Source organism: Hemicordylus capensis, chromosome 3 (assembly GCF_027244095.1).
Source record: "Hemicordylus capensis ecotype Gifberg chromosome 3, rHemCap1.1.pri, whole genome shotgun sequence".
Taxonomy (NCBI): domain Eukaryota; kingdom Metazoa; phylum Chordata; class Lepidosauria; order Squamata; family Cordylidae; genus Hemicordylus; species Hemicordylus capensis.
The window spans coordinates 77,330,288-77,618,645 of NC_069659.1; the positions used below are offsets into that span (position 1 = coordinate 77,330,288).

Here is a 288,358-nt window from a genome sequence, read left to right on the forward strand (position 1 = left end):
AAGTATCTTTTCAGATGACACAACTGTAGTTAAGAGGGTTCCCCCACCCACGATGTCCTTCATTATCAGGTCCTTTTGTCCATCTCCACCCAAACCATCCGTGTCCCTGTTTTCATCTCAGATTTGTATGATATATTGTTTAAAACATTCAGTACCGATTGTTTTTCTTTATATCAAAACTAGGAAGTCCATTTGTTCTAATTAGGGCAGTCTCCTTAATGTGATATAAACGTATCTTCCCTTCTTCTAGTCAGCAAATGGCAAGTGTTACTGTGTGTGAGCTGCTTTATTCACAGTGGAATAAGAGTCAATGAATAGAAAGTCAAGATTTGTCCACAAGGCAGTTCTTGCAATCCAAAAAAAGAATTGGGCTGAATCTACCAAATCCATAACTATGTAAGAAAGGTTCAGAAACAACACACTGCAAATCATTTATGTATAATATGTAAGGTAGACATAGTTTGTTCTCAATTTGTTTTAAAACAATTCAAAATATTTTAAAATATATATTGGGCTTAGACTTCAGCCTTTCAAACAAATATTGGCTGAATTAAGATAAAGTTAGTCATGACTAAGGCCAAGTGAAATTAATTGGGCTTGAATTATTCACAACTAACATCTCATTGTTTGGTGGTCTTTACTCACGACTAACTTACTTTGGATAAAAATCCAGTGTTCCTGAGTTGCAATTATAGACTTCAAAGGGCACAAGACTGGCAAAGTTGCATCTAATTATGGCAAAAAAAACCCCTAGGTAATAAAATGGTCAACTCATTTGTCTTTTCTCACAGCTTCTGTTCACATATTGGGCGACTGAGTGGCATGCATTAACTTGCTGTCTGAGGTAGCAGCTGATTTTACAAGACATCTGACTAAATGACCATGAAGAAAATAAGTAAATATACAGAAAACTTTTGTAGCTACAGTGTGGCTAACTGCAGGTGGGCACGCAGGTATTGGGATCACTTGTATATAATCAGTCAATCTAACAACTAAATTTTCCCAAGCTCCTGAATTGTTTAACCCCTCACAGATCCAGGAGTCGGGAAGGCAACTGTTTGAGTTTTGATTTGTGTGAAATAGTCTCATAAGTAGGAAATATTGCTTTCTCCTTTTATTCTTAGTTATGTATTTTTAGTAGTATTTTCAGTACCTTGTTCAGGAGGACTTTTAAAAAATTATTTGGTTTTATTGGTTGTAGTAGAAGTTTGGTTGTCTTCTCTTCTACATTTGTTTTAATCTCATGCTGGTCACTGACCGAAATAAAGAGATTTGATTTGATATACAGAAATCTTTATTTTTTTAATTTCCATTTGAAAGAGTTACATTTCGTATATATATATTTTTAACAGATAATTGTTTTTATTTTATGATTTTTTCAGTATAAAATTTGCCTTGATGGCATAATAATAATAATATTATTATTATGAGATGCATAACTTTAACGTTTATCCTTTGAACCATCTTCTGTCTCAAACATATGTTCCACTGCTTTGCCAATCATTGTGTCTGCCAGATGGGCATCACTGATTCGAGATGAAGCAACTCTGACTGGAAGGACTTCAAGTGCCAAAACTCTCTCGTCTTTGTGCAGTTCTAGTCCATACACACAATCAAATCCATCATATTTAATAAGGCAGAGAGAGGGATTTACAGGAACCTGATCTAGGACTGTGATTTTCCACTGTGTCACAGCTATTAGATATCAGGTTTGTAGCAGATAGTGGGGCTTCCCTTGCATGTGGTTATGGATTTATCTGTGCAGAATAATTACAATGTAACTTATATATAAATTATTGCATCAACCATGTCAAGTTGTGGAATATCCTTAGGAAAATGGGCATCCCAGAACATCTCATTGTTCTAATGAGAAACCGAAACACAGGACAGGAAGCCATCGTCCAGAAAGAACATGGTGAAACAGACTGGTTCCAAATTGACGAAGAAGTAAGACAAGGCTGTATACTTTCTCCTTATTTATTCAATTGATATGCTGAACATTTACTGAAAGACCATAGAACAAATCAATCTAGAATTTTCACTTGAGGCTCAAATGACCAGGCTCAAACTGTCATACTTTGGACACATTATGTGAAGACCCAGCTCCTTTGAGAAGTCCATAATGTTGGAGAAAGTTGAAGGAAAGAGAAAAAGAGGACACCCGCAGCACGGTGGATAGACTCAATTACGACAGCAATGAATGCACCACGGAGAGACCTTAAAGGCCAAGTTGAAGACAGATCATCCTGGAGAGAATCTATCTATGTGATTCCTAAGAGTCGACACCAACTTGATGGCACTTAATCAATCAATCAATCAATCAATCAAGATAAATTAGAATTTTTAGTTCTGTTTTGTGGGGAGGTGGGCAGATTTTTGTGGGGAGGTGGGCAGCACTGCCTACAGTGCTGCTCCTTCAGTCACTCTTTTTTCTGAGAATAATAATAATAATAATACCCACCAGCAGTAACCTATTTTAGCATCTGCCATGTTACTGTGTTAGTTCATAGTATTATGTCATTCACAGTACTGGACAGATCAAATAATAATGCATATAGTTTCTGATATATATCCAAAGCTCCACAGGTTCCATAGCCAACATTCATTTTGATTTTATATGAGGAGAGAAACTTAACAGAAGAAATAATATACTTGTATAATATACTGGTATAATACATACAGTAAGATAAAGTAGGATAAAAATTTTATAAAAGAACATACTAATTTGCCTTTCTAGTTCCATAACAGTGTAATATGATGGAAATCCACGTATAATGGAGCATACATCATTGTGAAAGATCAGGCACAAATATTGCTCTGATATCACCATTCTGGAGATAGCAGAGCAGTATTGATGGCTGACCTTTATTGCAATGGTCAACCAGTTCTTTTCACACTAACCAGCTCCTATTGTGCAAAGGAAATCAATGTCCTAAGCTATTACTTCTAGAAAAGATAAGTAGAAAGACTAGCAAAACGGGGGTTAAATCCATTGCAACAAAGCATGTAGTTGACAAAGACCAATTTCTTAACTTTAATCCTATGGGACATATCTTGTAAATTCCGTCAAAAGAAGAACATTTCATAAATGCAGATATATTAACCACTGAGACAGTATGGCAGAGTGAGGAGGAAGGTATATATTTAGATGTTTCTATTTGTTCTCCATATATTCTGTAGCAATTGTCACATAAATAAATTTCAATACATAATATTGTGGGCATCTCATGTATGTTAATGTACGTGTGTCATGTATGTTATGTAACTTTGTAAAAAGCATCTAATCAACCCAGAAATATACTACAGCATTGAAAACAAATGTTGCAATTCACCATCCTATACAGAAACATTCACTTAACTGAAGTACTTGGCCAAAGTCATACTCAGTTCAGAGAACTGAATGCAGCTCAGGGAATGGGAGTGGGGGGAAAGGCCTAAATTATTGAATGTCCTAAAATATGAGCAAGTCATGTGGAAATAATTAATCACAGAAAGCTCATTAAAATTAAAAGAGTGTTTTAAATGGTTTCTTGATTAAGAACAAATGCCTCATTAATTAAGGATGCATTGACTTAAGAGCACAAGTCATGTCAAAAAGAGAATAATGACTGACATGACATGGAAGACAACATACAGCATGTTCTCTCCCAAACACTCAGGAAGAACAGTCTCCACAAAAGGTCAATGGATGTATGAGAAGGAAAACTCTTCAAAGTTACTTGATGATTTAAGTTCCATTGTAAGCATGGCTGTGTGGTACATAGAGCCATGTTTAAAAGCATCACCCAAATCTGCTGTTGCATTCATCTAGCTGTGCCAAAGGACTTTCTTGAATTATTTTTACTGCATGTTGTCTTTACAAGATTTATTCTATATTATGTCTGAATTTACAAACCTCATTCCACATTAATACTAAAAACACATGTAAGATATGCAGTAGTGAGAGCCATTATTGTGAAGATGTTTAAAGGGCAATGGGTGGAGTTAATAACAGAATCAATGCATTATTACTCATAAGCTCTGAACGTCTTTTTAATGTAAATTTGTTCAAGAGCCAACCTTTCAAAAATGTTTGTGAAAGCAATTTCATCAAAAAAGCAAAGTAAATATTTATGGGTTCAAATGCTTGAACTGCATTTACAAGTTATGCTACTTTCCCCCTCTAGCATTATGTGGGAAACAGGTATTTTCCATAAAATAATGTTTGTTAAGTGTATTAAATTCAGTTGGTCTACCAAAACAATGTCTACCAATGTATATAATTGCTCTTAATGTGCATTACTGGTTGCTAATCAACAGCTGACATCCTGATTAACCAACCAAGGACCTCACAGTGAAAGACTGCACTTAACATAGTTGGAGGTCTCTCTCTGCTTCCTCAGTACATGTGGATGGAGGGGAGCAATTTTTCTGGTTCTTCCCAGCCTCTGAAAGTGCACAATGCATTTAAAATATGTCTCTGAGGACTGAGCAATCCTCGAGGACTGAGCAATCCTCCAGGACATTTTTTTGGAAAGCACAGACCACTTCCAGAGGCATTGAAGATCAGTGAAAATTGCTCTGCTCCATCTATGGAAGTGGGGAAGCCTACAACTGCAAGGAAGCAGTCTCCTTTTGCAACCTCAGTTGCTTGGTCAGGATTTCAGTCACTGTCTTTTGCACAGAGGAAGATATAGTTCCATGTCCTCTCCTGCTCTAGAAAGTCATGGACATTGGTTTCTAAGAGTACTTGCAGAAACGTACTGAAATCTCCTTATTAAGCTAATGGCCCTTCAACATTCACAGTAGAGTGTGCATTTTGCACACCCACCCACCAAGTTTCATATGACCAAGATGATTCTGTATATAAAACTTACATATCTATTTGGGGACAGAGGAGGGAGTTGTACAAGCTGCTCTTCAATAGTTATTGAAATCTGTTGCCAGCAGAATGCCGGAGTTATTCTGCATTCATCTGTTGGAACTTCTCCTTAAAGTCTGAAGCTGTTTTAAGAGTAAACATGTTTCCATTTGAACAAGCATATTGATGTCATTGTAAAGGTGTGGGAAACATGAAGGGGGGGGGGATTTTATCTTTGTTATTGTGCTTAGCTACTGAAGTTTTCCAAGCTTAGAAGTGTGCCAAACTTCTGTGTCACTATGTAGGATGAGTTCTTTAGTTGTCAAAAGCGACAACTTGTGGGCTTAATAGATGAATACAGTTCTACTCATATAATGTGAATATGAATGAAACTTGTAGATTAATTCTGAAATTGCTGCCAGTACAAGCCTCATAATTGTGACAAGTTTCATTGCTGTGAGTTTCATTAACATTCTCTCTATATCGAAGTACTTGTTTCCCAGTATGTAACTAAGCAACCAAATGGCCTTGTGTCCCCCACCAATCAAAAGCTGGCCATGCACAACACAGCATATCAAGTATGTGCCTTTTAAGCCATAAAGTTCAGGTACATAGCAAGGGGAATGTAGGTGTATGGATCTGAGGAGAAGCTCAGATTTTAAAACCTATTTGGAAACCCTGTCTAGTTGCTTCAATTTTCCACCAGATTTTTATCATTCGATTAACATCACTTTTCTGGTGGAAAGTGATTGCCCTTTTTCATGGTGTACATCATATTTTGCAATGAACTATCTCTAGTGGGTGACACTTTGAAATAATTGGTCTAATCTTTATTAATTTCTTCGATGTTCATCATAGTAACATTAATCATCTGATGCACTTTGGTATTAATTTGAATGTCACAGGTACTTTCTTAGCAGTTCCATTGTAATTCAAGATTAATTAATTTACTGTTCCTGCCAATTTTGATTTAAAAATTAGACTTACAGTACAAAATCTACCTTGGCAGTCTCTTAATTCCCTCCCCCTCCCCCAACACTCTTTGAATCACTGGTGTAAATATCTAGGCCATTGTTCTTTTGGGCTTTCTTTCATTTCAATGGGACTTGCAAATTTCCTTGAAGGTTTTGTTCACATGCCACAAATTCAGATTTAACCATGATGGTGCTACAATGACACTGATTCTGCAATTTGTGTGGACAAACCACCAAGAATCAACATTTCTGGGGCCAGGAGCATAGCTAGGGAAGAGGGGGCCTGTGTTCACTCCTTTCCCTGGTGGACCCTCAGAGTGAGGGAGATAATCAAGAAAATAGGGAGGGTGGAGCTAGGGGCCCCTCAGTAGCTGGGGGCCCTGGGTTCTTTGAATCTATCTGCTCAATTATAGCTACATCACTATCTGGGGCCCCACTCCTTCTCTTCTGTATCTTTGAGACTGGGCTTCTTACAGTTCTTGTATCCAGAAGCGTAACTAGGGGAGAGGAGGCCCTCTCTCCGGCAGCCTCTCAGAGTGAGAGATAATGAAGAAAAAAGGGAGGGGTGGAGCTGGGGCCCCTCAGGAGCTGGGCCCCCGGGTTCTTTGAACCCATCCGCTAAATTATAGCTACATCCCTGCTTGTGGCTAGAAGTAGTGATGTGCGGACTAGTATGGAGGTTGGGGGGTTCGGTCCAGAGGTTCTGGGGTTCTGGATAGAACTGAACCCCTCCCCCCGATCCCATTCGGACCGGAACTGAACCTCTGGAAAAGTCCGCGAATTAAAAAAACAAAAAAACCCCAAAATAGCCACCGCACATGCGCAAATGACCACTGTGAGGCCGTGAGCCATGCCAAGCCTTGCAGAGGCCATTTATGCATGCGCAGCAGTTGCCAAAATGGCCACCACACGCAGTTACAAGGCTCGAACAGGCTGAAAAGTGGCCTTTTTACCCGGCTGCAGCAGTGATTTCAGAGGCCGGCGGGGGGAGGGAAAACCTTAATGGACACTCCCCCCCATGGCCTACAGGAAGCCCCCTGAAGGGGTTACAGGTATTTTTATGTAATGTTTTTAAAATTAAAAAAACAAATTCACAAAACACCCCGACCCCGGACCAGACCAGACTGGAGGTGAGGTTTCGATGGGGGCTGGACTGAACTTGGCTGGCCTGGTTCGAGTCCACTCCGGACTCAAACCGACCCGGGCCAGCCAGTTCCGTGCACACCTCTAGCTAGAAGAACATAATAATTGTACTAAGAGATCCCACATTTATGATTCTGAGATACATAATGTAGTTCTTGTTAACAAGATTGAAGTTTGAGTAGACATAGCATGCCGTCCTCAGATATGATCTTTTCAGGTCAATGTGCACAGAATTGTGAGAAAGGGGGGAGAAGCTACCACAGGATCTTTTTATATCTATAGATATCATTTTTATATCTATAGATATATATCTATAGATATATATAGATACCTATAGAGCAGTGAACATCCCTATTCCTAGCCTTTTAATATCTATAGATATTAAAAGGCTAGGAATAGGGATGTTAACTGCTCTAGGAACAGAGCAGTAGCTTTGCATGCAGAAAGTTCCAGGATCAATCGCTAGCATCTCCAGATAGGGTTAGGAAACACCCCTGTATTAAATTCTGGAGAGCAGTCAGTCTAGACAATGCTGAGTTAGATGATCAATGGTTTGACTCAGTGGTTTGACTCAAGCGCGGGTGACATCCTGGAGAGACCCCCAGGGCCAGGAGGCTTGTTTCAGCCTCCCAGTGGGGGTCTCCTCATGTGTTGCTGAGGCACAGAGCCATGCCTCAACAACACACGATCAAATAGATGCGGTTAGCGGAGCAGTCGCTCCGCTAACCTCATCTAAGGAGAGGGCTCTGTGAGTGAGTTATCCACTTTGAGGACACTGGGCTCACCTGTGAGCCTGGTGGTTCTCACGCTCTCCAAAAAGTTGGCTCAGCTACCTTAGCCCACTTTTGGACGATCGTGAGAATCGCCTCACCATAAGGCAGCTTCCTAGGTACCTATGTAGGAATAATTGTCTCCTATCTAGATAGCCTTATATTGCATACACTGATAAATATATCATCATCATCATCATCATCACCACAACATTACCATTTATTTGCACCAGATGTGTGGTAAAATTATATAAAACACATGGTAGGACGATGCATATTCTAAAGGAATGTTCTTCCATGGGTCTTGGGATTGTTGAACCAAGAGGCTGTGGTCTTTATCCTCAAATATACAGTCATGAGATCATACTATCCACACTTACAAAGGACTGAGCCACTGACCTGAAAATGGAGACTGGCAAACCTACAGTTTCAGTTTGGAACTGCAAATCGCACCGCAGACGTTCATCAAACCACAGCGTACCAAACTCCAGTTCCAGAAGAGGGGAGCCCTCCCTGCCGTTCAGCCACCAAGACCGATCCCAGTAAGCTCCATGACCAGACTGTGATCAAGGTGTTGACATGTCAGTGGAGCGACCACTGTTGGCCAAGATCTTGAAGGGATTTTTTAGAGCATACTTCCCACTCTCAGCAGAGAAAGGGCATTTAAATCCCTTTAAATGACCCACCATGACATGCCTTGCCATGCCAGTGCTGCTTCTGGCAGTAATGGCACCAGCAGCCCCTAAAGAGCCCTGCATCCTAATAGTCCCACACAAGCATGAATCGGGGTAGAGTCCAGTGACCGGGGGGGGATATTTCCCTGTTACTCCTGGAAGGTAGGGGAACACTGAGACATCCTAGGTGGGGATATATAAATGAGGGAGGGCAAAGGGTTCTGTGGGGTCTGCCCCACCATAACCTAGGATGATGTTGCAAGGGGTCACCCCAACAAAGCAGTCCACCCAGACACAATGAATATCCTGCTCCTCCAGCAACCTTTTGCCAGCAGGTGCACCCTTTCATGAGAGGTTCAGTCTACTGGGAGACCAAAGTGGCTGTAAGTGCACTGGTTAACCCATGGACTGTGAGCTCACAAGTTGAGCCAGTCCACTCACCCAAAGGGGCCCTCCTTGTGTGGGGGCCCCAATTTAGGCTCGTTGGCCTTGAAGAGAGCCCTAAAAACTTACTTATTTGGCCTGGCCTTCCAAGGTTTTTAACTTTTTAAAAAGTATTTTATTTGTTTCTTACATTGCTTTGAATTGTTTTAGAACTGTTTTTATATTGCTTTAAGCAGTGTGTTTTAAATTGTGTGTGTTTTAATGTTTTTTAAAAAAATGTGTTGTGCACCACCCAGAGCCTTTGGATGGGGCAGTCAATCCATCACTTATCCATGGTAAAAGAGAACAGATTATCCGCAACCTCCCCATCACCTGTGAAGACTTGCACGCACCCAAAGGAGATCTAGACACTTCAAGTGCTATAGCCTGGCCGTATGCATGGGGGTGTGGTGGGGGTGACACTAGGATGGGCCTTTAAACCCATTCAGAACTTAAGGGCCTGGTCTGGCACTGTGCCATACGCAGATCTGCAGGGAATTGCAGGAGACAGGAGCCCATATTTTCAAGCGACCATGGGACAGCCGGGTTGCCGTTTCAGGTAGTTGGCAAGGGTGCACAGGTCAACATGGGTGGGTAGGCTGGCAGGGGACAAGCAGGGGGCTGGCAGGGGGGCACAGCAACTTGATGGCAGTTGCCAAGACAAGGAAAGCATTCTCTGGGGAACCCCTCTCCACAGCTTTCTTCCATACTGCAACCTGGTTCTATATAGCGCCCCAATGGCCTGTCACTGATGAGAGAGCAGTCTAGGGCAGAAGGGGATGCTTTGCCATCAGGCATCATGACTCACATTGCGTGACATTTCCCCCCTCCCCTCTGATAGTTCTTCTCATGGGTTATACAGGGGTGTCTCCACGGCCTGGCACTCTCATGAATGGTCATTCCTGTTTTGGATTAGCCTTTCTTCATAGTAGTAGTGCACTCTGACCTACTGGTGATCAGCCTTGCTCATGAGTAAGCCTAGAGATAGGGATGTGCACAAAACTGGTTTGCCCAGTTCGGTTCGAATTTGAACCAGGTTCGAACCAGGAGGGGGTGGTTCAGTTTTGGTTTTGCTCGAACCTCCCCCTGGTTCCACCCCGCTTTTGTGCCCCTAGGTGCTCCACAATAGGGGATATGGACTGGTTCTGGTCCCATTATACTCCATGAGATCAATAATTGAAAATATTTCAAATATTCATAAAAAATTGTAATACTGTCCGATTGCTTCAGGGTTTGGGTGGTTGTTGGCACCCATGGGTGCTCCACAATAAGGTATAATGGCCTGGTTCGAGTACCATTATACCCTATGAGATAAAAATAGAAATAATTTTCAAAAATTCATAAACAATCGTACGAGTGTCCGGTTGCTTTGGGGATTGGGTGGCAGGTACCCCTGGGTGCCAGCTACCACCCTACCAATTTTTGGATGTTCATTTTCATTCAAACTGGTTCAAATCGAACCACCCCCTGGTTCGGTTTGAATTCAAACCTGCAGCTCGAACCTGATGGTTGGTTTGGTTCAAATTTGAACCTTCGAACCACCCTGGTTCGAATTTGAACCAGTTCGAATTTGAACCGGTTCACACATCCCTACCTAGGGAGCTCAAGCCCCCAAAGGGGAAGGGCCTGGGCCTGAAGAAGAGGCTGGGAAAGGCCCTTCCCCAACCTTTCAGTGAAAAAACTAGAACCTGTCTGCTCCAGAATCCCTGTTTGGGACTGCCTTTAAAACCCAACCAAGAGCACCTCCCCCGAAAGCATTTGCGCTGATGGGGTAGACGCTGGGTTCTGGGATGGACCTCTAAACCCATTCAAAATCCCCGGGTCCAGTCCAGTGTTCCATGGTATACAGATCTGCAGGCATGGGGATTTTCAGGAGAGGGGTGGCCTGGTTTTCAGCTGCCCTAGGACAGCAGGGTAGCCCTTCAGGGTCGCAGGCAAGGGTGCACATGTCCACACGGACAGAACAGGCTGGCAGGAGGCACAGTCTGACAGCTACTTGACAGCAGTTGCCAGGACCAGGATATCATTCGCCAAGGTACCCATCTCCATGGCTTTCCTTTATAGAGCATCACGGCTCAATCTCAAGCCCTGGTCACCTGGCACTCTCATGAGAGTACGGTCCATGGGATAATGGGATAATTCTGCAGTCTAGCCTGAAAGTACTACAACATGAATACCGCCTGGTACATTTGAGCCTATTCCTCACAGATGGTTCTCCCCATGAGCAAGTCTAGGGAGCATTTATCCCCAAGGGGAAGGGGCTGGGCCCCCTTTCCTGAAACTTTCAGTGAAAAAAAATTAGAACTTGGCTGCTCAAGAATCCCTGCTTGCAGCTGCCTTTTGGATCCGAGCCTGGATACACACCCCTGCCTTGTGTTCCCATCCCAGCGCTGTGATGGGGGGCCCTGCTTACATAGCCACTTGGAGTGTTTGTGCTTGTAAACTTACATCTCTGTCACGTACTTTTTGTGGAGCAAAGCTCTTGGTGTCCATCCAGTCATCCTGTCCCCTTTCCCTCCTGCTTGCGAGGTGCGGGGAGCAAGGGACAGAGTTGGAAAAAGGAATGCCACTTGAGAGGATGACAAATAATCAATGGGACACAGCAGCATACCTGGTGCTGGACAAATCCATAGCTAGATAGGTGGCAGGAGGGGTGGAGCTGTTTCTCTGAGAGACAGCCAGCAAGAAGCACTGCTGTCGTGAAATCCTGAGCTGCTCCAATAAGATGGGGGGGGGCTCAGTGTGGACATTGAAGTCCTCCAAGACTATAAGTTTGGGGGAACACAAAACTGCCACCGAGACCGCCACCACTAGCTCAGGTGGGGAGACTGAAGTGCAGCGGTGTGGTTGGTACACCACAGAATTCCCAGCCTATCTCAGAAGCCCACTTTCAAGGACAAACACTCCAAATGCTGAGACTGCCAACCAAGCACCTGGAAAGGGAAAAGGTCTTACAACAGATTACCAAAATGCTGCCTCCCCGACCCTCAAGGTGGGGCTGCTGCAGGATCAGGAAACCTAGAGGACAAAGTTGAGGGAGACAAACCTCACCCAGTTCATCCAACCAGGTCTCCATCACACATACCAGATCAGCATGCTCATCCACAATCAGATCATGGATGAGAGATGTTTTGCCATTCACTGAACACTGATTCAACAGCAGAACCCTAATCCTAGAGGGAGTGTTTCCAGGGCTCCCCACAGCTGCAGGTTTGGGAGAAGATGTGGAAAAAGGAACAGGCCTCAATTGCCTGGACCATTTCCCCCTGTAATGGCCCACCCAACTCCCACTGCCATATCTCCCTCTGCCCACTACCCCATGAAATCACCACCCTCAGACCATCCCCACTCTTCTGCTTAATATCTCAAAGATGTTGTAGAACTGGAGAAGGTGCAGAAGAGGGCAACCAAGCTGATAAGGGGCCTATAAGACCTTCCTTACCAGGGAAAGCTACAACACCTGGGGCTTTTTAGTTCAGAAAAATGACAACTGAGGAGGGACATGATAGAGACCTATAAAATCATGCATGGTGTAGAGAAAGCTGATAGAGAGAAAGACTTCTCCCTCTCACATAACACTAGAACCAGTGGCCATCCCATGAAACTGATAGCCAAGAAATTTAGGGCCGACAAAAGGCAGTACTTTTTCACACAATGCATAATTAATCTATGGAATTATCTTCCATGAAATGTGGTGACAGCCAAGAGCCTGGGTGGCTTTAAGTGGGATTTAGATAAATTAATAGAGGACAGGTCTATCAATGGCTACTAGTCTGAGAGCTATAGGCTAGCTCCAACCTCAGCGGGGGCAGATCCACCATTGGACAATCAGGTTCAAAGAACCTGGGCCGTCACCAATCAGAGGCCACGAGCGCGGCCACATACATGCCCCCTGAGTCTGACGTTAGGGGCCCCATTTAGAGCCGAAATCTGCCCACAGCGTGACTCTCTCTGCCTTAAAGGCAGAGATAGCCACTCTTGGTCTCGCTGCCAATGCAGCGGGGCCGATCAATCTCCCTCCCAAATGGGCTGCCTGTCCCTTTTAGGAGAGAGATTGGCCTGCGCTGCATTGGCAGAGTGGCCGGAACAGCTCTCCCTGCCTTTAAGGCAGGGAGTGTCGCTCCGGCACATGCTGCCCAATGGAGTGCAGGCCGATCTCCCTTCCAAACGGGGCCGCGTGACCCCATTTGGGAAGGAACATAGGCACATAGGAAGCTGCCATATACTGAGTCAGACCATAGGTCCATCTCGCTCAGTATTGTCTACACAGACTGGCAGCGGCTTCTCCAAGGTTGCAGGCAGGAATCTATCAGCCCTATCTTGGAGATGCCAGGGTGGGAACTTGGAGCCTAGATGCTCTTCCCAGAGCGGCTCCATCCCCTTAGGGGAATATCTTACAGTGCTCACACTTCTAGTCTCCCATGTCCCCTGCATCTGACATCTGACATGGGGGACAGGGCCAGGGGGCCATGGTGGCGGCTGCACACGAGCCACCACCAACCTCTCTGCACTGCTGGACTCAGGAAAGATGCCTCTGAATACCAGTTGCAAGGTAGGGACAGCAAGAGAGAGGGCATGACCTCACCTCGGGCCTGTAGGCTTTGCAGAGGCATCTGGTTGGCCACTGTGTGAAACAGGATACTGGACTAGATGGGCCATGGGCATGATCTAGATGAGCCAGGGGCATGATAATTAGCAGGTTGTTCTTATGTTCTTAGAATAAAACATCATCATCATCATCTTTATCGTTATTGTCAGCAAACTTAGAATAAAACGGTTTAAAATTAATTTTAATTAAAAGCCTGAAAAAAGAGTTGAGCCTTCATGGTCTTTTTAAAAGCATCCAGAAATGGAGAAGCTGTTCTTTTAACAGGGAGTGCGTTCAAAAGTCCTGGGGCAGCCACAGAGAAGACCCAGCCCTAAGTCACCACCAAATGAGCTAGCAGCAGCCGTAACTGGTGCTTCCCAGATGACCGTAATAGGCAGCAGGGTTCCGCCTGTTTAAATATTATTTAATTATCATTATCATCTCAGGACCTTGGTGCATGGCTGCGATTGGTGGGGAAAATAGAGAAATGCAGGTTGGTTCTGCAGTGCAGGATAAGAGGAAAGAATTTGCAGTTTGGAACACAGACTTCATGCAGAGGGGTCTTTGACTGCTGTTTTGGGAGTTGTGTGGAGAATTTCTGTTTGGATGTTCTAAACAAGGAAAATGTTTTTGCCTGAATGTATGTTCTATTGCTTTCTTTATAAATGTAGAGGAAAGTATATACTGGGTGTTCTTGGCACTGTATCCTTGCAAGTTCCTTTCTTGTTGTAGCTGGTAATATCCCAAAGAGCTTGTACAAAAGATCTTCCTTCTTTGGAGAAGAACTGGAGGAGGAAGTGTCTCCAAAGCACCTGAAAGGCTTCAATGGCTTTGAGATCAAGCTGGTGAGGAGCTAAGAAAGGACAATGCTGCTTCCCTAAAGGAATGACTGTGCATATTTACAGATGGATGAGCCGAGATTGGCATCTAAAAGTGTACCCTATATAAACTAGTCTCTGTCTTCTCTTCTTCCACCCCGCCACCCCCATTCACACATAAATAGTATAACATAGATGTCTTTGCTATCATAATATGGTTCTTGGGATAAAACCAAATAGAAGCTTCATTTTGCCCTATTGGGCAAAGTATGGCATGCAGATCATGATACATTTATTTAAAAGTAATTGTTGGATCAAATTAAAGAATGAGAGAAGGCTGCATAAGTGTGAGGTTAGCTATGTGACTGGTGCAATGCTACAGAGGGCAAAGCTTGAATGGTTTACAAACAGCAACGAGAAGACTGAAAATACTTCTTAATCATGTAATCTCATACCACGTGATAAAATGCCTGAGGTTGAGGTGACAGGGATCATTCTGTAAGGGCAAGCTAGTGCATTTGCAGGAGGATTATTGGGCATGTTAACACAGAAGGCAAAGGATTGTTCTGCACATGACGTAGGAGAGAAAGGAGGTTATGCAGCGAGAAGAGATCAGTCCATATATCTAATGGCAAGGGACACATGGAAAGCCTTGTGACTAATTGGCATAGACTGGCATGTGTGATAGATATTAATTCACTGTGCCTTACTTTTGTCAGGAGGAAAAGTTAAAATCAAAGTGAAAGTGTCTCAGAGAGAACACTGTCTGAACAGATTGAAAAGACACTGGCTTTGTGTGGTTTTGGTCAAAAAGTTGATTGGTAGATTATGTATTTATGGGATTATTGTAGATTAATTTCTTTTTTGTTTCTCTGTTGCAAGTTGTTCCTCATTCAAAGCCTTTGGAACAGCACAGTCTGAAAATGAAAACATAAACAATTATACAAATATATATGAGTAAATCCAGTGTGTTCACCACAATGTGCTTGTCAAAGCAGCACGTGTTGAACCAGCTGACATGTGATTTCCATCCAATGATTATATGAAGAAACCTTTTGAAACAAATTGACTCTATTGCTTTTTCTTATGTCAGGGTCATGTCCCAGAACGACTAATAAAGGTACTGAAATATTATATTGGCATTTTCAAACATGGAAATGCCATCATGAAAGTTGCAACGGTATAGCCCTGTTCAAAAAGTATTGATGACTGATTATGGATTATTGATTAAAATTACTTACAGCCAGCATGTGAGGAAAAGATGGGAGCATGCTAGCTAGCTCCACAGCTCCACATCCACAAATTCAGCTATGAGAATATTTTTGTGCTGAAAGGTGATGAGTTATTTATTTACAACCCAAGGTCAGCATAACATGACATAGACATAACAAAGGAAGATTCAATTGGGAAAAGGAAATATGTAAATATATAAATAAATATCCACGAATACATAATCAATAAAAAAATTTAAAATTGATTTTTAAAAAGCTCGCTGCCGTAACAATACTGCAATAGAACAGAATCTGGCCACCTTAAAGGTGACATCTACAGTTCTATCCGCAAGAAAAGAAACATAAAAATCTCCTGAGCAACCTGGGAAGGGTATCAGACGAGAAGTTAATAAGGAACATCTTAAATCTCTATATAATGGAAAGTGCAACAAAACATGTTGGATGGATTCGACTTCCCCCATACCACATGGGCATAATCTATCCTCTCTAGGAATCCCCAGAAACCGCCCCGAGAGCACTGCTGAAGGTAACATGTCATATCTTGCTCTAAAAAAAGCCCTCTGGTAGCATGTCATGCTCAAGGCATTCAAATAGGCAGCAGGGCCCCAACCAGAACTGCTCCTTTTAGTACAATCGGGGATTTGGGAGAGTTCTTGTTGGATTTCAAAGTCCAAGAGTCTTTGTTTCAGGATCTACCTAGCCTGGTCATAACTTAACAGGACCAGGTAGTCCATAGATAGACCCAAGGACGCAATTTTGTCCTGAATAGCCCGGGCCCAAGTGGGCTGGAATACATCAGCCAAGATAAGAGAATTCCATCCGCAGGGGGGAAATCTGACTTTAAGCCAATAGGTCAAAATAGACAACCAGGTCCAGACCTCGATCTTCAAAACACCAAACTCAAACCTTAATAATACATTGGAGACGCAAAAGTGACCTATCTATCTATCTATCTATCTATCTATCTATCTATCTATCTATCTATCGGAAGCATCCAGCATTTGTCTGAAAAAAGGTCATATGGGGAGGGTTCTAGGGTTACAACCTGCTTGGAAAAACATTCAGTGTGGTGCCCTTTTCAAACACATGACCAGCAAATCTGGCCAATAGGTATATCAGTCCCATCTGCCCCTTATAAAAGTATGGAAGAACTTCTGAATAGGGCTTGTTGTGTGTGTGCAAATTCTAGTCATATTAAGCAAGTGGTATAAAATCAGGAGAGCCAACCTGATGGTGCAAACGGGAGCATAATAGATAATCTGATACACACACACACCGGAGACAATGCAACAATATTCCAGGATGCAGGAAGAGACTCTGCCTCTGTTCAGAGTTTACCACTGCAGACAAATGCAGGGAGAGTCAAGGGGCATGGCTTGCCAGTGCAAGTGGCATAGCTAGCTATTAATAATATATTTAATGGATGTGCTATGGAGAGACTTGCACTGGATTGCTCTTGATACCCTTGGAACCCAGAATCCTTGAGGCACCCTCTGAGTGGGTTTCCACTGGACTATCCCTGTGGAAACCCACTGTAGACACCTGAATGAAATCCTAGGATCACTGCAGCTGGATGATTTCCAGCTGGGCTTCTTGCAGGCTAACCCCTGCACCTGACTGCCAGCTGTGCCCCTTTGCTAATCCCAGTGCCCCTTTGCTAGCTGTGAGCACACATTGTCTCACAGACACTGGAAACTGGTGCTAGGTGGCACCTAGTCATTCCCTTTGCCTTCCACTTTGTAATAGTCTTTGTGGAGGGTAAAACCTTCCTTGGGGAAGTAATCTCTTTTTGGCATCACATACAAAACAGCAGATACAGACAGGTATTAGGGTGCTCTTTATTCTCTCTTTTCTCTATCCATTTCTCTATCCAGAGCTGGTCTTGTGGTAGCAAGCATGACTTGTCCCCTTAGCTAAGCAGGGTCTGCCTTGGTTGCATATGAATGGGAGACTTGATGTGTGAGCACTGTAAGATATTCCCCTCTGGGGGTGGAGCTACTCTGGGAAGAGCAGAAGGTTCCAAGTTCCCTCCCTGGCTTCTCCAAGATAGGGTTGAAAGAGATTCCTGCCTGCAACCCTGGAGAAGCCACTGACAGTCCGTGTAGACAATACTGAGCTAGATGGACCTATGGTCTGACTGGCAGCTTCCTATGTTCCTATGTACTTCCCCCAGCTCTACCCCACTGCTCTGTCCACATTCCAACAGCTATTAGAGCCTTCACTCCCTCGCTTGTCTTCCCATCTTATCTTGTCACTAGGAGCTGTATTCAGTCCCTGTGCAACCATGAATATATCAAGATTGCCAAACACCACTGTTTACACTGTGATTCTGCTTTATATATAACAATTTATTTATTTCAAAAGCCCAAGTCTTTTGCTCCCCTGGGGTACCCTAACATTGAAATTTGCCTGTGTCCAAAATGGGATCCATTAGTTACTGAAACTTGCAAGCTTGGTTTAGAACTTAATTGCCCCACATCAGTCCAAATACATAGATGCACACATCTGTAGTGTACATGTGTGTAAGCAAGTGTGGTAAAAGATGTACTCAACTACTAATGGGTGCCTTGGCATGACATCCTATCTTAGATATAAACAAATAAACAAATTAATTAATTAATTAATTTAATTAAATCAAATTAACTTCATTCTATGAGGAAAGCACAGGTGGTCTGCTTCTTCTTCCTTGTCTGGATCAGCTCTCACCATGCAGAATGCAACCTGCAGCACCTGGTGATAACATTATCCATGTGTGCCAGATAGCTGCAGGGAACCCATGGAGGGAAATGATGGATCGGCCACTAGTAGACTTGGAAAAGAATATTCTACAAGGAGAATTGTTTTCAACATTCTTCTTTTACATCAGGAGAGAATCCCTAAGAGAAGGAATCTGTCATGAAGAAATTCCCTTGCACCTAATATCTAAAAGAAATGAACATTCTAATTTGTCTTGCTTGAGGGCACGAGACTGATCTCTGGTCAGCTTAATTTACACATGAAAGAAGGTGATTATACCCAGTGATTAACAACTTTACAATTTAAACTTGTGTGAGAAAGATCTGTTAGCAGGATTTTCTAAATATAGCCTTTTCAGTAGCAGCATTTTAGAGAATTAAAAGGGTTTGCTTGAAAGTCCAGAAGGGTTTATTAGATATGAAGTATTGTGTGGTGCAGCTAAATTTGAAACAAGAGAGCTTAAATTCTCCAAGCATATTGAATAATCAATTTTATTTGTATTGACTTCAGTATGTCCAGAATCCAGAATTTTCACAGCATCCCATCCTTGCAGTAAATGGTTAGTATGAACATAACATGTTAATGGAGATACACACAACCTCCTTTGTCAGTAAACTCACATAGAAAGAGAAAAAAAGTAAACCCAACATTGTTCTTTAGTTTCAGAAGGTTGTGTGCTTTTTTAAAGTACTGGCTTGGAACAAGCCAAATTTTACCACTTTTGGCCATTTTTAAATAAAATCTTCACAAGTTCACCAAAATCAAGGGTGGATTATGGGTCAAATACCTATAGCTTTGGGGAATGGGGAATATACAGAGTCCTGCCAATGTGGACTTCAGGTCTGTCAGATTTTATAACTGTACTCCCATCAGTTCCAGAAATGCAGGGAGCAAAAGGGGCATGATGTTACCCTTTTTGATAAAGGCTAAGGGTAGATTTCTTCACATACTGATGAAATGATGATCCAATGAGGGTCTTCAGTTTAAGAAGTTTTTGTAAAGTCCTGGCTTGAAAGAAGCCAGATTTTACCACTTTTCACCATTTTTACAAAAACTTCAAAAATTCACAAAAAATCAGGAGATTGACTAATTTTCTTAAAAGTTGCAAAAGGGGGCCTGACCCCCTTCCCCATGTGTGTGGCAAGTTTCAAGGCTTTAGGACCAATCAGTGATTTCTAGTGATTTTTTTTTTTAATTTCCCAATTTACCTCTGTCGGGGGAAATCCTATACTATTTTGCTAATTCTGAAATTCTGAAATGTTTCCAAAAGTAATTTTGATATTTTGGAATTAATTTCAACTTTAGCAATCTGTTGTGTTTTTAAAAATTGATTTGGATTTTATCGACTTTTTTTTACCGATTTGGGGCAATTTCGGATAAAATCCAAGTTTGCCTGGGCCTAAAAAGTGCTGCCTAATGCCTGGAACAGATTATATAACTCCTTTATTTTCATGTGAGCCATACAGGAGTTTTATGCATCCTATATACTCTTTCTTCCCAAAAGCACAAAGGTTAGGTTGGAGAAAGAGCATTTGGGAAAATGAGTATCTAGACATCTTCATAATAAAGAGGATCAGAAGTTTTGAATCGGCTGACTGCCTAGAAAATTAATCCTGGTTTATCATGTCAAATCAGTTAAAAGAGATACAACATGGAGATATTATGGGCCACTTCTGTTTGTTTTTTTCAACTGAAGCAAATGTTAGCCCTTTAATGTAGCAATGATGCCCCCAGATTTATACCATTTGAAGATCTGGCAAAGCAGCAGAATTAATCTTCGTTGGGCCAACAAAACCCCTAAAGGTACCTTCCTAGAGCAGTTGTGCCATCTCATTATGATCCACGTTCATTTTGCATCCCATCTACTATTAAATTATGTTTTTCAACAATGTTACTATTATTAAGTTACAGTCTTCCTTTTCTCTTTCAAGGCAAATTAGCTCTTTGAGATTTTGCAGTTTGGAATTTTGGCCTGACCACTGAAGCTAAAGTGGATGGTAACAGAATGCAGTTTGATTTACATTTTAGAACTTGCAGTGAATATAGAGCCCGCTCTATTGGCCTTTAAGCACTATATCATCTGTGTCAGGCATATTTAAGCAAATTGTTGGCTCTCTTAATGCTGTACTGAACAGTGCAAACTGCTGATGCAGTCTTTATGGCTTTTTCAAAACCATAAACTGAAATCATGTTTGTCTACTACATAGCATTTAAATACACTCTTTAAAGAAATGGAGCTTTCTTTTCTACACAGGTTTCAGGATTATCTAGTTCTCTTTGTCATCTTGTCTTCATCACCGCCTCTTCTGATGGTTTATTGAGCAGATTTTATTGGCCTAAGCACTTCTGAGTCTACTGTTTATCAGGCCTGATTTCAGGGTTCATCACAGCCATCTTGCTGAAGAAAAGTCTAGATCTGGTCAGTTCCTGAATGCGTGACTTCCTAGAACCACAAACACACTGTCTTCAGTTACAATAAAATAAAGGCAGGATATATGCATGTAATATAAGAAAGTAAAGCACATGGACCCTAGTCAAACATCTTTCAGTGGACTCTGCAGATGGTGCTTCATGAGCAATACCAAGCATATGGTCCAAGTAGACAGTGTTTTTAACAGGAATCATCTTCCACTCTTCCATACTGGTTGTCTTAGTGCAAATATGCAGGAGTAGTATGAATGCACTTCTGACTGCAACATGTGCCTTTTTTTCTCCCTGCAAATAATCCTTTTGTCTCCATGGAAGAGATGAAAGAGACCAAAAGAGACAGAAGAGACTTTTCTGGTTTGAAATGATTGCAGCCTTCTTTAGTGAAGGTTTGTGGCATCAATGCCAATAGAGAAACAATCACATGAAATCCAAAAATATAGAAATTCATGTATAGGAAATGTATAGGAGTTTCAGATAACTATGATTCAAACAAAGGACAATGCTTTAAAAATACTATAGAGGTTTTACATTCATCATTATATTCCCATTTTTGCTGCAGGAAATAATCATTTGTCAGCTAAGCAAGTACATGTTGAGATGATTGCCAAAAGAGACTCAGGTCAACAAATGTTTATCGGCAATGTGAAATCATGGGGGAATCTTCAGAACACAGATTCCCAACAAGTAAGAATGACAGACGAATTAAATGATCAAATCTACTATTGGTTATTATGAAGAGGGGTAAATTGAAACAGACACACACGAATATATTCTTTAAGAAAATACTTGTTCTAATCTTCTCAAGAAAGCAGAGTTTTGTTTATCAGTTAGACAGAGAGAGAGAGAGAGAGAGAGACAGACAAACAGACAGACAGACACACAATAACACCACATATCCACCACATTCTCCACATATTCTGTGGTGAATGCTCACCTGGGTACTTCACAAACATCTGGAAACTCTGAATATGTGTTCAGCTGATGATCAAAGTGGAAACACATCAATATATTATAAGCAAAGCCATTGGTTACAAGCAGGAATGCTGTCACCATTGGCTAGGGCACTTTTATTTGGGCAAGTTGAGTGATTCTCACCTTCTGCCCCCTGAAAGTAATCTTCTAAGAGTTGGAAGACTCTCTGGAACAGGCATGCTACACTGGGGACTGTAGAAGGAAGTGGGATCTGTGAAAATGTTCCTTTCTGAATGAGTAGAAGTTCCCTCTGTTTGAGGAAGAAGTTAGAATATACCCCAAAGTCTCATATCTGGCAAAGTGGCAACAAACCTGTCATGATCCCCTGAGTAGTGACTCTGATTCTGATTCTGAAGAGGCTAGACCAGAATTAGACCCAGGCACAAGCCCCCACTCCAGACCAGAGCCTGAAATAACCCATAACCAGTGTCCCCAGAAATGGCACCCCCTTGAGCAATGTTCCCTCTAACAGGGACCCCCAGGTGTTGTTGTCTACAACTCTTTGAATCCCCAGCTGCAATGGCTTTTGTTTGGAAATTATAGGAATGGTGGTCTAGTCAACAATATCTGGGAATCCCTGTTAGAGAAAACACTGCCTCTGAGCCTCCCAAAGAGCAAGCCTCTCCACACCTTTGTGCTCCTCAGTGTCTTCACACTAGTGCCTGCATGAGGCTAGGCAGGAAGTGATAACGAAGAGTAGGAGTAGGCCAGACTCCAGGTCAGAAGGATCTAAGACAGGCTTCCTCAAACTGCGGCCCTCCAGATGTTGCTGAACTACAACTCCCAGCATCCCTAGCCACAATTTATTGTGGCTGGGTATGCTGGGAGTTGTAGTTCAGCAACATCTGGAGGGCCGCAGTTTGGGGAAGCCTGATCTAAGACTTCCACACTCAAGGAAGGAAGGCAGAGATGAAAAGGAGTGGCCTAAGCGCAAAGTTGTTTAAGAGCTCAGCCTGTCTGGCTGATGTTGGAGTTATTGTTCTGCCTTGCCTTGTCTCAGCAACCTCATGGGAAGCATTCCCTCTAACAGGGAATTCCAGATGTTGTTGACTACAGCTCCCAGCATCCCCAGTTGTGATGACCTTTGGCTGGGAATTATGGGAGTTGTGGTCAACAACATCTGGGATTCCCTGTTAGAGGAAACACTGCTCTTGGGTTCTCCTTTGCAAAACAGTACAGAACAGTTTGAAGCCTACTCTGGGAAGAGCAGAAGCAGCTTGAGGATGTGAGCAAGCTTTTCTAAACAGAACAACATCTAGCCTTTTCACACTTAAAACTAACAGGAGGAGGGGAGATTTTGAGGGGCTGGTTTCTCTTTAAGGGATAAGTCCTACTCTGTGTGTGTGTGTGTGTGTGTGTGTGTGTGTTATTTTGCCAAGGCTAGCATTTCCTGGAGCTAACAAACTCCAGTGTTTGTCCCCACCTAAAGGGGGTGGAGTCAGCTAGGGCTGAGGAAGGCCCCACATTCCTTTGACATTCCTTTGACCCACATACTGCGTCTGAGTTGGAAGCCTACTCTCTACATAAGAGGTGAAGGCCTGAGAGCCAACAGAGCATAGCCAAGGACAGCAAACAGGACATTGGCGTTTTGCCGGAGTTTAGCAGGAAGTGGAGCCCAGTGGAGAAGAGAACGTAAATACAAATCCCTCCCTCATATTCTTGAGAAAGGCTGTTTGGACAGTTAAATAGCTGACAATTAGAGCTGAGTCCTAACCTTCTAATAAGCTGTCTCTAAATACTGTAAACAGCCAACAAAAACAGTATGAAGATAGGAAGTCAGCAGGGGAGAGGGCACTTCCCAGTATATTGCACAGAATGCCACATGTATGACTATGTGTCCCATGGGCAGTGTGCTTGGTGCAAGGAGCTCCTTGTTCTCCAGGAACAAGTTCATTCCCTTGAGACCAAGGTGGTGGATTTGGAAAAGTTCAAAGAGACAGAGAAGCATGTGGAAGAGACCTTCAGGGATGTGGCAGAGGCATCCCACTCCAGAGCTGATAGCTCCTCTGCTGTCAGGGAGAATGAGGGTCTCAGGCAGTGGCGGATTAACGTAGTAGCAAATGTAGCATTTGCTACGGGTCCCGCATTTTCAAGGGCCCCGCACGCCCGGCTTCCAACTGGGAATTAAAGTTAAAACTTTACCTGTTTTATTTGGTCCATGATAGATAAAATATCCCTTTTCTGCTAAATGTGCCTTTTAAGAGAAGGCCCAGCACAGCATCTGTCCAGTGGCTGTTGCTGGTGCCTACCACATTTTTCTTTTTAGAGTGTGAGCCCTTTGGAGACAGAGAAGCATCTATCCACTCTTTATTTTTCTATGTAAACCACTTTGAGAATTTTGATTGAAAAACGGTATATAAATGTTCACTGTTGTAGTAAGTGTGAGTTTGTGGCTTGGTCTCCCATACTCAAAATATAGCAAATGAAAAAATTGAATTACTTTACTATGCAAGTAAATAATTTACGTTTTAATATTTATGTGCATTTTTTTAAAATTTAGGGCCCCTTTATAACATATGCTACAGGCCCTGCACTAGCCTAATCCGGCTCTGGTCTCAGGCAAGGAGGACATCAGTCTGAGGAAGAGGGAAATGTTCCTTTAGAAGGGACCCCTTCCATAGAAGATGAGCCCATATCCTCTCGCACAGGGGATACTCCTCCGGGGTATGGAGGCCTCCTTGTGTTGGGTGATTCGATCATTAAAGGTATAGAGAGACAGGTTTGTGACCCACATGTTGACCGCCCAGTGACCTGCCTGCCTGGTGTGAAGGTTGAAGAAATCACGCAGAGTCTAGATAGGCTGTTAGGCAGTGCTTGGAAGGAGGCAGCTGTCGTGGTGCACGTCGGCACCAACGATGTGGAGAAATGTAGTCAGGAGATCCTGGAAGCCAAATTTAGGCTAATAGGTAGCGTTTTGAAGTCCAGGACCTCCAAGGTAGCATTCTCAGAAATAGTACCTGTTCCACATGCAGGTACAGTGAGACAGGCAGAGCTGAGGGGTTTCAATACGTGGATGAGACGTTGGTGCCAGGAGTAGGGGTTTAGATTTGGGGGCAAGCAAGGCCTGTACAAAAGGGACAGTGTGAGGGTGTAAAGGATTCAGATAAAACAGAAGGGGACAGAGCAGAACTACATAAAGAGCAGAAAGAAGGCTGTGCCAGTTGGTCAAAGAGTCAAAAGAAAGATATCATACACCAGGTGACAGATTCAGCACATAGGTGCTTATATGCCAATTCCAGAAGCCTCCAAGCCAAGATGGGAGAGCTGGAGTACTTGGCTGCTAACACAGAAATATAGTGGACATAACAGAAACATGGTGAACTGTGAGAACCAATGGGACACTATTATCTGTGTATATGAACTCTATAGAGAGGACAGGGAGGAGAGCCTTGGTGGTGGAGTAGCACTGTATGTTAGAATCTAATGAGCTAGAAAACCTAGGTGGACTGGAGTCCTCCACATAAACTCAGTGGTTGACAATACAAGGCCTGAAATGAAATGTGCTGCTGGGGACATGCTATTGCCCTACAGATCAAAATGCTGACAGTGACTGGTAGTTGCAGGAGGAAATCAGGGAGGCATCAAGGAGAAGCAGGGCAGTAATAATGGGTGACTTCAATTACCCACACATAGACTTAGTAAATTCACAGTCAGGTAATGACAAAGAGGTCAAATTTCAAGATACACTGAATGACTGTGCCTTAGAACAGTTGGTCTTGGAACGAACCAGAGAGAAGGTGACCTTGGACTGAATCCTGAGTGGCACCCAGGACCTGCTGTGTGATGTCAGTGTCATCGACCCTTTAGGGAACAATGACCATAGTGCGATCCAATTCAACATACATGTGGGGAGAGGATCACCAAGGAAATCTAACACAGACATTTTGAATTTGAGAAGAGGAAACATCTCCAAAATGAGGAGTTTGGAGAAAAGAAAGCTGAAAAAGGAAATCAGGAGAGTGCCTTCACTCCAGAAACCATGGAGTTTACTCAAAGCCACAACACTAGAAGCCCAGTTAGATTGTATATCCCAAAGGAGGAAAGGTACCTCTAAGTCCAGGAGAATGCTAGCATGGCTAACAAGTAACGTCAAGAAAGCCATAAAAGAGAAGAAGGCTTCCTTCCAAAATTAGAAGGCCTGTCCAAATGAAGGGAACAGAAAGGAACACAAGCTCTGGCAAAAGAAATGCAAGGTGACAATAAGAGAGACGAAAAGAGAGTTTGGGGATCATTTAACTAAAAGTATCGAGGGGAATAACAAAAACTTCTTTAAATACATCATAAGCAAGAAACCTGCCAGGGAGGCAGTTGGACGATTAGACAATGAGGGAATGAAAGGGATTGTTAAAGAGGATATGGAGGTTGCAGAGAAGCTAAATGAGTTCTTTGTGTCCGTCTTCACGGCAGAGGATACTGAGCATATACCTGTTCCTGAACCAGGCTTTTTGGATATGGAAGCTAAAGAACTGAGTCAGACAGAAGTGACAAGAAATAATGTTCTGAACTGTCTGGAAAACTAGCAAATTGCCCGGGCTGGATGGCATTCATCCAAGAGAACTCAAATGTGAAATTGCAAACCTCCTTGCTAAACTATATAACTTATCCCTGCAATCAAGCTCTGCACTGAAGGACTGGAGAGTAGCAAATGTAACACCGATTTTTAAAAAGGGATCCAGGGGTGATCTGAGAAATTACAGGCCAGTTATCTTAACGTTCGTTCCAGGCAAATTGATGGAAAGCACCCTCAGGGATAAAATTGTAAAGCACATAGAAGAACTGGCCCTGCTGGGAGAGAACCAGCATGGCTTCTGCAAAGCTCAATCTTGCCTCAAGAACCTTTTAGCACTTAGCACTTACATTTATATACCGCTCTATAGCCGGAGCTCTCTAAGCGGTTTACAATGATTTAGCATATTGCCCCCAACATTCTGGGTACTCATTTTACCGACCTCGGAAGGATGGAAGGCTGGGTCAACCTTGAGCCCCTGATCAGGATCGAACTTGTAACCTTCTGGTTACAGGGCGGCAGTTTTACCACTGCGCCACCAGGGGCTCTTTTGGAGTTCTTTGAGAGTTTCAGCAAGTGTGTGGATCAAGGTGATCCAGTTGACATAGTATATCTTGGCTTCCAAAAAGTCTGTACTGGGACCAGTGCTTTTTAATGTATTCATAAATGATCTAGAAGTAGGGGTAAGTAGCGAGGTGGCCAAATTTGCAGGTAATACCAAACTCTTTTGGGCGGTGAAATCCAAAATGGATTGTGAGGAGCTCCAAAAGGATCTCTCCAAACTGTGTGGGTGGGAGACAAAATAGCAAATGCAGTTCAATGTTGGCAAGTGTAAAGTGATGCACATTGGGATGAAAACCCCCAACATCAAGTATACACTGATGGGATTTGAGCTGTCAGTGACTGACCATGGAAGAGATCTTGGGGTTGTGGAGGACAACTTGTTGAAAGTGTCAACACAATGTGTGACAGCTGTGGAAAAGGCCAGTTCCATGCTAGGGATCATTAGGAAGGGGATTGATTATTATTATTATGTTGTTGTTTACACAGTCAGACAGGTGTTATTGGCTGGTTTGTTTTATCCAGACATCGAGTCCTTCCCAAGGACCTGGGATGGCTGAATTTTATTATCAGTTATTATCATTATCATTATCATTTCTTGTTTACACAGTCAGACAGGTGTTATTGACTGGTTTGTTTTATCCAGACATTGAGTCCTTCCCAAGGACCTTGAATGGCTGAATTTTATTATCAATGTTGTTGCTGTTATTATAGATATTGTCACAGAATATATGCTGTTCCCAGTAAAGTTGCTTTTTTTAATTGGCTGATGGTGATTTCTGTGGCCCCTATGGTGTTGAGGTGCTCTTCAAGGTGTTTTGGAATTGCACCTAGGGCACCAATTACTACTGGGATTATTTTGGTCTTCTTCTGCCACAGCCTTTCAATTTCAGTTTGTAGAGTGAGGCACTACCTTGGCATGGTTGTGGGGCTTGTGTGCTCTGAGGACACAAGGTGAGAGCTATGCCAGAGGTCCAACCATACTGGACAGGTCTCACCAGAGGAGCCAGACGAAGAGTGCCTCTCCCATCAACAATATGGTGAGAGGTAACTTTAATAAATCTATAGCGGATCAGTCTTCACCCGGGTCAACAAGGACCGCACCAGGTGCTGCAGTTCCTGGACATCTGTTGCAAGCAGGCTGCAGGACTCAGAATCTTCAGTTGAGCAACCAGGGCTGGAGACTGCAGGGTTACTGGAAGAAACGTTATTTCGTATATATATATGAAATTATTTATTTATCCATGCATTCAGTCAGTCAGTCAGTCAGTCAGTTTGTATACCACCCTTCCAACAATGGCTCAGGGCGGTTTACACAGAGAAATAATAAATAACTAAGAGGATCCCTGTCCCCAAAGGTCTCACAATCTAAAAATAAACATAAGACACCAGCAACAGTCACTGCTAATATTATCATGCCCTTATACAAAACAATAGTGTGGCCACACCTGGAGTACTGTGTACAGTTCTGGTTACCATGTCCAAAAAAAGGACATTGTAGAACTGTAAAAAATGCGAAGAGGGCAACCAAGATGATCAGGGGCCTAGAGTACCTTTCTTATGAGGCAAAGCTACAACACCTGGGGCTATTTAGTTTAGAAAAAAGACAACTGCGGGGAGGTCTATAAAATAATGCATGGTGTGGAGAAAGTGGATAGGGAGAAATTCTTCTCCCTCTCACTTTATTCATTCATTCATTCATTCATTCATTCATTAGATTTGTATACCACCTTTCCAAAATGGCTCAGGGTGGTTTACAGCACGATAAAAACATTTAAAACAAGTTAACAATTAAAATCAAACCATTAAAACACAATAAAACCAATCAAACAGCTACAAACCCTGGAAATCAAGCAACAATTTAAAACAATTTAAAATGGTTAGTCAATCATTTAAAACCCTGGAAGGCCAGGCCAAATAGATAGGTTTTAAGGGCTCTCCTGAAGGACAGTAATGATCTCAAATTATGAATTTCTTCTGGGAATACATTCCACAGCCCAGGACCAGGTACAAAGAAGGCCAACAAACAGATGTACTTTTTCACACAATGCATAATCAACTTGTGGAATTCTTTGTCACAAGATGTGGTGACAGCCAACAACCTGGATGGCTTTAAGAGGGGTTTGGATAACTTCATGAAGGAGAGGTCTATCAACGGCTACTAGTCAGAGGACTATAGACCACCTCCAGCCTCAAAGGCAGGATGCCTCTGATTACTAGTTGCAGGGGAGTAACAGCAGGAGAGAGGGCATGCCCTCAACTCCTGTCTGTGGCTTCCAGCGGCATCTGGTGGGCCACTGTGTGAAACAGGATGCTGGACTAGATAGGCCTTGGGCCTGATCCAGCTGGGATGTTCTTATGTATGTTCTTAGAACACACTTGACCAAAAGACAGTAGAAGGGAGGGAGGGGAGGAAAGGGCTCTTTAAAAGCCCCTTGGGGATGCCCTCTGTGTTTGTGGAGCAATTCACGAAGGAGTTCTGTATCCATGGCGCACTGGGCAAGCATGCTGCAGGAGAGGAGAGCTGGTCTTGTGGTAGCATGCATAACTTGTCCCCTTAGCTAAGCAGGGTCAGCCCTGGTTGCATTTGAGAGGGAGACTAGAAGTGTGAGCACTGTAAGATATTCCCCTCAGGGGATGGAGCCGCTCTGTGAAGAGCATCTAGGCTCCAAGTTTCCTCCCTGGCTTCTCCAAGATAGGGCTGAGAGAGATTCCTGCCTGCAACCTTGGAGAAGCCGCTGCCAGTCTGTGAAGACAATACTGAGCTAGATAGACCAATGGTCTGACTCAGTATATGGCAGCTTCCTATGTTCCTATGTTTTGGACACTCAGTTCCTATCAATTTATAGTAAATTATTCTTGCTCAACTTCTTGTTGGCTAAAAAAGAAGCATTCCTGGCAATACCACTGAAATGAATGCATATATATAGGACAATAATAATTACAGCCCATCCCACACTATTTTTATTTGTCAGTTATAAACATGTATCTTGGGCTTGAGGAGTTTCATCTGCCTCAGCTGGAAATGGAAGACATGGATTTACATTTTAAATATACAATTACATCTGGATTTACATTTAAAATATAAACAGGTAACCAAGTGACAATGACCAGTATTAATCTGAACAACAAGATAAGTTAATCCTACTAAAGCTTTCCAGAAAAAAGATATTTTATTAAAAAGGGGCTTTTCCTTGGAAAATCATATGTATACAATGTATAACAATGGTCATTACTAGTCCATTACTGAAGCCAATGGGGAACATTTTTGTACCCACTTGGTCTAAAAAGGCTACAGAATGTGTTTGTGGTTTAAAAAAAGAATTAGGAAACATAATTTATAGCATAAAATGTGATAAAATAATGACATCTACTAATGTTTGTGATGCAATGCTAAAGACGATTGTCCTCTCCTGACCTCATTTTCTTCTCCTTTTGCAAATGCCCTAACATTAAATATTAAAAAGTAGACTAAAGATGAATGCTGGCATTAAAAGTGTGAAGCATATAGACCTGGAAATAACATGCAGAGTTCATGAAAACTCCAGTAATGTAATCAGATAGAGAAGTAAGCAGCATGGGTGAGGTGCTGATGTTGTCTTAGTTACTATGGTGCAACTATGATAGTTTTAGATGTTTCAGTCTGGTTACACTTGGATAATCTGTAATGTTTATTGTTGTTCAGCTTGGTTGTTTAGGATGGGGAAAGGCTTGTAGGAAATTTGAGAGGGGTCAATAATAAGGGTGCATGCATCTATCTCTTCACAAATGGTAAATTAAACTCAATTGGTCTCATTACGTCCAATTTTCATTAGGCACAAAATGAGTGCCCATGGAGCCCAAGTGGGCCAAACGTGGTCCATTCGGGTTTCACACATTTTCATGAAAAGGCGGGGGGGGGCCTTATATTGTAGGCCACAACATGGACTTTGTTCATTTTGACTACCGTGTTTTCCCCCATATCCCCCAAATCAATGTAATGTCTGGGCATTGTTGTAGATAAAAATTTATGATGGCTGCTGCTTGTATTTCTGCACTGTAGAAGAGCATTTTTCATCATACAAGGAGGAAAAGGGGATTTTCAACAATTTCCCCTTCCTCTGTAGCCACCTATGCCTCTCCAAAATATATCCCTGAGAATGTGGGATCATGGGGGACATATTTTGGGGAGGCACAGGCAGCTGCACCCCTTCCCTTTTCATGGCAAAAAAAATGCTCATGCACAAGTGTGATATTGGTCTAGTTCACTGTTCCCTCTAACAGGGATTCCCAGATGTTGTTGACTACAACTCCCTGCAGCCTCAGCTGCAGTGGACTTTGTTTCAGGATTCTGGGAGTTGTAGTCAACAACATCTAGGAATCCCTGTTAGAGGGAACACTGCTCTGGTTGTCATTTATTTTGTGCAAATGACAATCTCCATGTGTGCAAAACACTATCATTGGTTCTTTCCAGCCTTGAATGCAGTGATGATTCCTTGTGGTGTTGTCATTTTGTTTACAGTTGCACAAAAAATGTGAAACAAAGGCTTCTTGCTACATGACTTTTGCTTAATTTGGTAGTGTCCTAACAACTTTTTCCCATCTCTGAACAGTGTTTGCGGCTGCTTCTATTACTACTACTATTACAACAATAATAATAACAACAACAACAACAATAAATAACTAAACAACTTTGTTAGCTGCCAATTGTTCTCTGGGCGGCTCACAACACAACATTAAAACATCCAATAAAAACACATAAAACACATAAAATCACAACACACCAAAATAATAATAATAATACAATACAAAGTAATTTTAAAACTTGCTTTAATTTTAAAAATCAAATTTAAAAGGCAGAAGTGAACAGAAAGGTCTTCTGCTGGTGTCTAACAGAGCAAAGTTATGATGCCAGGCAAATCTCACTGGGGAGGCTGTTCCATAAACGGGGTGTGACCACCGAAAATACCCTCTCCCTAGTAGCCACCCACCTCACCTCATTTGGCAGAGGCACTCGGAGCAGGGCCTCCAAAGAAGATCTTGTAGTCTGAGACAGGACATATGGGGCAAGGTGCCCTCTCAGGTAATCCAGGTGAAAACCAGCACTTTGAATTGGTCTCGGAAATGAACTGGGAGCCAGCACTGGAGTAATATGATCAAAGCACCCAGTCCCAGTTAATAATCTTGCAGCCCTTTTTTGTACCAACTGCATTTTCTGGACCATTTTCAAAGGCAGCCCCACATACAAGACATAGCAGTAATCTAAGTGGGCAGTTACCAGAGCATGAATAATTGTGGCCAAGCTATATCTATCCTGGTATGGTTGCAGTTGGCATATCAGCCAAAGCTTGCTTGCTTGCTTTCTTTCTTTCTTTCTTTCTTTCTTTCTTTCTTTCTTTCTTTCTTTCTTTCTTTCTTTATTAAATTTTTATACCACCTTTCATAATGCATCTCAAGGCAGTTTACAAAAGTTAAACTACAATAAAATTTCATAAAAGTTACATTAAAAACCTTAAAATCAAACATTAAAACCATAAAATGCCAAGAAACAATGAGAAACAAATGCAAGAAAGCTGAGAAGCCTGGAGCCTCTAGGAAGTAAAAGCCTGAGTAAATAAGTCTTTAGTTATTTTTTTAAAAGCAGCCACAGTTGTCAGAGAGTGAATGTTTACTGGGAGAGCATTCCAGAGTCTGGGGGCAACAACATAGAAGGCCCTGTCCCGTCTGCACAACAATCTACCCTCACTCAATGTTGGTACATAGAGCAGGGGCCCACCTGACAATCTTATTGGGCAGGCAGAAGCCTTTCAGCTATCCAGAGCTCAAGCCGTTAAGGGCTTTAAAGGTAATACCAGCACCTTGAATTGGATCCGGAAACAAGTTGGCAACCAGTGCAGCACTTTCGGAATAGGTGTCATATGCTCTGCGTGAGCAGTTCCAGAGAGAACCCTGGCAGCTGCATTCTGCACCAACTGAAGCGTTCGAATATCTTTCAAGGATAGCCCCAAGTAGAGGGCATTGCAGTAATCCAGCCGACTAAGGCATGGGTAACCATGGCCAGATTGCCTTATCAAGAAAGGGCCACAGCTTGCCAAAAGTGAGCAAGGGTACCCCTGGCCACCACCTTCACCTGAGCATCCAAAAGCAGAGCCGGATGCAGCAATACCCACAAGCTGCACACTTGCTCTTTTCAAGGGTAGTGCAACCCCATCCTGAGCTGGTTGAATCACCCTATCCTAATTGGCTTTCCTACTCACCAACAGTACCTCTGTCTTGCCTGGATTCAACCTCAGTTTGCTAGCCCACATCCAGCCCATCATGGCCTCCAGCCCCCAGTTCAGGACATCCACTGCTTCCCTAGGATCTGATGTCAGGGAAAGGTAGAGCTGAGTGTCTCTGCATAGTGATGACACTTGAGCCCAAACCTCCTGATAACCTCTCCCAGCAGTTTTGTGTAGATGTTAAATAGCATGGGGGACAATACTGATCCTTGTGGGACCCCATAGGTCAGAGGCCAAGGAGTCAAGCAGAAGTCCCCCATGCACAGAAATGGAAGGACAATGAACTGCCCATAAAAGAAGATTGGCTGATAAAAATTTTGGAATATGCGGAGATGGCAAAGCTTACAGTACTGATAAGAGATCAAAATGTGGAAGGTTTTAAAGAAGATTGGAAATCATTCTTACTGTACCTAAAGAACTATTTTCCTAATATTGATTTTTCAACAGGGTTTGAAATTTAGTAATATTAGCAGGTTGAGTAGACTAAAATCTAGTTTGGTAAGATATAGGTTATATGTTTTGAATTATTATAGCAAGGGTTAATTGTATAGTTAGTGATTCGCGCGGATTGGTGAGCTGGAAGTCAATTTTTGTTTAATTGAATGTAATGAGATGTTTAAGATATTGTTAAAATCAATAAAAATTTAATGGGGGGGAGTCAAGCAGAAGTCCCCCAGCACCACCTTCTGGAACCTCCCCCCAATAAAGGACTGGAACCACTAGAATGCACTACCCCCAAACCCTATACCTGAGAGGTGGTCCAGAAGGATACCATGGTCGATGGTATCCTTGATGAAAGGAGCTCCAAGCCACAGAGGCCACTTGAACCACATCAGATGCAGGGGGCGTAGTCTGTTCCAGGACGCGGCTATTCAGCCCCATTGCAGTTTCCCCATCTCAGTCAGTGGTTCATTGAATTGCTGACTGGGAACTCCTTTCTCTGCCTCACAGAAAGAGGCGCTCCCAGTCAGCGATTCAACGAACTGCTGACTGGGGTGGGGAAACTTTGCAATGGGGCTGAATAACCATGTCCTGGAACAGACTATGCCCCCTGCATCTGATGTGGACACAAGGAGAGTGGCCACTATGGATCCTTACCAGCCGGCATTTCATTGACATACTGGCTGGCTCGGTTTGCCCCCTCTCTGCCTCACTAAGAGCGAAGCAGGGAATACAGCCCTGAGCCAGCCAGCATTTAAATGACATGCTGGCTGGGAAGGAGAATGGCACACCTCACACTCCCAGCCAGAAAACTAGCTGGCTAGTGCAGAAGGGTCAGGAGCAGGGGTGTAATCTGGCAGGGCGGGTGCCTTGGTAGCTCCCTTAGACCTGGTGGCCTGAGGACACTTGTCCACCCCCAGGCTGTCCTTAGAAAGCCCTAGGGCTGTGCACGGAACTGGCTGGCCCAGTCCAAGTCTGGACCAGACTCAAACCTGACCGGACCAGTTTGGTCTGGCACCCCTTAGACCCCCCCCCCGGTTCAGTTTAGTCCGGAGAGGATTCGCGAAGTTGTGTGGGTTTTTTTGGAACGTTTTTTAACCTTTTGCCCCTTCAGGGGGCTTCCTCTAGGCCACGGGGGGGGGTGTCCACAAAGGTTCCCCCTCCCCCACCAGCCGTGTTCATCACTGCCGCAGCCCATTTTAACCCCCCCCCCTTTTGGCCCGTCAGTGTGGGGCCCCTTTCCAGTTAATTCTAATGGGGGTTAAAAGAGCAGATCCCGGGGCGGTCGCACTGCTTGCCATGCTCTAAGGATAGCCCTGCCCCTTTGTCCTCATGCCCTTGTCTGTGAATCATTTTGGCTTCAATGTGAGTGGACTGGAAATTTTTGTGTATTCCTAGTGACTGTTCTGAACCACAATGACAATCTAAAGTATCTGGGTTTGAGGCAATAAATAGTAGTTCATCAGTGATTGCCATGACACTTCAGTGAGTGTAGCAGCATTAATTTATATGGGTTTTGCAAATGTAACATAACAGGATGCTCTGAAAGCTAATTGAAGTGGCACATCCATTGCAGTGAAACTGGCAAAGCCTTCATGATCCTGATGTAAAAATATGATTATGTCCATGACTGCAAATGTAAAGTCACTGCTGCCCATTAATTATAAATTATAATGAGGATCACAGTTTGTAGTTTTTCTGCAGAACAGAAACCTGAGCCAACTCAGGTCATCATTAGATAGCATTTGACCAGGGAATTCATATGACATATGCCACAATGCCCTGCATATAATTTGAACTTATATGCTCTGGGGGTACAATTACTCTGTGATCCTGGGGTATATAACCTTGCACAATGGAGAAGTGTTTCTCAAACAGAAATAAAGAGGAGTAATTCATCAGCAATGACTTTGGAGTGATGATTTGTATTTTAATGCACAACACTCCCTGACAATGTTCATCAACACTATTGTCAAATGAACATAAAAGACAAAATACTGGGAACTTAAAATTGCTTGTAAATTAGTCTTCTTATATCTCCAGAAAAAAATAGCAAAATCAACATTTATTCATACATCTAATTCTCAAGTTAAGGTCGAAGTCTTCTTAAAATATATATCAGTCTCAATAATGTTTTCCGCAAGGCACTGGAAAAGGCTTTTGATTGCGCTGTAAAGTCAAAGAGCTTGCTTTCAGCTAGACACGGGGCTATAAAGCATGTTTACAAATATCTAAACCAATGTTGCGGGGGCGGGAAGCGCATCATAAGTAGTACTTGAGAAGCAATGACATTTGACACATGATCCTGACAGTCATGTTTAGATCTGTTTGAATCTTACTTCAGCTGAAAGTTTCTTTTTCATATCAGCCCTGTGTTACTACTGAGATGGGGCAAACTGAAAATAGAAGCACATATGGCCAGTTCAGATGATACTTTTAAACGCATGTTTAGTACATCTGTGGGTTTTTTTTTTATACCTACTAGGAAAACAGATTCAGATGAACAGACCAATGTGGGTAAAGTATATTCTCCCAATCATGTGTTTAGAACCTTTCTTTTCACAGATACAGGTCTATTACCCCACTCTCTTTATGGTTCCCAGACTTGCTTTGTTGTATTTGATAGAGTAATACACAATGACCAGCTGTTGAGAAGCAATTGTTTTCCAAGGCAGAACTGAGAGATTTGGCTCCTTTGTCGTCTGTGGAAACATTCTGACCTGCATGCTAGCTTGAAGTACACAAATGTTTGGAGATCTCAGGGTGAACCCCAGGTTAATATATATGATATATATGTATATAATCATATATACTCATATATAATATATATGAGTAAAGGGGCTTGCAGTTTGCAAGTATTCTTCCAAATATCAATATCTGATCTCTTTCTTTGATGGTTTTTAAACAAATGTTTTTAACATTTATTTCCCGCTCTTCCTCCAAGGAGCCCAGAGCTGTGTACATTGTAGTGATTATCCTCACAACAACCCTGTGACTCTAGCCTTTCCTCTTTCTATGAGGTTTCATTGTCCATGTTTTTCATTGGGAGAGTTTCAACACATTTTCTGGGAAAGTAATGCATTTTTGTGGGGTTTGTGATGTTCTAAATTAAATTAAATTTTATTTATTTATTTATTTAGGGAGGGAGGGAGGGAGGGAGGGTAGGAGAGGTCTGGAAACTACCTGCAAAAACTAGATAGAGATTTTTTGTGCATTGGTCTGGGAGTTTCATGTCAATGAGTGAGTGAGGCCCAAGCAACTTTAGTTAGATAGGTATTACCCAGTACCCAGAATGTTGGGGGCAATATGCTAAATCATTGTAAACCGCTTAGAGAGCTCCGGCTATAAAGCGGTATATAAATGTAAGTGCTATTGCTATTGCTATTATTTATTATTATTATTTATTCGATTTATTTTTATAGGCAGTATAGCAACATATTGCAGCCTCTATGTGTGAATCCTTTATCCCAACCTAAGATTTTCCTGGACAAAATGCTCTGTCAGATCCCAGCAGGAAGAAATGCGCAGGACTGAAGAGGCTGTATAAGGGGCTCTGGAATGTGGGGAAGTGAATTCAAGGGACTGGGGTGACCCTTAAGGTAATTAAGAAGATCATCTAATCACGTGATAGTGATTGCCCCATATTTGAAATCCTACATTACATCTACTATTTAAATCGAGGGTAGAGAATCTATGGTATTCAGATGATCATTTGTACATGGGTAGAAGAAACTAGTCATATGTTGAAACTGTCATCTGAACTGGCTCATAGATAAATAAGTATATTAATTTAAGTAGTCAGTGGTATAAGATACATACTAGCTGTCACAAACCATGTGTCTTTGTTTATAAACAAACCCACGTGGCTTTTGAGTGAAGTCATTGGAATCATGTGCTTGCTGTCATCACTTGGTGTAGGGATGTATGAGCAAGCTGTGAGACCGGATCAGTTCAAATCTGCAGCAGTAGGAATGTACTAGGAATGCACAAATCTGCAGCAGATTTGAACTAACCCAGTTTGGGTTTGGGATTGGCCGAACTGCATATGGGTGGGTTAGGGTGTCACCATTTTGTGGCTACACTACATGCACTTCCTTTTAAACAAACACATTCCTCTAACAAAGGAACATTAAAGCCCTGTTTAGGCGTTCAAAAGTAGAACAGATGAATGTGAGTACAGAGCCTGAAAGGGGGCCAGAAATCCTGCCTCCAGCACTGTCAATCGTCTTCCCACTGGGGGAGTCTTCACCTTTTGTCTGAAGAAGTAAGCATCCTAATTCTGTTCATTTCATTTCCATGATCAGGAGATTGGGTGCCCCAGCTTGCTGATCACAGAAATGGGAGTTAACATGCTTGTTTCTTCAGATGAACACACTAAACATAAAGTGTCCAGTGTGAAGATGATTGACAGCTCTGGAGGCAGGATTTTCGGAACTCTTCTTGGCTCTGTACTCACAATCACCTGTTCTACTTTGAACGTCTGAAAAGGGCTTAAATATCTTGCAAATGGTAGGCAAGAATCCTAATGAGCAGCTTCTTCTTGAATATATTAGCACAGATCTTATGCTAAAGAAGTTATATCAAAGTCATTTAAACATTGGAACATTGAACATTCTGAATATATATTGCAAAAATATATTCTGTGCCAGAATATATGTGTTTTGAAGAGCTCCAGTATAAGAATATATGTGTTTTGAAGCGCTCCACTATAAAATCTGAAGAGGTTATTACTGGAGGCAGGGAGGGGCAATGTTAATTAAGAAACAGTCCTAAATGAGTATTAATTTTTTTAGCAACGAAACAGCTAATGGAGAGGCAACCATTAAAACAAGACCAACTACACAACACTTGTCTTCTGCGCTTGCTTTGCAAGGTTCTGCCTCCCCCCACCCAAACGAGTCTCACCCTTTTTCCTACTAAAGCTGATGATATATGACCATGATGCCCACTAATGTGCAAATTGAATCAAACTAACAAGAAGCAAAAGCAAGGCTGATGTTTTTGGAAATGAAATCATGGCCTAGTTCTACTTCCTGACCTCAGGCAAATGATTGACATTGGAGTAGACTGTGACCTGCTTAGATTGGTTTAGTGTGTCAACTGCCACCTGGTTTTATGTCACTGGGCTTGTAATGAAGCTGACTAAATAAGGCAGAGCTAACCTAGAAAAAGACATCAGACAAGTTATATTTTTAGGCTGATTTCTTTTCACATAAATTTAAATACCAGCCAGAGTCATGCACTATGAAAGACTGTGTAGGCTTTCTTAAGCTATCGGAAAAGATTAAGGGCTGAGGTTGGCTACATGGTGTTCTGGTTTTGCCTGTCTGACCTCCTAGGTTGGAGCTTTAAAATCTGCAGTGAACTAGGTTTCTTTTCTTCTATGATGCATCATGCTAATGATGGCTTGTTTTCTAAAATACAGTTACATTTTGTTCCTGTAAAGTACAGAAGAAAATCTGCCTTTGCAGGCATTGTCAGCACCAATGACAAGGCAGGAGGCTGCTTTTGACCGGTGACAGCAAATATTAAACTGTTTTTATTAATGGAATTAGATGCTTTCAGGATCTGGTAAACTTATTCTCTGCCTTTTGAAAGCTGTAGAGAAAGATTTTATCTCAGGAATGTCTCCTGCATGAAAGACTACGTTCTGTTCCTCAGCTTAAATCAAGGCAAGATTTTTCATTAGGAGTCGGCTTTTATGAGGCAAAATAAGAGTTCATGAGATGGGCTGAACCGTACTATCCAATAACTGGGGAACTCTGTGGATTTTTTAAAAAAGGGTGTTAAAACACGCAAAACAGTACAACGATATTCAGTGAGTAACAATTTTACATTGATTGTTGTACTGAACCAAAATCAACACAATTCAATATAAATGAACTGTAGTTATAAAGATAATGGTAATCCTCATAAATTAATTAATTAAAATAATAATAATAATAATAATAATAATAATAATAATAATAATAAACGGGGACAAATTAATTACTAAACAAACACTTGTCTTAGCACCTACCATACTAGGTAATATATATTACGTTTTCAACATACCGAACACTTGGGTTCTAAGATTTTGTCAAAACTTTTGTGTTCCAATAGGTTTGGAATAAATTATATTCTCTGACAAACTACTGAGTTGCACTTAAATGTTATCTATCTATCTATCTATCTATCTATCTATCTATCTATCTATCTCCCGCTCTTACTCCAAGAAGTACATGGTTATTTTTATCCTCACAACAACCCTGTGAGGTTATTAATAATCACTGCATTCCAGAAGTCTTGTCTCCTAGAATTCTCAACTACACAATACAAAAGACTGTGACCATTGTTTTACCTTCTCATCAAAGGTCAATGTACAGTATATTAAGTTCCTGTTTTCTCTTGCGTAATATCAAAGCGGACTGGAGTGGAGTTGATGTGAATTAACTTGGCTGTTTTTTCTCTTAGCCCGTGTAACTGATTCAAGCTTATGAGTGTGCCTATTCCATAGGACAGTGTAATATCACATAGGATTAAATCAGGTTGGGTTATATGCAGTGGGGCTGACCTCAATTCAGAATCATCATACGTATCGTATCATTAAACTATGCGGTCAAACTGCTGTCACAGATGGGATGCTGAATTATACAGACTACCCACCTGATGCAAAAATGCTGTGTATATGTTCTAACACAGATTATTTCTTAGAAATGTTAAATTTAAAAGAAAACTAAATGTGAGTGTTTATTTAAGAAAAACTTGGCAGAGAAACACCTTTTAAAGTATTGTCTCTGATATTTAACAGGGATACAGTTCTATTCAGCCACCATAGCATTTCTTCCAATAGCTGTTGCTGGTGTCTTCCTTGCATTTATGTTTAGACACTAAACCTCTCTGGGACAGGGAACTACCTTCCCATCCCAACTGCTATGTAAACCATTTTGTGAACTTTTAAAATTGAAAAGCAGTATAACAATAAAGAGAACTGGGGCAGTTCACAGACTGAGTATATAGATTATCCTTGTATCACTAGGCTGTGGGAGCTTCTGTTTCCTACTCTGAGTACAACTTTGAATGAGACCTGGAATCTACATGTCTAGACTCTTCTTGTGTCACCAGGTATAGATATCAGTACCAGTTGCAGTTTATATGTGACCCCAAATACTAGTGCTTTTTAGATGTTATATGCATGGCTAGCCTTCCCAACAGTCCTGGTGAGGCTCTTGCCTTAGGCAGTAGGGAGAACGCTTTGCAACAATTGTTGCCTCACCAGGCTCTCTCTAGTAACCTGGTGACAGTGGTGTGACCACTTGCACTCAGGCTTTCCTCTTAAATAGCCACTGCTGCTTTCCCCACTCTTTCTACAGGGGTCAAGGAATAGAACAACAGGAAGTATGGACTTACTGCCATTCAGTTCCCTGTCTCTTGCCATTTAAAAAGGTAGGAAGAGTGGGGAAATGAGCCTGAGTGATGGTGGCAGTGCCACCACTCCCAGAAGGGAAGGACATGGGAGAGGTCAGGGCAGGAAAAGGTGCTCCTTGGTGCGCATGCTGGGAACAGGGAGAATGTTAGGTCTTAGTGAGGAGGAGAAAAAGGAGGGATATCAGGTTGAGAGGGAAGAAAACTTGCTCCCTGGTGTGCTTTATGAGTTGGCCAGAGGAGGAATGTTGGGCCTTGGAGCCAGGGACCAACCACTGGACAAAGTGAGGGGGGGGGAAATGTCCCCAGACCCGGAGGTCAAGGGGCCCAGAAGGCTCTCCAGACCTGTGGCCAGGGTGTGACATTTCCCCCACAATGTTTCTCTTCCCCACCCCCATGCGGCCAACAAGCTGTTTCTCTTTTTTCAGGCAGGAGGACGGGGAAAAGAGAAAGAAAAGGGTTAAACCAGCCCAGCAGCAGCCATCTTTGATTGGTCCTCCTTGAGTTGTGCGCCTCCCCCACTCAGCAATTCAATGCAGCAGTTGAGTGTGCAACAGGAGGGAGCAGAAAGAAAGCATGACCAGGAAGAGGGCTGCTGGAAAGGAAAGACAAACAAACAAACAAACAACTGTTATCTGTTTTTTTCTGTGTGATTTCTTCCCTCAGAAGCCAATGGGTGTACTGTGTTTTTCTCCTTCCCACATTCATGAACTGTGTGTGTGAGTGAGAAGATGTGGGGTGGTATATCCCATCCCCAACGTCTCTTAGTGTGAATGTGGGTTTCCCCATCCCCAACCCTTGGTTGTGCTTGTGTGAGAGAGTATTAACTTTTAAAAAATGATTCAAAATGTTTGGATTCTTCCCAGTAAGTCCTGAGCCATGTGGTCTTCCCCTCAGAACTTGCAAAGTGTGTGTGTGTGTGTGTGAGAGAGAGAGAGAGAGAGAGAGAGAGAGAAGGAGAGAGCACGCACAAATGGGCAAATAGGGATAGGAACATTGCTAGGGGTTGTATGCATGCATATATCAGGTCACAGTAGTAGGCATATATTCTAAAAATGTTTATGAGCTAGGGGAATATGTGTGTACAAGTATGTGTGTTAAAGTGTATGCATATATGAAGAGGGTGTGATATAATATGCATAGAAGGGAAAGACAGGGCATGCTAAGAATCTTGTTTTCATCATGTCCTCACAGTTTTCCTGCAAAATATATATGGGGGAGGGGGGAAACAAAGAAGTTCGGGAGCTAGGGGGCCCATCTTCACATTTTGTCCCTAGGCCCACTCCAACCTTGCTATGCCTCTACTTGAGGCAGAGGGAAGAATGTGCAGTTGTGGGGCAGGAAAAGTTCCTTCCTTGAGCATTCCATTTGGCGCAGAAAGGAGAAATACTGGGACTTCATTGGGGGAAGGAAAGAGGAGGAATGTCAGACCTTGGCTTGAGCGGTGGAAATTGTTGCCGGCATGTTCCATGAGGATGGTGGTGGTGGCTTGGCTTGGGCTGGCACATCATGTGATGTTTGGCTTTGGGCTGGGTCTGGTTATATGTTAGTAGAATAACAAGTTGTTCATGCTTGTTCACTATATGTTCACTAATCAGCCTACTTTCCTTTCACTGACTCTACATCTGGACTAAATTTGGTGCAAATCCAGGTCTACAAGTTAGATCTCCAGCACCTCTTGTGTCCACCATCTTGGATTGGGGTGGATGACATCATTACAAACTGCACCATTGAGGTGTCCCTGTGTGTCACTCACTACAACTGTACCAAATTTGGTTCAAATCTGTTAAGCAGTTCACAAGTTAGCCCACTCGTGCTTCAAAAGTTTATGCATCTGCCATATTGAATTGGTGTGGATGACATCATCACAACCTATGTTGTTGAGGTGTTCCTGTGTGTCACTCACTGCAAATGTACGTAATTTGGTTTAAATTGGTTAGACAATCCACAAATCAGCCCACTTGTGATTAAAATGTCCACATGGCTGCCATCTTAAATTGGAGTGGGTGACATTATCACACACCACGCCATTTGGGCATCCCTATGTGTCCCTACAGCTGTAGCAGATTTGTTTCAAATTGGTTAGGTGGTTCACAAGTTAGCCCACTTGCACCTCAAAAGTTTACGTGTCCGCCATCATGGATCTTAGGGTAGATGAAATCATAACAGACTATGCTGTTGAGGTGTCCCTATGTGTCCCTACAACTGTACGTGATTTGGTACATATTGGTCCAGGCATTGCGAAGTTAATAGTGGGGGGGGGGGCAGATGGACAGACAGACAGACACACACACACACAGACAGAATGCCGAGTGATCTCATAAGCCTACCGGAAAGTTGGCTAAAACTGCAAGGGAGGTAACTCTGAGGTGGCTAGAGCCAACACCCCCACCCACATTTATTGAAATGCCTGAACAGAGTCTCTAAGCTGTACCTGTGGACAGTTATGTCCATGCAACTGAGAACTATGCAGAGTTTTAATGAATGGAGAGCTTAGGGAGATCTGTTCAAGTGCTCCAAATGTGAAAGTAAGAGCACTTGTTTTTTGTTAATATGTCTGGAGAGGAGTAACTTTCTCCTCTTCCATGTGAATAAACTACTTTTTGTGCCTGTGCTGTATGTGACTAGTCCTAGGTTTGTGGATTTAACTTGTTACCATAACAGTAAGCATTATTAATGTCGGTATATATACAGTATGACTAGGGAGTTTACGAAGTTCTCATATTACAATAATTGGAAATGTAAAAAATATAACAATCCCTAGAAGTAGTTTACTGGATGTAGCAAAATGGTCTGGACTGAAAATAAGTGGTCATACATAGGTTTGCATGTAGAGCAAAACACAATGTGGACTGAATAATGCTCTCTATACTGTGATAGACTTTCAAGATTTGCCATGGAGTAACTCAGATAATCCCTTTGTTTCCTCCAAATCTTAATGGTTTGCAAGTGTACACAAATGGATTGCTATATGGAGGCAGGGAGCAATTTAAATCAGCCTGTCCGTCTTCATGTGTATCTTTAGAAGACTTCTTCTCACCTTTCTGTAGGATACATATGACCAGTGTAAACTGCAAAACTTACATTTTGTGAAAACATTCTAGTAACTACATAGTTCATTTCAGGTATGGGGTCCTTTTCCAAAACCAGTTATTCTGGAATTTTAAACTAACTCCAAGATCTGTTTATATGTGTGTGTGCAGGGGCGTAACTATAATAGGGCAAGGGGAGACAGTTGTCTGGGGGCCCACTGCCTTGGCCCCCCCCCAGAGGCAAGTCACATGACTGACTCTTGCAGCTGCACACCCGCCCGGGCTTCCTTCAGTAGTATTCATCCTACAAAATTCATGTGCGTGTTAAGACCTGGAGGTACCAGAACAGCATGTCTTTCTCTAGTACCATTAAATGACTTGCATAATCCACAATTTACAAAACCTTTAAAAAAATAATTTAGAATGATGTTCTATTGTGGCACATAGGTTATATTTATATATATTTTAAAAAATTAACTATGCTTTTTGTTACCACTCTTCAGCCTCATTTAAGGTTTCTTTACTTCATGAGCTGAGCTTCAGTGAGGCGGGGGGGGGGGCATTTTAAAATCTTGTCTCTGGGCCCACTCCAACCTTGCTATGCCCGTGTGTGTGTGTGTGTGTGTGTGTGTATATATATACACACACACACACACACACACACACACATATACGTGAAGTATATATTCGTGAAGTGAATTAAAAGGTAGTCTAGCACCATTAGATGTTTTTGACTTACTTCTGCTGACATAAACAGTACTATGGCAGTTATATTTGATATTCCCCACAGTTCCATATAAAAGCAAAGTAACATGAGCTATCAAAATAAGTCTGCAGAAGGTACATTGCTACCTTATTCCCATGGAATTATGGGTAATTGTACACACACTTATTGCATGATATCAATCCTAGGAAAATGATTTTGGAACACCAAAATACTAAAATGGGATTTGGAAGCCAAATTTGTGGTTGCTACAACTTTTCTTAGGCTCAAAAGCCATCAGCCTTTTGGGAGTCTAAGTGATTTCTTAATTTACTGTCTGCTCAAATGTACTGGAGATTTTTCCTTTTCAGTGAGCTGAATAGTCAGAATTTCAACTTGTATGATCAGTTTACTGACAGTTCAATTTATCTTACAGTCACAAACTTGCTATATTTTATGTCTTTTTTCTAATCTGTGTATACAGTATTTTTCTATTATTATTCTTAGGATCATTACTTTGAAAGTTCCTTAGCTGGCAGTGTCTCCCCTGAGTAGGTGATTAAGCTGATTAAGTTGTTGGAAATGGTTACTTGCCTGGCCTTGCTCCATTTAATAAACATTCCTCCTGTAATTTTTAGCTCTCCTTGCCATCACTGGCTCCAAATCTAATATCTTTAGTGAGAACTTCTGTTCTTCCCACCACCATCGAGGATGTGATCCAGTACAACAACCAAATTCCTATTGTTAGTTATAAGAATCAGTGTTGCCAAATCTGCTTTCTAAATACAACAGTATTGTTTCTTGTTCCATTCTTGAGGGGTGTGTGTGTGCGTGTGTGTGTGTGTGTGTGTTGTGTGAATGTATGCCATTTATATGAAGTACTGTTACAGTTTTGAAATGGTGTTTGGATGTTTAAAAAAAAATAACATGCACATACTGCTTTTTTGTTTGCTTATTTGCAATAGGTCCTCATGAAAAGGTCACCACAAAACACTGGCTTCTTGCCATAGAATGTGTGTGGTTGCAAGCATATTACAGGGAGATTATGGGGGCCTTTAAAACCTCTGTCTCTTCCCATCCATCATGGTCATTTCAACAGCTCTGGCTGTTTCACTGAAAGGATGTTTCCAAAAGACAAAATAGGAAAATGACTGGAACTATGCCAAGAAGTTATTAAAATAATGGAAGTCTTCTAGGATCTCATCTCCATTATTGGCAGCTATTACTTCTGGCATAAGCAACGGAAAGTATTGAGGGGCTTCAGGTGGCTTTATGATTTTTTTCCCCCAGATTGCTAATCTTTACCCTTTGCGTATTCCTCCCAAAATGTTGGTGCATTATTACTCCATTTTGTGGACCAATGCAACAGGCATTCTTGGACCTCATTGGTGAAGTGAGTAGAGAACTGGACTTGGACTGTGAATATCTAAGTTCAATTTCCTGCTCAATCATTAAGCTCATTGGCAGTGTCATAGGGTGGAGCCAGAGTGGTGTAGTGGTTAGAGTGCTGGACTAGGACTGGGGAGACCCGAGTTCAAGTCCCCATTCAGCCATGATACTAGCTGTGTGACTCTGGGCCAGTCACTTCTCTCTCAGTCTAGCCTGCTTCACAGGGTTGTTGTGAAAGAGAAACTTAAGTATGTAGTACACCACTCTGGGCTCCTTGGAGGAAGAGTGGGATATAAATGTAATAATAATAATAATAGGGTGGCATGTACGGCGAGTTGTTAGGCCCCAGACCCTCAGAAAGCCTACTGCAGGTCCCTGAAGTGCCCATATTTGTGTGGTTATTGATCAACTGTCTGTGTTGGCCAAGCGAATAACTTTATCACTTATTCTTGCTCATCACATCCAGAAATGGGAACTTTCCTTCCAATTCCTCTGTCATTACAAGGGCCGGTGGAGAACCACCCATTTCCAGATAGGATGGATAGAAGAGAAGGAGGACAAGATGAGTGAGATGAGGAAGGGATGGATAGGAAGAGAGGAGGACATAACTCTTTTGTTTTATTTTGCTGACATGAAAGCGTAAACCCACAGAGGTGAGGGAATGAGAATGGCTGCTGCTGCTGCCTATGACCGCAGGGGAAAAAATACCCTGATACAGTGCTAAGATTCCCACACAAACGTGGGGGAGGGGTTCTTCTCAAGTAGGAGGATATTTATTTTATTTATTTATTTATTCGATTTCTATACCGCCCTTCCAGAAATGTCTCAGGGCAGTTTACATGGAGAAATAACAAACAAATAAGATGGAACCCTGTCCCCTAAGGGCTCACAATCTAAAAAGAAACATCAGAAAGACACCAGCAACAGTCACTGGAGGTACTGTGCTGGGGGTGGGTGGGGCCAGTTACTCTCCCCCTGCTAAATAAAGAGAATCACCGCATTAAAAGGTGCCTCTTTGCCAAGTTAGCAGGGATTAGGATACCCTGCTAAGGATACCCCCTTAGACTAGAGCTGGCTCTGCTCATTGTGCTGGGTGGTCTTGTAGTCCTAGCTTTTATTCATTAATTCCTTGGAGGAATTATTCAGTTTTTGTAATTCAATTTGGCAGCATCTACTTATTCTTGTACAGGCAGATATTTGTGTGAATCATGCTATCAGCACAGTAAGAAATGATTTGCCTAAGGTAGGGATGGTATATTTCAATTAAAGTACAGCTAGAGCCAAATTCTGAAGAAGAGCTGATGCATCAGATCCTTTATTAGATTGAATGCTGAACCCTGAATTTATTACACTGCACAGATCCCTGGGTGGAAAAGGGAAATTAAATATAACATCAGTGGTATTCTTTGGTATTAATAATTTAATATATTTAATATATTTATTTCTTAATCCATTTCAAACTGGCTTTAGAGCAGACTAAGGGGCGGAAGCAGCTTTGGTCAGCCTAATGGATGATCTCTACCAAGGAATGGACAGAGGGAGTGTGACTCTGTTTATTCTTTTGAACCTCTCTGTGGTTTTTGATACTATTGACCATGGTATCCTTCTAGATCATGTGAGAGATTGGGGAATAGGTGGCACTGCTTTGCAGTGGTTCTATTTCTATCTCTCTGGTAGATTCCAGATGGTGTTGCTAAGAGATAGTTGCACTCTGAAACGAGAGCTATTGTATGGTGTACCTCAGGGCTCCATCCTATCTCCGATGCTTTTTAACATTTACATGAAACTGCTGGGTAAGATAATTAACCTCTAGGCTTGACTACACCCCTGCTAACTTGGCAAAGAAGCAACTTTTAATGTGGTGATTCTCTTTATTTAGCAGGTGGAGAATAACTGGCCCTATCCACCCCAGCACAGTACCTCTAGTGACTGTTGCTGCTGTCTATCTTATGTTTCTTTTTAGATTGTGAGCCCTTTGGGGACAGGAATCCATCTTATTTCTATATTATTTCTCTTTGTAAACCACCCTGAGCCATTTTTAGAAGGGCAGAATGGAAATCGAATTAACAACAACAAGAACAACAACAAGCCTTGGCGTGGTTGTGGGGCTTGCGTGCTCTGAGGAAGGTGAGAGCTATGCCAGAGGTCCAACCATACTGGACACGTCTCACCAGAGGAGCCAGACAAAGAGTGCCTCTCCCATCAACAATATGGTGAGACGTAACTTTAATAAATCTATACCGGATTGGTCGTCGCCTGGGTCAACAAGGACCGTGCCAGGGGCTGGAGTCCCTGGACATCTGGTGGCAAGTGGGCAACAGGACTCAGGATCTTCAGTTGAGCAACCAGGGCTAGAGATTGCAAGGTTACTGGAAGAAACGTCGCTTAACTGGAAAAAATATATGAAAAATGCCAAGGAAATAATGATCTGCTATTACAAGTCTAGTCCAACTAGAAGAGGTTATTTAAAAAGAATGTACCAAATTTGGAAAGAGAAGCATCCAGATACAGAAATCACAGAACAAAGGCTGGCAGACTAGAGAAGATTCATAATAAGAAACAAAGTAGTCACAGGAGTAGAGCTGGAAGAACTTCAAAGAGCAACACAGGATCGAGATATGGAAGAAGAATTACCACCAACTGAAGAAGTTGCTCAGGCGCAGGTGGAGGAGGTGTTGGAAATAGAGGATGCCACTGTTGCTGAACTGTTTCAAAATCAAAACCAGGCAACCTCCCCTTTGCCTTCACCTCAAAAACCTGAATGCCGTTTAACAGAAAAGCAACAAGAACTAAAGCAAAAAATAACTGAGCACATGAACCAAACAACCACCAGGGTTCGACTTCCAGTTCTAAAAACAGTTGCCAAAAAACAACTTGCTCAGGCATTAAAAAATGTCAAGGCTGCACTTGAAGAAATAACAACCAATAATTTGCAAGAAACAAACCAACTAATGTAGAGTGCAGCAACAATAACAACACAAGAGCTTGGATATAAGATCAATGGACCTGTAGAAAAAGAAAGCAGTACATCACCTAAATGGAAGATTAGATTAGAAAATAAAATCTCCAGGCTCAGATCAGATGCTAATAAATTGAAAAATATGAAAGACAAGAAGCTGAAGAATGAAAACACCATACAGTATCTGATCCAAAAATACTACCTAGATTCAAGGAAAAGTAGAGAAGTCCTGGAAATAATAAAGCAGCAAATAACAGCAGTGTCAAAGATGATTAGCAGATACGAAGCCAGAATCACACAACACAGGCAGAATCTCCAATTCCAGTCGAATCAGAGACGTTTCTACCAAAGCATAGAAGGAGAAACTGCAAGAACTGTAGAAACACCAAATAAAGAAGAAGCCACACAACACACCAGATATAACTGTAGTCGAGAAGAAAGAAAAACAAGTCAAAATAATCAACATAGCAATACCAGGGGATAGCAGAATAGAAGAAAAAGAAATAGAAAAAAATCACAAAATACGAAGATCTACAAATTGAAATTGAAAGGCTGTGGCTGAAAAAGACCAAAATAATCCCAGTGGTAATTGGCGCCCTGGGTGCAGTTCCAAAAGACCTTGAAGAGCACTTCAACACCATAGGGGCCACAGAAATAACCATCAGCCAATTACAAAAAGCAGCTTTACTGGGAACAGCCTATATTCTGCGAAGATGTCTATAACAACAGCAACAACATTGACAATAAAATTCAGCCATCCTAGGTCCTTGGGAAGGACTCGATGTCTGGATAAAACAAACCAGTCAATAACACCTGTCTGACTGTGTAAATAAATAAATAAATAATTAATAACAATAATAATAACAACAACTACAAACAGACAAACATCTGCCACACAATATACCAGATATAACTGTAGTCGAGAAGAAAGAAAAACAAGTTAAAATAATCATCATAGCAATACCAGGGGATAGCAGAATAGAAGAAAAAGAAATTGAAAAAATCACAAAATATAAAGATCTACAAATTGAAATTGAAAGGCTGTGGCAGAAAAAACCCAAAATAATCCCGGTGGTAATTGGCACCCTAGGTGCAATTCCAAAATAACTTGAAGAGTACCTCAACACCATAGGGCCACAGAAATCACCATCAGCCAATTACAAAAAGCAGCTTTACTGGGAACTATATTTTGCGACGATGTCTATAATAACCAACAGTACTGATGATAAAATTCAGCCATCCCAGGTCCTTGGGAAGGACTCGATGTCTGGATAAAACAAACCCGTCAATAACACCTGTTTGACTGTTTAAACAAGAAATAATAATAATAATATATTAATAATCCAAATTAAGAGATTTGGAGCAGGGTATTATCAATGTGCTGATGACACCCAAATCTATTTCTCCATGACATCGTCATCAGGAAATGGCATAACCCCACTAAATTCCTGCCAACAGGCAGTAATGGACTGGATGAGGGATAATAAATCGAAACTAAACCCAAACAAGATGAAGGTACTCATGATAAGGGGTCATACTTCAGGGGACGTGATAGATCTTCCTGTTCTGGATGGGGTTGCACTCCCCCTGAAGGAACGGTATGTAGCTTGGGAGTGCTTCTGTATCCAGGCCTCCCTCTGTTATCTCAGCTTGAGGTTATGGCCAGGATCGCTTTCTATCAACTTCAGTTGATATAACAGCTATGTATGTTCCTTGAAGATAATTAACTCATAAATGTGCTGCACTTTCTGGTAACCTCTAGGCTTGACTACAGCAATGCACTCTATGTGGGGCTGCCTTTGTATTTGGTTCGGAGATTTTGTTGATAAAAAATGCAGTGGCTAGATTATTTTGGAGTTTTTTTCTGAGAAACCATATTATGCCTGTCTGAAAACAACTGCATTGGCTGCTAATAGGTTTCCAGGCAAAATAAAAAGTGCTGGTAATGGCTAAATGGCTTAAGACCGAGTTACCTGGGGAGAACGCCATCTTTTGTATGATCCACACCACACATTAAGTTAATTGATAGAGGTCCATCTCTGGATGCCACCAGGTCATCTGACAGTGACTCAGGAATGGGCCTTCTCTGTAGTCATTCCTTGGCTCCCTATAAACATTTGTGGTTTAACATCTTTAAAGGTAAAGTCGATTTCGACTCCTGGCACCCACAGAGCCCTGTGGCTTTCTTTCGGTAGAATACAGAAGGGGGTTACCATTGCCTCCTCTCACGCAGTATGAGATGATCTTCCTTTATTGCTGCTGCCTGATATAGTACCAGCGAGGATTCAAACTGGCAACCTTCTGCTTGTTAATTAAGCATTTCCCCTCTGCGCCATTACCAGCCTTTAAAAGAGCCCTTAAGACACATTTTTTAGCCTGGCATTTAGTAATTTTTGAATGTCTTAGATGGTTTTAGCAGTTTGTCTTATTTTGTTTTTGTTGTGTTTATTTTTGGAAACTGCCCAGAGCCTTTGGAGTAAGGTGGCATATTAAATAAATAAATAAAATTTCCAGCACTTCCTCTCTATCTCTCTCTTTGTACAGAAAATCCTTTAAAACTAATTTTACAATAATGGTTTAAAGCATATGAAATTGCCTTTTATTTATTCAGTTCATTGGTTCATCTAGTTCAGTGTAATTTACAATGGCTGGCAGAAACTCTGTAAAAAGCAGTGAATACACATTTGTTCACCCAGGCTTTGAATAAGAGTTACAGTTTTTAATAGTTTGTAACAGTTTTAACATTGTGTTAAATTTTAAATTGTTTTCATCTTTTGATGAGTTGGTTCTATTTTAATTTGTACTGGGGTTTTTTGTAAACCACCCAGAGGCATTAGTTTTGGGCAGTGTACAAGTGTGTTAAATAAATAAATAATAAGTAATAGTAATTAAACATGGGACTTTATGCAAGAAAAATATGGACTCTGCAAGTGATCATTTGTACTACATGTTATACGGGGTGTGAGACTGCCACTGAAATACCAGGTCCATGACAAGTTCTCCCTATCCTTTCCAAAACTCATGGTGCAGTGTATTTATTCCACTTCATATCACTGGCTGCCACTGATACAGATGTGAAATGATATACAAACACAAAGTAACTTGTACTATAAATTACAAAGGAAAGGCAGGAACTCCACACTGATCTGCCATTTCCAGGGGCAGTTCCATGTTTATTTCAATATGTTGTTCTGCCCTACGGAAACAGAATTTGTGCTTGATATTAAGTTTGTGTTTCAGAACCTATATTGAACTCATTACACCGACAGGGATTTGCTCATACATAAGCGAAAACATATAACACAAGATTGTTCAATTATATATAGAACTGAATCAGATTTGTCTTATAGACATGTATACATGTCAATATACATGTGATACAATACAGAGAAGAGAAAAGTGTAGAACAGAAGGAACAAGTGCTACATTATGAGTTGTCGGTCATATTACAAAATTTGATCTATATTGGAACTGTTTCTGGTTATCGATAACAGACAATTCTCACATCATACCCCTACATGGACAGCCACAGGGAAAAATCTCAGCAGCAGCTTACCATGTGGATCAGTCCAATTGCATAGAGTCACCATACAAAACTGGCATGGAGAATCTATGAAACTGGACTAATTTACATATTAAGCCGCTTGTGAATGTAATAGTAGGGCTGTAATGTAAAAGCTGGTCACTAATACTGATAACAAGAACAGTTTTTAGTCAGTTTTATATATGATTTGCAAACATGAAGGCACCATTAAAAATAATTTCCATCTGCCTCCATGCTGTACTGCCAAGGGCTGTACCATGACAATCATCCATAAGTACAAAGCCTGGTAACATAATTTGGGACTAAACTATATAATACATTCAACATGTAGTTTGGCCTTGCATCTTTATTTTATTTTTAAAAGTGGTCACGAGGGACCTGATCAAGACTGGGACCATAGCATTGGTGGAGGTTTTTATTAACTTTTTCTACTCTTTCATGGTCCCAATGAAAATGCCATCCTGGCAGCTTGCCAGGAAGAAAGCAGCCATAGTGTTGCATAGGTTTTAATTAGGAATTTCAAGCAAAAACACAAAGACCCTATTTGGATTCAACTATTAGCTGCAATACAAAAAAGAATCCAATAATCTAATACTAATGTTCAGTTTATTAGAATTATATGTCATATATGATAAAAAGGTATCCTCAGTTAAATATGGCTCTTCCAAATCAATACAATATATCCACATGACAAAACTAAATCCATTACAATTAAGAAATGAGAATTCATAAAACTGTCCACTATGTAACTGGTTGAGAAAGTTAAGTGCAAGATTGTCTCCACTGATTCATCTCTGAAGTATCATGCTCTTAACTTGCGGGAGACAAATGGATGAATATCACCATACGATTGCCAGCGCAGTACTCAACTGAAAGGTAGAATATTGAATTTCTCTTGTTCCTTTAGCCAGATGTGTTTTGACTTTTATGCAGTCTTCCGCAGTGGCAAGTATTCTGAGATTTCTTTCACGTGTAGATTTCTACCCCTTCATAAGAGTTAAGCTAGTAGATCCTTCTCCCTTCAGAAGATCCTCACTCTCCACTATCAGTGGGATTTCAGCTTTGCTTAAAGAACTACACACATACAGTCCCAACTGTTTGCTTGGAAAGGGGAATTGCAAACACAGACCCATTTGCATGCACAGTTTCCTTTCAAGTCAAGGAGGTGTACAGTGTATACCAAAGACCATGCACTGTGCATGTACTGTCTCTAACCGGATATGTTTGTTTGTTTAATACATTTTTATACCATCCCATACGCAAGTCCCTGGGCGGTTCACAATCTAAAAGCCAATAATTAAAACATTAACACAATTAAAATACAAATTCAAAAACCTTAAACTTTAAAACTTGTTTTTAATATACAAAATGAGTGGCTCAAGAAATTTTTTTTTAACATTCTGTTTATTTGATTTTTTAAATCCTAGAGGTTTGTTTGGAATAACTACCCAATGAAACCATTCCAGGAAACCTAGTTTGACTGTATTAAGGGCTCTAGCTCTACCTCCTCCAAAGAAATTAGAATTTCAAGGCTTTGATCTATGCTTTGGCAAGATAAACAAACATGACAAGGTCAGTAGATACTTTAAGCACACACATCTAATTATATGAAAAACAGCATTAATGAAGACTCAAAGCAACATTTATAGATACATTTCCCCTGAGAACAGCACATGAAAAAACTAATCTCAAAAAATAATAAGCCAAATTACTTCATTTGGTATGAACCGAGATGTGATGCTGCCATGGTCATGTTTTGGGTGAATGATCCAAAGCAATTTCATATGCATCACAGAGCTGCGAGTCTTAGAAAAGTCAGTTTCTTGCAGCTATTATTTATTTTATGGACTAATATGCTATTATACTCAGAGGGTTGCAGTAAAATACAACATGGAGAAAATTGTGTCTTACCTTGTCTCACAACTGGGCAATCAAGTCTTATAGTTCAACTTAAGCTGCAACAACACAGGGAAGCAGTTCACACGCACAGCACAACCCAGGCTAGGGCAGTCCAGCCTGGGCTGGGCTGCATGTGTGAAGTACCAGGATTGATCCCAATCCCAGCACTGCCCCCATGCCTAGCCCCACTTTTGAACCTGGTGTTTAGCCAGAGTTAAACAAACCTATGGTTCACGTAACCTCAACAGACAATCATCTGGGTGATCACTGCTGGGTTAAGAACCTTCTCCTGGGCCCACCATCATTTCCGGCAGTGAGCCGGGTGGAAGGAGCAGCCGCACCGAGCATGGTGGCTGCTCTAAGGAGAGGAGCCACTGTGCTTCTAGCGTGGGGCACTGTGGGATGCAGCAGGGCAGAGGTCCTCCTGCTCCCAGCTCCTTAGGTTGCTGCGCCACCACTTGTGTGGGTGTGCGGTGCGGATGAGGGGAGGGTGGCTGCTGCTCATCTTCGAGGGAAGGCAGGAGTACTCCTGCCTTCCCCACAGCCCTTCACAGTGGCCAACAGAGGTCCTGTGAAGGACCTAGGGGAGTAGCTTACCCCAGTACACATGAAGTCGAATGAAGTCTTTAAAAGGGGAAAGTTGTCCAATGATTTTTCCCAATCAGCCAGGATTCCTTCATGCCAAAATAGCTCAAAGGACGTGAAAAAGGGGCTCTGTCCCTTCCACAATCCCACGAGAGCTGTGGAGTTTACAGGGAGCTGAGGACACAGCAGTGGTTCTGATACAACATTATCAAAGGCTGCTGTTTCCAAAGGGACTGGATAACTAATAAATCCTGGGTAGTTATTTGTAGATGTTATAATACTAATTTAAATTTAATTTTAAATACAGTTGAAGAACTGCAAACATATTCAGCGATCTGTATTTAGGTTCTAGCTGTTCTGTGCTGATTCTTACCCTGCTGGGGGGAAATACTGTAAAATTTCTGATTATGGGCTCTGATGTTGTAATGGTGTTCTATATATTAAACTGTTGTAATGTTGGGACACTGGCAGTATGAGAACATGAGATATCTCGTGTTTTACAGGTAGAGTGTGTGTGTGTGTGTGTGTGTGTGTGTGTAACAAGATATAAAGTTGCACAAAGTTCCCACTCAATCTTCTAACATAAGATGACTCCTAACTTCTCCTCCTCCTCTCTTCCAAGAATCCAATAAAACCATCACCTCAGTCCTGAGTGTCCTGAACTTATGTCCTGTTCATGCATTTCTAAAAAGATATACAGTACCCATGCCTCTTAGCATGTCCCCTTGTATCCCTAGGTTTAAAATTTATGAGGGCAGCAGTGACCCCAGAGACACTTCTCCCCATAATTAAGAACCTGAGTGCTCAGGGTTTTAAATTGTGTGGTGCTAGTATCCTGGGTCAGAACTGTTCTCCTCAGACAAACACTTCAGGGACACCAAGGGGAAGGCAAACAAGCATGTCAGCACTGAGGCATGTTTAGCGAGAATATCTTATCTCCTGCTGTATCCAAGTACAGTGTACCAAGTTCAGTGTAATGGGTTCATAACATTTAAATAGAGCTAGTATTTGTACCGTATTCACACAAATACAAGATGACTCTGAATTTAAGACGAGCCCCTTAAAAAATAGAGGTTAAGTACCCTTATTTACCCAAAAGGAAAAGGACTCTGAATTTAAGATAACCCCTTGATTTCTAACATGCAAAAACCTGGGGGAAACCTAGTACTGGATTGAAGTAAATACAATATTAATTCACTGGAAGTGTGTGTGTCTCTTTAATGCAGCTGAGGTTTTGATTTAAGATGTCCTGCCCATATTTAGGGATGTGCACAAAATCAGTTTGCCCGGTTTGGTTCAAATTTGAACCAGAAAAAAAACCAATTTTTATTGTTCCCCATTATTCCCTATGTGGAGTACCTAGGGGTAAAAAAATGGGGTGAGTGGTAGGCACCCAGGGGTGCCTACCACCCACCGAACAGCAAAGCAATCAGAGACTTTATTTGGGAATTATTTGGGAATTTTTGAAGTTTTTTTCATTTTTTATTCTTCCCATAGGGAATAATGGGGATTCCAGCAAATGTATTGCTTCACGTCAGGGGCAAAGGGGCGGCCTAGAGTGGAGTGTGGTGGGTGGTAATGCCCAATGGGGGCAAGGAAGCCACCAGAATTATTTCAAAGGAATTGGGCAAAGGGCTGATTTTTTTTTAAAAAAATTTGAAGTTTATGCATCTAAGATTTTTCTCCATAGGGAATAATGGAGGTTTCAGCAGCCCCATAACTGCACTTGGGGATGCTGGGGTGGCCCAGAGCGAGTGGTGGTGTAGTGCACAGAGGGTGCCAACCACCCACATAGGTTGCTAACCCATGGGGTACTGGGTTTTGTTGTTTCTGAGTTGTTCTGAGTGTAGATTCTCTGGTAGCAAATGAGAGTCGATTCATTGTTTGTCATTAAAAATCTCATATGCTGCAAGATAATCTACACTCAGAATCTACACTACTTACCACCCAACCCAATTTTGGAGGATTGAACCAGCTCGAACCAGTTTGAACTGGTTTGAAATGAACCAGGTTCAATTTGCTTCAAATTTGAACTGGCAGGTCGAACCCAATGCCTGGTTCAGTTCAAATTTGAACCATCGAACTGAACCGGTTTGAATTCAAACCGGTTTGCACATCGCTACCCATGTTTCACCATTCCTAGCCAATAACCCACTTCACAGACTAAAGCTTTTTGTAGTGATATATGTATAGAACAGAACTCTAGTGCTATCCAAAATACAGTGTTGCAATAGCTGTGAATGCCTTATAGCTTCCAATAGCTTCTTCTAACTGAAGTTTTTCTCAGATCTCACAACAATGTCTGCTCATTATGGAATTATGCAGAGGCTATTTTTATATAGGGAATGTTAACGTGTTCTGGATACTTTATTAAATCTGGATCACACCTGCAGCATCGTATGTACTCACCACACAACCATGTGGGCAAAGCACAATATGACTAAGCCACTAGTGAGTGGCCTCCACACATTTGAGTAGGGTTAACCATGCTTCAGGCACACCGCACTTCATCCTACCCCTCACATGGACTGTAATTTTACTGGGTTATCTTTGAAATTCTTTATTCTGGTATTGCTTGCAGATTGAAGAAATTGGTAATTGGAGGCCATTCAGTATGTTATGTCTAGTATGCCTATTCCTTCCTGTTGGTAATATGGGATATGATCCTCCAGCACAGAAAGGTTCCACGTGGTAAGAATTCCTCTGCATATGCTGCTATCACAATGCCACCAATGTTCATATTCCTGAGCTTAAAATATAAATCTCAGGAGCTGACGTGATGAGGAAAATTATTCAAAGTTGTCCCATTGAAATTAAAAGGACAATTTCAACATTGCCTAAATTGCCCTTTTAATATCAGTGGGACTACTTTGAATTATTTTCTTCATCATGTCAGCCAGTGGCTGACATACTATGCAATGCTCCATCTGCCTTGCAATGGGGCATTTATGCAGTTGTGAAAGACTGCAGAACTGCGCAAACACAGTTGCATGATAGAGAGTCATTATTTCCAATGGCCCTCTGCTACCCAACTGTATTTGCACAATTCTGAGGTTGTGCACAAGAGCACTCCTCCGCAACTGCGCTCATGCTACTTTGCAAGGCAGAAAGAGCATTGTGCAGTATGTTAGCCACTGGTGTGTAATGTTCTCTTCAAATATGAGATTAGCATTTTGAATCCCAAATACTTCTTTGGCATTAATTTGAATTGAAGCCATAAAAGAACTTAACCTGTGCAACCTGCTTATCTCCCAACCAGTCTACAGTCACAGCATCCACTTACCATACTCTGGCACCAGTAGAAAGGAAGAGAGCAGTTATTTCTCTGTCACATCTGTGTGTTATGATAATAATAGACACCAGGAATACAGAGAAATATATATTTTCCCAGTACCTCTGGTCAGTGGCATAGTACCACTGATTTCCAGGAGCTGTAAAATATCCAGTTAGGTAAAAGCCATCCTTTGAAGTGCTAGGGTGCAAAAGATTCAGATAAAATAGAAGGGGACAGAGCAGAAGTATATAAAGAGCAGACAGAAGGCTGTGCCAGCTGGTCAAAGAGTCAAAAGAAAGATAGCAGACACCAGGGAAGAGATTCAGCATATAGGTGCTTATATGCCAATGCCAGAAGCCTCCGAGCCAAGATGGGTGAGCTGTGGTGCTTGGTTGCTAACACAGAAATAGATATAGTGGGCATAACAGAAACATGGTAGAATAGTGAGAACCAGTGGAACACTGTTATCCCTGAATATAAACTCTATAGAAAGGACAGGGAGGGGCGATTTGAGGTGGAGTAGCACTGTATGTTAAAGAAGGCATAGAATCTAACAAACTAGAAAACCTGGGTGGACTGGAGTCCTCCATAGAAACCCTGTGGGTGACAATACAAGGCCTGAAAGGGAATGTGCAGGGCAGTAATAATGGGTGACTTGAATTACCTACTCATAGACTGGGTAAATTCACAGTCAGGTAATGACAAAGAGGTCAAATTTCTAGATACGCTGAATGACTGTACCCTAGGACAGTTGGTCTTGGAACCAACCAGAGAGAAGGCGACCTTGGACTTAATCTTGAGTGGCAAACAGGACTTGGTGCGTGATGTCAGTGTCATCGACCTTTAGGAAACAGTGATCATAGTGTTATGAAATTCAGCATACTGTACATGCGGGGAGAGAATCACCAAGGAAGTCTAACACAGACACTTTGAATTTCAGAAGAGGAAACTTCTCCATAATGAGGGGTATGGTGAAAAGAAAGCTGAAAGGGAAAATCAGGAGAGTCACTTTGCTCCAGAATCCGTGGAGTTTACTCAAAACCACAATACTAGAAGCCCAGTTAGACTGTATACCCAAAAAGAGGAAAGGTACCACTTAGTCCAGGAGGATACCAGCTTGGCTAACAGGTAATGTCAAGGAAGCCATAAAAGAGAAGAAGGCTTCCTTCCAAAATTAGAAGGCCTGTCCAAATGAAGGGAACAGAAAGGAACACAAGCTCTGGCAAAAGAAATGCAAGGTGATAATAAGGGAGACGAAAAGAGAGTTTGGGGATCATTTCACTAAAAGTATCAAGGGGAATAACAAAAACTTCTTTAAATACATCATAAGCAAGAAACCTGCCAGGGAGGCTGTTGGACGATTAGAAAATGAGGGAGTGAAAGGGATTGTTAAGGAATATATGGAGGTTGCAGAGAAGTTCAATGAGTTCTTTATGTCCATCTTCACGGCAGAAGATACTGAACATATACATGTTCCTGAACCAGGCTTTTCGGGGATGGAGGCTAAAGAACTGAGTCAGATAGAAGTGATCAGAGATGATGTTCTAAACTGTCTGGGAAAACTGAAAACTAGCGAATCGCCAGGGCCAGATGGAATCCATCCAAGAATGCTCAAAGAACTCAAATGTGAAAATGCTGACCTCCTTGCTAAAATATATTACTTATCCCTGCAATCAGGCTCTGTACCGGAGGACTAGAAAGTAGCAAATGTAACACTGATTTTCAAAAAGGGATCCAGGGGTGATTCGGGAAATTACAGGTCGGTTACCTTAAAATGCATTCCAGGCAAATTGATGGAAAACATTCTCAAGGATAAAATTGTAAAGCACATAGAAGAACAGGCCCTGTTGGGAGAGAACCAGCATGGCTTCTGCAGAGCGAAATCTTGCCTCACCAACAAGTGTCAACAAGTGTGTGGATAAGGATTATCCAGTTGACATAGTATACCTGGAATTCCAAAAAGCTTTCAACTAACTTACTCATCAAAGACTCCTGAGGAAACTTAGCAGTCATGGGAAGAGGGGACCAGGTCATGTGTGGATTGCTAACTGGTTGAAAGACAGGAAACAGAGGGTAGGTATAAATGGAAAGTTCTCACAATGGAGGGAAGTAAGAAGTGGGGTCCCCCCGGGACTGGTGCTTTTTAATTTATTCATAAATTATCTAGAAGTAGGAGTAAGCAGTGAGGTGGCCAAATTTGCAGATGATACCAAACTCTTTCGGGTAGTTAAATCCAAAACAGATTGTGATGAGCTCCAAAGGGATTTATCCGAACTGGGTGAGTGGGTGACATAGTGGCAAATGTGGTTCAATGTTGGCAAGTGTAAAGTGATGCACATTGGGACGAAAAACTCCGACTTCGAGTATACGGTGATAGGATCTGAGCTGTCGATGACTGACCAGGAGAGGGATCTTGGGTCGTGGTGGACAGCTCGTTGACAGTGTCAACTCAATGTACGGCAGCTGTGAAAAAGGCCAATTCTATGCTAGGGATCATTAGGAATGATCATTAGGATTGAAAATAAAATGGCTAATATTATAACACCCTTATACAAAACTATGGTACGGCCATACCTGGAGTACTGCGTACAATTCTGGTCACCACATCTAAAAAAGGACATTGTAGAACTGGAAAAGATGCAGAAGAGGGCAACCAAGATGATCAGGGGCTTAGAGCACCTTCCTCATGAGGCAAGGCTACAGGTGGTTTTGGAGGAAACTGATTATCTAGACCCATTTCATACTGGCTTTAGAGCAGGCTATGGGGTTGAGTCAGCTTTGGTTGGCCGGATGGATGACCTATACTGGGGAATTGACAGAGGGAGTGTGACTCTGTTGGTTCTCTTGGATCTCTTGGCAGCGTTCAATACCAGGCGGTCGCCTGGGGGAGTTGGGGATAGGAGGCACTGCTTTGCAGTGGTTCTTCTCCTATCTCCCGGGTAGATCCCAGATGGTGGAGCTTGGTGACCATTGTACTTCTAAGCTAGAGCTTTTATATGGAGTCCCTCAGTCTGCTCCATTTATATGGAGTCCCTCAGTCCGCTCCATTCTGTCACCAATGCTTTTCAATATCTACATGAAACTGCTGGGTGAGGTCATCAGGAGATTTGGTGCTGGGTGTTATTGGTATGCTGATGACACCCAAATCTACTTCTTTCTTTAATCTCCTTCATCAGGAAATGGTGTTCATTCCCTGAATGCCTGCTTACAGGCAGTAATGAGATGGATGAAGGATAACAAATTGAAGCTGAATCCATGCAAGACAGAGGTGCTCATTGTAGGGGCTCAGAATCTGAGGAATGAGTTAGATCTCTCTGTGCTGGATGCGGTTACACTTCCCCGGAAGGAGCGGGTATGCAGCTTGGGGGTACTCCTGGATCCAGACCTCACCCTGGTATCTTAGGTGGAGACTGTGGCCAGGAGTCCTTTCTATCAGCTTAGGCTGATTCGACAGCTGTGTCCATTCCTTGAGAACAATGACCTCAGAACAGTAGTGCACCAGCTGGTAACCTCCAGGCTTGACTACTGTAATGCGCTCTACGTGGGGCTGCCTTTGTACATAGTTTGGAAACTTCAGTTAGTTCAAAATGTGACAACCAGGCTGGTCTCCGGAGCAACTCAGAGAGACCATACTATGCCTGTTTTGGAACAGCTGTACTGGATGCTGATACGTTTTGAATGGCTTAGGTCCAGGTTACCTTTGAGAATGCCTTCTTCAGTCTGATCCCCACCACACGCTAAGATCATCTGAGGAGGTCCGGCTCTAGTTGCCACTGGCTCATCCGGTGGTGATCCAGAAGTGAGCCTTCTCTATAGCCACTCCTAGATTGTGGAATGTGCTCCCTGCAGAAATCCGTAATTTGAATTCTTTATTGGTATTTAGGAGAACCCTAAAGACCTACCTGTTTGGCCTGGCCTTCTAGGGTTTTTAAATTGTTTTAAAAGGTTTTTAATGTATCAGGTTTTTATAAGGTTTTGAACTTTTATTTTTTTTAGTTGCTTTATTGTATTTTAAAATTTTTATTCCCAAACATTGATTGATTTTAATTCTTTTGTGTTATTTGTGATCCGCCCTGAGCTATTCTGTAAGGATGGTATAGAAATTGAATAAATAAATAAATAAATAAATAAATAAATAAATAAATAAATAAATAAAAAGCACCTGGGGCTATTTTGTTTAGAAAAAAAACGACTGTGGGGAGACATGATAGAGGTCTATAAAATCATGCATGGTGTGGAGAAAGTGGCTAGAGAGAAATTATTCTCTCTCACACATAACACTAGAATAAGGGGTCATCCCATGAAATTGATTGCCAGGAAATTTAGAACCAACAAACGGAAGTGCCTTTTTACACAATGCTAGGGAGGTGCGAACTGGTTTGGAGGTTTGGTTCAGGGTCAAACCGAACCCCCCTGGTTCCATCTGGACTGGGACTGAACCCCGCCGCCAGTTCGTGAATTTTTAAAAATTCATTTACCTCTAGCCCATTTGGGGGGCTTCCTAAAGGCTGCAGGAGGGGATGCCCATGAAGGCTCCTCCTCACCGCACCTGGCTTCAGTAATTACCGCCGTGGCCCGTTTTACAGTAGTTTCTGGCCCGTTCAGGCCTCCGAAAATTGGTACATCGACCATCTTGTCTGCTGCCACGCATGCGTGGCAGCCCTCTGAAGGGGTTAGAGGTAAATGAAATTACTTAAATTTTTAAAATTATTCACAAAACCCCCCTCGGACCGAACCAAATTGTGGGGCGAGGTCAAAGGGGGGCCAGACCGAACTGGTCCGGTCAGGTTCGAATTCAGTTTGCTCTCAAATGAACTGGGCCAGCCAGTTCCGTGCACACCCCTACACAACACAGAACTTGTGTTTTGGGTGGTATAAAAATGTGTTATAAATAATAAATAAATACATAAAAATCAACTTGTGGAATTCTCTGCCACAAGATGTGGTGACAGCCAACAACCTGGATGGCTTTAAGAGGGGCTTGGATAACTTCATGGAGGAGAGGTCTATCAATGGCTACTAGTCAGAGGGCTATATGCCACCACCAGCCTCAAAGGCAGGATGCCTCTGAGTACCAGTTGCAGGGGAGTAACAGCAGGAGGGAGGGCATGCCCTCAACTCCTGCCTGTTGGCTTCCAGCGGCATCTGGTGGGCCACTGTGTGAAACAGGATTCTGGACTAGATGGGCCTTGGGCCTGATCCAGCAGGGATGTTCTTATATACCTCCAAATTGCATGGTGAGGGAACTGACCTCCCTACCTCTTATGACATTGTTGGAAACAGAAAGGTGAGTGGGAAGGAAATTGGAGGCTGAAGGGCAAGTATGATTGAATCCCGTCATGCTTCTAGTTATTATATTCCAGTTTTACTTATAATTAAACTATGCTATGCTATTTTCTGATTTGAAAGCAAAAATGCATAATTTCTTGAGCCCATTTATAAATCTTACTGAGAGAGTGGAGGCTTTGCCCTTCTGGTTCATCCCACATTTGAGTGAAATTCCAGGAAGGGGGTGAATTATTATCTCGTCACTTGGTTATGACTGATCATCTCATTTATGGTCATCTCCCCATTTTATATCAGGAATTCATCTCAATCCACTCTGAGCTATATTATGAAATATCTCACAAAGAGGAACTAAACATTCTGCTGAATCTTTTTGTTTTGTTTTGTTTGAATTTTGAACTTACCATAAGAGTTAATGCAACACAAACGTTACTTGGGGCAATTTTATTAAGCTTTCTTTGTAAATTGTTACTCTAACATGTGAGCTAAAGTTTACTCAATTTATTATTGCACTCTTAGTAATACTGTGCAGTCAAGTGCAAATGATCTTCCGCCTTCTCAATTAACAGAGTATTAAGGCCTCCCTGAAGAGCAATAAACTCCTTTAATATGACAGAGGTACAAGTTCATTTATATGCTTCTTCCAAGGTATGTTTCCAAATCTGTGTGAAATTCCCTAAGCTATTTTTTGATTGTCAAGGTGAAGCAATGAAGTTATGTTTTGTTCCATTGGCAGTGAAATCATATCCTCTAGGAGATTAGCCAGAAAAGTGATAACTTCCCTCCCTCCCTCCCTCTATGTATGTGTCTGTATTATTTTGAGTAGAGTATGAATACAAACCCTTTCCAGTTTCTTCTTATGTTCAGTGTCTTAGTTAACCTAACAGTCCTGTTTCTGTCCAGTACTCATTAGTGACTTGTGCATGTGAAGGAGTGACACACACGGACACTGAAGGTAATAGCTAGACTGTATCTATGGCACTATATGCTCATGACAGGATCAGGCTGGGAGAGAGAAGGAGATAAGAGGGCTTCCATGCCGGCACTTTTTTAGGAGCCCTCAGCAGCACGGGTGGATCAGCACTCCCAATGTTATGCTGGCAACATGTTGGTCTTTTTGGCCACAATTTTTGGCCACAATTCAGCACAGAGTAACTTTTGAATCTCATTTAGTTCCACATGAATGGATGAATGATGGTGTATAGGGAAATGTTATGAATTAATATGTGTGTGTATTTGTACACATACATGTGATGTATTTAACCTAAACATACTTTACATTGACAGATACAGTGTGGATTGGATTATGAGTGTGCAGGCTGCTGCATGGGGACAGCTGAACTGGAGCCAAATATCCCATCCAGTTCTAATAGCACAAATAATGTGCATGGAGGTACACATATGCTGATAGTACAAAGATCTCTCCTTTAAGCCACCTAATCCTAGAGAGGCAATGAAAAGCTAAGTAATACTGAACCAGTTTTGATTTGGATGCGGGCAAGCAAAATCAAGCTAAATCTGGACAAGATGGAAGTGCTGTGGGTGGGATAGCCACTTGTTTTGAGTGAGGTGGTATTGCCCCAAAGCCAAGACTGCAGCTTGGGGGTATTCCTGGTCCTGATGTTGTCCCTGGTGACCAGATAACTGCTGTAGCCCAGGGTGCCTTACACCAGTTGCAGTTCTCTCAGTGTCAGGATATCTAGCCACAAGTACCCATGTATGGATTATACCCAAACTAGACTATTGTGATGCACTTCAGATCAGAATGGGTCCTCCTAATGCTGCCACTAGGTTACTTGCAGAGGCAAATCAACATGAGCATATTACATTTATTTTGCTCTGATTTCATTGGCTGCTAGTCTGCTTCCAGTCCCAATTCAAAGTGCTGGTTATGATCATTAAAGTCTTTTATGACGTGGGATCAAATTACCGGAAGGACTGTATACTCCATTATCTACCTGTCTGACTGTTGAGTCTGACACTGAAGCTCTGCTTTTTGGCCTCCCACTGGCAGAGAGTCATCTGGCAGGTTCTAGGGTCAGGGCTTTCTGCATTGTCACCACAGTAATGGCAACTCCCTTCCTAGAAAAATCTGAATTACCTCCAATACTTGCTGTTTTCAAAAAATAAAACAAAGATCTAAATACTTTTATGCTGTGCAAAACCTTCTCTTTTTAAATTGTGATGTTAGGCATTTAAGCTTTTAGCTGCTGGTTTGTGGTTTTAAGATTTATTTATTTATTTATTTATTTATCTATCTATCATATTTCTATACTGCCTGTTATATAAATCTCTAGGTGGTGTACAAATTTTAATATTAAAAATTGCAGGTTAAAATGCAATAAAAACAATATAAAACTAATTATTAAAATTTATAAAAATTATAATTAAAAGCTTGCAAGAACAGGAAAGTCTTGAGGGTCTTCCTGAAAACAGAGAAGGAGATGCTCTTATTTCGGCAGGGAGTATATTCCAAAGCCCTGGGAGTATATTCCAAAGCCACAGAGAAATCCTGGTCTTGTTGCCTATTTTATAACATTGCCTTATTGTGATCTTGTTTGTATGTGTTTTTGATACCATTGGTCATGATATCCTGCTGAGTTGCCTCAGGAAGTTGGGATTAGGTGGGGCTGTTTTACAGTGGTTCTACTCCTCCCTCTTGACTCAAGCAGATTCCAGATGGTGTTTCTTAGAGATTGTTGCTCTTCACAAGGAGAACTACTGCATGGAATTCTTCAAGGTTCTATACTGTTTAGGGGTGTGCACAGAACTATTCTGGATGGTTTGGTTCAAACCAAACTGCTGGTCCATGAACTGGTTCATTAGAACTGGCTGGTAGTTTGGTTCATGCACTCGAACCAGATCAACACAGTTCGGCTCACTTCAGGATGCTTGTAATGGGGAATCTGGTAAGGATTCCCCTTTACAAGTAAAGGCGGATCCCTAACAACTAAAAGGGAGTTGAAAGGGTGGGCAGGTGTGGGTGAGAGGGCACCTTACCTGTGGTGGCAGTGGTGGCTCCTCAGTGGTGGCGGCTGCAGCAGCTCCTCTAGGTCTCACCGGCACTCCCCAGTGGCGTAGCTGTAATTGAGCAAAAGGGTTCAAAGATCATGGGCCCCAGCTCCTGAGGGCCATCCAGCTCCACCCCTCTCTATTCTCTTCATTATCTCCCTCACTCTGGGGGGCCGCCAGAGAGAGGGATGAACACGGGCCCCTTCTCCCCTAGCTACACCCCTGGCACTCCCCCAACAGCAGGGGCTGGCAAGGGCATGGTTCCAGCCTCTGTGCTGGATGGGTTTTCCCCAGAAGGAACAAGTTTGTAGTTTGGGAGTACTCCTTGACCCCAATCTCTCCCAGGTTTCTCAGGTTGAGGCAGTGGCCAGGAGGGCTTTTTATCAGCTTTGGCTGATATACCCACTATGCCCATTTCTAGAGGGAAGCTTTAAAACTGTGGTACATCTGCTGGTGACCTCCAGGCTAGACTTCTGTAACATACTCTATCTGAGGCTGCCTTTATATGTAGTCCAGAAACTGCAATTGGTGCCGAATGCAGCAGCCAGGTTGGTGTGATGACTCTCATGGGGGTTGTGGGGGAGGATTCCTCAGATGAAGATCCAGAGCAGGGAGAGAAGGCTGAAACTCTGGTCGACTCAGCAGAGCCAGAGCTGACAGGCATGCAGGCCCCTCTGCCTCCTTCCCTCCCTCCTCCTGACGAAGTCTCCAAGGCCGCTGAAATTGATGTATCTGCCCCAGATCCCTGACAATGACATTTGGTCAGAGTACAGGCTCAGAGGGAGGAATGCCGTAGGTTGGAGAGGCTGGCCAGAAGGAACAGGAATAGCACTGGTCTTGTGGTAGCAAGCATGACTGGTCTTCTTAGCTAAGCAGGGTCCACCCTAGTTGCATATGAAAGAGAGAGACTAGAAATGTGAGCACTGTAAGATATTACCCTCAGGGGATGGAGCTGCTCTGGGAAGAGCAACTAGGTTCCAAGTTCCTTCCCTGGCATCTCCAAGATAGGGCTGAGAGAGATCCCTGCCTGCAACCTTGGAGACGCTGCTGCCAGTCTGTGCAGACAATACTGAGCAAGATGGACCAATGGTCTGACTCAGTATATGGCAGCTTCCTATGTACAGGTGTTCCAGCTCTGACCCAGCTGCATCTCTGTGGCAAGGCTCAGCTCAGTGATGGGCAGAGCTCTCAGCACACTGACTATTTAAAGCAGCCTGAAAGCTGGGTCTGTGCTGGAAACAACGTCCGTGGCAACCAGCCCTACCATGAGCAACTTTGACCTAGAAATCTGGATCTGTTTGTTGTTGTCTGACCCCGATTAGTGTTTACCACTGATCCTGTGGAATTCCCGGTGTTGACTTCTGGCAACGTTTGTGACTACTCTCTGTTCCTGTCTGTCAGATCTCCCTTCCACTCTGAAAAGAGTGGTTTTTGCAGCTGCTGGGCAGTCAGCCAAGGCAGGCAGAGGCGTAACTATAGGGGGGGCAGGGGGGGCACGTGCCCCGGGCGCCATCTTTTCTGGTCACGTGGGGGGCGCCGCCATGACCAATTTTTTTAAAAATTTTTAAATTTTTGTTAATACAAATGTTTCCTGCTCAGTGCAGCAGCGCTGCAGCAGTCAAGGGAGCGCGTCGGTGCCCCCTTCCCCACGAGCGGTCCCTTCCCCGCAGCCTGCGCCCCCCCTTGCTTTGCTGGCACCTGGCGGCCAGTCAGTGGCCTGGTGCGGCAGCGGTGGCGGGCGCTTGTGAGGAAAAACCTAAGTATAATGTAGTATGTTGGGGGGGCGGCGGGGGGCCCCCGGTGGGGGGGCGCCATTTCAGTGCTTGCCCCGGGCACCGTTTTCCCTAGTTACGCCTCTGAAGGCAGGTTACTACAGCTGGTCTCTGGGGTAACCCCAAATGCCAGGTTGTTTACCTGTAACAGTAGTTCTTGTAGTGGTCCATTGTCTTTCACACTTTGGATGTCTGCACCTGCGTAGACAGGACCTTGGAACCTTCTAGAGCTGTGAGCTATAAGTTTTTTGGCAGTAGCCGCGCCCCTTTGGTGACACACATATAGCCCCTCACAGATTACCTCCCTCAGTCCCTGACTGCTGCAATCATACATAACAGTTAGGTCACAGCAGGGAGGAGGGAGGGTTGTGTGAAGGACAATGTACCACCACAAGAATTACTGTTACAGAAGATAAGCAACCTTGTTAGTGGTCCTATTGTCTCTACACTTTGGAGGTTAACAAGCTATTCACCAGGACAGCGGAAGAAGCAGGCATCTCTGAAGAACTGTGTTGAGGATTGCTGCTCCAAACTGTGAATGAGCTCTTGACCTGGTGTCCAAAGCATAGTGGTGCATGAAGGTCCTTTCCATGTTGCTGCCTGACAGATGGCATCTAATGGAATTCCATGGAGGTAAGCTGTAGTCGTTGCCACTGTCCTTGCAGAATTTTATTGATTTTATTTTATTTATATACCGCCCCTCCAAACCAGGGCGGTTTAATTGCCTTCCAATGGAGGGCAGTAGTGGCTTCTTAGCAAGTGTGTAGGCCTGTTTGATGGGAATACTTGCTGAGAATACTCAAACCTAATTATTGAGTTAGGTTTGGGATGCAAAAACAGGTAGGGCACATCACTTTGGTGTACTCTATAGAAGTTTTCTAATTGCTTTGAAGTTGGGTGGGTTTGGTCCAAGTCACTCACCACACCTGTAACAGTGGGCAAAAGCAGTAAGGATAGTGGTGCTGCAGAAGCAGACTGAATAAGGCCAAACACAGGATCTGCTGTCTCATGTTTCAGTTTCTGTGTCTCTAAGCCCGAGGCTGATGCCATATGCTGGACTTGTTCTATAATCCTCAGGAGGGGACTGGTTTTTTTCTGCATCCAGAGGATCAGCTGGGGATTGGTCTGGGTCCTTATTTACAGAGGACTTGGCATCATTCTCAGAGTCTGAGGCAGAAAAAAACCCTCTAGAGGCGTCAGCCTTTGTATCTGGCACAGCCTTGGCTGGTTGTGGTGGCACTCCAGTGCTTTGTGGCTGGCTGTCTTTTAAAAAGTATTAACCCTTCTGTCTTTTTTGTCTCAGGTTTGGGTTCCTTATTTTTCCTATCAAAGGAAGGAGAGCACAAACGAAAGTGTTATATTCACTCATGTAGTCTCCCATTCAAATGCAAACCAGGGTGGACCTGCCCAGAAAGGGGACAACCCATGCCTGCTGCCACAAGACCAGCTCTCCACCCAGCTAGATTTGGACCTATGGGTCCTTGGGCTATGACTGTAGTGGTAATCCCTGCCCCTCTTTTTAGGTCCCCTGGGTTCTACCCACATATATTCCTAATGTGGTCTGTGGCTGTCATAAGCATAATATTTGGGGGGGATTCTGTAGTGAGGTCCAAGTGAGTAAAAAGACCCCTCCCTCTCCCACTCTCCAAACCTACTGGTATGCTTACTCTAACCATGCCTGTCCCAATCATCATATTCATAGGGAGAGTAGGGTTCCACATCTGACTGTTGGGAGCCTTCTGTATCAGGCTCCTAGTCAGCGTTAGCCTCCGTTTCTGAACCTGTCTCAGGTTCCTTGTGCTCCTTCTTGGAGTCAGCCTTACTCACAGGTATAGGTGAGGTTGCCACTGATACTGCTGTCTTATCTGGATCAGGGTGTTTCTTTTTGCGCTGATTCTTCACCCCGGTTTGGTGTACTGGCTACCCTTGTTTAGCGAGCTTAAGCCCCAAGGAGGAAGCTTTAAGAGAGGGAGTATGTGGCTTCAGGAGAAAGCCTTTGGTGTTGGCATGCGCTGTCTCTTTGTCTCAGACAGTGGAGGACAGACTAGTAAGTCAGAGGGCTAGAGAGTCAAGACATTGGTCATCCCTCTTAACTGCTCTGATGCTATCCCTTTGAAATGTAGATTGCTACTCTTAGGGAATTCAACTTCTTCCTTCCTCTCTCTCTTTCTCTTTCTCCTTGCCCGCCTACCTTGCAACATGGCAAGCCTCTCTCCCTGCACCATATGTGCAGAGAGGATGCAGAATCCATCTGCATCCAGCTAGATAGATAGATTAGAGATCCTAACTCCTCACTTTCCTATCTAGAACGGTGTTCCTTAATAAATGCCTTTTATATTGATTTGAAACTATGAATTGGCTCCAAGTTACTTTATTCTCAGCACACACGCATGCCTAACTAAATTTCCGCTGTGTTGTGCCTCTGTGCACTCTGCTATAATGAGAAAGGGATTCTCTCACCACAGAGAATTTCCAACATGGTGTACTGGCTACCCTTGTTTAGCGAGCTTAAGCCCCAAGGAGGAAGCTTTAAAAGAGGGAGTATGGGGCTTGAGGAGGAAGCCTTTGGTGTTGGCAGCACATGTCCCTTTAAGAGAGGGAGTACGGAGCCTCTGGTATTGGTAGTGCCTGCCCCTTGAAGAGAGGGAGTGCGGGGCCTGTCTTTGGTACCAGCACTGGCTGTGACTCATTCTGCATCAACTGCTTGGATTCCTGAGAACACAACATACCAGAACTGGTACAGTGCTGCTGGGATAGCTGGCTAGAGGGCCGATGTAGCATGTAAGGCCCTCTTCCACAGCAAAGCACGGAGGTGGGAAGTACGTTTGCATTGGGCCTGTCTAGTAAAGCCCCAGCAAATAGCACAGAGGTCAGTTCAGTGGGACTCCCTAAGCACGCTAAGCACTCCTTGTTCCTCTCTGAAATGGGGAGTTTGACAGAGCAAGTAAGGCAGCTCTTAAAAGAGACTCAAGCAGTTATATACTGCCTCAGGACTCTGATGAGAAAAACCTTGAGTGGGCGGGGGTGCAGTTAAATAAAGACATAAAATGAGAATGACTGGGGGGAAATGAGAGGATAGACAGATCGAATAAATGAAAAACTAAAGAGAAAGGGAAAGAGGTTTGTTTGTTGACAGCTTTCCTCACATGAAGTACGGCAGAAGGTCTCCTGAAGCTACTATCTCAGCAGTCGGAAGAAGACTGAGAGAGGTAATCTGTGAGGGGCTAGATGTGTGTCACCAAGAGGATAGGGTTACTACCAAAAACTTATAGCTTGCAGCTCGAGAAGGTTCCGAGGTCCTGTCAACACAAGCATAGACATCCAAATTGTGGAGGACAATAGGACCAGTAACAAGAAAGACCATATTATACTGATTTGAACTCCACTGTCTGCCGATATGTTTCCTAGCAAAATACGAAGTGCTGGGTATTACCTATAAAGCCCTTTATGCCTTGGGTCTATATTACGCAAGACAGCGCCTTCTTCTTCATGAACCCCACCACTAACTTAGATGATGTGGGTTGCAACTGACTCATTTGGTGGTGACGTGGGATTGAGCCTTTTCTGTGGGTGCGCTAGAGCTTTGGAATGTGCTCACTGTCAAAATAAGAGCTTCTCTATCTTTGGCTGTCTTCAGAAAATCACTTAAGAGGTACCTGTATTCTCAGGTCTTTTGTTTTAAAAATGGTGTTGTTTGTATTGTGATTTACTCTTGCTGTTTTTAAATTGTTGTACACTGCTTCAAGTTCATGTGTTAGGCTTCTAAATATAACCAACCAACCAATCAGTACTTCCTGAGATACTTTTGATCTACATCGCTTGAAAGAGAAAGACCCCCCCCCCCTTTTTTTCTCCTTTTTGCCACGTTCAGTCATTCCTAAAGAATAGAAAATTGATATAGGGTGAGTGCCAGTGATAGGACACTATCATGAATTAACGAATATGCCAGCACTGAGGACTGTTATGTGTGATGAAACCTGTGGCTTGTGCAGTAGTTCATGTGGAAAGTGGGATAATCATGTGGAGTGAATGTTGTGGTACAAAAATCCACTGGCGACATAGGTATATTTTGGGTCATATACCTCCACCACTTCAAACTTTGAGAATTCTTTTATGACCCAAACAATTTACTTGTGCCAGGTACAGTAGGATGGCAATTAGATTTAGAGTGGCAAACCAAATTTAAGAGATCAAAGTAAACAAATAATTCAGTTTTTACTAAAATCTATGTGGTGGCGGGGGGAGCAGTGGCTCAGATACTGCACCATGTTCCATGGGCGTTTTGTGCACTGTGGTTGCTGCAGCAGCTTTCAAATACAAGTTGCACTAGACTGCACTTGTGCAAATACTTAAATTGCTGAAGGGAATTGCACAATCACATGAGCATTATATCCAGTGGCTGTGTGATCATGCAACTGCCACATGCAATTTCAGCATTTTTACAAGTGCACTCCAGGGCAACTTGCATTTGGAAACCACAACAGCTCTCGTGCTGTGCAAAACACTACCCGGTGAGCTATTCTCATGATCCATGAGAAGGGTTCCAGAGCAGGCTGAAGGGAAGGTGGGTTAAACCTGCCCTTCAGCCTCTTCCCTGCAGAGGACCACAGAAGCATTGCTGGATGCTCTCCCTATGAGCCCAATTACCCATATGCCAAGGCAGCAGGGAAGGGGGTCAGGAGATGGGGCGTGTTGCCCCACCCTCTGGATGCGAGTGTGCGGTGCATCAGGAAGATCTCCCCTTCCTTCCCTGGGCTCCCCGCAGTCTGCCAGATAAGGAGAGAGAGAGAGAGAGAGAGAGAGATTAAGGGGGTGCTTGCTCCCTTAACCTCATTTTACTGGGTGGGTATTTAGGTGGGTTTGCCACTGTGTTGCTGCTGGGAGTGGCCTGATCCTGGTGGTTCACACGCACATGCAAAAGCGGGCTGGACTCCCTTAGCCTGGTTTTGCACACGCATGTGAATAGCCTCAATATGTAAGCCTGTAGCAGGCTTATGCAACAATAAATATTCTAGAGCATCTTCAGCAGTTAACTATAAAAACAGTATAAAAATAGCAATAGTGAAACACATCCAGCTAAACCTAACTAAACCCATCTGTTAGGATCCCTGTTAGAGTGTTGGACCACATCAAGTGTGTGTACTTAAGTCTGGGGAAAAGGGATAGACTGGGACTTCTGTTGGTGTACTGATCGCCCCGCTGCTCAACGGAGTCCCTAACTGAGCTGACAGACTTAGTCTCGGACTTGGTGTTGGAGTCCCCCAGGCTTCTGGTGCTGGGGGAGTTCAATGTTCACTTTGGGACCGATTTGTCCAGGGCGGCTCAGGAGTTCATAGCGGCCATGACGACTATGGGCCTATCCCAAGTGGTCTCGGGGCCAACACACATTGCTGGTCACACACTTGATTTGGTCTTTCACTCTAATCAGGGTGGTGTTCAGTGAGTGGGGAATCCTGTGATTTTCCCATTGTCATGGATGGACCACTATCTGGTTAAGGTTGGACTCACAATTACTTCCCACCTTTGCACGGGTGAGGGACCTATTAGGATGGTCCGCGTCTGAGAATGTTATTGGATCCAATACGATTTCAAGAAGCCTTCGAGGGATTTAGTGTTGGCTCTGCTGGTGATCCTGTTGATGTCCTGGTGGAGAATTGGAACAGGAAACTCACTGGGGTGGTAGCCATGATTGCTTCTAAGCGTCCTCTCCAACCTGCTTCAAAACTGGCCTCTTGGTATACGGAAGAACTATGGGGGTTGAAGCAGTGAGGTAGACAATTGGAACGCAAGTGGAGAAAGACATGGCTTGAATCTGACAGATTGCAACATAGAGCTCATTTGAAGACATATGCTCAGGCGATACGTGCAGCAAAGAAGCGATTCTTTTCTGCCCTTATTGCATCTGCAAGTTCACGTCTGGCAGAGTTGTCCAGGATTGTGAGAGGGCTATTATGTGCCTCTCCTCCCTTGTATTGGAATCTGGGACCATCGATTACCTGCTGTGATGTGTTTAATGAATTCTTTGTGGAAAAAATCTCTCGTATTTGGGCCAACTTAGACTCCGTCTCCACAATTACTTCAGAGTCTGATGTGGAGGTGTCCAGCGACTCCTCTTGTGTGGTTATTTTGGATCAGTTCCAGTTTGTGACTCCTGAGGATGTGGACGAGCTGATTGGAACGGTGCAGCCTACCACCTGTTCTCTTGACCCTTGCCCAGCATGGCTTATACTATCTGGCAGGGAGGTTGTTGTAGAAGGCCTGGTAGAGATTATAAATGCGTCTCTGAGGGAAGGTAGGATGTCTCCTTGTCTTAAGGAGGCAATTAGCAGACCGCTTCTAAAGAAGCCTACCTTGTATCCTTCAGAGCTGAGTAACTACAGGCCTGTCTCCAACCTTCTGTGGTTGGGCAAGGTAAATGAGAGGGTGGTGGCCTCTCAGCTCCAGACAGTCTTGGAGAAAACTGATTATCTAGACCCATTTCAAACTGGCTTCCGGGTTGGCTTTGGGGTGGAGACTGCCTTGGTCGGCCTGATGGATGATCTCCAACTGGGAATTGACAGAGGAAGTGTGATTCTGTTGGTCCTTTTGGACCTCTCGGTGGCTTTCGATACTATAGACCATAGTATCCTTCTGGAGCATCTGAGGGGGTTGGGAGTGAGAGACACTGCTCTGCAGTGGTTCTGCTCCTACTTCTTGGGCAGGTTCCAGATGGTGTCCCCTGGAGACTGTTGTTCTTCAAAATCTGAACTTTTATATGGTGTACTTCCGGGCTCCATATTGTCTCCAATGTTGTTTAACATCTACATGAAACCGCTGGGAGAGATCATCAGGAGATTGGGTGCAGGGTGTTATCAGTATGCTGATGACACCCAAATCTATTTCTCCATGTCAGCATCATCGGGAGAGGGCATAACCTCCCTAAATGCCTGTCTGGAGTTGGTAATGGGCTGGATGAGGGATAACATACTGAATCCAGATAAGACGGAGGTACTCATTGTGCGGGGTCGAAACTCAGGAGATGAGTTTGATCTACCTGTTCTGGATGGGGTCACACTCGCCCAGAAGGAACAGGTACACAGTCTGGGTGTGCTTCTGGATCCAAGTTTCTCCCTGGTGTCCCAGGTTGAGGCAGTGGCCAGAGGTGCTTTCTATCAGCTTTGGCTGATACGCCAGCTGTGTCCGTTTCTTGAGATAGATGACCTGAAAACAGTGGTACATCTGCTGGTAACCTCCAGACTGGATTACTGTAATGCACTCTATGTGGGCTGCCCTTGTACATAGTCCAGAAACTACAGTTGGTTCAGAATGCGGCAGCCAGGCTGGTCTCTGGGTCATCTAGGAGAGACCATATAACTCCTGTATTAAAGGAGTTACACTGGTTGCCGATATGTTTCCGGGCAAAGTACAAGGTGTTAGTTATAACCTATAAAGCCCTAAACAGCTTGGGCCCTGGGTATTTAAGAGAACATCTTCTTCGTTATGAACCCCAGCGCCCATTGAGATCATCAGGAGAGGTCCGTCTGCATTTGCCACCGGCTCGTCTGGTGGCTACTCAGGGACGAGCCTTCTCCGTTGCTGCCCAGAGGCTTTGGAATGTGCTCCCTAGTGAAATAAGAGCCTCCCCATCTCTGACAATTTTTAAAAAGTCTATAAAGATGCATCTGTTCGCCCAGGCTTTTAACTGATACTGTTTTGATTGTTTTTAATGTTGTTTTAGAATATTGTTTTAAAAATTTTAAATTGTTGTGTTTTAAATTTCTTGATCTTGTTTTTAATTAATGTTTTAATGTTTTATCTTGTTGTAAACCGCCCAGAGATGGGCGGTTTTAGGCGGTATAAAAAGATGTTAAATAAATAAATAAATAAATAAATAAATAAATAAATCTATTCTAATATCCTAGCATAGGGTTCTTCATTGTAAATCCAGGGGTTCAGTAGCAGCCGCCTTCATCCCTCGGTGCAGCTCCCTTACTAATTGTTTCTTGAGTATGTGTGAAACTTTGGCCAAAGCTGAATACTCTGCACAGTCTCCGCCCCCGGCACCATGTGTAGATGACCATTCTCACTGTGCACTGCTGTGCTTTGTCCTGTGACAGTGGGGCTCCTTTAAGGGAAACAGAACCCTCAAGCTCCTGCACCATCTTTGCAAGACATGCACAGAGCTTCCCAGTGCTTTCCCCAAAGAGCAGTTAAGAGAGGGTTCTGTCTTTTTTCAAACTCTATAGAGGGACAGGGAGGGGAGGATTGGGGGAGGAGTGGCACTGTATATTAAAGAAGGGAGAGATTCCTATAAGCTAGAAAACCTAGGTGGACAAGAGTCCTCCAGAGGACTCCGGATCAAAGCGGATCAAAGGGCTGAGAGTGATATGGAGTTGGAGAAACAGATAAGAGAGGCGTCAAATAGACACAGGGCAGTAATAATGGGTGACTTCAACTACCTACACATAGATTGGGTACATTCATATTCACGTAATGTCAGAGAGGCCAAATTTCTAGACATGCTAAATGACTGTGCCTTAGAACAATTATTATTATTATTATTATTATTATTATTATTATTATTATTACATTTATATCCCACTCTTCCTCCAAAGAGACCAGAGCGGTGTACTACATACTTAAGTTTCTCCTTCATAACAAGTTTCTCCTTCATAACAACACTGTGAAGTAGGCTAGGCTGAGAGAGAAGTGACTGGCCCAGAGTCACCCATCTAGTATCATGGCTGAATAGGGATCTGAACTTGGGTCTTCCCAGTCCTAGTCCAGCACTCTAACCACTACACCACACTGGCTCTCATTAGTCACTGAACCAACCAGATGGACAGCAACCTTGGAATTAATCCTGAAAGGTGCCTAGGACCTGGTGCAAGATGCCAGAGTTGCATAACCATTGGGTAGCAGTGAGCATAGTGTGATCCAATTCAGCATATAGGTGAGTGGAAAATTATCAAGTGAGTCCAATACAGATGTCCAACAGATGTGTTGGACTTCCGAAAAGGAAACTTCTCAAAAATGAGGGGACTGGTAAGAAGGAAGTTGAAAGGGAAAGTCAGGAGGGTCAAATCACTCCGGAAAGCATGGAACTTATTTAAAACCGCAGTTCTAGAAGCACAGTTGGAATGAATACCAAGAAGGAGGAAAGGTACCACCATGTCCAGGAGCACACCAGCATGGCTAACAAGTAGTGTCGGGAATACCATAAAAGGGAAGAAGACTTCCTTCAGAAAATGGGAGTCCTGCCGAAATGAAGAAAGCAGGAACATAAACTCTGGCAAAAGAAATGTAAGGAGACAATAAGGGATGCAAAGAGAAAGTTTGAGGAGCATATAGCTAGAAGTGACAAGGGGAATAACAAAAACTTATTTAAATATATCAGAAGTAGAAAACCTGCCAAGGAGTTGCTTGGACCCTTATATGATGAGGGTGTGAAAGGGAATATTAAGGGAGATAAGGAGATTGCAGAGAAGCTGAATGAGTTCTTTGCATCTGTCTTCATGGTGGAGGATATTGACCATATACCCTCTCTAGAACTGAGCTTTTCAGGTTTAGTGACTGAGGAACTGGGCCAATTTGAGGTGACAAAGGAAGATGTTCTAAACTGTCTTGAAAAACTAAAAACTAACAAATTGCCAGAGACAGATGGCATCTACCCAAGAGTTCTGAAGGAACTCAAATGTGAAATTGCCTATCTTCTAGTAAAAATATATAACTTATCTCTACAACTGGCTCTGCACCAGAGGACTGGAAAATAGCCAATGTGACTCCGATTTTCAAAAAGGGATCGGGGTGGGGCGGGGCGTGGTCGGGGAAATTAGAGGATGGTCAGCTTAACTTCAGTGCCAGCTAAATTGCTGCAAAGCATACTTAAGGACAAAATTGTTAAGCATATAGAAGAACAGGCCTTGTTGAAGGAGAATCAGCATGGCTTCTGCAAGGGAAAGTCTTGCTTCACTAGCCTTTTGGAGTTCTTTGAGAGTGTCAGCAGGCATGTGCATAAAGGTGATCCGGTTGACATAGTATACTTGGACTTCCAAAAAGCTTTTGATAAAGTTCCCCACCAAAGGCTCTTGAGTAAACTTAGCAGTCATGGAATAAGGGGCCAGGTTCATGTGTGGATCAGTAACTGGTTGAAGGACAGGAAATAGAGAGTAGGAATAAATGGACAGTTTTCACAATGGAGGTAGGTAGGAAGTGTGGTCCCCTAGGGATCAGTACTGGGACCAGTGCTCTTTAACTAATTGATAAACAATATAGAAGTTGGGGTGACCGGCAAAATGACCAAGTTTGCAGACGACACTAAACTATTTAGGGTAGTGAAATCCACAACGGACTGTGAGGAGCTCCAAAAAGATCTCTGCAAACTGGGTGAGTGGGCGACAAAATGGCAAATGTGGTTCAATATAAGCAAGTTTGCACATTGGGTAAAAAACCCAACAACTTCACATATACACTGGTGGGATCTGAGCTGTCAAGTGACTGAGCAGGAGACTTGGAGTCATGGTGGACAGCTCATTGAAAGTGTAGTCTCAGTGTGCAGCAACTGTGAAAAAGACTAATTCCATGCTAGGAATTATTAGGAAGGGATTGAAAATAAAACTACAAATATTATGATGCCCTTATACAAATCTATTATTGTGCGGCTACATCTGGAGTACTGTGTACAGCTTTGGTCACCGTATTTTCAGAAGGGTATTGCAGAACTGGAAAAGATGCAAAAGAAGGCAACCAAAATGATCAGGGGCCTGGAACACCTTCCTTATGAGACTAGGCTACAGCATCTGGGGCTCTTTACCTTGAAAAAGAGGCGACTAAGGGGAGACATGATCGAGGTGTATACAATTATGCATGGAATGGAGAGGGTGGACAGAGATAATTTTTTTCTCCCTCTCTCACAACACTAAAACCAGGGGTCACCCCATGAAACTTAAGGTTGGGAAATTTAGGACCAACAAGAGGAAGTACTTTTTCACACAGTGCATAATTAATCTATGGAATTCTTTGCCATGGGATGTGGTGATGGCCACCAGCTTGGATGGCTTTAAAAGGGGCTTAGACAAATTCATGGTGGACAGGTCTATCAATGGCTACTAGTCTGGTGGCTGTGGGCCATCTCCAGACTCAGAGGCAAGATGCCTCTAAATACCAGTTGCAGGGGAGCAACAGCAGGAGAAAGGGCATGCACATACCTCTTGCCTGTGGCCTCCCCAGAGGCATCTGGTGGGCCACTGTGTGAAACAGGATGCTGGACTAGATGGGCCTTGTGCTTGATTCAGCAGGGCTGTTCTTACGTTCTAAGGATACTCCCAGAATTTGGAACAGCGCAGCAGTGTGTAGAGGTCAGCACAATGGGAAATTGCTCCCACATTGAAGGGTTTTTGCCAAAAGCGCCCTTTTTGGGGGGATAAAAAAATGAAGATCACTATCCAGCAAATTATAAAACCAAACAGTTTCTTCCACCTGATACATGTTTTCTTTCTTTCTTTCGTTCGTTCGTTCTTTCTTTCTCCCCCTCAGCAGCCTCTTTTTCAGCACTCCTTAGCATGACTCCTGTCTGCCTTTCCTCTATTTAATTTTGGCTAAAATAACCTCTTTCTGACTATCCTCCATTCAAGATTTTGACCAATCAGAAAGTAAGTAGTTTAAACTTCTGCTTGTCCAGTACCTTAGGGTTTTTGTTTGTTTGTTTCTGAGTGCTGACCTTTTGAATCTCCTTAGAGTAAGAACCTTTTGAACTTCTTGGAGGATGAGAACTTTTGAAGATCCTATAGGAACTGCCCTTATTCCTCTCTTCCTAGAACTGAATAACAAATGATCCTTTGAGAGCTAAAATTGACTAAATCCAATATCTAGACAAAATAACACTTCCCCCCCTTCCCAAGGACAACTATTTCATCATTTTATCACACGGAATATACTGTAACAAAGTCAATTATAAAATGGCAGAAACCGTTCCAGTCTTTTGCATTACTATTCTTCCTAAAGATGACAATCACATTTCACAGACTGAAATTCAACAACAAACCTACAACATCACACAAAGAACGAACCAGATGTACCAAAATGAGAGATGACAGTGCTAGCTAGACATTGTGAAGAACACTAGTGCAATGCTGTGTGCAAAGAACTGTGAAGTGGTACCAGTTAGTGCTTAATTTTAGCAGCAGTTTTAACACTTTCTTCTTGCATATATTGCTTAATTTAATTATTGATTATCCACAGTTTTTGAGGATTTAAATAAGGAAGACAAACAGTTCAATGAAATTTTAGAGCACAATTGACCACATTTAATATTCTCAGTCCCATTGATTTTGATGAAATGTAAGCATGTTTTAAATAGTAATGGGCAAACAGCCCCTACCCGGACCCCTAGCCTTAAGAACATAAGAACAGCCCTGCTGGATCAGGCCCAAGGCCCATCTAGTCTAGCATCCACTTTCACACAGTGCTGCCCCTCCCAAGGTGCCAGGGGAAGCCTACAGCAGGAGGTGAGGGCATGCACTCTCTCCTGCTGTTACTCCCCTGCTACTGGTACTCAGAGGCATCCTGCCTTTGAGGCTGGTGGTGGCCTACAGCCCTCCGACTAGTAGCTGTTGATAGACCTCTCCTCCATGAAGTTATCCAAGCCCCTCTTAAAGCCATACAGGTTGTTGGCTGTCACCACATCTTGTGGCAGAGAATTCCACAAGTTGATTATGTGTTGTGTGAAAAAATACTTCCGTTTGCTGGTTCTAAATTTCCCAGCAATCAATTTCATGGGATGACCCCTTTGAAATGCTTGAAAATTCTGGGTCCCCCCACAACCGCATTAGGGCAAATTCTGATACTTGTCTGAGCACTTACAAGGCTGGGAAGATTATCCTCCCTCTCCCTAAAATTCTCCTTACCAGCCCCCGCAACCTTCTCTCCGTATCTTTACTTATTCCTCCAGTAAATCACCATGTGAACATAAGCAACTTTCCTGTCTCTAAAGCAGGGCTGTACAGCTTTGGCACTCTAGCTAGTGTTGGACTACAACTTCCATCATTTCCAGCTATAGTGGTCAGCAGTCTGGGGTTATGGGAGTTTTAGCCAGCATATGTAATAGGGTCGAGTTGTGCAGCTCTGCTCTAATATTTTTATCTAGTTTTCCCCCCTGAATGGAACTTAACTTGCTGCTGAGAGAAATGGGCAAATAGTAAATTGCTGCGATTACTTATCATCATTATTATTTTTGTTTACACTTTCAGACAGATGCTATTGACTGGTTTGTTTTCCATTGAGTCCTTCCCAAGGACCTGGGATGACTGAATTTTATTATCAATGTTGTTGCTGTTATTATTATCGATATCATTGCAGAATATAGGCTGTTCCCAGTAAAGTTGTTTTTTGTAATTGGCTGATGGTGATTTCTGTGGCCCCTATGGTGTTGAGGTGCTCTTCAAGGTGTTTTGGAATTGCACCTAGGGCGGCAATTACTACTGGGATTATTTTGGTCTTCTTCTGCCACAGCCTTTCAATTTCAATTTGTAGATCTTTGTATTTTGTGATTTTCTCTATTTCTTTTTCTTCTATTCTGCTATCCCCTGGTATTATTTTGACTTGTTTTTCTTTCTTCTCAACTACAGTTATATCTGGTGTATTGTGTGGCAGATGTTTGTCTGTTTGTAGTCAGACGGAAGTCCCATAAAATTTGTGCATCTTTGTTTTCGACAACTTTTTCAATTTTATGGTCCCACCAATTTTTGGCTACAGGTAGCTTGTATTTTTTGCAGATGTTTGTATCATCCCTGCTACCTTGTCATGCCTTTGTTTGTAGTCAGTCTGTGTGAACTTTTTACAACAGCTGATTATGTGGTCCACTGTTTCATCCGCTTCTTTACAAAGGCGGCACTTGCTGTTTGTTGTTGACTTTTCTACTTTTGCGCTTATTGCATTTGTTCTTAGTGCCTGTTCTTGTGCAGCCAATATTAAACCCTCTGTTTCTTTCTTCAAGTTGCCATTCTTAAGCCATTGCCAGGTCTTGGTGATGTTTGATTTTCCAGTTATATTGTGCAAATATTGACCATGCGGTGGCTTATTTTTCCATTTTTCTGCTCGGTTCTTGACTTGTTCTTTCTTGTAGGCCTGCTTTCTTTCATTGGTGTTGAATAGTTTCTCATTATTGACCATTTGAAGTGCATCTTCTTCACTGTCCTTGATATATTCTTCAAGGCCTCTTTTCTCCTCCTCTACTGTTTGATGGACTTGCAGCATTCCTCTTCCACCTGAGCTGCGAGGGAGGTATAGCCTATCTACATCATTGCGGGGGTGCAGAGCATGATTGTTGGTCATTATTTTCCTGGTCTTACAATCTAGCGTCTCTAGCTCTGCCTGGGTCCAGTCTATTGATCCTGCAGTGTACTTGATAACAGGTATAGCCCAGGTATAGCCCTGGTTTATGGCTTGTATGGTGTTCCCGCCATTGAGTTTGGACTTGAGGATTTTTCTAACTCTCCTGATGTATTCACTTCCAAGTTTTCTTTTAACTTTGATGTTATCGATGTTATCAGCCTGGAGAATGCCCAAGTATTTGTAATGTTCTTTCTCTTTCCAGGTTCTTGATGTTGCTTCCATTGGGCAGTTCTATTCCTTCTGTTTTTATTTTCCCTCTGTTCATTATTAATGCAGCACACTTGTCTAGTCCAAACTCCATTGCTATATCGCTACTGAATATACAGACAGTGTATTATTAATTATCATTATCATCATTATTATTATTATTACTGCTATAATAATTATTATAGTTGACTTGTTGCTGGGAGAAATGGGCAAATAGTGGTAGGTGATGAGATTAGTAGTCTTTCCCAAAGGCTGCTTCTATACAGCAGCATTACAGCAGCCCAGAAGAAAAACGATTAGCCCCATTAGCTACTTATCTTCCACCAGGAAGTAAATTTTCGAAAAAAATGCTGTGCCACATGTTTTTACACTTGGATGTAAAACGGAGGAAGAATGAACTATTTAAGGATGGGACAGTGGTGAGGAGGGCAAAAGATGAGGCAAACAACTCTAGAGAAAGATTTTGGACCAGGAAAGATAGTCTCTCAAAGAGGACGAGTCTTTTTGACATCTAAAATTATTATTTTTTGGACTAAACTCAGAAAATCACTAGTATCACTAGTTTTGTTGTTGTTAACACTTTATTGAAAGGTTTTTTTGTTTTATAAACATCTCCAGTTCCCCTTTCCCTCCCACACCCTTGCTCATTTACCTCTCCAATCCCACATCTCTGACATAAACCTTGAAGCATGTATAAAAATAGTTGGGGATGGGAAACCAAGAACAAAATGGGGGGCAAATACACACGTGGACAAATTTGTTGGCACCCTTACAGCTCATTGAAAAATTGTTTTATGCCTCCTGAAAAGTGATTAAATGAAAAGCAATTCTCCCATGTATACCTGCATGCCTTTGATATGTCATCGAGTAAAGCAAAGCAAGTGTGAAAAGTGAAAAAAGTATTGCTTATTCTACAAGATATTCTTAAGTGGCCTGGACTCTTAGGTTGGTACCCCTAGAAAAGATCATGAATTATTGGATTAGAGTGATTTTTCAAATTAGCTGTTTTCATTAATTAGTATCACACATGTTTTCAATCGTGCAATCAGTCATTCAGCCTATTTAAATGGAGAAAAGTAGTCACTCTGCTGTTTGGTATCATTGTGTGTCCCACAATGAACATGGACCAGAGAAAGCAAAGGAGAGAATTATCTGAGGAAATCAGAAAGAAAATTATAGACAAGCGTGTTAAAGGCAAAGGCCATAAGACCATCTCCAAGCAGTTTGATGTTCCTGTGACAACAGTTTCAAATATGATTAAGAAGTTCAAGGTCCATGGGACTGTAGCCAACCTCCCTGGAAGTGGCCGCAAGAGGAAAATCGACCCCAGAATGGGCAAAAGGGTAGTGAGAATGGTAAACAAAAAGCCAAGGACAACCTCCAAAGAGATGGAAGCTGAACTCCATGGTCAAGGTCCATCAGTGTCTGATCGCACCATCTGTCGCTTTTTGAGTGACAGTGGGCTCAATGGAAGAAGACCCAGGAGGACTCCACTGTTGAAAGAAAAGCATTAAAAAGCCAGACTGTAATTTGCTAAAATTCATATTGACAAGCCGCAATACTTCTGGGAGAGTGTCCTTTGGACAGATGGGACAAAACTGGAGCTTTTTGGCAAGTCGCATCAGCTCTATGTCCACAGACGAAAAAATGAAGCTTTCAAAGAAAAGAACACCATACCTACTGTGAAACATGGAGGAGGCTCGGTTATGTTTTGGGGCTGCTTTGCTGCTTCTGGCATGGGTTGCCTTGAGTCTGTGCAGGGAACAATGAAATCTCAAGACTATCAAGACATTCTGCAGCGAAACATACTGCTCAGTGTCCGAAAGCTCTGTCTCAGATGCAGGTCATGGATCTTCCAACTGGAGAATGACCCAAAACATACAGCTAAAAGCACCGAAGAATGGCTAAGGACAAAACATTGGACTATTCTGAAGTTGCCTTCTATGAGCCCTGATTTGAATCATATTGAAGATCTATGGAAAGAACTGAAACATGAAGTCTGGAGAAGGCACCCTTTGAACCTGACACAGCTGGAGCAGTTTGCTCAGGAAGAATGGGCCAGACTACTTGTTGACAGGTGCAGAAGTCTCATTGAGAGCTACAGGAATCGCTTGTTTGCAGTCATTGCCTCTAAAGGTTGTGCAACAAAATATTAGGTTAAGGGTCCCATCATTTTTGTCCATGCCATTTTCATTTGTGTTATTATTTGAAATATTCTGTTGCATCAAAACTCTAAAGCAAAGTCTGATTCTTGTTAAATGTGGAATAACCAATGACTGGTGCCAATTATTTTTGTCAGTTTCAAGTTATTTCAGAGACAATTGTGTTCTTCATTTTTCGTGGAGGGATACCAACACGTTTGTCCACGTGTACACTCCTGATTCATAACTAGAAGTTGCACAGTTGATTTCCTTCCCTGGCATGATCCAAGTGACATCTAGATCATTTTATAATTCCAGGAATGCATCCCACACATCCTCAAATATTTCAAGATTCCCTCACCTCATATATGCAGATCGCACTAAAGCTGCTGTTATAATTTCTTCAATCTGTTTCTTGTTATTTGGTGGGGTCTTACACTTCCAGGGTTTGAAGATCACCCATTTAGCAACTAGGAATGCCCTAATCTACCATGTTTTCTGATTATGTGTGTTGGTCCAGTTATCTAGGGCCCATCCAAATATAGCATGCATCCCTATAAAGGGTTATGTTAATATTGGTACAAATTTCAGCCCCAAAGGGGGTCACTATTAGATATGCCCCAGGAGATCAAAATCTCTAGAAATTATCAGTGGGATCAGTAAAAGCATGAAAATGAGCTGGGGTCCAAAGTGCCCTAATCATATATCAATTTTTGCTATATAAACTGAAAACTCTGGTCCACTGATGAGTCTTTACTGAAGCCCAAGCCAGGTTCCACATGGATGGTGTTATTTTCACTTTTAGCTCCAATTCATATGTTAATCTGGTGTTATCTAGAATAGCTTGGAATAACAATTTATTTCAGCACAGAAATTATGAAAAGATGAAGTTTAGACCAACTTTTAAGGGATTGTTACTCATGTATTAGTTTCAGATGCCTCTAATGTATCTGGCTGAATGAAGCTGTTGAGCAAAGTTTCAGCTGCAGCAGTAGGTGGGAGCCCATTTTTCTTGAAGTGTCTGGGTTTTAGATGGGAATCAGATGTAAAAGCTGATCATGTTGATATAGGCCCCCTTTGGCCCAAGTGAGCTATGCCATGGGTCTACTTCCTACTTAACTGTATGCATTTAAGCAAATATTATGCCTGTGACTTGAAAAGAACAGGAATGTTTCCAAGTACTATGAGAACTCTTGAAAGCTCCTCAATATCTTGCAACCATATTCCAATATGTGGAGCTTTACAGAGACCACAAGAAGGAATTACTACACAAACACATACCAAAAAAGAGATTTTTCATATAAATATTCATCATATAAGAAAGAGAATAGAAATTTATTTTATACTTTCAATTAAAGTAGATTTTAAAAAGTGGGATATATATATATATATATATATATATATATATATATATATATATACATATATATATATATATATATACACACACATACACACACACACACACACACGCCATTCTATCTATCTGTCTATCTATCTATCCATCCTTCCACTCACACACAATTAAATGCCCCAGTAGGTCAAAATCAACCATGACTTGGTGTGCAGAGGCCAAGTTCAGTTTTTAGGGCATTGAACTAAAATTAAAAATTAATTAAAAGTATTTAATGATTATTAAAGCAATATTAAAATACCCACACTCATATACACAAATATTGCAAGACGGGCTCTGAGCATACAAATAATGCTTCCCTCATCACAGAGAATGTGGCTTTTGTTTAGTGAGAGCCTCTGCTTTGCATGCAGAGGGTCCCAGATTCCCTTCCTTGGTAGCCCTCAGATCTACCCCTCTCCAGCGACTCCCTTCATGGCCACCACTACGTCTTTCTGGCTTGTGGTGTGGTGTAAGGCAGGCCTCACCCTGTCCCTCTAATCTGCCACCACCCACTTCCAGGGCCTGATACAAGCAGGATGGGCCTAAGAGCCCTGGAAAACAAGCAGGCAGGTGGATGGCAGGAGTGGTGTCAAGGCGGCATGCTACTGCAAGGGTGCCACTGCTGTATGCCATCAGCTACCTTTCCCCGCTGCTCATTCTAGCTTCCAAGCCCCTCTGCTTCTGTCGGGACTGGGTGCCTGCTGAAAATGAGGGCACACAAGTCCTGTGTCTGCATCAGGGCACATGCATGCCCTCAGTCCAAGTAAGCTGCTGACCCCAACAGAAGCAGAGGAGCTCAGGAACCAAAGCAAGCGGTGGCAAGAGGTGAATGGCAATGGTGCTGCTCCTGCCCCAACAGTAGCATGCCACCTTGTGACCCTCTGTCTGCTTGTTTGCCAGGGCTCCCAGGCCCATCCTGCTTCCATTGGGCCTGGGAAGTGGGTGGCAGTGGCTGAAGCAGGCAGGGGGAGAGCCAAGAGCTACCTTACACGACGGGCCAGCAAAAACGTCCTTGTATGCTAGAGATGTGCATGGAACTGGTTTGGCACTCCGTTCCTGAAGTGCTAAACCAGTTCTTTCCACTGGCAAACTGGTTCGGACGGGCGTTTGCTTTAAGTGACAAGGAAGGCGCTGCCTATCAGCCCCCGCCCTACCGCTTCCCCTGCGGGCGCTCTCCAAGAAAAGCAGGTGCGCTGGGCTGCAACATCCCTGCATGCTCATGGCCGTGCATGTGCATGCCGGCCATGAGCATGGTGATACTGCTGGGGCTGCAAGCAGGAACGCTGCAACCCACTGCACCCACTTTTTTGGAGCGCGCCAGTGGGGGGAAAGCGGTGGGACAGGGTCTGACAGGTAGGCAGCGCCTTCCCTGCCATTTAAAGCACACACCCCGCCCCCCGCCGGGAGTGCGTGGAACGGGAGTGCATGGAGAGGAGAGCTGGTCTTGTGGTAGCAAACATGACTTGTCCCCATAGCTAAGCAGGGTCTGCCCTGGTTGCATATGAATGGGAGACTTGATGCGTGAGCACTGCAAGATATTCCCCTCAGGGGATGAAGCCACCCTGGGAAGAACAGTAGGTTTCAAGTTCCCTCCCTGGCTTCTCCAAGATAGGCCTGAGAGAGATTCCTGCCTGCAACCTTGGAGAAGCCGCTGCCAGTCTGTGAAGACAATACTGAGCTAGATAGACCTATGGTCTGACTCAGTATATGGCAGTTTCCTATGTTCCACATTCCTACTGCATGCGGACTCTGGCCCATGGGCCATATGTTGTGCAATCCTGATACAGAATCAGTTACGTTATGTTGGCTGCATTGTCATTTCCACATCTTGTGTAGATTTTTAAAAAGTTACTCTGTAGGCAAGTATCATCACAATTACATTTTTTATTGCTATCGACCATTAACAGATTCAACTGCAATTATGGAAGCTGAGCTAGAGTACTTCTTCAGCCAATGCCCTGAAAATAACAGGGTCATTTTGAATCAAAGTAGCTAGCTTTACCAATGTTCACCTTCCTTCATTCCCGTGATTAGTTCCAGTATTTTCTTGTTCCTATGTATGTTTCTCATTCTGTAAGAATCTTCTGTAAGCTACAGTATATGTGGCTGTGCCTTATTTCAAAGACCGTCTCTCTTCAAGCTATGCAAGCTCTTGACTTTGCAAGCCCTTTCCTGATTACTTGGCTCTGTCAATCCTACTTCCTTCTTTTCCTGTCTGCATCTGCTTTACTGTCCAAACTGAATTCTAGAAAGAGATCTCAGCTTCTTTCCTTAACCAATTATTTTGCCTTGGCCTGTAGTTGATGCAAAGTCCCAGTCGTGCAAGAGGGCCTAATATGTGTGACCAAAAATGTATAAAAATAGCAAAAAGAAATAGAATGATTGCAAAAGTAATCTCAAGAGCACATAAAAACTAATATGATTAGTAAGACATGAAACAAAACCTTATTTCATTGATGAAGTTGAAATAATTATATACCTGCCCCTCCTATTAATTGTTCTTCACAGAGATGCTTTCCCATATGCACAGTAATGGTGCCATGAGAGAAAATAATATATCTGAAGATTTCTCTGGGTGGACATGATTAGAGGGCAAACTTGTATGTAGTTTCAATGAGATATCATACTTTAATTAGAGGATAAGGACTGGACTTGTCCCACAAGACAACAGCCTATTTCAGAATTTCCTAGGTGCTATATGGTTCTAAAAATAGACTGTAGTAAGGCAAAGTTAATTAGCTGGTCAAAGAGAGAATCATGGTGTTAAGTGAACATAGGCCAGTTCAGATGCTTGCTCAATGCCATGGAATTATTCTTACAGCAGAGATTGTGTAAAAGTACTGGCTGACATACGATGCAAAGTTATGCTGCATGTGATGGAATGTACATTTGTGGTATTGTGCAAAAGCACCGATGAGTATGAACTAAAATTAAACAAAATTGTGTGACAGTGCAGACTACTGCTGCTGATGCTGCTACTACTACTACTACTGCTGCTGCTGCTGTAACAAAAAGAAACTGCAACAAAAGTTCTCAAAGTGCTTTACATAGAAAACTAATAAAGATGCTTCCCTGTCCCTCAAAGGGAGACAATATAAAAGACAGCCACCAGCAACAGCCACTGGAGGGATGCTGTGTTGGGTTTGATAGAGACAATTGCTCTCCCTCTGCTAAATATAAGAGAATAATTATTTCAAATGGTGAGGAGAGGAGAGCTGGTCTTGCGGTAGCAAGCATTTCGTCCCCTTAGCTAAACAGGGTCCACACTGGTTGCATTTGAATGGGAGACTAGAAGTGTGAGAACTGTAAGATACTCCCCTCAGGGTATGGAGCGGCTCTGGGAAGAGCAGGTTTCAAGTTCCCTCTCTGGCTTCTCCAAGATAAGGCTGAGAGAAATTCCTGCCTGCAACCTTGGAGAAGCCACTGCCAGTCTGTGTAGACAATACTGAGCTAGATGGACCAATGGTCTGACTCAGTATATGGCAGCTTCCTATGTGCCTCTTTGCTCAGTCAGCAAGGATTTATAACATCAGCATTAACTCAGCACAATTTTTGCATTCGTACAATATTTCACGTGTAATGTTGCATAGCATGTCAGCCACTGATTATACAAATGGGTCCATCCACATGAGGCCTATGCATGCAGCCACTGCAATCATGCAGAGTTCTCTTGCTGTAGAATAGGGGGGACACACATTTGGCCCTCCAGCTGATTTTGGAGAACTCCCATTAGCCCCAGACAGTGGCCAATAGTCAGAAATTATGGGAACTGTAATCCATCATCTGCAGAAGATGTGCCAAAGATCTTCACCAAAGATGGGCCGAAGATCTGCACCCTGGTGCTATTCTGTAAGAGGGCTATTCTATAAGAGAGAGAAATGAAGCCAAGAGTGTTCTGTGTAAACATTATTAGTACTGGGAAGTAAAATAGAGAGCAATGCAATAAATATATGAAAACTATCAATTCAATGCATTTTTTCATTTATTCAAATTTTTCTGCAGGAAGTAAACACTGAAAGAATTTAAAAAAACCCTTCACACTGCAGTATGTACAGTTTTGTGACATTACATGAATAAATCATTTTCTAATAAAAATGAGAACAGTTAAATTAGTGAAAACTCCACAACAAAAAGATTGCATAAATCCCAGAATTATGTATGGCAATGAGAGTCAATATTCCACTGTCTGACAATAGTTGAATAAAATTTGAGCAGTTTGAAATGTAATTAAATAGTTAATTATGGTTGTGCATGGGGGTGGGGTATTTTTTGTTCAAAAAAACAAAAACAAAAGAAGACTGAGGTTTTTTCCCAGACCCTTTTCAATTGAAGCACATTCTTTCACAAAGCTAAAATACCACAGTAGAAGTCATGTCCAGAAACAGAATACAGTTGTGTTTGATAATCATCTGGTTTGACTTAAGACATTTTTGCCATTGCAGAGATGCACAGGGTCCCCCATGCATTTTTCATGCAGCAGGTAATCACAAATTTAAATAAAACATTTTCTATACATTCTTCCAGACTTGCAACTGTATACATACATGCAAAATGTTTTTAAACCTATGTGATCATATTTACACTTAATACATGGAATATACATAACAAAAAGATTAAAATGTTTATTCCTCTGCATTTGATAGAATACAAAATATGTATTTTTCATTAAAGAAACCACTATTTACATCACTTTTTTAAAAACCAATTTCAACATGTATGTGTAACAAGTCTATATATTTACATATGTGTATGTATATATTTATATATATAAAATATATAACTTACCAATTTACTCAACTAATATGCAGCAGAGAATAAACTGGTAATATTTTGCTGCCTTCAGTGACAGCTCTATCACATTTTAACTGATGCTATGTTGGAGACAATTAAATCATTTATTAAAAAAAAAAGTAAATCAAAGACTTTATAATCTATCTTTAAAAATATATAGCTTAAGAAGTAAACACATGGCTGATTTCCCTTTCAGACTTTTGTGTTCTATTTTCCAAAGATGAACAACTCCTACATAAATGTTTTTCACTTCTAAGAATGTTCACTGAAAAGTAAGTTCCACTGAATTCAGTGGGATTTAGTATCAGATACTGTGCACAGAATTGCAGGTGTGCAGCTCATGAAGATCTGCTTGAAAGGAAGGTCTACTCTGTTCACTGGGGCTTATTCCCCAGTATGTGTGCACAGGATTACAGTTTTAAGTGGTTTTCTTTAGCAAAATAGAACACCATTTTTTTCCTGACATTTATATTTGTGTGTGCCTATTATATTTGCCAAAAAGAAAGAAAGAAAGAAAGAAAGAAAGAAAGGGTTCTATTTATTCTTCTCAGCTCCTAGAACAAGACTTTATGCTGCCCTTATTGCCAAACACAGCTCCATTCTTGCATTCAACCATGTATTTTCAATTAAATTTCCTCTGTGGCAGATCCATGTATTTAAATCAGTGTTATCTCAATTACGTAAAAAAAAGGGTGTGTGTGTGTGTTTAGATTTGAGCGAAAGGAACAAGCCTGTGAGAGTGCAAGCCCACTGCCCCCTGCAAATTTCTCCCCTGTAGTCTCTTGCCTAAATGTTATTGCTCCCAGCTGAGCTTTGATACTGAGACCAGCTGAAAGAAAAGCACTTGAGAAGAACCAAAGGGACAGAAGCAGCTTCATGCCCCCTATGTTTAAATAAGCAGCATCTTGTCCTCTACTTTCAACATGACTGGGGCACATCCAGGTGTAATCATATGGATGTTGACAATTTACCTTGTAGATGTGTGCTTTTTGTTCCAAATTATGTTAACATGGCTACAAGCAAAGCGTAGATTTGTACATTTTATTGGCCAACTGGTTAAGGTGGCTGATTATGTATCATACATATGTAACACAAACGTTTGTTTCAAATTACATTTACTACCCAATTGTGAGATTTGTTGTGTTTGGGAAGGGACATACTAATGGCTGTCATAAAGTTGTAATGCTGAACATTTATTTGTACTATTTGTCTGCGTGCATAAAATGTAGGTAAATTAACTGATTACTATGATATTTTTAAAAGTATTTATATGAGTATCACCCAAGGGAAAATATTTAAATTATTAGATTAGATAGTCATTCGAATGGTCATGTTCATCTCTTTAGCCTCTATGCTGAAAAGGCCACAATCAACAAGGGCATTTTAGCTTTAGGATACAGAAGTCCAACATATATGATTATGCTGAGATTGTGTAAGACAACAAATGCTTGTCATGAAATTCATACATGCATAAGTACATGTGAAGGCTCTATAGGCAGCAGGAGTGGAATGACAGAAAGTTATGCGAAAAAAAGTGTTTCAGTCAAATATTTCCAGTCAAATTTTTCATGCCAATTTACGCTGAGTCTTTATATCAAGACATAAGCAGGCCCCTTTGAGTTTGCTACAGTGTGGTAGTTCCTCCAAGGCTATTAATCTATATAGTCTCTGGTTCACAACTATACACACACGTTATTTCAAGAAAAATTAATGCAATACTTTGCAGATCGGCTTAATAGACAGACTATCACTTTTACCTAATACTTATAAGGCAAAAAAGGAAATTAAAATCTACTAACTATATTCTAAAAAAAAAAATGGTCCACATTCTGCTTAGCAGTAGGTTGGTGGAAGGGCTGTGCACTTGCAAAAAGCCTTCAGTATCCCTGCAGCAAAGGCTCCTCATACGGACCAGGTGACGGACCAGGAGAGGGATCTTGGGGTTGTGGTGGACAGCTTGTTGAAAGTGTCAACTCAATGTGCAGCAGCTGTGAAAACGGCAAATTCCATGCTAGGGATCATTAAAAAGGAGACTGAAAATAAAACGGCTAACATTATAATGCCCTTATACAAAACTATGGTGTGACCACACTTGGAGTACTGCGTACAATTCTGGTCACCACATCTTAAAAAGGACATTGCTGAACTGGAGAAGGTACAGAAGAGGGCAACCAAGATGATCAGGGGCCTAGAGCACCTTTTTTATGAGGCAAGACTACGACACCTGGGGCTTTTTAGTTTAGAAAAAAAACGACTGTGGGGAGACATGATAGAGGTCTATAAAATCATGCATGGTGTGGAGAAAGTGGAGAGATTGATTCTTTTCCCTCTCACACAACACTAGAACCAGGGGTCACTCCATGAAATTGATTGCCAGGAGGTCTAGGACCAACAAGCGGAAGTACTTTTTCACACAATGCATGATCCACTTGTGCAACTCTTTGCCACAGGATGTGGTGACAGCCAACAACCTGGATGGCTTTAAGAGGGGTTTGGATGACTTCACGGAGGAGAGGTCTATCAATGGCTACTAGTCGGAGGGCTGTGGGCCACCTCCAGTCTCAAGGGCAGGGTGCCTCTGAGTACCAGTTGCAGGGGAGTAATGGCAGGAGAGAGGGAATGCCCTCAACTCCTGTCTGTGGCTTCCAGCAGCATCTGGTGGGCCGCTGTGCGAAACAGGATGCTGGACTAGATGGGCCTTGGGCCTGATCCAGCAGGGCTGTTCTTATGTTCTTATACACTTAGTCGGTGTGGAGAGGGGAGAGATTTTTGGGTCCCTCCCCTCACTGCAAAATACCTTCCACTTGCATGATAAATATTGCCTTGTTGGCTGTGCAGCCTTCAAGGACATATTTATGCAAGTAGAAAGGTCTTTTGCAGTGAGGGGAGAGATGTGAAAATATATCCTTCCCACGCCTGCTTGGCTGTGCAAGAAGCCTTCGCCGCAGGGACACTGAAAGCTTTTTGTGAGTGCACAGCCCTTCTTCTGCTACACAGGATCTGGTCAACTGATTATTAATACCTTGTATGTATGAATTTTCACTGGTTAGATGCTAAAGGCAAAATAAAATGCTTTATATAATGTACTTTTACACTCAAGTCAGGTTGCTGATGATGAAGTTAAAATAGCATCTGATTCAAAACATGTATCCTTTCATATATTATTCAGCTTTATCCAGTTAGCAGTTAAACACATGGTTTAACCAGAGTTAAACTCGTCGTACTCAGCTCGATAAATTGCACTGAATGGTGGTCTGTTTTTCTTAAGACACTGATTAAAATATACTCAAAATCAATGGAAGACTAAGTCGAGTTGGGTTGCAATAAAATATTTCTGCTGAATATCATGTGTATTTTTAAAAGAAACACAGAAAATGATCCAGGGAAAATTGGAAACTTGATGTCTATGATTAAAAGCAAGTTCTGAATAATCCAGCCTTATTAACTGATATTGTAAATTAGAATGCTACATAGTTTCTGTTATTGCAGTAGCCACAAAATTTTATCTAAGTTAAGATTTAAGGCAAATTCAAAGTAATCTTTGCAGGCCAATCTTGCCTAGAAATTACAAAGAGGTAAAACAGTTGTTTTTTTTAAATAGTATTTGAGATTTCATGGGAGGGTTGTTCACAATAATTCAGGATAATCAATAAAATGAAAGCTGGCTTTCATCATGAGTAATGTTTGCTTTCCTAACAGTTTCTTCTACAGAGACTGTAGAGAGAGCTTTCAACACTTGTATGTTGTCTAAGCGGGAGTGAGTGAGTGTGCGTGTGATCATGCCTAGACTATTAATGACACTGAACTATATTTTGAGCTTTATTCCATGCATCCCATTTTTTCTTTTAAAAACCTCAAAAACAACAACTCCAAAACAAAGCACCTTGTCATTCCACTCTTTAAAAACTACTCCGCTTAATTTTGGATATTAATTTGGGGTATTAAAGACTAATACATTTGCCACAAACAAGCTGTTCACAGACCAACTGATATTAACACATATACTACCTTCTTACAAAAAAAGCAATCTGTATTCCAGCAACATAAATCATTTCCCATAGTCTAGAAGTAGGTCTCATATTCTACAAATGCATAAAGTGGGGGGGGGGGGGGGAAGGCTCTGGTCCTAGATTAAATATTAATTAATGTTTAATCCAGTACCAATAGTTAATAGTTCATTAGTACCAATAGTATTGTGCAATAGTATTGGTACAAAACTATTTTTCCTTTCTTAAACAAAAATAAACGTTGGGATTTTTCAAAACTAACTTTTCCATGTATTTATGTCATGAACTGACTTTCAGCATTTGAAGCAATGTAAGTGAAGAAACAAGTGCTTAGCTGATACTTCCAGGATAGCTAAAAATCCTGCTTTATTAAAAAAAATAATGTACAGCCATAACCCAGATTTTATATGAATTTCAGCCAACATCTTAGGGAAGGCATTTTCCAAATGCAACTAGAGAAAATACATGATATATACTTTATGGTTCTCCTAGAAATTAAAATCCAATTAAAAGCAGTTTGGAAGCACTATGAGTTTTGTTTCTGTCTACTTTTCTAGTTAACACTGATAAGGATTGCAAACATAATAAACTAATTCCTTCATCTGAGGGTGAGGGTGTGTGTGTGTGTGTGTATATATGTGTGTGTGTGTGTGATTCTTCACAATTTGTGAATGTATTAAAAACAAAACTAAGCTGCCCAGAGCTCCAAATAATACATAGCAGGATGAGATGGTGCAAAGTGCTCTGCCACCAGTGTAGGCTGGCTACATTACATCACATGCATGATACCAGTAGTACCAAATCATGTCCCCTGTATACATAGATTCCCAGCACAGCTGCTGCTGCTGCTGCTTCAGTTGCTATTCCTACATTGGTATGTTTAAAAAAATTGCACCCATAACCGCTCTGGGCTCCTTGGAGGAACAGTGGGATATAAATGTAAAAATTAAAAAATATATTTAAAAAATATTCAGTTTCATGCTGTTTACAAACCATATAAGGGATGCTTCAGCTGCTTTGGCGGTCTATCATTTGCATAATTAGCAAACAAAGCAGGAAGTTGATCCATATGCAGAAACCTTTATGCATATCCAGACCAGCATGAGGCAGTAGCAACTAGGCTAGGATAAGTATGTGCAAGAGGGACATAAATATCAGGTCTTAGACTTCTCATGGAGCTCTAAACTAACAACCCATGTATATTAGAGATGTACATGGAACAGGTTCCGTGCACTCTCGGGGAGAGCGGGTGTTGGGTTTTTTTTTTAAAGGGGCAGGGGAGGTGCTGCCTACTTGCCAGCCGCCGCCCCACCTCTTTCCCCCCACCTCTCTCACAAAAAGCGGGCATGTGGGGCTGCAGCATACCTCCCTGCAGCTCCGGTCAGCGTTGGCATGGAAGTGACCAATGCACATGCATGCCGTGAGCATGTGCGTTGGCCATTTCCATGCCAATGCTGACCGGGGCTGCATAGAAGCACACTGCAGCCCCGCACACCCACTTTTTGTAAGAGCACTGGCGGGGGGGGGGAGAGTGGAGAGAGGCGGCAGGTAGGCAACATCTCCCCTGTCCCTTAAAGAACCCCGTCCTCTGAACCAGCTCAAACGCCTGGAATGAAGTGCCAAATGGTTCCGTGCACACACCAGTGTTATCCCTTGTGACAAATTTCCTGTAAATTAAAAAGGAGCTACAAGTATTTTAAATACCAGCAAAAAAGTTTATCAAACAAAACCATGTTTCACTTACACCATGCTTTTCTCAAATCATGCTAGATTTATACAACACTTTTTTTAAAGCAAAGATTTAAACCTGACTGTAAACACTTTATATAATTATAATTTACTCTGGTTCTTTTTTAATTGTTAACACTTTCCCCAAGAGTCCATATACTTCTCCATTCACATTGTGCTGAAGGGACACATTATTTAGATGGTTACTGTACGGATTTCTTACATTATGAAAAGGTATTTTACATTCTGTGACAGGTGTTAATTCTTTCTTGAATGGTAGGGCTGATGAATTTTCTGTAAATGATGGTTCATTCCAAATATCTTTGCCATGTGTTTCCTGAACAGCATTCCCCCCCTTTTGTAACATGTAATACAATATTGGGTTAGTTTTGGTCAGTCTTGGGGAGTCTCTCTCATGTTCATTTTTGTCCATATCTGCGATGACCCACTTTATAGGCCCCTTTTCACTAGGTACATGGCATACACTAAACTGATCACATTCTGGTTTTGATGTCACTGTACCTCCCAAACGTTCAGTGAAGGGAGAACTGGCAGGACTCTTCATTGCAACCGAATACTGAAATGTTCGGTGATCCAAACAATTGGCTGGTTGCCCAGGATTATCCATTAGTGTATGTAATGAAGAGACACTGAATTCAGCTTTGTTATTTGTTATATTATTTTTGCTTCCTTTCTTTTTAACATCAGCTACTGCAGAACTACTCCTATGTTGAGACATATCTTTTTCACAGTTTTCTGAAAGAAGCAATTGTTTCAACACATTAAATCCTTTGCTTTCTCTAGACCAACTCCTATTTTCACTTTCATTATTTGAACCAAGACCTGAAGAATATTTTAATTCAGCATCAGTTCTGCTGAAATTGAATTCTTTCTGGTTAAACCCAGACCCATATAAGGCATCTGCAGAAGACTTATGATTGTTTGCAGCATCAGACATGTTACATTTGTTACCTTTTAGTATTTTTAAAGAACTTTCTGAAGGTTCAGAATGCAGTTTTCTTTTCTTAGGGACTGTGCTGTTACTATTTGATTCCACAAATGTCCGTTCACTGTTTCTGTGGCTCCTGTCCAGATCATCAGGTGAGTAGCCATCTTGATTCTGTCTCAGTAATCGACTTAGTAAGCCGTTCTTTGAAAAAGAAAAGTCTTGAGGAGAGAGAGGGTCAGGTTTAAATTCCTCTGATGCTGGAGAAGTAGCTAAGTTTCTTTCTAATGAATGAGTTATTCCTTGAAAATTTTTACTAACATTTTCCCTTATTTTCTGTGTATTTTGATTCTGAAGGGCATTTGATTCCTCAGAAGGCTCAGCTTTTATTTTCACAGTCAATATTTGTTCATTCAAAGTCTTTTCTGCTGGGTCTTGTAAACTCTCTTCTTTTGAAAGCATCCTCTCTTTTGTTTCAATCATACCTTTGTTGGAAGTTCCCAGAAGCAGCTGGAGGACAGTACGTCTTTCAAGCAGATTCTGGATTTCTGAACTGGGAAATCTTTGTTCTGCTGGTAGAGGTTGATTACTGAGTATTTTATTTTCTTCAAGTGTTCCTGGTTTGTTAGTAAGCATGGAGCTATTTAACCCATCTATCAATCCTAGCGGCTTCTCTGTATTTAGAGTCATTATTTGTTTGCCTGCTTGCCTTTGCTCATCCACTGACATGGAAGACTGCATCCCACACTGAGCTAAGTTCTGCAATAATTTGCTCGCACTAAAAGATGAAGATGTTTGTACAGTTTCACTTCTGTTTTGCTTAGTTCCTTGAAGTTCTTTGTGTACTGTAAGGTCTATCAAGTGTTTAGAGGCTGGATTAATCATTCTCTCTGGCTGTATAATGCAAGTGTATGGTGGTGAATTATGTTTGACTAGTAAAGGAGAATGATGTGAAAGGTTGATGGGTGAATCTGCTTTTGTAGAAGTTAGCAAAGGGGGAGTGCTTATTGGAGTAACTCGATTTGTAATAGAGCAGTCTGTTACAGGAGTTCTGTTACCCGCCGGTAAATTAAATCTTGCCACATCAGCTGTAACTAATGTTCCTTTAGTTTCTGTATTTTTCTCCGCATCATCCTCACTTTTATGACCAAGTAACAACTGAAGCAAAGTTACTTTCTGATGTGGATTCAGCTTAGTATTTTTAGAGGGATCCTTCTCTTCTACATTCTCCACATATGGAGCCTTTGTATCCCAGTTATGAAGCAAGGATTGTGTTAACTTGTCCAGTGAACCTGGCTGCCCAGAATCTGGTTTGTTTGTTTTTTGTTTGAAAGATAAATCTATAGGAAGACAATTAGAATGGGAACTTTCATCATCACTGCTGTCATCTTCTGTAAAACTAGGATTATTGTCTGAATACTCATCAACGGTAGTTGGTGTACTACTCTCCTCATAAACAGTTGGTTTTTCATTTTGCTCATACCCCTTAATCTGCTTAGTTGCATTGTGGTTTTTAAGAAGATGCAAAAGTAAACTACTGTTGGTAGGTGGTTTCAAATGATTTTTTTCCATGGTGGCTTTATAGCTTAAGCTTTTTGAAGATGAATGAATTATACCCATAGGACTCTGAAAAGGTATCATATTGCTTTTGTTGGTTATTGATTTGGATGAAGACCTTGCCTGACCATTCAGATGGCTTTCCATTCCTTTTGACAGTTTGAAATGGCCAAGATCTTTTGGAGTACTTTCTTTTAATCTTGCCATAGCAGCAAGTCTCTCACTCGCAATCTGATTTGCATTTTGTGCTTTCAAAGCATGTTCCCTGGAGTACTGCTGCAAGTGTGCTTCACTTGAAAGTAGTAAAGCTAACTGACTGCAAGCCACACTAGGTTTAGGTGATGTAGCAGGACTAGACCTTTTTTCTACCATGCTTGCAACAGCTTGTAGTCTTGCAGCACAAGACAGTGGCTCATTTATCACCTTTGGACCACTGTTTCCTGAATGTGAAGACTCTATAAACCGGTCTTTAACCAAGTTTGATGTTAACTCAGGCAGACTAGTCTCCAGCTTTTCGTCTTTTGCTTTGTTCTTCTTCAACAGAGTCTTCAAATGACTAGATGCAACACCATAGCACCTTAAGTCTTTCTCAACTTGTAGAGAATCATGGCTGAGGGAATACCCTTGCTCCTTGAGGCTCTGCCTAATCTGTTGTGACAAAGCAACACTCTGCAGCCTAGAGCTGAATGACTGAAGCAAAGAGGCCAGTAATGTGCTATCCTGTTTGCCTTTAGGCACATTTTCAACCATGCCAGCTAACAATGCTTCCTTTTTTCCATTTAAATCCACAATTGAATCAGACAACCGTCTTCTCTTTGCCGCATTCCAATCTTCAGAAGACTGCAATAGCCTTGCCTTTTTGTGATGCAGCATACCAGAACCTCGATATGTATGTGTGTTTGGAACTGGATCATCTCTCTGACAGCTGGGAGATGTATTTCCAGAAACTTTCAAGTTTTGATCCTCTGCACCAGGCTTTTTGTCAACCACAGAACCCGAACCTCCTGCTGCTTGATGCATTAGTAATCCCTCTAGGTAAGTTAGAACAACAGAATCCTGGTGCATCTCAGAGACAAGCTCTTCTCCATGAGTCATGTTCAATACAAGTATCCACAAAGGCTCCTTTTTTATTCACTTTAAGGAATAGTTATAGCTGAACCAAGGATCAAGTTAGTAAGTAAGTCTATAGCCTTCTACAACTTTAATGCAGAACAAGTGCAATATTCCTAATAGGATTCTTCCTGAAAGCATTTGTGGCAGAGTCAAAGTTCCAATTTTATCCATCTCTCCTGAAATACAGACATGCATTTATGAAGATGATCCAGAGGGATTATTTAAAACACAGTTCTAGTAAAAATATTTCAGTTCTTCCAGCAGATTTACAGGACAGCAGGGCTTTTCCTCCAGTTGTTTCCTATCATATCATGCAAGTTCGATTCCTACAAAAAAAGAAGGGAGGGGGAACAGTATTTAAAACATATTTAATATATTTAGGTAAAAATAAGGATGACTTCCAGATCTCTGTGCACAGCCTCTCACCCACTAAATCTGCCTGAACACTCTAACACCTTGTACTTTCTCTGCAATATTCCTTGACAGCACATCTCCCTTACCCAACTGCAAAGGTGACAGTTACATAATATCTCATTAATTTCAGTGACAAAATAGATCCTAAACAGTTCAACTTCAAGGCATTTTTTGGACATGGAAACTAACCCATACAGAGGCTTGCATTGTGTCTGTCCTTCGGGTCAGATTCAGAGATACATATCACTGACATGCCTGAAACTCTTTTCTGTACAAAACCCCAAATATATTTAGAAAAAATATCAAGAAGGTTGCTGCACGGTATTTTAATGTTCATGCATATTTTGTAGGATTTACAGGATTTGTAGGATTGTCTCTTATTTTACATAGTATCTGTTTTAGTAATGCTGTGAGCAGCACCGCGCAGTAGTGTGCGGGAGGACAGGGTATAAATATTTTAAATAAATAAATAGACAGAAAATATGAGAACTACATTCACCACAATACTGTCATTCCAGTAAAGCATAGGGACTATTTACTGCTACTGCTAAGTTTTGGAAAGGGAAAGAGAAGGGAAAGGAGAATGTTTGGAGAAGATAAGTATGGTTGGTTACAGCAGGTTTTGGGAGCCCTTGGGAGCATGATGACATTTTGAGTCTTAAATAAACCAAGTTTAAAAACCATCAAATGCTTGACAATTAATTCAATTTAATCAGGGTCTTTTCCTCTCGTGGTTATGTGTGAGGGATAAGTTGCTGATACAGAGACTGTATCAAATAATCTCAATATTCACATAATCCTGTTGTGAGGCTCTCAGTACAGCCATCTGCCTTCCACTGCCAAAGGAGGCTGAGGTGGCCTCAGAGATTTCAGCTGGGAGAGGCAGGGCTTGTTCCATTCACCAGTGTTGCTACCCACCCTAGTGTTGCTACCTCCAAGGCTCAGTCAGAGTCCCAGGAATCCTTCCACACCCTCATCACTGGCCAGTCCTCCTTTATATAGCTCCAGACAGCTGGGGCAAGTCTCGTGAGATCTCACTTTCTGTTGATGGTGAGGCAAAATCTCCCTGCCAGGGCCAGCATGAACGCTTCCAGGTGAGCGTATTGATGTTTACTTCTTCCCCTTCCCAATAGGGTCCTTCCTGCACAACCTGGGCAGAGGAAGCCCCAACATGAAGCTCTCTGTATTTATCCACTATGATCTGCTCCACCTCAGGGATTCCCCTACACCTGTGTGCATAGTTACTGATTCTATTCCCAATTTCTTCCAGAAATATTCTGGAAGGCAGATCAATGTACAATTTTTAAAACTGGGCATCCCAATAGACAAAAAAAAGTAGCCTGTTAATACTCTGGACATATGTACAAATACAATTATCTAGACCAGGCCTGCTCAACTTAGCACCCCACCCCCCAGCTGATTTTGGACTACAACTCCCACAATCCCCAGCCACAGTGGCCAATAGCCAGGGATTATGGGAGTTGCAGGCCAACATCTGCAGGAGGGCTGAAGTTGAGTAGGCCTGATCTAGACCCACAAGATATTATGGGTATAACTGTTCACCACATTAACAAATGAGATGAGAAAAGATCTGTAATAGTATATGCAAATAGGCAAGACAGCAGAGATATTCTTGCTGATACCAAAAGTTGAACACCTTCTAAGAAGGGACAAAACAGTCATGACCAGTAACTAGTCTTTTGCAGAATATTACTTCTCCCACTAAATCGAGATTTTCTCAGATACTTTTCCAAACATGAGCAAAACTGTCAAGTTTGATCGATATAACCACAAAATAGATGCCAAAAATGATGGAGAAGTAGTAACACAAATGGTCCTCTGGTCACCACAGATAGCTGTAAAATCTAGTTAGCATACAACATAACCTGAGTGCTCAATAAATCACTGATTTCACATGTGATGGCCATATAATTAAGCCATAGAATTATTTGCAAGAAGAGCCAAACAACACATAGCCCGCCACATACACCCCTAAGAACAGTAACTAATCATTGTCTCAGATTCTGTAGAGGAGCAGGTGAAGGGACGTTGGCGGGGAGGTGGAGTGGCTGTGGTCTATAAGGATAACATCTCCCTTACCAGGGTCCCTGTCAGGGTATCGGACCATATTGAATGTGTGTACTTGAGTTTGGGGACCAGCGATAGACTGGGACTTCTGTTGGTGTACCGATCGCCCCGCTGCCCAACAGAATCCCTTACTGAGCTCACAGCCTTGGTCGCGGAACTTGCGTTGGAGTCTCCCAGACTTTTGGTGCTGGGGGACTTCAATGTTAATTTTGGGACCAATTTGTCCGGGGCAGCTCAGGAGTTCATAGCGGCCATGATGACTATGGGCCTATCCCAAGCAGTTTCTGGATCAACACATATTGCAGGTCACATGCTTGATTTGGTCTTTTATTCTGATCAGGGTGGTGTTCCGTGGGTGGGGACTCCTACAATCTCCCCGTTGTCATGGATGGACCACCATCTGGTTAAGGTTGGACTTAAAACTGCTTTCCACTTTCTCAGGGGTGAGGGGCCTATTAGAATGGTCCACCCGAAGAGGTTACTGGATCTGGTAGGATTCCAAGGAGACTTGGAGGGATTTAATGTTGGCTCTGCTGGTGATCCTGTTGATGCCCTGGTTGAGAACTGGAACAACTTGCTCACCAGGGCAGTAGACACGACTGCTCCTAAGCGTCCGCTCTGACCTGCTTCAAAATTGGCCCCTTGGTATACAGAAGATCTACGGGGGCTGAAACGGAAAGGTAGGAAACTGGAGCGCAAGTGGAGAAAAACTCGACTCGAATCCGACAGATTACGACATGGAGCACATTTAAAGATCTATGCTCAGGCGATACGTGCGGCAAGGAAGCGGTTCTTTTCTGCCCGTATTGCCTCTGCGAGTTCACGTCTGGCGGAGTTGTTCAGGATTGTGAGGGGACTAGTATCTGCCCCCTCTCCCTTGAACCAGAATTTGGAAGCATCAGTTACCCTCTGTGGTGTGTTTAATGAATTTTTCGCAGACAAAATCTCTTGGATTCAGGCCGACTTAGATGGAGACTCCACAATTAATTTGATGTCTGAACTGGAGGTGTCGGACAACTCCTCTTATACGATTCGACTGGATCAATTTCAGTTTGTGACTCCTAATGATGTGGACAAGCTGCTTGGAGCGGTGAGGCCTACCACTTGTCCTCTTGACCCTTGTCCAACATGGCTTGTTTGATCTAGCAGGGAGGCTGTTGTAGGCAGCCTGGTAGAAATCCTAAATGCTTCTCTGAGGGAGGGCAGGATGCCTCCTTGTCTTAAGGAGGCAATTATTAGACCTCTTCTAAAGAAGCCAGCGTTAGATCCCTGAGAGTTGAGCAATTATAGGCCTGTTTCCAATCTCCTATGGCTGGGCAAGGTAATTGAGAGGGTGGTGGCCTCCCAGCTCCAGGTGGTCTTGGAGGAAAATGATTATCTAGACTAGGCCTGCTCAACTTCGGCCCTCCTGCAGATGTTGGCCTACAATTCCCATCATTCCTGGCTATTGGCTGCCGTGGCTGAGAATTATGGGAGTTGTAGTCCAAAAACAGGTGGGGGGCCTAAGTTGAGCAGGCCTGATCTAGACCCATTTTAAACTGGTTTTCGGGTGGGCGATGGGGTGGAGACTGCCTTGGTCGGCCTGATGGATGATCTCCAACTGGCAATTGACAGAGGAAGTGTGACTCTGTTGGTCCTCTTGGATCTCTCAGCAGCTTTCAATACTATCGACCATAGTATCCTTCTGGAACGTCTGAGGGTGTTGTGGGTGGGAGGCACTGTTTTACAGTGGTTCCGCTCCTACCTCTCGGACAGATTCCAGATGGTGTCGATTGGAGACTGTTGCTCTTCAAAATCTGAACTTAAGTATGGTGTCCCTCAAGGCTCCATACTTTCTCCAATGCTTTTTAACATCTACATGAAACCGTTGGGAGAGATCATCAGGGGATTTGGAGTTGGGTGTTACTAGTATGCTGATGACATCCAGATCTACTGCTCCATGTCAACTTCTTCAGGAGTTGGCATATCCTCCCTAAATGCCTGCCTGGAAGCAGTAATGGGCTGGATGAGGGAGAATAAACTGAAGCTGAATCCAGATAAGACGGAGGTACTTATTGTGCGGGGTCGGAACTCTAGAGACGATTTTGATCTGCCTGTTCTAGACGGGGTCATACTTCCCCAAAAGGAACAGGTTCGCAGTCTGGGAGTACTTCTGGATCAACGTCTCTCCTTGGTTTCTCAGGTAGAGGCGGTGGCCAGGGGTGCTTTCTATCGGCTCTGGCTGATACGCCAGCTGCGCCCGTTTCTCGAGATCAATGACCTCGAAACAGTGGTACATTTGTTGGTAACCTCCAGACTGGACTGACTTCTATAATGTGCTCTACGGGGGGCTGCCTTTGTATGTAGTCCGGAAACTTCAGTTGGTTCAGAATGTGGCAGCCAGGTTGGTCTCTGGGTCATCTCAGAGAGACCACATTACCCCTTGGTTGATGGAGTTGAACTAGCTGCCAATAGTTTTCCGGGCAAAATACAAAGTGCTAGTTATAATTTAGAAAGCCCTAAACGGCTTAGGCCCTGGGTATTTAAGAGAGCGTCTTCTTCGCTATGAGCCCCACTGCCCATTGAGGTCACTTGAGGAGGTCTGTCTCCAGTTGCCGCCAACTCGTTTGGTGGCTACACAGAGGCAGGGAGTGCATTCCACAATCTTGGGGCAGCAGCCGAGAAGGCCCGTCTCTGTGTAGCCACCAAACACATATCTTCAACCAGGCTTTCTCAGATTTTTAAAACTTGTTTTTAAACTCTTCTGATTATTTAATTGTTGTTTTATGATGTTTTTAATGGTTAATTATTGTTTTTATGCTTTGTAATTTTTGTTTTAATTATTAACTGATATTAATGGTGTTTTAATGTAAACCACCCAGAGCCTTTTGGAAGGGCAGTATAAAAGTTTTTTTAATAATAATAATAATAATAATAATAATAATAATAATAATAATAATAATATAGAAGAAAGAAAAACAAGTTAAAATAATCGACATAGCAATACCAGGGGATAGCAGAATAGAAGAAAAAGAAATAGAAAAAATCACATAATACAAAGATCTACAAATTGAAATTGAAAGGCTGTGGCAGAAAAAGACCAAGATAATCCCAGTGATAATTGGTGCCCTGGATGCAGTTCCAAAAGACCTTGAAGAGCACCTCAACACCATAGGGGCCACAGAAATCACCATCAGCCAATTACAAAAAGCAGCTTTACTGGGAACAGCCTATATTTTGCGACGATATCTATAATAACCAACAGTATTGATGATAAAATTCAGCCATCCCAGGTCCTTGGGAAGGACTCGATGTCTGGATAAAACAAACCAGTCAATAACACCTGTCTGACTGTGTAAACAAGAAATAACAACAATCAACCACAAACAGCAAGTGCCACCTTTGTAAAGAAGCAGATGAAACCGTGGACCACCTGATCAGCTGTTGTAAAAAGATCGCACAGACTGACTACAAACAAAGGCATGACAAGGTAGCAGGGATGATACACTGGAACATCTGCAAAAAATACAAGCTACCTGTAGCCAAAAATTGGTGGGACCATAACATTGAAAAAGTGGTCAAAAATGAAGATGTAAAAATATTATGGGACTTCCGACTACAAACAGACAAACATCTGCCACACAATACACCAGATATAACTGTAGTTGAGAAGAAAGAAAAACAAGTCAAAATAATTGACATAGCAATACCAGGGGGTAGCAGAATAGAAGAAAAAGAAATAGAAAAAATCACCAAATACAAAGATCTACAAATTGAAATTGAAAGGCTGTGGCAGAAAAAGACCAAAATAATCCCAGTGGTAATTGGCGCCCTGGGTGCAGTTCCAAAAGACCTTGAAGAGCACCTCAACACCATAGGGGCCACAGGAATCACCATCAGCCAATTACAAAAAGCAGCTTTACTGGGAACAGCCTATATTCTGCGACGATATCTATAACAATTGACAATAAAATTCAGCCATCCCAGGTCCTTGGGAAGGACTCGATGTCTGGATAAAACAAACCAGTCAATAACACCTGTCTGACTGTGTAAACAAGAAATAATAATATGTTTCCAAGACTAATGTTTGAAGAGATCCTGATATATATACAAATTTTATTCTAGTAGATAGAGAAGATTCAGCTACCATTAGGGGCAGGAATAGGAACATTGTAATTTTTATGAATATGATTCATATTCATTAAATATGATGTATATTTGGGGAATCAGGCATCCCTGACAGAATTACTTTCAAAAAATCTGAGAAGAAATGAAATATTTCACATTTTCAGACTATCTATTTATGCAGATAAAAAAAGAGGAAAGAATAAGGTCGTGAACATGACTGAACTAAACCCTGCCTGGGGATAAGGCAGGAGCCTTCTTTCTTTCCTCCAGATGACCAGCGTACCTCCTGGGCTTCCCAGCACTGCGTGCCCACACGAATGGCACACAAAACTCCCACATACCACAATGAACTGCATGAGGAGCGTGGTGCATTGGGTTATTTTCATGATGCTAGGCACACTTGTTGCCCAGCTCTATGGATGCTTGGGCTGCAGGCAGCCCAAGCATTCACATGACCAGGGAGTGGGGTAGAAGGGTTTGCTCATGCCCTTCTATCACACTATTAGCCTGGGTACAAAACCCAGGTTACACTAGTGTAGAGCATCGGGATCAGGACTGATCCCGGGGCTACACACAACCAGCCCTACCAGGCCTGATCCCAGGGCTACACACAACCAGCCCTACCGGGGTAGGGCTGGTCATGTGAATGACCTTATTATGTATTGAAAGGGTGTTAAGGATTTTATTACAAGCGTATTCTTCAGCAGCACTGATCTTTTGGATTCTGGCTGAAGTTCAATATGTTATTTTCAGCTCTAGGCAGAACTTGGTTCTCACTTCTAATATTGTGCCACTTGTATCTAATTTGAACGTATTAGGAAGAACTGGAAACCCAAATTTATTTTCATTATTGTTCTACATTGTTGGGGTTTGACAAATGCCAGGTGCCAGCTCACCACGATGATTGGGAATTTAACTTTAGGGCCTAAGCCTAGTGATGGACCAGCGTGACGAAGAAAAGTGAGCAAAAGTGGAAGCAAGTTGCTCCCTACTTATTTTTGCATCAGTCCGTTGCCTGTCTCAGCCAGACGGACATAACAAAGAGAAAAAGCAAGTGAAGTGGTGAGTCTGCCCATATATGGAGCAGAGGGCACTGTTGGGGGAAAGTAGCAAGTCTGTCTGCCCCATGGAATGAAAAGTGTTGCTGGAGGTGAGAAGCAAGTCTGCTTGCTCTACTGAGCAGGGAGTTATGGTGGGGGTGAACAGTGGGTCTGCCCACTCCACATAGTGGAGGAAGAGAGTGGCATAGTTGCTGGAAGAGAGTGGCAAGCCAACTCCACATAGTGGAGGGTGTTGCTGGAAGAGAGCAGCAAGTCTGTCTATCACATGAAACAGAGGGTGTTGCTGAGGCAGAGCAGTGGATCTGCCTACCACTGTTTCCTCTAACAGGGATTCTCAGATGTTGTTGACTACAACTCCCAGCACCCTCAGCTGCAATGGCTTTTGGCGGGGATTATGGGAGTTGTAGTCAACAACATCTGAGAATCCCTGTTAGAGGGAACACTGCTGCCCACCCCATAAGCAGTTGGCTCCTAAATTTTTGGATTGGTTCCTAGAGCCAATGAAAATTTATGAAGGGCTATTTTATAGTGTTTGAAAAATTCAAGTATAAATAAAATAGATAACCCGTTATTCTTCCTAGGACATGTGTTAATTGATAAGCAAACTACTCTCTTTTTTAGTAGTTCAGAGTAAAGTTTCAGTTGGCTGTGATATCTGGCTGCTTGCTGTCCTTCTCAGAATTGATCCCCCCAATTTGTATTCTAAATGAATGAGAATAGAGAGGAATGTGAGACAAATGTGGTCTGGGTTTTGGGGGCTTTTTTGGAGGAGTGGGGGTGTTAGCATCCCAGTAATGGGATGGTAAATGGTGAAAGCTCAAAGTCAGAAGGGTACAAGGCATCAGCCAGGAAGGGATCAGAGGCTAGCAGTGGAATCAGTAGCAGGCAAACTATCATATTCCTGAATAGGAACTAACCTGAAGACAGGTAAAACACACGCAGTGCAGTCTAAAGCAGACAAATGATAAGGTCCATAGACAGTGTAAGGAGGAGCGGCATGATCTTCTCATCAGAATATAAGTTGCTCAGACTGAAGAGCAGAAAGTGGCTAAGACTTTGTAAAGTTAGGTGGAGCTAACTAGCTTTCTGGGTCACTTGACTGGGTACTGAGCTACCTGGTATAATTGTAATAGTGCCTAGATATTGATTATGGGTAGAACATTTCAGCCTGCAACCTGTTTGGATGTTGCTGCATGTTGCCCTAGTGGTACAAAACCCAGACCACTCAAAGAGCTTGGTCACTGTTCAAGACCCTATGAAACTTAAAGGAAACAAGTTCTGTTCCACGTATTACAACTGCTACATGTATATATGAAATAGAAAGACCAAAAATACGTCATTATTATTATTAGCACACATACTATCAGCACATAGACTATGCTTTTCTAGCTTAGTCCAAATTTGGTGAACTGGTTCAGTCCAGTTTGGCTGAACCTCAAACCGGGCTGGCGGTTTGAGGAGGGCCTAGGGAGGGCAGTGGTGGTGAGCAGCACCTTTAAAAGTAAATATGCAGGTCCTTACCACCGTGACCACAGCTCCAAGCAGCTTTTTGCCACAAGGGTTCTCCCATGAGAAATGTGGGTGTGGTGGAGGCCAGGTGAGTGATGGAACCGCATCAATGCATTGTGCAGGCTCCTTGGGGGAGTGTCACAGCAGCAGGACCATGGACCAGTCCGAATTCAGAGCAAAGCTCGAACCCTGGTCTGTGCACACCCCTACCAAGGACTTCATTCATTCTCTCTCTCTCTTTCTGCATACCTGACATGGATGCGTAACTTCTATTAGATAGATAGATATGGTTAAGACACAGAGCTTGGTTTGTTGGGTCATGCATAAAACCTGAGTCTGCTCTCCCTCCTCCCCTTTTCCCCTCAGCTCTGATGCAGAGCAGTGATGAAAGCATCCTGTTTTTTAAACAAACCGATGTAACATGTACTTTCCAATGTACCAGGTGTAGTGGTTTAACAACAGTTTAGAAACCAGGATATAAAACAGGGATCTAATTATATTCTGGTTGTAAACCATAAAATAAACCATAGTTTTGGGTTTGGATGACACACGAAGAAAACCAGGTATTCCACAGGTGTGCAAGACAAGAGGAAAAGAGAAGAAAGCACAGCTTGACAAATAATTCATCTGAACTGGCTCACTAAATCTTCATTATTTTCCTTCTGAGAGGCAACATCTATATATCTTGGTATTTGCTATTGCTCTGGTAGTGCATGTTCAGGTAAAAACAACAATCAACAACAACCACGAAGCAGAAAACCCCCAAGGTTTTTGTGTAGTTAATGAACCACTTAGTGTACCCCAGCTTCCAGTATGATGTCATATAAGATTATTCACAAGATTAGGAGCAATAACTTAGCTGTCTTAAACAGTCATTTGTATATATGCCTTGTTCCTAGAGTAAAAACACTGAGCAATGTTTTTACTTCAGCCAACTGCTTGGTTAAACAAGCAAGCTTGTTTAATAGTGGCCGACATTCTGCAAAAGTGATAACAGTGGCTGATGTTCTATTGTCTCCAATGGAAGGAGCTCTGTGCAACTGCCCAGAAGCTGGTTCAAGTTGTTCTGCAGCTCTCCTGTTAGGCAAAGATGTTGGGCTGCCCTTCATGTTGTACATCGGCCCCAGCAGATCCCTAATGCTGACATTCCTCTTGGAGGAATGTTGGCCCTTGTTCCTTAGGGCTTATGTGTAAACAATGTTAAAGGACGATGAAATAGGTTTTTTTCTGTAAGTCATCAATAATATTAAGTATAATTAATCAAATAGTACCTTTCTAGCTTAAAAACGGATCAGCTTTGTGATCCCTCTTTTTTCATTTTAAAAAAAATGTTTAAATTAAGTTCCTACCTATAAATGTCAGTCATAAAGACAGACAGAGTATTTGGTATCTGTGAATAATTAAGCAGTAATCAACCAAGTAGAGCACAAGAGACAGAGAAAGAGTGCCATCTGCTAAAATTCAAAGAAAAGACACATAGAAAAGCTAGTGATCACCAAAAGACAAGCTTTGACAATAAAAATCAATTACTTCTATGGTAATGAAAATAGGGGTTCAATAAACAGGTACAATGATACTACTGAATGAAATATTTATGGAAAAATTGGAAGAACAAATATGTGCCCATTTATTCTTGTAAAATGGACACCCTTTGATAAATAATATAATCCTTTATCATAATATTTTGTCCTTACTACACTAATCTTCTCATGTTCTCAGCTCAAGCTCATAATCTCTATCTTTCCTATGGAGGCGGATAATTTACCACACGAACCATATGACTCCGCTATTGGCCGTACTGGGGCCAAGATAGCAACAGGGCACCATTACTTGCTGTCTTCTGGAAATTCATTGATAAGAAACTCAAACAAGCTTCATATGTCTCTCTATTTCTCTAGCTTCAGCCCTGTTGACTAATGGTCAAAAACAATAGGAGAACTATGCCTGTTTAATGACCATTGAGCCTTGAATGCCATCACTGTCAGGAATCGCTATCCATTGTCTCTGATCCCAGAACTCTTTGAATGCCTTTGGTAAGCCACATTTTTTTTAATCAAACGGGGTCTGTAGGAAGAGTAAAACTTGGGGTTTATTGAAGAAGGGGATGAGTAGAAATCAGAACAGAAATCTTTCAAACAGATATTTTGATTGCATATGATGCTATTCAGCCTATGCAATGCTCCACAATCTTTAAGTGTTTAATAAATGATGTGTTTGGGATATTCTAGATAGTTATCTAGCATATCCCAAACACATAGTTCATAGTTATCTGCTTGGAAGACATTCCAATTTGCTCTAAGATACCATAGCAGAATCTTGCACATCTTCAGATAGTTCTGACATCTTTATGTCAAGTTGGAGCATTTTTCCCATTCTTCTAACCCCAGAGTGCATTTCTCCCACTCTTTTAACCCAGGTTGGCCAGGCCTAAAGCGTCTGGGAGATAAGGTTCCACTGGCAGCTTGGTACAGTGGAACCAGTCAGAAAATGGCAGCTTCTACAAAAGCTTACATCTACAGAATAAGGGATTTTTACATGAAAACTACTGAAGTCCAAATAATTTCCCAACAGGACAGGAGGTAAACAAGTTTCTTCTGTTATGCAGGAGAAGTAACAGGAGAGAAATCAACAGCAGAGAAAGTAGGAGATTAAAGAAAGGTATATTAAAAATGATGTGGCCATGCCCCCACTTAGCCAGCCTACCGGATTTGTAGTGCTGGCTAGAAGAGAATGGAGAAAGAAGCAAGGACAAATGCCTGGAGAATTATTTCAGATATAAGCTTGGGACCTACTAGTAGCTCCCAGTGTCGCTACTGTCCATCCCCAACCTACCACAATAGAGGTCTGGGGTCACATGACCTCTTCCCCAGAGAACTTGGGTTTCGGGCGGTATAAAAGTGTGATAGATAGATAGATAAATAGATAGATGGATAGATAGATACAGACCAATCTAAAGACTAATCTAATTTACCCTAAAATGTAGGGCAAATACTCTGAAATCTCCATGCCTTGAGGCAGTTCTGACTCCATCAACAGATCACTGCCTATCATGTCAGTCAGCATTTACCTGGCATTCATATTAAAGAGGTTCAAATTTTTAATCCCCTAAGAAGCATGGATCTGCATAAGTGGAACCTTAGCAATGAGTCTTTCCCATATATACCATGTTCCCTATTACCTAAGTTGGGGCTCCTTACTGGGCCTCACAGAGTCTACTTACCAAGTCTCTAATTTTCAGGACCTGGATAAGGTGGCTGCATATACACTCTGCTCTACCTGGAGCCTTGAAGATCTAACCACTACAGATACACCTGCTAGTATTTGAGATGTTGGCCAAATACTGTAGCAAGGGGGTAATCTTAATTCCCAGTTTCCTTTCTCGTTGTGTGATGTCATGCGCAAAGGGGACATGGCCTCGAGCTTCAAAGAGCCCAAGCGAGCCCTTCTCTGTCATTTCAGGCAGCGCTTGCTGCCTAAAAGCATCTATTCTCCCTTTTTCTCCCTCTCTGAGGGAGAGAAAGGGGAATAGATGCTTTCAGGCAACAAATGCTGACTGAAAAGGATGGGCAAGCGCTCACTCAGGGCTCTTAGTAGCCCAGGCGTGGGCGATGGGGGGGGGTTTCCATTCAGGGCTCTTCCAGAGCCCAAGCCAGGCGCCCGCCCCCGCCCCCCGGAGCGTCAGCGACCCCTACCACTGGCGTCCTGGGTTCTTTTAACCTGTTCGCACTGTGGTGGTTATGCCCCTGACCAAGCACAGAAATACCCTTCTGTTCTGCTGCCAACATGTGTTGAATGGGACAAGAAGGGGCTGCATAAGTACTATTGACTGTGAATAAAGGCCAGTAATACAATAAAGAGGGAGAATAAAGATGCTATTACTAATAGCTTAAACATCCAATCCGAGCACACACACATTCTAAGCAATTCCTCAAATTTTATGTTGATAAAAATCAGTTTTTTAAACAAAGAGATTATAGATTATCAGAAGGTTGTGGCCATAGCACTTATTAGAGTGTCTTATATGTGTGTTCATGAATGCTACAGCAAGGAAATAACTGCAAAATTGCAAGAAAAGGTTATTTATCTTCACTGCTTGTTCCAATAATGCCAAGATAGTTCAAACAGGTAGTAAGGTTCATAAGACATAAGGAATGGGAAACAATGGAGACCTTACTTTCCTATTTAAATCATTTTCTTAAGACAGTGTTCTTCATTACAAGGCTTAGGAGTCAGTGGACTATCCCAGTGACCTTAAGTGTGGCAGCCTGACTCATTATTTATTAGGCCTGTGCAAAGCTTCAGCTGAAGCCAAGTATTCCACACTGTACAGAAGCTGTGCTTTCCCCAGCACTGGTGGGGCTCCTTTAAGGGAAACAGAGCCCTTCTGAAGTTTTTATTCAAAAAATTAATGTAATGTGTTTTTATCTATTATGATTTTCTCTTTTTATGAATTTTAAATGTGTTATGTTTTTAATTCTGTACACTGCCTAGAGATTTTTATACTAGGCAGTATATAAATTCAATAAAACAATTTCATTCAGTTATTCAATATTATGAATTATTCAATTATTTATTGAATAAATTCAATAAAATTATTATTATTATTTTGAGACCCGGTGCCATCTTATAAGATTTATGAATGGAGCACTAGGAAGTGTAGTCTTTTCCTGGGAAGGACAACACTTCACACTTATTCAACAACCATGCCCCCATGGCCACACCACCAATGTAGATGCAATAATTTTAGGGATTCAAAATGAGAAATTGGACGGAAATGTAACTCTCAAAGGGAAGAGTGTTCTATGTCCCTTCTCTTGTTCTTGTTCCTTCACTCCTCCTGCTTTGCTCTATTCACTGTGAGTTCCTTCAACTTGTGTAGGCACTCTTTCCCCCTTTGTTTGATCGCATTCTGTCCTTCTCCTTGCTGTCACCTGTTCTGCATCCCTGGATAGCTCCAGCCAAAGAAAAAATACCAGGTTGGAATCCTGTTGTGTCCTGACAGGACTACATCACTATTACTGTAATTCATCAGGACTCTGATGAATTCCTGAGGGCTCTGGGGGATTTTCCAGCTGGTATGGCAGGTGCTCCTGTCGAACTCTAGTTGTTCTCTGGAATGGAGAGGTGGCTCAGGCAGCTGACAAGATCACTGCCAAGTGCCCTCCACTGCAAAGCAGGGCCCGTGCAGTACCTTGGCATACACCTGAGCTGAAGGTGATGAAGCAAGCTGGGAGATGGCTGGAATATAAGTGGAGAAAAACATGAGGTGAGTCTCAGCGGACACAGGTTAGAGCTCATTACTGAGCCTACTCTGTGGCAGTGATGCAACAGAAGAAACCTTTTTTTCATCCACCATTGTATCCTTTCAATGTTGTCCAGTGAGGCTTTTCCGAGTGGTGTGGGGCCTTTTGAAATCTGGCCCAGGGCAGGATGCATAAGTACCCTTGGTAGCACGCTATGACACATTTGGACAGCACTTGGAGAATAAAGTCGCTCACATTCACCATGAGTTGGACACTATAGCTGATGCAGGATCATTGGGATAGGTGCCAAGAGTAAAATCTGGTCTAGTTTTGCTAGAAGAATTTCAATTATTGGTGCCCGAGGATGTGGACAAGGTGTTTAGCTGAGTTCAGCCAACCATGTGCCTACTTGACCCTTGTCCTTCATGGCTTATTAAATCTTGTAAGGAGGAAATTTTTAGCTGGGTCCAGCAGGTCTAAATGCCTCGTTGAGAGAGGGAGTGGCCCCAGCTTAACTGAAGCAAGCTATTATTTGACCACTCCTAAAAAAACCGAGTCTGTATACAGAGCATGTAAAGAACTATAGGCCTATGGCCAATATTCCCTTACAGGCAAGGTGCTTGAGCATGTAGTGGCTGACCAGCTCCAGACACTCTTGGGGGAAACGGACTATCTAGAGTCATTTTAATCAGGCTTCAGACCTGGATTTGGAACAGAAACTGCTTTGGTTGCCCTGTGGGATGACCTGGAGAGAGAGGGGGGGGGAGTGCAATCCTGCTAATTCTCTTTGATCTCTCAGCAGATTTCAATACCATTGACAATGGTATCTTTTTGGATAGGCTGGCCGAATTGGGTGTGGGAGGCACTGTTTGGAGATGTTTCTGCTCTTACCCTTGAGGCACATTCCCTAAAGATGGCGCCGGGGAACTACTGCTAAAACAGTGTTCCCTCTAAGGCATGCACATGTGTGCACGCTCACATATTTTTTGATGTCCACTCAGTTAGATCCCGCTCAGGTTGAATCAGGAAGGCCCCATTCTGAATGTATGTGTGCACACACCGCCTTGATACTGCTGCCCAGAATAAAATTCATTCCGCACACAGATGAAAAAGATTAGAGAGAACACAGTGCTCAGCCCCTTGGAAGTTATGCTATGGAGTTCTGCAAGGTTCCATTCTCTTTCCTGTGCTGTTTAACATCTACATGAAACTGCTAGGAGAGCTCATTGGTTTGAGGTGTCATCAATATTTTACATTTTTAAAAACATTTTATATCCCGCTCTTCCTTCAAGGAGCCCAGAGTGGTGTACTACACACTTGAGCTTCTCCTCACAACAACCCTGTGAAGTAGGTTAGGCTGAAAGAGAAGTGACTGGCCCAGAGTCACCCAGCAAGTATCATGGCTGAATGGGGATTTGAACTCTGGTCTCCCTGGTCCTAGTCCGGCACACTAACCACTATACCACTGATGATACTCAGTTGTAACTCTCTTTTTCATCAGATGCAGATGAAGCGGTGACTGTCCTGAATTGGTACTTGGATGCAGTAATGGACTGGATGAGGATGAATAAGCTGAGACTCAATCCAGATAAGAGACAAGTACTGTTGGTCAGTAGTTCTTCTGCCCGGATGAATGATGTTCAGCCTGTTCTAGATGGGATTACACAACCCCTGAAGGACCAGGTCTGCCGTTTGGGGGTGCTCATTGATTCAGCACTGCCACTAGAGGGCTCCAAACAGGTTCCATAGCCTCTATAGCTCAGAGCACCTTTTATCAGCTTTGGCTGATACACCAACTGCCACCTTAACTGGACAGAGATAGCTTAGCCACAGTTACTGATGCTCTGGTAACCTCTTGCTTTGATTACTGCAATGCACTGTACATGGGGTTGCCTTTGAAAATGGTCCAGAATCTGCAGCTGGTACAACGTAAGGCTGCAAGATTATTAACTGGGACTGGACGTTTTGATCATATCATGACAGTGCTTCAACAGTTACTGCACTGGCTTCCAGACCGTTTCCGGGTCCAATTCAAAGTTCTGGTTTTAACCTTTAATGCCCTAAATGGCTTGGGACCGGGTTATTTGAGAGAGCACCTTGCCTCATATATCCCTATCCGAATTTTAAGATCTTTTTCGGAGGCCCTCCTCCAGGTGCCTCTGCCAAATGAGGTGAGGCAGATAGCTACCAGGGAGAGGGTCTGTTTGGTGGTTGCACCCCATTTATGGAATAGCTTCCCAAGTGAGGTTCACACCAGTGAGGTTCACTTTGTTCTTTTAGGTGCCAGGTAAAGAATTTTGTGTTTAGTCAGACCTTTTAAATATTGGTTTTCAGATCTGATCTGATTTTTAAGCTCTTTTGTATTTTCTTTTCTTCTTCTTTGTCTGTTATGATTTAGTGTGTTAAGTATTTTTATTGTAGGTTTTAATCCTCTTTTGTGAGCAGCCCAGAGAACCATTTCTTATGGGGCACCCAACAAGTTTATTATTATTATTATTCCCACTAGCTTTTCAACTACATAATGTAAACTGCCCTGAGCCATTTTTGGAAGGGCAGAATAAATAAATAAATAAATGTACTACAAAGCATACAGATTAATAATGCAAAAAGTTAGAAACTGGGGCAGGGGTAGGGGAAAAGAGAATAAAAAACTGTTATAGGCATGTGCAGGAATTATTGTGGGTGGTGTCGGGGCAAGAAATTCAACTTAAAGGAAGTATATGTGTGAAAAGTGGAGATTTCAAAGGTCTGAGCTTACTAAAAGGTTTTGGATTAGGATCAGCATATATAGATAGATAGATAGATAGATAGATAGATGGATAGAGAGCCAGCGTGGTGTAGTGGCTAGAGTGCTGGACTAGGACCGGGGAGACCCGAGTTCAAATCCCCATTCAGCCATACTAGCTGGGTGACTCTGGGCCAGTCACTTCTCTCTCAGCCTAACTCACTTCACAGGGTTGTTGTGAAAGAGAAACTCAAGTATGTAGTACACCGCTCTGGGCTCCTTGGAGGAAGAGCGGGATACAAATGTAAAAATAAAATAAAATAAAATAATAATAATAATAATAATAATAGTAGACAGAGGTCTGCAAAAAGAGGGGTCATGAGGGAGGAAAAAGCCCCTTCAGAAGGAGGAGGCTGTCATTGTGTGAATTAGATGAGGAAACAAGATGAACAAGATCTTTTAACTCAGGAAGGGAGGGGGGGAGAGAAGAGGGGAAGAAAGGCAGAGGGGAAGAGTGAGTGGAGGAGCGAGAGAGAAAAAGAAGGGAGGGGAAGAGAGAAAGAAGGAAGGGTGAAAGATGGGCCCTAGCCTGTCAGTGGCCTGAGGCGAACGAGCAGCCATGGCGGCGGCTGCAGCAAGGAAGGGCCCAGTCAACTGCTGCTGCTGTTTGGAGCTACTGAAGCCATTGGTGGAGGGAGGCAGGCAGGCAAGGGAAAAGCCAAAGCCTGTCAGAGGCCTGAGGTGAACAAGCGGCCATGAAGGTGGTGGCAGCAAGGAAGGGCCGAACCAACCACTGCTGCTGCTGCTCCTGTGGGGAGGAGGAGAAGTGGGGCTCGGCTGAGGAGGTATTGGGATCAGTGTTCTCTCTAATTCTTTTCATCTGTTTGTGGAATGAGTTTTGTTCTGGGCGGCAGGATCAAGTCAGTGTGGGTGCACATGCATTCAGATTGGGACCTTTCTGATTCACCTTGAGTGGGATCTAAAATTAACTGAGCAGATATCAAAAACTGTGTGAGCGCTCGCATATGTGCACGCCTTAGAGGCAATACTGCTCGGGATAGGGGGCTGCAGCTTGGCCAATAGGCACCAGCAGCGCTGCAGCCATGAACAAAAGGGGTGAGGTGGTTGGAGGAGTGACCAAGAGGAGGAGAGGGATGGAAGCAGCAGGATGGAGTGTGTCTCAGGTGAGGGTGGAGAGAACTCTGAGGTGAGGGGGGCTGTGGCAGAGTGTGAGGGGAGCAATCAAGTACTAGTGCAATCAAGTACTGAAATAGTAAGGGTGAGGGGAGCAATCAAGTACTGAAGTAGAAGTCACTCATTGAAAGTAGAAGTCACTCATAGAAAACGGAAATCAATAAAGTAAATGTATATGGTCTTGACTAATAATGCACATTTTAGAAAATATTCTTCCTAAAAAGCTACAATTATTTTGACTGTAATATGTTTTTAAAATTACTTTATGATTGGAAAAATAATGGAGATTAAATAATTGTTTTCAGCTTTTGAATTCTATTGAACTATTGTGTAAGGTTGCAGTAAAAATCCTATGGTTTGCTAAAATAGATTTGACGTACAGACATGGTACAAGGTCAAGGTCACAGATGAGGAAGCAAGATTACAAACAGAACTGATGTAACAGCTGGCATTTGACCAAAGCTTTGGGGATTTTAGTACACTTAACAGAAAATACACTGCATTTCCTTACACAGTGGAGTTGTCAAAATCTTAAAAGAAATCCTTGTGCTTATTTTATATAGTATACTATTCAAAACTCAGAACAAAAGAGAAAAAAAGTTATGTGAAAGAGAATGAGAAGTTGTATTCTATAATAAGGGTATTCATACGACCGTTCAGGAGGGCGGATGGGGAGGGGTGGAAGGCTGAGAAACCTTACCACCCCCCAGACGATTCAGTAAACGTTGCTGGGAGTGCAGAGCTCCAGAGGCCAGGACAACACATCGCACCTCCGGGTATCCCACAAAGCACTGTGCGTCGAGTGCAGAGCATTGGAGAGATGGGTGCCTGAGATGCCTGTCTATGTGACCTCATGGGCTGTTTGCACATGACTGTGGTGCCCAGGTTACAGGAGCGCTTCAGCCCTTACTCTAGGCTAAAAGCTGGGTTAAAAAGCCAGGCTAGCTGGCACCGTCTCGCTGGGCTAAAAAGCCAGGCTAGGTGGCACTACCCCACTGGGATCAGGCACAATCCCAGCGGTTCTCACACACAGCTTAACCCAGGCTGGGCTTCCCTAGCCTGGGTTAGGCTGTGTGTGGGAACAGCCTAAATCTTCTGTCTGATCAAACTGGGGTATTTGGATTTTAAATTGGGTCCCTGGATAGTAGATTGATTCCCTACCAACCTGCAGTTCTATAGCTGAGATCTAAAGAGCCTTGTACATATGTATAAAGCTCTTCTACGTATGGAATCAAATGGAGGGAATTCTGATTTCTCCTGTCCTTCAGTCCCTTGTACCTTATAAAATGATATTTCAGAGGATCTCAAACCCTTCATGGGTGATGCAGAGAATACTGCTGGAAAGAGCTGGAAAGGCTTAATGAGCATGTTGTTGCTTGTAGTCTTTGGATACTGGTTTATAATTCTATAATAGCCAAACAAATACAGATATTTCACACCCCTGGACTTGCCCACATGTCTTCAAACACCGAAACCTTTGCCACTACCCCACACATACAGTTTTATTTGAGTCAAGAAAACTTTGCTGCTTATACTTTTTGAGTAAACATGCACAAGATTGGACTTTGCACCTTAAATAAGCTTTGCAAGGAGTTTGGTTACCTGAATTAAAAGCTTAGAAGGTACAAACATAGTAGACCAAGATGTTGTTTTAAACATGCAAAGAATCAAATTCTGTAGCTTATTATAAGAATTGCAAACAGCTACTTCACATCATTTAAGCATTTAGAATTTAAAATGGTATATCTTATCAATGGTATATCTCTGATACCATTGATATCAGGCTTCAGTTCATACTGACCCAAATAAATGTGAAGTATTTTGCATTTATTGACCCAAAGTATTCTTTTTTGTGGCTTTCTTGGGGGAGGCACAAGCAAACAATTATTATTATTATTATTGTTACATTTATATCCCGCTCTTCCTCCAAGGAGCCCAGAGCGGTGTACTACATACTTGAGTTTCTCTTTCACAACAACCCTGTGAAGTAGGTTAGGCTGAGAGAGAAGTGACTGGCCCAGAGTCACCCAGCTAGTTTCATGGCTGAATGGGGATTTGAACTCGGGTCTCCCTGGTCCTAGTCCAGCACTCTAACCACTATACCACGCTGGCTCTCACAGATAGCTCACAGATAGAGTAGGAGTGTTCTTTTAATTTCAATGAGACTACTTTGAGTAATTTTCTTCATCATGTCAGCCACTGTTACCAAACCTTTTCTTTATACAAGACACCCTCAACCTGAGAAACAAAGATTTAAGATGCACAGCACTTATGACATTTGTAAATTGTCACCTTGTTTCAACTTTACTACTGTGTTTTAATTTTACAACACATGCCATGGGACAGGAAGCTCTACTAGATCGCTGCTGGTGTGCAGGCTGCAGGAAGAGGAGGTGACAATGGCAGTTCAGGCTCACATTGTCATTAAGACTGACAGTCCTGAGGCAGCTGCTACTGCATTTGAGGCTGCGGTGGGACTAGCCGACTAATCTGTCCAACAGTGTTCCCTCTAACAGGGAATCCCAGATCTTGGTGACTACAACTCCCATAAATCCAAGCCAAAGACCATCACAGATGGGGATACTGGGAGTTGTAGTCAACAACATCTGGAATTCCCTGTTAGAGGGAATGCTGCTGTCCAATATGCTACTGCCCTTCTACTCCATACTCAGCTGGCTGCTTTGGCTCCTCTTCCTCCATACTCAGCTGCTGTACTGAGCTGGTGAGGAGGAAACAGCCCTGCTGCTTCCTGGCCACAGTTCTTACTTCCCTTACCATAGCCCAAGAGGAGGTGGAGATGGAGGCGAAATGTCCAGTTGCCTCCTTTCCTTCTACGGAAAGGTGAGAAAAAGCCAGGAGGGGCATTGGTGGCAAGGGTGAGCAATTTCTGATTTTCCACTGCTAACTGACTGACACACCACCAGCTTTAATGGCTACTTACAAAATAAAGGGGGGGGGGGTAGCCTATGCTTGGTTCAGAAGCTAAACGCCTCATTTATAATTGTTGCCTATGGAAATCTAGGTTCTGAGTTACAATGTTTTGACTTGAGACACAGTTTTCAGGAATCAATTATGTCATTAAGTCTGAGGACTTTGTGTATATTAATGACATTTTAAAAATCAAAGTTAACAAGTTAACAAATATAATTGATTCAATTTGTGTCCAAAATGAAACAGTGCCCTGATTTGTTTTGTATCCAAATCTACCCCCACCAAATCACCCCAGATTCGATTTGTATTTGCTTTGATTCGGACCACTTAACAAGGTCAGAGGGGTGCCAGATTTGGGTGGTGGGTAGATTCCCATGGGTGCCACCTACTACCCAAATTTCAAGGTGATGGGACACATGGTTGATATTTAATGAAGTTTTTAAAAAGTTTTTACTGAATTTTACCATTTCCACCATAGGAAACAATGGGGATTGGAAGTTGTCATATCGTAACCCTAACATGGATCCCTAGCTTTCTTTCTTTTTTTCTTTAAAGCTAATCTCTAGTCCTTGTAGAAGTACAGTTATGAAGCAAAATGTACAGTCATTATTTTTCAAGTGTTTGGTGTCTTTGGTGTATAAATTTTCCTCATAATGAATCCCTATGAGGATTCATTGCACACCTTTATTTCTTCTGTTCATTTTGAGTGTCATTGGACAGTGTCAGCTGTCAACTGCCATGTGCCAACTACACCCCCGCCCAACCTGCAAGGCAATGGGATAATCATTTTAATTTTTAGGAATATTGAAATGTTTAGATTCTTTGGTGTCTAATAACTTTTCTTAATAATGAATCCCTATGAGGATTCATTACACACCTTCATTTCTTCTGTTCTTTTTAACCCCACTGCTCTGCAGGTGGGGGTGGGGAATTAGTGGCATTCCATGTTCCAACTACCCCACAACCCACAAGCCACTGGGTACTCAGTTTATATTTTAGGAATTTTTGAGGCATTTAGACTCTTTGGTGTGTAATGAATCCTCATAGGGATTCATTGTGAGGAAAGGCTATTAGACACCAAAGAGCCTAAACACTTGAAAAAAAAATCCTAGAACATAAACTGAGTAGTACCCCATTGCCTTGCAGGTGGGAGTGGGGTGTAGTTGGCACATGGCGGTTGACAATTGGCACTGTCGAAAAGACAGTCAAAATGAATAGAAGAAATGAAGGTGTGTAATGAATCCTCAGAAGGATTCATTGAGGGAAAGTTGTTATACACCAAAGAACCCAAGCACTTGAAAAATAGTGACCACACATTTTGCTCCATATCTCCACTTCTACAAGCCTAGAGCTTAGGGGCTGTTTTGTTTTTGTTTTAAATGAAAGCTGGGAATCTGGGGGAATTAATAGAAGGGATCCGAATCTCAAATCGAATCAGGCACGATTCGATTTGTACCCAAATCTAGCCAATGGACCACAGGGGTGATTTGTTTTGTCTCCAAGTCACCCGAATCAGCTAGATTTGGATATAAATCGATTTGTACTCGAATCAATTTGCATAACCCTAGTAACAAGTCATTACTGGCACATATTTAAAACAGGCTCATGAGTGAGGTTTCTTTCCTCCATGGTTCAAAGGACCATGAACATATTTCACCCTTGTGTGCCAAAGGGAAATGCTATCCAGTACAGAAGAGCAGCCCAACTACAAAATTTTGAACAATTTTTCCAAGGTGTACAAGGTTTATTTTACACCACAGCACAAATGTGAATTAACCAGAGTTCAAGAGTTTAGATTCCCACAAACTGGTAACAAGTCCCCAATACAATTACTTTACAATGGACAGCCATTAAAATCTATGAGTCTACCTCATAATATCATCATATACTTATTCATTTTGGAGAAAGCACCACTGAACACAATTTTGAGTAAATATGCTTAGAATCATGTGACTCATGTAATTAATCTCCCCAATGAAAGACATACTGAACAATGTCTAGCAACATAATATTCATGCAGTTACACAAGAGCACTCTGCACAATTCTTGCATTTAGCGCAAAACACAGTTGCACAATTGACAGCCATTGCAAATAAAGACTATCAATTGCACAACTGCATTCACACAATTCTTGCATGTAGCACAGCAGTGCACTTGCATAACTGCAGCATTATGCTACGGAGTATGTCAACAATACAATTCAGAGATGGAAGGGTCCTTGATGACCTTCTGTTACAACCCTCTCCTTAGTACAGGAAATGAGCTACCACAGACAAAGCTATAAGTGCTCCACATTTGTATAAGAATCTCCACATGTAAGTCCACATATGTACAATTCACCCTAAACCAAATGAGACTACTGTAAATGAGTTCACTCTAAAACAAATGTGGGACGGAAGATCTCATGAATCAAGCTTACATAATACAATTCTTGTGTCTTATATATTCCTGTGAATATAATGCTTATGTCACACATCACCTTATTTATGTATTGGCGGTGGGGGACTGTTCCCTCATATGTGAAGATATGTGGCCAGATGAAGCTTGTGACCGATCTAGTGTAAAACCTAAAAATTTAGTCTCTTTTCATGCTGCGCATCACACCTTAGCTATTTCAGACATTTTGTGCATACAGCTGTCTAAACACATTTATATAGTGGTGTTTGAATTGCTTTACGTATGTTCATTTTAGAAGTGAATCTGGTAACAGTCCCCAACCCACAAATGCAGGGTAACAATAGGAAGGGTACTACTGTATAGGTGTTGAGTATAACATGTAAAAAGGACTCTTAAGAGGAATACATTGTATTTCCAAAGGCCACATCTTACTCACATGTTAATTTCCCAAAAAAGTAAAAGAGAGGCTTGGATATATTTATGTCCTGGTATCTTTGAAAATGGGAGTCACCTAATGGCGCAGTGGGGAAATGGCTTGACTACCAAGCCAGAGGTTGCCAGTTCGAATCCCCACTGGTATGTTTCCCACACTTATATCGGGCAGCAGTGATATAGGAAGATGCTGAAAAGCATCATCTCATACTGTGTCTGTGGCGGCAATGGTAAGCCCCTCCTGTATTCTACCAAAGAAAACCACATGGCTCTGTGGTCGCCAAGACTCAAAATCGACTTGACAGCACACTTTACCTTTAAAAATAATGTCCACAGAACCTCACCTTAGTTTACTCTTCTTAAAAGTGATATTATTTTAGAACATTTTCAGGTGAAAATGCACATGCACTTTGCTATGCAATGTCTGCACAAATGCGCACGAGTGCTGTTGTGTTTGCAAGAGTTATGCAGCTACACTTTTGAGCAACTGCAAAATGTTATGTTGCAAGATATATAATGCTGCAAACTAGAAAAATAATGTTATTGGCTGACATACTGCACAACTGTATGTCAGTCTAGTAATGTTGAATTAGCATAAGTTGCACAAACACAGAAAGTGTGCAAATTTGTTACACAAGAGTAAGTGCATTATTTTTAATGGCTATTCATATTATTTAGGGGAAAAAACCCTATTACTGAACCAAAAATAGTTACTACTTTTCACAAACATTTTCAGCATAACCAAAAGGCACTCAGCTTCTTGTGATCTGCTGGGAATTACTGTGATAGTATTCTACTAATGAGAACTCACTCTGAATTAATTATACTTGGCCTCAGTGATGTCAGCACATCACCAAATCCAACTGGTATTCAGTTAGGGATGTAGTGCCATGTCATTATCCCATTTATGATGTGATTGCTAACTGGCTAGAATCACTGATGTGACTGATCCAGAAAGCACTGACTTAACTCTCATATGGCAATCAAAGCCCAGTGAAAGCAATGCTTCCTGCATCAATCACATGGGTTATTCTAGTCAAGTGGTATTCTCATCTACACAAATTTGATTGTCTATTTGGCTTTAGAACATTATTCCATTCACAACATGATTCCTGATTGGCTGGGATTACCAATACAAATAATTCAGGGTGTAGTAATTAAAAGGAAAATAATGAAAATAAAGTGGCACTATATAGAAGAAACAATGGCAATGAACATTATAAAAAGCGAACAATCTCACCATCTATGGACTCCTCAGGAAATCAAAACATACAGAGTAGCTCTACTACAGTAGTATTTAGTATAAATTATTTATATATCAATATTTAGTATAAAAGTACTAAATATATTACTAAACTGTCACAAATTCATGTTATTAGCATTTTATAACAGCATTAAAAACTTATTTCAGGCCACACAATAACACCCTTAGTAGAACTGAAGGAAATACATACTATTCATCCGGGCAAGATACTATAGGATTCAACCAAACATAAATGGCAAATAATTCTCCATTCATAATTTAATATTGCTCTTCTATTCATGGTAAACCTGTTTTAAATATTATGCCCATAACTATAAATAAGTGCATTATTCATGCAAAATCTAAATATTCTGCACTTGCAGAATGTTAATTAGCAGTACAATCTATACCTAAATGGAACAAACTATGACATTTTAGTATTATTTTTAGTCATATAATTGCTACACATGTGGACAAATGTGTTGGTACCCTCCATGAAAAAAGAAGAACCCACAATTGTCTCTGAAATAACTTGAAACTGACAAAAATAATTGGCACCCATCATTGGTTATTCCACATTTAACAAAAATCAGACTTTGCTTTAGAGTTTTGATGCAACAGAATATTTCAAATAATAACACAAATGAAAATGGCATGGACAAAAATGATGGGACCCTTAACCTAATATTTTGTTGCACAACCTTTAGAGGCAATCACTGCAAACAAGTGATTCCTGTAGTGCTCAGTGAGGCTTCTGCACCTGTCAACAGGTACTTTGGCCCACTCTTCCTGAGCAAACTGCTCCAGCTGTGTCAGGTTCAAAGGGTGCCTTCTCCAGACTGCATGTTTCAGTTCTTTCCATAGATCTTCAATATGATTCAAATAAAGGCTCATAGAAGGCCAGAATAGTCCAATGTTTTGTTATTAGCCATTCTTGGGTGCTTTTAGCTGTATGTTTTGGGTCATTATCCTTTTGGAGGATCCATGACCTGCGTCTGAAACAGAGCTTTCTGACACTGGGCAGTATGTTTGGCTCCAGAATGTCTTGATAGTCTTGAGATTTCATTGTTTCCTGCACAGACTTAAGGCACCCCGTGCCAGATGCAGCAAAGGAGCCCAAAAACATAACCGAGCCTCCTCCATGTTACGCAGTAGGTATGGTGTTCTTTTCTTTGAAAGCTTCATTTTTTCATCTGTGGACATAGAGCTCATATGACTTGCTGAAAATTTCCAGTTTTGCCTCATCTGTCCAAAGGACACTCTCCCAGAAGCATTGCGGCTTGTCAATATGCATTTTAGCAAATTCCAGTCTGGCTTTTTTATGTTTTACTTTCAACAGTAGAGTCCTCCTGGGTCTTCTTCCATTGAGCCCACTGTCACTCAAAAAGCGACGGATGGTGCGATCAGACACTGATGGACCTTGACCTTGGAGTTCAGCTTCCATCTCTTTGGAGGTTGTCCTTGGCTTTTTGTTTACCATTCTCACTATCCTTCTGCCCATTCTGGGGTCGATTTTCCTCTTGCAGCCACTTCCAGGGAGGTTGGCTACAGTCCCATGGACCTTGAACTTCTTAATCATATTTGAAACTGTTGTCACAGGAACATCAAACTACTTGGAGATGGTTTTATAGCCTTTGCCTTTAACTTGCTTGTCTATAATTTTCTTTCTGATCTCCTCAGATAATTATCTCCTTTGCTTTCTCTGGTCCATGTTCCTTGTGGGACACACAATGATACCAAACAGCAGAGTGACTACTTTTCTCCATTTAAATAGGCTGAATGACTGATTGCACGATTGGAAACATGTGTGATACTAATTAAAGAAAACAGCTAATTTGAAAAATCATTCTAATCCAATAATTTATGATCTTTTCTAGGGGTACCAACAAATGTGTCCAGGCCACTTAAGAATCTCTTGTAGAATAAGCAATACTTAATCTCTTTTCACGCTTGCTTTGCTTTACTCGATGACATATCAAAGGCATGCAGGTATAGATGGGACATTTGCTTTTCATTTAATCACTTTTCAGGAGGCATAAAACACTTTTTCAATAAGCTGTAAGGGTACCAACAAATGTGTCCACGTGCGTACATAACTCTCAAATATTAACTCTCAAGTATTAAATGCATATTCTTCTCATAACCTTAAAAGATATGTCAGCAGCCTTTGGGCAGACATCAGGCTTGGATCAGGCTTCTGCTCACGTGGATTTTAAAGGAGAATATATAAGAATAATGTTCTGCACATACTCTTCATCCTAGACAGGTTTGGGGTATATTTTATACTCTTTGTGCACACAATACTAAAAGTTACTTGAGACCCAATCCTAAGCATTCTGGAGAACTGCATCCTTTGGCTTCCAGCTTGGTAATTAGATTTGAAGAATGAGGATTTTATTTTATTTTTATTCGCATCATTAGTGATGAGCAGTGAGCATCTCAACCTTGAAGAGCAGGAATTTGGGGTCTATCCTGTCATTTTCATTCGACAACTATAACAAATAGGATTTGGATTCTGCTTCAGGGCTGGAAAAAAGATGGGACCATAGAATTAAATGCAACACTCCCATGTCATGAAAAGTCATTACCATAGCAGCAATGAGATGCTACAATAGTAAGGGAGAAAAGTGGGGGGAGGGGGAGAATACAACAATAGTTCTCCTTCCCCCTATAAACCCCACTAGTGGTCTGGGCTGTTTTATTTGAGCTTACCAAATTCTGCCCAATCAGATATGTTCTTGGATGCTGGAATTTGAATAACTTGTTGGACAACTAGTTCTAATACACCAGTGATAATTTGTCTTCTCATTTTTGTGAAATTCTGTAATTCAGAGCAGTGGCCATTTTGCTGCCGCAGCACATACAAATGGCCCAGGGCCTCACAGAGGTCATTTGAAAATGGCAGTGACAATTTTATTTTTTTATTTTTTTTAAGAAATGGCCGCTGCACAAGCACAAATGACCTCTGCGAGGCCCTGGGCCATGCCATGCCAGCCCTCACAGAGGCCATTTGCACATGTGTAGCGGCAGGCAAAATGGCTGCTGTGCCGAATTACAGAGGCCCAAATGGGCCAAAAAGGAAGGTTTTATGGGCCACGGTGGTGATAAATGTGGCTGGCGGGGGAACCTTCATGGACACCCCCCAGCTCTGCTTTTAGGAAGCCCACCAAAGGGGCTAGAGGTAATAATTAAAAAATAAATAAATAAAATTTGCAAAGCCCCCCCCCTTCCCCCAGACCGGGAGGGTTCGATGGGGGGCTGGACTGAATTGGTCTGGTCAGGTTCGAGTGCAGTTTGAACTCAAACCGAACCGAGCCAGCTGTTTCCGTGTACACCCCTATGCTGCATTGTTGTTTTATTAGAATTGTACTAGCCTGGTTATTGTTCTCTTCCCCTACTTCTCATTCTTGCAAAACTGGCATGAATCAAGACCTAGTTTAAAAATTCCTTAACATTTAAATTCTTTCACCTCTTGTAGGACACAGGCAAAAAAAAAAAAAGTGTATGTATGTGTGTGTGTGTGTATATATATGTATATATATATAGAGAGAGAGAGAGAGTGAGAGAGTGTTAATGCTATATACCGAGGTCGTTCACATAACCTTTGAGAATGCGGGAAGGGTGGGAGGCAGGATAGCATACTCCCCCCCAGAAAATTCGGCATGGTCCTGGGCTGCATGGCCCATGTGCCCACACAACCAACTCTTTTGCAAGCTGCACAGTGTTCTGGAGGCCCAGAAAATGCGACCCAGCTTCAAGATATCCCACAATGCACTACACAATGAGTGTGGTGCACTGAGGCATCTTATCATGTTGGGCGCTTTAGGCACCCAGCTCTGTGTCTGCTCAGGCTGTGTGCCCTTTTAACCCTTTTTTCCACACTTGCACCCTTTTACCCAGGTAAACAGTTGGGTAAAAATCCAGGGCTACCCGAGAGGACAGTGCCAGGATCAGCTGCCCAAGCCTGCATAGGGCCGCTTGTGTGAAAAGCCTCATTTACTCCAAATATAGTCTACATGTATATTAATATAATTTATTACTTATTTTGAAGAATTTGTACTAATTTGACCATGTCAAATTGTCTGAGGTGGGGGTGCGGGAGTGGAAGTGGAAGTAGGCACTATCCTGCCTACACGGAACTCTCAAAGGTTGTGTGAACAACCTCAGTATATTGCATTAACTCTCATATCCGGAACATTTATTAATCGATTGATCGATCGAGTCTTAAATCTATATACCGCCATTCATTAAAACAATCCCAAGGCGGTTTACAGCAAAATTTAAAAACAAGATGGTTAAAAAGACACAATTAAAATATTAAGTGAAAAATATTAAACAAATCTGATTAAAAATTTAAAACACAAGCATAAAAGCAATGAGGAGTACAAAGAGCTGTAGCAGAGAATCAAATAAATGCCTGGGCATAAAGCCAACATTCTACATTCTTTCTAAAAGCTGTGATGGAGACCAAGGAGCAAATAGCCACCAGGAGAGCATTCCAGAGTCTGGGGGCAGCAACAGAGAAGGCCCTGTCCCGCGTGCACGACAACCGAGCCTCCCTCATTGTCAGCACCCGGAGCAGAGCCACCTCATATGACCTCGTCAAGTTGGCAGTAACCCTTGGGAGCAGGCAGTCCCTCAGGTATCCCGGGCCCAAACCGTCAAACTTCCCAATAACCTACAAATACCAAATTTTGAATACACATACCTGCCACTTAAATTAGCTGAATGCAGTTTTTACACTGGAATATGCTTGGTGAAAGTGTGTGTGTGGTTTTTTTTAGCAGAAATGCTGAAGATAATGATCACGTTATGCTTGTCAACAGATTTTTAACACTCAGTCATCAGATCAATAATTCACAAACAACATCATGCCAAAGAGAAGCAGAAGATCTTTCTCAGATCAAAATTTGATTGGATCTGATTCTCTTTATTTAGCAGGGGGAGAGTAACTGGCCCTATCCACCCCCCAGCACAGTACTTCTAGTGACTGTTGCTGGTGTGTGTCTTATGTTTCTTTTTAGAATGTGAGCCCTTTGGGGACAGGGAGCCATCTTATTTGTTTGTTATCTCTCTTTGTAAACTGCCCTGAGCCATTTTTTGAAGGGCAGTATAGAAATCAAATTAATAATAATAATAATAATAATAATAATAAATAGTAATTATTCAATAAAATGAATAATGTTTGAAGTTGAAATACTATAAATTTCATACTATTTTTACTTCACTTTTGCAAGCACGTTAATAAAAACACTAGCTGATCATGCACAGAACATCTGTGTGGTAGTACACTCCCCTTACACTCCAAGCCCTCAGGTTCTACCCCAGTCTCCATTCCCTGACGTCTGCCCGCTTCTCCCCCCCACTCCCCGCAAGGCCACTTCTCCCCCCCCTACCAGGCCGCTATCCCATCCACTCCCTGACCGGGGTTCACGTTTTCTGCCGTTGCTTCTGCACTGCAGCTGCCCGCCGGCACCTCACCGCAGCCGAGCCTGCCACTCCCTCTGGGCCCGCCGGCCCCTCTTTGCCACAGCCAGGCTCGGCCTGCCACCGCCGCTCCCCCCTCCTCCTCCTCACAGTGGCCATAGGTCCGCCACCACCACGCCTTCCGCAGCCTTCTCGCCGTGGCTGGGCTAGGCCTGCTGCCACTGTCGCCTCCTCCTCACAGAGGCCATTGCCAACGGCCAACCAGCACCCAGACAATCAGGTGCCTCCTCCGCCGACATGCATAGCCCTTGCCACATCCCCACACATGGCTGTGGCTGGCTAAGAGAATGAATGAATGAATGAATGAATGAATGAATGAATGAATGAATAATAGTAATTCGATTTCTATACTGCCCTTCCAAAAATGGCTCAGGGCAGTTTACACAGAGAAATAATAAATAAATAAGATTGATCCCTGTCCCCAAAAGGCTCACAATCTAAAAAGAAACACAAGATAGACACCAGCAACAGTCACTGGAAGTACTGTGCTGAGGGTGGATAGGGCCAGTTACTCTCCCCCATCATTATAATGATGATGATGATTCTGTGACACATATTTAATTCTTTGAACTTTCCTAGAAGTGTAATCTACGCAAAATTACTTTGCTTGTCCAATGACTAGTAGGCTTCACCTTCTAGTTATACTATTTATTTATTTTTTAAAGCAATTGCATAAACTTATACATATAACTTTTCATGATTTTCACTTGTTATATAGGTTTTACATGAAGTACTTAGGATGTTCACCCAAGGTTTTATTTTATATTCTTTGATGTAGTAGCAAAGAAAGTGGCGGTGAGGGCACCACCAGTGAGAAAGCGAGAGGTACCTTTAAGCATGAATTAGTAGGTGCTTACCTCTATTCGGGTTGCATTTGCAAGCTGCTCCGAGCAGCTTCGCACTGCCCAGTAATCCTTGCAGCGGGCACCAGCTCCACCACTCACCTGGCTGCTGGCGGAGAAACAGCTCCACAGAAGGCAGGTGATTGGTGGAGCCAATCCCCGCCGCAGAGAGTGCTGGTAACGTGCTGCTGCTCAGAGAAGCTTGCAGATACGGCTGGAGTGGAGATAAGCACCTACAAATTTAAGTTTAAAGGTGCCTCTCGCTGCCCGCCCCGGCGGTGGCTGCACTGACTGTTATTCATGAAGATATCTTGACATGGCAATATTTTATAAGTAATGTGTGCGACTTGAGGTGACTTAGTTGTTATATCGTGTAACTTACAGATAGATATCACCCTTAACTTGGCATAAAACAGATAATAAAGAAGTAAACAGTAGCCAGATATTGAAATGCATCAAAAAGCTTTTGCTTGACAGCCATATATACTCCCATCTTTAAGCAGTTAAATATCAGTTAAATATCAATAACCTGATATATAACATTTTAATGTTTAAAAAGTAGTCAGCCTTGTTCACAGCTGGCAGGTGTCCCTATTCCCAAAATGCTAGATACTAATTAGCCCTCACTGATAACCTGGCTTGCTTTTTCAGGAAAGCCAGGCCAAAAGTTAAAGAGACATTAAGAAGGACTATCATATGAAGCATAATTTTATAAAAGTAAGAAAAAACAGTAGCTGAGACAGGAATGTAGGAAGGCTAAAATTTGCCAAGCCACTATGGAAGAAAAATAGCTTTTTCTTTTCTTTTCTTTAAGATGAAAGAAGTGTGATTTTTTTAAAAAATGAATTTAAAACAGAAGGTCATTTTCTTCAAACAGGCCAACCTAGACCTTTGTCTAAATAGTTAAGGAGAAGATAGAAGTACAGTAAAAATAGTGAAGACTGAAGGCAAAGAAAATCCTTCATTTTTATCCTATTAAGTAGACATTCCTTTAAATTTAGCAAGAAGAGGAACTTTATCCAGTGCTAAATCAAGTGTCTGTAACTTTATCGGCAAGACCACTTCCCCCTATATTTAGGCTTTGAAATGATCCATCTCTTAAAGAATCAAGGTCAGAATACTCAGTACTCAGCTGAGCAGTCCAATGAAGATAAATGTTCTCTATTTTACCGAGCTTCCTTCAATGTCATCATGACTATATACTTTGTAACCCAGGTTCATTACCAGATGATTATCTTTTGTCTTACCATTTTCCTTCTTTGTTTTCAAACATTAGTCTGTTTTCACCTTATGTTCTTCTCTAGAATATATTTCCACCTTCTCTTATTTTCATTACTAGTGGACTCTTGTCACTATGGTATTTTCTCCAAGTCAACCTTTCATGATTTCTCTCATTTAAACCTCCATGATTTTCATATGCTTCCAATATACTAAATATTAAGATTAAATTTCTCTAAAAGTATTTGTAAAACTCCTATGCATCCATACTTTCACAATGAATAGTGTGACTAGGATGTTAGTAGTCTCTTTTCCCTGTCTCCCTTCTTGTTAAGAAACTCTGGCTTCATGCAGAAACACAGTAGCATAGACAAGCAGTGGTGCCATAGAGGAAGTTGCCTCTGTTTGTATCAAACAGCAGTGTTGTACAGAACAATAATGATGCAAAAGCTGCCTAGAAAGGGCAGTGCACCTTGCATAGAATCATGTGCCTCTTTGATTAAGCCCCAGACAACAAAAGAAGTGCTAAAAGCATTTGAGGCTGGAAAACCTTTAGCTTGGAGTGTAATAAGGGTCAGGTGCCTTGCAGTTATACGGACAGACACAACAGAGCCCTTTTATTCTGGAATTCCTCTGAAGAGCTACCACCCCACTCACAGCCTTCCCAAGTCCAGTCCCCTCTGTATAATTTGAAACCTAATATTTTCCAGCCTCTGGGATTTTTTGGAGAGCAGAATTTGACAAAAGACTCAGTCTTCCCCAGATACATGGTTATTTTGATCTGTGGAGGCTCATGCTGAAAGTTCTTGGGAAGCATCACTGTTGCTTCTGTGGGACTGTGGCGGTGCAAGCTGCTAATTACTGCTCCAGAAGCCACCCAGCTGACATTGTACTTACACCCTTTCCCCTTTCTAAGCTGAATCACCGGCTGCTCAGCCTCTAAACTGGAACACTGGACTGTGGAGTCCAGAATCATTATTGAGCTGAAATAACTAGCCTTGAGTGCTCCTTACATGGGATTGCTGTGGGAAGATCTGCACTGGACTGAACGGACCACTCTTAGAAACCCCAGTCCTTGTTCCTGACTACCTGAGAGTCCCTAGACTCCTGAGTGGAACCCTAGGCTGGGTAATGCCTTAGTGGGCTTACCAGGCTAACCACTGCACCTTCTACCTGGTAATCTCAGTGTTCCCCTTTTCTAGTTATGGCACTCATAGTGCCACAGAACTGCTGCCTCTCCTTGCTCTCCTTTGGTAGAACCTTTAGGGACCCCGTGTCTTGTCCAGGATAGGAAGTCATCCTTTTTGGCATAGTCCATGAAATAATAGGTATGGATAGATAACAAATTGGCTTCTCTCTTCCATTCTTTCCTCTAGCTTTCTCCCTTCTCTTTCCACCCACATTCCAACACCTGCCAGTCATTAGGGCCTTCATTCCTCCCTCATCTATTCCTGGAAGTTGCATTCATTCCTGCTCAAATGTGACAGTAGCAAGGTTGTAAAAGACAATAACTTTATTGCAGAGGCAATAACAAATTCTGCCTCTGCTATTTCAATAAACCTTATGTCCTTGTTTCCTATATTGACATTTGCCTGTGTCTACACTGTGGTCCATTTGCTATGCATTGGGTTTCAAGCTAACTCTCTCAGTTTGTTCTGAGAAAATAGATATACATGTGGCTAGCCTACACATTTGTAAGCAAATGTGGTAACAAAGACAGTGAAGAAGGGCATTAGCTCCTCCTACTCCAGCACGACTGTTCTGATCATAATTGGTTAGCCTGCTTTAAAAACATTTTTAGAAGTCAGAAGGATGATCATGGATTATGTATGCTCCAGTCTTAAGCACAGTGTAGACAAAATTTTGTGATCTCTTAAATGTGGCTAAATCTTGACTATTATTGATCATGACTAAGGAATTGTTAACCAAGACTGAGGCTTAGGGGTGTGCACAGAACCGCCAAACTGCGGTCCGGGACTGGGGTGGGGGGTGGCTTTAAGAGCAGGGGGAGGGTTTACTTACCCCTCCCGCCGCTTTCCTGCTCTGGCACTGTAATTTCAGAAGTAATTTCAGGATACCTCCCTGCCGCCCCTCCAGGATTCAGAAGTAATTTCAAGATAACTCCCTGCCACCCCTTCCCAGCTGTTGCTATGAAAAACTCCCAGGAGTCCTGTGCACGCGCTTCACATCTCTGTGACGTGCGCGCAAAGGACTCCTGGGAGTTTTTAATAGTGACAGCGGGGAAGGAGCAGCAGGGAGGTATCCTGCCACCCCAATTACTTCTGAAATTACAGCGCCAGAGTGGGAAAGTGGTGGGAGGAGTAAGTAAACCCTGTCCCCGCTCTTAAAGGCACCCCCCCACCCGAACTGGACCGCCCAGGTCCAGACTGGTCTGGAGGCCTTTACAATGGCCTCCGGACCGGTCCAGGCCCATCCCTACTGAGGCTGCTGGTGATCATTCATGCCAAGGGGGAGAAGTAGAGGGAAAGAACATGCAATGTTCTTTTGTTATTTTGGTCTTTAAGTAATGTTAAAGTTATTTTGATCTTTGAGCAATTTGATCTTCAAAACAAGTTATTTTGATCTTTAAGCAATGCTTCAGTGCTCAGAAATCTTAACTAGAAAAGGTGACAAAGCTTTTGCAATCAGCACTAGATCTCCAGTCATTATCACACCCTCCAAGTGACTAGTTTAGTAAAACTTTCTTGTTATTTGCTTTGGGAAATAAAACAGACTGAAACAAGAGACACTGGAGAATGGAAAGCAATACATCCCTTACAATAATTCCTTCACAGAAGTTCAGGCTGTGTGTAAGCTCCTGTATTGCTGCCACAAGAGAATAAAGTTCCAGGAGAAAGTCTAATTAGGAATATAGGAAGCTGCCTTCTATTGAGTCAGACCATTGGTCCATCAAGCTCATTACTGTCTTCACAGACTGGCAGCAGCTTCTCCAAGATTTCAGGCAGGAATCTTTCTCAGCCCTATCTGGAGAGGCCTGAGAGGGAACTTGGAACCTTTTGCTCCAATTTTTCTTCCTAGCAGAAAACTGTCACCAGGTTTGGGGTGGGGATGGGATACTTACCATTCTTGTTAGTGCAGAGAGGGTTAATTTTGACATTTACATCTGGCTGACATCCAGAGCAGACTCCTGGTAGTGCAAACCATCCAAAAATGTGCCCCTGAGGGTTATGCAGCCTCAGGAACACATTTTCAGGTGAAACAGGGCACTCTCGGACCCAGAGAGAGTTATCAAAATGTGCTCCCTCTTGCTGCACAGCTAGGAAAGTTCTTTCCTGTGCCGACACATTTTCCTTTTACACTACCAGAAAGCTGCTCTGGACATCAGCCTCTGTGTTTTGAGGACTCAGGGGCGGCGTGTTTTGAGGACTCAAAACCCATGACCAAACAGGACAACATCTCATCACTGTGGGAAGGAAAGCCCACAGCCCACAAATCATTCCAAGCGTGGCAAACTGAAGGCAATTATGTCCATCCCCCTCATCAATGAGACTGCTGGAGAGGAGGAAGTCTTGCTATTGAAGGAGGTCAATGGCTGAATTCAATCCTCCATGCTGCTGACCCCAAACTGTAACTGTCTGCCCTCTTTTGCTGTTGTACCAAAACAGGCAGACATCACATCTAAGAGTAGGCTTGTGCTCGAAATGTTTCGGAGGACATTATGAAGGCCTCCGAAACGTTTCGGCTCCGGGAGCCGTTTCAGTGCTTTGGCATCGGCGGGGGAAGTCCTTTGAGGGCGGGGGAGGGTGCACTCACCCCTCCCGCCGCATATCCCCCGCCGGCACTCCGTTACTTTTAAGCCCCTCGAGGAAGCAGTGTTCCTCCCTGCTGCCCTGTTTTCGTCCTCGGCTGGAAGAAGCAAGCGCTTGTGCGTCCATTCCGGTGCTCACCCGTTTGCCATGCGGGCGCACACACGCTTGCTTCTTCCGGCCACGGATGAAAACGGGGTGGCAGGAGGAACGCTGCTGCCCCAAGGGGCTTAAAAGTAATGGAGCGCCCGCGGGGGATATGCGGCGGGAGGGGTGAGTGCACCCTCCCCCACCCTTAAAGGACTACCCCGCCGGTGCCAAAGAAACTTTGTGCACTTCCCTATCTCTTAGCAGATTCTATTTACCCTCCTTCACATCAAGGCAGTGCAGGGAGGAACCACACTGCCACTGAATGACAGACAGAGAGAAATAAGCAACAGTCAATGCAACTAGAAACCCAGAGAATTCTGCATGACACCCATTTTTAAGTCTGTGTTAGACTTCCTTGGTGATTCTCTTCCAGCATGTATGCTGAATTTGATCACACTTTGGTCACTGTTCCCTAATGGGTCGATGACACTGACATCACGCACCAGGACATGAGTGCCACTCAGGATTAAGTCCAAGATTGACTTCTCTCTGTTTGTTTCCAAGACCAACTGTTCTAGAGCACAGTCATTCAGCATATCTAGAAATCTGACCTCTTTGTCATTACCTGACTGTGAATTTACCCAATCTATGTGTGGGTAATTGAAGTCATCCATTATTTATTGCCCTGCCTCTCCTTGATGCCTCCCTGATTTCCTCCTGCAACTCCCAGTCACTGTCAGAGTTTTGATCAGGAGGGCGATAGCACGTCACCAGCAGCACATTTCCTTTCAGGCCTTATATTGTCACCCACAGGGTTTCTGTGGAGGACTCTGGTCCTCCTAGGTTTTTTAGATTGTTAGCGTCTATCCCTTCCTTAACATATAGCGATACTCCACCTCCAAGGCCCCACATCGTTGGTCCTTCCTATAGAGTTTATATCCAGGGATAACAGTGTCCCACTGGTTCTCACGGTTCCACCATGTTTCTGTTATGCCCACTATCTATTTCTTCGTTAGCGACCAAGCACTCCATCTCACCCATCTTGGCTCGGAGGCTTCTGGCATTGGCATATAAGCACCTATATACTGAATCTTTTACCTAGTGTATGCTATCTTTCTTTTGGCTCTTTGATCAGCTAGCACAGCCTCCTGCCTGCTCTTTATGTGGTTCTGCTCTGTCCCCTTCTGTTTTATCTGAATTTTTTTACACCCTCACACCTTACGGGATGGCATTTACCGAACCGGATACTGCCCAGCTCCAGTTGGTTATTCCCCAGGAGTCATTTTGAAACATGTTCTGCAACCTTTTTGATTTTAAGTGTCAGCATTCTGGTTCCATCTTGATTCAAGTGCAGCCCATCCCTTTTGTGCAGGTTTTGCTTACCCCAAAATGTTTCCCAGTGCCTAAAAAATCTAAACTCCTCCTTCCAGCACAACGTCTCATCCATACATTGAGATCCCTCAGCTCTGCCTGACTCGCTGAACCTGCTTGTGGAACAGGTAGCATTTCTGATAATGCTACCTTGGGGTTCCTGGACTTCAATATGCTACCTATCAGGCTAAATTTGGCTTCCAGGACCTCCCAACTACATTTCCCCACATCATTGGTGCCGACGTGCACCACAACAGCTTTCTCCTTACCAGCACTGCCTAACAGCTTATCTAGACACTGTGTGATGTCCTCAACCTTCGCACCAGGCAGGCAAGTCACCATGCGTTCAACACGCGAGTCACAAACCCATTTCTCTATACCTCTAATGGTCGAATCACTCACTACAAGGAGGCCCCCACCCCCTGGAGTATCCCCTGTGTGAGAGGATATGGGCTCATAGTCCACGGAAGGGTCCCTTCTAAGGGAGCATTTCCCTCTTCCTCAGACCTATGTCCTCCCTCCCCAACCTCTTCATTCTCCCTGACAGAAGAGGAACTATCAGCCTTGGATGCCTCTACCACATTCCTGAAGGTCTCATCTGAATGCCTCTCTGTCTCTGAGCTTATCCAGATCCACCACCTTGGTCTTGAGGGAACAAACTTGTTCCAGAGAGCCAGGACTCTCTGTGGCTCCATTCTATGTTATTTCAGTAATTTAACATTGTAGGGAAACTGTGGGAGGAAAAGGATCTGGAGGAAAAATAAGAAAAATGCTCCTTTTCCCTACGCACACAAGTTCTGGTCGCCAGGAGCGGGATATTCTTGCCACATTATTTTGTCTCTAGATTGTGGTTTTTGTATTTTTATTTATCAGGATGACATGATTAAAGCCTGAAATAATGGCAACCACGCTACCCCCATAATATAAAAATGAGCCTAGCACAACCACTTGGAGCTTTTATATCTTATTTCAGAAAAGAAATGGTAGCCATGAAGCAGATAGCTTTTTCAGGTACCCAATGGCATCCACTCTATGGTCACATGTACTTTGTCCAAGAATTTGTGTGTAGGAGGGGGACAGAGCTAACAACAACTGAACTGGACAGTCTACTGCCTTTCATTTTCTTTAAGGCAGATTATTAGAATTAATTAAAAATGGGAAAAAGTAAACTGGTATAAAGAGACCACTAGGATATCTTGAATTAATTCAAGGGAGCAGATACAACAACAAAGGAGCAGATACAACAAAGAAGAAATCAATTATATCTTAGGAAGTAAAATGAAGACATAACTTCAGACACTGCAAAAAGGCAGACCAGGATGAGTTTAAATTTCTATCAAAGATTTTTTAAAAACCAACAACTCTACATGCAGGTCCCAGGATCTACTTCCATATACTAGTCAAAGTTTGCTGCTGTAGTGACAGCATTCTGCTCAAAGATTTCTATATTCTTCCATACTTGACCTATATGGAAGAGACAGAAAAGTCATTTCCAGTTTTTTAAAAAAGATTGCAGGTGGCAAGGAACAGGAGAGCTTGGAAAGTCCTGCTTGAGGTCCCTTGCTTGAGATCTTGGAAAGTCCTGCTAGTCAGTGTAGCTCCTACTGGAACCATGAATACATGGTTCTACTTTGTATATAGCAAATGCCACTTGCTGCCTTTTGGTTGTGAAGGATGCAACAAATCTTTCAGAATTGCACTGACTCCTTGCGTATTTCAGAACATGATTCAAGGTTCTGTTTTAGGCCTCAAAGATTTTCAACAGTCAATTTATATAATATTTTATTGAGAAAGGGAAGCAGAAGTGTGGGTGCATGGATGATGGAGGCAAAGCCTCAAATTTGTCTAAAACGGAACAGAAATTGATGGTCCTGGAATGAGAAATAAAGTCTATTTTTCAGAATAATTTTCAGTGGTGGCAAAGATAGGCAGGGGGAATAGGTGAAAGGAACTAGACAGAGATATGTAATCTGAATTAAAATCAGACACACACTCCACTCTTACAGCCAAAAAGGTTTACTTTTAGAGAATAACTACTCATCCTCAAGAAACAGTCTCCTCCTCTAAGTCACTGTTTCCATATACACTTTGTACATGTTTCCTAACTGAAATTGAGTAAATTTTTTGCCCTAACACTGATTTAAAAAGAGAGCAACTTGAAACGAAAATATTTTAATTATATCAGCACATCTGAACAAATGACAAAGGATCACACAGCTACAGTCAAAATGTTCAGTGTTCCAAATTCCAAAATTGTAATATATCCACGATTCCTGTAGCATGTTAGAAATTAAAATATGCTATATGAGGCGGCTACAGATTCTCCTATATGTGTTACTATAAACAGTCAATTTCAATTTTATTTCCAGATTGGCCATGGGTGATAAGAGAAATGTAAAGTGAAGTACATACAATAACAGAAACTACAGGTTTCAAATTCTGTAAGTAAATGCTGTTTAGGTAATAGTTACCCAGAAGGCGAAGCGAGGAGCAGGGGGGCGGCGGGAAGCAAGGATGACTAGAACTTGCTCAACAGAGATTTGAATTGAGTTTTAATCCTTATATATTTTCTATTATGTTTATATTGGAAATAAAGTTAATCACATTCAAATACAGCTTAATTGCTCCATATTTCTGTAACAACAAAATCAATCATAACTCCAAGTAACACAAACAATGGTTCAAGATTACACCACAGTTAATATCAGGCAAAATAATAATACTTGACATGGAATAACATTTTACAGGTTTTCTAAATATTTGGTTAACATTCCTTTGCACGCTTATTTATAAGTCAGTCCCATTAACCTCAGCAGAACTTCCTTCCAAGAAAACACAGAGGGTCGTGATTTTAATGTAATGTTCAGTATTTATCTTATTTTCAAGCAACTACTCATTTATTTATATTGCTTTATTGTTTTCAACTGATAATTGACATCCAAAGTACCACAGGATCAGAAAATATCTAATTCCCCAAAACATTATTTGAAATGTAATTTAAGTTTGTTATTGCTGTGTATGAACACATATTACAACACTCCATGTTTCTTATACTGTCAAAGGGTTTTTATTATGAGTAACTTTCAGTCACACAATACATTCATAAACTCTTGAGGAGACACTCAAGGATAATCTTATTACAAAAAGCACTCTGCACATCTGTAAAATGATAACTTCAATATGCAAGGCTATACAATACATCATAATTGCTACATTCCCTACCTATATTTTTCAATACTACATTTTCTTAGATTTATTTCAAACCAAGCTTCTGATAACAAATGTTGTTTTAACAGACCTGTAGGAATGACTATTGTCATTCCCTTAACTAGCAGTTAACCTGAGTTCTGTAAAAGTCTGAAATGAATTACACAAGCTTGCACCTGTTCCACATCTAAATTGACTGGGACTTTCTGTATTACCAGATCCAAAATAATTTAAATATTTTAACATAGTCAAAAGCAAACATCCAAATAATTACAAACACAACTTCAGCAATATCAAGAATGGAGCACTCTACAGAGACCACTTTGAAACAGCCTGAACCTTTATTAACAGGGTGCTGTACACTTCCTGTCACATAAACTGACATCAGCAGGATTCAGGGAAAAATACAAATGTATTCTGCATGTTAACTGGAGAACTCTGTTGCTGACATGTCCCCAAAAACAAAACAAAACAGGAAGACCACTACAGATTTTTCCCCCCAAAGAAAATTACAGAAAATTGTCATACGAGTTTAAAGGTATTTAAAACACACACACACACACACACACACACACACACTAGTTTGGGCTATCTACATTTATATCCATCTATCTATTTACTGAGAGACAGCACGTGCTGCTTTTAAGAACCACTTCCTTACCATATTAGATTAACATGCAGCAACTACCATTTATGAACATCTTCCTTTAATTTTATCTTTTTAGTATCGTATAGTATGCAGTAGCAGTGCAGTAAAGGGCAGAACATGTTAAGCTGATCAACAAAACAGTGTTTGCATCCACTGATTTTTCCCTATCCCTCTGATAGTAGAAAATTTACAAATCATAGGTAATTTTAAAAATATATAAGCAAAAAACTGACATGCATCTGTATCACTTAGCATTTTAAATAGTGGTTTTTTTTGTGGGGTTGAGTTCATTTTATGCTAACAGTGGAGTGTTCAGGAAAAATGTGTTTCGTTACAACTGACTACATAGTTTACTGTAGTGAACAAAGCTACATCTCCAATAGTCTCTCTCATACTTTTCATCCCTTTATTTCATTTCTTTACCAAGACATATAGCATGTGCCAAAGAAAGAGCTTAATGCTAAATATTCCCGGAGTGTGACAATAGGTAATACAATAAAACAGATTACAACCATACCTTTCTTTCACAGCAGTGGTGCCAAGCACAGGTACACTGTAGCAATCAATTTGTTCTGCAGACAGTAAGGCTTACATGGAATACTAATGCAAAATCTCTTTTCTTTCTCCTTCGACTTTACTCCCCAATGCCTGGGTCCCAACCAATACCAGAAGGAGGGCGGAATGTCTTCTGCTGAGATAACCACAACTACTAATCAAGTATACGTGTACAAGGGCACAGGATTAAGTCTCCACCACGCTTGACTCAGGCACTGAGAGCAGCTAAACACATGCACAGCAAGGTCAGCGCGCGCGCACACACACACACACACACCCATCCCTAACTACTTGAGTGAACTAATTCATCATACTTTACTATTGATGGCTTTTTGCCTCAGGGAACTAAAATTACTTCCTGGTGAGATGCTAGGATTTAGCCACAAGAGAATTCAAGACCGATTCTCTTTTCACCAGAATGACAGAAAGTGAACTGTATTTTCAGCATCAAATGGTTAACAGTTCAAAACTCAAAAGTGTGTATATATGCGTGTGTGTGCGCATGCGCGCACACACAATTCTTCAGAAGCAAAAATTAAAACAACTGATGCTCATAATATTGGAACTGACTTAATGTGTAAATGCCTCAAAGAGGCTTTTAATATTTTTGGAGCGAGCCAAAAACATCAATATATCAAAGTCAAATTACTTATAAAAATATTCCAAACCTTTTAATATTGAATAAAATTGAAAACATGTCAAGCAAATAGTTATTCACCTTGAAATATATCAGAATAGTATAACAAGATTTAGAACACTTATAACATTATTTCAGCTTTACATAAGTACATTTAATATACATGTTTAGAAGCTGAGTTGTGCCTTTTTGGACTGCAAAGTTGGATGATGTGATTTCATTACTCTGAATAGGGAAATTATCAGTCAAACATCAGATGGATTCACCAAATTGTATAGTATCGTATATTTTTCCTTATTCATACAATTACATTAAAGCATTAAATCTGTATCTCTAACTATGGATTAGTACAGAATTACTAATTCCAGAGCTTTTTAACCAGAATTTGACTTGTTAAAAGATTCAACAGCAACTAGCTGTTTGTAATTTGTAAGAAGCCTGTAATTTATCAGAACCTGTAGTATTTCCTAGGTAATGAGATTGAAAACCTGAATCATTATCGACAGGACTTTATTACATATGTGACCTGCATTTGGAAGGAAGACAAAAAACATCTCACTGTACCATTTGGCATTTCATCTCCTTTCAATTGGCAAAGCGCTTCTGAAATATCTGTGCTTTCAGTGAGGAATCAGAAAGAGAGGAGCATAATCAATACTGATCAGTTTGTCCTTGACATACTGACCATGTCATCAGGCTATTGTCATGTGATATCATGTCATTTCCCCACCTGGCTCATGACCTTGTCCTTTAAATGACCCAAACTTCCCTGAAGTAGCAGGAGGCCCCTCCCCGCTGTCTCAGCAAGGTCGAATGGGTCAGCATGTCCTCATCTATAATCCACCACCATTTGTCAGCAGGGAGGCTAGAGGAGGCAGGCTCGCTACAAGGGGAGAATGCCCAATTAGGCAGCTGTCACACAAAGCATAGGCTGCAAAATTATCCCCTGTCAAGAGAAAGAGCAGCTGCGGGTGCCAATTACAGCAACCTTTCAACCCTTTAGGTACTGGAAACTACACAGAAGTAAATGAAGTACAATTAGTGGTAACAAATCGATGAATCAGGACAGTAAATTATAAATTATTAGCAGGTGAGCTTAGGTCTCACATACTATTAAGGGCATACTACATTCCCAGGCAAGGGCAAGAAGGTACAGATTTCACACTTTTCAGTTTTAATCTATACATTTTCCTTCTCTGAATCTCCATCATTTTCTCCATACATGTCCCTTTCTAAGAAGCAAGCAGACACGGGGGGGGGGGGTGTTGGATAACAAGGTCACATTTAATGTTCTTGCATATACTATTAAGCATTCACCTCCCAAGCCCCTTTCACTAAAAGCACAAATTATTTCTAACCACACTGAACCAATATGTTGAAAAGATTTGATAAAGGAGAACTATAATTGAGGTTTAGAAAAGTTCAGCACATTATGGTTGGGATACAAAGAGCCACACAACTATAAATTTGAGTTGTTTAAATTTAACAGCAACCATGCCACTTCCCAAAACACTTTTGCAACTAAAATGACTAAAATAATGTTATAACAATGATTTGTTATGCTGTTGAAAGAAAAAAGTTAGTGTCCCACTGAGTGTGCCCCTAAAAGATCCCCTTTGGATTCCAGACCTTTCCATCTATCTATGAATTCACTTAAATCTACACTGAAAGATACAAGTGGATTACATTTTAGACTGGAGAGTGTACTAGCTCAGTTCTACTCCAGTACTGTGAATATAAAAACACAGCACACTTAGTCAAAATCAGCAAGCTGGTTAGCAAAATTATTCTTGGTGACTGAATACAAACTTTTAACAGCCCAGGAACACCTTTTACTATTATTAGACAATTAAACTGTTATACAAAAGTAAATAACTAAATATTTTTAGTTAGTGGCTATCTGACATGATTCACAAGGATTATAGGGATGGGAGGGTAACTGTGATGTTGTGGACATGAAAGCAGCGGTGCCATTCAGGAGGATGTCAGCTGCACTACCAGCGTTGCCATAGTTGATCCCATTATGGTGAATATGAGAAACTATGGTAATGCTCATAGCAAAGTCTTTGTCCTCCCCAGCAGTAGCACTGTCTATGTATCCACAGCAGTGATGCTGTAATACTCTCCTATCCATTGTGCATCATGTCATCCACTTATAAATAAGAACATAACTCTTGATTTCACAAACTGCCATATATTCATCCTTGCACCTCTACTCTTTTTTATGTGAAAGCTTTTTTGTCTTAAAGGGACAGACACACATTTGTGTGGGACAAACACACCAATGACAGTTACACCTATATGACCAACCATGAACTCTAAGTGTAAAAACTTTTATTCATTCTTGTATCATTTAAAAAAGAATCATACAGGAGGACCTCGATATTTGTGGGGGTTCCATTCCGCAGTTGTACCGTGGATATGGAAACCGCGAATATCGAGGCATTAAAGTCAATATGTTCGCAGGGGTTAGGTTCTCGGTCAGCCGAAAATGCTTCAAAATTGGCTGAAAATTCCATTTTCAGGGGGAAACATGCAAGGGAGCTTCTTGCCATGCTTTGCTGCTCTCGCCAAGTTATGTGGTGCCTCCCAAATGCCCCCCAATTGCCCAAAAATTCCCGGGTTTTTTTGTTTAAAGATGGGAGCCCTTTTGTGGCTCCGACAAACAAAATGGCAAAATGACTGGAAATGACTTCCGCAGTAATTTCCAGCCACCTCTGACCCATGGATAAGCAAGGTCTACGTTTCCCTACCACATATGCTGAGGTTGGGTGCCTTTTTCCCAGATATGTAAACCCGTGGGTAACGAGGTCCTCCTGTATAGTGTTCCGTTAACCTCAAGAGCAGACATCCACTGCATTATATCATTAGAAGAAATTTACTCTGAAGACAACCAAAATGTATTCTTCTAGAGAATATTAAAACAATATGGGAAAGAAAAGGAAAATATCAAAAGGAAACCCCAGAACACAACACAAAATATGAAAGAAAGCTACCACCCATTCCAGCTGAAGACACTTAAAGGGACCCTTCATTTCTGTCTACAACACAGTGGGTAGTATCCACAGTCCTGTTACTGCAATGTGTATCAGTACAAGGTACCTTCCTTACAGTTCTCCTCCCTACGGAAGCTCCCCAATGTTCAGGAAAAGGCCTTTGTTGAGGATCAGAGAACATTCAGCAATGACATGGGATGAGACACAGAGGGCACCTAGAGCACCTTTCTATGAGGCAAGGCTACAACACCCGGGGCTTTTTAGTTTAGAAAAAAGAGGACTGTGGGGAGACATGATAGAGGTCTATAAAATCATGCATGATGTGGAGGAAGTGGATAGAGAGAAATTATTCTCCCACAGCAGGAGGGAAGGCATGCTCTCAACTCCTGCCTGTAGGCTTCCAGTGGCATCTGGTAGGCCACTGTGTGAAACAGGATGCTTGACTAGATGGCCTTGGGCCTGATTCAGCAGGGCTGTTATGTTCTTATGACTGGAGGGAGAAACCTCAAACCTGGGAACTGCAAAGGGAACTGCAGGTAAAGGCATGGCTCTGCTCACACTTTCCAGGTATCACCTAACCTCTTGTAGCTCCCCACACTGCATCCTATGCTATTTCTGAGGGTGTCCTGACCTTCAGCAATGATGTTTAGGAAACAGAGAGTTTCAGTAGGTGAAGTTGGAAAGGCACCTTGCACTGGTGTACACTGTGGCAGTTATACTGTGAATACTACCCAGTGGTTATAGTTCCTATGTAAAGCGCTTACTCAACTATCATCCACATTAATCTCTTTTGCACTTTCTGTTAATACTGTATATTATTTTTTACTCATCTTGACCATTTTACCAATCTTGACCTTTACCCCTCATTTTAAAATAAAACATTTAGCTCTGAGAAAGAATGGCATCATTTTTATCTTCAGCGCAGTACTAAAAAAAGGTAAATAAAGTAATACTACTAATAGGTGCAGACTTCCCTGATTAATAAGAGACATAAAACATGTTAGGGGTCCAACACCTGCAGATGTAAACTCTACCTATAATAAATAAGACCTAAAAAATTTAGAGAAGTGCAGTTTATTCTTTCTCAACAGAGAGAGAGAGAGGGAATGAGAGATTTTTCCTATACAGTGGTTTTCTGTGTAGAAGGAATATTGATTAAAATATCTTCAGGTAACAGTCTCACATATAATATGACTAAACCTCATATAGCAATGAGAATGAAAATAATTGTCCTGTGATAAGTGCAGCTGCATAGTGTTTATTCCAATAACACAGAAAAAATAAAATAAAGTTTCACTTGGATGTTCACAGTTTAGATGTAATCAGGCATAACAATTACAAGCTTCATTGTAAATAAGATCAAAATATACATATGATTTAATTATTGTGATTCAACTGACATTTTTGGGTGGGGAGGGAAGCATATGTAAACTACAATGAAAGTCTTTAGAATTCTTTCCTCATCATACTTGGGAAACTATCTCTTTAAATAATTTAAATCCTCTCCATCAGCTACAAAGCTGTTTTGAAGCCATTTAGCTTTGTTCTTTACATGTGTTCTAATTAAGAAATGACCTTGACATCACACACACCAGAAATCCTGGATTATTTCCTACAGCAAAAATCTACGAAGGGGGAAAAAGGAAAGATATAGGAGGGAGAGGGGAAAGCGCACCCTGTATTTCATTTAGTGAGGAAGCCAGGAAATAGTTGGTTGGCTGAATGCTGAAGCAGTTTCACTGCATCATTTTTCCCTGTTGTTGTTGTAGAATGTCACAGGGCGGGTTAGTGTGACCTTGAGCTGCATCAGCAGCACAGCAAGGGTCGAGATGCCTGCAGGCGCCCTTGTACTGGATTTGCAAGACAAAAACCTTCAAACTGGCTGAAGGACATCTTAAATCTCTTCAAAGGTTTTCTGAACTAATCTGGGCTGCTCTTAGCCGGATCTGTGCCAGTGTGAGAGGCAAAATTAAAAACAAGGTCTTTGACAGGATGTTGTCTCCTTTTAACCCTTCTGATGCAGAAGGCAGCATTTCTTGGACATACCAAAAGACAGTTAAACAGAGAGGCACACAGCTGACATGCTGCATTTCCCCCCATAATGAATTACATAAGCATGCATTTACTAAGGATTGCTATTAATGTTATTATTGAGCAACATTTATATGAATTTTTATTTATTATTATTTTGTTGGTTTCTTTCTATATACAGTGTTGCAATTAAGCTCTGGGTTATTGGACACGCAAACTGAGGCCTCTGAACACTGAAATATCAAAATGAAATTTGGTACAAAAGCTTAGGATATGAAAGAATACTAGTTCAACATCTACACCCATTTTCAAGAATATCTACAGAATAGATGAAAAAATGAGTCCACAAATTTTGGTTGGGCTTATTATCCAAAAATTGTTTCTAAAAGCTTAGAAAGGCTTAGCTTTTTTGCTTCATACTCCCGAGAGGCAAAGTAAGTACGTCACTTTTGTACCCACTGCCCAAGAAAAGAGGGGGGTTATTCACCCAGTAAGAAGGCTTTTCAAGGTAGGGACAACATGTGGCTTCTGAGTGCGAGGTCTGTGTGTAGCAAGTCCTCTCCTCCACTTATGACATTAAAACTGTATTCCAACACAAATTGGAACTGCTTTGAAAAAGGCATATCCTTCCTTCCAGCATATAACTTTTGATAACTTTTTTGAAAATATTACTCTTATGGAACTACACATTTTTCCTACTGGTTGCCACTGACGACATGACAACCAAACGTACAGACCTGGTGATATTTCACTTAAAGATTGCAACTTTGATATATAAGCTCTTGTGGAGAACATTTTGTGACTCAGAAATAATGAATTCAGAATTGAATGCCCCTTTTAAAAAAAGAGCCTTTAAACACAACATAGTGTCTCTCCTGAACACTAGGATATTGGAATAATAGTTGGTGTGCAGGTTCAGGACACAAGTATATATTCTTCACATTCAAACCCAAACTGCAGCCCCTCACCCATTTTCAAACGAGAGCTAGGAATGATTGATGCATTTCAAATGCTATAACTTTACAAGTAAACTAGTTAAGTTTACTAGTATATAGATGTGCTCCAACATCTATATATTATAGAAGTGCACAGTGCTCCTTCCTAATGGGATTAGGTCTTGTGGGTATGTAGGGCAATCAGGATTTCAACATGAAACAACAATGTGACAGCTATCAGAGAACAGAGAAATGTGAATGAAATGAAAATGCATATAATGTGGTTTGTTTGGTACGCTTGGTGAGCAGGAGACAAAGAGAACCCACTTAACTACGTCCTCTTTCTCATCAGGCACCCCATGGATTTAGCTGTGTCAAGAACAAAGCTTGATTCAAGGAGTCACATGAAAATGAGAAATAAGCATGGGCAAGCTGGGCATAAACTGGATTTGGCCAGAGCCTTAAGTTGCTGATACCTGCAGGGCAGCCATGAACAAGCTTCCTGGTGGAAGGCCAGAAAGTGCACACTATTCCCAGGGGAAAGTATCACATAGTTCCTTATGACTGTCATGTTGAGCTAGTCCATAAACAGAAAACTAAGGAAATCATACATGTATAATTGTTATCCTTGTTTATATCATGAGTTTTATACTTGCATAAGTGATAAAGTGTTATAAAAAGGCTGAAACTATTATCGTGGGAGAGGGGCGGGAAAGGCCAAATGTCAAGATTTATAAGCAGGTGTTAAAAAATTCTATTTCTGAGTTAGTAAGAGGCATTTGCAGCTCTACTGATAATAGAAAGTAGCCTTGAGGGAAACTCATGAGCGGGAATCTGGTTACAGCTGGGCCACTGTGGCTTTACTGTAGCTCTATATAGTTTGCCATGGAATACATTCACAAACACAAAACAGCAATACTGAACATAGCGATTTCAGACATAATATACCCACACAGCATGATACAAACGGTATTAATAATAAGGGTTTGTCTGGCATTTTCCAGTGTAAATAGCATTTCACATATATTTAATTTCTTATAATCTTTACAACCCTGTAAGGTAACTATTTGCCACCATATTGCAGGGGGGGGGGGCAGAGTCTAAGCAGTGGCTTACTTAAGGCCACCTAGTGAGTTCTTAACAAAAGCAAGATGCACTTTCTGGACTTCCTGACTTGTAGCTCACACATTACATCACATTGTCAGAGAAATTATAACAAGACTACCTGCAATACCAAGTTATATTTCTCACTTGCCTGAGCTCAAACTATCTCAGAAGTAATAAGGTGCTTTTACAACCTCTTCTTATAACAAGGTAGTAGTCCTTTTTATCAGCAGCTTGCCATGGCCGGCAACAGTTTGTGCACTATTTAATCATGATAGAGAATATTACACTTTATTCAGGGGTGGCCAGTAAGAATGGGGCTATGGGAGCTAGGGATGTGCATGGAACCAGCTGGCTCAGTTCAGTTCAAGTCCAGACTTGAATCTGACCAGACTAGTTCGGTCTGGCACACCCTCGAATCCCCCTCCTGGTTCAGTCTGGGGCGGGGGGACAAATTTTCCCCCTAGGTTTTTTTTTTTTTTTTTTTTTACCTTTACCCCTTTGGGGAAGGTCATCAAGGCAGCAGAGGAGTCAGCAGAGCTTCCCACTCTCCCCGCCAGCTTCCATTATTCGGCCTGTTCGGTACTCTGTAGAATGGCACAGCAGCCATTTTGGATGCTGCTACATATGAGCAAGTGGCCTCAGAGAGGCCTAGCATGACCCATTATTTTATTGTAAATGTGTCTATCTTATTGTTGTGAGCCGTCCCGAGCAGTAGTGTAAATAAATAAATATAGTAAAATAAATAAATATAGTAAATAAATATAGTAAATAAATAAATATAGTAAAATAAATAAATATAGTAAATAAATAAATAGAGCCTAATAAGGTTCTGCAAGGAGAGTGGGTCAAGCCCGCTCTCCCCACAGACAATCAGAGGGCTAAACCTGTGCGGCCAGGTCAGCTGCCCACACAATTACCAGCTCCATCACAGAGCCGAATGGGGCTGTGAGGATTGGAGGCCACCCGGCCCCCAGAGGTCCCAGAATGCCCCACGTGAGTAAGAAGACCCCCATCGCAGGGAGGCTTGTTATTAGGAAGGCTGGGATTAATGCTGTGGCAGGTTGAGAATAAAGAGAGGCAGCCAGGACGGGGCAAGAAGAGCCGAAATGAGCTGTACATGTTGCTCATTCTCCCCTACCCCTCTGGCCACCACTTATTTTATTCTTGCTGCACACTTGCTTCCTCTATGGCTAAATGTGAGACAGAAGCAAAATCAACTGTATTACAGGCATTCTATACAATTTTTGACATTGACACCTTTATTGCATGATCATTATTTTTTATTCATGAAAATGAACACTAAAATGACTATGATATAATAGCTATTTCTACTCCATCACACATTTACTGCTGAAATAAACTCCGAGGGTATTCTCACAAGGGAGCTTAGCCCGCTTTCCATGGATTGTGAGAACCACCGAGCTCGCAGGCAAGCCCGGTTTCCCCAAGGCAGGTAACCCGTTTGAATATCCCCCCCTTAAATGGGGTTAGCAGAGCAAGCGCTCAACTAACCTTTTTTTTTAAAATCGTGTATTGCCGTGGTGCAGCAACACATGAGGAAACCCCCAGCAGCCTCCCGGACTCGGGACTCTCCAGAATGAGAGAGTTCATCCTGGAATTTCCGGGGGCCGCGCAGCCCCCAATACCCACAGCCCTCGCCGGGTCCGTTCCGGCTTCCCTCTCGATTGTCTGCGGGGAGAGCGGGCTAAGTCCACTCTCCCCGCAAACCCCCTTATGGCAAGACTCACTAATCATGAGACTCACCTCTCTATTATGCTTGTGAACAACTTCTTGTTAAAGACTGCACTTTGGGGGGGGGGATTTCAGGAAAACGTTTCTTCACACTTCTTTTCTTACTATTTAAACAAGAGCTTCAACATTTCAGATTGGTGTTATTCATTTCCTTTTTTGTTTTCATTTTACTGTCTATCTAATTTTATTTACCTTTTCTATGTAATCCTCTTTGAGAACTTGTGTTGAAAAGCTGTATATAAATAGTACTAGCAGTGGTAGTAGTTTTACTACTACTGTATTTAATTACTACTGTATTTAATTACTACTGTATTTAATTACTATATTTTGTTTCATAATATTTATTTACGATACATATTAGCATGCAAAACTTCTTTGGCCAAATCTGCTCAGATGCTATTCAGCCCAATCTGACCACAAAGCTTCAATTTCGAACCAAAGTAGCACTCTACTGGATCAGTTAAAATTGAAGCAACTGGGCCAATTCACTTCCATACAACCTCTCCCTCATTACTGCACCCTTCCCTGAACTCTGCAGGTAGTAATTGAGCTTGGGAAGTGACTTCATGTTTTCAGTTTTTTTCACAGAAAGTGAAAGCAGCATTTTCCATGGCTTCACTTTTAAAATGCCTCCTGCCTATGTTGTAAAAACAAATTAAAAACACTAATATCAAAGCAACTACTTCAATTCAGGCTGAAGCAAAACACACACACACCCCAGACCCAAACCAAATCTGGGACCCACTGAAGTGTCAATGAAACCCACCAACCAAATTGGGGCTACTTTACACAGTTCTAAGATTTATACCCTGCTTTTACTTTTAACAAGCATTCACAAGATGGAATCTTCATTCTCATTTCACTCCACTGAAAATTACCAGTATAATATTGTGTTATCTTATGGTGCTTACATTTGGATATACTTTAACCATGTAGATATAATAGTATCGTTAAGTGATGGTATTCTCTGATCCCATATGCAAATAAACATCTGTCCACTTATTACACATGAGGAAATTTTATGTTTTGGAAGGATGTTCTTTCCTTTTGAACTGAGCCTGACAGCCACTATGATATATTTATTTTTTATTCTCTTGTTCAAATAGCTCCCCCTGTAATATTTATACTTTACAGCATGATCATTTTAAATTCATAAGAGTGCACTGTTTTTTCCTCATTATTATAAATATTATAAAGCCTATTTAATAAACATTTTAATAATGAACCAAATATACACTAGAAACTTTGGATATTTAACTGCCAATGTATTTTATGTGTTCATAACTCAATCTGAAATGATAACTAAAGAAAAAAATTATTCTACACCCCACACCTTTTTTTAATCTACTAGATCTGACCTTTGTTACCATTACATTTTATATACAATCTGAACAGAACAAAGAAGCCAACTAACCAGTAAGCATATACAGTGGCTTGCTGGAATAGACAGGATAGCTTATAGCCCTGGCAAGCTACTGTACAGAGTGTATATTGGATACAGCCAGCAAAAGAGGTCACAGCTGAAATGCCACTGCACTGCAGTAATCCCTGGTTGTCAAATCAACCCTTTGAGCACACACTAAAGCACTTTCAAGACTGCTTGAACTGAATGATACCACAGTCAGTTCTATGAGTAATTGAAGGATGATAAATAGCAAGGCACCATCCTTACATATCCCCTATGATTTAAGGGTTTGTAATAATTATTACAATCTCAAAGTCAGGACCCAAGCTGTTTAGGGCTTTATAGGTTATAACTAACACCTTGTATTTTGCCCGGAAACATATCGGCAGCCAGTGTAACTCCTTCAATACAGGACTTACACCTCCTGTTACAGGAGTTACACCTCTGGGTCTCCTGGATGACCCAGAGACCAGCCTGGCTGCCGCATTCTGAGCCAACTGTAGTTTCCAGACTAGATACAAGGGCAGACACACATAGAGTGCATTACAGTAATCGAGTCTGGAAGTTACCAGCAGATGTACCACTGTTTTGAGATCATCTATCTCAAGAAACGAACACAGCTGGCATATCAGCCGAAACTGATAGAAGGTACCTCTGGCCGCTGCCTCAACCTGGGACACCAGGGAGAGACTTGGATCCAGAAGCACACCCAGACTGCGTACCTGTTCCTTTTGGATAAGTGTGACACCATCCAGAACAGGCAGATCAGAATAGTCTCTCAAGTTTCAACCCTACACAATGAGTACCTCCATCTTATCTGGATGCAGTCTCAGTTTGTTATCTCTCATCCAGCTCATTACCAACTCCAGACAGGCATTTAGGGAGGTTATGCCCTCTCCCGATGATGCTGACATGGAGAAATAGATATGGGTGTCAGCAGCATACTGATAACACCTTGCACCAAATCTTCTGATGATCTCTCCCAGCAGTTTCATGTAGATGTTAAACAACATCGGAGACAATAAGGAGGCCTAAGGGACACCATACAAAAGTTCAGATTTTGAAGAACAACAGTCTCCAAGGGAAACCATCTGGAACTTGCCCAAGAGGTAGGAGCGGAACTACTCCAGAGCAGTGCTTCTCACTCCCAACCCCCTCAGACGCTACAGAAGGATAGTATGGTCGATAGTATCGAAAGCCACCAAGTGGTCCAAAAGGACCAACAGAGTCACACTTCTTCTGTCAATTCCCAGTTGGAGATCATCCATCAGGCCGACCAAGGCAGTCTCCACCCCAAAGCCAGCCCAGAAGCCAGTTTGAAATGGGTCTAGATAATCATTTTCCTCCAAGACTGTCTGGAGCTGGGAGACCACCACCACCAAGTCCAAAACCAAGTCCCTCAGCTCAGTCAGGGACTCCGTAGAACAGCGGGGCGATCGGTATCCCAGTATCCCTGGTCCCCAGACTTAAGTACACACATTCAATATGCTTCAACACTCTAACTGGGATCCTGGTAAGGGAAAGGTTATTCTCATAGACCACAGCCACTCCACCACCCCGCCCACGGTCCCTCACCCACTCCTCAACAAAATACCCTGGAGGGAGAAGCTGGTACCACATTGGGCCCCCAGCCTCCACCAGCCAGGTCTCTGTAAGACATACCAGGTCGGCACCTTCATCCAGAATCAAATCATGGATGGTTTCTGATGTGTTCTGGACTGACCTGGCATTACAGAGGAGCAAGGTGAGGTTCCAAGGGTGGTCGGCACTGCTCCCCAAGGTCAAAGAACTGGCAGGAAAGCCAGAAAGGGAAACAGATTTCCAAGTCCCCTTCCCCTGTAACGGCCCACTGACCAGCTGTTACTTCTTCTGTTCCCCACCACCACTGGAATGAGCGCCCCACAATCAGTTGACACGCCACCTGCCTCCCCATCTCCAGGTAAGCCCAGACACATCCTAGGACTATCTCACTCAGGGCTAAAACAGAAGCCTCACTATTAAATGCCATCCCCTCACATACAAATACCTAAGCCAGGAGACCTGGCCCTCGCTGTCCCCCGAAGTGGTCCCCCAAAGGGGCGACCCCCTTTGGTGTCGCCCCTTTGGTGCCAACCCCATGTGTGGTGTGCCCACCGCCAATGGCAGAACCCTATATAGCCCTGAACAGGCAGCTCTAGGCAGATGGAATCCAGGAAACTGCCAAGTCACCCTCCTTCCCGGGCCCCAGTCCTGCAAGGCCTCATCTCAGCTAACAGTTTAAATGGCTAACAGTTTATATACAACTGTAGCATCTCTCTCCCTTTCTTTCTCTTTTGTAAGAAGCCTAAAATTCTTTAGCTTTCTTCACAGGAAAGATCCTCCGACAAATAAATAGTTCTTTTTACCATTTTGTGTGCATTTTGAAGATTTTCCAAGTCCATTACATCCTTTATGAGATGGGCAACCAGACCAGAACCATAAACAGTAGTTTAAATGTAACTATGCCACATTTGTTTTGTTTTCAATCCCTTCCCTAACAATCATCCTTTTTCATTATCACAACATACTGCAGCAGTTTTGGTGATGTTTTGTATTATAAAAAAGATCTCTTATATGCCATCAAAATACCTAAGAATTTAGGGGTGGTGGGGTCGCTATGCATGGATCAGAATCAGAATCTTTAATATTACAGCCACAAGCCATAACAAAAGAAAAAGACCACAGTTACAGAGCAGTAAATAGAGTATATATGATTAAAACAGTTAAAATTAAAATTAATAATATAGGAAACATAGTAATAATAAAAATTAAAACAATAAAATGTCCATATTAACCATCCGTTGACATATGCAGATTGCAGCGGCCCCCTGTCTCTACCGGGACAGCACTACAACACAGATGGTCCGCCCCAGGCACCTCATGGATCCTGTCAGATTCCAGGAGGCTCTTGGGGACATTCCTTGCAATCTGGTAGGTGTTTCTCCATCACAGCTTGTGGCATCTTGGAACATCGAGGCCACGAGGGCGTTAGATGAAATTGCTCCCAAGCGTCCTCTTACGGTTCGTGGATCCCAGCTCCCTTGGTTCTCTTGAGGAGCTTAGGGAGATGAAACAGACCAAAAGACACTTGGAACGCTGTTGGAGGAAAACTGGTGCCGAAGATGACCAAATACAACTACTTGCTTATATTCGGGAATATTCTAGGACAATAAGAGTGGCGAAATCCCACTATTTCTCCACTCTTATCACATCAGCTGACTCTCGTTCAGCGGCCTTATTTTGGATTACCCGCTCCCTTCTTAGGAGATAGGAGCTGGTAGATGTTCATTCTGGCCTCTGCGATCAATTTGCTCAACTCTTTGCTGATAAAGTCACCTGCCTTTGGCTAGAGTTGGACTCTACTTCTGTAGGATCTGATCAGATAGAGGAGATTCCGCCCTGTGATGTTATATGGGACACCTTTGAGTTGGTCAAGGATATGGACACAATCCTCTCGGATATGAGTGCGACAACATGTTGCTTGGACCCTTGTCCCTCCTGGCTGGTTAGAACAGCTGGTGGGAATGTTAATTCTTGGCTACGGGAGTTGGTTAACTCCTCGTTACATGAGGGTTTCGTACCAGCAGCCCTTAAAGAGGCGATAGTTTGCCCTCACTTGAAGAAACCCTCCCTGGACCCTGAGGTCCTTGATAACTATAGGCCGATCTCCACCAAAGGTGTTAGAGAGGGTTGTATGTGCCCAGCTTGAGAGGGTCTTAGAAGAAACTGGCTATCTTAATACTTATCAGTCGGGTTTCGGGCCTCGGCATAGCACAGAGACAGCATTGCTTGCTCTGGTAGATGACCTTCTTCGGGACCTTGATGAGGGTAGTGTCCTTCTAGATCTCTCAGTGGCTTTTGACACTATCGATCATGCGATCCTCCTTGACCGCCTGCGTGGGTTGGGTATCGGGGGCACTGTCTTACAGTGGTTCCGTTCATACTTTCGCGGCCGTGTCCAGTCGGTATGCACTGAGGACAGATGCTTGACACATGGCCACTCCTTTATGGAGTTCCCCAGAGTTCAGTTCTTGCCCCTATCCTCTTTAATATCTATATGGAGCTGCTGGGTCAGGTCATTTCCCAGTTTGGGGTGAGATTTCATCAATAGCTGATGATACTCAGCTGTATATTGCTATCCCAGACCATTCTGGAGATGCTGTTTCTGTGCTTACTCGGTGCCTGGAAGCTGTTAAGGTCTGGATGAATCAAAATAAGCTCAGATTGAATCCCACCAAGACTGAACTTCTCTTACTCAGCCCTCGTACTGGCCAACAGCTGGATGTGAACTTTGTTTTAGATGGGGTGGCACTGCCCCTGAAGGAGCTTGTATGTGGCTTCATTCACTTATGGGTGCCAGAAAATATGACAGGGTAACACCTCTCCTGCAATCATTGCACTGGTTGCCTATTCGCTTCTGAGTTCAATTTAAGATCCTGGTTTTCATTTATGGTTCTGGTCTGGTTTTGACCTTCAAAGCCTTGCAGGGTTTAGCACCTGTTTACCTACAGTCCCGCCTCTCCCATCCAGTTATATCCCATCCGGTCAGACCTGGTCAGATGGCCCTTTTGTCGGTCCCCGATTTCCGAGAGGTTCGGGGCGCTAAAACCCATGAAGAGGCCTTCTCGGTTGCTGCCCCACTTCTCTGGAATTCCCTTCCCCTGCAGATTCGTTTAGCTCCTCCTTTGTCGATTTTTAAATCTTTATTGAAGACTTTTCTTTTTCGCCAGGCTTTTACCCTGTAGTTTATCTACCCCACCCCACCCTGGGTTAGTTACCTTAGTTTTCTTTAGAATGCAATTTTAATGCTGTCTTGTTTTGCATGTTTTTGTACACCGCCCAGAGTCTTCGGAGTGGGCGGTATATCAAATGTTTCAAATAAACAAACAAACAAACAAACAAACAAACAAATAAATAAATGGCAGGAGCACAGAATTTAGCAACATTAGATGTAATTACAAAGTCTTGAGTCCGAAAGCAACAATAAAATTGCTCCTGTCGACCAGGGAATTTACATTACAAAGGTGTGATGAAAGATGCATGAATATCCTTATAGAACAGGCAGAATAATAAAACATGTTTGATAGTTTCGACCTGATCCAGCCCACAAGGGCAAAGTCTATCAGCAAGTGGAACCCCTCTATAATGCCCTTCTAGGACCACCAAGGGTAAGCAGTGGCAACGAACCAAGGTAAAAGCTTTCCTAGACCTCGGAAATGCCAGCCAAGTAAAATAATTCATTGCAGAAATCAGGTATCTTCTTTTCTCCGAGATATAAAATTTTGAGACCTTCCCAAGGCCATTTTGCTATTCAGAATCAAAAACTTGTTGTTTAACCAGCAGCCTTGCCTGACCAAAACCCAATTTGGACAAGATTGTAATAGAGAGGCCCAGAGTAGCTATTTTAGCCTCAATGGTGAATCAATAGTGAATACAGTGAATCTTAGCTGATATTTTGTGGTTTATTCACTAGGTTAGGGAGGTTCTACTGGAGCTTTTTAGAGTCTGATTGGGATATCATTATCCTAAATAATTTTGTGACTCCTGAACTTGGCTATCTCACTGAAATAGCTCAAGTCCCAATAAATCATTGTGGGGCATCAAGGCTTACTTCTCTTCTTCAAGGAAAACTCTCTTATTCCTTATATCTGCATCCAGTTTTTCAACCATTTAATTAAATATTTATTTACTTTATTTAACACATTTCTAATCATCCAAAACTTGCATATCTGGGTGGTTTACAATTAAAATCATTTAAAACATTGATTCAACAATTAAAAACATTTAAACATTAAAATCATTAACATAAAGATCATTTAAAACCAACATTACTAATTAAAACCATAAATTTAATCAAAAGTCTGGGTGAATAAATATGTCTTTAGTGCCTTTTTAAAGGTTGCCAGAGATGGGGAGGCTCTTATTTCAACAGGGAGCACATTCCAAAGTCCAGGGGAAGCAATAGAGAAGGCCCATCCACAAGGAACCGCCAAACGATTTGGCAGAAACCACAGACAAACCTCTCCAGATGATCTTAACAGGCGGTGGGACTAATGGTAAAGAGGACATTCTCTTAAATACCCAGGGCCTAAGCTGTTTAGTGGAAAACCAAAGCTATCCAGCGTCCACGATATGATTTTGAAAATGTACCCACCGTTTTCAAGGAGAACATCAGGAAATGCTATGCTTTGAAGTTCTGAACCTCACTGATAGGGAACCAGAGGAACTGTGGAATGAAATCAAAGAAGTTGTTAAGGACGAATGTGAAAAGAGACTGCCAAAGACCAAGAAACAGAAGAAAGCAAAATGGATGTCAGAACAGACAGTGGAAATTGCCACGAAGAGGAGAGAAGCCAAAGTCAAGAAAGATAAAGGCCTCTGGAAGGAACTTAATAGAGAATTCCAGAAAGCGGTTAGAAGAGACAAGGAACAGTACTACAGTAATATCTGTAAAGACCTTGAGGATTGAGACACGGAAAAACAAGGAAAGTTTTCAAAAAGATCTCTGAACTCAAAGGAACATTCCAACCTCGTATTGGCATGTTAAGGGATGCCAAAGGACAGATAGTAACTGATTTAGAGTAGATCAGAGATGGAGCATACTGAAAATCTGTACAGCAAGGACATCAACATCCAAGATAACCTAGAAGATATTCCCTACTTGCAAGCAACTCTAGTATGGAAAGATGAAGTTAGATCACCACTCTGGTCATTACCAAGTCGGAAGGCCACAGGAATTGATGGAATAGCTACAGAAATATAGCATGCAACAGAAGAAGAATCAGTCAAGGCTCTAACCAAACTATGCCAGCAAATTTGGAAAATGACACAGTGGCCAACAGAGGTCAGTCTACATACCCATACCAAAGAAAGGAGGCTTGACAGATTATGCAAACTATCACACAATTTCCTTAATTTCACATGCTAGCAAAATAATGCTCAGGATCATTCAACGCATATTAGAGCCCTGTGTGGAAAGGGAAATGTTGGATGTTCAAGCTGGTTTTATAAAAGGCCAGGGAACATCATTGCTGATGCACACTGGATAACTGAGAAAGTCAAAGAATACCACAAAGAAGTCAATATGTGCTTTATTGACTACAGAAAAGCCTTCGATTATGTTGACCACATCAAGTTGTGGAATATCCTTAGGAAAATGGGCATCCTAGAACATTTCATTGTTCTCATGAGAAACCTATACACAAGACACGAAGTCACAGTCCAGACGGAACATGGCGAAACCGACTGGTTCCAGATTGGCAAAGGAGTAAGACAAGGCTGTATACTTTCTCCCTCTTTATTCAATTTATATGCTCAACATATACTGAGAAGCTGGATTGGAAGAAGATGACTGTGGTTTTAAAGTTGGAGGAAGAAACATCAATAACCTGCACTACCACTGATGACACCACTCTGATAGCTGAGAATGCGGATGATCTGCAAGCTCTAGTAATAAAAGCCAAGGAGAACAGTGAAAAAATGGGACAACTAAATGTAAAGAAGACTAAACTAATGACACCGGGTACAGCAACCGGCCTCAGAATGGATAATTAAGACACTGAAGTGGTGGATAGCTTCTGCCTTTTAGGATCGACCGCCAACAGTAAAGGATCCAGCAATCAAGAAGTACACTGCAGACTAGCACTTGGTAGGGTTGCAATAAAGGCCTTGGAAAGGATATTTAGATGTCATGTGTCTGCACTTACAAAGATTAGAATCGTTCCGACAATGGTTTTTCCCATGACACTTTATATATGTGAAAGCTGGGCTTTGAAGAAGCAAGATAGAAAAAGTATTGATGCTTTTGAACTTTGGTGCTGGAGAAGACTTTTGAGGATACCATGGACAGCCAGGAAAACAAACAAATGGATCATAGAACAAATCAATCCAGGATTTTCACTCAAGGCACAAATGACCAGGCTCAAACTATCATACTTTGAACACATTATGTGAAGACCCAGATCCCTTGAAAAGTCTATAATGCTGGGGAAGTTGAAGGAAAGAGAAGAAGAGGATGTCCAGTAGCAAGGTGGATGGATTCAATTATGACAGCAATGAATGCACCACTGAGAGACCTTAAAAGCCAAGCTGAAGACAGGTCATCATGGAGAGAATCTATCTATGTGGTTGCTAGAAGGTGACACCGACTTGACGTCACTTAATCAATCAATCAATCTGTTCAGGGCTTTATAGGTAATAACCACCACGTTGTATTTTCCCCAGAAACATATTGGCAGTCAGTGTAGTGCTTTCAACACAGGAGTAATATGGTCCCTCCTAGATGAACCAGAGACCAACCTGGCTGCCGCATTCTGGACTAACTACAGTTTCCAGACTACGTACAGAAGCAGCCCCACATAGAGTGCATTACAGTAATCCAGCCTAGAGGTTTCCAGCATATGTACCACCATTTTGATGTCATTCATCTCAAGCAACGGACACATCTTTGATCATCGCCTCAACCTGTGATACCAGGGAGAGATTCAGATCCAGATCTAAAAGGACCAACAAAGTCACATTCCCTCTGTTAGTTCCCAATTAGAGATCTTCCATCAGGCCAACCAAGGCAGTCTCCACCCCACAGTCCGCGCAAAAGCCAGTTTGAAATGGGTTTAGGTAATTAGTTTCCTCCAAGACCACCTGGAGCTGGAAAGCCACCACCTTCTCAATCACCTTGCCCAGCCTTAGAAGGTTGGAGATAGGCCTGTAGTTGCTTAACTCTGAGGGATCAAAAGCAGGCTTCTTCAGAAGCAGTCTAATGATTGCCTCTTTAAGACAAGGAGGCATCCTGCCCTTCCTCAAGGAAGCATTTATAATCTCTACCAGGCCCTCTACAACAGCCTCCCTGCCAGATAGTATAAGCCATGTCGGGCAAGGGTTCTCAGGAGTCACAAACTGAAATTGATCCAGGATCATCACATAAGAGGCTGGACACCTCAGCATCAGACCCTGTAACAACTGTAGAATTTGAATCTAAGTCGGCCAGAATACAGGAGATTTTGCCCACAAAAAATCATTTTAAAAAGTCACAGCGAGTTAATTGTTGGTTCAAAGTACTGATTCAAAGGGGAAGGGGCACACATTAGCCCCTTCACATCCCTGAACAACTCTGTCGGATGTGCACTTGCGGACGCGATAAGGGAGGAAAAGAATCGCTTCTTTGCTGCACATATCACCTGAGCATAGATCTTCGAAGGCACTCTATGTAGTAATCTGTGGCTAGAGTGCTGGACTAGGACTGGGGAGACCCGAGTTCAAATCCCCATTCAGCCATGAAAGTAGCTGGGTGACTCTGGGCCAGTCACTTCTCTCAGCCTAACCTACTTCACAGGGTTGTTGTGAAAGAGAAACTCAAGTATGTAGTACACTGCTCTGGGCTCCTTGGAGGAAGAGTGGGATATAAATGTAATAATAATAATTACTACTACTTATTATTATTACTACTACTACACCACCAGATAACTGTAGTCGAGAAGAAAGAAAAACAAGTTAAAATAATCGACATAGCAATACCAGAGGATAGCAGAATAGAAGAAAAAGAAATAGAAAAAAATCACATAATACAAAGATCTACAAATTGAAATTGAAAGGCTGTGGCAGAAAAAGACCAAAATAATCCCAGTGGCAATTGGTGCCCTGGGTGCAGTTCCAAAAGACCTTGAAGAGCACCTCAACACCATAGGGGCCACAGAAATCACCATCAGCCAATTACAAAAAGCAGCTTTACTGGGAACAGCCTATATTCTGCGACGATATCTATAACAATTGACAATAAAATTCAGCCATCCCAGGTCCTTGGGAAGGACTCGATGTCTGGATAAAACAAACCAGTCAATAATACCTGTCTGACTGTGTAAACAAGAAATAATAATAATTTGAGTTGAGTCTTTCTCCACTCATGCTCTAGTCATCTCTCACCACTTCAGCCCCCAGAGTTCTTCCATATAACAAGGGACCAGTTTTGAAGTGGGTCGGAGAGGACACTTAGGATCGATCGTGTCCACTGCTCTGGTGAGCTGAATATTCCAATTCTCCACCAGAGTGTCGACAGGGTCACCAGCAGAGCCAACACTAAATCCTTCCAAGGCTTCTTGGAATCCAATTGGATCCAATAATCTTCTTGGGCAGACCATCCTAATGAGACCCCCACCCCTGCGGAGGTGGGACGAGATCGTGAGTCCAAACTTAACCAGATGGTGGTCCGTCCACGGAACACCACACTGTTCAGAGTGAAAGACCAGATCAGGCATATGACCAGCAATGCGTCGGTCCCAAGATCACTCGGTATAGGCTCACAGTTGTCATGGCCACTATGAACTTCTAAGCCGCCACAGACAAACTGGTCCCAAAGTGAACATTGAAGTTGCCCAGCACCACAAGCCTGGGAGACTCCAAGGCCGAGACCAAGTCCATCAGCTCAGTTAGGGACTCCGTTGGGCCACAGGGCGATTGGTACACCAACAAGTCCCAATCTATCCCTGGTCCCCAAACTTAAGTACACACATTCAATATAGTCAGACACTTCAACAGGGATCCTGGCAAGGAAGATATTGTTCTTATACACCACAGCCACTCTACTTCCCTGCCCACTTCCTCTCCTCTGCTCCTCATCAGAGTACCCTGGAGGGAGAAGGTGGGTCCGAACTGGGCCATCAGCCTCCCCCAACCAACTCTCTGTAATACATACCAGATCAGCCCCTTCATCCAGAAACAAATCATGGATTATTTCAGGTTTATTTTGGACTGACTTGGCATTACAAAGGAGCAAGATGAGGCTCTGTGGGTGGTTGGCATTGCTTTCCAAAGTCAAAGAGCTGGCAGGACAGCCAGAAGGAGAAACAACAATTAAGTTTCTAATTTCCCTTCCCCTGCAATGGCCTGCTGACCTGTCAACGTTACTTATTCTATTCCCCACCACCACTGGAATAGCTGCCCCATAGTCAGTGGATACACTCCCTGTCTGCCCATCTCCAGACACATTAAAACTCAACTCACCCAGGATTTCAAAAAGAAGCTGAATTAAAATACCCACCCACCATTACACAATATAAAAGGACTTATCTGTTGTCCTATTCCATAACTTCTACACACCAAATTAGATGTGACATAGGAGATCAAAATTAGGATGTTCTACTTTTTCTTCTTTTTTCTTTTTAAACAGCTTAGCATTCTCAAGAGGCTGTTTTGAATAACAAGAAAGAAATGCTACTGGATAAGATATGTCATAAATATTTCCATTTTTCTCCTCCTCTGAGCTAATAGGGGTTTGGACAAGGGGAGCAAGTTTTATACTGAGGAAAGGGCAGATGAGGAATGGGCTAAACACTTCTTCCAAATAGTATTTAATTGATCTTCAAAGCAGACACCTGGTGTTAATAATGTGTGTGTGAGAAAGAGAGCATCAGTGCTGGCAACAGGCAAAGCAGGATCAGGTGGAAAGGAGGAGGAGGAGGAGGAGGAGTGTCGGAGAGCAGCCCTCCTGTTGAGACTGCTGAGCTCAAGACAGGGAGGTGGAACTCAGGTATTTAAAAGCTCAGTCTATCTCCGGCTGTTGTTGGATCAACAGGTCTCATTCACCTGTCCATCCCGATCAACCCTGCCTTGCCATGAGGCATTTCCCCCCAGAAAATGGAAATTAGTATTTTAGGGAAAACTGAAATATTCATATAATAGTAGCTGACTTCCAGATGAATTAGCAGCTCATGCTGCTAATGCTCTGCTGGGCTAAGTGGGATTATTTTTGTTGATCTCCACTTTCCTCTGAAGCTTTCTTGACTCCCAAAAATATGTCTGTCAGCTTCAGAGGGACTGACAAAAATTCCTCTCCCCCAGTGCAGCATTGCTGCACCAGCACTTTGTTAATCAGGATATTGGCCAATATTTATTTTCATATCAGATCTAAACTTACTTTACAAGTTTAAGAATATAAACTGCATTATGTACAAATTCACATATAGGATTGTACTGTTTTGTCTATTTATCAGATTTAGAAGTATAAAGTTTTAGTTTTATTCAAACAATCATTACATATATTTCATACCAGGATTACATACATCCCATTCAGCATACTGCTGAAGCCAGAACTTCCTAAACATCGTAGACTTGCCAGTTGTAAACATGGGAAAAAATAAAAATAGAAAATAGAAATAAACAATATTGTAATCAACAAAATTAAGCATTTAAAACCAGGATTTAGGAAAAGTCCTTTTTCTATACTAGATAATCAAAGCATTTTACAGAAACGGAACAGTACAAAACCTGCAACACTGGTGACTACAGCAGAAGTGGGATCAGTCTATAAATTGCAGGCAACAATCTGTCTTTTAAGCTTCCTCCAACTTCCTGGAGGAAGAAGAAACTAGGGTTTGCTTTCAGGCTAACAGATCAGAGTGTTAAGGACTCAGTAAAACTCTTCATTAATCTATCATTATCATCCAACATCCTAATGCTGCACTTGTGCAACAAAATTGCATCAGTGCATTGGTTGTGTAGCTACATTAAACTACAGTGATTTTTGGAACTGTGCTCCTGAACAATACTGCAGTCTTGCATAAAAGTTTCCTGCAAAACATAGGAGACATGTCACAGGTTGCACAAGTGCAAATATGTTTGTTCTAGTGCAACACCAATCTGGAAACAGCTCTTGCCAGTGTGTGTGAAGCCACAGCAGCCAAGTGGCAGCCAGCAGCACAGTGGTTTGTGGCTAACCCACCTGTGCAGCCATCCTTTTAAACGAGGTTAAGGGAGTGAGTGGGAGCACTCGCTCCCTTAATCCAATTTCTCTGCTAGTGTGCAGCGCCAGTCATCCACCTGTTGCTGCTGGGATACCCATAAAGCACCACGCACTTGTGCAATGCATTATGAGAGTTCCAAGGGCCAGGTGGATGTATCCAGTCCCCCAACCTTCTACACTGCCAGGAGCTGCCACCGATCATCTGGGTGGGCAATCCATCTGCCCAGGGAGCATCAAGGGATTGTCTGCAGGAGGGTAAGTTTGAGCAGTCTCCCTCGTCTCCCTCCACCAAGCCCTTCTCACTGATTGTGAAAAAGGGCTCAATAAATACTATACTATAGCCTTGAAAAATACTTCAGTCTCGAGTTTCCTATAATTATCAGAATCAAGTTTCCAATAGATAAAGAGCTACTGATTCTGAACTTTTTAAATTCCGGACTAAAGAAATGAAAATTTGTACAGATAGACAAGTTTGTTTAAACTATTTCACATTTCAGATTGTTTTTCAAAGTTGGTAATGGTAAAGCGTACCGTCAAGTCAGTATCAACTGCTTGCAACCACACAGCCCTGTGGTTGTCTTTAGTAGAACAGAGAAGGCGTTTACCACTGCAATCTCCCATGCAGTATGAGATGATGCCTTTCAGCATCTGCCTAGATCACTGCTGCCCAATATAGGTGTCTGGAAAACATACCAGTGGGGATTTGAACCGGCATCCTCTGGTTTGCTAGTCTAGTAATTTTCCCGCTGTGCCATTAGGTGGCTATTTTAAAAGTTGGACCAAAATACAATTACTGGTGAAGACAGTGGGACTTGCTTCCAGTAAACATGCTTAGGATTATGCTATTGATGTGTATATTGCATTCTTTCTCCCCATGTGCTGTAGAAAAGGAATCCTCAAGTTGGGCCCCCAGATGTTATTGGACTTCAACTCCCATAATCCCCAACCAAAGGCCACTGGGGCTTGGGATTATGGGAGTTGAAGTCCACTAAGATCTGGGGGCCCAACTTTGAGGATCCCTGCTGTAGAAGACGGAAGAGTCTGAAGTAGGTAAGAGGATTAAAATGCACATACTTACTGTGTGTTAATAGCAATTGCCCAACACTGTTGATTATTTTACACACTTATTAGAAAGAATTTTAACAAAGCAAAGTACAACCAAAATAATACTTTATAACTTTTCCTTTAAAGATATCACTCATTCATAACAAGAAAATGTTCCATATTTTCTAATATTTCCCAATTTCCAATTTTTTTCAACTGAAATATGAGGAAAATCCTCAGGGGAAGGTCCCCCTCCCCCAACCTCAGGGAGAAGGTCCTCCTTACCCTAATGCTAAGTTTCTGGATTTACTGCTGACTTCCACATATCTGTGTTGGACTATGGAGCTACGTAAATGAGATTTCCCATCAACATGTCTCAAATAATTCTAAAAGACTGGTGACATGGAACAAGGCTTTACTTTGCAGAATATGTATTATTGCTCCTCACAGAAGGCTTGAGTTTTCTTAATATCTTTAATAATGCTAGCTTTAATATTTTTCCACAATTTTTCCTGTTAAATTGTAAGATACCTTCTAATATATCAGGAAAGTGGCACATATTAGCAATAAACAAATCATTTAGGTAAAAATAGACAATCCTGATACTTGTCAATTCATTCTAAAGTTCAATCTTTGTATAACCTCTATTTTAAACAGTTTTTTTGGCTACACTCTTTGAAACTCGGAATAGGAAACAGGAACTTGGGTACAGGCATTTGTTTGCAGTAAAGGCTTAGGCAGAGAAATTAGAACTCCTATGTTGTTATTCCACAGATAGGTGTCACTGTATGCAGAATGAACCAGTACTGCCATTTTAGACTGGCATCTCGTTTAGTGGTTTGGATTCTTCCCTGAAATAATCTGACAGAATTAACTGCTTGAACAGAAATCCTTCTGTGCATTTACCTTGTTTTATTCCACACTTTGCTATCTTCAAATCCAACTGCTTTTCTGGCAAGTTTCCTACTTATATTTAAACGAATTTTTAGATTGCCTTTAGCAATCTGTTCTTCATGTTCTTTTTGTCTGTATGTATTACTGTAAATTTACATTAAGTATGCAAGTAACTGTCCTTTGTTTGCTTTAATTTTCCTAATTGGGTAAGATGACTACTTCGTAAAGAAAGCTATATTGCATTTTATCGTTTTCCTGAATCTGGAAAACATGACTTTCCTTTGAATTTTTTTTGTACAATTTCTTACATGTGATAAATGTTTTACTTCGGCTTCTATTATAATGATTTTAAATTAGCTTCCTGAAAGGAACCAGCTCTCTTAACTGCACCTTTCAGTTTCTTTTTAGATAATCCTCCCATGGTTACAAAATGTTTACCTCTGAAATTAAATATGGCTGTGTTAAATGTTCTGAACTATTCTCTCATCACATATATTCATCACTTGACAGTTTGTGGTAGCTATTTCCACACACTTTGAAAATGCATACATCAGGCACCAGATCCTGGGCACCACTTAGGATTCAATAGTTTCCTTTCTTCTTATAAGTTCCAATAATAACTGTTCCAAGGCACAGTAATATATTTTATTTAGAAATGCCATCTCTTTGCCATAACCCTAACTTACATTTTGCCTAACATTTTACTAAATTTATTTTTATATCAAAGGATGACTGTATTCTACTGCTCTTTACTATTGTATGGCAATTGGCAGCCACCTTTCTGCATGTGTAGTTTGTGTGGTTTCCCTGAACCAGATGCTTCTCAGGTCGTCAGTTTCATTCAATTTTTTAAAAAGTCCTCTACAATATTTTTGTATTAAGTGCTAGCAGTCTTCAAGTAACGCCTTGTCTCTGAGGACAACCTTTAAGCGTATATAAATGCATGTAAATCACCTCCTTTTCCCCCTCTTGAAGAAGCAACACAGGAAGCAAGGGGAAAGTGGACTAGGAGAAGGGAATTCTCTTCATCATACTGGTTGACAATCTGACTAATGCTTCATGAGTGCTTCCAATACCAGCATGTACACAGCTCTAGTCCCCATGTTTCCAAAGCACAGACAGTCTTGCACATAACTGCAATTATTTCAGAACTTTCCTCATTCTCCAGAAATGCTCTGTTAGAGCAGAAACACGCCCCTGATCTTCAGCCACTGTTTACTTGCAAAACTGCTTTAAAAAAAAAAAGTCGGGGTCAGGGGAGCAAGCTACATGTTTTCATTTAGGAACTACTTCAAATCCCAGAGACAGTATCTACTGCCTGCAAATGATATCACCATAACATCCAAACTGGTCCCATCTGTAGTTGCCCCATGATTGAACCTGGTAAGAGTTTCCAAATATGCTACTTGGATGCTCTGGAATCCAATTTGCTATTTAATTACTAAAATAATAATCCAAAAATTTCTTTAAAATTCCAGGACCTCTTGACTACCTTTAACCATGTCATGCTACTCACATATATCACAACTTTCTCAACACCGTAAATCTAGATGCCATGTGATCTGCAAGCTTTATACCAGAGGCAAGTTGCCAACACACCCATCACAAATCCAGCTATCACTGCATTTTTCACTATAAGGACCCTCCTAAAGAGTTGTGTCCCACCATAGTATAATGCCCTAGCATTTAAAGACCATGTTCTCTTCCACACTACCAGAGAAGACAGCATGGAATGGAGTCTCTCAAGAATATCTTGTCAAAGTGTCTCACTTAGATTCTCAGATCACTTTGATGGAATCTGTTTCTTCCAAATCGGTTCCGTGCACATCCATATTGATCTACCCCTGCTAAATATAAGAGAATCACCACTTGAAAAGCTGCCTCTTTTCTCAGATAAAGATTAGTTTATTTTAATAATAAACTAAATGAATAAGAGTTAATTTTAAGCACAAATCCCTAACCCCGTAGCTGTCTCCTGGCAGCCATCATTCCACTGCCCCTATTTTCCCCCCTGGGAATGATGCTGAAGTGCTATCACTGCCACACTCACAGAAATTTCATTGAAACAAGAGGATATTGCCACTGCTGACACCTGCCATGAAGAAAACTCACTGTCCGTCCCCATGCCAAATCTTTTGGCAAAGTTTGTGTTATCCCCAAACTGTCCTTGTTTATCCCACCACTGAAGTCCCCCCAGACCCAACTAGTGCAGGTGATCTAGGGTAAGTACTGAAGCAACTTACACCATAATTATTCTCAGATTCCTCTCAACATGTTGTACTCACAGGAGTACTAAAACAATAAAGAAGGGTGAAACCTTCAATTAGTCACCTCAAATCTATTATTTCCAAAGGGTCTGAGTACTGAATTTTAAAGCAAGGGTTTAAATTATATGTGCATGAGGTATATTCATAGATAGACTAAATATAAGAAAAGTTGGACTTTACTAATGTTTAAGATAGGCACTAGCTGGAGCATAAAGTACCTGTAATTGAACTCCTCTATTAATGTCAGATTCCCCCCCCCCCTATTTACAGTATAACATTGAGGAACACGTATAACTTCTTATACCATAATGCTAAACCTTAACCCTAATCATGACTTCATAGATTTTAAGAGCTAGAAGAGTCTTTGGAGGTCTTCTAGTCGAGCCCCATACTAAGTGCGGAAAACTGCTACAGCATAGCATCCCTGACAGGTGGTTGTCCTGCCTCTCTTTGAAAACCTACAATGGAGAACCCACCACTATATGAGGCTAATTGTTCCACTGTTGAAGAGCTCTTACAGTTAGGATGCCTAGCCTAAATCTACTTTCTTTTAACTTCAACCCACTGGATCAAGTCCTATCCTCAAGATTAACAGAGAATAAGCCTACTCTTTCTATATGACAGCCTTTCAGATATTTTATATGTCTCCCCTTGGTCTTCTCTTCTCCACTATAAATATACCAGCTCCTTCAACCATACATTTTAGGACTTGGGTTCCAGGCCTCTCGCCCATTCCAATATATGAACATCTTTAAAATCTGGCTCCCAGAAATTGACAAAGTATTTCAAGTGAGGTCTGTACAGCAGAGTATAGAGTGGGACAATTACGAGGCATGATCTGGACACCATGCTTTTGTTAATGCAGCCTAAGAGCCTAATGCATTTGCCTTTTTAGCAGCTGCATCACACTGCTGGCTCATATTCAACTTCTTGTCTAGTAAGACATCTAGCTCCCTCTTACATACACTCCTGCCAATCCAGATCTCCTTCATTCCGTACTTGTGCATTTGATTTTTCCTGGCCAAATACAGTACTTTCTCTCTGTTGAACTGTATCTTATTTATTTCAGCCAATATTCAAGCTTATTCACAATGGATTAAACCTTGATTCTGTCTTCTAAGGTGCTAATTACCTCCTCGCCCCTAACTTCACATCATCAGCAAATTGTACAACCATGCTCTCTACTCCCCAGTCCTCTTGTGTTTGTGCTGCAGTGCAAGAACTCTGATGCTTCCAAGTGGTCCCCAAGCTCCAGACACCCTCTGTAAAAATTGAATTATGTTGCTAACCCTTAGCAACTGGTTTCTGTTGCCTGTCTATAACATGCCCACCCCTAACTTCATATCATCTGCAAATTTGATAAGCATACACTCGAATTCCCTGTCCTCTTGTCTTTGTGCTGCTGTGGAAAAACTCTAATACTTCCAAATGCTCCCCACGTTCTGGAAACCCTCTGTAAAAGTGACATTATGTTGCTAACCCCCAGCAACATGTTCCCAAGCTTAAAGCGTGCAGGCAGTGCTCGGATTAGTACTCTTTCACAATAATACAACCACAAGAGGACCAGGAAAATTGTGTGAAGGTCTTGCTGCATTCTTGCAGACCCTACTAATAAGTGTGCTTCCTTATTCAGTATGTCAGCCACTACGTCCATAGAATTACCATGATCTAGTGATGTGTTGAAAAAGCATGATGTGATCTTAATAAATCCATGCTAGCCCCTACTAATCAGATTTCTGTCTAAGTTCTCACAAACAGACTACTTAAATGATCTGTACTAAGATCTTTCCAGGTATCAATGGACAAGTTGAGAGGTCTATAGTTTCCAGCTCTCCTCCTTTCCCCGCCTTTTGAAGATGGGGAAAATATTTGCTCATTTCAAGTTTCCAGCAACACACTAGTTTTTCAGACGGTAGCCAACATCCTAACAGTGCATGTGTGCTTCTTATAAAAGTACAAGCTAGCCTCTGCATTTCTTATAAAAGCACAGCACGAGCCTTTGTGCTTCTGAAGCAAAGATGAGTATCTTTGAGTACCTTACTTCTGCAAGAGCTTTTTCAACACCCGCCCCTTGCTCTGAAAGCATCCCTTGTGGCTGCATGACCTTCAAGGACATGTTTCCACTGACAAAGATGACTTCTATTGCAAGGGGAAAGTGACAAAAATCTTCACAGTTTTGCACAAGAGCACCCATGCTTTGGAAGTGTGGAAACTAGCATTGTCCTCAGTCTTTGTAAGAAGTACACACCCACCGTTAATCAGGATGTCAGCCAATGGTTCTGAGATCACATCTGAAAGTTCTTCCAGTCCCCAGGAATGTAATACATCTGAACCTGGTGTTTTAAACTCATTTAAGGTAGCTGATTTTCCCTTACCATCTCTTTATCTATCTTGACGCATTTCCCTCCTTTCTTCATTTGTACATCTGGCATCCAGCTTGGTCACATTTGCCTTGTGGAAGAAGACAGATGCAAAATAGGTGTTAAGCAACTCTGCCTTCTCTCTGTCACCTGTTACCTTTTCACTACCTTCTCCAAGCAAGAAACTTACTGCTTCCTTGACTGTCTTCTTGTTCCAGACATAACCAGACCCTTTAAAGTTGTTGCACCATCACACAGTTTTAATTGCCACATTTAGCCCTAGAGTCAAGCTGCCTGTAAACAAGGAGGCTATTTATGCACAGCCAAGATCAGGCTAAGGCAGCAAAACCCAGGCTTGGCTGCACATGAGAATTGCCGGCAGCTGTGTGGCTGCTGGCAGCGCCTTCATGGCAAACCTGCCAAAGAGGCCCGCCTGTTAGCTGAAGTTAAGGGCATGAGCATGCCCTTAACCTGGGCGAAATGCCTATGTGTCAATGCCACATGTATAGGACTTCAGGTTTGGAGACCAAAAGCCTTTCCAGTTTTGCTGTTTTTAGATTTTTGATTTTTTAAAAACTAATGATTGCAGTAGACATTTTTAGAAAAAAATGTCTTATTCTCGTTGGATTTGGGGAAGTAAGATATCAATGTACATCCTAGTAACCTCAGTTTAACCATCTTGTGTGACGGGTTTCTGAGGTCAGAGTATTCTAGCATCCCATGGCCTGCAGAACTGGAAGAAGGGTTATAGGGGGATGATTATCTTAAGACCAATATGAATAGATCACAAAATAAAAGGAATGCAAAGCCAATTTTCCCACAAACGAAACTGTGTTCATCCCATGAAAAGATGGCATTTTGGAAATGGCTCATCGCTTAATTGTGTGTGTGTGAGTGAGAGTGAGAGAGAGAGAGAATACACAAACAAAACATAGTCAAATGGCTCTATGTTATTCACAAATAACGACAAAATAGTTTTCACGCACGCAACCTTCATAGTAGCTTATAAACTGAGAAGTGCCAAAATTCCAAGCCTGAAAAAACCACTCATGTGCATGCTCAACAGCAAGCATGCACCAACACAGCTCAAGGAACCATCTGACTATTATCATTTTTGTCTGACTGGTGAACTGAGCCAGTATTTCTTGAGCCGAAAATGTTGTATAAATGTTGTAAACTTTTTTTTAAAATGTAGCAAGTCATTAAAAAAATACTTATAATGAACTTTTTCACTGATTAATCTATTCATTACTAATGAAAACATATTGTTAGCTGATCCTGGATTAAAAAACGTCTATTTTTTAATTTACATAAATACAAGCTGAGTCTGTGCTCTGAACTACTATTTAAGTGGCTTTTGTAACATTAAACATATGTAAACTAGGAACTAGATTCCACCATATCCCTGCCAAGATATGCTATTTATTTGCAAAAGCTTAGTGAGGTCATTCACAAAATAAAAGAGCCCTTTCTCATGAGCAGTGAGAAAGGGCAAGAGGGTTAATGGGGATGAAGCCCTAAAGAGCTTACCTACCCACACACGAACAATGATATCTTCTTCAGTGGACGAATCGCCCGCCCAAATAACTACCGTCTGCAGCAAGTCGCTCGAGGGGGGGGGAGGTGCTGGGATGTGTCACCCCCCCCACCCCACCGAGCTCCAATAATGCACTGTGCGAGTGCATGGTGCACTATGGGGATCCACCTCCTCTCCCCAAGATCTCCTCAGTCTGCCAATAGAGGCTAAAAGATCATGGAAACAGGTTATGAGAGAGCTCACTTTCCTAAACTCGTTTTGGAGGGTGGCTGCCTAGGCTGGTTTGCTGCTAAGATGGCACGAGAACTGGGCCTGATCTCAGCAGTGCATATGTTCATGCAAAACCAGGCTGGGCTTCCTTCGTCCGGTTTTGCCTGCGCATGTGAACAGCTTCAAAAACTTCTACCTAGGTTTGGGAGCTGTGTGTGCTCCCAATTTTCAGTTGCATAGAAGCAAGATAAAATGAAAACCTGTGTAGAAGTGATTGGAAGCAAGGTAGGAGGAAAAGCTGCCAGGTTTTCCTCCTACCTTGCTTCCACACAATCACTTCTATCCAGGTCTTTCTCCTAGCTTGCTTCCACACAACTGAAAATTGGGAGCACACACTGCTCCCAAACCTGGGTAAAACACAGTTTTTGATTGTATGAAAGACCTCAGTATGTAGACATGTGTGTGCTGCTCCAGCAGGAGAGAAGCCAAGGTAGCTCAAGGTAGCTGAGGTAGCCAGAGACAGCAAGTTAGCTGGCCTGCTAATGAAGCAGCTGCCTCACCCAGTCCTTATAAGCAGGAAGGCATGGAAATATTTCAGAGAGACAGGTCTCATGATCAAGGAGACCCGCCTCGGGAGGATTAGCGGAGAGAGCGGGTTTAGCCAGCTCTCCCTGCACACGAGCAGGCAGACTGCCGGCTCCATTATGGAGCTGGCGGGGGCTGGGGGACCGTGCAGCCCCCGGAAGTTCCAGCATGCCCTGCGTGATTGCGCAGGGCATGCTGGAGAGACCCCCAAGCCAGAAGGCTGCTTTTGAGCCTCCCGGCCGGGGATCTACTCATGAGTTGTCGCAGCACGGCAACACACGATTAGAAAAACCGGGTTTGCGGAGCACTTGCTCAGCAAACCCAGTTTAAAGGGCACGGCTACTTAAGCGGGTGACCCACTTAAGAACCACCGCAGCTGAGCCCGGTGGTTCTCACAATGGGAAAAATTGGGCTAGCCTCCGCTGGCCCAATTTTCTCCCATTGTGTGAATAGCATCAGAGAGTAGTACAGTCCATTCCACCAACTCAGGAATCTACCATTCATTCTTCTGCATGTATAGATCAGCTTTTTGAGCTTCACATGTTACCGGGCAAAATGCTATTTGATTTACTGTTGGGAGGAGTACGTGAAACAACTGGTGATTTGGTTTGTGAAGTCCTAGTTACCATCTCCTCACAGGTGGGAAAGAACTGATAGATGAATGAGGTAAGTCACTGCTGTCCAATATGCCTAGCCTAACTGTCAACTCTGTCAGTTATGGCTTGGTAGCCACAGTGTCAAATCGTTTATACTCGAGCCATGGCACTGTTATGTTGTTATGGCTCCTTTACCTGTCTAATTGTTCTTCCTTGCTCTGCCTCCAGGCAGAAAATCTGGCACCAGTAATCTCGAATCAGGAAAGGCAGACAGGAGCTGCAAAGAAGACTTGGAACCCATCAGCAAAGCATGCCTAATACCAGGAAGGAAAGGTTTGGCAGCTGCTGCTGATCTGTGGAATGGTGGGAATGAAGAGTGAGTTTGTGCATGAGAAATACAGCCACTGCAACTGTATCTGATTTACTTTCTTGCTTGAAAAGAAAAGAGCTTTGTTTAATTTTGTTTTTGCACTAAAACAAAAGTATAGAAATAAATTTTAAAAAATCAACAACATTAAAAAAATGAAATGGCAAACATTAAATAATCTTTGCTTAGGACTGGTCTACCTTGAGAACTAATGCGCCACGCACGTTTGCCCTTATTGTTTGAACAAATAATGTGAATTGTAATGGGGAGCTAGTATTATATTAAGTGACACGTGGAACCACAGTTATAGACCTGCTTCCAGAAGACATCAACACTGACCTTTCTAAAGGAGGCAGCATTAAGGCAGCACCTTAGCAGCACTAAGAGCACTTCCTCCTTTAGGAAGGGCCAGTGTTGGTGTTTTGAGTGGTGCAGGAAAATATTTTTACGTCTAGAGCTTGAAGAATTTAAACAGAAATAGCAATTAACCAAATGGAGTTTTTGTTGCCCTGTAAGGAAGAGCAGAAGTAAAGTAAACCATGAGCTTGGTTTACTATACTAGTAAAATTAGAGATTACGCTTTGATGATGAAATAGGTATAGAATTAATAAAACTCAAATTGAGTAAATATTATTTAGCAGTTGAAAAGAATTTTTTCCTCTTAAACTAAGTTCAGTTATTCAATCATGGTTTACTAATTTTTTTTTATATTTCACCTGCACAAATCAGAACATTTGGGTTTAATGCCAAATATAAGGAAATCCTTTTTATTCAGGGTCAGTAATGTTCACACAGAGTCGTAAGAACATAAGAACAGCCCTGCTGGATCAGGCATAAGGCCCATCCAGTCCAGCGTCCTATTTCACACAGTGGCCCACCAGATGCCTCTAGGGAACCCACAGGCAGGAGGCTTGTACATGCCCTCTGTCCTACTGTTGCTCCCCTAAAACTGGTATTAAGAGGCATCCTGTCTCAGGCTGGACATGACCCACAGCCACCAGACTAGTAGCCATTGATAGACCTGCCCACCATGAATCTGTCTAAGCCCCTTTTAAAGCCATCCAAGCAATGGCAAAGACTTCCATAGATTAATTATGTGCTGTGTGAAAAAATACTTCCTATTGTTGGTCCTAAATTTCCCGACCTTCAATTTCATGAGGTGACCCCTGGTTTTAGTGTTGTGAAAGAAGGAGAAAAATTTCTCTCTGTCGATCTTCTCCAGTCCGTGCATAATTTTCTACACCTCGATCATGTCTCCCCTTAGTCGCCTCTTTTCCAAGATAGAGAGCCCCAGATGCTGTAGCCTAGTCTCATAAGGAAGGTGTTCCAGGCCCCTGATCATTTCGGTTGTCCTCTTCTGTACCTTTTCCCGTTCTACAGTATCCTTCTGAAAATACGGTGACCAAAGCTGTACACAGTACTGTACACAGTACTCCAGATGTAGCTGCACCACAGATTCGTATAAGGGCATTATAATATTAGCAGTTTCATTTTCAATCTCCTTCCTAATAATTCCTAGCATGGAAGTAGCCTTTTTCACAGCTGCCACGCACTGAGATGACACTTTCACTGAGCTGTCCACCCCAACCCCAATCTCTCTCTCCTGGTCAGTCACCAACAGCTCAGATCCCTTCAGCGTATATGTGAAGTTGTATTTTTTGCCCCAATGTGCATCACTTTACACTTGCTTACACTGAATCACATTTACCATTTTGTCGCCCACTCACACAGTTTGCAGAGATCTTTTTGGAGTTCCTCACAATCCGTTGTGGATTTCACTACCCTAAATAGTTTAGTGTCATCTGCAAATTTGATCGTTTCGCTCGTCACCCCAACTTCTATATCATTTATGAATAAGTTAAAGAGCACTGGTTCCAGTACCGATCCCTGGGGGAACCCCACTTCCTGCCTACCTCCATTTTGAAAACTGTCCATTTATTCCTACTCTCTGTTTCCTGTCCTTCAACCAGCTTCCAATCCACACATGAACCTTCCCCTTATTCCATGACTGCTAAGTTTACTCAGGAGCCTTTGGTGGGGTACTCTATCAAAAGCTTTTTGGAAGTCGAAGTATACAATGTCAACCAGATCACCTTTATCCACATGGCTGTTGACACTCTCAAAGAACTCCAAAAGGTTAGTGAGGCAAGACTTCCCCTTGCAGAAGCCATACTGGTTCTCCTTTAACAAGGCCTTTTCTTTTATATGCTTAATAATTTTGTATGCTTTCCAGCAATTTACCTGGCACCGAAGTTAAGCTGATCAGCCTGTAATTTCGCGGATCCCCTCTGGATCCCTTTTTGAAAACTGGAGTCATATTGGCTACTTTCCAGTCATCTGGTACAGAGTCTGATTGTAGAGACAAGTTATATATATTTTGCTAGGAGATCGGCAATTTCACATTTGAGTTCCTTCAGAACTCTTGGATGGATGCCATCTGGTCCTGGCAATTTGTTAATTTTTAGTTTTTCAAGACAGTTTAGAACATCTTCCCTTGTCACCTAAATCGGCGCAGTTCCTCAACCACTAAACCTAAAAACCTCAGTTCTGGAGAGGATATATGGTTAGTATCCTCCGCTCTAAAGACTGATACAAATAACTCATTCAGCTTCTCTGCAATCTTCTTACCCTCCTTAATAATCCCTTTCACACCCTCATAATATAAGGTCCAACCGCCTCACTGGCAGGTTTTCTACTTCTGATGTATTTAAATAAGTTTTTATTATTTCCCTTGACACTTCTAGCTATATGCTCCTCAAACATTCTCTTTGCATCCCTTATTGTCTCCTTGCATTTCTTTTGCCAGAGTTTATTTTCCTTCCTGTTCTCTTCATTTGGGCAGGACTTCCACTTTCTGAAGGAAGTCTTCTTCCATTTTATATCGTCGCTGACTCTATTTGTTAGCCACACTGGCATGCTCCTGGAGTTGGTGGTACCTTTCCTTCTTCTTGGTATACATTCCAATTGTGCTTCTAGTACTGTGGTTTTGAATAAGTTCCATGCTTTCTGGAGTGATTTGACCCTCCTGACTTTCCCTTTCAACTTCCTTCTTACCAGTCCCCTCATTTTTGAGAAGTTTCCTCTTCGGAAATCCAACGCCTCTGTGTTGGACTTGCTTGATAATTCTCCACCCGCATATATGCTGAATTGGATCACTCTATGCTCACTGATACCCAATGGTTCTGCAACTCCGACATCTCACACCAGGTCCTGGGCACCACTCAGGATTAAGTCCAAGGTTGCCATCCCTCTGGTGGGTTCAGCGACTATTGTTCTAAGGCACAGTCATTTAGGGTTTCTATGGAGGACTCTGGTCCTCCTAGATTTTCTACCTTGTTAGACTCTATCCCTTCCTTAAAATACAGTGCTACTCCACCTCCAAGGTGTCCCTCCCTGTCCTTTCGATAGAGTTTATATTCAGGAATAATAGTGTCCCACTGGTTCTCACCATTCCACTAGGTTTCTGTTACACCAACTGTATCTATATTTTCATTAGTAACCAAGTACTCCAGCTCACCCATTTTGGCTTGGCGGCTTCTGGCGTGTATGTATGTATTATACATATATATGTATATGTGTGTGTGTGTGTATATGTGTGTGTGTGTGTGTGTGTACACACACACACCATTTATATCCCGCCCTTCCTCCAAAGAGCCCAGAGCAGTGTACTACATATTTAAGTTTCTCCTCACAACAACCCTGTGAAGTAGGTTAGGCTGAGAGAGAAATGACTGGCCCAGAGTCACCCAGCAAGTATCATGGCTGAATGGGGATTTGAACTCGGGTCTCCCCGGTCCTAGTCCAGCACTCTAATCACTACACCACGCTGACCCTATACTGGCTATAGACACCTGGCTACAGACACCTGGCTAGACACAGGTGACTATAGACATCTGGCTATAGACACCAATACACCAGTTCTCTCACCCGGTGTTGGTGTGCTATCCCCCTTACCATCATTCAACCTATTTGGCAAGATGTCCTCAGTTTCCTTCTGCTCAACTACTCTGTCCCCTTCTGGTTTATCCTAAACATGTTCACCCTCACACCTTAGGGGATTTTGCTGGCCGAAGTAGAAACCACCCATTTCCTGCTGGTAATCCCCCAGGCAATCCCCCAAAGCTGCTCTGCAACCTTGATTTTAAACGCCAGCAGTCTGGTTCCAGCTTGGTTAAAGTGGAGCCCATCCCTTTTGTACAGGCTTCGCTTCCCCCAAAATGTATCCCAGTACCTAACGAATCTAAACCCCTCCTCCCGGCACCACCGTCTCTTCCACACATTGAGACACCTCAGCTCCACCTGTCCCGCTGTCCCTTTGTATGGAACAGGTAGCACTTCAGAGAATGCTACCCTGGGGGTCCTGGACTTCAGCATACTACCTAGCAGCCTAAATTTGGCTTCCAGGACCTCTCGACTGAATTTCCCAACATTGTTGGTGCCAATGTGCACCACAACAGCTGACTTCTCCCCAGCACTGCCTAACGACCTACTAGATGCACCATAACATCCGCATGCTTCACACTAGGCAGGCAAGTAACCGTGCTGTCTACACGTGTGTCGCAGAGCCATCTCTCTTTGCCCCTAAAAGTCAAATCACCCACTACTAAGAGGCCCCCACCCTCTGGAGAAGTATCTTCTGTGTGAGAGGATATGGATGTATCACCCAAGGAAAGGGTCCCTGCTAAGGGAGTTCTTCCCTCTTCCTCAGACTGATGTCCTCCTTCCTTGAGACCCTCATTCTCCATGACAGCAGAAGCGCTGTCAGCCTGGGAGTTGGATGCCTCTGTCACATCCCTGACGGTCTCATCCACACACCTCTCTGTCTCCCTGAGCTTCTCCAGGTCAGCCACCTTGGCTTCAAGGGAACAAACTTTTTCCCTGAGAGCCAAGAGCTGTTTGCATCAAGTGTACACACAAGTTCCTATGTTCCTATGACTTCTGCCCCTCAGGCAGACAGTCATACATGCGACACTCTGCAATACACTGGGAAGCAGCCCCTCCCCTGCTGGCATTCTACGTTCATAATTAGTTTTATTGGCTATTTAGAGTATATGGGCTTGAAGCTAAGTACTGAGTACAGTTGTCAGCTAATTAATTGTTTAAGTTTTGTCCTCCAAGGAAATTACAAAGGTTGGGTAGTACTCACCATCTTCTTGCATTGATTGTCTCCCCTGTGATGAAGGGGTGCTACTTGTGTGCCTCCCCACAGAGTTTCCCGCCAATCTCCTGCAAAACGTAAGTGCTAAAATCTCCTGCAAAATGTAAGTGCTAAAAATGTAAGTGCTAAAACTCCTTTGTTATCTGTTTACAAAGCTCCTCTGGTCCAAGACTTATATTAAACATCTGCAGTCAAACTGACTCAGCTCAGAAATATGATCCCTCCCACAAACTGAGCCCCTCACCTGGAATAAATCCCCCACTCAGGCTTCTCCTCTGGCAAAGACACAAACACTGCCAGCCAGCCAGAAATCAAACTCTAGAAGATTTCCAGTCCTTACAGGATTAGCTTCTCCTTCTCCTCTTATTTTCTTGGTGATTTATTTATTTATTATTATCCCTTTGCTGTGTTCCCTTGCTTGATATCTTCTTTAGGAGAGAAATGCGAGTTTGTTGCTTCCTCTTCAAGACTAGCTTTTTGTTGGAGTCAACTTTTGCATGAAAAGATTCAAGTAAATATGAGAGTAACAAGAAAACTTCAAAGTCACCTTGAATAGGTTTGTCAAAATTATACATTACTATTGACTGAAATTACCAGTAGGTAAGTCAACAGAACTGTGGCACGTAGTGGTAATAAACAGAGAATAAGTGAAAATGAGAGTGTTTAAATGAGATCAAGATAGACATGTAGATTACTTTCTGAGTTAACAATAGATGAGGCTATTCTCACGATGGGAGAAACCCAGGCTAAAGGAGCCCAGCCCGGTTTTCTCCCATTGTGAGAACCACCGGGCTCACAGGCGAGCCTGGTGGTTCTCTGGTGGCTAGCATGCCAAAGAAGCCCTCCCCTTATACAAGCTTAGCGGAGCAAGCGCTCCGCTAACCCCTTTCCCCCCGATTGTGAGTCACCATGGTGCAGCTCCGCACCACAGCAACTCGCAAGGAGACTCCCGCTGGGAGGTTAAAACAAGCTTCCTGGTGTTGGGGGTCTCCTGAGGATGCGCCACACGGGGGCCAGGCAGCCCCCAATCCCTGCAGCCCCTACCGGCTCTGTGATGGAGCCAGTAGTTGTGTGGGCGGCCGATCTGGACACCCAGCAACGGGAGGCTGCTAATCTGCAGAGAGAGCTAGCTAAGCCCGCTCTCCCTGCAGAACCCTCCTAGACTCTACACACTGATCGTGTATAGAGCCTTGATATATAAGCTCTAAACGGCTTTCTTCCTTCAGTCAGAGTCATACCTTCACTACCAGTAGCAACAGAGAAGTGGGACAATTAAACTAAAATGCAACTACTAAGATTAACCAAAGAAGGGACACTGGAACTGAACTTAATCTCTAAATCTAAAAGTGATTTCTTTTTCTCCCAGTAGGACTGACTGCTCCCCACCGTTCAGTCATTATAGGTAGGTCAAATCTGCAGTCCACAGCCCCAATATACTTAGCTTTCACTCTGTTTTTGAGCACAACTCAGAGCAGTCTTTAGAATTTTGCCATTCTGTACTGTAAAGGCACACAGCCTAGCATCCTGCTTGATATTCTTTCCATGGCTTTTCAGTGAAGAAAGAAAACACTGTGCTTCCGTCCGCACAGCTCTAACAGTAATGTTTACAATGTCCCTCAACTGTACCAGCCTTGGGAGAATGATCAGTGTTGGTATGGGTTCTCCTAATCAAGAACAAAATGATTTCTCATTAGCTTAGCAATGGTACCCTATCTGAATTTGGAAAACTATGGACTCTCTTGGGAGTAAACCTCATTGAACTGTGGAGCTTACTTCTTAGTAAGCATGCCCAGGATTAGGTTGCGTGACATTAAATTAAAGCCATTCTCATGACCAGTCCTACCTGGGTAGGAGAGCTGTAGCCTGGCTAGGACTGGCTGTAAGAACAGCTGGGATTGCTCCCAATTCTCCCTTTCCGGGTAGCCTGAGTTTCAAACCAGGGCTAAAAATGCCCCATTTGTGTGAAAGCTCAGGCTGCTGGCAGCTCCTCCCTGGCTGCCAGCAGCCCAAGCTTCCATGGCACTAGGAGGAAAGAGTGCAGGAAGGAGTGGCATAGTTTCTCTCACAGTGCATTGTGGGATACCAGAGGATACAGCCTAGTTTCTGCACTTACTCTCATCACTCTGGGATCAATCATGCACCAGTCATGTGGTTGCACGAGCTGCTGCATCAACTGCAGCCTCAGGTCATCTGGGGAAAGAGAAGTAGGTGCTTGACTTTACCCCCAGCCAACCTGATTTTGGTTGGTTGAATGACCTTAATATCTCCCATTTCCTAGAAATCACCTTTATAACATTAATGGTTGGTAAGAAATGCTTAAGGATTACAGAACCAAAGGGTTCAGCTGCACATTTTCAATGGCACTTAACATGTGACATTGCTCTCCTCTCATTGATTACAGTATATAAGTGAGCTAGTTTCACTTAAGATTCCTGAATGAGATGCAGAGAAATTAGGAGTGCAATATGGAATGCCTGGAAAGGAAAGCTTCAGATGAAAACATATTGATTTGGAAAGGGAATGCAAACAAACAACAGTAAGTGACACCAAGCATTTATAGGCATTTAAGACTCTAATAGCAAAGAAATAATTTACATGTTCAAATATATACATAGAATATAATAAATTCTATGTGTGTTTTTCCATACCAGGTCAGTATCTCTTAGGGGAAAGCAGTTTTTCTCTTAAGGAAAAACTATGAAGTTATGCTGCAGTGTTGTAGTTTCAGCTGCAAGAATTTACACCCAATTAAAAGAAAGGAACTGTTGTCCAATTAGGTGGTCAGAATGAACATCTTTCAATAATATTGACTTTTTCTCATTCATAAAGAGAAAACTCATTCTCAACTTTGATATTATTATAAATTGGCTCTAAAAGGGAATTTGCTTACATATCACCCTTGTTGACAAAAGCAGAACAGAATACTTCACCTTGCATTATTTACAGCATGACTTTGGGGGTGGGAGCAGGGTGAGGGTTGGTTCTTGTGAAGGGGCAGAAATGTGAGGGGTGGTAGTAATGGTTTAAATGGACGGGATTGCCAGATTAGCTTCTAATGAGATTTGAATTGGAAGCAGGAAGTTGGCTATTTAATGCAGAGGTGGATACCTTGGTGTTGCATTGGTACTAAGGTTTGGTTGGTTTGCATACATTTAAGACTGTTGGAAGCACTCCAGATGTTTTAACTCACTGTCCTTTGCAGGGGGCGAGAATAGTGGTGGTGGTTGCTGTTGTTGTTTTGGCCTCTGCTCTGACTGGTATGATGTACAGGGTGCTTCTGCCTTCCCTGGGGGTCTTCTATAGTTTTACATTTCTTTTCACAACTTTACAGGGGAATCCAGGTGGCATAAAGTTATTGCCACTGATAATTTTCTGTTACTCTGCAGTAGCAGGAATATAGGGACGTGTAACACACACTGTGGGTTGTGCCATGACTATGAGTCACCAAACTAATAGAGGAGAGAGGAGACCATTTCAGCTAGCAATGGCAGCTGCTTCTTGACACCAGGATTCCCTTTAAGCCTGAAATCTAATGGGAAACTTGGGTATCATCCTAGGCATTGCTTAGCCATTGGCCTGCTTGCAGGACAAATAATGCAGCAAGAGGAATCCTGCCAGATTTGTTAGGGCATGCCACCCTGATCCCTGCTTTTAAACCTGTCTCTTGGCTCTTTTTAATCTGATGTTATATAGAATTGTGTACAATTTTAATCCATGTGGATATCTGTTTCTTTATTGTTTTGTCTGCAACTAATAGCAACAGAGAAGCAAGCTATCTGCTGCTGGCTAGAAAAATTACGTAAAACAAATATTATTGATAGGTTTCCCAACATATAGATGGAAACTATTGGAAAGATTCAATATTAAATATATTAAAAGCATATTAAACCATAAAGTGAACAAATCAGTTAATCTTGACTAAGCACCACTGAAATCTGTACAATGTTAGTAATGACTAACTTATTCTGGATGTTGATTGATGATTCAACAATTCTCTTAGCAATCCATTCCACACACATACTGACTAAACTTTCAGACTATTTTTTTCAAGAGCTGTTTTACTTAATGCATTTAATAGGAGGGTTTTTGGGGTGGGTGGGTGGATAGCTTTGGGGAAAACTGCGTGAAGGGAAAAGGTTAACCTCTCCCCAACCATGTGCTTCAGTCCCTAATTGAATCAGGAGCCCCTGTGGGTTTAAAGCGGGACTGCTCAACTTCGCCCATCCTGCAGATGTTTGGGGATGTGCATGGAACCAGCTGGCCCAGGCCATGCAGAGGCCAATTGCACAGGAATGGCAGACTCCAAAATGGTCTCTGTGCAGAGGGGAAGGCCCGAACGGGCCAAAGAGCCGGCATGAAGGGAGGCCAAAGGAGGGAGAGGGAACAGTTGGGGTGTGTTTGGTCCAGGGATGGTTAAGTTCGACCCCAACCGTCGAACCGAACCAGTTCAACATTGAACACGTTAAACGTCAAACCTGTTTACACATCCCTAGCCACCATTGCACAGCCGAGCAGAGCACAGTGTGGGGCCCGGCTGGCTTATAAGGCAGCTGCTGGTCTGCCTCAGTGAGCAGGAGTCATGCTCTGAGGCTAGCAGCTTCCGTGGCAAACAGGAGCCATGCTCTAGAGCCAGCCATGGAAAGAGAGATTCTAGGCAGGAATCTCCAAATTGCCCCAACTGGTGCAAGGCTAAGGGAAGGCTCAGGTGCTTGCCCCAATTCGTCACCCTCAGCACTGCATATGTTGGAGTAAGGCAGTTGCTGCTGTGATCCCCCTTCTCTTATAAGCACAATCAGTATAAGAACATACTGGATGCAAGAAAAGAGGCACCCAGGCGAGTGAGCTTTTGTCATCAGCTCCTGAAAAGACCAACAGTCTGAGACAACATTATATTAATCTCATGTAATTTCCTTGGTTTAATATTGTAAACCACTTTGGGTGCCTTTGTCAAGCCAGAAAGGCAGTATAAAAATGTAACAAACAAATAAATAAATAAATAACATAACATAACATAACATAAGAACAGCGCTGCTGGATCAGGTTCAAGGCCTATCTAGTCCAGCATCCTGTTTCCCACAATGGCCCACCAGGTGCCTCTGAGAAGTCCACAGACATTGAGGGCATGCCCTCTCTCCTGCAGTTGCTCCCCTGCAACTGGTATTTAGAGGCATCTTGCCTCTGAGACTGGAGGTGGCCTAAACTTATCAGACTAGTAGCCATTGATAGACCAGTAGCCATTGATAGAGCGGAGAGCTGGTCTGGTGGTAGCAAGCATGGATAGTCCCCATAGCTAAGCAGGGTCTGCCCTGGTTGCATATGAATGGGAGACCTGATGTGTGAGCACTGCAAGATATTCCCCTCAGGGGATGAAGCCGCTCTGGGAAGAGCATAAGGTTTCAAGTTCCCTCCCTGGCTTCTCCAAGATAAGGCTTAGAGAGATTCCTGCCTGCAATCTTGGAGAAGCCGCTGCCAGTCTGCGCAGACAATACTGAGCTAGAAAGACCAATGGTCTGACTCAGTATGCGGCAGTTTCCTATGTTCCTATCAGTTTGTCTAAGCCCCTTTTAAAGCCATCCAAGCTAGAGGTGATCACCACATCCGGAGGCAGAAAATTCCCATAGCGGTTGCATGAACAGGATGACTGTATTGTGAACACCCCTAAAAAGGAAAAAGAACAAAATAACTAGTCAACCATATACTATTGCTAGTTTGCAAGTGTAACAAAACACAGAACAAAAAATCTTGTTCTGTGTATTGCTGTAGTTGCAAATGAGCTTTTCAGCAGAAAAATATGCAAGTTTTTAAGCTATACACAGAAAATTAGACAGCCTTTCAAACAGCCTGTCAAAAAGTTGCAGTTCCTGTTTCAAGGCAGATTAAACAAGTTCCTATAAAGTATTTTAGCTGATGTGAAAAGCATTTTAATAAATTACTTGAAAAATTGCTGATTACTCTACTTCTGTCACTGTTTACTTGCATAACAGTATAAATACATCTTAAAAAGTATATCCATGCCTTGAGAATATAAATTAAAATTGTACTGATTAAAACAGAATTTCTAAAGAACAAAGTACTTTGATTTTTTTTAAAATTTAACATTAAATTTGCTGCTTCCTCCCATATAATCCTATATATCCTCTAAAAGAGACTAGCAAGGCTCTCTTAAGTCAGGTCTTTTCTTTGCTTCTAGGAGGCATCCCAAATTTGGAGACAGACAAAGGACAATAGACAGGATCCTGGATTTTGTAATGGACATTGATTGTAAAGAGGGAGGGTATATTGATTTCTCTTTACCCTCTTTACAAGTAACATTCACAAGTCCAATTCAAAGTGCTGGTTATCACCTACAAAAACCCTTCACGGTTTGGCACCTGTGTACCTTTAGGGCCGCCTCTCCCATCCAAATTAGACCCATCCTGCGAGGTCGTCTCAGGTGGGCCTTCTCAGAGTTCTGGGCCAGGGGAGGTACGTGGGGTCCAGACTGGTGGGAAAACCTTCTCTGTTGCAGCCCTCTCCTTATGGAACACCTTGCCTCCTGAGATTCATAATGGCCCCTCCCTTCTGTTCTTTAAGAACCTTTTGAAAACATATCTATTTTGCCAGGCTTTTAGTTTTTAGTGTGTGGCGGGTTTGTCTGTTTGTTTGGTCTTCGCTGTTGTGTTAATTTATGTAAACCGCCTCGAGTCTAAGTAAGTCAGGCAGTCAATAAATTTGCTAAATCAAGTAAATAAATACTTTGAACAGAAACAGGGCTGACTAAGGCAAATAAAATATTTTCTTATACAACTCTACCTCTTACTACCCTAGTCTAGGCTCCATGGTTTAATTTCTAGGTGCCATGGCTCTCAGGATCATGGGATTTGCCAAGCCCAGTCTTAAGCATCTTGTCTTTAGCTGAAGCTCACTTGAATGAACAGAGCTTTCTCTGTAACAGCACAGATGTGGAATTCCCAGTCCCAGGAAATCTGTCTGCATGCTCATTGCTGGACTTTGCCTGTGTTCTTAAGACAATTTTTAAGGCAGGCATTTAAATGTGGCTTTCAAATTGTATCTATATTCTACCAAAGAAAACCACATGGCTCTGTGGTCACCAGTAGTCAACACTGACCCAACGGAGCAACTTTACTTTACTATATGACTCACATGCTGTGCAACCACTTTCGTAGGAAGCCTTCCATGTCTCATAGGGAAAGGCTTTTTGTACAACTGAGAGGGCATGGAGGGGGAACAATTTTTACTTCTCTGCCCTCACTGCAAAAGACCTTTCCATTCTCAGGAATATGTCTGTGAGATCTGCATGATCCTCAGGAATATGTTTCTGTAAGTACACACTGCACAATATGAGAATCTGTAAGGTTGTGCACATGACCATAATAGGGACAGGGAAGGACCTACCTTCTCCTCAGACGATCTCCACACTCCTCTTCAGCACACCGTTGCATATCCATATGGTCCACGCTGCTCTGTGCAGTATGGATCTCTGGAGGCTGGGACTCATTCCTGGCCTTCAGGAATTGCACAATGCACCATGTGACAAGCACAGAGCATTGGGAGATTTCCCTGGGAGTCAGGCACTCTAGGTGCCCGACTGTGTGTGTGCTTGGGTTGCATGCAGCCTGAGCACACACACGACCCCGGTGCTGGAGTTGACGCTCTTGCGCTCTTCACCCTGGCTAAAGGCCAGGGTAAAAAGGTGGGTTAGGCAGAGTGGCAACACTGGGATCAGTCTTGGTCCCAGCACGCCACACGAGCAGCCTAACCAGCATTCCACACAAGCAGTCTAGTGTAGGCTGCCTACACTAGGTTAGGGTGCTCATGAGAGTAGCCTCTGTGTGTTTCTTTTTTACAAATTTAAATAGCTGCCATGGGACGGGGAATCAGTTCAAGACTGAGACCCCTACAGGACAGTCTTAAGCATTCAGTTGCAGAGGAGCAGTGGCAGGAGAGGGAGCATACCTTCATTTCCTGATTGTGTAGTTTCCCAAAGCAGCTGGTGTGACACAGTGTGAAACAGATTAGATAGGGCTTAGGTCTGATACAGCAAGACTGTTCTTATGTTTTCTCTTCCCCCATCATAGTCCCATTCTGGATCATGTCTGCTATGGCTATTACTTCACTCGGTAAGGAAGCAAAAGTTGCTGACATCTGGGAGAAGTTACAAGGAGGCCCAGTAAATAGGACTGCAGCAAGAGAAAATAATTATAGCACACCCTCAAACACAGCACTGTCCCAATCCTGAGAAACCTAGAAGTTTCCATTTAAGCTTGATGGAGGGGGGGATGCACACAGAGCCAAACTAGTCATTACTTGAAGCATGTAGGTTGACTCTCAGTTCCCCTAAAAACAAGACTTGTCATTCAGGTTTTCCTTCTTCCTTTATATGATTTTACACCTTCCAGCAACATCTATCTGATGGACTTACGCCCAAGTTTGCATCACAATATATGGACATCTATTAAAATTGGATGTTAAAGAAAAATCCCATTAAAACTTCCTGGTAATGACAGTCAAAGCTTACCAAAAATAACGATAAAAACTAACAAAAAGCAGCCATATGCATTAGAAAGTTACAAAATGCAAATGCAACCAAAATGCATTAGAAGTAACAAAAAAGTGACAGCAGGAGAAATATTTGCTGATCCCTTAGAAAAGAAAACATGAGAATAGTAAATGCTTTCACCTTATGAAAAAAAGTATTAGGTTTTCTAGTTTCTTTGCTTTTGCAAAGTCAGCTTTTAAAATCACATTTGTAGTTTCAGTTATAGCAGAAGGTTCCTCTGTGCCCTAATTCCCCTTAATAAGAATCCATGTGGTAATTTGATAGCAATATTAAATGTAGAGTCTATCAGGATTATTGAAGAAAAAAGTGATGTGCTCAAATCTTCATCCCTGGAATATTATGATAGCACTCTAAGAATGGAGAAATTAATCCCATCTACAATGACCAAAGGGAAAAAAATAATCAATGTTTCAACACACTAGCCCCAGAAACTGTAATATATACCTTTTCCACTTCCTGCTTATAGTCCATTACCATTCTGTAAGTTCACATAAGAGGAGTAGTGTAATCAAACATATTGTGTCATTTATATTCTAGGGTATAAATAAATGTAAATAAATAACTGTAAATAAATGTCACTTCAATGGGATCCTGTCCCTTCATAACTATATGTGGGACTGAATCCTAAAAAATCTTCTGTTTCAATGGTTTTCACTCATAAGACTTAATACCATGCAACTGACAGAAATTCACACTGTATTTTTTGTTTTCCAGTGGTACTGATATATTTAATTCTAGCATACCATGATCAAACATTTCAAATGCCTCCGTTCAGCTCCTTGACTATTAAAGTTTCCCTGACTACCAGCCATATCTTTGCTTTCCTACATTCCTTAGTCGGATCAGGCTCTCCACTGATGTGACTAGTCTGTAGCCTATCTGCCAATACACTAGTGCAGGTTAATTCTACTTTAGTGTATACTAGCTATTATGGTATCTGATGAAGTCCTACCCTTTCACACGCTATTCCCCACCACCATGGCTGCTCAGCTCTTGACAAGGAGCCAGGTTCCCTTAGATCTTTTGTATGATTTCAATGTGGGAAACGAATCAAAGTCCATCCGACCCACTAGATTACATAATAAGCTGTAACAATTGACCCTAAGACCATACAAACTTAGGGTGTTTGCATTGTCTTAGGGTCAGTTTGCATGTTTAACATGCTAAGATCTGTGATTGTTGATATTCATGATGAATGAATATCAACAACTACACATACACACACACACACCAACAACTACACATACACACACAAGCTCACACCAATCAGTCACTTCCAGTAATATGCACAGTAACATGCTAACTTTTCATGTGTTGCACAAATAAGTGGCATAGATTTATAAGTCAATTTTTTTTGGTTCTTTGCCTGAGAACCATTTTAAAAAATGAAAAAGCACCATGGCTTGATTATTAAGTCAAATAATTATTTTAGTTGATGGGGAGTTAAAAGTCATATCCTTTTTAAAAAACATGGAAAATATCCTCAGTGTACTGCAATTATGTTCCCAAAAAGAGATAAATTTCTTTAATAAAGAAAGCTACAGCACCCTGAGGTGAAATAAATGTATTATTTGCATTTCCAAACATTTCTGTGTTTAGGAACTAAATAAAAGCCTTACTAAACCATTTTAAGCAATAAAATTTAACTATACCTGACCTTATGTATTAAGTAAACAAACCTTTCTAGCCAATGTGCTTCCCTCTGAACTCCACAAGATGATAAGCAATACCTTAATTACATTCATTTACATGACTTTGAAATTGTTCCAGCCTGAAGTCAATGGCTACAAGGTCACAGAGTTTGAAGCAAGGAGCCACAAAGAGATAATTAGGGGGCAGTCTATACAAAGCGGAAGTGGTCGTTTCTTCAGAGTTATTATAAACAAACAAAAACCATTGGCCTAAATGTTTCATCATGTTTATATAGTAAATAAACATTCTAATTGCTAAATGACATAAGAGATTTTCCTTTGTTGAAATGGTAAACTCTGGAAATCAGGATTTTCAATGCCTAATGGCCAATGCATTTGTATGAATATTTTATGCAAATACTGTAATGCACCACCCAGAATTGGCTGGAAGACAATTTTTAAAAACAAGGAGAAGAACTAAATATGCTGCAGCACACGAGGTTCAGTAGTATACAGCATTATACAACATATACATTACAGTGCATTACAACGACGTAATTAGCAATGAGAAAATGCCACAATATTTATCCTGCTCTATTCAATTAATTAAATCGATATGTAACAACAGAAATCACTATTATATCTTCATTGCTGTGTCATGTTAATTCCTCAGTGGCACTTTAAAATGCTACTTAGTATGAGAAGTACTGTACTGTGAAATTAGAGGCAAAAGATCATAATCTACTTTTTGTACTAATAGGCTATCATCTGTGTATCTCTTAATATCAAACATTTACAGAAAAGAAATACATTTTAGTTCACTTTGTTGAAGAGTACATGCCTAGTTCCGGTTTAGACATCATGGCCAAATCATCTTGCCTGGCAAGAACATGCGTTCTCTTCCTCTCGTGATCACAAGTTCTCTCTTCCAAGGTCACTGAATCCTTAATAGGACTCTGTGAAACAGCCTCAGTTCATGTGTGTGTTGTTGTTATTACATTCATGTCCCGCTCTTCCTCCAAGGAGCCCAGAGCGGTGTACTACATACTTGAGTTTCTCTTTCACAACAACCCTGTGAAGTAGGTTAAGCTGAGAGAGAAGTGACTGGCCCAGAGTCACCCAGCTAGTTTCATGGCTGAATGGGGATTTGAACTCTGGTCTCCCCGGTCCTAGTCCAGCACTCTAACCACTACACTACACTGGCTCTCCAGCGTGAAGTGTTCTCACTACACTTCATGTTCACTCTTCACTTCAAGGAGCTTGCTTCAGTTCAAGACCAAAATTTTCCCCCACCCCAACCTTGCTACTACCCCAATAGCTACTTACCAGATTGGCTAGAAATTTCTTCTATTCTTCTCTGAACTCCGAAATAGAGCAGCACAGCTTGACTTTTAAAATGAAACCTGGAAAATTCTGGCCCCCACCACACTGCTCCCATCTTCCTTGGAAAGACATGGGTGCTCCTGGTAATTGTAGCATTTTCAGTTCCCAGGAGCAGATAGAGCCAGCTATCTCCTCTTCATGCCAGTAAATAACTATAGGGGTCAGGTAAACTGAATCACCCAAATTATCTCAGAAGCCAATTGACTTGATTCAGCCCTGGCTGCTTTGATTTATACCAAACAAGTAGTGTGCCTGTTAGGATCCAAATTGAGTTTGTTGAGGAGTGGTTTACAAACATAAACATAAGACAAATCTTTCTAATATACCATATCATCCTGTAAAACTGGCATCTACAGATACTGGTGCTTTCATATGATATTTCCACACACGTGCTTTTATCAGTAGCTCCTTTATCTATCTGAATGATCTTCATGTATTGAGGATGATGCTACAACAGCCATTTTGGAGATACACTTTTCCAGGCATATTACAATGATGACCTATGTTTTAGTTGCATGTTTAACTTTTAACTATTCCTGGGTCTGAATATGCAATTTAATACTGAATGAAAATCCAAGTCCTGTAGGTCCTTCGAAGATTCGAGGACAGCCAAAAACTAGGTACTTTCATGGCAAGCCCATAAAAATATCTCAATATTTTTGAAGTGATGGGTACTGGAGGCTCACCTATTGATATATTCTTGCTTGATAAAGCTGTGCCTGTTTCCTGTGGTACTCATCATTGATTTTCAGGGAATGTATCAGGGAATGGCAGACATCACTGGGTAGATTGGGGGGGGGGGGTGTCAGTGGTTCCTACATGGTGGCACTATGTTTATTCTTGAATTCTAACACCATATTAATTATCTACAGGTGTTGGCCAAAACTGCTTCACCCACACAACACTGTGGTTCCTGCTAACATTCCAGTACAGTAGTGTTGAAAAGTTTGTCAGGGAACCAAATGATGCACAATATGATTTACCCACTATTAGTCTGAATCAGGTTTCTGATTCCCATTGTGGTTTGGAGACGAACAATTTGGACACCATGGCTTGCAGGCATAAGGCAAAAAGGAGGGGAAGGAGGAATTGTGAAAACATGAAGCACATTCCTGATTGCCAAATAATCTGGTTGCAAAATCTGAACTGGACCCAAATCAGGTTTATAACAGAACAAGGGAACTGAGCCATAGGTTTCATCTTTCTAGCAAGATAACTGAAAATAGCAGGATACAGTTTCCTATGGTAATTAAAGATTCAGCACATGCTTATCGTCAGAAAAGAGAAAATGCACAAATTTTGCGCAGCAATACGTCCATGAATGGAAGGAGCTTTTGCTTGCGGAGCGCTGCATGGAGGACGCAGTGCTCTGGAAGTGGCATGGATGGTGCTCAGTATAAAGATCAGCTGAAAATATATTTCAGATGGAAGTAGGGGTAAGCTATATTATTATTATTTTTAGCCTGCCTTTCTCATGGAAAATAGCCTTATAAGATTACCTTGCAGTCTCTCTGCATGTGTGCGTGTGTGTTCCCCTAACAACATCACAATGCCTGGACCCATTTGGACCGAATTTGGTGTAGTGCCACATGGGGCACTTCAATGGCATATTTTGTGATGATGTCAACCACCCCAGTTCAAGGTGGCAGATGCATGAACTTTTCGGGTAGAAGGGGGCTAATGTTTGAACCACCAAACTGATTTGCACCATACTTGCACCACAATATTATAGAGGTATTTATTTATTTTATATTATTTGTTTGTTATTTCTCTGTGTAAACTGCCCTGAGCCATTTTTGGAAGGGCGGCGGTATAGAAATTGAAATAATAATAATAATGATAATAAACCACCTGAATCAAAAAGCTGAAGGTAATTCACAAAAATAAACACAACAAAAACAAAATAAGACAAACTATTATAACAATTTAAAACATTCAAAGATTGAAATGAAAGCCTGGCTTTAAAATGTGTCTTAAGGGCTCTTTTAACAGGTGGTAAAGATGTTAAACCACAAACGTCTATAGCAGGGCTTCTCAACCTGTGGGTCCCCAGATGTAATTAGACTTCAACTCCCATAATTCCCAACCAAAGGCCACTGGGGCTGGGGATTATGGGAGCTGAAGTCCAATAACATCTGGGGACCCACACGTTGAGAAGCCCTGGTCTATAGGGAACACATTCCATAGCCCAGAAGCAACTACAGAGAAGGCCTGCTCCCGAGTAACAGCCAGATGAGCTGGCAGCATCCCGAAACAGACCTCTCTTGATTACATTAATATGCAGTGGGGATCATACAGAAGAAGGCACTCTCCCAGATATCCTGGTCCTAAGCCATTTAGGGCTCTAAAGCTAATTATCAGCACTTTGCATTTTGCCCAGAAACCTACTGGCAGTCAAAGCAATTTTTTAAAGACAGGCATAATAAGGTCTCTCCGAGAAACCCTGGAGACCAATCTGGCCATTGCATTTTGGACCAACTGAAGTTTCCAAACTACATACAAAGGCAGCCCACATAGAGGACATTGCTACAGTCAAGCCTAGAGGTTACCAGAGAGTGTACCACAGTTCTGAGATCATTATCTTCAAGGAACAGATGCAGTTGTCATATCAACCAAAGTTAATCAAAGGTTCTCCTGGCCATAGCCTCAACCTGAGAAACTAGAGGGAGGCCTGGGTCCAGAAACACTGTCAAGCTATGCACCTGTTTCTTTAAGGGGAGTGGAACCCTATCCAGAACAGGAAGATCCATCATATCCCTCTAAGTATGATCCCTGACCATGAGTACCTTGCTTGGATTCAGTTTCAATTTACTATCCCTCATCCAGTCCATTACTACCTGTAGGCGGGCATTTAGAGGGGTTATGCCATTTCCTGATGATAATGTCATAGAGAAACAGATCTGGGTGTCGTCGGTGTATTAATAACACCCTACTCCAAACCTCCTGACGATTTAATCCAGCGGTTTCATATATAGATGTTAAAAAGCACAGAGATAGGATGGAGATCTGAGGGATACCATACAATAGCTCTCATTTCAGAAAGCAGCCATCTCCATCTGGAATCTACCAGAGAGATAGGAATGGAACCACTGCAAAGCAGTACCACCTATTCCAAACTCCTCCAAATGATCCAGAAGGATACCATGGTTGATGGTATCAAAAGCCGCAGAGAGGTCCCAAAGAACCAACAGAGTCACACTTCCTCCGTCCATTCTTTAGCAAAGAATGGATGGAGGAAGTGTTACTCTGATCACCAATCAGGCTGACCAAGGCTGTCTCCACCCCATAGAGAGAGATGACCAATCAGGTGATCACCCCATAGAGAGACATTACCAATCAGGTCGACCAGGGCTGTCTCCACCCCACAGCCATTCTAAAGCCAGTTTGAAATTGATCTAGATAATCAGTAATCAGAGCCAGCGTGGTGTAGTGATTAAGAGTGTTTGACTAGGATCGGGGAGACCAGAGTTCAAATCCCCATTCAGCCATGATACTTGCTGTGTGACTCTGGGCCAGTCACTTCTCTCTCAGCCTAACCTACTTCACAGGGTTGTTGTGAAAGAGAAACTCAAGTATGTAGTACACCGCTCTGGGCTCCTTGGAGGAAGAGTGGGATATAAAATGTAATAATGACAACAACAACAACAACAACAACAACCTTTCAAAACTGCCTGGAGTTGATCAGCCACCACCCTCTCAATTACCATGCCCATGCAGGGGAGGTTGGAGACTGGCCTATAATTATCCATCACTGAGGGCTCCAGGGCTTCTTAAGTAAAGGCCTCACAATTGCCTCCTGCAAATATAGAAGCAACCTGCCTTCACTCAGCAAAGCATTTATAACATCAACTAGGTGATCTCTAACAGCATCCCTGCTCAATGTTATAAGCCATGTTGGGCACGGGTACAAAGGACAAGTGATAGGCCAAAGACTTCCAATGAGCGTATCCACATCATTGGGAGTCACAAATTGAAACTGTTCCATTCTCACTGAACCTGAGGAGTTACTGGACACCTCTGTAACTGACCCTGCCATAATTGCAAAAAAACTTGTTAAAAGCATCTCAGTGGGATAATGAAAAATCCAGATCTAAGTTCAGAGAGAAGGGTACCAGAGTCTGTCCCCTCACAACTAACAGTTCCTCTGGACACAAACTTGTGGATGTAATACATGCAGAATAGAATTGTTTCTTCACTGCACATATTAAGTCCTCAAATGGGCTTTATGTTGTGTCTTGTCACATTCAAGTTGAGTCCTCTTCCACTTATGTTCCACTTATGTTCTAGTCTTCTCTCTTCAGCTCCTGTAGCTGTTCAGTGTACCGTAGGGACAATTTTGAAGCGCATCGGAGAAGACACTTAGGGCGATAGTGTCTACTGCCCTGGTAAGCTCCCTGTTCCAGGTCTCTACCAGGACATCAACAGAACCAGGGAATCAACAGAATCACCAGCAGAACCAACTCTAAAATCTTCCAAGGCCTCTTGGAATCCTATAGGACCCAACAGTCTTCTTGGGTGGCTAATAGGTAACCTATCCTAATAGTTTACCCTTGAAGAGGTGGGCTGTGGCCACAAAACCAACCTTAACCAGATGGTAGTCCATTCATGACAATGGAGACACTCCCATGGAACACCACTGATGTGAGCAAAAGACCAAATTGAGGGTGTTACCAGCAGTGTGTTGGCCCAATGAGCAACTGAAATAGTCCATAGTTGTCATTGCTGCTATGAACTCCTGAGCTGAACCAGATATGCCTGCCACAAAGTGAACATTGAAGTAAACACCAAAAGCCCAACACCAAAAGCCTGGGTGACTCCAACACCACTCCATGACCAGCTCCATCAGCAGAGTCAGGGACTTAGGCAACAGGGTGCTCTGTACACCAATAGAATCACCAATCTATCCCGAGTCCCCAGGCCAAGAGAAGGTCTACACTCAATATGATTCAGTTTTCTCACAGGGATTTTGGTAATGGAGATGTTGTTCACAGCCACTCTACAGCCCCCACCCTCTTCTCCTAACCTGCTCCACCACAGAGTACCCACTTGGGAGAGCTGAGCCCATACCGGGCCACTAGCCTCCCCCAAGCAGTTATACAAGCCATTAAACCATGATATCCCATAAATGAATTCCAGAACCCATCACAGGATGGCAGGCGTGTGTGTGTGTTCCATAAATGTGACCAATTTGTATCAAATTTAGTACAGTTGTAGTACCACATAGGGAAATATCAATGGTGTGGCTTGTAATGACATTATTATCTCATTGCCTTCCCCCACCTATACAAGGTGCACCCTGTTCTTGCAGACAACGCTCTGGCGAATACTATTTTACTATACCCTATATATTGTATTTGGTGTTTAACATGTGAATGAATTTGAAGATGGTAATTATCAATTAAAATTATAGTGAAAGGAAAGTAGGCACATTAGTTCTTACCAGAACTTTTTATTTATATAACTATACATCCAAGAATGCAAATATTTTTACTATTTTTTCTCACTTAAAAATGCATACTTAAGATGGAGACAAAGAGATGCAAAAGCTTACATTTTCTAAACTACATTTCACTCTCACTAAACACTATACACATCTATGTCAACAAGATCCTGATATTTTAAAATGATTACTGCAAAGTATTGTGAGTTAGTTCACCTTCACTTTCTTTCCATAAACAATAATGCAAGCTTAATGCAAATATGTATTGGTTCTAAATAATTTCAGTGAGTAGCATTCAGATTAGTACTTCTGCGAATATAAGTTCCTCTGATGCAAAGGAGGAGGGGTATTCTCACCAATTCCTCCTTCCCTCTATAACCCCCTGGGTCTCCTGAAAACATGTCCCAAAGGACTGGATGACCCTCAGGAGCAGATTTTTGGGTGTATACAGGGCAGCAGATGGAAAGGCAATTGGCAAAAATCACCCCTCCCCGCCTTGTGTAAGCAAAATCTCTTCCATTTGCGGAAATGCTGGATGTAACCCAATGTATATTTATTTCACACAGGACAATTTAAGACAATGTTGCTCAGTGAAGTGTACTGAACTCCCCAATGAATTCTCTACTACACTATTTCTTAGGTAGCATGGAAGTTCCAGTATGTACACAAGGACGTTCTTCCTTGCTTCTATAGAGGGGAGCCACAACATGAACAAAGGAATATGAATAGTGTGTTATACATCCACTGAAGTGAATAAGCTCACTTAGGCAAGAACTTAAACTGCATATTTTAGCATACAGGATCAGGGTGTGAAAATACAATATTGTCTATATTATATTCAATGTGCACCAACTGTTTACGGTTTAAACAAAAGCTGGTTATGTTGCACAAAAGATTCCTTAACACAAAAGATGTTAAGGAATAGTATTCAGATCCTAATTATAGTATCGGGCTGCTCTTCTCAGTAAAAATTCAACGAACAGAGCATATTAGAAGATAAAGCTCTTCCATTTAAATAAGAGCTGACAACTTATTAAAAAATTAATCATCCAGCTTGTAATTGATTAATCAATTAAAGCTGCATATATTTGCATACGGCCAAGACCTCAAGATAGGTGGTTCAGTCACAAACGTTTCTTCATTCTCTGTGAAGGCACTTTGAAGAGCTGCATACAATGGAGGATTACACTAGTGCCACAAGGGTTGAAAAACAGTTCTGGAGATAATGTTTGCTTCAGTATAAATATTATGGGACAGGCCTTCTGCAATCTCAAAAGTTTTTTCCTCACTCCTCCTACTTCAGGCTTTTAATTAGTCACTCATCTGCCCTGTTTAAGCACGTAAAAATGTAAAAAAAAATGGTGTCAAGACCAGTGTTCCCTGTAACAGGGATTCTCAGATGTTGGAACATCTCATAACATCTACAGCTCTCATAATCCCCAACCAAAAGCCATTGCAGCTAAGGATGGCAGAAGTTGTAGTCAACAACATCTGGGAATCCCGCTTTCAGGGAACACTGGTCAACACTACTAAAAAGTTCCCACTGTCACAGGGATACAACTGCACTGAACTATGGCTATACAGGACTTGATAGTTGGTGCTGTAAAATGCTCCCTTAGATCTTTTTTAAAGAATAAGAGCCAAATGTGATCACTCCATAGCATATCCCTGTGTAAACAGATCAATTATTCATTCAGAACTGTGGCAACACTGCACAGCAGTAACAAAACCTAACAACTGGAACTCTCTCTCCAAATTTAGGAAGTAAAGGTGTGAGTAGTGGAGGAGAAGAAGACGAAGCTCAATTAGCCCCTGAAAAATTGTAATCCTTCTCCTCCACCACCACCACCACATGACAGCAGTCTCCTACATCTAATCTGAAGAGGCATTGCTTGACTTAAAAAACAAAAATCCCAGGGATCACATCTTTTTAACATTCAAATGTGCTAAACAGGTACAGGAGTTAAGGTCTGCCCTAACACAATCCCTCCTTGAGACTGTTGCAGTCATTTCTTGGGACGGAATTTTTAATAACATCTGCTAGCCTGAAAAAATGGTTACTAATCTGCTTACAGACAGAAATCCAAATAGGAGTACTTTCACAGTCTATCTTACAGTACAATTCTATGTACTGTACATTTATTAAGAAGTATGTTCACTTAATGTTATGGGACTTGCACCTTAAATGGTGCAGCAGGGAAATGCTTGACTAACAAGCAGAAGGTTGCTAGTTCAAATCCCTGATGGTAATATATTGAGCAGCAGCGATATAGGCATCATCTCATACTGTGTGGGAGGAGGCAATGGTAAACCCCTCCTGTATTCTACCAAAAAAAACTCCACAGGACTCTGTGGGTTCCAGGAGTCAAAATCAACTTGACAGCACACTTTACCTTTACTCCTGAATAAAGTATGAATAATATATATATTACACTCTATTTCTACTACTAGTAGTAGTATTTCTTTTTCTACTCCTATTTCTACTACTTCTACTATTTCTACTACTACTTTCAACACCACTACTATACTAATACTATATACTACTAGTAGTAGAAAGTGTGAGATATATATATATATACACACACACTCACACACACACACTTCTACTATTAATAGTACTACTATTAGTAATAATACTAGACTAGTAGAGTAACAGTGGTGTTGAAATCTGGGTTGTGAATTACTACTACAGTACTATACTCACACACACACCAGCAGCAGGATCAATGTCTCACAAAAACATTTCATTATATTGCCAAGAATTGTTGTCTAAAACAGAACTGCCGAAGATCACACTCAAAAAGTCATGTTGTTTTTCCACAGAAAATCTTTGCAGGCCCTTTCCTAATTTCAGTGTCTTAGTCCCCAATGTGAAATCATTCAAAATTATCTAGTGCATTATAAACCACAATGACTCCATATCTGAGTGCACTATTATGTGGGTCAGAAGCAACTAAAATCATAAGGCAAATTTTTCATGTAATATTTCCTTACTGTTTTCATCCTCAATTTATTTTTCAATTTAAGATATAAAAGGAGTTCTAACAACAGAAATTGCACTGAGGGCTCCTATATTGTCTATTCTTCACCCACCAATTTTCTGGAAAACCATGCTACAAGTTAAACTTAAGAACAGAAAGAAATCCTCTAGCCTGTCTAAAGAGGGAAAGCTGTAAAAATGGAAATATTTGACAGAAAGGGGGATACCATCAATTGAGGTATAGCAACTTGCATATTTTAAAACTAAAGCTGAGGGAAAACAAAGAGAGAAGAAAAAGTAAGTATGGTGGGAAAATGACTTTATTTATGGTTGGAGATTCTCTTCTCAGCATGCCTTTTGATGCAAACTTATATGAATAAATAGCATTAGGAATGAGAGAGAAGAAAGCAGGGAACTACAACACTCCACTCTTAGTTTGCTACCCAGTCTCTTCAAACACAGTTTACAATGCAGGCTTCTTACCTGCCAGGAAATGAAAATCAAGTGTCAGGATCTGCTTTGACTCGAAGATACTTTCAATGAGGTTGATAAGATGGGGGAAAGGATATATTTGATGCTGATGAATTCCAGGAGGATATTGTTGGAAGAAGGGAGCAAGAGATATTGCATAAAGGAAACAGTTTTGCAAAGGAACAGGAGAAGGACAGAAAACAAAGAGATTGGAAATGGCATGGTCACACGCCTCACTAAGTTTGCCAACTGGCAGAGTTGGGAAAGCAGCAGGAGCAAGCGACACGGTAAACCAAGAACTGACAATCAGCATTGGTGAGGAGGCAGAATTGGCATGTAGGGGAGACTGTTCACAGGATGGGCTTGCAATCCACTGCTCCTCATATGTGACAGTTGGCCTAACCTGGCTTCATGTTTGGGCTGGTTCTGACTTCTTCCACACTCCTGCACTCACCCATAGACCGAATTCTTAGTTGTCTAGGGTGAAAAGGAATTTAAATACAAGGCTGGCCAAATGCACAGCTCAGGTGAAAAGTGGTATGCTCAGGTGAACGAAAAGTGTTGGATTTCACATTAACACTTGGATTTCACTTAACACTTCGTTTCTCAGAGCACTTTTCCACACATTTCCCTCCTCATTAGAGATGTAAATGTTTAATAAAGTAGCCATTTAAACTATTTAAATTATATTGTTTAATTATTTAATGATTAGCACATTATTATTATTATTATTACATTTATATCCCACTCTTCCTCCAAGGAGCCCAGAGCGGTGTACTACATACTTGAGTTTCTCTTTCACAACAACCCTGTGAAGTAGGTTAGCTGAGAGCGAAGTGACTGGCCCACCCAGCTAGTTTCGTGGCTGAATGGGGATTTGAACTCGGGTCTCCCCGGTCCTAGTCTGGCACTCTAACCACTACACCACGCTAGTTCTCTGCTCACTTAATATACATAGTAACAACATGCATGTGGTGGGATTAAAGCTCTGCTGTGGGTGTGGGCCTCAGCAGAAACACAGGCCTGCCAAATGCTCTGCAGACTTTGGAGGAAGATGGAAGAATCAGGACAAGGTGAGCATCAGCTCCAGTGCTATGATGATGTGCCTCCACAATGATGAGGGAGTGCTTCAAAGCCTCAAAAAAAGCCAAAAAGTACACATGAGAAGAACATGAGGCTGCAAAAGACTGAATGAAGTATGATAATTGCCATGGAGGAGACAGGTGGCAGATGCAGCAGATGGCCCTGATCACTAAGAAAGGGAAGGGTCAGGTACAATCTAGCCACCATTTTATCTCACAAATAATTTTAAAATGTTTAAACATTTACAGCAATTTATTGCAATAATATCTTTCTTTACAGTTAAATGATTAGCTGTTTTGTATTTTATATCCCTATTCTCTACCCTCAATTGCTAGTTGGGCAAACGTTAAACATCAGAATAAATGAATCTCCATAGCTTGCAGCTTTTTGCCACTATATGCCACTACTACTTCCCTTCCTTTTTATGACAACATGTCCTAGCTGATCCATCATGCCAGCTTTATGCCCATCTGATACTTGCTTCTAGCAACAGGCCTGGAACTGAGAGTGCATGGATGCCAGGCATATAATCTGTGAACATCACAGAATCAAGTGATCAGTTGATTAAAAGTCCAGGCCCTAGTTTGAATACATAAAAAGGTTTATTAATATAATTTTCTATTTAAAGAAACAGTAAGGCTGTTCACACGGGCAACCCTATCCAGGCGCATGTGCCCTCTTACCTCATTCCCAGTCATCTGGCAACATGGGCTGCCTATAGTCTCATTTGGGCTGCAGGCAGCCTGAGCCACTACAGAGGCCAAGAAAAGGAGTGCCCTGACCTCTGGAAAGCCATCCATGCACTGTACGGGCGAGCAGAGCTTCAGCCACAATCGTGTGGGGGCAGGCAGGCGCGATCCCATCCCTCCCCCTTCCGAGAAAAAAGGTCATGTCTATGACCTCAGTGTGTCACAACTATTAAAAATATTTATATTTACCATTTTAACAAACAATGTGTATTTGTTTATAAAACAAGGTTTGTTACTGACTTTGAAGCTTTGACACAACACACAGCTGACGCCAAAGTATATACAACATAAATTGACCTCTACTTGACTGTAATTAGGATAGCCACCTTTAATTGTGCCGGAACATTATCGAAACTACATTTATTACCTCAACAGTTTATTAATAATTCTGCAGTATAAGAGATGTCATTTTCCTGAGTTTACAAAGTCATAAATGTGATAAGGCACACAGTCTGACTTGTGTTGCACCACTTATTTTATTTTAAGCTCAAATAAAGCCTTCAACAGAGAAGTTGAGCAGTTGGTTCTGTGAGATCACAATGTTTTTTGCCCTTCCACAAGTTTTTGTTGTATTTGTCATTATCAGCCTTCTTTCATAAAGTGCCTTCAAGATGGCTCTTTCGTCTTTGGCCAAAGCAGCTGCTGTAGTACAAAACAGAAAGCCATTTTGAACGTCCTTCCCTCAGTTCACAATAGACACTGAATGAAGGGCTATGGCAGCTCATTAGTACTAGAAGGTGAGAGGCAGGATGCCTCTGAATACCACTTGCAGGGGACTAACAGCAGAAGAGAGGGTATGCCCTCAGAGTCTGCCTGTGGGCTTCCCAGCAGTATCCGGAGGGCCACTGTATGAAAAAGGATGCTGGAATAGATGGGCCTTGGGCCTGATCCATCAGGGCTGTTCTTATGAGCAAGTAGTTTGGCAAGCAGATATGTGCTAGCCTCATATACCAGCCTCATCTGAATCCTGGAAGCCTAAAACTACAGTGCATGGACTATCTTGAAACATTTGCCTTTGGAAGCACAGGAGTGGGAAGTGGCTGACAATTTTGAAATTTTTTTTTGGCTGGCTCTGGGGACAGCTCTACCTTCAGTACAGACTGTACTGAAGGTTACCTCTTGGAATCTCCAAGTATGTTTGTTGTGTATGTGTATTCATTGTTAATTATATGATGATATGATTACTATCAGGAAAGACAATATTCACCAATGGTGCACATGTATGAAAATTACAGTATTTCAATTTTAAGTAAGAAACAGTTTGAAAACAAATGCCAGTTCAAAATGAAAAATTAAGCACCTTCCAGGTATGTTTCAACTCACACCATCTGCTCTGAAGGCTGAAAAATGTTATTCTTACTCTACAGCAGTTTTATAGTCATATTCCTAGTACACAACAGTTGACAGTTAAAACAAAGAACTACTAAGAAAGTGCAACATTCTTTTTCTGACATTTACTGCACTGGCCTTGGACTTCTAATCTTTACCAGACAGGCACACAAATCAATCCATCAGCTCATAAAGGTGTGCTTTCTTAACCTCTAAAACAGATGGGATTGGCTAGAAATGTCTAGCATGTCAAACTGTTAATCACTATTGCCCTTTGCACAAAATAACTCACTTAAGTTGAGGCATGGTTGCACTGTAACCGACATTAGTCTGTGGGAAACCCATTTAGCTGTCACATACTCCTGCCACTCCTGCTCTCCCTTAATTAAGCCTAATGCCTTATGATTTGACCTTTTGTGCTAACCTATTAACCCTATCTAGTACAAGTTCAAATATGTTAAACTAAAAACTTACTGTAAAATATTAAATGCCAACCAAGCTGCTCAAAGCATACGTACCACTCTCCTCTACCCACACATGATAGGTCTCCAACTACCAAAATAATTTGCCTGGAAAACTGAAATATGGCATTGATATAAGGGCTACATTCTGTAAAATAATGATGCAACTTGTCTTAACAGACCTAAAAAACCCCTATATTCTGTAAAGCTATGTGGGACTTTCTGGGATTATTTCATTAAGTTTTCTTTAAGTATGTAATACATACTTCCCATCAGGCTCAATTCTTTAGTTACCCTGCAGTTTTTTAAAAAATAAAACAAAAAACAGCCACAAAGATTCCATTGTGCTATGAAACTTCTAATTTTCTTTGACAAGTAGCCATCATTAACGACATAATACTTTGCTATGTCCGTACCATCTATTTCATATCATATTTAGGAAGTGTTATAATCTATATAGTTCCCAAAGCTTACTAATAGAGAGGAAGCAGAGGTATTGTGATACAAATACAACAAGTAGTTTACACCGCTTTTGAAGAAAAGTTCCCAAAGCAGTTTACATAGATATCAAAAAATAAAATGGCTCCCTGACCCCAAAGGGTTCACAATCTAAAAAGAAACATAAGGTAAACACCAGCAACAGCCACCAAAGGGATGCTGTGCCTGAGATGGATATTGTGATGCTTCTTAACGGAGGAGAAGCAGTTGTCCAGCCAATCTAGTGTTGGAGGATTGCAAGTTCTACTGAACTCAGAAATAACTTTGCAAGCTAGTTTAAAATGTACTAAAAAAAAAAATCAAAATCTACCCATCAATGATACAGCTTTTTCAAAATAAAAATTGAACTGGATAATGTCGCAGCATCCTACATTTATTGGCTAACATGTTGGTAAGCATAATGTGGGCAGTTCAGAACTACCTGAACTGCTTTGAGTGTCTAAAACAATTCCTGCAGTGTTGCAGGACAGGGCTATTCCACTATTACTTAAAATTGTGCAGTTGTGTGCTGTTATGTTCATTGGAAATAATGGATGTAGCATCTCACATCTGCAATTGCACAATTTTATGTAACAGCAGAGTAGGGCTGTTCTGCAACACCAGGGTCAATGTTGATACCCTTAGCAGCACAGGAGATTTGTATCACCCATGTTACACTACACAATGCATCAACCAACGAGAAAACAAAAATAAAAATACATGTGCCTATAATCTCTTCCACTGAAACTTAAAAATGCTTATACTTTAGTTAGAACAAGCCCACATGTTATGTTTTCTTATTAAGCAATTAAGAATGTGAATCATTCACAGACAGTCAGACAGACATTTTAAATAAAGCACAGTTTAGTTGGGAAACCAAACATTTCTTTTGTGTTAAACCAGACTTTTCTGGCCTACTGCTGACTTATTCTTCAGCCATCACAGTATAATATCCAACATGCGATACAAGTACTTCACTTAAATATGTTTGATGTGAAGCAGTCTTCAGGGTAGAATAAAGAATTGACCAATGCAATCATTATACCACCAATTGCATAATTTTTAAGAAGATGTATGGTATGCATAATTAATTGCCCAACTAAGTAGATAACTTTTCAGTCAGAATGTCTATCTGATTCATCTTACTAAATAAATGTTCAGGGAAATGTACATACATCAGATAAATTGTTTACATAATAAAGAATGATAGCAGTTCCGCTGAATGGTTTACTTAAAACCCAGAATTATCACATGCACATTAAATTTATCTTTCTTTACACCTGAAATTTTATTTATCTCTGCTATGCTTTAAGAAACTATTTGACTGAATCTATGCCTTGGTATCAAAACATAATACACAAACCAACCACAACAAACAAGAGAACACACGCTTGCATTCACCATGAACGCACAGCAGCAACAGATGTATAGGACTCTTCTGGGGGGATGATGAACACAGGTGAATGTGTGCAGGTTCAGATGTGTGACAGTGCTATGTGCTTCAAGCTACAAAGATGAGCAAAACAACCTATCACTTCAGGTTCCTAAGGACACAGCTGATCATATTTACTGGAGGATTTCGAAGAAAGCCAGCTGCTGCTAGGTCCTGTGCCATTTCTCGTATCTCAAGCCCTGTGTCCCTGGTTGATGCTTCCCACTATCCAGCAGGAGCTCACACTCGGGGTGGGTGGGTCAGAGGACTCCCATAATGCACTGCGCACTCGGAGCTGCTGGGCAAGCCGTGGGCAGGAGAGCCTCTGCTCGTCTGGGCAGGCAATCCACCCGCTCAGGGAAAGCTAAGAGATAGTCTGCGGGTAGGCCTGAGAAAACCTGCTCTTCCCGCAGACCTGCCTGAGGTTATTCACACGGATCGTGTGAAGAGCTTCTATATTGTTTGCCAGGACTCCTGTGTCTTTAAATTAAATAAAGCTTGTTTGCAAATTCAGCCTATTTTATTGCTTCCTCTTGATTCCAACTGGGGAATCTTCTTTCTTTATATTTATTTATATTTATATTTATATCTAAGACGTACCCATGGCGTAATCTCATGTGTGGCAGCATTCGTGAGAGTTCTGAGAGCTGCCAGATAGTCACAGGGCAGGCTAGAGAAAAATTATGGCAGCAGCCAGCCGTAGAAGACAGCGGTGGATGGCCGCAACCAGCAGACTGGCGAGCGGCTGCAACTGGAGCAGCCGCAAACGGCAGGTGGCCTGGCAGGCAGACGGCTGCAGCGGCTACTACCGGCAATTGGCTGGCCAGCCAGTAGGTGGGCAGCCAGGAAACGGCGATGGCAAGTGGGCGACGCATAATAAGAATATGGGGGCAGGCAGGCGGCAGGCGGGGAAGAAAGCGGAGGCTGTGAGCGGGGGAGAAGGAGACGGGTGGGGGAAGAATGTGGCTAGGTGGGCAAGTAAAAAAGAGACACTGGGGAGGGGTGGGAGGAGAAAGCGGTGGCAGCGGCCTAGAACTTGATGAATAGCATCTTTCTAGTCCAAAACAATGCCTTCAGGCGATGCTGAAATCTTTCCTTTGTATCACTGCAGCCTATTATGGGGATGAACATTTTTGATGGAATTTATTTGGTGTGTAAGAGAGAGCAATTTCATCACAGTGACTTTGAGACGAACAATGTGTTCTCCGTTAATCAATTTCTGTTAGAAAAAGTTAGAATTAAGCTACAAATTGCATTCTCATTCACAGCTCTATTATTAAAATATTGAGAGCTAGATTATTTGTAAGGGAAGGTAAAATAATCTTATCATTTTTGACTCCCTAATTTGGGACCTTACAGTGTAAAACAGACAACATTATTTTTAAGCTAGTTTTACATTATTACATAAGGCGAAAATAAATCCACAGGGAGATTTAATTTTCATAAAATGTCTACTGAAAGCCTGTACTTTACTACAGCAAATAAAAATGCCTTATCACTTCAGAAAATATCGGCTAACATCTGGACTAGTACTGCATGAGTGTACTTGTACTGCATGAGTGTACAAATGCTTCATGAGTGAAGCAGTGCTGAGTTCCAGGCTATCTCTGTACCAATATGTGAGTGGGTGAAGCGGCAGTTTTCAGTGATCTCCATGTCCCTTTAAAGACCAGTGCTTCACCAAAATGTGACCTAAGGGTTGTGCAACAACGTTTTTGTGGCTTTTCTCATAGATTGGGATATATTTGTCAGAGACAGTCAGCTAGAACAGGGATTGGGTGGCAGATGGATGGTACCTACTACCCAACCCTCAAAACAATTGGGCAATCAGGAGATCTTTAATGAATTTTTGAACTGACCCAGATAAAATTCTAAAATGCATTAAAAATCACCTGATGGTTTTGTGGGTTGGGTTGTAGGTAGCACCTTGCCACCCAACCACTTTGGTATCCCTAGGAGCTATCCATGGGAACAATGGGATGATTCAATGTCCGTTATTCTCTTTGGGCAAAACAGCGTACCACACACACGTCACACAAGCTTTGAAATACAGTTTAAAAAAAGGGGGGATTCTCAATCTGTCCCTCCCAACACAGCACATGGCACATTTCAAACACAATCCAAAAAAGAATAAGTGACCCAGAATCCACTTCCAGCCACAGCGCCTACCTGCACTGCACTAATGCAGATTACAGAGCAGACCAGAGCAGTTAGTGAAACACATGGAGGCCAGACACAGAGGCTCATCACCACAATCACCAAGAAATATCACACACAGAGAGAATGCTAAGCTCCCACCATCCATTTCTCGCCATTTCACAGACAGACCAAACCACAACACAAGGCAGGCAGGCAGCTGTCAGTAAAATCAGATAGTTATAGCAACAATAGGTAGCCAAGGTAAAGTTGTGCCGTCGAATCTGTGTTGACTCCTTGCGACCACAGAGCCATGTGGTTTTCTTTAGTAGAATACAGAAGGGGTATGCTCCTGTATTGCCATCTCCCATGCAGTAAGACGATGCCTTTCAGCATCTTCCTATATCCCTGCTGCCTGATATAGGCATTTCCCATAGTCTGGAAAACATACCAGCGGGGATTCAAAAGAATAACCACTTGCTCCATACACAAATTACTTTCCCGCTGAGCCATTAGGTATCTATGCCTGAAGTGGAGTGGTGCTGTCAATGGAAGCTCTTTCTATTCACAAAAGATGACTCTAATCTCACAAGGTTTCCTTAAATGAGTGGAATGACCCTTTGGACAACCTCAATGTTCCTTCTGAAACACCAGTTCTGGATGCTAAGCAATATATTCTGCCCTCAAACTTCACTTCACTTTCATTTACAGTATGAAAATCACTATCAGCATTAACAAAACTATAGAATTTTCAGCCTAGGAGATAAATATCAGTAATCTTTACAATCTTGTAAAGTAGGTCAATATTTATATGATATACAAGGCTAAGGTTGAGAGATGTGGCTTCCTAATATCACCAAATGAATCTATAGCTAAGGTGAGATTTGAACTGGTAACCTTCTGACTACCAGTTCAAATCTCACCTTAGCTATCCTACACCAGCTATCCTACATCATTTTTAAGATAATCTTACCAACTATCCTACACCATTTTTAAGATAATTAACCTGCAAGGATAAGATGCATATGAAGTGAGTCTTGTGAAACCAATTTTTTTTTTTTTTTTTTTGTAAAAAGCAAGACTGTGAGAAGAACCTTCTTGTTTCTTTCTACCACATTATGTTCCAATGACAGAGTACAATGAGAATGATTTTTCAAGCAATAATGGTTTTTAAACTTTCTAGTTTCAAGAAACCCCTTTCACACTGACTGTCAAGGAGCCCCTGCACATAGGAAGCTGCCATATACCTAGTCAGATCATTGGCCTATCTAGCTCAATCTTGTCTACACAGACTGGCAGCAGCTTCTTCAAGGTTGCAGGCAGTAATCTCCCTCAGCCCTATCTTGGAGAAACCAGAGAGAGAACTTGAAACTTTCTGCTCTTCCCAGAGTGGCTCCATCCCCAGAAGGAAATATCTTGCTGTGCTCACATGTGGTCTCCCATTCAAATGCAACCAGGGAGAACACAGCTTAGTGAGGGGGACAAGTCATGCTTGCTACCACAAGACCAGCTCTCTGCACATCTGCAAAGAACTACTAAATTTGCCAGATAGGGTTGCCACATGTCCAGAACTGACATGGACAGGCCAGAACTTGGACATCCTGTCCAAGACTTTGGGGGAAGTGTCCAGGAATTGCTTTAGTGAATTTTATCCATTTTTCTAATGCTTCTCTTCAGGCATGGTACACCATGTTTTGAACACATGTTGTCCATGTTTAAAAGCTGCATATTCTCACCCCTTTCTTTGGCACAAGTGCTGCCAACTGGCTAGATTGGTTCTCTTAATATGGCTCAGTAAACCCCTTTCCCTCCTTTCTGGATCATCTCTAGAGTTAGCCAGGCTCGTGGTCAGCCTCCTAGCTGTGACGTATATGGACAGAGAACCCTCTTTTCTCTAGTGGCATTGCTGTGGTCTCACTTCTTTCTAGAGCAGTCACTACTTTATAATTGTTTATAAACTGTAATTAAGTAAAATAATCATATGGTTTCTTTCATTTTTCTTATTGTAATTATATATATTTTGCATATCTGTGTTTTACTCCTATATCGGGCAGCAGCTATATAGGAAGGTCCTAAAAGGTATCATCTCATACTGCACGGGAGAAGGCAATGATAAACCACTCCTGTATTTTACCAAGAAAATCACATGGCTCTGTGGTTGCCAGAAGTCGACACTGACTCGACGACACAATCTTTCCTTTTCCCTTTATTTTTCCTTTATGTGTATAAGACATATCGAAGCTGTTCTCGTGTGCAGCCTAACTCAGGCTAGGGAAGCCCAGATCCCCATGGGGCAACATCACCTAGCCCCATTTCTGAGCCCAGCTGTTAGTCTAGGTTAAGGGATCGAACGCACCCTTAACCGAGGCTATGGGCTTGTGTGTTTGCTGGGGCTACGTTTAGTCTCAGTGGACACAGAGATGGGCGCCTAGAGTGCCTATCTCCTGGGGGAATCCCCAATAGCATTGCACATATTGCAAGGTACATTGTGGGATCTCTAGAGCCCAGGATGAGTCGCAGCCTCAAAGCCTCCCAGGTTGAGGCAGTGGCCAAAGGTGGTTCTTATCAGCTTTGACTGATACGCCAGCTATGTCTGTTTCTTGGGATGAATGACCTCAAAATGGTGGTACGTATTTATTTATTTATCATATTTATATACCGCCTGATAGGTACATCTCTAGGTGTACAAGAGGTTACATATGCTGGTAACCTTTATGCTGGTTTATTGCAATGCGCTCTATGTGGGGCTGCCTTTGTACTTGGTCCAAAAATTGAAGTTGGTCCAGAATGCGGCGGCCAGGTTGGTCCCTGGGTCATCTAGGACAGACCATATTACTCCTGTGTTGAAAGAATTACACTGACTACCGATACATTTTGGGGCAAAATACAAGGTGCTGGTTATTACCTATAAAGCCCTAAACAGCTTAGGCCCTGGTTATTTAAGAGAACATCTTCTTCTCCATGAGCCCCATCGCCTGTTAAGATCTTGAGAGGTTCTTCTGCAGTTGCCGCCAATCGTCCGGGGGCTACTTGGGAACGGCCTTCTCCGTTGCTGCCCCTGGACTTTGGAATACGCTCCTTGTTGAAATAAGAGCCTCCCCGTCTCTGGCAACTTTAAACAAGGGACTATTTATTCACCCAGACTTTTAATTAGATTTATAGTTTTAATATTTTTAATGTGGGGTTTAAAATTATTTTAATGTTAATGATTCTAACTGTAAACCACCCAGAGACACAGAGTTTTGGGCAGTATAGATATATGTTAATTAGATGGATAGATAGATAGATAGATAGATAGATAGATAGATAGATAGAATAATTAAGTGATCCGTTAATCATGTGGGAGAGCAAAGTGCACTCCAACCGTTCAGGGCGAGTACAAGGTTTTCGAAGCCTTCCCCCCGCTGCCTGGTAGGTCATGTGAATGGCCCCATCCAGTGAGCAAGATACATGAAGGACTTATATAAAATCTAGTTAACTAAGTTTTTTCTTTATCATAACAATATGTATTGGACTTTTTATTAATAATAATAATAATAATAATAATAATAATTAAATAAATAAATAAATAATATAACCCAGCAAATAAAGGCAAGTTAATTACTGACACATTTATTTTTAAACATATCCACTGCTTGTTCACTTCTCTGAGTGCCATTTTTGGCAACTTAAGAGTAGTACAGAAATGCTAAATAAACACAATCTAACATTTAGACACTAGGCAGTCGAAAAAGACACTAGGCAGCCCACCCACAAAAGCTATAGGAGCTACAAAGAGGACATTCTTTCTTGCACAGCATTGTAATTTTTTAACATAACTGAATAATCAGAATAACTATGCACACTTAGTAAATGTAGCGCCATGCATGCGTTACATTTTCTAGGCCTAGGCTAGCTTTTCATGCAAAGGTGTAAGACATCTTTAAAAAATGATTCCCAATATCCCTCCTTATCACGGGTTGATATGAAAGCAACATGTGTACATATACTTTTTAAAACATTTTTAACATAGGGCCACATTTTAGGCCTCATAGGGGCTTGAAAGAGATTCACACAGCTCAAATAACAGAGCAGCTAAAGAAGTCCCTTCCAAAAGTCATGGTTTGTATTAATCAAACCTTAGAATCTACATGGATTCTACATACCCAACACTCCTCCTCCAGATCATTTTATGTTAGTCCTTAATCCTCTTGAAAATAGCCTTTGCAGGTACATATGTTATTACTTTTCTTTAAAACGTACAAGACCAGTGGTTTTATTATTTAAAAATGAATTGTACAAATTCTGTAAATAATGTAGAATGTATGCAATAACCATACATAAATGCTTATAAATGTGTTGCAGTGGGGAAATAGGAAAACCTTTAAAATGAAGAAGAACCTTTGAGATAAAATTATGAAATAGCCAGGTTTAGCTTCTCCTAAAATAAATTAGCAGATAAAGTTAAGAAGTCTTGAGAAATGAGCTTAATGAGTGACACAATTTCAATGTTAGAAATGTTTTAAAAGAAAAGATGCTTCTCCAATGGAGGAATAGTATGACCAAGAAGATGGGTGCCACAAGATTTCTCTCTACACTAATCAAGAAAAGCTATATTTCTTTAGTAATCATGAATTACGCAGCAAATACAGAGAAAGCAAAGACAGATCACAGTATACAGGGTGCACTGCAGCTCTTCACACAAATATCAGTAGAAGATCCATAACCCACGCACCCCCTGCCACTCCCTAAATATCAATCTAGTTTTCAATAGAAAGTTATCTTTGAAATCTTAAGAAACTATTATCACTTGTTCATCCCCCCACCAAAAAAAGGAAGGAAGCCAAACATTTTAAGAGTTGTAGTTCTGATTGTAGCTGTTTCTATGGAATAAGCGGTCACCCACTAAACAGCAACAGTTTTGCAGTCTTCAAACAATATTTATCATGCTTTTATACAGTATTCAAGATTCTGCACTCTTAGTATTAAACTTTTTTTGTCTTAAGCCTTAATAGTATGTAACACAGAAACTCAGAATTATACAGTACAGCGTATATATAGATGTACTCACATTTCCTATTGTAGATTGTTTTAACCACATTCTAAAAGATCAATAACTTCATCTACAAAGAGAACGTATAGATCTAACATTTGGAGTATTCTTTTCTTACTAAACTATGTAATTATATATAGACGTCCATGACAAGAGGCCCATTCAGGCATTATGTAATTATGTACACTGTGCCCAGTATTAACCACAGCAGAAGTACTCCAACATGCTGCGGCCCCCATTCCAAGGCACCCCTACAAATCACATTCTTCCCAAAACAACATTTTTAATCATGGAGAGGATCTACAGATACTCTTTATCTCTGCAAACAAATGCTGTACTTGCAGACAACAGGGGAATATGGCCTATGGAACACATCAACATAGAGCAAGGCTTATTAGCATGCTCCGTAGCAGACTCCTCTTACGTAGTGCCTGAAGAGGGTTTCAGTCAAAATTCTAACTACTCTGCTTGGTGTCAACAAAACAAAGCATCCCAGAATCAATATATTAGCTAGTTCTAAGTTCAAAAGGAAGCTTGATGTCCAAAATATAATATGTAGTAGTTTTCTTTTCATTACACTACAAACCTTGCAAATACAGCATGATATTGCAACAAGTCGTGTCTACAATCTTAAATTTACAATTTAATTTTTAAAAACAAAACAAAACCTCTACCACCCCAGCTAGCTTATTCAAAACAAAATTTGTGTTGAAGTCTTGTGGGCGAGGCGGCCATCTGCATCTACAGCCCACATTTCTGTACCATTTTTATTATTTCTCAAATTAAATTTATCAATTTTCCCACTGAATTTTTCCTCCCTCATTTGGATAGTAGCATAAGGGAAAGAAAGTTGCCAATAAGGACAGAATGTGGTAGGCAACCTTTCAATAGGTTTGGTGAAGTGATCACCTAAAACCACAGGTGTGAGTGGAGTGGCGAGAGCAGCCACCACATCTTCCATCTGTACAGGTAATATCCCAAATGCCTGTGCACACATACTTCCGGCTATGCCAGAGCATGTTTCTGGGAACCTGCCACTGCTACTGCAGTGGCTCCTACAACTCAACTATCTTTTCCTCCTTTCAGAAAGTGTAGAAGCTGAATAGGTGGCAGAGAAGACACTGCTGGAAGTCCCTTCCTCTTACTCTGCAGCCCTTTCAAGCCCACAGGATCGCAAAGCATGCTCTGGTGGCAGGACAGAATAAGGCAGCACTTGGCGCCTCACTTTGAACACCCCCAAATATTAGGCTGCCCCTGCTGGTAGGACTGGAAATACAAATCTTTAGTTTAAAAGGAAATATAACATTATTCCATGAAAAATATGATGTTGTGGATAGAAATAATGAGAAATCACCTTTTATGGAAGATGAGGATGTAGGGGGAAATAGTATGTGACAAACAGGAGACAATGGAGAGAGAGAGAAAATATGAGTGTCTGTCTTGCTTCACTGTGTGTACACTTGCCTATGAAAAGAACTGAATAAATAACAGGAGATAAGTACAGCTGGAAAGGAGACATGAGCTTGTTTAGTGCAATTAAGAGGTAGTGGATGAAAGGGGACTTGGGAGCAACAACTGGCTTAATATATTTTGATCAATTTTAACTGATTATAAAATAATGTATTTTAAATTGTTTTGTACTATATTTTGTAATTCTCCCCTCCTTTTTTGTTTTTTTAATAATTTAATGTGTTAAGTGTTTTAATCTCATGTTTTAATGAGCGTTGTAACCCGCCCAGATAACAATTTGTTATAGGGTGGCTAATAAATAAATATTAATAATAAAAATATTATCATCATCATCATATACATATATAAATATAAATAATATAATTGGCCTGCTTCCCTTCCAAAGCTTGCAGGCCCTGGTGACACTGAAACTAATGAGGCTTGGTGAAGCAGTTGCCTGGCAGTGGATTGGCTGCCTCTGCGGACCCGCCACTGGCTCTGGCTGCCTCACCCTGCCCAGACTCACTGCTGGTATGCTACAATGAAAACATTTTTCATTGCAGCACACCACTGTAATGTATTTTATATACCCTCCCTCTCCTCCACATCCCGCCATCTACCTGTTTAAAGGCAGGAGACAGGAAGTTGAAGAAACAGGAAATGATTAAAAATACTTCCTGCCATTCCAACTTTCCTGTCATATTTCTGAGCATATAGAGGGTAGGATGCAGCAAGGAAGGGAAACAGAAGTGGTAGTGACAGCTCCCCACAACCACCAGGTAGAAGGAATTGGTCACTGTACAAGGATTGCATCAATAGCCACAGACCCAACTCTGACAAAGCCTTTGCAAAGGTACTGTGTACAGGGCTGCTGTCAACCTACCTTCCCCATGTGTTGCCTTGCAAGCCTCAAATTAGGAATTCTTGATTCAGCCCCTGCAAACCCTTAGTATAGGGCACCAGATGAGGATAGGGTGCTGCTGGCAATTTTCCTCCCTCATGTGGTCCTCTTGCCTTGAGAGGATCCAGAGCTCCCAATCGAGTTCTTGCACAGCCAGGGGTGCTACATGGGGGTGGGTCGCTGCTGGCAACCTTTCTTCATTGCGTAGTTCCCTCGCAAACCCTTGTAAGTGAGAGACTGGGCACTCCCAGTCCAGTTTTGCAAGGATTTGAAACACGGGTTAAAGAGGTGTCGGCTTCCTGGCAGCTTCTTTCCCTTGCCCCAGCTCCCCTGCAAGCCTTGAAAGGTGAGGAAGCTGATGAGAAAAGGCTTCCCGCGAGCAGTCGCCTTTCCTCAACGCCTTTCCATGCTTCAGGGGGCGGGGCTGGCGAAGTGGGCTTTTGCGCGTGGCCTCAGGCGCCCAAATACCTTGGGCAGCCCCTGCTGAGGCTCCTAAGCACGCACTTGGGGGCGCCTTACATAATTCAGGTTCGCGGGAGGGAGTGGGGGGAAGGTGCTCGGTTAGGGTAGCGTTCCGTCTCGCAAATGGGATCCGTAAAGCCTAGTGAGGAAAAAGAGTGTGGGGAGGGCTACAAACTTTGCTTGCCCTGCCTCCCCCGCCCTCCCCACCATTACCCGTCAAACTTTATTTTCTGGAAGGTTTGGGGACGAGAGGGGGGAACCGGCTCTGCCGCCGGAAACCCTCCGTCCCTCCCGAGGGATCCCACGTAACCCTGGCATTGTTCCCTTGTGGCCTCAGCCCTCCGGAGGCTCCATCCCTCTCTCCAGTCGCTGGCTCCCTGCTCCTGTCAGGCTGCCAAAGCAGTGCCTGTCTCTCTACACCGAGCCCCCAGCCGCTGCCGCCGCCGCCGCCATTTCCCTCCTCCTCCCCCACAAGCAAAGGCGAAAGCCGTGGCGGCCCTGGCACTCACCTCCCAAAAGGAGCCCTGGGGGTTTCTGCGGCTGCTACCGCCGGTCCCACGCGGCGGCAGTTTCGTCCGTGGGTCCGTCTCTCGTGCCTGTCGGTCCGGCCGCCACAGGAGGGAGGCTCCAAGCGCGCGCGCGCGGCCGGCTCCAAAAGCCACCCCTGACTGTAGCGGGCGCGAACTCCAGCAATTAGTTCTAGTGCGGAGGGCTCCAGAGAGCTGCGGCTCAATGGGCATGCGAGGACGGCGGTGGAGGAGGGAGACGGAGACGAAGCGCCAGTCCCTCCCGCTTCGAAGGAACTCGGGAAGCCGCAGCCTCTTTCAACAACAGCAACATGCATGCGCGCACGCACGCACACACACACACACACACACAAAGCTCTCCGGAGCAGCCGTCCTCCTCCTCCTCTCTGGAGTATATCTGCGTCTGTGTATCTGTCTTCTTTCTCTCTGGTTCAGGGCTCTGCTGCAATGGCTGTGAGGCTGACTTTCAAAGCCTCACCCGCAGCCCGTGATGCGCCCTCCCTCGCTCTCTCCCTCCTCCCTCCCTTCCTTCCCTTCCACCTTGTCAGTCCCTCCCCTCTCCTTGCCATTCATCGGTTTAGCCAAGTTTCTGTGCTTTAATCTCTTTCTCTCCCTTCCTTCGCTTGGAGGCTGCCACAGGGAAAGAAGATGCGCAGAAGAGAATGGAGAATATCTTTCATATCGATTAGGGTCGACGACTATCTGGAACGATTTATCAAACTGGGGGAAAATTAGGCTTCAAATAAAATTGTATTTATTTAGGTAGATTAATGGGATGCTTATGAGAGGGTGTGTGTGTGTGATATACATAATATAAAATACTTATCTTTTAATAACCACTGAGTTCATAAAGACCCAGGGATGGAAGGGATAGGATTTTTCAGTCTTTTTTCAGTAGTCTCATGCACCAAACAATTCTTTGCTCAAAAGGAGAATACCATTGCACAGTTATAGCATGTAAACAAGATAAGCCCTTGCATTAACTTCTTTGTAATAACTCAAAAGCCACATTCTAGCAATACTTTAATTGGAACAACAAAAAGGTCATTTTGGTTGGTGCTTATAATGGTATTACTAGAACATGATTTTTGGAATATTTTTTCTAATGGTCACAAACTGTTATCTACTATTCTAATGTACTTTGAAATAATTCTTTCTTCGCCCCTGTTCTATTCACAGTTACTAATGCAGAATGGAATCAACTTCACCCACCAGCATGTGTTGAAAGAATATGTGGAAATAAGTAGGAGTCCAATCAACACATTTAAATACATTTTAAACTATTGTGATTTTATGACAGAAAGGAAAAACTGTTAAGAGGCAGCATCCATGATAAATTTACGCTACTTTAGAGATGGACTTGAAAGGTTTTGGAGTTTAAAAGTGTGGAGGAGGTAGAGTTTCCAAATATCCTGTTTTAAGAGATATTCTTTCAATGTTTTGATTGTGGAAGCCACCAGTTTTCCACAGCCTGAAGCAGGGGCGATGCTAGGGTTACCATGTCCAGATGGTGAAAATAGTCAAAATCCATCACCAAAGAAGTGGAAATAGTTGGTGTTATTCACTAAAAAAAAAAAGTATCTAACAGATCTCCACTTTGCATAAAAATTGTGTAAAATGTGCTTATGCTAATTGGTATACCATAAGCATGCTTTGCTAAAAATAGGATGATTTGAGAATAAATACAACTCACCAGGCAGAGCACAGAACTAATCTATGGAATTCTCTACCACAGGCAAATTCATGGAGGACACTTTGGTGTATCAATTTCTTCTCCCAAATATTTGCTTATTTTACATTTATATCTCACATGAGTTTCATGGCTGAGTGGGGATTTGAACTTGAACATACCACAGTGGTGCTGGTTTTACTGCTTCATTCCAAAATAATCCTATGACAAGGAAAACACAGTCCAGTAGTCCATCAATCTAACATCTCCTGGAAACTTATATTGTATTTGCATAACATGAATAAGGGTGGGGGGAGGGACCAGTGTTGTTCACCAACCTTGACTTGAGGATGGGATGAGTTGTTCTACTGGGTCTGCTCTGCTGTGTTTGCAGTCCTGTTTTGACCATGTTCTAGTGAAAGACCTTTAGGGGCGGATGCATACTCCAAATCTAAACAGCTCTGCAGCTGAGGCCAACTGGTTGGCTGCCAAACCACCACTCCATCCAGAACTCCGGACACTACCTCCAACACAGAAATAGTTGGACGGTGATTCAAAACAGTCGGGAATGTGGGGTAAAAGTCAGCATCTGGCAACCCTAGGCATTGCTTGGTACTTAAAACGTCTGGGGCCCAGGCCCACAGCCCTTTTGATCACTAAATCATATTTGCCTAGAAAAAATACATTTTTTAAAAAGTCTGCGATAGTGTGATACAAGACCTATGAAGTTGGAAGCAGCAGAGAGCTGGGAGAGGCCAGGAGCCCTGTCCCACGCTCTTTGTGGGGGTCTTTCTGGAAGAGGTTATGAAGGAGGGAAATGGCCAATGAGATTTGGGGCTCTGAGCAATGCATTGGCGGTCTGTGCCCCAAAGACCACTCCGTAATCATCTGAAAGAGACTTATGTGAGATGCATGAACCTATCATTTTACTAGTGACAGTTAAAAAAATTTTTTTTTTAAGCTTTCATCCTACTTCAGTTTTCTAAGGGGGAATATGATAGTAATCTATAGGATTGCAATGGAAAAATTGAACAGAGATTTTTCTCCCTTCATCATACTAGAACTTGGGTTATCCAACAAAAATGATTAACAATAGAGTCAAGCCAGACAAAAGCACTACTTTGCAAAATGCATAATTAATGTATAAAAATTGCTACCACAAGATGTGGTGAAGGCCAGTATCTTAGTGAGCTTAAAAGAGGGCTTATTCAAATTCATGGATGGATCTAAGAGATGATGGCTGAATGAAACCTATTGGTCATGATGGCTGAATGAAACCTTTCTGAACTCAGGGTTCCATATAGCCATCATGACTATAACTCACTGGCTATTAGACCTGTCTATGAACTTGAATAAGCCTTTTTAAAGCAGTCTAACTTATTGGCCATCACCACATCTTGTGGTAGCAGTTTTTATACATTAATTATGCATTGTGCAAAGTAGTACTTTATTTTGTCTGCCCTCAATATACCGAATGATCCTGAGTTGTGAGTTCTAATGTTATTATGGCGGAGGTGGGGGAGTTATTTCTGTTTAGTGACTGCTTCCCAGTCTGCCTAAGTGTCAAATTTCCAAATTCTTTTCTTCTCCTTATTGCTAACCAAAAATTTCTGACCAACCAAAGAAGAAGATCCCGGCTGGATCAAGTCAATGGTCCATTTAGCCCAGCTCTAATTCACACAGTAGCCTAGGTATCTCAGGGAAGCCCATAAAAGGTTTGAAGACCATAGTGCTCTTCTGCTGTTGTTTCCTGGCAAGTGGTATTCAAAGACATGGTATTCCATTTGCTGGGGAACAAAAGCAGGAGAGGACTAGTGCCTTTAGGTTTTTGGCACTGTGTAAAGCAGCGCTGGCCTAAATACTGTAGCAGGGCTCTTCTTCTGAGATTAGATTGGACAGCAGTATCTGGTTAGTAATCAGAAGAAATGACTTTGGACACTTGCCAGTCTAAGGCCTAGGAAGACTGGGAAGTAGTCTAGTTCTACCTAAGGGGCCTAGTAAAGAAAAGAGAGGAACAAAGGGCTAGGAAAATTACATTTCTTCCTAGAATTCTTAAAAGAGGATACACTATATCCCATGAAATCAAAATGCAGGCTGTGATGCTGAGGTTCACATGCTTCAAGTCTGAATGGCTGCCAACATTTTGCTCTCAGTTTTCATTTCAGCACTTCCTGCTTCCACCAGACAGGTGCAAAATTTCCTCAAGAACCCTTACCAGAAAATGAAATTGATCAATCTCTAGTGTGTGTTCACTTTTGCTCACTCACATCACTGGGTCACTCAATTCCAGTATGCACCAGTTTGTTTCTATTTTCTATTTATGCAACTATAGTCTGGATTATATGGGTTAACATAGCAAGGGATGTGTGGAATACTCTGCCTTGGACCATAACAATTTGTCCTTTCCTTGTAGAGTTTTATTTAAAATGAGGCAAAAACTATCAGTTAAGATTTCAGTGTCCGTTCTTCAGGTTTTCAGTATCAGTTCTATTCTGAATGCTAATATAAAGCTAAGGCAAATGTAAAACAAGTGTTTCAGTATCAACATCCCTTGCAGGCAAGTAGTTGCCAGTGGGATTATTTTGAAATAGATATTGTCAAACAACTTACTAACTGAAACATTGATTTAATGGACTTTTCAATAATGACTGCACAATCTGACTTCTGAATTGTAATAATAGCTAGACTTATTTGAAATCACTTAGGCTTGATTCAGACACTCTCTTAAGGGCTTTTATTTTTAACCCTCTCTAGGGTACTTACAGACAATGATGTGAATCCCTGGGGGGTGGGGGGGAATAGAAGCTTAGCAATATTGCACTTAGCATGATTGCATAGTGGAAAGTACCACACAGAGGAGGAAAGCCCTGTAGAAGAATCTGAACCTAGTCCTGTTAATTTAGAATTTGGTTCAAGATCATACCTTATGAATAGGGAAGAAACACTGTTTTGCATGTAATTACAAATTAGTTTTAAAAAACTGTATTGTTTTGATCAATGGCTCAACTGGAATAATATAAAGGTTGCAAGATGTTAAAATTAAAGGATCAAGAAAAATTCAGAAAGAAAGACAACTGTGGCAGAATTAACTTACAATTTTAGTTGCTATATTTAAGAAGTTCAGGGTAATTCTTTAGTTCTGTCTCATTTGTCAAACAGAATCAGTGGTTTTACATAAAGTTTTATAACATGATGTAACCTCAGTGGATTGAAGCTGAACTTATATGGAATGTAACCTTATAATGTATATAGTTTTCATAACGTATTTAAAGCAAAAAATGTAGATCAAAAGAACTAGAATTTCAAATTAATTAATTGAGGAAAGTTCAAAAATGTACACATTAGTAAGGAATTGTCTTTGTGTCTTTAAGCACATAGATTTCGCAAGTACATTAATACTGTGGATTCTTTCACTGCTCTTACTGGAGTGGTTTTAAAAGCTCATGCTGCTACCATAGGCATGGAGTTTGAGAAGCAACTCAAAATGAATAGTGAAGGAATCCATAATACCTCTATACTACTGAACTATAATTACTTTGCGAAAATTGCATACAATGATAAACAGTATGTTAGCAAAACCACATAACTCCTAGTTTCAAACTTTTGTGTGGTAAAAGCTTTCTTAAGAAAGTCATTCCACAGTTATACATAGTATATTCTTATATTTGCCTTTTTCCTTGCATGTCCTGGTATGCTTCTGAAAGTCACTGTCCTCTTTTAGCTGGATAGCTGTGCTAAAAATATACTTCTCACTATTCAGAATCAGAGAGTTCTGCATTATTAACACATAGATCAGACAGCCATGCTCTGAAGTCTAAGAGCAATAGGCAAAAGACCTGAATACTGAAGTCTTTTTATTATGTGATCATTGTAAAATTGTGCCCTTTAATGCTGCAAAGAAGTCTTCATATACTTGCAGTATCTAACTGGCTTGGTCCATGCCTTTGGTGTATGTATGCTATTTGTTCTCTTTCTCTTCCATGTTGCCCTTTCCCTTTCATGTATTCCATACGGCAGCATGAGTTAAGATTTAACTGCAGTTCCCCTATCCTGCAGATGGTGACCGTAATGCAAAAAAAAAAAATTAAAAAAAAATTGCCTTCTCATCTACAAAGAAGAGGCAAAACTAGAGTAGAGATCTACACTTAAACACTATTCAACAAAGTTTAAAAATTGCTTCTATAGAATGAAAATAAGCATTTTTGACACTTCCCACAAAGATTAGGCAACAAAAGGATTAGAATAGGAAACTACAGAAATATTCCCATATCTCCAGTTGCACTGGGCCATTTTAAGGGAATTACTCATTCAGGTGGCAATTGCAACTCTATCAGTTATCATTCTCACTCATCATCATCTGTGAATCCACTTATCGCTTTTACAAGGCTGGTTGAGGAATGCAAGCTTGCATTAATTTTCTGAAAATGTATGCATGCAGATATACACAAGTCATACAAAGAAGAGATAGCATTTCTAGTGATGCTCCACTTGATGACAATATGGAATGTGAATGGGTCATCCATTGTCATTAGAATGTCTACATTTATACACCCTAGGAATGCTTTAATGAAAGCCTTCCCAATGCTTAGCATTAGGTGGCTGTCTGGGTCAGTTTGACCAGAGGGTTTGTGTTAAAGCAAAGAATTGTTGCATGGCAAATAAAGCTTTGTCACGTTGATCATAAATCTGATTAAAGGCTGGAGGGCTAGGATAGCAGTCTGACTCATCCAACACCAGCTAAGAACTGTCATCACAGGGCATTTCTTCTGACTATGTGTGAAAGCTTCTCTGTCTGCTTTTCCACATTACCATACAGCTGATTTTCTACAAGTGATTTCTCTTTGAAAAATCTTTAATAAGAATGTGGAATATGAACGTCATCTGTCATAGGAAGTTTCTACAAAATCCAAATTTAATTTTTTACAAGTTGGAGCTTTCACGCTGAGGTGTAATGGGTAAGACACTTGAGAATTAAAAAGTCCCCAATAAACAGGAATATTTATTAAGATTTAGGGTATTACAGTACACAGAGGAGAAAATTATTCTAGAAAGTATTCAAATAAATTCAAGGGCACCCCTTGGTAGTGCCAATGATATACTTAATGAAGAGAGTCACTACCACTACAACTTTTTGACCCCCTCCCCCTATTATTTATATTGCTAGGTAAAGGTAAAGTGTGCCGTCAAGTTGATTTCTACTCTTGGCGCCCACAGAGCCCTGTGGTTTTCTTTTGGTAGAATAAAGGAGAGCTCTACCATTGCCTCTTCCTGCACAGTATGAGATGATGCCTTTCAGAATCTTCCAATATCGTTGCTGCCTGATATAGTACCAGCAGGAATTTGAAACAGCAACCTTCTGCTTGTTAGTCAAGCATTTCCCCTCTGTGCCATTTGGTGGTCCTATTTATATTACTACTGCTATGCAATTCACTACTAATCTACTACTACTACTACTACTACTGTTGTTATTTATGCAAGTACACTTGGCTAGAGCTCCCTTTCCGAATGTTCAAATATTGGCTTGCCTCTTGCTAAATGTATGAAATAGCAGTATAGGTAAGAGGGATTTCAACTTTGATAATGTTAGAAGTGAGAATTCTAAAGCATTCTCCTTAGCACCACATAAGGAGTTTTTTTTAATAGGTCTCTCTAAGTCAGTTAAGAGTCTCAGTTTGGGTAAGTTGTTCAATGGCTTTCTATTAGTATGTGATATTTAGTTTCTTAACAAATCTTTATTGGAGTGTTTTTTTTTTTACTCAGCCTATTGTTTCCAGATAATATCTTGGGATAAACCTATTTACCACCAGACCATACTCTGCTGTGTAAGGGTTTTGACGTTTCTCCTCAAATCCTTCAACAGAGGTTCCATGAAACAGCTCAGCAGTCTCTTTCAATCCCTAAAGAAAGGTCTTTGAGCATAACAGAAACTGCAAGGTGGCTCTTGAGCATGTGTGTGGATTATGCCCATCATTTTAGTAGTTTGCCTGCAAAACCAAAATGTCTAAGGCTGGCTCTGTCAGCATGGCATCCATTCAGAGGCTCCTATGGGCACCATAGCACCACTCTGTTTTGCAGTTTTATTTTCCCCTGCCCTTTTAATAGTGTGAATTCATTTTATTACTAACGTATTGGCCTCATATCTTAATTAGTGAGTAATTAATATATTTGTGAATTGAATATATCAATTGTGAATTGAATTACTGAGTTACTGAGTTATTAGTTACTGAGTAATTAATATATCTGTGAATTTAATATAATATATCTGTACATTGAATTGTAAAAGCTATACAGTGGGTGCTTTCCCTCTCACGATCTACTGTAAACAATGTAAACAAAACTGAAGATTTTGGCAGTGTGCATACTCCTGATGAACACATCATGAGAACGCAGAACTTTCCCCTAATTTCTGCTTGACACCAAGCCAACTCAACATTTACCTGGGATCAACAGCCAGAGTTCAGTTCTAAGATTAACAATCCCAGGTAAATGTTGAGTTGGTATAGTGCCAGCAAGAGATCAGGGAAGGGTTCCAGGTTCTCATGACCCACTTGAGAGGCAGTGAGCACACCACCGAGATGTCTGGTTTTCATTTACTGGACATTGTTTTGAGAAACAGCCCACTGTGTTTTGATATTGAATTGCAAGATCTATATACTGACTGCATTATACAATAATATAGATGGACTTTACCTTGCCTGTCCCAAATGAAGGGTATAATGTGTATTATATTGTCTTATGGGCCTGATTCTCCTCCACTGATTAGTGATAACTTTGCCAGATTCCATAGTCTTTGCCAAATTTCATACTCTGCAAATATCATTTAATGAAATATAAATGAGAAATAGCTCTCACCTAACTGTAGAAACTCATTCTCCTTCTATTGTCATTTAACTAGATCTCAGTGTTCTTAAATTCATATGGAACTTAATTTTTCATGTTTGGCATAATATTACATTGGCTTGAATATGTATTCAGCAACTACCTGTAATATTTTTCCAAAGATAATATGTGTCCTTCCACTAGTATACTTATCTCTGTGTCTCCATGGGGTTCCATTTTGGCTGAGTTCTCATTCAGCACTCTTAAACTATCTTTATGCAAGATTACTCATTGGCATGAGATTGATATTCATTTATGTGTCGACTCACCAACCCATCTATCAGTTCAACCAGCTATTTTCAACAGTGCTATTACTACATGGGCGCACTATGGAAGCCAAGATGATTATCACTTTTCTGCAGTTAAAAATAAACAAAATGGAGTTGTTTATAACTGGCTCTTCTCATAATTGCAGAACCTTTTGAACTGACTCATCTGTAAAATCTAGTCCAGATTCACTCTATAAAATCCATGTTGTGTGGGGTTTAACTTTACTTTCTCTGTGTGTTGTTACTTTCAGCCAATTAAAACCTCTCGTAATTGGCTGTAAATAAATGTGCAGTTCTTGCATATCTTCCTGCTCTTTCATTCATCTGTCTTCCACTTTTACAAGATAATTGCAATGCAGTCTGTTGAGTTGCCAGTTGGTCAGATGACCAAACTCTGTCTTGTTACTAATCTCTCTTTGCTGTCAAAGGTGCAGCTTCTGTGACTTTAAATGTGATGATAATGTGAAGGAAACAAGAAACAAAAGTGCCTCTTATTTCTATTTCCATTGCTTTTCCTTCTCTTAAGAAATAGATCATAAACTATCCCTACAGTCACTTCGTCTCCACTTTGGCATAATATTTGAAAGCACTTGCAAACACATATATGGCACCATGGCAGAGTTACTAGTTATCTGTAACCAATCTCACTAGTTATCTGTGAATAATGGAGCAATATGAAATATTCTTGTCACATATATTGGCTTTACTGAATCTGAGTTTTTATGTAACTGTCTTAAACAAAGTAGTCATTCACAGTCAAAAACTGTGTTCTACCTGGGTTTGGGAGTTGTGTGTGCTCCCAATTTCGAAGCAAACTAAGAGGAAAACCTGGGTAGAAATTATTGAGCTGGGTCTCACGGTCAGTGAGACCTGGTTTGGGAAGGGAAGCGGGGAGACTAGGCTAAGCCCGCTCTCCCCACACACGAGCAGGGCGGGATCTCTGGGTGGCTGGACTGGCCGCTCACACAATTGCCAGCTCCGTAACGGAGCCAGCGGGGGCTGGGGAGTTCGAGGGCTGCATGCCCCCCCAGAAGCTCCAGTATGTCCTGCGTGAGCACACAGGACATACTGGAGAGACCCCCAGAGCTGGGAGGCAGCTTTTTGTCTCCTCTCTGGGGGTCTACTCATGAGTAGTCATGGCGCGGAACCACGCTGCGGCTACTCACGATCAGAAAAACCGGATTTGCAGAGCACTCACTCCACAAACCTGGTTTAAGGGGAGGGGTACTTAGGCGGTTTAACCACGGGGAGACAACCAGGCTCAGCTGTGAGCCTGGTGGCTCCCACAATCATTCGAAATTGGGCTAGGCTCCCCTGGCCCGATTTCAGCTGATCATGGGAATAGCCTCATTGTGTGGAAGCAAGGTAGGAGGAAAACCTGGGTAACTTTTCCTCCTGCCTTGCTCCTACACAATCTCTTCTACCCAGGTTTTTGTCTTATCTTGCTTCCACAAAACCAAATACTGGGAGCACACTGAGCTCCCAAACCTGGGTAGAACACAGTTTTTGATTGTGTGAATGACATCTGAGTATAACAATATATTTATTAGAGGCCTGCTATCAACAGACAAGTGCTTATACAAAAAGGCATTTAAAAATGGTGACCAGTGTGGACCAGCCAGGGATGGATCATGAAGCTGACCCAATGTCTTTTGTATGTCCAACAGGCAACATAGACATTATTACCAAACAGTTATTATGCTTATCCCCCTGCTTATGTAGTGCGTCCAAGTATTGGGCTTCTAAACTGCATTTAAAATTGTGTCACTTAACTGTCTATTGAACTGCAGTTTCCAATGGCATGCTTTGCATGATACCTTCCCAAGTGATCTACCACATTTTAATTGTATAGTAAACATGGTTTACATGCACAAAAATTCAAATTGGACTCTAACTTTCATCAGTTAGTGGACACATGTTAATGGAGCTGCCCCGGGATGATTAGTAAACACCCCAGAAATTGCGTTTGGGCTTTGTGTAGGGAAATTAGCTCTGAGTAGGACAGTTCCACATCAGATTAAATGTACACAAAGTAGTGGGCCCAGGAAATAACTGGATTGATGCAAGCTTGAAGTTTCAAAAATAAAAAGGGGCGGGTACAGCGGAAATAAATGTGTGGTTAAATATATCATATTAAAGGTACGTTCAACTGCAAAGGGGTGTTTTAGCTTAAAGTCCTAATTGTATGAATTCCCAGGCAGGCTAGAGAAAGAGGCTTTAGTTTAGAGAAAGAGGTGGCTGGATTTAAGAAAAAGGAGCAGGGATAGAGATGGGCCCAGAGAGGGGGAAACCTGAATTTCTACTGACACAGAAACCTCAGGGCACCCTGAACAATAGAGGGACCTGGTTCCTCAGGGATAGCTCAGTCAGAAGCAGGGGTGAGAAGACCAGAGGAGTGAGATGATATACGTGAATCCACGAGGGTGCCTCCTCCTTGGAACCAGCTTCCTATGTTGGCAAGGAAGACTGAGAAGATTGGGTTCTCCCAGATAACTGATCTAGAAATTGGCATGAAGAGCTGGACACAGCCTGGTGTGATGGCACATGAGCAGAAGATCGCTTAAGCTGCTGGTAATTCCAAGGTGTGTGTGTGGGTTACACAGGAGCACACTGGATCATGGAATTGGGATTTTATATACCCAAGGACATGTCCTGGGGCAACATTCTAACTGACCTTTTTCCTTGACTAGAGTTGTTCCGGGATATCTCAAAAAATCCCTTTGTTTGTATCTGCCATGCTGCACTATAACAGAATAAGTGAATAGGATACTGTAAATGGAGTGGCTGAATGTGCAAACACAGGAATTTCCTTCTTGTCTGAAATACCTAGTAAACTAATCAACGTTTTAATGGGTATGTTTCTGGATTCCAATTTCTCACTCCAACCTTCTTTTGACTGAGCCTTAGCTGACTTCCCTGCTGCAATAACTGGCTTTTAGCTCATTTGAGACACCTGTGGAAGGGAGGTAGCTAAAGTAGGGTCAATCATGCAGAGAGACCTTGAATGGATAGTTAACTGTTGTGAGTTAACTACTCAGGTATCTCAGCAGGGTGAAGGCGCGAGGTGAGCTCTCTTCAATCTGGATCTTTTGCAGCTGCTAAATCTAGGGGTAACTGCCCCACTGCCTACTGAGTGATTGTTCCCCAATATGCCAACAAATTGAGCACTCACAATGCCGTGAGGCTCCTGAGCATGTCAAAAGTGAGACCCATTCACCTGCAGTTTCAAACATAAGCAGAGAGGCTTCTGGGAGCCTGCAGAAAAAGCAGTGCTAGCAACACACAGCAAGGTTTATCTGTTTCTATCTTTGCTACTATAAGTGACCCGCATATTCCACAGCATAATGTAGGCAGCTCCAAAATGCCCATGGTACTGCTGGTGTCTAAGGAAGTGCTTGTGGTCTTGTGCAAGAGCAGCAATGCTCAAAGGAGTGCAGTCACATGCAGGGAGCACTGGTTAGACTGTTTCCAAACTAAGCAGCGCTCCCAAAGTGCGGGCATCCTACTGTATGTATTTGTGCTCTTGTGTTCTTGCACAAGACCACTGACACTTATTTAAATGCCCACAGCACAGGCAGATTGGAGCCATCTGGGTTAAGCTGTGGAACATGTGGCCCAGTATCAATAATCCTAGAATAAAACAAATGAATAAAACTTTGTTTTTGAGGACTTATTATTTATTTATTTTTATTTATTTATCAATCAAATTTTTAGCACTTACATTTATATACCGCTCTATAGCCGGAGCTCTCTAAGCGGTTTACAATGATTTTAGCATATTGCCCCCAACATTCTGGGTACTCATTTTACCGACCTCGGAAGGATGGAAGGCTGAGTCAACCTTGAGCCCCTGGTCAGGATCGAACTTGTAACCTTCTGGTTACAGGGCGGCAGTTTTACCACTGCGCCACCAGGGGCTTTTTTATACAGTCCAACACACAAAAATTATACAATTTTTATACAGTCCAACACACAAGTTCTCTGCGTTTCTCCCAGTATGGCTTAGTACAGTTCCAATCAATCAATCAATCAATCAATCAATCTTTATTGATCCAGTAACAGACCAGCAAACAACACCTTATAGGTCAAACGAGAAAAGAAAAATATATTAATCACAGTGCAGAACTTGACTAACAGTATCTAGTGATACTATATCAAGTAAATTTAACCCCCTACATGCAACCTGTTTAGGCTATAAGGAAACTACTATCTGATTTTGAATTTTAGGAGCAGTCAGACAAAACTTGGCAACATTTAAGGAAATCTCATCCTTCCGGTTGGAGAGCAAAACGTTTACATAAAATAAATTTATATAGCCTGGGAAATTGATTAAAAGACAAAATATATAACACTAATGAGAATCCCTATAAAACTCGCAATATAATAAGACATGAGATACAGTTTCAATGGCGCCTGTTACACAAAGACAAAGTAATCGAGCATTTGGGATTTTTCTGAACTTCGCTTCCAAAACTGCTGAGGGTAAAACATTAAAACGAGCTGAAGTAAGCATCCTGCAATATTTAGGAACTGTAATTTGTGTTAAATATCTCGCAGGATTAGAACTAGTAGGTTGGCTTCCAAGGAAAGCTCACATGGGAATCAATATGCTGGCCTTGGGCCGAAATAAACAAATACATGCATACACTTGGGAATCAAAGATTGTTCAATTTGCCCATCCATATCTAAGACACGTAGTTTAAGTGCCGTTTTGGCTTGGGCATACTCCAGGCTGGGTAAAACCTCCAGGCTAAATCTATATAAATTTAGCTTCTGACAAACTGCTCTTTCCCAGAATGTATTAAAATTGTCTAGTAATACTAGGAGAACTAGTCCAAGGGGTAGAAATTTAACATTAACCAACAGTTGAAAACACTTAACCATACCCTGGACTCAATCTTAGAAATGGACTTTTTGGCATTTTGAATTACATACTGAAGATGTGAATTACACTTGCCGGAAGCATGAAAGACAATACCGAGGTATTTAAAATTTTTAACGTGTTTTAATGTATGTCTATTCAGAAACCAATTACGTAGTTTGGGGCACTTCACAAAAGTGAAAAGTTGGCAGAAAGGAAAAGAAGCCTACATAGCCTAAACTAATTTAAAGTGCCCATCTTAAACAACAGTTGATTAAATAGAGATTATTTTCCTCTAAAATATTTAACAGCATTAATGTATGGGGCATATTGTTTTATGCTTTGATGTCCAATGCCCATCTTTGTGATTATCTATGATTTTCCTCTCCTGATATGTAAACTACTAATCTGAAAGTGTTCTAATTAGACAAAGGACTTGATGATATTATAATCAGATCTGTGACAAAATCCGGTTACTTGATATGCATGCTGGCTTAGCTAGCAACATGCAACCAAATCTGCATTATAGAAAAATATTTGTGCTTCTGAATTGGAAACATAAAGCCAGCTGTGGAAATATGCAGATTTGGATCTGCATTGTGAAATTTGCTTTTGCAGGTAAGTATGCTGAACATACAATGTCAGCATGCAACAAATGCGCAGGTTTTGAACATTTGTTTGAATTGATGGTTTAAAGCACATTTCTTAGTTGGAAATTACATTTTTCTACTGTCACTTTCCAAATCTGTGAGTTTACATGATGACACAATCTTATCCATGGCATTGTGGTGCTAGAAATCTCAGGGTACTATGTAATAAGATTACGTGGAGAATACCACTATAATTATTCTTCTATAATTATTCTTACTGAATAGTAATAATTTTTCTGATACAGATTGGATACGGACATGGGAATTCAACAAATATCTGTGCAGTAACCTTGTCCTTAAGATGTTGCCCCAAGCTTTGAGTATTTCTGATGATCAAAGACTTTGGATGAGATCTGAGACGGAATGAAAATGTTCACTGCTTTACAATATTTTTACATTTGAAGTATTGGGTTAAAAGTACTGTAACTGTTTGTTTGAGAAGGAAAATGTATGAAGAATAAGATCATGAAATAAAATAACAGAGCACTGACAAGTATCTTATGTGAAATATATTTCTATAGTAATACCTAAGTACCAAACTGTTTGAAAAATCAGTTATAACATCTGTGAATTTTTTAATCACTAACAGGAAGAAATAAAATATATCTTAATCAGCCAGTCAGTCAATCTTTATTACATTCTTTGACCAATTATAAGACAATTATATACTTCTATAATTAATTTATATAATTAACTTTATAATTAAGTTGATTTATTAATTATATACTTTTATAATTAATTTATACTTTTATATACAATTATATACTAAGACAGTTATATACTTTTATACAATAGCATGCTGATTTCATAACCTTACATTAATTCTACCCTTTGGCAAGGAGAGTAGGTTGAACTTGTATTGCCAAACAACAAAATTTCACAACTAAATGTGTAATTAACACAATCATGTCTATTAACACATATTTGACATAAAATTTGTCCAATTGCCCCAATAATTTTTTAGAGCAGGATCAATTAACATTCACCTAAGGTCAGAGACACTGAAAAAAAGAGACACCACAAGAGCACATGCGCAACTGACTCGATTTCATCTGAGTTACAGGGGCAATATCTCTGCTCAATTGGAAATTTGCTATATCTACCAGCTAATAATTCAGAAGGAGGGCCCTCGAAAAAGCCCATCTATGTTTAGGGTAAGTAAGAAAAAATAGATAATCTGCTGGGCGAATTTTCAATGTATCATTAAGTAGTCGGAATGCCCTAGATATCCCATCAGGTCATTCTGAAACTCAGTGTCCCAAATCCTTTGTTTGTTGAGTTCGTTGGCCTGTCCAGTCCCACAAAGAGGATTGCTTCTGGTGAGAGACCTATATCTTTTTTTCTTTTCTTTTCTTTTCTTTTTTTGCTAGCATGCTTCTATAACATATAGATATTACAGGGTTGGAAATTATTTTCTCTCTAGTCAAACATTTAGTTTAAAACCTTTGGATATTGTTCTCCCCTTCCTTTCCTTTATCTTAACTCTTTAACAAAATTCCTTTGTTATTCAAGAGATAATGGATATAACCTTTGTTCTATCCTGAGGAACAATCCAGATCAAGTTAGTACTTTAAGGTTCTGCTGATATAAATGGGAGAGTTAAATGTGTGCTTAACTGTCTACTATTGAATCAATGGAACTGAGGCTGGAACTAGACATTATGGTGGTTTTCTGCTGTGCTACTATTATTTTTGATGATGTGGTTGTTATACTGTTTTATGAATTTATATTGTTTAATTCTTTCAAATTAGAGGCTATCTTGGTCACATTTGTTTAAAAGTGGTATGTATATTTGGTAAATAATTCAGCAACTGTGCACGGCTGCTGCTGAAAATGGCATCTCCTCCTCTTGTCTGGTAACAGAATACAAATCAGGGGAAGTGATTCAGTGGCAGCTGGACATTTATTTGGTGGGAATCAGTCACTACTGTGGCAGGGTGAACATAAGAACAGCCCTGCTCAATCAGGGCCAAGGCCCATCTAGTCCAACATCCTGTTTCATATGTAGGGTACCTCACCAGATACCTCTGAGAAGCCCACAGGCAAGAGGTTATGGCAAGCCCCCCTCTCTCATTGTTTCCTTTCAACTTTTATTTAGCAGCAACTTGCTTCTGAGGCTGGAAGTGGCCTATAGTAGCCATTGATAGACTTGCCCTGCATTAATTTGTCTAAGCCCCTTTTAAAGTCATCCAAGCTAATGTCCATCACCACATCCCATGGCAGAAAATTCCATTGATCAATTATGTGCTGTGTGAAAAAGCACTTCTTTCTATTGGTCCTAAATTTCCTGGCCTTCAGTTTCATGGGATGACCCCTGGTTCTAGTGTTGTGAAAGAGGGACAAAAATTTCTCTCTGTCTACTCTCTCTACTCCATGCATAATTCTATACACCTCAGTCATGTCTCCTCTTAGCCACCTCTTTTCTAAACTAAAGAGCCCTGGACGATGTATAAGAACATAAAGGGGAGACATATATGAACATAATATATAAGATCAAGGTGGGACAGGAATGTTCACTACCAGAAGGTGACAGTGGAGGTAGAGAGTATCTAGGAGCTAGCCTCAAAAGTGATTAATGTTCATTAGATCATAACCTTTAGTATATTTTTTGGCATACCTATCTCTCTTTATAAGTCTCTAGGATGTACCCATGGCTAATCCCATGTGTGGCAGCTCTCGCAAGAGTTCGCAAGCGAACTGCCAGGAGGGGGAGAAGAAAGCAGTGGTGGTGGGGGAGGAAAGTAGTGGCAGGGGTGGAGAAGAAAGCGGTAGCGGAGGAGAAAGCAGTGGGCAGTCACACAAAAAAGGTGAACAGGTGGGCAGTGGGGGAGTGAAAGAGGAAGCAGCAGGCAGTGGCAGTGGCTGGCCAGTAGGAGAGAGAAAATGGCAGGTGGGCAGCCCGACCACAGCTGTCCTCCTCGCGCTTGATCTTTGTTCACAAGTCTTGCAACCACTTACCTTCCTATCAGCTTGAACTAAGTGTGATATGGCACCATCTCTGGATACTTCATACTTAATGCATAATACAACTTTTAATGCACACATAATATGATTTTTACAAGAATACACAGAACTTCTGGAAATTCATTCTGTATCATGCTCAATCATATGTCCAATTTACCATATTAACACAATTTGAGAACCAGGGAACCTGTTCAGCTTAACTAACTGCAGAGTACTCCTATGCCTCAACATGCCCCCCCCCCAAAAGACACATGGACAGTCTTTATGCACTTTACAACATTTTAGCAACATCTGTGTTTAAAAAAATTATGTGCAAAGCTGCTTTTAATGTATGAGCTGCTTCAATGTGAAATCACATGAGTGCACCAACTCAGGGTGTGCGTTTGGGATGTGAACGGATCAAGATTTGTGCACAGAGTCAAAGCACAGATTAGCACACCTTGAAAAGTGAGGATAGTAGGTTCTTAACTTACCTTGAAAAGTGAGGAGTGCAGGTCCTTACCTCATCTATGCAACTTCCTGCTGTAGTGGCATCCCCCCCCCACACACACCAGCAGACTGTATGTTCCGGCGACACTCCCCCCAGAAGCCCTCTTGCGGCAGCAGTGCAGCAGCACATAGCCTTGCACATGTGCAGCAGCAATGTTTGTGTCGCTGCTGTGCTGCTGGCATGTAAGGGCTGCTGGCGGGGTGGGGGGTACACCGCCACAGCAGAAAGCTGCGTGGAGTGGCGAACTAGCACGTAAGGACCTGCTTTCCTCACCTTTAAAGGTGAGAAATCTGTGCTTCAAATCTGTGCACAAATATCAATTCCTGGGGTCCCGCCTCTCTCACCCTGAGTGTGTCAGCTGCGACTGCAAACAGCTGCGGCTGACACGTGATCAAAATAACAAGGTTAACAGAGCACTTGCTCTGTTAAACTTCTTGGGGGGGGGGGTATTTAGGCGGGCCAGCCACCGTTGAACCACTGGGCTCACTCTCGAGCCCAGTGGTTCCCACAAAGCAGGGAAACTGGGCTGGGCACCCTTAGCCCAGTTTCCCTCCATCATGAGAATAGCCTCTACATATGAGCACTGTAAGATATTCCCCTTAGGAGATGGGGCTGCTCTGGAAATAGCATCTGCTTGCTTGCATATAGAAAGTTCTGGGTTCCATCCCTGGCAACTCCCAGACAGGGCTGAGAGAGACTCCTGCCTTCAACCTTGGAGAAGCCACTGCCACTCTGTATAGATACTGAGCTAGAAGGACCAGTGGTCTGACTTGATATATGGCAGCTGCCTATGTCCCTATGAGTAATAGTTTAGCGTAATATAAGTATATGAACATTTCAATTATTCCAATGCCTTTCATAAAATATAATATAAAATTTATTATAAAACTTCTTCTTAGCATGATGTCATACAAGCAGGGTCAAAACTGCCATAAGGTAAATTTGTAATTTTAGATCAAAAATATAATAGCACAGGCACATATGAGATTTGAATTAATTATCTATGTGTTGGTTTAAATGTTATTTAGCATCTGCAATTGCTGAAAAAAAGCTGTTTCCTACACACATAATAAATTAGTAACTTTTAAAGCTCTCATATAAGCTTGGGTTTAAATGCCTTCTTGAGCTATGCAACACTGCATGTAAATAATACAGGAGTTGCTACTAAAACTGTGACCAAATTTGGATGGCAGACATACAGCTCTTAAAGAACTATAATGTGAAATTGATGATCTCCTAATATAAACATGCAATTTTGCTAAAATTTACTTCTATTCAGAAAAATGTTAGAAAGTAGCCAACATAACATCTATTTTGTAAAGAGTACCTGTGGCAGGACAGAGCCAGCAAATTATAGACCAGTTAGCCTAAAGTCTTTTTCAGGTCAATTGGTAGAAAGCAATATTAAAAGCAGACTTACTGAGAAAGGATCAGTATGGTTTCTTCAAAGGAAGGTCCTACTTCACTTACTTTTTGGACTTCTTTGAGAGAACTAACAAGTATGGTTGATACACGTGATCCATATACATTTTATACTTGGACTTAGAAAATGGGTTTGACAATGTTCCTTACCAAAGAAGCTATAAGAAAAAGAGTAGTAGCCATGGGATAAAAGGATTGGTACTTTTATGGATCAGTAACTGGTTAAAAATCAAGTGGAGGAAAGAACTAAATGGACAGTTTTCACAGTAAGAAAAGTAAGTGGAATTCCCTCAAGGATTTGTATTGGGACTTGTACTGTTTAATGTCAATAAATGATCTGGAGTAAAAGTTGAACAGTGATGCAGTGAATTGTGAGATTATATCAAATTATACAAGATGGTGAAAATCCAGCAGACTGTGAAGATGATTTGTAAGATGGGCAACAAGATAACAAATGAAGCACTGTAATAGGTATACAGGTCATCCTCATCACCCATGGTTCCGGCAACTGTGGTTTCACATATTCGCAGATGGGTCGTAGAGACCCAGTTTCTTTATCTGTAGTGCAAAAATAGGCTAAAATTTGCCTATTTGCAGTTGTGGCATGGCCCGAAATGACATACAGTGTGACTTGCAGCAACCATTTTAGAGCATGGAGCCATTCTGAGGCTTTTTTTAAAAACAAAAAAACAGAAAACCACCATTATGTTTGCCTAAAATTTGGCTGATTTGGGGGTTTTCAGGGAGACATTTCTGCAGCTCTGCAGCCCTGGAAGCAAGGTATTGTGCATTACTTCTCTTATTTCTTGCCCCCTTCCCACGTTTTAGCCATTTTTAGGTGTGTGTGTGTATGTGTTTTAAAAAAAACCTAAACCCCCAATTCCCATAGCATTAAGGTTTCGTTAACCTCCCATAGCATTAAGGTTTCAGTAACAAAACAACAACTTTATTTGTTAGCTGCCCCATAACAAATTATTCTCTGGGTGGCTCACAACACAGCATTAAAACATCAAATATTTTAATCAAACGTTCTGCTATTCAGTTTCCATATTCATGCCTATAGGGAAGAACGGAATCACACAAATAGGAACATAGGAAGCTGCCATATATTGAGTCCAACCATTGGTCTATCTAGCTCAGTATTGTCTTCACAGACTGGCAGCAGCTTCTCCAAGGTTGCAGGCAGGAATCTCTCTCAACCCTATCTTGGAGAAGCCAGGGAGGGAACTTGGAACTTTCTGCTCTTCCCAAAGCGGCTGCATCCCCTGAGGGGAATATCTTTCAGCGCTCACATTTCTAGTCTCTCTTTCATATGCAACCAGGGCAGCCCCTGCTTGGCTAAGGGGACAAGTCATGCTTGCTACCACCAGACCAGCTCTCCTCTAATAATAAAGATAATGAAGATAATGAAGGCCATGTGTACTGACATGTTTCATAGCATTAGGAGGGTGCAACAAGAGCTGCACCCTTGTAGATAGGTTGTTGCATAGGTCAGTCAAAGGCTTGTCTCACAGCTGAATGTGTTAAGGGGCACAGGGAGCGATTTTTGCTGATCTCTCCAAAACTACTTTTTGGCTTCCAGACATACATCCCTGAAGGTCATTTAGCCTTTTGTCTCTGCAGTCGCCTCTCTGTGAGGATGCAGCTCTTGTTCTGTCCTTTTAATGCTGCAGAACATGTCAGCAACTGTAAATAAGTGTAAAGTGGAGTGCACTGGACGAAGAATATCTTAATTCTGCTATAATTTGATGTATACATTGTGGTCTGGAGTGTCAGGAATAATTAGGAAAAGTTACCTAACCAGAAGACACACCAAGGAAAAGGTCTTTAAGTCATGATGCATAGCTCAGTTATTTGGAATTATTAGGACAGAAATTGAAAATTAAAAAATGTCAGATCACAATACCTTTATATAAATCTGTTTTGCAGCCACATTTGGAATACTTTGATAAGTTGTACAGCAACATATCAAAAGAGATACTAAAGAGCTAAAAAATGTACAAAAAGGCTAATAAAAATGATTATGCCCTGTGTAGAAACGTACATAGAAAGAACACTTTCCCCACCCCTCATATAATCCTAGAACTTGCATAAGATTCAACTGCATCACATGAAATTGATTAACAGTATATCTAGGAAAGACCAGAGAGAATGCTATCTGATCCAAAAGACACCTTTTTAAAAGCAGGGATTCTCTTTATTTAGCCGGGGGAGAACAACTGGCCTTATCCATCCCCAGAACAGCATCCCTCCATTGGCTGTTGCTGGTGTCTATATTATGATTATTTTTTAGATTATGAGCCCTTTGGGAATGGGGAGTCATTTTATTTATTCATTTATTTATTTTCTATCTATGTAAAGCGCTTTGGGAACTTTTTGTTGAAAAGCAATATATAAACATTCATCATATTGGTTTACACAAGTATAATTAAGGTGTGCAAGTTTCAAGATGTGTGACAGATATTGCCTCAGATGAGTTTTTAATAGGATTCGACGATTAACAGAGAATAGATCTCTGTCTAGACTGTTTGGCATAATAGCTATATAGATATCACAAGCAATATGGCACTGCAAACCAGCTGATGAGGAGCAATGATGAGGAAAAAGTATTGCTTTCTTGTCCTGTTTGTAGTCCCAGAAGCATCTAATTTGCCACTGTGCAAAATAGGATGCTAGATTGGATAGACTTTTGGTGTGATCCAGCTGAGCTCTGGTTACATTCTTATATAATGTTCCATTTTCTTTAGCAATACTACCAGGTTTAATCACTTAAGTCTTTCTCTGCACAGGACATCTTTTGGTATTATGAAGGAATTTTTCCATCAAGTGAATTCTAGGCCAGATTAACATTTATTTATTAAAATTTCTACCATGCTTTATCTCTGATTGTTCAGATAAAAATATAACATTTAAAATAAAAATATAATATCTAAATGTATAATTCAAAGTAGAACATATTAACAATCGGTTGATGGATTAAAAATGCTTAAACATCACTTCCAAACAGCAAAAACAGTTCCAAATCAAATCAAGACAAAAAAGGGGGAGTTTCCTTTCTTCAAACCAATGTATATATTCAGTGGACTAGCAAGCAATTCCAAATACATTTCAAGCTGAATTGATTCTTTTACAGAAGCAATTTGTAATTGGTTCTTTTACAGAAGCAATTTGTAATTGGTTCTTTTACAGAACCAACACAAAAAAAAAACCCCTTCAAATTTAAAAATACTAACTGCAGTTTTAACCAGGATTTTGTTATGTATGTTTCAACCCTTCTGGAAGTTATATTCCAGCAGATTTTGATAAAGTATCATACACCAACCTAGAAATTCCAATAAATTAAGAAGAAGAAAATGAGATGGGGAATCCAGAGGTTCACTTACCCCTAGAATACCCCTAGAATATTACCATACTTGGCAGGACTGGGTACAACTCCACTTATAATGACAGAACTAAATAGTCATTGCTTTTAATGGATCGAATCTGTGCAGTCCATCAGCGATGCTGTTAAATCTAATCTGAAATTAGGCTGTAAAATTAATGACCCTCTATTCTCTTAAAAATGGAATTTAATAAATTGGGATCAGCATCTCCTTCTGTTTTTTAAGCTTTGAATGTAACTTTCAATAGTGTTTTAAAGCACAAATTAAGCAAACACCAGTAGATTGGGTAGCAAGATGATCTGATTTGATCTTTACCACCACATTTTACATTAAGCCGGTTTAAAGTCTAACAAAACAGTAAGCAATGCAAAGCCAAGCTAACCTATTGAAATATTATGCACCAAAATAAAACACATAATTAAAGCAGATCTCTTGGAATATGATGTCTCAAAGTAGCATGAAAATATCCTGGGGTTTAATATTTTGTATCACAAAACCCTCTGGCTCAAAAAGAATACAATGGACAGCTTAATTAATTGATTGATTGAGTGCTGTCAAGTCGATGTCGACTCTTAGTGACCACAAAGATAGATTCTCTCCAGGCTTGGCCTTTCAGGTCTCTCAGTGGTGCATTCATTGCTGTCATAATCAAATCCATCCACCTTGTTGCTGGGTGTCCTCTTCTTCTCTTTCCTTCAACTTTCCCCAGCATTACAGACTTCTCAAGGAAGCTGGGTCTTCGCACAATGTGTCCGAAGTATGATTATTTGAGCCTGGACATTTGTGCCTCGAGTGAAAATTCTGGATTGATTTGTTCTATGATCCATTTACTTGTTTTCCTGGCTGTCCATGGTATCCTCAAAAGTCCTCTCCAGCACCAAAGTTCAAAAGTGTCAATGCTTTTTCTATTTTGGTTCTTCAAGGTCCAGCTTTTGCATCCATAGAGTGTCATGGGAAAAACCATTGTCCGTACGATTCTAATCTTTGTAGGTGAAGACATGACACGGCATCTAAATATCCTTACCAAAGCATTCATTGCAACCCTGCCAATTGCTAGTCCATGGCGTATTTCTTGACTGCAGGATCCTTGACTGTTGATGGTTGATCCTAAAAGGCAGAATCTATCCACCACTTCAATGTCTTCATTGTCAATTCTGAGGCTGGTTGCTGTACTCGTCATTAGTTTAGTCTTCTTTACATTTAACTGTAGTCCCATTTTTTCACTGTGCTCCTTGACCTTCATTACTAGAGCTTGCATCACGCCAAACTTGAAGTTCAGTGGAGAAGCCTAACCCCAGGAATGTGTACATGCCCTACTTCCAGTGTCAGGAAGGCAACATTTGGCATGAATGAATTCACCAGTCTTGGCATATCTACCTTACCTTACTTGTGGTATGGAACTTGCCATCTGTCCCTCACTTCAGATCTTAGATACAGAGTTTGGGTTATGCTGATTGGTGGATTTGTATGACAAGCCCAATCTCGGCATAGCCTTCCTGACAGCAGAAGTATTGTGGTACACATTCCTGGGGCTCTGGCTGCTCTGCCGAACTTCAGGTTTGGCGTGATGTGTAAATCTGAGAGACAGAAAAGCCTAAAGATCTGCTTAATTATCCATGTTGTGGAATTGTAAGACTGTTCCTTGTAAGACTGTTCCCTTGTAAGATTGTTCATTCTGATCTAATTTGTTTTCACACTTGTGAATAATAATCTTCAAAGTGAACTGTGGTCCAGTGTGTATATGTATTATAAGCTGATTTATAAACATTGAGGCTATTCACATGACACAAACAGCTCATGTTGTCTCGAGTGCCGGGAGCCCTCCACTCCCAGCTGCTCCAGAACACGGTAGCTCAACTTGTAAACCTTTTCCAGAAGCAAGTTAACTTCATTAATCTGTGGTCTGTTTAACCTTGGCAGATGATTGTGAGCATGATTGCCACTAGGTTAAATGGCCTCTACTTAGCCTGCTGCCATTTCCAGCAGCGAGCTGGGGGCAGGAGCCACCATACTCGTGGCACAGGATATTCTGGGATGCGGGAGGGAGAATTCTTTCTATTCCCGACTTTTGCCTTTGCTGCACTGCTAGTGTGGGTGTGTGGCATGGTGAAGACAAAGATGACACTCACCTGCCAGGGAAGATGGACCTCTGTGAGTTGCGGGCTGAGGTCATGTGCATGACCTCATTGTCTAGCAACATATGATTTCCTTTTATTGCCTCTGATTTCACTTTTATGTTGGTCTCTGGAATGTGAGCTCTAGAAAAAATAGGGTAAGGTTACACCATAACCCTGCCACATACAGAAAAAGTCCATAAAGTAGAATGGATTTAAGTACAAAACTTTTAGAACTGGAAAAAAACCTTCAATAATAAGTCAGAGAGATTTAATCTATTTTTTTTGGCATTGGATAAACGTGGAACAAAAATTACATAGACAAGCAAAATGACAAAGATTATTAAAAAGAAAAATGCTATAGATAAACTAGTAAAGCAGAAAGCAAAAGCAATTTGCTAATATACAAGAAATCTACAGCTAAACATATGCGAGTGACTGAAGGCAGCTTCAAATATTAATTTCATGCAAAGAATTCCAATGTGTGAAGATATGAAAGCTGTATGTGAAGAATAACATGTGATGGTCCAGATATGTCTTTCAAATTTTGTTTTATAGGCATTTGAGATTGACAGTTCTTCAATTGATGCTGTCATAATGTACGCTACACATGGAGCATGATAGCCAAATCAATTTCAAAGAGAGTCATTTTAATTGTATGTTTTGCTGATGAATTTAAACCACACAAGACAGTTGTAACTATGAATTGAGGTTAAAAAACAAACAAACTGATTGACAATTGATTGCTAATGTAGGAATCTATTCATGAAACCAATTAAAAAACAAACAAACACACAAATCTAGTATCTATAGCTTCACTACTGACAACCAGGTTAACAGTAAATAAAAGCTGCATAATCTACAAATAAATATAACATTTTTTCCGCTTTTCCATAAATATCACTTACTTAACTTTTAATAGCCTAGATTGTGAAATTTTATGGCAGGCAGAGACCTATCCTTTTTTGCTTATGCCACTTGGTAAGGCATGGTGTTGGATAAATAGATAAATAACAAGAGTGGGATTCCTTAATACAGATGTTACATGCTAATTGAACAATGTTGCACTGTTCTGGAGCTGCTACTCATAATAAATGAATGAATGAATGAATGAATGAATGAATGAATGAATTCACGCTTTATGACTTTCTTTGACTTTATGACTTTCGTGGTTAATTATCAACAGTATTTCACTATATATAAGGGATGTGCGAATCAATTTGGGTACAAATCAATTTGTACCCAAATCTACCTGCTTCAGGTGATTTGTGGACAAAACAAATCATCCCTGTGCTAGCTGGCCAGATTCAGGTCCAAAATAAATCACCCAGATTTCAGACCCGAAAATTTCATAGATTTAGACCGTCATTTTGTGGCGATTTCTCTTGCTGTCTCCATTTTGTATCAGGATTTTACTTTGAAAATCCCACCCTTCCAAGCTTTAATGATTGCCTGGCAATTCCTCCCTGGTTCCAGATTGGCTCGTTTGTGGTCAAAATTTGTGTTGCCAGGGGTGCACGTGCGCAGGTGCATCAGATATTTCCGGGCGGCGGGGAGGTACGCTGCTACCTCACGGACTTACTAAAAATGGAGTGCTGGTGGGGGAAGAGCAGCGGGAAGGGTAAGTGTATCCTCCCCCACCCTTAAAGCAACACCCTCCACCTTCGAACCGGCGGGAACACCCACTGTTCAAACCAGCTTGGAGGCCCATAAAGGGAGCTCACATAGTAGGGATGTGCGGTTCCATGCACATCTGTACTATTAGTACATGAACATAGGCTGAATGATGATGAACATCTTAAACCGAAGGTTTTTAGATTATTGAATTAGTCTTAGGGTGGGGTCACACAACTGCCAATCATTCAGGGAATGGGTGAAACACTGGGATGTGCCCAAACCAACTCGGGCAGCCATGACCCATGTTTGTTCCTATGCAGGCTGCAGGCTGCTAGGAGCAGCACTGCGGCTGCGTGTGGCCTTTTGGAAAGCGGGTGCCGTGCCCGCAAAAGCTTACCTACTTTTCACTGTTTACCTGCATTTTAAAGGAACCATTCCCTGCCCCACCAAACTGGTTCGATTTGAATGCAGGCGCTCAAGCCAGTTCAGCGCTTCCCTAAGGAGCCACCAAACCGGTTCAGGCACATCCTTATTGGAATGTGAAAGTGCATGCTGCTGGCAGGCATGTCATCTGAACCCACTCCAGTCTGGTTCCCAGCATTCACCACTCGACATTCTCCTGACTTCTGTACCTAAGATGTGGAAGTCAGGCAGAGAATATTGGAAGACCATCGGATATATGGCGCAGGAACTAGACTGGGGCTCTCATCCTGACATATCTCCAGCAGTGTTTCCACTTCCAGACCAGCCGGTGGTTGTGTCCCTCTCCCAAGGCAGCACTGGACAGAGCTGCTCCCCTAAACAGGTTTTGGCTGTGGCCATTATGGAAAGGGCCCTATTAGAAAATAAAACTTAAGTTCATAATTCGCTTTTGGACCCATTAGTTAGCCAGTTAGAGTGGAACTTTGAGACAGTGCAGAACATTGCAGAAAGATGCCACAAGCTTTATAATGGATGTATAAAACAAAGATTTGCTTGTTTTTGCTGGAGAAGTGACAGGCACAAGGGGTATTCTCCTGTAGACTGAAAGCAGTGCAAGCGCCCACTGCATCAGCAAAGCAAGGGTAGGCAATGGGAGAGATTGGGGGCTAGCTTGGATTATGGGAGGGCAATGTCCCACCTGCCCTTATGAGGACTTTCTCTGAGATTGCAAGGGTGAAATCTTGTAGACTTGTGGTCTGGATGAAGCTGCTTATGTATATAGCAGGTGGGTAGGCTACATGGCTTGGTGGTACCATTGGAAGGATTTTGGCTTGATACAGCTTGCTCCACAAGGACATACCTTGTGCTACTGCAGAATGTTGCTGTTTCAGAAAATTAGTGGCATTCCAAACGGCTATATTGTCCTAAACATCCAAGGCGAACTGATCCCTGCATAATTTTGTCTCCTGTATTTGTCTCCAGGCTGTTTCATGAGCAATAAACTCAGTTCAAAGATGCAGAATCCAAAGGAGAAAATAGCTGGGAAAGGGACTATGAAGCTTTAGGGCAGGAAGTCTCAAAATGGAGTCAGTCTCTCACTGCAGTTTGCTGAAAGCAGCTGATTGCTTAGTTGCAATGCAAAGAAAGATCTTACTTCCAGCCTACTGTCTGCAAGCACTATGTCTGCCAGTGTTTAATGCTAATGAAATGCTCATTTTAATGCATTAATGCTCATTTTAATAAGTGGAGTAATAATGCAAGTTGCAGCAAACTCTGTAAGAATGCTTGTGATGCTCAACAGTGGACAATGAGAGCTTATGTGTACTGAAATAGGAGAGATGTGGTGATCAGCATATGTGTGGCATATACTGACAAACTCCTTTTACGAGATGATTAACATTTCAAGTTTATAAGTATACTTCATGAGGCTACAAAACATATTTAAAATGTGGTTTCTTATTATTCTTATCATACTTCTTTTTGTCATTTTATTTTCATTTATATTTGGATTTTTTAAAAAAATAAATCTGTCCTTGCAGCTCCTGTGGTTGACTCTGTACCAGCCTCTCACTATGTGAATAATTATCACTTGGTCATTTTAGAACTTGGCCTCACACCCTTTAGCCTGATAATTATCTTCTGTCAAGGCAACCCAATCTCTTTCCCACTGACATTCATCTCACTCTAAATTCTAACTTACTCTTTCCTTTCTTCTGTTTTCTTGCATTGATTTTCCTCATATCCATGTCATTATTTATTATTATTTATTTACATCAAGGTCCCAAACTGGTTTTTTCCCCCCTTTTCAGCATATTCCTTGTTTTCCTAATCCACACTGATTAAATATGAATATGATTATAAATTGAAACAGGGGGGGAAATTACAAAAGAGAAAAATTGAATGCAAGTGGTACAGATTTATGGCATTTCATGTACATATGCATTAGAGTTCATAAAAATCAAAGTGTGTGTGTGTGTGTGTGTGTGTGTGTGTGTGTAGCAAATTGTGGGTAGTGGAAAATTCCACTCAGGCCAGGTTACTAGATAATCTCCCTGACCAGTCTAAACCAGTTCTGCAACAGAGGGAGACTTCAATGCTGTGTCATCCCTGTCCTGTGTTCTGAGATGCAGACTGGCTGGTTTAAAAATCTGTAACTTTCAAGACCCAAAAGTTAAAATTAAGGTTCTGGGAAAACACAAATTCTGGTAGGTTCCTGCTGCCACAAAACACTCCAAGACTTGCCTAGACCCAGACCATTGGATTGAGTGTTTTAGTCCAAGGTCCTTCTATAGTTGAGTACTGGACAAATGTAAAAATCTGTCCCCTCTTTTTGCTAACAGGCAAGATAAAGGGGGAAAAACCCCGCCCCCCTCCAGTGCGTTTTGCCTGCATATGGACCTAATTATTAATTTGGCCAAGCTGTGTTTGAGATGTGATCTGCACCAGGATCACAGGGGAAATCCCCCTTATCCCCCACACAGCTGGGTTAATAACCACCCTTGGAGGCTTGTAAACTGGTTCCGTCTGAGGCTTTTAGGTCTTTAGAAACACTTAAAAATACTTAATTGAATACAAGAATATTGCAAAAACACCTCAATGATTCCAGGGCAGCACACTTTGAACTGTTAGTTGTTCAGTTGCAAAGAACAGATATTTAGGACAATGCAAAGCACAAACACAAAAACAGAAATCCTAACACAAATTCTTACTAAAACACTTTCTCCTGCCCTTAACTTCCGAAGCCACTATCCTTGGCTTCCTGTTCCCTTGAACTCACCAAGCTCCTGATGAGAATCAAGCCTCTTGCAGATCTCTCATCCTGAGAGATTATCCTGTAGCTTCCACCATGAGGCAGCAGACTATATGCTAGCCTGCACTTTCTGCACAGACTTCATTTTTTGTCCCTAGAAATCCCAGCAACAGCTCTCTAGTCCCAGCTACCTGTTGGACTAATTGGGTGAGCCCTGGAGTTCACCAGCCTGTCAGTCAAGACAGAGGTTCACTTCCTCTTAACTCTTTAGAGAGTGGGGTGGCTGGTCACTACAGTAACAAAGAAAGGTCTAGTTATCACATATTTTATAAAGTTAGATGTTGGCCATAATGCTAAATCAGAAATGGTAATAGATGGAGTTTTCAGTATTTACCACTGTGATAAAGGTACATGACTCACACCCACGTGACATTTTATTTTCCTGTAAACACACACATATTAATTATAATATAATATAATATAATATAAATTATATTAATTATATTATATTAAAGGTAACGTGTGCTTTCAAGTCAGTGTTGACTCCTGGCAACCGCAGAGCCCTGTGGTTGTCTTTGGCAGAATGCAGGAGGGGTTTACCATTGCCTCCTCCCACATATTATGAGATGATGCCTTTCAGCATCTTCCTATATTGCTGCTGCCCAATATAGGTGCCAGCAGGGATTCGAACCAGCAACCTCATGCTTGCTAGGCAAGTCATTTCTGTATATTATATTATGGATAGGGCCATAGCTCAGTGGTAGAGCATCTGTTTTGCATGTAAAAGTCCCAGGTATCCCAGGTATCTTCTGCAAAGGACTGGAAAAAAAACTCCTGCCTGAATCCGTAGAAAGCTGCTGCCAGTCAGTGTAGACAATACTGGACTCGATGCACCAGTGGTCTGATTTGGTGTAAGGCAGCTTCTATTCTATTCTGTTGTGTTTTATATAATAGAATCCTAGAGGTTAAATTGCTCTTCTCCAGGATGGCTTTGTAAAAAGGAGGTTTTTTTCCTTATGCAAAACACATATTTCAGTAATTTTGAAGAAGCTACTACTCATTTTATTAACAAGATGTCAGTAATGGAATCCTAATCTAGGAATCCTCTGTGGCTTAGTTCAACATAGTAACATAATGTATAGTTAGTTAGAAAAGTTCCTATTTTCCTTTTATTTCTTTAGTCACTCAATTCCATTAGTTCCACCCAACTGTTAAGTGTCTGAGCTTATGAATATTCTGTTCCATTGACTACCATGAGGGCAGTTTTGTGGATTTAGCCACTTTAGGGGTTTCTTCCAACCCTGATTTATGTGAAACTGATGTATATGGGTTGGGGTTTCTCCCAACCCAGATTTTTGTGAAACTGATGTATCTGCTGATCACCCCAGGTCTGCCGGTACTTCCTACTTGCCTGCAGGCACTCCAGTTATCCAACCATAAGAATCAAAACTTTTGCAGCTCTTTCAGATATAGACCATTTCTTCTCAGTCTTATTATATTGCTGGAAGCTTCCATTCTGTATAGTTCTAATTAGAAGACCTCTGTTTTATTATGGTTACCCATGTCACTGAGAGACATTCCACAATGCTTACATTATAGAAATTACACATGGTCTGTAAGTCTGTATCTGACCCTTTTTTCATCCAGACAGCCAACCTGTCTTCCTTCCAGGGGGCAAAAGTGCATCTTAATATCATGGTTAACCTTTCTTTCACCCAGACCTGCCTTCCTTCCTAAGGGGAAAAAGTGTATCTTGCTATCATCTCTACCTTTGTTTCACCCCTGCCCTATATCCTGCAGCAAGTTATGCCATAGCATCAGTTTCTCAGGCAAGCTCCAATAAAGGTACAAGCAAGTATTGTGTGAAGAGTATTCTGAAGGGCAGAATGGGAGAGAGAGATATTTATCATTTCTGATTCAACAATTGTTTTTTAGTATGGGTCTTCTGCAACAATAGCTTTCTGCCTTTTTATCAGCTAATATGAGAAGTTAGAATGTTTTCTCTGTTTATGTAATTGAATGCTCTTCTATGTTCATTGTGTTAATAAACCAAAAATCGTGTGTAGTAATGCTGGCAAATATTCTCCACATTAATGCTAAGAAACTTCAGAAAGGGTATACTAACCTTTTAGGTAAGTTGGGGAGCCACTGGAAGCTGTTGTTACTTGGTACTATAGTTAGATTTTTCTCCCCATAACTGACCTTAAATCAGTAGGTGGCAGCTTTTGATTTGGTGGTGTTTTAGAGTAGATCTAGTCCATGTCTGGTAAAGCTGGAGTGGCTAGACAGCAATCTAATTAAGCTTATTGAGTAACCCCCTAAATGCCCATGATGAAGAGAGGAGAAACAAATTTTCAAAGGACCCTAGGGATATCACATACTGGTCCAACGTTATTTAGTCCAGTAGTTTGTTCATGAGTTTTCAATCTAGACCATAAAAGACTGGCAATTCCACAGTATTAGGCAGACCCAATGTTGACGCCAAAATAGCAACACGTTAATCTGCCTACTTTCACTATCTCTACAACTAGACTAAATTTTGTCCAAATTGGTTAGACAGGTCACAAGTTAGCCCACTTGTGCCTCAAACATTCACACACCTGCCATCTTGAATCAAGGTAGATGACATCATCACAAACTATGCCTTTGAAGTGTCCCTATGTGTCCCTACAACTATAACAAATTTGGTCCAAATCGGTTCCCACTTGCAATGCCAGTGTTCACACATACATCTTCGTGAATTGCGGTGCATGACATCATCACAAACTAAGCTGTTGATGTATCCCTATGTGTCCCAACGACTGTAGCAAATTGGTTAAGCAGTTCACAAGTTACCAATCTCATGCCTTAAATGTTCATACATTGCCATCTTGAACTTGAGTGGAAGACATCATCACAAACTGCACAATTGAGGTGTTCCGTAGTGTCACTACAACTGCATCAAATTTAGTTCAAATCAGTTAGATGGTTCACAAGTTAGACCACTTGCACCTCAAACATTCATGTGTCCACCATGTTTAATTGGGGTGGGTGACATAATTACAAACTACTCTTTTGTGTGGTCCTTATGTGGCCCTATAACTGTATTAAATTTGGTCCAAATCAGTTCCCACATGCACCTCAAATGTTCATGTGTCCACCATCATGAATTGGGGTGGATGACATCAGCACAAACTATCCCGTTGAGGTGTCCCTATGCGTCCCTACAGCTGTAGCAAATTTGGTTCAGATCAGTTAGGCAGTTCACAAGATAGCCCAATTGTGCCTCTGATGTTTACATGTCTGCCATCTTGAACTGGGGTTGATGACACCATCACAAACTATGCCACTGTAGGGGCACATAGGGACATCTCACTTTACCCAATTTGGTCCAGGCATTGCAAAGCTGAGGTGGGGGCATACACACACATGGACGCATGGACACACACAAAGAATGCTGGGTGATCTTATAAGCTTATATTCCTTAAGGAAAGTAGTCTAAAAAGGCAAAGGGAAAAAAAGATGAATGATCTTGAGTACTTCAGCAAGTCTTATTATGATTGTTTTCTTTAACCATGTGCTTTATAGCAAGTGAGGGGAAGAAACAGAAAGAACTGACAGACTTATATATTCATATCAGAACTCATTCTTCCTAAATGGGGAAAAAGAACTCACCTCAACAGTAACTTCCAGATACTCAAAGAGGGTTCTGTGCCTTTCACTGCAGTCCATACATAACAAAGAGCCGGGTCTCATGATCATTGAGACCTGGTTTCTAAGGGTGAGTGGGGAGACTGCTGTGGGTGGCCGAACCAGCTGCCCACACAACTGCCAGCTCCATAACGGAGCTGTTGGGTGCTGGGGGGGAGCTGGGGCCGATCAGCCCCCAGAAGCTCCAGCATGCCCTGCACGAGTGCACCGCGGCTACTCACAATTAAAAAAAATGAGTTTGCAAACCCAGTTTAAGGGGAGGGGTCCTTGGGCGGGTTAGCCGCCGCCACGATCAGCCAAAATCGGGCTAGGCTCACCTAGCCCAATTTTGGCTGATAGTGGGAATAGCCAAAAATTCACTCAAACTCACTCAAAAACTCACTCAAAAATCATATAGCTTAAGGGAAAACCCAGAGTGATCAGGCCAACCTATGACTATGGTGGGATCATCCACATTTTACCTCTTCCAAAAATTAACCCACAGAATTTAATCCTAGTTTTTGCAAACAGCAAATGAGATGGAAAATCTGAGTGTAGATGATAACCTTTCAGAGAGAGAGGGAGAATATGATGATTAAATGTTTTCCTATACAAATGTATTCTCTGAATACAGAAAATTAAATGTCAGGAAGAAAGGAGAAGGCTAGGCAATGAGGCTATTCCCACAACCAGCCAAAACTTTCCCACAACCAGCTAAAACTGAGCTAAGGGAGCCCAGCTCCGGTAACCCTATTTATTTCTTTACAACAAATAAAAACAATTAAAATCAATTAATAGTTAAAATCAAAACTAAATGAATTAAACAATTAAAATCATTTAAACATTAAAAATATTAGAATCATTTGAAACTAGCATTAAAATTTTAAACCATAAATTTAATTAAAAGTCTGGGTAAATAAATGTGTGTTTAGCACCTTTTTAAAAGTTGCCAGAGATGGGGATGCTCTTATTTCAACAGGTGAGCATTCCAGAGTCCATTGGCAGCAATGGAGAAGGCCTGTTCAAGTGTAGCCACCAAACAAGTTGGCAGTAACTACAGGCAAACCTCTCTAGATGATCTCTACAGGTGATTGAGAGTCATGATTGTGATTCATGATCGTGAGTTACCACGGTGCAGCTTTGTGCTGCGGCAACTCATGAGGAGACCCGGAGGCTCCTGGCATGGGGATCTCCCCAGAATGTCCCACGCATTCATGTGGGGCATGCTGGGACTTCCAGGGGCCAGATGGCCCCTGATCCCCGCCACCCCTACCGGCTCGGTGACGGAGCCGGTAATTGTGTAGGCAGCCGATCATGTGCAGGCAGAGCGGGCTTCACTTGCTCTCCCTGCCAAACCCCTTACAGCTCTCCACATTGCTTGTGTGCAGAACCTCAATGACTCTTCTGCCTGCCATCTGGTTTGTTATATGTGTGAAGAATGTTTAGCCTACTTTCTAAAGGGTAGAAGGCTTATGAGATCTCTGTGTGTGTGTGTGTGTGTGTGTGTGTGTGTGCGCGCGCGCGCATAAACACCTGTCCATGTTATCCTCTCATAATTATTGTGTTTACAGTCCAATAAAACCCAATTTACATGATCCTTACAGCAGTATATTTTTGGGATGTGCGAACTGGCTCGATCTCGAGCAGGTTTGCCATCAAACAGGTCTGGCCTGAGGGCTTGCCCTCGAGCCAGACTGGGCCCAGTTTGGCTTGAGGTCGAGCCGAACCCCACCCCTTGCTGGCTCGGGGCCAGCTGAGGGGCTCTAAGATAAAATAATAGTAATATTTTTAAAATACTCACTGCCTCCGGTCACGCAGATGGCCAGTGCGCATATGCAGCCTCCAAAATGACCACTGCCAGTGCAGAGAGGCCCAGAATAGGCCCCAAAAGGGCCCCAGGCATTTTGAGACTGGGTGGAGGCTGGTGGGGGAGGGGGAACCACCGGAGACATCCCACTCTTGCGGTGCCCCCCAGAGGCAGTGAGATTTTTAATGTTAGAACTCCTGAACCGGCTCAAATTTGAGCCAAACTTAGGGGTCTGTTTGGGGGCAAAACCAAACATGACTGGTTCTGTTCAAGTTGGTGGTTGTCTTTCACTCTCTGTCTTCTTGCTGGAAGAGGAAACTCCAAGGAAGGGGACTGAAATAAACTGCTAATATTATAATGCCCTTATACAAACTTATTGTGTGACACATCTGGAGTATTGCATGCAGTTCTGGTTACTATATCTTAAGTAGGACATTGTAGAACCGGAAAAGGTGCAGAAGAGGGCAACCAAGATGATCTGGAGCACCTTCCTTATGAAGCAAGACTAAATAATCTGAGGCTCTTTGGCTTAGGAAAAAAGACAACTAAGGGAAGACATGATGAATGTCTATAAAATTATTCATGGTGTGGAGAGTGTGGATAGAAAGAGAATTTTCTCCCTTTCTTATCACACTAGAATCAGAAGTCATCCCATGAAACTGATTGCCAGGATATTTAGGAATGACAAAAATTAACTACTTTTCCACACAATGCATTATTAATCTGTGGAATTCTCTGTCATGGAATGTGTTGATGGCCACTAGCTTGGACGGCTTGCTTGGATAAATTCATGGACGACAAGCCTATCAATGGCTACTAGTCTTAATGACTATAAGCTACTTCCACGTACAGAGGCAGGATGCCTCTGAACCCCTTAAATGTTATCTCTCCAAAATTTCATCTATGAGTCTGTATGCAAAGGAATAAGAAATTCTTTCTGTTCAGTGTCAGACAATGTGTTACCGAGAAACTGTCAAGAGATTAAGCAAATGGATATACTAATTATTTCCTTTTCTCCTCTTGTTCTCCAGAAATAGAATAAAAAGAGTTATTTTACTGATTTTAGGAAAGAAAAATCAAATGTTACATGTCTAATTTTTTCTGTCTTTATATTGTTCTTAAATTATATATGTGCTTTAATTAACAATTGTTTAATAATTAGTTTTAATGGACTAATTAATGTACTGAAGATTGACCTCAGCTTCAGCACACCAAGTCATGGTTGGTTCCGGTGCAGAACATTTGAGTTGGGTACTCCTGACCTAGATAATTAATCATTCCTATCTTTGTTCAGGCCTGCTTCAAGCATGATGCAATGCAAACATCTGTGGAAGCAGAGCCTTTACAGAAGCTGTGACTGCAGTGTTGTGGAACTACCTTTTGGTACTGAGGAACTGTTTGCATTTTGGCTGTAAAACCTTTGGTTTTTGTGTGGCATTTGGGATCTCCTCAAGGGTGAATGTGTTCAGAAAAGGTGACACATATATATTGCATTAATTTATGTATTTTCACTGAATTTATATTATTATTTTATTTCTTACTACTTGTAAACCATTTTAAACACAGGCAGGCAAAGCAGCATATAAATGTTTAAAAGAAATGAACTTATATAGCGAATCCATAAACCTGCTATTTGTGAGAACTAACCTATAGCTTATGCATCATTATACATACTCTAGGGATCTGCACAAAACAGATTTTAAATGTCATTTTGAACTTGAAATGAAACACAAAATGGTCAGAACAGTTCACTGAAACAGCAGTCAAACCTGCTGTTTTGGTGTAAAGAACTCAAAACGTTTTGAGTATTTTCAGTGTTCCGGCCATAGGGTACAATGGGGAAATTTGAAACATCCCATTGTTCTCCATGAATAGCTTATAGGGACACCAAAGTGGGTTGTGTGGTAGCATGATGCTAACTTGCCTTCTAACTTGGCCAAGAGGCACCTTTTAACGTGGTTATTCTATTTATTTAGCAGGGGGAGAGTAACTGGCCCTATGGGTGCATAGGCACAGTCCTCCAGTGACTGTTGCTGGTGTCTGTCTTATGTTTCTTTTTAGATTTTGGGAACAGGGATCCATCTTATTTATTTCTTATTTATCATTTAAATCGAGTGTGTAAACAATCCTGAGCCATTTTTGGAAGGGTGGTTATAGAAATAGAATGAATGAATGAATGAATGAATGAATGAATGAATGAATAAATAAATAAATAAATAAATAAGAAATAAATAAATGATGAGTGTTCACCCAAGAAATGGGCAAGCGGCCATTTTAAAACATATTTTTAACCTTTCCCAAAAAACCCCATAGGATCCTATGGGAAGAGTTTAAAACATTGTTAAAAATTGCCCACTGGGGCATTTATTTTGTTGGGTGGTTGGGTAGTAGGTAGTATCCATCATGCCCTACCTCACAACCAACTTTGTTGTCCCTAGGAGCTACCCAGGGGCAACAATGAGGTGTTTCCCCATTGTTCCCTAGGGCCAGAGCAAGCTGCACTCAAAGAGTGCACACACAAGTTTTGCATATGTTGCATGCATTTGTAATGCATTTTGCAACCCTGTCTTGAAAATCACTGCATAAGAACAGAGTAAAAGGGAATCTGTCCCTCCCAACAGAGCACACATTTCAAACACAATCCAAAAATGGCCAAAAAAGAATCACTGACCCAGAATCCACAGCTAGCCACAGTGTCTGCATTGCAATAACACCATTGGCACAAGTTGCTGTCTTACACACAATTATGGCTGCATTGCAACAGCTGTCACAGCAGCAGCCTTAACAGCAAACATAGCCATAAACTAGACTAGAGTAACTTCAGCCACATTTTGACTGAGTACAATGAACACTGTAGAGAAGACCAGAGCAGTGAGAGAAACACAAGTTCATCTCAAGGCCAGACATGGAGCTCACCTCAGCAAACACCAAGAGATATTACACACATACAAAACTTGTGTGTAATATTTAGACACTCAGATAGTAGCCACTATTCATTTCTTGCCACAATAGTATTTCAAGATGTGATGACAGCCAACAACCTGGATGGCTTTAAGAAGGTTTTGGATAACTTAATGGAGAAGAGGTCTGTCAATGTCTACTAGTCGGAGTGCTATAGGCCACCTCCAGCCTCAAAGGCAGGATGCCTCTGAGTACCAGTTGCAGGGGAGTGACAGCAGGAGAGAGGGCATGCCCTCGACTCCTGCCTGTGGCTTCCAGCAGCATCTGGTGGGCCACTGTGCGAAACAGGATGCTGGACTAGATGGGCCTTGGGCCTGATCCAGCAGGGCTGTTCTTATGTTCACAAACAAACCACAACTGAAGGAAGGCAGACATCCAAGTTCTGCCTCTGTCAATCTGAGATCCAGCAAAACCAGATAGTTATAGCAGCCATAGCACAGCATATTATACTCCGTGCTGAGAAAACCACAAAATCAAACCTTCCTTCCTTCCATCCTGCCTGCCACAGAGAGACAGAAGCACACAGCAGTTATGGCTTGGTGCAGACAATACTGAGCTAGGTGGGCCAATAGTCTGACAAGAAACAAATCTCCTAGGCTCTTACCATGAGAAGAAATCTTCTTTCTTCTCTGGTGTATATCCCTTGGCACTACTGTCTGCCTGTGTCTAGATAACACCATGGCCTCAGATTGGAGTTAGGCTCCAGCTAGCAGCCTGACACATGGGTCAGGGCACCAGTCCATCTCATCATGGGCTATGGCAGTGGCGCGTGTGCATGTCTGCATGTCTCAGTAGCACTAATAGGCAGACTGTGACACATCTGAGTTTGGGGTTGGCCACGCTGAGACAAGCTGCCAGTGGTGTTGCAGTAGGTGGGGTGTGAGTCAATCCATGACCAGCTCTGGATAGCCCAGCAGTGGGAGGTTGGCCTTCAGGAAAACCAGCTGCTCCACCAAGCCAGCCTTCAAGTGTGTGCAATGGGGTTTCACCACAACCTCAGCCATGAAGCACACCCTCTTGTTCTGGTATCTGCTTGGCAGGCATGAGAGGAACTGTCCAGTAAACCATTGCCAAGTCTGGCCAGACTTGGTGATGCATTGCCCAAAACTTGATTGGTTCTGTTTCTCAGCCTGTCACCAGCTCCTGCAAGTACTACATAACAAGCTGCTCAGCATTGCTGCAAGGGTTGGTGGGCTCCTCCCATAGCCCTGGCAAGGCACCAAGAAATCTTTCTGTGAATCACTAGGTAGAATGCTGAGGCAAAACTACCACCTCTCTTGGCCCTGCCAGGAACACCATGCACAAAACCACCTGGCCTGGTTCAGTTCTAGTTTGAACTGGACTCAAACCAGACTGGGTGAGTTTTATTTTTTTCCCCATCAACACCCCCCCCCCCATTTGGTTTGGGGAGGGGGGGTTCGAACATTTTTTAAAAAATATTTTTTAAACAATTTACTGGGTCATTTTTTAAAATTATTTTAAAAACAATTTACTGGGACCCAGACATACAGGGTCCCACTGCGCAGGTGCAGTAGCCTCCCAAATGGCCATCATGCCAGGGAAAAGGTCCGGAAAGGGCCAAAGATGTCTGAACTGGGTGTTTTTACAAAAAGGAAGGCCACCAGGGGAAGGGGGAACCTCCATGGACCACCTGCCACCTCAGAGAAGTCCGCCAGAGAGGGTAAATTAAAAAACAAAGTTTTTTTAAATTAAAGGCCTGGTGAACCCCCGAACTGGGGGGTGGGTTTCGATCCGGGGTCAAGCCGAACTGGGGGTGGTATGGCTTGAGCCAAAAACTTCAAACCAAACCGGTTCAATATTAAACTGGTTCAGATTTGAACCTGTTTGCACATCCCTCGTGATTAAACAGTTGCTAGGGTGGACTGTGCAGAACCAGTAGGCACTCCAGCACCCTCCTCCTCGTTGCACCCCAACCTCCTCTTCTCGGCTTGCCTAACCTCTTCAACCAGGAGGTCCTTCCACCTGGGCAGCTTGTCAGGGATGACAGCTTTGGCCTTAATCCCTGGAACACATAGGCAGGACAAAACATGCTCAATTGATTCACCCAAGGATGCTGTGAGCCAATCCACCACTCCAGTCCTCAGCCGACCTGCCGAGGAGATTGCTTCCTCAGAGGTAAGCATGGAGTTGAGCTCACCCATTGTCTTCTCAGGGAAAAGAGTGGCAGGCAAAGCCTGGCTCAGCATTGCTGTCTTGGCATATAAGCTGCTCATGGCAACAATGAACAGCTCGAGTGTCAAGACAACCTCAGAAATCAGCACCCAGTCCTGGGTGGATAGGTCACACACTTCCAAGCCATGCCTCTTTGCCAGACTGTGGATGGCTGGCTTTTGATCCTGCAGGCGCTGAAGCAAGAGAAATATGGAGTTTCACTGCAGTGAAGTGCACGCTAGTGTCAGGTGCTGCTGTGCAGTAGGCCCAACAAGGCTTCTCTGCACCAACTGGAATGGCTGGTCGTCCAGAACAACTATCTTGGTAATTGCTTGTGAGATGAGATGAAGCTCTGGGTGACCAGACCGCTTGCCCACTGACTGCACCCATCATGCAGGCAACTTTCCCTGCTTGGGAGCAGCTGCCTTGCTGCTACTTGAGAGCACACTAGGCTTATTGTTGCCAGCAGAATCAGGGGGCCCAGATGATGCTGTCATAGGTGCTGAAGCATCCCTGACATCAAAAGACGCACAGGGTCCTTCCCCCTGCTGAACTGTGCCCTGCAGTGGATGCAGACAGCATGGGTTGGGTCACCATGGCAGAGCTTCGGAGCTGGTCCAGCTCTGTTTTGGTGGTGGTGGGTACTGGAGCTGCTGGTTCCTTCTGGGGTTACTACCAATGCTGCTCTTGGTCCACGACTGAGAAAGTCCAGGAAGTGGAATGTCTTCTCCTTGGGCTCAGACCTGGTGTTCAAACTGCCAAAGGGGATTGGGGAGGGTGGTAAGGGTGATCTGGCTGGGCTGGCAGCAAGCATCTCTTCCACAGGAAGTGTTTCTTCCCTAATAGGGGAAGACTTCCCACCTAATTCTACCTCAGTTGCCACTAGTAGCTGCGTAGCAGGACCACCCTTCTCTGGAAAGCTGAGCCTGTGAGAAACAGCTGCAGCAGTAGCGACTACTTGGGGAGTAGGCCCTGCTTGCTGCCATCACCCACCACAACTAGGATCACCCCTCCCTCTGCCTGCCAATCTGTTCCTGGCTATGCCTTGCAACCTCTTGGACATCTTGGGATTTTAAAAATATGATGGTGGGGGGAGGGTGGGGAGAAGCCGCCCCTTTAAGGTGTGTGTTCTTAAAAGGGGTATGGGGTTGGGTATGTATATAGCACTGTAGTGCACACAAATAACCTAGAAAAATCCCCCCCAATAAAGATGCAGGGTTTATTGGGGGGCTTTTTGATGGGGAGTGAGCAACAATGGGGTAAGTCTATGGGAAGGGGAGGGGAAAGGGATTACTGAGGCCTCTCTTAACACAGCCCTCCTGTTCTACAGTCCTAGTGCCTAGTAGTACCTGAATCCCTTCCCCAAACTAGGCCCTATTAAGGAATTATAACCTGACCAGAGCAAGTGGTGGCTTACCATCTGGTGTCTTCTGCCGGAGTCAGTGCTGCTCTCAGAGGAACTCAGGCTGAACAGACACTGGGACTCAACAGCTGGGGAGGAGGGCAGATGGACACCAGCAGGCACACACACCCCCCCCCATAAAATAAAAAAGCTTGAGGAGGAGGAGGAGGAAACAAAAACAAAAAACAAGGAAAAGAAAACAGAGATAGCCTGGAAGGCTGGGCACCAGACAGAAGTCACTGAACACATAAGCCTACAAAAAGAAAACATGAAGTGCAACTCAGGCACATGGCAGCAGGAAAGGTGCAGCTTGGGGCTGCAAAAGAAAATAAAAACAGTCAGCACAGCTGCCCAGTTATTAAAGCCACTGGGGGGCTGACTAGTAGCAAGAAGAATAAATTAACAGAAGAAGAAGAAATTCAAAGCAGCACCCACTTAAAGCCATGGGGCTACTGGTACAATTAAAAAAAATGTGGGGGGGGGAGAGCAGTGATTGGTACTGCAAATTAAAAGAAGGGGGGGAAATAGAGGGACAGGTAAGGCCAGGAAGCACACACTGTTTCTCTCGACACCAGGCCAGGCAGGTAGGCAAGCAGGCCCAGACCACCACCACTAGTCTGCTCTCAGTGCTGCTGCAGTCTCTGTTGCAATCCTCTGATGTAACAGACACCATACGGGCTCTCAGAGTCCTCTTAAATACATTTTGAAACTTCCTCCTTTGGCTCCCTCCCTCCTGTCTCCCCCTCCCCCAGGCAATGGGGGCATAGCTGCCCATGATAACACTTGATTTGTATGATTATAAGCCAACCAAGAAGCACGGAGATCACAAGCCAATCAAAAGCCAGTGCCAGAAAAAGATTCAGCAAGGGACACACAGGCATCCAAGATTGTGTGCAACCACTTGAAATGTTTCAACCGAAATAGAGTTGTTTTGTTTCGAGCTCGAAACAGGCTCTTGATGTGAAGGGTGAGGGTGTTTTGTTTCTAGCTAAAAAAACTTGAAATGGCCAATTTTGAGTCAAAACATTTTGAGCTTGAAACATTTTGCACAACTCTAATACAGTATATTGAGGGGCAATGAGAGACAACAAACAATAGGATCCTAAAAAGTATGGTGTGGTGAACATAGGAACTTAGGAAGCTGCCATATACATTGGTCTATCTAGCTCAGTATTGTCTTCACAGACTGGCAGCGTCTTCTTCAAGGTTGCAGGCAGGAATCTCTCTCAGCCCTATCTTGGAGAAAGAACTTGGAACCTTCTGCTCTTCCCAGAGCGGCTCCATCCCCTAAGGGGAATATCTTACAGTGCTCACACATCAAGTCTCCCTTTCATATGCAACCAGGGTATGCCCTGCTTAGCTAAGGGGACAAGTCATGCTTGCTACCACAAGACCAGTTCTCCTCAAAATAGCAGCAGCAGTAGTATTGTTTGCAGTACTGCCCCATTGTTTGACAGTAAGTGTTACATTAAATAAGTTGTTGTATTAAATAAGTTATTGTATTGCGGTGATAGATTAACAGTTATGTGATTGCACTAATGTCTAGCACAACAATATTGCTGCTCCCATAACTGCTTATTAATTTGAATTTTTTGTTTTAATAAGCAGCGTTGGAATTGCATTGGGTGACTAAAATACTCTACCGCAGAAGTAGGAGATTTCAACTATGTTTATTAAGAAGATTCAGAATTATTCTTCTACCATGAAGTATAATTAAAAATGACAGAGAACAATCTGCTATAAATATAGAGTGACTATGTGGGCTGCAATGACAGCCCTAAGGAAAGGAAGCTGCAATAAGAACACCCTCTGTTCCCTTGAAAGTTGTCTTTACTATTTTTAAAATGTCAGTAAATTTCTATGAATATAAATGCTTTACACTTTCACATCCATTTAATGCTGAGCAAGTAAAATCAGCTAAACATGTTTGCTGCAATGCACTACACAAATTGTACTCTTTAGATTTGGCTCTATATTTTTTGCACATTCCAAAAGCCTATTGAATTCACCAGCTTTAGAGAGACTTTTATTTTTATGCAAAAGTAGTGCAAGATCAGCGGCTTTTCCCATTGTTGGAGAGATGATTAGAAAGTAGATAGATCTGAATAATAAAATAAAAAGGCCTGCACTAAGCTTTGGGGTTATACCTCAGCCAATGACAAGACATTTTTGCTACAAGTGAGATGGCCGCCTACTTTGGTGAATTTTTGCTGGCGCTGTATTCAGTTGCCACGCTATTGCTGAAGGAAGAACGAACAAGCAAGAAAGCACAGAACATACTATATGCATCACTGGAACTTATTGCTTATCTTTATTGCATTAGAGTAAATGACCTTTTTTCACTGCTGCCAACTCAGTCATCATATTTTAGTTCTGCACTGAATCCTTTCTCAGGAGCAGAGATCTGAATCTGCAGAAAAGAACAAGAACAATCTAAGTATGAGAAAATGCCTAGTTTTCCATTAGCATACATGAAATATTACATTGTTCCTCTCTCCCAATTTTGTAAATTTACTTTAACAAACAAACAACTGGCAACCTTATTTGAACAAGTTAACTAATCCTATCCAGAGTAGATTCCTCACTTCCATAGCACAATGAGACAAAATAAAATTACTTTGAAAAAGAGTTACTTGCTGCACCAGTCTCTCAGAGCATACAATGGAAAACCCCAGCCACCCTCAGTGCTCAACAGGATAACAGAATTCCACATAAGAATTCCTGACAAGTTTAATTAAATGCTTAGTGATAGAGCTGAAAGTATTTCCATTTAGAAATTTAATAACAGGCCTTGGAACTTCATGCCACATGAGGTTTGATCCACATTTGCTCCACAGATATGTCACAAATGCAAACCTTGCAAACAGCAAGCTTTTGATTTGGTTTAGCTGGCTTGCGTTCTCTCTGTGTTTTTGGCTACTTTTTGTGTTCTCTTGCTGCTGTTTCAGTTTTTTGTTTGGTATTCTAATCTTATTTATGTTAAAAATTGATTGCAAGCTGCCTTGGGCATGTCGGTATAGAGAGGAAAGGTGGAGCATCATTCTTTTTTATTATAAATAAGACAGCAACAAAAAATACGATTAAAGCAAAACATAGGTATCACTTAGATACTGTTTCAAAAGTGCAGCGTAAAGGTGTAGATGAACATAAATAAGGCTGATCTACACGCAGGCTGACATCCTGATTAAATTATTCAATGGAAATTGAATAACTACTATTGAAATTAAATAGTCCTGTAGAGCAGGAGTGAGGACCCTTCTTAGAGCCTTGGAAGCTACAAAATAGCAGTTTTGGGAGGCAGTGGCACAGCCAGTCACAAAATGATGGCTTGGAGAATCAGAATCAGCTGCAAAATGGCAGCTTGTACAAAAATTAACATCAACAGAATAAGGGATTTTAACATCAGACCCCCAAATTCCAGGAGAATTTTGCTGCAGGACAGAAGAAAAGCAAGAGAGGCTGCTTGTGAGGGAAGAAGCTGGAAAGAAATTCAGAAAGAAAGAATGAATGGGAGAAAAAGGAAAAGCAAATCGGATCACTCAAAGACAGATTTAAAATGATGTGGCCATGCCTCCATGCAGCTAGCCAGTCAGATTTCCAGTACTGGTGAGAAAGGAAAGGAAGGAAAGTGAAGGGAGGGAGAATCAAGTCCAATCACCTAAAGGCCTGATTCAGATACGGCTGGGAACTACCAGTAGCTCCTGAGCTATCTAATTCCCACCCCTGCTGTCGTGTTTTGATGCATGAGTGCCGATCTGACCAGAGCCTGTTCCAGTGATACCACTATTGGGTTTTGTGAACACACAAAAAGGAGGACACTGCAGTGTTTACAAATCCATATTTATTCTAAATATATCATTCTATTTAATATACTATGTAGATAGTCAGCTTATATGAGGCAGTTCTCTGGCCTAGGTCTGCAGGGGTGTAACTATAATAAGGCAAGGGGAGACAGCTGTCTGGGGCCCACTGCCTTGGGGGTCCCCCCAGAGGCAAGTCACATGACTGACTCCCCCAACCTGCCCGGGCTTCCTTCAGTTGTATTCATCCTCTGAAATTGATGTGAGTGTTAAGACCTGGAGCTACCAGAACAGCATGTCTTTCTCTAGTGCCATTAAATGACTTGCATCGTCCACAATTTACAGACCCTTTAAAAAAATAATTTAGGATGATGTTCTATTGTGGCACAGGAGATACATAAATTTTTTACTATGCTTTTTGTTACCACTATTCAGCTTCATTTAAGATTTCTTTACTTCATGAGCTGATCTTCAGTGAGGGGGGGACCCATTTTAAAATCTTGTTTCTGGGCCCACTCCAACCTTGCTACGCCCCTGTAGGTCTGTATTAGGAGTGTGCAATTCGATTCACTAGTGAACTGATTTGCTGATTGCTTTGCAAACCCGATCAGCCCTTAAATAAAGAGCTGATTCAATCGCAAATTGAATCACCAGCAATTTGTAGCAAATTGATTTGCACAATTCACTTAGCAGGCACCATTTTGTCTCCATGTTTTTCAATCGCTGATTGGTTTCCTGGCACTGGCTTCCAAACGGCTTAATATCTCCATGCAGGGGCGGAGCCACCATTGAGCGAACAGGTTTGAAGAACCTGGGCCTCCGCCCTTCAGGAGCCATGCCTCGCACCTCAGCCATGCCCCTATATCTGACATCAGAATCAGGGGGCTGGGATTAGTGTGTGACTTCAGATGCAGGGTGTGAGGCTAGGGGACCACGGCGGCGGGCTGGACCCAGGCTGCCGGTGGCCTCCCTCCTCCCGGTCTCCACGCTTCTTGATTGGCTTGTTGTTTTTCAAATCAAGTATTGACATGGGCAACTGTGCCCCCATTGGCTGGCGTGCTGGGGGAGGGAACAGGGAGTGTGGAGGCCAAAGGAGGGAGTTTCAAAATGTATGTAAGGGCCTGCTTGGAGACACAAAGAGCCATTGCTTTGGGGTGGAGAGAACTGGGATAATAGACAGAGAGAAAGTGTAGCAGCACTGAGAGCAGAGAGCTGGTGGCGGTTTGGGCTGGCTGGCTGGCCAGCCGGCTGGCCTGACCACCACACTGTAAATGGAGAGGAAGACAGAGGCTTATCTGAGTCTCTTTTTTAACCCTTTTAATTTGCTGTGCCAAACACTTTATTTTTTCCTACTTTTTTTTTTTTAGTTGTACCAGCAGCACCAGTGCCTTTAACTGGATGCTGCCTGGAATTTTATTTTATTATTCTTACCAACCAACACCACCCACAGTGATTGTAATAAATGGGTTGCTGTGTGTGCATGCACTGCAGTTTCCTCCCTCCAATTGTTTTAAAATAGTAACAGCAGCCCAGGGGCTTAAATGGGTGCTGTTTGGATTTTATTTCTTTTTCTTTCTCATTGCTCTTAGCAAGCCCCATTAATAACTGGGGTGCTGTGAACCCACCCACCCTGCCCATACCAATTTTATTTGAATTGTACCAGCAGAACCCAGGCTTTAGGTGCTGCTTGGAATTTTATTCCTTTTATTCCTATTTATTTGTTTATTCTCAATAACTGGGGTATGCTGTGTTGTTTTAAATTTATTTTGCAGCCCTGCTGCCGCCTTTGTTGCTGCAGTCTGTGTGCCGCCTGCCTGTGCCTGGTGGAATCATTTTTGGTTTTTGTAGGCTGGTAGTGTGGTGTGGTGCCCAGCTTGCCAGGCTCCCCTATTTTACCTTTCGGGGGGGAGGGGACTTTGTTTTGTTTTGATTGCTTGGGTGCGTGCCTGATTGGTGCCACCTTCCCTACCCCCATCAGCCCAAGAGTGCTCCAAAAGCGACACCTGACAGACTCCAGCTGAAGATACCAATATGTGATACACCCCCCACTGACTTGGTCAGGTTGATTGGGGAAGGAATGGATTAGGTGGCAGGACTGTAGGATGGGAGGGGTGGGTTAGAGAGAGGCCACAGTAACCCCCTGCCCTTCTTCGCCTTCCCATCCCTTGTAGTTCTGCCTATTGTTGCTCATTCCCCTCTAAAAACAGCCCCCATTCAAATAAAGCCTGCTGCTTTATTTGTGGGCATTTATTTCTTTAACCTTAACCTTTTAACCTGTGCACCACAGTGCTATAGATAGTGCTGTGTGTGCTACACAGAGCATAGATAGAGCACCTCTGACCCACACCCCCTTACAAGTGCTTCTCCTTTACTCCCCCCCCCCCGCCAGGGTTAGGGCTTAATTTTTTAAAAAATCCAAGGTGTCCGGGAGGGTGCGAAGCATACCCAGGAGCAGTATGGCAGGCGGAGGGAGGGGTGATGCTTCTGGCTGTGGTGGGCGACGGCAAGTGGAACCTACTCTCCACCTCGCTGGCGTGGTTGTGCACAGGCTCTTCTATTCAGAGGACTCTGGCCCCCAGCACAGCCACCTGTGGCAGCTGAGGTGGAAGGGAGGTCTACTTCCTGTCAAGGAAGAATCTGTTCTTCCTGCAGCAGCGGAGGAGCAAGGGTCAATGTTGGCTGCTAGCCCAGCCAGATTGTGCTGTCTAGGATTGATGAGGAGCAGGAGGAAGTCATTCCTGTTGTTCCTGGACCTTCTCAGCCCCGGACAGAGAGCAGTGGTGGTGGCCCTCAGAATGAAGCAGCAGCCCCAGGACCACCACAATCAAAAATGGTCCCAGACCAAGAGCCATATGGTATGGGACCACTTTGAGCACTGTCCCAGTGACCCATACCATGCTGTCTTCATCCACTGCTGGATATGGGTCAGCAAAGGTAAGGACCCCAAGCGTCTTGTGATGATGGTAATGCTGCAGCACCTACAACGGCATCACCTGGGGTTCTCTGCTCCTGATGGCAGTAATAGGCCTGGCATGTCCTTGGATAGCGGCAAGGCATCTGCTCCTGCTCAAAAGCATGGGATGTTGACATCACAGTGGTGTAGTTGGTAGACAAACAACCTGGTCACCCAGAGCCTCATCTCATCACCCGTTGGGGTCACTGATGATAGCTTTGGATGATGCTAGTGGAAAATGCCCTCTTCTGCCAGCTGCTCCCACTGCCAGCTGCTCCCACTGCTTGCCCCTGACTACAGGATCCACTCACACACCACCTTCAGCAGGCGGGTGATGCCCTCCCTGTACTGGGCAAGCAGGGAGGTTGTGTCACACAGCAGCACCTGACACCAGCATGCATGTTACTGCAAATCTGTGGACCAGCCACAATGGGAAGCATGCTGCTTTCCTTTCCCTCATTGCTCATTGGTCGGGGCAGTAGCGCGAAGGGACAACTTCTGGTGGTGGTGTGGCCAGCCCCTCTCATGCAGCGAGGCACAGGTGGGCTGTGCTGCATATGGAGATGCTAGTCACTAACCACACGGCAGCTGGGCTGTTGATGGCCATTAATCGCCAGGTGGAGGAATAGTTGACCAGGCAGCCAAACCTTTGCCCAGGGTTCATGGTCAGACAATGCTGCAAACATCACAAAGCTAGCTGAGCATGATCAGTTTGTGTCTGTCCATTGTGTGGCACACACTTTGAACCTGGTCATGCGGGATGCACTTGGCCTTTCTGTGACTCCAGCCAGACGAGACATTCCTGCTGCAGGCACCATCCTGCTGCCACTGCTGCCATGGCTGCTCTTGCCAAGTGCCGCAAGATAGCAAGTTCCACTGGAGCATATTCTCTGAGATGCTCAGGGAAAGACAGCTTGAGCTGAGCCTACCTGAATACCTGATCCTTCAGGATGTTCAGACCAGGTGGAACTCCACCTTTCTCTTGTCAATGACCTACTGACCCAGATACAATTCAAGAATTCATTTAAAATTACCTGATTGCCTGATTGTTTTTTTAGGTTGGGTGGCAGGTAGGTTGGGTCGTGCCCTAACACCAAACCCACTTTGCTGCCCCTAAGACCTACCCATGGGTAACAACAGGATGATTCAAGTTTGATTCACAAAGTTTTTTGCAAATTTCCAATTCGATTAATTGAACCCGCTGGCTATAGCCAGCGGGTTCAAGGAATTAATTCAATTTTTTGTGATTCACTTTGAGGCCCAGTCGAATAGCAAAAAAACATTTCATGCATATCCCTAGTCTATATGAAGTCATTACCAGTTGCAGGGGAGTAATGGCAGGAGAGAGGGCACACCCTCAACTCCTGTCTGTGGCTTCCAGCGGCATCTGGTGGGCCACTGTGCGAAACAGGATGCTGGACTAGATGGGCCTTGGGCCTGATCCAGCAGGGCTGTTCTTATGTTCTACCACTGCATCTAGCACCTCAATGCCTATCAACAGCCTTAACTCCTCCAGCTGTAAACTGTATCAACTAACTTAGCACGCTGAGGCCCTGTCTTAAGGAAACACTGAGGCTATTCTCACAAGCGTTCAAAGCTGGGCTAAGGGAGCCCAGCCTGGTTTCGCATGCTTGTGAGAATCACCAGGCTTGAGGCCGTGCCCAGTGGCTCCATGGCAGCAAGCCTGCCTAAATCGCCACCCTCTTAAATGAGGTTAAAGGAGCAGGAGCTCCCTTACGCTCATTTTTTTGATCATGTGTCAGCCACAGCTGCTTGCAGCCGTGGCTGGCACACTCGGGAAGAGGGGGCTTCCAGTAAATCACCACACACTTGTGTGGTGCATTATTGGGGCTCCAGGGGGCACCATGTGGAGTCACTTCCCTGCACCTGACCCCCGGAGCTGCTAGGCGAGTCATGAGTGGCCCTCAGGAGAGCTGCCGCTTGTCTGGGCAGGCGATCTGCCTGCCCAGGGAAAGGTAAGGGATTGTCTGTGGGGAGGGTCGAGCAAACCTGCTCTCCCCACAGACCCACCCAAAGCTCCTCACACGGATCGTGTGAAGAGCTTCACTGTCTTACATACTCTACATTACATTATCTTATTTAAAACTTGTACACTGTTCTGAAAAGCCTCTCATTTTAAGTATTGAAGGCTCAGAATAACTGTTTCTTAAATAGAGAACACAGGCTTACATTCAATAAATTTTGGATCATGTTGCCATATCCATTCCATTCTAGCTTGCAGTGTCTGTGAGGATGAACTTGAAAATCACAAGAAGCAAAGAAGAATAAACTATTGGACTGGAATGTGCCACTTATAGCTTTGAATTATGCTTGCCAAAAGGAAGCTTTTTGTATATTTTCAAAGACGGAAGCTGTCTGGAAAAGAAACCTCTTCTGACCTTCCTCTTCAGAGGCAAGAATGTGTGACTGCAGGTAAGGGAAAATAACTTCAGAAGAATATAGGGCCTCAGGGGAATCACAAAGATCATGTTATTTACTTTGATGTATAACCCTCAGAGCAAAAACTCTGCCCCCTGCTGAATCTGTCCCAGAGAAGGTGAAAAGCAGGGGGTAGTGCTGCTGACCTGTTTCAGTGATTCCCCTGGAAAGTAAAACTTCCATCTCTGTTCTAGCCCCTCTCTCAAATTAAAAATACACAGCACTTTTCAAAGCATCTTCAGCTCCTATCAAAGGTTGGACCACACAATAAACAGGGAAACCAATGGAACCATTGTGAAGCATTCAACCAACACCACAGGAGGAATATTTTAGTATATCTGCCTGCTTTTTTCCAGGTACCACCAGGTGCTTCCTCTTCTGAACTCCTGACAGAAGTACTGTAACTTCTCAGGCAAGTCAGCAACAGTCTCTCTCTCTTCCTGCCCAGGCTGAGCTCTCAGAATGCTGCCTGCTCCCTTGCTGAGGAGAAGAGATGGGGTGATAGGAATGTTTCATTAAAGAAACATTAATCAATCTAAGAAAGGGATTCTGGGACAGAGGGAAAAGAGGAAGAAGCTTGCTTGTAGTAAACTATATACATATTCTGGCATAGTTTACATATGATATAGCAATGGTGGAAACTATCTATATTGGTTCAGCTTTAAATGCTTTTTCAACATAACTTGACTAGATTAATTTTTCTTTAGGCCACAAGACCCGATTATAAGCAGACTGTTGGCATATATACAAATATTATTTTAAAAAGCTTTGTAATGTAATGTAGCCAAAAGAAGCCATTTTCATCTGCAACCATTTTGAAAATGTTATTTGCCTATTTCCCCATAATTAGCCTGTTCCCCTCATCACTGGTTGTGTCCATGGAATAGTTCACAAATTCTGGTAAAATAAACTTTCAAAACTAGTGATGGAAGTTGCCAGATTCTAACAGAACTTTCATGACAGATTCAGGGAGATGGACGTAGCTGCCTATCTATGTTCAGCTCTTTAGAGCTGGCCCTGTTTCATGTCCTAAAGACTCCCTTGGCTTTTTTGACCCTGCTTCAAACCTTCTTTCTCCCTTATCCTTCCGACTGTTACAACGAAGGCACCCAAATGGTCATTTCCTGCGAATGGGGCAAACCAGGATATATGCTTTATAATGAAAGAAACCACAACTTGTTTCCCCCCATCTTTCATCCTGCATCTGGCAATGAAGTCAGGCTGCAATCTGCTGAGCTGGGGCATTAGCAGTGCCAGGAACCACAGTAGCAATGGGTTGTTTGGCACTGTCCCTTATGTAGGGGTGGCACCTGTGGCAAACCACTAATAATGCAATGGGCTGACTGTCCAAAATTCCTTATTATCCAGATTTATTGTGTTTCCTATATAATGTCATGTGATGATATTAATGAGTTAAGACAGCATTCCAGTTTCCCTAGAACTCTAACTGTAAGGAAGTTTAGGATAACTTCCAAACAGTTGTAAAAGAATGCACTGTGCCTCTGTGATGATCTCTGTAAAACAAACTTTTTCAGTCTTCATTCATTTCTTTGCACATTGAAAATTCTTTTTTTAAGCTTAGGTCTTTCTGTTAAGAAGGTAGGGTTTACTTTCTGTAATCTTTTTTATACCAGGTTCTTTCCCCATCCCAATCAAGCATTATTTTATAGGCATTAATGAAATCTGTTCTAAGCTCAGAATTCTTGCCAAAATGTTTGATAAACAGGAGTTCTATTTACATATGCTCACCATATTAAAAGCTTCAATGTGAGAGCCTAACATGGGAGCTGTTCTACCGCTTGTGCTAATGATCTTAAATAAGCAGTTTGTGGCTTATCTGGAAATTGTCAGATCTGCACAAAGGACGCAGCCAGCAAGCCTTCAGACAGTGAACTTTGAACCTTGGATGGACCTTGCACTAGTCAGCACAGTAACAGGAAAGCCAGCCGACAGATTTTGAACAGAGGTTGCAAGGCTGCTGTAGGGTTATGAGCAGAGTAACAGCTGCACTTTGCTACATGAACTTTGTACTTAGACACAGGAGCACTTAATCTCTATGACAGAGCTCTTTGTTTCATTACTTATTAACATTCCCTTCTCGAGTAAAGTTCTTTTGGTAATGAAGCTTTTTAAAAACATGATTTACACAGATGAACTGATATGAACTATTAAAAATAGCTTCAGCAGCTAGATCATTTTAAATATTATACTTCCGCATGAGTCTTGTGGACTCATTTACTATTTAACACACCATAGACATCCTTTTCTGTAATTATTCCAGTGCTAATAAACCTTTATGTTATGCTATTTCTTCTGGAAACATTCTCAAAATATGTACCGACTGTTTTTTAACACATTTAAAAGTAGTGATGGGTCTTAGTCTAGCCTACTGTTTTGTGCTTCATCCCTAACCCCCAGGAAAGGAAATGTCAGATGGACATTCTGATGGAGAGCCAGCATGGTTTAGTGGTTAGAGTGCTGGACTAGGACTGGGGAGACCCAAGTTCAAATCCCCATTCAGTCATGGTACTTGCTGGGTGACTTGCTGGGCCAGTCACTTCTTTCTCAGCCTAACCTACTTCACAGGGTTGTTGTGAGGAGAAACTTAAGTATGTAGTACACCGCTCTGGGCTCCTTGGAGGAACAGCAGGATATAAAATGTAAAAAATAATAAATAATAAAATTATAATTCAGACTCAGTACAGATATTGTATTTTACACATGGTCACTGGTATTATACATGATGAAAGATGATAGGACTGTTCACACAACCATTTGGGGGTGGGTTGGAGTGCTTCTACCCCATTAGCAGCACATGACCAGAACTTCTGTTTGGGTCATCAAACCCAGGAAATACATTATTAAGCCAGGCACGGTGTCTATTGTTGAAATCGGAAGCTGTAAGCCCTCCAAGGCCTCCATGCCTTCTCAGCATGTGTTGTGCTGCCAGTAGACTGCAGTGATGTCATCAGCTGCCCTCTAACTGGCCATGACAGAGCAGCAGGTGGGCCCAGTCTGGCTGCAGCTCTTCCAGGTTCAGGACCATAGAGAGTGCTCTGCAGAGCGGCAGCCCCTGTACATAATGGATGGCAGCCCCTGTAGCCACAGCTTTCTGTTGTTCCATGCCTGCTGGGTCACAGACACTCAGTGGAAGAGGTGAGTGAGTTCACACAACCAGGAAATCAAGATAGGAGAGCTCTCTTCTACTCCTACCTTAGTTAAGAGCAGGTAGGAAAGCTGAGTTACCCTGATTTGAGCAACCTGGGATGGAGGAATTTTTGTGAGATCACACTCATGCAAACCAGGATAGCCTGCCTCCTACCCTTATTTTCATGATTGTGTGAACCAGTCCTATGTGTGAATCTGTACTCTACATGGGAATTTCATGTCATGTTTCAACAGATTATTTTATTGCAAATTATTGCACATTTTCAAACTACTTTAGCAGGTGTCAAATATAGCAGGTATAGGATATTTTTGCAGGACAACCCCATTATCTGGGGTTTTGTTCTATGGGTAGGGGGAGGGATGGATGGCAAAACCATGGATAACTATGATCATCAGGGCAATGGGAATTGGTGGGGTTAGGTTCCCTAGCCAGCAAAAAATGAGGTCAGAAAGTGGGGAAAATTGGGGAAGGGAAGTGCCTACCATGCTTTCTGTGTCACCAGCTGTACAGCAATGCCCCCCAAATGCTGAAATGTTCATTCTCCCCTCCACAAAAAGTCACTTTTTAAATTTTTACACAAATGACCATAAAATGGCACCCTTACTAAAAATGGTGGGCAGAAATGGCCTTGGAGGTCATTTATGCCCACTTTGACTTGTGGGTTCTTGAGTCTTAACCCCTTAGTTGCCATTTTTCACATATATTCCAGCTGGCAATTATACCTGATGTATATCAGGTGGCAATTATCCTACCGCTGATATGCGAAATCGCAGGTGCCGGGTCAGCGATTAATGAGGTTTGCGTGCATTTCCCCCTCACTTCAAATACTTTCTTCTCGGGAAACATTCTTCCACGGAAGAATCAGCTTCTCAGCTATCCATATTGAAAGCTGGAGTCAATTTATTTATCTGAGCAGGTGGGAAAATTAAGAAGAGTCACAGAAGAATAAACCAGTGAACTGTACAGAAAGCCAAGGATTGGAAGAGTGTATCTTCTAACCAGGTAACAGACAATATAGGTCACTTCATTAGGTTATTGGGTGGGGAAGAAACCTTGTTTCTTTTATTTAGATTGCTCTGTCTACTTGCCAGGCTGTCACTGACATGACATAAAAGACTAATAGTTTGGGACAAATTCTCTAATTTGATTTATTAGCATAATACTGAGTTATCTGCAATTCTGATAAAAGCTTGGCTAGCCTAGATTTTTCCAAGTGGCAAGGAAAGCCAAAATGCACGGATTCAGAGGTGCTTCACACAAGCAGTTTGAAGTGCTGGAAGGAGGTCTGTGGGGAGAGCGGGTTTGCCCGACCTTCACTGCAGACAATCGCTTACCTTTCCCTGGGTGGGCAGATCACCCTCTCAGACAAGCGGCGGCTCTCCTGTGGTCCGCCCATGGCTCGAGCCCCAATAATGCACCGCATGAGTGTGCAGTTCATTACGGGGAGCCCCCTCCCCCACACTGAGCATGCCCGCTGTGGCTGCTCACAGCTGCAGCAGACACACGATTAAAACAAAATGAGGGTAAGGGAGTGCTTGCTAGCTTAACCTCATTTAATGAAGAAGCTACAGAGGTGGGTTTGTCACCGTGTAACCATCGGTATAGGACGCAATCCCGGTGGTTCACATGAGCAAGCAAAACCAGGCTGGACTCCCTTAGACTCACCTCGTTTGTGTGAATAGCCTCTCTATGGGTTTGGTCAGAAGTCTTCGTGTTTTCCTTTTTTGCCATTTGCCATACAGAAGGTTAAGTTTTATGACTACTATACACCTTTCCCTTGCTCTGCATATTTGTGTTTCCACATTCCAAAGGGTTCCTGAGCCTGAAGCAGTACTTGTAGAGTTGATGGACCTGAAGTTAACGCCTTTCCACCTCTTCAGTGTTGTTAAAGCTATGTGCGCCATCATGTATCCCTCTACATGTAGAACATGAAAAATGTGTGCTCCCTTGTATGCTTGTCCCTTTGTTCATTCGTTGATGCCTATGGTAAAAAGACAAGGGGGAAATGACTATAATCATGAATACACAAAGTGGCCACATACTGAGTCAGACCATTGGTCCATATTTTCTGCTCTAACTCTCCAAAGTCTCAGGCACAGATCTGTCTCAGCCCTGCTTCCTGTAGGCCAAACTAAACATGACATTAAAAATACATTACTTTGTTTCAAAACTGTAAAATATTCACACAGTGAACTGATTTGGGCTGGAACTGTGGTACAGACCTCTTTGCTGCCTATGCAATTTTTCTGCAAAATACCCCCAAAGCTATCAGCTCCTGACAGTGACATTATTTCAAAGAGCACCTCCAAGTATAAGAGGGAAAATAACCATTCACTAGCATCACTACTGGATGCTAGTGTCTGAAATGAAACAAAGCATCCTGTCTGCTATCTATATACAATTGCAGAGATTATTTTATTTGGACTTGATACTAATATTAATAAATCTATGTATTTGTATTATATGTTTTGACTCTGTTTTTCTTGGGATCAAGTGGGCAAACAGATCTGGAGAACCTGACAAAAACCCAGCCTAACCAGCCCAGCCCTCAGAGCAAATCCTTATCCTGAAACTACAGATCCGGCATACTGACTTCCCTTACCTACACTGTTTTAACACAAAGATCCACAGCAGCTTGGAAGAAGAATTTTTGGTGAAAAGGCAGCACAGAGAAGAAGGGTTAAAGAGGCTACACCTCTGTTTCATAATCCCAACCCAATCAGACACCACCATGGCTGCTGTTTCAAATACAAAATACAAAGCAGACAATGATGTCTATATGGAAATGATCCTTCTCACTCTTTGGGAAACTTGATCTCCCAAGCATTGGGCATTGCGTTATAGACAATGGTTTTATCGCAAATCAAGCGGTTGGGGGGGCGGGGAGCCAAGAACTTCTAAAATCTGTGACTTGAAATTAAGTCATTTCCCAAAGCATTCTATTTATGACTTTCTAAACTGCTGAATTGAGTTTACATACAAATTGCACTTTAATTATAGCAGAAGGGATTTTGCCTTTATTTAGAGCCCAAATGATTGACATGAGAACTGACAACAAAGCTTCCATATGTATATAGGCACATCATCATGTTCTTCCATATTAACTATATTAGTGTTATATTATTAGTGCCTGCATACCTGTATTAATACATTTTTCCCCATTGTTGCTGTTATAGTAGAAGTTCTTCTCCTTCTCCTTCAGTGGGGTTCAATCCAAAGGTGTTAGAGAATTCAGGAGGGGACATTGCTTTATCTGCTGCAGCTACAGCAGAAGTACACAGGTAAGGGAGCACTGCAAATTAATAGTTTCTGGAGACATGGCATTAAAGTTCCAAATAAAGTAGTTTATTTAAGAAATCCCTCAGGGAGATAGATTGAGATCTACATGCCTCATTGCTAGCTACATGCAGGAAGAGAGGAAAGAAGAAGGAAGTCTCTCTCTCCAGGTGAGAGAATAAAACCTGAGACTATCATTCTAACAAAGGGGACGTAGAGAAATACTGGTCAGAGAGGGAATGCTCTTACAGTACTGGCTGTCTCTATCCCTAATGCTGCTAATGGTCAATAGGGTTGCTGGTGCTGAAGAGTCAATGCCATCAGGAGCTGCATCTCCAACAAAAGGTGCCCTTCCTCTTATAGGAAGTATCTTCTGCTCAAGGAAAGGCAGGTTCTTTATTTTATTTATTCAACATATTTTTATACTGCCCAAAACTTGCGTCTCTGAGTGGTTTACAATTAAAAACATTTAAAACCAACATTAAAAATTAAAACCATAAATCTAATTAAAAGCCTGGGTGAATAAATGTGTCTTTAGTGCCTTTTTAAAAGTTGCCAGAGATGATGAGGCTCTTATTTTAACAGAGAGTGCATTCCAAAGTCCAGGGGCAACAATGGAGAATCTTGCACAAGAGGTGCAATTAAATCCGAAAAAATTGCCCAACCTCCTGCACAAATGGAAGCATGAGAACAGCTGGTGTGAACTTTTATGCAAGCATTTTGTTCACATAAAAGTGTGAACTTTTATGGAAGCCTTTTAGCCTTTTACCATTCTTTTGATCCCACCTCAGGTCATCAAGGGCACTTTGCTTAGTTAAGTAAATTTGTTTAAAAGAAAAGATTGCTGTCCCTAAAAACTTACAACCTAAATACAACACAAGGGTACATGAGAGAGGCTGCTTTCACATTAGCTCTTCTTTGGAATTGGCCTTTATCGTTCAGGCACCAAATAAGCTCAACAATGTCATTGCTGAATCCTTGCATTCTAGCGTTTTCAATGTATGTTCCTGGTTTCTATGTTCTGCTATGTTTTTCCAATGTTCTTTTCTGGTGTGTGTCAGCATCCTGGAGTCTTTCTTTCTTTCTTTCTTTCTTTTGCTCACCAACATGGTGAGCAGCAGTAATACACCTCTGCAAACAACATTGGGTCTGCTGAGGACCCATAAGGCAGGCCCAGTGCTATAGAGAATGTGCTGTGGTGCAAGCAGTGTCTCTACAGTTATTTCCAGTGTTACAAATGGGAGAAACTGAAGTACTGCTTATGTAACCGCATTTTCTCTACAGTGTCAGGGCTACCTTATGCATTCATAGCAGCTCAGGCATGGCTTGCAGTGGTACTGTAGTGCTGTGCATCATGTTGGCCACTATAGTTTTTACCCCACCTTTTCTCCTCCAAAACTGAGATGCTCAAGCACATTGTGGATGCCACAACAGAAAAAACCTTCCCCTGACATATCCCCACACCAAATATACTGCAGAAGGAAAAGGGATGCACAGTTAGGGATGGGCCCGGACCGGTCCGGAGACCATTGAAAAAGCCTCCGGACTCTTTCATATGCGGTGGACCTGTGGGAAGGCTAAAGCCTATTGGGATATGATATATAATGAATTTAAGAAAATATTTAAAATGACATTTCCTAAGAAGCCAGAATCCTTCCTGCTGGGAGTAACACAAGGTGCAATCTCTACAACTAATTTAACATTTTTTATGTATGCCTCTACGGCGGCTAGAATTATATATGCACAGAAAGGGAAGACCAGTGAACTGCCTTCAAAAGAAGACTGGCTGATAAAAATTTTGGAATATGCGGAGATGGCAAAACTTACAGCACTATTAAGAGATCAAAACTTGGAATGTTTTAAAGAAGATTGGAAACCATTTTTGTTGTATCTAAAGAATTATTTTCCTACTATGGACTTGACAGCAGGGTTTGAAATTTAGTAAAAATCGCAGGTTGGTTAGATTAATTATGTTTGTAAGGGTTTGAATTTACGTTTTGAATTATTATTATAGCAAGGGTAAATTTTATAGTTGATGATTCACGAAGAAATATGAGCGGGAAGTCCACCTTTTTTGTGTGTATTTGTAATGAATGATAATATTACGGTTGTTAAAATTAATAAAAATTGAATTTGAAGAAAAAGTCTCCGGACCGGTCCGGACCTGGGCGGTCCAGTTTGGGTGGAAGGGGTACCTTTAAGAGCGGCGGGAGGGTTTACTTACCCCTCCCGCCGCTTTCCCGCTCTGGCGCCGTAATCCTAAGAGTAATTGGGGTGGCAGGACACCTCCCTGCCGCCCCTTCCCCGACATTGCTTGAAAAAACGCCCAGTAGTCCTTTGCGCGCGTGCGCGCATGTCACACAGATGTGAAGCGCACGCTCGTCTCTGTGACGTGCACACGCAAAGAACTGCTGGGAGGTTTTTCCAAGCAACGTCAGGGAAGGGGCGGCAGGGAGGTGTCCTGCTGCCCCAATTACTCTTAGGATTACAGCGCCAGAGCGGGAAAGCGGCAGGAGGGGTAAGTAAACCCTCCCGCCGCTCTTAAAGCTACCCCCCCACCCCAGTGCCGGACCGCAGTTGGCGGTTCCGTGCACACCCCTATGCATAGTAACCTCTGCTAACTGGGCAGAGGCACCTTTTACCGTGGTGATTCTCTTTATTTAGCAGGAGGAGAGTAACTGGCCCTATCCACCCCCAGCACAGTACTTCCAGTGACTGTTGCTGGTGTGTGTCTTATGTTTCTTTTTAGAATGTGAGCCCTTTGGGGACAGGGAGCCATCTTATTTGTTTTATTTCTCTTTGTAAACCGCCCTGAGCCATTTTTGGAAGGGCGGTATAGAAATCAAATTAATAAATGATAATGATAATGATGATGATAATAATAATAATAATTAATAATAATAATATAAGCTTAGACAGTTGACAGAATCATATAGGAAGAATCTTAATTCAGTTCAACTGCCAAACAACTGCCTTCTTCACAGAGTTCATAGACAGACAGATAAAATCTTGTGGATAATGGTTGAAAATCTGAATGGTGAATCAACATTAGTTGGTTAATCAATAAGCCTTATTAGTTAATCATTAAGCCTCTCGCTCCTGCCTCTGCATTTTAATATCCAGTTCGGAAAGGAAGATCATCCCCCCTTCCTTGTAAGGCAACCTCCCCGCTCTTCAAATCCTAGATCAAAGTTTAGTACCTGATTGGCTTACTGGAAAGCTAGCCACCTGGGAGAAATGAAGAAAGGAAGACCCCCCCCCACCTTTTTGTAGGGAACAGCAGGTGACTAATTAAGGGGCAATTCATCATTTATCCCTCAGACATGTGGCAGAATCTGGAAGTATGAAGCTACTAATTAACATTTTTGGGAGGTTTGCTGAACATATAGGAAGATGCTAAAAGGCATCATTTCATATTGCGCGGGAGGAGGCAATGGTAAACCCATCCTGTATTCTACCAAAGAAAACCACAGTGGGTGCCAGGAGTTGAAATTGACTTGACGGCACACTTTACTTTTAAGCATTGTAAAAGAGGCCATTGGCCTCTGGGAAAGGTGTTTCTGAATAACATTGCTCTATATTAAGTGACACACAGAGCCACCATTTTGTTTTGATTCCAACCAGTTGCAGAAAAGCTATTCCTCAAACAGCACTAAAGTGGTACAGTATGGAACAACCGGAGTCAACAGGGGATATAAAGCTGTTTCCCATGACAGAAAATGTCACTGTTAGAAGAGAGAATCTCCAAGGTGCCACACGACTCTGACTTTTGCTGCTAAAGACTAACAAGGCTACTCTTCTGGAATTAATGGATATATAGTCATTCATGCATATGCTGTATTCAGCATCAAGCCAATTTATATATTCCTGACAAATGCTGGTTAAAAGCCTTTAGCATTAGCAGCATAATTATTTTTAGATGCATTAAACATGAATGTGCAAGCATGTAGATCATGTCATTCAACTTTTTTACATTTCTGAATAGTGCATTATAACTGTAGTGTTAAAATTTAAGCATTGTTCTTTTTCTTCACATTGTGTGCAGGCAAAGATATCAGAATGCATCATCTTCTCATGTTACAGATCAAAATTACAATAGGATGTCAAGGGAATTAGTGCAGCTTGAAGGATATGGAATCGGCTTTTTTCCCCTTTTCCTTTTGGCAAGCATATGAAGGGAGAAAAGAAAGTTACCCAGCTTACAGAAGAATGATTTTGTCAAATTAGAAAAGTCAACATAATAAAAGCAACGCGAAATAAAATACAGCATGCAAAATTTGGCTTCAGTGTGGCTTAACAGCAGTGTCACTGAGAAAGACAATTTCAAGTCTGCAGCTTCTGGAATCACAGCACAACTGATGCACAAGACATGCATAATGTATTACATAACGCTATATATTAAGTCAGTTCCAGAGTGTTAATATGTCATGAAAGTTAATTCAGATATCATATATTATGCAAAGGAGACAGAGATGTGAAAATAGATTATTATTTTTTCTATTTTCAGAGGTGTCAAGCAAGCTATTTAAATGTCTTCCTTAGAGTTTGACCTAGAAAAATACTATTCCAATGCCCTTTGAAATAAGAAAACCTTGCACAAATCTTTATATTCTTCCAGAGAGGGCATCGATGATGGCCAAAATAAGAACACACACTAGCCCAGGTTCTCACAGCTTCAAGGGTGACTGAATGCACCCAAAGAAGGATCACAATGACAGCTTCCACCCCCAATCTACACATAATCAATTGAGTATCTACATGGTGTGTGTAAACACTTGTACAACCGGGGTGGATTAAGCTTTTTGCTGCCCATAGGCAACCAAAGATTTGCCACCCCTGATGGACTTTTTTCCATGTGCTGTTTCTTGCTGGCAACCTAGCAGTGATGATTGCACCAGTACTCCTGTGTGTTGGGCATTGCCGACGGTGCTCCTGCCCCTGACTTCCTGGCTTCTCCATCCCTGCTTCCAGTCTTGTGGTGCATCTGCACTGGGGTTTGGAAGGGATCCTGAAGCCTGCACTCCTTCATGTAGGAGAAGGAGCACCCCTAGCTGCTCTGCCTACTGTTAAGGCTACAAGGGAAAGCAAGAGCACTGTCGGTCCAGGATGAGGGCAGCCGGGAGGCAGGGGCATTAGAGTCCCCCCCCACCGCATGGAGTGCACACTGTAGATGCCCAAGTCCAAAAGTTTATAGGCTTGTTTTTCTGTGCCTGCAGGCATGCAAAGAACTGGACATCCATCTCCCTGCCCTGCCCTAGCTGAACAAAGAGCATTCTCCAGCTCCTCATGTCCTCTGTGAGGACACCACATCTTCTAATCTGCTATTCAAGGAACTTACAGAGTACACATGGCTGCTCAGCCCCTCCTCCATAGCAGGGGAGGCACCTGGCAGGTGACCTGCACACTTTAAAGTATCCAAAATAGTGACAGGCAACAGTCACTTCCTTTTTACCCAGTGACAAATATTTGAGCATTGGTGGGCAGAACACCCAGCATGGCAATGCACACTGCCATGGAAATGGTCCTGGAAAGCATGGAGGAAGAAGCCAGAACTAGATAGCAACAGAGGCAGTAGATACTGTGAATTCTCAAGTATGGGGGCAACTGCTACCCATGAGGAAGCTGTGGGGTTCAATGCTGGAATGAATTGCTTGCACACTCAAAACTTCCCATTGCAAGTGTGCAAAGAAGTACAGGAGTAATCTCATCATTGATGCACCTTCTACAGGAGGACTTGTCTGTAGACAGGAGGTGGGCACTGCCAAGACACAAGTGGGATGACCAGTGGTTCATGGGCAGTTTCTGAATGTCCAGACAGACCTTTGAGTTCCTTGCAAGTGAAATTAAGCCAATTATCTGCTGCCAAGACACTACTATGCTGTGCCTGTACAGAAGGGGCTGGCCATCATGCTGTACAAGTTGGCCTCCAATGCAAACTATGTGACACTCACCAACCTGTTTGTGGTATTAATTATTATTATTATTATTAATTTGATTTCTATACCACCCTTCCAAAAATGGCTCAGGGCGGTTTACACAGAGAATTAAACAAACAAACAAACAGCATGTGAAATTCTTCACGGCATGAAGTTCTTCTCCTGCTGAATAAACTGTTTCTGAAGGACATGATTCAAGTGTTATCACATTATTGTAAATTGCCCAGAGATGAAAGTTTGTGGCGGTATACTAATTTGACAGATAAATAGATAAACAAACAAACAAACAAAGTGGGCAACCCAGGAAGTGATGGCAGGGTTCTAGGAGAAGGGTATCCCAGGCTTTCAAGAGTGTATTGATGTCATACATGTTGAAATTTTAGCAACCTCTGGCCACCATGACTAGTACTACAACTGCAAGCACTACTACTGCATGACCCTGCAAGCTCTGGTGGACTCTACAGGTCATTTCATAGACGTAGAAGTAGGGATGTATGGAAGAAGCTACAACACAGCAATCTTCTGGATCTTGCAGCAAAACCGAGAGCTGGGACCTTCATATTTATACGCTCACTCCCCTGCCCCTATCATTCTCAGTGGCATTGCAGTCAAGCCTGTGACATTTGTAGATGAGCCACTTCTGAAGGCTGCATCTCTCATCACCCTCTACTGTGCACCTCGGAGCCCCATGGAGATAAACATCAACTTCTGCCACAGCAGTGTAAGAACGGTCACAGAGCATGCTTTTGGAAGGCATGCCTTCTACACCTTACTGGATGTGGAGAAGAAGTTGGTTCAACAGGTCACAGTGGCATACTAAATCCTTTACAACATCTGTGAGTCAAGGGGACATGACCTGTTGCCGGACCATCCAGATCTGCCAGCCCCTTCAGTCAGTGACAACAAAAGCAGCCAGATGTAGAAGCAGACAGGAGAGCTTTGCCCACACCTGTTCTAGCAGAGAGGGATCAGAGCAGCACCCGAGAAGTGTAGGCAGTAAGAGCAGTTTTCTCAAGACACACCAGCATTTTCTACTGACCTAACAGCTACACAGGCTGGTGCAAGGTGATGAAAGAGCGCACGACTTTTAAAATAAGAGAAACTTGGACACCATCCCTGTGCACAGCAGGACTTCCATCAAAGCTAAATTAGGAACATACCTTCAGTAACTCCGCCTGTTGCAACCTTCTTCTTGTTCAGACAATTCATATTGCCCTACAATTTTGATCTGTCTGTCAATTGCACCTATTCATTAACATCGGCCTTGTGTGCCAATGGTGGTGGGATGCTAAGGAGTCAGGTCTTATGTGGTATTTATCTTGTGCTGACATTTGAAAGGCAAGGGTTCTAAGGGGTTTGATGGGCAAAACCTGACTGCTGCAAAGAAGAGGATGGTTGGTTTGTGGCAAGCTTGGTGCCAAAAGGGATTGAGGTTTGGATTATGTGAGTGCCCTGCAACACACCTCTTGATGTGTTGCCTGGCATGCAAGACCTCTATTTATTTAATACATTATATACCACCCCATACAAAAACGTCCCTGGGTGGTTCATAATAGAAAACCATTAAAACATTCACATAATTAAAACAATTTAAATTACAATAAAACTTTTAAAACCAAATCTTTAAAACTATGAACTAAAAGCCTGACTAAACAAGTATGTCTTTAGTTCCTTCTTAAAAACATTTAGAGAGGCTATTCTCATGAGCAGCAGGACCTGGGATAAGGGAGCCCAGCCTGGTTCCTGCTGCTCATGTGACCGGGAGGTGACAAAAAGCCTATCTGAATCAGGAGGCTCCCACAAGGTACTGTGCACTTGTGCGGTGCCTTATGGAAGTTACGGAACCGGTAATCATCTGGGTGGCCAATTCGGCCACCCAGGGAATGCTGCCTGATTGTTTGCAGGGAGAGTGGGTCAACCTTTTTGGCTCTTCACACGATCAGCACAGATTCTCTAAACAGATAGAGAAGAGGAAATTAATTTCGTTAGGAAGCATGTTCCAGAGTCCCAGGGCAACTCTAGAAAAGGCCTGGTTTTGAGTCACCAACAGCTGAGCCGGTGGCAACCCCCTCAGATTATATTAACAGGTGGTGGTGCTTATGATGAAGAAGGTGCTCTCTTAAATATCTCAGACCCAAGCCTCTACTTAGGATTCCTATTGAAAACATGGTGACAACTTCCAATTAGAGAAGGATAAGAGGCAAATGTGTAAGGAAACCTTTCATTGATTTAACACCTAATCTAGCACAGCTGCTCAGGAAGCAATTTTTGTAAACGTGTTGCATGTGTTGTCTGATTGGGCAGCACTGCATAGGGTGCCTTGCATGGCTTAAAATTTCCTGTATTTGTAAAGGGGATGTGGACAGCAGTGTTCCCTCTAATTCTCTGCATATGTGTGTGGAATGAGTGTTTTTCCGGGCGAGAGTCCAAAGGTAGTGTGCGCGCTCATGCATTCAGAGGGCAGCCATCCTTATTCAACCTCTGCAAGACAGAACATTCACTGTGTGCACATGCCCATGCCTGAGAGGGAACACAGCTGGACAGGTAACAAATGACTGCTTTAACCACCACAAATTGCAAGTGAGAATCTGTTTTAAAGCATTCTAAATGTATAGCCTGGCCCCCCTTTTAGATGGTATCCCAGACTGGTGAGGTACAATGCATTCCCACAAAGGAAAATTAACCATGAATTGGAAAACCCTAATTTGGAGTGATGCGTGAAATATTCCATTCCCTTCATAAATAGCCCTTTGCCCCATTGCCAATCTAAAACAGAATGGTCGCTTCTGTGGGGAAAGAGGTCCCCCAATGGGAAGGGGTGGTATCGCCAGGTGCAGTGTGGTGTTCCCATTAAGGCGTGCTTATGTGCGTGTGCAATAGATTTTAAAAATGTCTGCTTAGTTAATTATCGATCCTGTTCAGAAAGGCCCCATTCTGAATTCACATGTGCACACGCTGACTTGATACGGATACCCAGATCATGAGTCATTCGGCACACATATGAAAAAGTAAAGGGGTCACTTGTGCTGTCTGTCTTTAACCAGTAAATGTGGGAAGAAAGGGCCCCAGTCCTCTCTTCCTGGGTGGGGGGAGAGGGAGGGGATCCCAAGTGTCTTCTTGAGGACAGTTTGTCTTTCCCCAGAGAAATTAAAAGAGGACCCCCACAAAGGGTACACAGGGATCCTCACTGGAAGAAGTGAAAAGCCATTTTTATGGATGTTTAATTCCAACACAGCAAGCAGATCCCCCCTAGGGAGAGACCACTTGCTGGTTGTAGGCTCCCATCTAATGGTGGGGTATGGGTTTGCATGAAAATTGCTACCAGGGAGAATCTTCATGACTGACTTTTTAAATGCAGTGATCGTAAACCACAGGAATAAATCCTCCCTTCTCCTGAACTTTGGATGCTCAAAACACAGATCAATTCTCCTGACCAAAGGTGGCAGCCACATGGATTTGGCAGGTGCCCCTATCCGGGCAGGGAACACCTCCCAGAAACACCAGCCACAATTAATTTGCATGAGATCCGCCCTAAGCTCCAGGAGCAACTTCACAGATAAGACATGGCATCATTTTTTTCCTAGTGGGCTGTCTGTTCCCATCAGAAAAATTGTGCATGGCTGTGTAGCTTGGGAGTTCTTGAAAAGGCAGTGGTGGAGGTGGTGTGATGAAAGAGTCAAAATGTCTTTGCTCTGCCGAAGGCAGGCAATCAATGCCAAAACCGCACGATCACACTGGCCACGCCCCCTCTAACATCGTGGCAAATAGTTGCTGCTTTACTGACATGCTGACACCTTGCCCACTGTCTGACAATGCGAGCAGAAGAACTTGCTGGGATGCAGCCCGGCCGAACAAGGAAGAGGAGCGTTTCCTCTGTCCACAAGCCAAAGATTGCCAAACTGCAGTTTATCAATCATTTGTGGCATTATTCTCAGCTTCACAGATTAACCACAGCTTCATCTACATGAGATTTCATGCTACGTCCAAATGGGGTCACAGACTGAGGGAACCTTAGGAATGCACACAGGAACATAGGAAGCCACTATATACTGAGTCAGACCATTGGTTTATCTAGCTCAGTATTGTCTACACAGACTGGCAGTGACTTCTCCAAGGTTGCAGACAGAAATCCCTCTTGGCCCTATCTTGGAGATGCCAGAGAGGGAACTTGGAACCTAGATGCTCTTCCCAGAGTGGCTCTCTCCCTTAGGGGAATTCTTACAGTGCTCACAATTCTAATCTCCCTTTCATATGCAACCAGGGTGGACCCTGCTTAGCTAAGGGGACAAGTTATGCTTGCTACCACAAAACTAGGTCTCCCTCAGGTGGATCAGTCTCTGCTTTAAGCAATGCCTGAAGCAATGTCAGTATCAAAAAGAACCCTGGAGGCTTTACACACAGAGCTTCTACCCCAAATCTACTTCAGAAGAGACCGTGTGCATTCACACACCAGCCAAACCTATCCAGAAGACCTTTTGATAGTCTTGAACCCATTACACACACAGATTGGGCTTTGTGATGCAAATTCTAGCTTATCTTGATGTATTTCCAGATTTTTAAAATGCTGGTTTTAAGCTACTTTTTGTGAAAACGCCAGAGCAAATAGGGAGAAGCACTGATGTAGACTCATTAGCATGATAAGAGGGATGTTCTCCTTAGAAATGCAGATATCGCTCTTTAGGAAGTTCTCTCTTTCCCCCACACCATTGGCTAGAAGAAAAACACGGCGCTTGCCATGTGAACTTGTTTCAAAACAAAACCCAAGAGCAGAGGGGAGGGGCTGCTTCCCTCAATGCCACGAGTGTAGTTCGAAGTGGCATCACTCAACATTTACCCTGAACAATGAAGCCATGTGCGAACAGCGCCCTGGTGAGGACATTCTTGAACTCCAGTGGCAAAAGGAACAGGACAGCTCAACTCAAATGGCCATCAGGAATCACACAGAAGACGTGTGGTTGAGCTAAAGGCATTGCTGGGCCCAGAGACAGAAGTTCTGCTGGAGAATACATTTTTAGCTATACGGGCCTCTTTGCTTTGTGAAAATTCAAAACGGGAACATGCAAACAATGGACAAACTCCTGAAAATTCCTTCTGAGACTAAAGTTCCTTGGTTCCATCATTGGTACAGATAAGAGAAGGGGCTGTTGTTTTGTCACAGTACTGTATAAAGACTGGCACAGAGATTTTATTGTTTTATTAGTTCAAGGAGTTTGATTAGTGAAATAAATAATTTGCTCTGCATCACTGCCATCCTGTGCCATCCACCCTACATCACTGTTGATACCTGTTCCTGGATACATTATTTATTGGATGAGCCCAGCACTGAAGAGTATTTTCCCTTGGCTTTCTGGACCATCTTCTCACTAGCAAAGTGAGAACAAAGGGTAAGAGGATTATTGTGGTAGGGAACTGCTTTTTTTGTAGCAAAAATTTGTTTTGTAACAGTTCCAAAAAAACACAAAAAACAAACTAAGCTTAGGAGAATACAGATTGAATACGGCCATTTCAGTGCAGTTACAGGAATAGAAAGTCATCATTCTTGCACATTAAATGTCTCCCTAATTTTTCTACAATCAAATGTTTCTATATATGCACAGAACCATGTAGGAAGAAAACTGGAGGTGTGGCTTATGAGTTCCAGTCGGAGGGCTTAAATTTTGGGCAATTCAGGGGGTGTGACATGACTGTCATAAAATGCTCTCTAGTTTTTTCTCCATAATTCAAGCACTAGGTCCCACTCTCTTTATAGAAAAATTTAATGAGAAGATAACTATGGAGAGAGCCGACATACATAGCTATATACACATATACACCATGCATACATAAAACAGAATGCACATAAATCATGGCTCTACTCACCCTGGATATGTCATAAGGTTTACAAAGAACCAAGAGGGGATAATATAACTTTGGCAGGCTCACAGGTTCATAGAAAACCTTTCTGTTTCAATTAGATGTTTTTTTAAAAACCCACAGGAAAACCTACTGTTCTAACATAGCAATCAATGTTATAAGTATACAATCAATGTCATGTGATCCTTTATTTTAAAAAAGCCGTAAGTGCCCTGCATGTTATCAGTGACCCACCACGGTCTGACACTCACCCACATAAATGCAAACCCACACATTTGGGTTGATACTCATTACATAGCTTCTATAGCAGTTCTTTCAGACGAGTAGCAACTGCTCTGTTCCAGAGGCCTTTTTCAGAAATCTTACATGAATTGGGAATCAGCTGCAGCTACCATTTTAGCTGGGTTTGTGTGTAGTTTGGGCTGTAATTGTTTTATATTATGTAAATGTTACTGATGCTATTTTTAATTACTGTAAGTCACTTTGAAGAGTCTTGTCAAGAAGCAGAGTAGAAATGAACAACAATAAACAGACGTCCTACTGCTTCTATCTCATTGTGTTCATCACCATTGAACCTTTTCACAGTCATTCTGGCCGTTCTCAGATATCTAGAGATCATAAAAGAAATCTTCACTGGAACCTTCTTCCTGGGTTTAGTGGAGATATTCACATGAGCTACCAGGTGCCAGGGCAGGGGTTAGGCTGTGAAAACCCAACCTTCCCTCCAGACCAGTGGTCCCTCTAACAGGAAATCCCAGATGTTGTTGACTACCATAGCCCCCAAGCAAAAGCCATTGCAGCTGGAGATTCTGGGAGTTGTAGTCAACAACATCCAGGAATCCCTGTTAGAGAGAACAATTCTCTGGACAATAAGTAAATGTGTGCTGGGAGCACAGACCTAGATGATCGAGCTCTGGAGGGACAGGATGATCTTTCCTAGCCTCCGGGAACCACACAATACACCACACACCAAGTGAGCCACAGCCCAAGAGCCCAGGTTAAGGGCACCCTCTCTTCCTTAACCCCAGCTAAAAGCCGGGTTAAAAAGCTGGGCTAGGTGGCACTGCCCTACCAGGATCAGGGCGATCCCAACGGTTCTCACTTGCAGCCTAACCCAGGCTGGGCTCTCCTACCCTGGTTAGGCTGCACATAAGAACAGCCTCAGCATTTTGTATGATATAAGTGTGTGTGTTTTTCCCTGGGAGATAGGAGCATTTGTACTGAAGCCACAGTTGAAGTCTAGCTAAAGGTTTATGGCCTCATCTGCTTTTGTGAGGACTAC

At 42.1% G+C, this 288,358-nt stretch overlaps 1 protein-coding gene across 7 annotated transcripts; it reads right to left on the reverse strand.

Annotated features, from left to right (window-relative positions):
* Positions 1-96,834: 96,834 nt before the first annotated feature.
* Positions 96,835-218,654, reverse strand: NRIP1 (nuclear receptor interacting protein 1). 7 transcript variants are annotated; one of them, XM_053308172.1, is made up of 3 exons: positions 218,132-218,654; positions 173,209-173,284; positions 96,835-100,810 (listed from the first exon to the last, which is right to left on the reverse strand). In XM_053308172.1, exon 3 carries the CDS (start codon positions 100,464-100,466, stop codon positions 96,978-96,980), a length of 3,489 nt encoding a protein of 1,162 aa, XP_053164147.1. In that variant the 5' UTR covers positions 100,467-100,810; positions 173,209-173,284; positions 218,132-218,654; the 3' UTR covers positions 96,835-96,977. The 7 variants fall into 7 exon arrangements, with proteins under 7 accessions (XP_053164147.1, XP_053164148.1, XP_053164149.1 ...); XM_053308173.1 differs by lacking the exon at positions 218,132-218,654 and adding an exon at positions 217,143-217,159; XM_053308174.1 differs by lacking the exon at positions 218,132-218,654 and adding an exon at positions 176,317-176,477.
* Positions 218,655-288,358: the final 69,704 nt, after the last annotated feature.

Coding starts and splice junctions, on each gene's coding strand:
- NRIP1 (XM_053308171.1), bottom strand. CDS start 100,466: ATGACTCATGGAGAAGAGCTTGTCTCTGAGATGCACCAGGATTCTGTT.